Source organism: Haliotis rubra, unplaced genomic scaffold (genome assembly GCF_003918875.1).
Source record: "Haliotis rubra isolate DU_JTF1 unplaced genomic scaffold, ASM391887v1 Scf1, whole genome shotgun sequence".
Classification (NCBI taxonomy): Eukaryota; Metazoa; Mollusca; class Gastropoda; order Lepetellida; family Haliotidae; genus Haliotis; species Haliotis rubra.
Window position 1 is genome coordinate 5,138,281 of NW_025764891.1, and position 288,358 is coordinate 5,426,638.

At 39.3% G+C, this 288,358-nt stretch overlaps 3 protein-coding genes and 1 long non-coding RNA gene across 5 annotated transcripts; 1 reads left to right on the forward strand and 3 right to left on the reverse strand.

Annotated features, from left to right (window-relative positions):
• Nucleotides 1-34,014: 34,014 nt before the first annotated feature.
• On the reverse strand, nt 34,015-88,389 carry LOC124288336 (leucine-rich repeat-containing protein 74B-like). Its single transcript, XM_046724880.1, has 13 exons — nt 88,332-88,389; nt 68,171-68,529; nt 66,901-67,085; nt 64,411-64,518; nt 61,242-61,335; nt 59,811-59,860; nt 58,280-58,361; nt 55,619-55,704; nt 53,887-54,081; nt 51,728-51,823; nt 45,628-45,897; nt 38,900-38,985; nt 34,015-34,438 (listed from the first exon to the last, which is right to left on the reverse strand). Exons 2-13 carry the CDS (start codon nt 68,448-68,450, stop codon nt 34,015-34,017), a joined length of 1,956 nt encoding a protein of 651 aa, XP_046580836.1. The 5' UTR covers nt 68,451-68,529; nt 88,332-88,389.
• Nucleotides 88,390-96,019: 7,630 nt separating this feature from the next.
• On the forward strand, nt 96,020-134,484 carry LOC124275439. Its single transcript, XR_006898295.1, has 3 exons — nt 96,020-96,079; nt 113,043-113,204; nt 133,715-134,484. It is a non-coding gene; the product is annotated as an uncharacterized LOC124275439 (long non-coding RNA).
• LOC124275317 lies at nt 122,802-127,750 on the reverse strand. 2 transcript variants are annotated; one of them, XM_046710933.1, is made up of 3 exons: nt 127,379-127,750; nt 125,064-125,673; nt 122,802-122,877 (listed from the first exon to the last, which is right to left on the reverse strand). In XM_046710933.1, the coding sequence occupies exons 1-3, from the start codon at nt 127,659-127,661 to the stop codon at nt 122,859-122,861; spliced, it is 912 nt and encodes a 303-aa protein (XP_046566889.1). In that variant the 5' UTR covers nt 127,662-127,750; the 3' UTR covers nt 122,802-122,858. The 2 variants fall into 2 exon arrangements, with proteins under 2 accessions (XP_046566889.1, XP_046566805.1); XM_046710849.1 differs by lacking the exon at nt 122,802-122,877 and having other exon boundaries at nt 124,796-125,673.
• LOC124275216 (transient receptor potential-gamma protein-like) lies at nt 129,562-209,979 on the reverse strand. Its single transcript, XM_046710735.1, is given in 14 exon segments — nt 129,562-130,721; nt 130,724-130,828; nt 130,830-130,865; nt 133,539-133,580; nt 135,944-136,138; nt 138,668-138,869; nt 141,879-142,231; nt 145,203-145,342; nt 145,707-145,844; nt 162,020-162,197; nt 162,199-162,255; nt 162,864-163,382; nt 204,581-205,009; nt 209,944-209,979. Coding segments are annotated over 13 exon segments (2,505 nt in total). The 5' UTR covers nt 204,995-205,009; nt 209,944-209,979; the 3' UTR covers nt 129,562-130,595.
• Nucleotides 209,980-288,358: the final 78,379 nt, after the last annotated feature.

The window sequence follows — 288,358 nt, forward strand, 5'->3', positions numbered from 1 at the left end:
GGGGCAAAAGAAACGTCCCCAAAGTAAAATTGTAAAAACAGTTCTTCTGTTTTCGTTATGACGGACATTTAGTTAGGAACACATCTCCCGAACACATCCCCACGTCTCACAGAAAGGAAATCCACGTGGAGTTTTTTGTAAGCATGAAAATTGCTTTTATTCACGTTTTTAGCATGCTTCTGTAGAAACATACCCGTATGAAAGTACAGTATAAAAATTATGCTCGACTGTTCGAATTCATCACTTCAATACGTTGGACACAAAGAACATGCCTCGACTCACGGCAGAACAGAGAACGAGCTATTGGGATGTTGCAGCTGGGTGCTTCTCACAGTCGCGTTGCAAGAATCATGGGTTGCAGCAAGAAAACCATCACCAGACTGATGACACGCTTCAGAACAACAGGTCGGACTGCAGACAGGCCTAGGACAGGGAGACCACCCGTAACCACCCCTCAGGAAGACCGCCATTTACGGGTGCTTCACTTGCGCAACAGATTCCTGACTGTGACGTCATCAGCAACAACCAGCCTTTACCCATCCAGTCAGTAGAAGGACCATATCCAGACGACTCCGCCGATTCGGTATCAGAGCCTACAGACCATTCCGGGGCGTGACGTTAACGCGTGAACATCGACGTCGTCGATTGGCTTGGGCACGTAGAGTTCGGCAGTGGCAGCCGCGGAACTGGCGCCGGGTACTCTTCAGTGACGAGAGCCGCTTCCAGTTGAACAAAGCTGATGGTCGGGTACGAGTCTACAGACGTCGGAACGAACGCACAGCACGTTGTTGCGTTCAGGAAGTTGAGACGTTTGGCGGCGATAGTGTGATGGTGTGGGGGATGAAATGTGGCGAGAGGAAGACTGACTTGTTGGTGATAGAGGGAAACCTGAATGCCCGTCGATACATTGATGTTGTTTTACGACCTGTCGTGTTACCCTTCCTCCAGCAGAATCGAGGCGTGTTGTTTCAGCAGGATAACGCTACTCCCCACACTGCTGTTGTTACCCGGAACTTCCTGAACAACAACAACGTAAACGTCATTCCTTGGCCAGCAAGATCCCCCGATTTATCACCTATTGAGCACCTATGGGATCATCTCGGCCGTCAGGTTAAGCAACGTCAACATCCCCCACAGACAAGAAACGCTTTGGCTCAAGCTCTACAGGAAGAATGGCGTCGCATCCCAGGTCACGTGATCAGACGTCTTGTGCACTCTGCACGACGTCGTGTGGCAGCATGTATCGCTGCAAGAGGTGGACACACTCGCTACTGAGGAGTTGGACACTCAAAGACACTCTGTCAGTACTGATGTGCATGTGTTGTCATGATCGAAAACCGGACATTTGAACCTCCTGTGAAAAACGTCACAAAATGACAGTCTGCATAATATGTTCAAAAATTATATCAAACATTTCAACATTGAATTGCACGTGTTTGTATCATTTTATGATACAAAAATGATCGGGGACGTTTCTTTTGCCCCTCAGTTTATATATATATATATATATATATATATATATATATACTCATAGAAACAAATATGGGAACACATGAAAGTACTAGTGTTCCTTAATTTATTTCAAGAATTTCACTCATAGTGCAATACATGTACATGCCTTTTGAAGACACCAGGACAAGAATAAAGGAACACTTGTACTTCCATGTGTTCCCTTATTTGTTTCCATGAGTATATATTATGCGTTTGCGTGCTTGCATGCTTGCGTGCTTCCGTGCTTGTTATATTATGTGCTTATGTTATGTGACGTTCTGAGATATATTGTTAACTCGCTGCTTCTTTATTCTGCCTTGTAACTTGAAACTAGAAATACATGGAGATATTATATATATATATATATATATATATATATATATATATATATACTACTGTACGCAAGTACATAAGCACGATATATATATATATATATATATATATATATATATATATATATATATATATATATATATATATATTACGTGCTTGTGTACTTGCGTGCATTGCATTAGTCCTTTTATCGTGTTGCAGTGTCATGTGACGTTCTTATATATCGAAAGTATATTCTTAACTCGCTGTTTTCATCCCGGCGACACCTCGGAACGTGATAGCAAGGATGTAAAATGTCAGTATCTCATATTTTTAATTAAGATCGGAAACATTATTTTAGACGTTTAAAAACCAAAATAACTTGTCTACAAAACAAAGCGTTGTTGTCGGCATTTCTATGACGGTATCAGATGTAAGAATCTATTACCAACAGCCTCTGATGTAGGCAATTTGATCGTCCGTTGTCTTATATGACAGACCAATTAATAAAGTTGAAGTGACCTGAAATGGCTGGAAATATACCCGGACTTTTCCAACTGCCTGTCGAAGTGACATGTTTCAGGTGACGCTAAACATTTTGGTGGCTGAATATCAACTAACTATTATTATAAAGTTCTCTGTGAGTGGGTGAGTTGGGTTAGACGCAACTTTTAACAGTATTCCAGTAATTTCACGGCGTATCAGCTTGATAAGGGAGGGAACCCTGAGGTTTTGTCACTTTGTAGAACGTATGGTGCTGGAAACCCACAAACATAATAGAGAAGATTCAGGGTTCGAACCTACGATCGTTGTTTTGTCACGTGCCTAAGGGAAGCAACTCTGCCCAGCAAATTGCTTCACCTTAGGGTGCCGGGCCAGCCATGCCCCCTACATCACTGTGACTCTCACTGCACTGGTGAAACCCAAGGGCAGTACTGTTAGGATAGCAATAGGAGGATATGGTCGACATTTAAGGTCACAACAGGGGTAACCTAATGGTTAAAGCGTCCGCTCGTCATGCTGAAGGCCCGGGTTCGATTCCCCATATGGGTACAATGTGTGAAACCCATTTCTGGCGTCCCCCGCCATAATATTGTTGGAATATTGCTAGAAGCTGTGTAAAACCTCACTCACTCACTCACTCACTCACTCACTCACTCACTCACTCACTCACTCACTCACTCACTCCTCCTCACTCACTCACTCACTCACTCACTCACTCACTCACTCACTCACTCACTCACTCACTCACTCACCACCACTCACTCACTCACTCACTCACTCACTCACTCCTCCACTCACTCACTCACTCACTCACTCACTCTCACTCACCACTCACCTCACTCACTCACTCACTCACTCACTCACTCACTCACTCACCACTCACTCACTCCACTCACTCACTCACTCACTCACTCACTCACTCACTCACTCACCACTCACTCACTCACTCACTCACTCACTCACTCACTCACTCACTCACTCACTCACTCACTCTGATGGCAATAAACATTCAGCAACATTACCCGGGTGAATATTGTTTTCTAACCCACGGCAACTGGATCCTAGTTTTCCATGGGCATACTTTACATACTTAGACATTTCAAGATGAAAACGAACATATCTTTTAAAATAAATAAAATCAGGAAGAAATGTATTCCCCACTCTGGTGTTCCGCCATCGATTGATTCCATTTACGACACCATGGTAGAAGGTATTCGTTATGAAGAAAACGTGCCTGTAATGTCAACATAAAAAGTGTCTTTCCTCTTACTTCCGACAGTCCGTTTTTCACGGACAGCACTAACGGAGAAATTCTCATTATTCTCTCGCCGCTGCTGAAACAGCTTCCGTATCTCCGCAGTCTCAAAAACTATTAAAATAAAGGATGCTACAGTGATTTAACACAGAATATAATAATATTTATTATCATCTTCACAGAATGTGTTCATAAAACAGATGTTTATACTTATATATTTGTCTCAGATTGGACTGGTCCATGTTTAATAGTGAGTGAGTGAGTGAGTTTAGTTTTACGCCGCTTTTTAGCAATATTCCAGCAATATCACGGCGGGGGACACCAGAAATGGGCTTCACACATTGTACCCATGTGGGGAATCGAACCCGGGTCTTCGGCGTGACGAGCCAACGCTTTAACCACTAGGCTACCCCACCGCCCCCCCATGTTTAATAAATAGAGATGTCAAATAAATGTTGAATATTTTATAAGGTTAATACTTGCCATCCTCATTACCCCCGACCCGGCAGTTACAATGGATGGGATTGATATGACTAGAACAGTGCGGCGTTAAACAACATTCACACACAATCATTTCCATCAAGAGACTTGTATGGAAGTCCGACTTTAAGAATTCATGTGGAATGAAATACAGTAAGAAATTGTCATTCCTAAATAATTCTTTCATGGTGATAATAGGGACTATTGTACATGTAACAACTAATACAGATTGCTACAAAGCTTCCTATTGTTGATTGTGATAAGAATGTAATAATAACGGTATCCTTACGAAAGAGTGAGTGAGTATGGTTTTGCGCCGCTTTTAGCAATATTCCAGCATTATCATGGCGGGGGACACCAGAAATGGGCTTCACACATTGTACCCATGTGGGGAATCGAACCCGGATCTTCGGCGTGACGAGCGAACGCTTTAACCACTAGGCTACCCCACCGCCCCCTCCTTGCGAAAGAAATGCAGTAACTATTTTTCAATGAGGCTATAGCATTACATTGTAGGGCATAAATGTTTTACATGATATTGACACAACAGAATACGAAACGTGATTAATTCCATATTTCATCGAATACTAAACAAAATAAGTATCAATTATATAATGTTTTGCTTTGTCGTCAAAGACTTTATTCACCCTAAATTGATTTGATCGTCTATAATGGTTTGGCTGAGTGTAGTGGAACAGTGGTTCTATTGTCAGGAATTTGAACACAATGGTTACGGAGGGCGTGTGAACGTTATGCGCGGATATTTGATAATAACTATTTACTTTTATTAAAACCATTAACGTGTTCCTTTTTCAACAGGTAGATGAAACAACATGGGATCCACCATGAAAATAGATCCTGGTCGTTGTATTTTCACTTTGCAAATAGATCAATATGACCACATACTGGTTCAGGGTGTATTTTCAGTTTTACATGCACATACGACCCTTGGGGATGACAAGACAGCAAGGCTGCATGCACGCAAGGGGTTTACTTCTAAATTACAATACCGTCACACAGTTTTTTGCTTCTCTTTTGCGTGTTGAATGTCGCACAACATTTCAGCTATATGACGGCGGTCTGTTTATAATCAAATCTGGGTCAGACAATCCAGTGATTGACATCATGAGCATTTATCTACGCAACTGGAATGTGATATTCATCAACCAAGTCAGCGAGCCTATCAACCTGATCCCGACCCTAGTAAGTGAGTGGGTGATTGAATGAATATGGTTTTATGCCGCTTTTAGGGCATCATTTTTTAAATGTGTTTCACGTAGCCACCAAATTCTGAACATGGGTCGGTCGGTCGGGGGAAAAAACAACTAAAAAAATACTTAATAAAGACAAAATTATCCGAATAATGTTCTTGCTTCAATGAGAAACTCAAAAAATAAAAATGCTGCCCGTAGCAATATTTCAGCAATATCAAGGCGATGGTCACCAGATATGGGCTTCACCATTGTATCCAAGTGGGGAACCACGGTATTTGGAGCGACGAGCGAACGCTTTAACGGCTAGGCTACCCCCACCTCTTAGGAGAAGCATAGGTTGCTGAAGACCCATTCTAACTCAGGTCCTCAAGGAATCAGCAATATTCTATCTATATGACGGCGGTCTGTAAATAATCGTGTCTGGACCAGACCATCCAGTGATCAACATGATGAGCATCGATCTACGCAGTTGGGATACGATGACATGTGTCAACCAAGTCAGCGAGCCTGACCACCCTATCCCGTTAGTCGCCTTTTACGACAAGCATGGCTTACTGAAGACCAATTCTTTACCCGGACCTTCACGGGTTGGGGAAAGCAGGATATACAACGTTGAATCTCTCAAGCACATGCAGGGTGCCGGTAAACCAAGGACCATAACTGAGGTCAAGGTTGGATTCGAACCCATGGTCAGCGGACCTTTACTACCGACCCACTACTGACCCACTACCGACCCACTACTGAACTGAATACGAAACTTGCCCATCGAACATCTACCTATTCCATGCAGTCAACAACAACAGGGTTTACTCGTCAGCCAATCCACGTGGCTTGAAACAATTGACAAATACGTGTAGAGCATAAGCTCCATGGGCATCACGTGCCACCCTGGAAATGGATTGTTCCGCTGCACGTACGCGTGGAACGCCCACTGTCTCAAGTCGCGGTGTTCACATAGCTTTTTTTAAAGTTTGTTCAGCACGAGTGTCTTTGATCACGTGAATCGATGTCCTTATTTCATAGATTGATCTTGGTTAATATTTGGGAAGACGCTTTGAGACGTGCCATGTTGTCCACGCTTCCAATGTTTGGTTTGCCTACTCAATATCGATAAGGGCCCGAAAATTCTTGATTCTTAGGGGCTTGGAGATTCTGTTTAAGATACCGACTGAAAGAATATGTCAAAATCATCTACGCAGAATATTACATAGTCGATACCTTGAATGAGTGAATTTCAACTTAGTTATGTTACCAATTCGACCAAAATATCAGTGAAAACAATACCTAACTTCACCTAACGTCATGGCCCCCCTTCCACAAATGTAGCGTGATGCTAAGAAGACTTCGCACTTCCGATACTTTAACGTAGTCTTACGGCTGTCGTAAACCTACGATCGCTTTGTGGAACTGGGCCTAGATTTTCGAAGCTCTCTTAGCGCTAAGATAGTCGTAAGTTAATGTTAATGTATGGCACTTACGACTATCTTAGCGCTAAGGGAACTTCGAAAATCCAGCCCCAGGGCCTGTTCATCAAAGCGATCGTAGCGTTAAAACGATCATAGCTTCAATGCTTTAACATAGCCTTACGAACAGTCGTAGCTCTACGACTGCTCTGCAGTGGCATGGCATAGAAAATAATTATTGGTTGTCATTAGTTCAAGCTTTAGATCAGTGTTTAGTGACCTTTCTGTTCAACCGTTGATTCAACCTTTTACTGACAGATACGTATATGTTGTAGTGAGTGAGTGATTTGATTGTACGATGCTTTAAGCAAATGCCCGTCACGTTACGGCAACAATTCAATGGGGATATAAACTTTTAAGTAGGTGATGTACGATCAAATTAGTTTTAACGCAACACTCAAGGTCATTTCTCATACGTGGAGACCTCCAAGCGAGTCCGCTTGTACAGGTCCGGACTAAAGCCGGTTATACGGTTATCTAGTGCTCGCTCACTGAGATACCACATCGCAGTTTAACATGAATACCCTCCCTGTTTACACCCTAATGTTCCCGAGCACTCCAGTCTCTGTCTTATCCCTTTAAATAATGTCCGTCATTTCAAGTGTGAGTGAGTGAGTGAGTGAGTTTAGTTTTACGCCGCACTCAGCAATATTCCAGCTATATGGCAGCGGTCTGTAAATAATCGAGTCTGGACCAGACAATCCATGGATCAACAGCATGAGCATCGATCTAAGCAATTGGGAACCGATGACATGTGTCAACCCAGTCAGCGAGCCTGACCACCCGATCCCGTTAGTCGCCTCTTACAACAAGCATGGGTTGCTGAAGATCAATTCTAACCCGGACCTTCACGGGTATCCGTCATTTCAAGTAACAATAAGAACCATTTAACGTCTTGTGACATTACACGGTCGGGGATCGAACCACAGACTACAGATCTCCAGACAGATGATCTATACAGTATAAAACAGAATCGTCACAGGTTAAAGTACACATTGGACATACAGTAATAATTCGATAAACTTCAAGTTCAAAACAAACACATCAGGCAAAAAGTAACAAAATTAAATATTATTAGTCTCTCCTGCAATGGTTGTCATTCTATTTCCCATCAATAGAAAGTCACATTGTCAGGCTTTATACAACATTTTTATACAACTGAACTCTAACATTAAAGATAAAACGGTTTAAAATTAAAAGGTAAATCAATCTATTCTTTCACTTAATGAGTTTTCTTTTACATTAAAATGGAGTGCAATCTTCGTGGAGAATATCTTTTGCTGGTAACGAATATGCCACTTGGAAATTCTATATTTTAATGCTGGTTATTTTGGTCGAAATAAATTATATTTTTGACAGACACCAATGCAATCTTTTAAAACTGAATAAAATTCATTAAGGATGGTTTCTGGCTTGGTAATAAAACCCTATCTAATCACACATTGCAATCCGTTTCAATTATATATTAAGGCTTTGAGGTCACACATACTTGTGTTATTTATCTATTTCTGGCCCGAATTAACTGTATTTGGGTAGTGTTCCGTGTTGGTTCCCAAGCTGAAACTAACATGTTATCCGGAAATCAGTCCGTAAGAGTGGAGTAGCTCAGTGGTTAAAGCGTTCGCTCGTCATGCCGAGACCCGGGTTTGATTCCCCACCCCACATGGGAACAATGTGTAAAAAATTGTTTTATACATAGTACCCATGTGTGAATCGAACCCCGGCCTTTGGCGTGACAAGCAAACGCTTTATCAGCTACCCCACCTCCCCTTCATGAGCAACAAAAAATACATGCCTCTTAGTTGATAGTATTATGTTTTGATGGGAAATGGTTTGATGGGAAATGTTTTGATGGGGAATGGTTTGATGGCAAATGGTTTGATGGGAAATGTTTTGATGGGAAATTAGATTAGCAATGTGATCCCAAACATGAACAGCACAGGGGCTTTGTCAGCACCAAAAGAGTGAGTAAGTGAGTTTAGTTTTACGCCGCTTTTAGCAATATTCCAGCAACATCACGGCGGGGGACACCAGAAATTGGGCTTCACACGTTGTACCCATGTGGGCAATTGAACTCGGGTCTTCGGCGTGACGAACGACTGCTTTAACCACTAGGCTAGCCAACCGTCCTTTATGTTGATAGAATTGGCAGTGTTCGTGGGTTTCTCTGAGGTGTTTTATTTCTGATAACTGACTACTTTTACCTCCCATTTTAAGCAGACCTGACGTGATATAACTGGAATACTCTTCAAACCCAATGGCTCACTCACTCACTAGTAACTATTGCGACGTCATGCTACAGTTTTGCCCGGTTATTGTGTCTCAGGGTGTTTAACTGACAAACCAGCACTTCTCGTGATGATTTAGACTATTCAAATAGGTATTTTCTCGAAAAAAAGTCGTAATGAGGGTGCGTTTATGTCGTGTTTACAGCTAGGCTACACGTAATTATTTGATTGAAGAAAGACTATTAGACTAATAGATATAATTATTGAACTTCTGTATCTTAATTTACATATGGCCTCTTAAGCAAGGTCTCATGAACAATGCCCATTCACTATGGTCGTCTATCAAGGGATGCATCTATCATCATCCGCAGCAAATAGAATCATCTATGACGTCACTCCTTTGTCTAAAACCACCATTATTGTTCCGAAATGGAAACTCGCCATTACCATACCCTGAATATACATTTTTGACAAATGAAAGTTGACGCACACTTGACAGAGCCGGAACTTCCTTGGGGCCCTGACAATTAACTAAATGGTAGTGCCAACGGCATTGGAACCAGCATCGTCTGATCCGACTGCCTCTATTACCAGGCCATTGTTTAGTGAATAAACCTCAATGGACATAAATGAAATTGTACGCTGACTGATAGTGTCAGCCGGTGCGTAATCGCAGTGCATGATTACTGGATAAAAAATATGAATTGTTTTGATCGGGTTGTTTTGGTTAAATGATATTTTGGGGAAAGCAAACGTGATTCCTGGATACAAACTATGAAATATTTGGTATCGGGTATCCCCTTTGCTTAAACCGATATTTTGGGGAAAGCAAACGTGATTCCTGGATACAAACTATGAAATATTTGGTATCGGGTATCCCCTTTGCTTAAACCGATATTTTGGGGAAAGCAAACGTGATTCCTGGATACAAACTATGAAATATTTGGTATCGGGTATCCCCTTTGCTTAAACCGATATTTTGGGGAAAGCAAACTTGATTACTTGATTTAAAATATGAACAGTTTTTTATCAGCGATTTCATTTTGGTTAAACTGATATTTTCCAAAATCTTGCCATTCAAATGTTAATACTCATGATCACAGCGATCTGAAGTTAAAAATCCGCTGTGGATTCGTTTATCTTGTATACACAACTTTAAATGAAATATCCAGTACCAGTAAATATTTACCTATGTACTTGTCACATGCTTTTGAAAAACCCATTTGCCGAATTTTTTTTCTCTAAGCTGAGAAAACCTTATAATGGCTTCACGACAGTGTAAATACACTTTTGAACACACACATTTAATGCACATAACTTAAAACTATCCTAAAATAGGTATGAAAAGGGAACTTTAAAGTAGGCCTGCAGACAAGGTATGAAAAGGGTCATGTTTGGCTCACACAATCCACATGATTATTACATGAGCAATGTTTATAGAAAACGTTGTTAAACGTATCAAATATGTTAATCTGAATGCCAGTGGGATTTTGGTTGTGTCAACACTTGACATTTAAAAATACTGAATGTACACATAGTTCTCAAATGTGTTTGAAGAGCTGATATTAAACATTTTCAGGAAGCAATGTCAAATTATGAACACGGTCTGTGGTCCAAAGTAATTTTCTCAGGATATGTTGAAAAATATGGTATAAAACTCATTTTGGGTCTTGGATTTGCTCAGTTAGATATTTTCTTGAAGTTACAATTATCGACCCTTTAACTAAAATATTATTTAAAAGGCCTCTTAAACATCACTCAAGCCTTTTTCCAGACAGATGATTTATTGAGTACCTTCTGAAATAACGAACATGAAACATGATTGAAACTAATATGACTGAAACGAATATTAATGTAAAGCATCAAAGATAGATAGTATCCTTAATATGGGGATCATGTTACATCCAATCATCTGTAAGAACCTGACACGCATCATTAGCTATATTATCATCCGTCATGATATTCATAATACAGGCATAAGTATCCTACGTTGTTTGTCACACGTCATCAAAGCTACGATGACCCTTGTTAGGTTTGTTGACACTAAATCTGTACACCGCCCACACATTACCACACGGGCTGTCAATCCATTTCCTTCATAACTACCAATTTGTCCTAAGGTCAACGACATGGACGTCATCAACAACAGGTGACGACAGGTAAATCACACAGAAAATCACACCTACCTTCTGTGATAGCGTCAATTACAGGTAACTGGTCAAGGGCTTGATCCAATCTCAGGGAAAGGGGCACACACGGATCGATAGACTGTTCGATTGACCGGCGTGAGTTATACAATGATTATAATCCCTGCCGCCGACCATGGATCCGTCGCTGTCTTGGCTTGAAGCTGCTGCAGGCAGATAGGATTGCCCCGAGAAGAATCGGCAGATCGGTCCTCTTCACTCCACTATACAGTCTATCCGGTTAGTCCTAGACACATGCTTCACTGGTCTTGTGGTAGACAGTCCATGGTGTTGCCACAAAGCTGATCAGCTTCGAATTGATTTGTGGTATTTGCCGTGACCTGTGGAGGAAACAGATGTCTTGATTGACAAGTATGGTTACTGGAGCGTAACTGTCCATGATACGCATTTTGACATTCAAGTTATTTTCTTTCGATCCCGTCAATCCGCAAAGCTTGCGTTTCCTGAAAACCGTTCGGACGAATACGAACTAAGAGTCGCAGCCCCTCATAAATTAGTATACATATATCTGTTATGTCTGTGCGTGCGTGCGTGTGTGCGTGTGTGCGTGTGTTCTGTATGATTGTATGAAGGGTGCGGTGCTAGCATGGTGGTTACATCACTCGTTCGTGAAGCCGAAGATCCGGGTTCGATCCCCACTAGGGTAGATTGTGAAGTCCTTTTCTAGTTTGACCACAGTGGTATTGATGAGTTATTGCTAAACGCGGAGAGTAACTCAACCCAATCACTCACTGAACATATCAGGAGATAATAACATATAAATATATACCCAATATTTTGCTAGTCGTCTTGAAATATACGACATATCTTCAAGATCTTCCTACTTCGTTCGTACAACAGTATATGCATAGCTTAATGTGGGTAAAGCGATGGCTTTTAACATCGAACTGGGACGGTGGGGTAGCCTAGTGGAGAAAGCGTTGGCTCGTCACGCCGAAGACCCGGGTTCGATTCCCCACATTGGCACAATGTGTGAAGCCCATTTCTAGTGTCCCCCGCCGTGATATTGCTGGAATATTGCTAAAAGCGGCGTAAAACTAAACTGAGTCAGTCAGTAACATCTAACTCCTGAGTTCGAATCCTGACATGGATACAAAGCATCTTCCTGTTGTCTCTACGCGTTGTATGGGTGAAACAGTTCAAAACTCTTCTAATGCAGTCGTAATTAAAGTGATCATGTTTCCTGATGTCAAAACCGTTATCAGGTCCAAACCTGCTGACTCAATCACAATTAACTTTAAATAACGGCACGACAATGAGGTCACGTTTCCTGTTAAAACTATTTTATTGGTCAACGTCGTTTAGCTGTAGCCACACGACCATGTCGTACATGTTGCACATGATGGCTTTGGCGTCGTGGAGTCGTGACTTCCACCGTGAATCATAGCCAGCCGTGCTTCTATAATTACCGTCAGCTTTGCAATATATCAAAAATATAAAGAAATGTCCCTAAAGTAGAAACCTCCGTCACGCAACACGCTACGTGCCTTTTCTGCATCCCATATGAATTACGTCCAAGTTAAATTTTAAAACGCCCATTAGTGGTGTTATAGACGTTTGAATGGGCTCGGTGGTTCTATTTTCAGTCCAGAGAGTTTAATGGCCACGTCGTATTCATGTGTGCGCTGATGTGTTTTTGTAGCCCGGATGTTGTAGTTGGTTGGTAATACGCGGTGGAGCCTTTTTTCATTTCGGTAATGGATTCATAGGAAACATGTGTAGCCACTCGTTGGATCCAGAAAGCGTGTTGTATGTTCGGGCTCTTCCTTTCATTTTGCAATTCAGCAGTTATGTCCATTTAACCACATCTGTGTGTGTAAAGGCGACGTATAATTGTCACCGATACAACATCGACTGAATACATGGTGTGTATATCGCCATGCTACCACTGCACCTTTGATCTCCGTAAAATCAATGATTCATCGCTATTATGTGCCCGCTTCTTGACTGGCCGTAGTGTTTGTTCCCTTGTTACAATGGCGAGTGAAATAGCTCTACTTACTGTGAGAGTGAGCGTGAGTGTAACGGTAGTGAGAGAGTGTGTAAATGTGAAAGTAAGTGTTTTACTTACTGTGAGAGTGAGCGTGAGTGTAACGGTAGTGAGAGAGCGTGTAAATGTGAAAGTGAGTGGAGTGTGTAAGTGTGAAAGTAAGTGTTTTACTTACTGTGAGAGAGAGTGTGAGCGTAACCGTAGTGAGAGAGTGTGTAAATGTGAAAGTAAGTGTTTTACTTACTGTGAGAGTGAGTGTGAGTGTAACGGTAGTGAGAGAGTGTGTAAATGTGAAAGTGAGTGGAGCGTGTAAGTGTGAAAGTAAGTGTTTTACTTACTGTGAGAGAGAGTGTGAGCGTAACGGTAGTGAGAGAGTGTGTAAGTGTGAAAGTGAGTGGAGTGTGTAAATGTGAAAGTAAGTGTTTTACTTACTGTGAGTGTGAGTGTAACGGTAGTGAGAGAGTGTGTAAATGTGAAAGTGAGTGGAGTGTGTAAGTGAGAAAGTAAGTGTTTTACTTACTGTGAGAGTGAGCGTGAGTGTAACGGTAGTGAGAGAGCGTGTAAATGTGAAAGTGAGTGGAGTGTGTAAGTGTGAAAGTAAGTGTTTTACTTACTGTGAGAGAGAGTGTGAGCGTAACCGTAGTGAGAGAGTGTGTAAATGTGAAAGTAAGTGTTTTACTTACTGTGAGAGTGAGTGTGAGTGTAACGGTAGTGAGAGAGTGTGTAAATGTGAAAGTGAGTGGAGCGTGTAAGTGTGAAAGTAAGTGTTTTACTTACTGTGAGAGAGAGTGTGAGCGTAACGGTAGTGAGAGAGTGTGTAAGTGTGAAAGTGAGTGGAGTGTGTAAATGTGAAAGTAAGTGTTTTACTTACTGTGAGTGTGAGTGTAACGGTAGTGAGAGAGTGTGTAAATGTGAAAGTGAGTGGAGTGTGTAAGTGAGAAAGTAAGTGTTTTACTTACTGTGAGAGTGAGTGTGAGTGTAACGGTAGTGAGAGAGTGTGTAAATGTGAAAGTGAGTGGAGTGTGTAAGTGAGAAAGTAAGTGTTTTACTTACTGTGAGAGTGAGTGTGAGTGTCAATGTGCATAGTAATACTGTGTGAGTGTGTAGTGACGAGGTGTGTCTGTGTGAACGTGAGCGTAAGTTCGCAGCGAGAGAGAGTGGGTGGGTGAGTGAGTTTACTCTTACACCGCTTTTAGCAATATTCCAGCAATATAACAGTGGGGGATACCAGAAATGGGCTTCACACATTGTACCCATGTGGGGAATCGAACCCGGGCCTTCGGAGTGATGAGCTAACGCTTTTACCAGTAGCCTACCCCACCATCAAGTGTGAAAGTGAATGCAGTGTGTAGTGAGAGAGTGTGTAAGTGTGAAAGTGAATGCAGTGTGTAGTGACAGAGTGTGTAAGTGAATGCAGTGTAAAGTGAGAGAGAGTATAAGTAAGAAAGTGAATGTAGTGTAAAAAGAGTGTGTGTAAGTGTGAAAGTAAATGTAATGTGTAGTGAGAGAGCGTGTAAAGCGTGAAAGTGAATGCAGTGTGTAACGAGAGAGTGTGTAAGTGTAAAAGTGAATGCAGTGTGTAGTGACAGAGTGTGTAAGTGTGAACGTGAATGCAGTGTGCAGCGAGAGAGTGTGAAAGCGTGAAGGTGAATGCAGTATGCAGCGAGAGAGTGTGAAAGTGAATGCAGTTTGAAGTGTGTGGGGTGGTGGTGTGAATGTAAGTGTGCAAGGAGTGCTATAAGCTTAAGAATGAATAAATGTGAGCGTGAGTATGTGGGCAGTGATATTATGTGTAAATGTGTGAGAGCGTGTAAATGTGAGTACGACAGTGTGGGTTTATGTCATTGGCACAGGGTGTACCTGTTGTCTGGTAAGAGTACGAAAGAGTGATAGTGTGAGCGTGTGCGTGAAAGTCATCCTGAGTGAGATAGTTCAAGAGTGAGGCAGAGAGAGAGAGGAAGAGGGAGAGAGAGGGAGAGAGAAAATGTGAGAAAGGGCATGTGAAAATTTGTGAATGAGAGTGTTCAACTAAGAGTGAATGCAGGGAAATATATGATGCACCCAAATATGTAGTGAGAGCAGGCGAGGACCAATCACTCTGTACTGATAGCCTGAAAATGATTTAAGTGTAAAGCAAACCAGTAAAGTAGGTTGAAGGAATGGATCACCAAATCTCCGAGGACAGAGACTCCCACACAACCAACACCCCTGGCTACTGGAACATGATTAAGTACATACGTAGAATATCCAACTATGCCCGAGCTCATTAAATGAGGATTATCATTGTCAGACTGTAGGGGTCTTTGTTGGGACAGTTAATTACATTAGCAATTGTAGGTTACCTACAAATTTGAACTGACCACTCTTCTAGAAAACTATTCGATCTCTCTTACCCCTCAGTCCCCCCAGATAATAACATCAAACGAACGCCAACCAAACCATTCTTGTTGCACTCATTGTGGTGCTTGGATTAGGGAACATTGTGTTCAGAGTCAACAACCTCTTGTGCCGCCATTCTGTGAAGTACATGGCATTACCTGATGACGTGGTCTCTTCGACATGACTGCTCTTGAACTTGGCGACACATCAATAGGATTAATTTATCACTTGACTTCGTCGTTCTGGTGGTAAACTTCCAATTGTCGTCTGCTTACAAAAGTCAAAGAAGCCATATATCAATGCCCCATCTTCGTTCGTGCGGGGCATGTTTGGATTACGGTTGAGGGGAATGATCTTGTTCACGGAAAACATCAATGTTGTGTGATTGTGGGTGTAGACTCGAGGTCAGCGTGTACTTTGTAGGGTAGTGTTCTGGTTAAAGTGTTCGCTCGTCACGCCAAAGGCCCGGGTTCGATTCCCCACATGGGTACAATGTGTGAAGCCCATTTCTGGTGTACCCCGTCGTGATATTGCTGGAATATTGCTAAAAGCGGCGTAAAACCAAACTCACTGCTCCACTAACTGGACATGGGTTCAAAGCAGCGTGAAACCAAATTCACTCGCTGATTATCTCGACATGTAGAAACATATTTAGAGGCTTGGTTTTGGTCCTTTGCGGCAAAAGTTGAAGGATTCCAGACTAACAAGTTGATTAAATTTCTAAAAAAAAGCAAGAAAGGTATTTGTCGTATGTCCTATGTACGGTGAAACTGAATAACGAATATGTACGTGGATTGCATTTGCCCCCTAGCAATCATAAAGCATGTTTAACACGTTACGGCCGTAACAGGGTTAATGTAAAAGTACGGAACAACGTAAGTGTAAGAGAACACGCCCTTGATCATGGGTTTGTGGCCTGTTTGATGCCACAGAAAGGGGAGTTTTCGAGTGGCGCCATCGGAAACGTTGGATATAAACCTTCTGTTATTCATTAAGAATAATCACGATTAGTTTGAAGAAATATATTTAAATAATATTTCAGTTAGCGGAGGTAATTCACATACACGTTTGCTGTTTCTGAAGTAATTATCTTCGACTTCTGTGATGATGCTGTTGTACACAGTGGCATTATAGTCCGCATATTGACAGCGGGAGATGATGCGATTGTCATTCCTCTATCAGGGGACTGAAGCACATCGGAGGAACACTTCTGTCAGGGGACTGATGCATATAGGAGGAACACCTCTATCAGAGAACTGAAGCACAGTACAGGATCTCTATCAGAGAATTGATACACAGTACAGGATCTCTTCTATCAGGGACCATTTCTGGTGTCCCCCGCCGTGATGTTGCTGGAATATTGCTAAAAGCGGCGTAAAACCAAACTCAGTCAGTCAGTCTATCAGGGAACAGATGCACATTATAGAATTCGTACCAGGAAACTGATACACAGCATATGATCTCTATCTGGGAAATGAAAAACATTATAATATCTCTATCTGGGAACTGATACACATTATAATATCTCCATCTGAGAACTGAAACACATTATAATATCTCCATCAGAGAACAGAAACACATTATAATATCTCTATCTCGGAACTGAAACACATTATAATATCTCTATCTCAGAATTGAAACGCATCATAGGATCTCTATCTAGGAGCTAATACACACATATCTACCAGAGAACTGATGGACATTAGAGGATATCTACCAGGGAACTGATACACATTAGAGGATATCTACCAGGGAACTGATGCACATTATAGGATATCTACCAGGGAACTGATGCACATTATACGATATTTACCAGGGAACTGATACACATTAGAGGATATCTACCAGGGAACTGATGCACATTATAGGATATCTACCAGGGAACTGATGCACATTATACGATATTTACCAGGGAACTGATACACATCAGAGGATATCTCCCAGGGAACTGATGCACATTATACGATATCTACCAGGGAACTGATACACATTATAGGATATCTACCAGCGAACTGATACACAATATACGATATGTACCAGGGAACTGATGCACATTAGAGGATATCTACCAGGGAACTGATGGACATTAGAGGATATCTACCAGGGAACTGATGCACTTTAGAGGATATCTACCAGAGAAATGTTGCACATTAGAGGATATCTAGCAGGGAAATGATGCACATTATAGGATATCTACCAGGGAACTGATACACATTATAGGATATCTACCAGGGAACTGATACACATTATATGATATCTACCAGGGAACTGATGCACATTAGAGGATATCTACATTGGAATTGATGCACATTATATGATATCTACCAGGGAACTGATGCACATTAGAGGATATGTACCAGGGAACTGATACACATTAGAGGACATCTACCAGGGAACTGATGCACATTATACGATATCTACCAGGGAACTGATACACATTATACGATATCTACCAGGGAACTGATGGACATCACAGGATATCTACCAGGGAACTGATGCACATTATAGGATATCTACCAGGGAACTGATGCACATTATAGGATATTACCAGGGAACTGATACACATTATACGATATCTACCAGGGAACTGATGCACATTAGAGGATATCTACCAGGGAACTGATGAACATGAGAGGATATCTACCAGGGAACTGAAAGGACATTGTACGATATCTACCAGGGAACTGATGCACAGTATACGGTATCTACCAGGGAACTGATACACATTTTAGGATATCTACCAGGGAACTGATGCACATTAGAGGATATCTACCAGGGAAATGGTGGACATTAGAGGATATCTACCAGGGAACTGATGCACTTTAGAGGATATCTAACAGAGACATGATACACATTAGAGAGTATCTAGCAGGGAAATGATGCACATTATAGGATATCTACCAGGGAACTCATACACATTATAGGATATCTACCAGGGAACTGATGGACATTACAGGAGATCTACCAGGGAACTGATGGACATTAGAGGATATCTACCAGGGAACTGATGCACTTCAAAGGATGTCTACCAGGGAACTGATGCACATTAGAGGATATCTACCAGGGATCTGATGGACATTAGAGGACATCTACGAGGGAACTGATACACATTAGAGGATAACTACCAGGGAACTGATACACATTATATGACATCTACCACGGAACTGATACACATTAGAGGATATCTACAAGGGAATTGATGCATATTATATGATATCTACCAGGGAACTGATGCACATTAGAGGATATGTACCAGGGAACTGATACACATTAGAGGACATCTACCAGGGAACTGATGCACATTATAGGATATCTACCAGGGAACTGATGCAAATTATAGGACATCTACCAGGGAACTGATGCACATCAGAGGATATCTACCAGGGAACTGATGGACATTAGAGGATATCTACCAGGGAACTGATGGACATTATACGATATCTACCAGGGAACTGATGTACATTAGTGGATATGTACCAGGGAACTGATACACATTAGAGGATATCTACCAGGGAACTGATGCATATTACAGGATATCTGCCAGGGAACTGATGCACATTATACGATATCTACCAGGGAACAGATGCACATTAGAGGATATCTACATTGGAATTGATGCACATTATATGATATCTACCAGGGAACTGATGCACATTAGAGGATATGTACCAGGGAACTGATACACATAAGAGGACATCTACCAGGGAAGTGATGCACATTATAGGATATCTACCAGGGAACTGTTGCACATTATACGATATCTACCGGGGAACTAATGGACATCACAGGATATCTACCAGGGAACTGATACACAATATACGATATGTACCAGTGAACTTATGCACATTAGAGGATATCTACCAAGGAACTGATGGACATTAGAGGATATCTCCCAGGCAACTGATGCACTTTAGAGGATATCTACCAGAGAAATGATACACATTAGAGGATATCTAGCAGGGAACTGATGCACATTATAGGATATCTCCCAGGGAACTGATACACATTATAGGATATCTACCAGGGAACTGATGGACATTACAGGATATCTACCAGGGAACTGATGCACATTTGAGGATATCTACCAGGGAAATGATGTACATTAGAGGATATCCACCAGGTAACTCATACACATTAGAGGATATCTACCAGGGAACTGATACTCATTATATGATATCTACCAGGGAACTGATGGAAATTACAGGATATCTACCGGGGAACTGATGCACATTAGAGGATATCTACCAGGGAACTGATGCACATTAGAGGATATCCGCCAGGGAACTGATACACATTATAGGACATCTACCAGGGAACTGATACACATTATAGGATATCTACCAGGGAACTGATACACATTATAGGATATCTACCAGGGAACTGATGCACATTACAGGATATGTACCAGGGAACTGATGCACATTATAGGATATCTACCAGGGAACTGATACACATTATAGGATATCTACCAGGGAACTGATGCACATTATGGGATATCTACCAGGGAACTGATGCACATTCGAGGATATCTACCAGGGAACTGATGCACATTATAGTATATCTACCAGGGAACAGATGCACATTAGAGGATATCTACCAAGGAACTGATGGACATTAGAGGATATCTACCAGGGAACTGATGCACTTCAGAGGATATCTACAAGAGAAATGATACACATTAGAGGATATCTAGCAGGGAAATGATGCACATTATAGGATATCTCCCAGGGAACTGATACACATTATAGGATATCTACCAGGGAACTGATTGACATTACAGGATATCTACCAGGGAACTGATGCACATTTGAGGATATCTACCAGGGAAATGATGTACATTAGAGGATATCCACCAGGGAACTGATGCACATTAGAGGATATCTTCCAGGGAACTGATGCACATTAGAGGATATCTACCAGGTAACTGATACACATTAGAGGATATCTACCAGGGAACTGATACTCATTATAGGATATCTACCAGGGAACTGATGGACATTACAGGATATCTACCGGGGAACTGATGCACATTAGAGAATATCTACCAGGGAACTGATGCACATTAGAGGATATCTACCAGGGAACTGATGCACATTAGAGGATATCTGCCAGGGAACTCATACACATTATAGGACATCTACCAGGGAACTGATACACATTATACGATATCTACCAGGGAACTGATACACATTATAGGACATCTACCAGGGAACTGATACACATTATAGGATATCTACCAGGGAACTGATGCACATTATAGGATATCTACCAGGGAACTGATGCACATTATAGGATATCTACCAGGGAACTGATGCACATTATAGGATATCTACCAGGAAACTGATGCACTTTAGAGGATTTTTCAGGAACTGATACACAGAATACAATTTCCTTTATCAGCGAACACATGAACATTTTAGGCAGGGGCGTAGCTATACAGGCCCTCGTGTATTTGCGAGATTAAAGATGAAAAAATATTGTTTTGTGTCAAGATCGTTTAGTTAAGAGTCAAAATCGGGTTTCAATCGACTTGCAGAAATAAAAATAAAGAACTGGTAGGTGTCATGAGTGGGCCTCGATAGGCCAATCATCCATGATTATGTTTACATTAAGTTTTAAACGAGTGCATGCGATGGTAGCGTAGCGATCATCAAAGCAGGCGGGTGGGGTGCACCGAAGTGTCCGGCCTTGTCATGATGTATTGTACTGTGAAGCTGTTTGAGTCGGAGGGTCATCTGAAATTTTTATATCTTTTTTTTTTAAATTGAATCCGCGCAAAGACACGAGGGCCTGTGCGTAGATACCATTATAAAAAAGCCAGGGCTTACACATGATTTTGAAAATGAAAGTTGGCAAGCCCTCAATACTATCTAAATATAATACTTTGGACCCTATCGGGCTTACACGAAACAAATTGGCTTGCTACGCGCCTGTTAGGTACTCCTCCACCAGAGAACTGATACACATTATGGTATCTACTCTATCTGGGAACTAAAATACGAATATAATCAGTAATGGGACACTGATTAACAGTTTAGGACATGTTCCCTGGAACATACATTCTAGACATTGCAAGGGACCGGTCCCGTCTCTTCTACCATGGACCAGACCCACAGTGTAGCAGGTCGTATCTCCTGTAACCTGCCTGGAATATAGGTCTGGACACACTGAGTGCTTCCTGGCAAACACCCATTGAAGACAAAATTATTGTATTGTGTAAAACGGTCCGCCGGGTCAACTGTGCCCTTCGGAAGTAGTGTTGACCTATGAATCTGCCAGAAGGGAAAGAAGAGCATTCCGCTGCCTTCCGGAAACTGCTTGTCTTCTAATCAAGGCATTGTATCCGATACCAGATAAAATGGTAATGCTTGTTGTAAAATCACAGTTGAACTGCATGTTTCAACATCACTGATAAGATTCTGAAACAGTTGTCTACACACCCCTGTGTCAGGTTCAGATGTCCTCAAGCGATTCTAACATGTCCGATTGAATGAAAAAAGACAAGCCTATAATCTTCTGGCATGAAATATTGACTGTGCGATTCGGCACAGCCTGAGCAAATATCGTACAATCTCTTCGTACACTACGGAGAATGAACGAGGGACCTATTAAAGATCGTCGTTTGCTTAGTGTCTGACTAGACTTGCTCTTAGTCATTGTTGCCCACATCGAGTCGATTCCGATCCTATTAAGCAGAAAAGCATTTGCTGCATATAAAAGACGGGTGTTGAAAGAGAAAATAAGCCGAGTGTCTGATGGTGCTGAATCAGTTTGAAATATGGGACATTTCGTGAAAGCTCTTTGCGAGCGGTGATAGAATAGGCTTTGATTGTTTTCTCTGCTGGATGGTTTGTTGGGACAAATCACCCTGGCTCATTTCAGGTGACCATTTTCCTGGCAACTAAAGAACTACTGAGAACATTTTCACGGCACCTACAATCGATCTAACGCTCGTGGGGGGTCTTGTTTCAGATGAAGGGAAAGGCAAAACAGTTCTTGGACAAAACACAATCTGCAGGCGCATGATAATACATAAGGATTTAATGAACTTGTTTTGGCGCAGGTGTTTTAGACGCAAGATTGCTCTGGTTATTATTAGATTGGCGTACATTGAGGAGACCCGTGCTAGAATTGGTCTTCACCAACCGATGTTTGCAGTAGGAGGCGACTGCTGAGATCGCGTGGTCGATGCTCTACTGCATCGTCTCTTGCATAGACTCGATAGTATACAGACTGTTGCCAAACAACAGTTTCTGATGAAAAACAAAACTAGAGGCATAAAGGATTAGAGTATCCAGACAGGCTTCAATTATTTCAAGATAAGACATGAATACATCGTCGTTTATACATATGAATGTACGCATTTAGAGATATGTGTGCGCGCGTGTGTGTGCGTGCGTGCATGTGTGTGTGTTGAGGGTGGGTACTTTATAGTGGGAAATTGCCATTTCAAGCCGTGTTTTAAAATCATTTCGTTTCAATATGATACTATAAGCTGCCAAAACATTTTCGGTGCACTTATCAAAGGTTGAGGTGAGATTACATGTGTTAAATGCCATGCTTAGAATTGCTGCACCTATAACATGCACGTGTGAGGTTCGTATGCCAGCCCACTGCGCTGATGGACACGTCACCCAGGACCATCATACTTTCTACTGCTGCAGTCGATGTATAAAATATGCCGTCAACGCTTCCACTATGCTTCTTGAACGCATTTGCATGGTGTTGTCAATGCATCCACAATATGTGTCTTAAGCGCATATACTGCGCATCTGGTATGGTGTCTTCAGGACATCTACTATTGCGCCTTTAGCACATCTACTACGGTGTCTTTGGTGCAACTACTGTGGAGCATTTTATATGTCGTCAGCGCATCTACTTTCACAAAGTTTCCACCCTTTCCGTCACATGGGTGGAATGAACTCCCATAAAGTAAAACATCTTTTGTCGGTATACCTAAATGTCTAGTATTGTCTAGCCCCTTTGAAGAAGAGCATTCAAAGGGTAATTACCAAATCTCCCCCGTCGTCCCCGTGGCCTACAGACTCCCTTAAAGCTTGAACCTCTGCCCCAATGTGACACAGAATGATGACTCACAGAGCCCTCCATTGATTCTCAATACCGACTACAGATCAAGATTGTAATGTAGCCTTGATATCTCCTCGCTGTTTTCTCTCCCTCGTGGCCATTTGTCCGTCAGTGTTGACGTCGATCGGGGCCTCACAACATGTTGTCTTTCATGTCAGACCGTTTGTATCTGCTGTTATAATTAGCAGGTAGAAGACAGATATATTCTCATACCTCATGTCGCATGCTGTGCTCTCGTTCAAGTACTGGTTGGTTGGTTGGTTTGTTGTTTAACGCCACACTCGGCAATTTTCCAGCTATATGGCGTCGGTCCGTAAATAATCGAGTCTGGACAGACAATCCAGTGACCAACATTATGTGCATCGTTCTACGCAATTGGAATACGATGACATGTGTCGCCTCTTACGACAAGTATGGATTACTTGAGGACCAATTCTAACCCGGATCTTCACGGGTCTCTCGTTTAAGGAAATGTCAGTTTGTCTTCATATGATAAATTACTTTCAGATCAGTATCTGTAGTCATTCAAAAGTAGAAGCTATAGATATTGGTTAGCCAACTTTTGCCCAATTAGTGGTTAATAGGTGGATTTGTACTTTTCCTACGTTTCCTAGCAACTGTTTCGCTTGACTGTGTTAGAGGTACGCGTACCGCCACTAGGTTTTGGGATTGAGTACCGTTTATCATTTACAGGATGATAGAATCGATGCAAGCTTTTGAAATAATTGTGTAGTTACACGTCTTTAGATATTTTTACCGTCACACATCGCTTCTACAAATGTACCTTTGAACGTTTTCTTTTAGAACTCTGTACATTTGGTCATTATGTTTATCTGGGGGTGCTTAAGAAAGTAATTATTAGACTGTGATTTGCTTGTGGCCGATTTACCAGAAATGAAAATACGTATTTAAAAGCACTTCTTTCGCAAGACCGACAGCTGGGCAATTCCACATACTACGTTACGAAACGCTGTGTCTGGATCGGATTTATCTTGAACAAAGCACTGCAGTGTCGTAACGTTATGCGATGGATTGTTCGTTCGTCCGAAGAACATTCTAACGTCATAATAATTGTGTTTACTATAAATAATTATACAATTGTAAAAGACATTTAAGGCTAAAATCTTTCATTCTAGGTTTCTTAATTGTCATAAGTGTATGATTTCCTCAAAGTCGATAGCCTATAAACCTACACAATCTTAAGTTCCATAGATTCTTTGAAAGTGTTGCTTCTCTTGCAGTGTTGTGGCTGGCTTGTATAAATGGTTGACAGAACAGTGAAAGATAATTTCTTTCAACCTTGGCGAAATACAGTAAGTCTGTTGCATAAAGCACTTAAATTGTTTACTGCAAACATTACAAGTGCATACCACATACCGCAAAGTACTTTGACCTAATTCAGTACCATACCCAATTCGTAAATATAAAACATCCATCCAAAATCTTAGATTTTTAGATCAACAACCGGGTCTACAAAGTGATGCGTGGGTGCTTTAACCACTTGGTTACCCAACCGTAACGCACGCACGCACGCACACTCGTGGGGGGAACGCTTATGTAAACAATGTCTTATGGCTGATAATCATTACATCGTTGAGTGGCATTTTAGAAGCTGGAAGTCAGATAGAACAACTATTCATGGCTGACAACTTCTGTAATTCTAGAGCACGACGTTTCGATACAGTAGTGCAGGGGCTTGTGTAATTCCGTGGGAATTACATGTTAATTTTTTGGAACCAATACTAATTGTAAGCACTATTGTGTATGGATTCAGAAAAAAACATGGTTCCATTTTTTCTGTTTGCTATAAGTGTCATTGTGGGGTGATTGAATATGAGTTCCCAAAATTGCTTGCGACACCATTTCGAGAAAATCATGTTTTCATAAACCTAACACAATATAGTCATGTAGCAGATCAAAAGGCAGCTTATGATGCATGATATAGAGATAACCACATAATTTGCTTCTCATTTCAATTTGCTGACATAAAATATGACATAATCATATAAGTAAATCAAATATTGTGTTTCCTTCATCGGTCACCATCATTGTAAGTATTGGCCTATATCAATGGAAACCATTTATTCAATTAATGTATTCTCCCATTTCATAATATATACTACCATGACACACTTATGTACGTAGTAATAATAGTACCCAGGTAAGGTTAATGTCACTATCATATAGTCGTGCACAAGTGTCAAATGAGGCCTACCAGTACAGTCAGAATTGACACACTGACACTCGTGTCTCGGTAATTAAATGACAAATGACATAAAGCCAAATCTGCAGTCAATACAAACTGAATGTATTAATACAGGAGTGACAAATTATATCACAGTAAACAGAAAACTACATATTACAAGTGGGGTATGCAAGTGCAATATATAATGTGCACTAGTATATTTATTTTAACTTTTACATTGTTAAGGAACTTGCATAGTCAATCAGTCCGTCATTAACCTGCAAGAACAAAATATGCTGTTGAAATACAAGCTTCGACATTATTTGTCATACAAACACAAGCATGAATCCTTTTTTTTTTCTTAATTTGGAAACTAGAAGGGACCTCGTTAGAGAACATGCCTCAGCCTTGCACGGCAATTTCCTTTCACTATTACATTTTAAAGTACTACTGTGTACTTGTACTTTAATGTACTTTCACCAAACCGTACGCAGATAGCTCATGAGTCATAGCTAACATAACCACCACGATTCATTCAAATCCATCCAAATCTTTTTGAGTTATTGTTCATATTCTCCATTTATGTAACATTGCGATTGTTTTCAAAGTACCTCTGAGTACATGTACTTTAACATACACTCTTCATAAAAAAAAAAAAGAGACGGAAAACAAAATTTGAAAAAATGAAAGTTGGTACGCAAAAGTCAAATTAAGCATGTTTTGAGGGTTGAATATTGTTGTTGGTATGGTTTAGAAGAATATGCGTGAGCGAATGCAACCATAAACGATTTTGAATGGTTTTATCGATCATGATTGTCATGATAAGCTTGACTGGTATGGAACACAACCAAAAGCCGCAATTATTGCTTTTCGCGTGCAACCTATGACTATTAAAGACCTTAATGCATCTCGCAAATTCATCCAAGACCCTTGCAAATATTGGATGAGAAAATGGGGACGTCTCAACGGTGCCCACCGAAAATATTGCCATTGGACGATTACAAGCTGGCGAATCCAAGAGTGTCGTGGCGAGGACCTTCAGCGTTCATCCTTGTCACTCGTTTGTGTGATCGTTTTGTGCATTCCATTTCAACAAATGACCATCCAAGACCAGGAAGACCGTGAGTCACCACACAGCCCAAGATCGCTACATCCGGGTTATCCACCTACGTGACTGACATCATTCCGCCCGGGACACAGCACAAGAACGGTTTGGAGCCCGGAGAATGTCCGACCAGAGAATCAGGAACCGTCTCCGAGAGGTAGGTATGCGTGCCAGACGTCCACAAGTTGCCCCCTCTTTGACACGATTATATCAACGTGGTGGTGTAACGTTGTGCAGCCATGGAGCCTTGGAAACTGGAGGACCATATGGTTCAATGATGACTCGCGGTATCCCCTCAAGCGACGTGACGGAAGACAACGTGTCTACAGACCACGCAATGAACCTTTTGCATCCAACTGCATCAGGCAAGTGGACAGATTTGGTGGAGATGGTGTGATATGGGAGCCATATCATACACCTGCAGATCGGAATTTATGCTCGTCCAAGGCAATCGTACGGCCGCAAGATATACCGACCAGATTCTCTGTCCTCACGTGCATCGTCTTGTCGACCGCCAAAGGGAGCTGTACCACCAGGACAACGCCAGACCTCACACAGCACGTGCTACATTGGATAACCTGGACAATAACAACATCAGTGTCCTCCCATGGCCCTCCAGATCCCCAGATCTGAAACCAATTGATTACATGTGGGATCAGATAGATAAACGTGTACGTCTACGTCGTAATCCGCCATTGAGGCTTTAACAGTAACTGTTGTTCAACATGCTGCAGGAGGAATGGAGGTTTCCACAACGAAACATCCAGCAACTGATTCAATCTGTGTCAAGGAAGTGTCGTGCAGTTCTAGCAGTAAGAGGTGGTTATACAAGGTAGTAACGTCAACGTCTCCTCGTGGACAGCAGTAATGACTATGATGACTATCATTCTTGTGAAATGTGCACGAGATACCAATGTATTGCTCTCCATAATTTCAATGCTGTACCGTTTATTTTCGTTGATTTACATAATTGAATAAGACCAAATATTTCAATGATATTTTGCTTTTGCGTTTCTTTTTTTGAAGAGTGTACTTTTTCTGCATTTAATTGATTTGTCCTAGGGACATACCCAAGAGATCCAGACAATTTAATTGAAATCCATCTAGTAGTATTTGAGTAAAGATGCTAACACATAAATATCCTCGAGTCATCTGTTTTCGTTCAACATCTGTTTCCGGTCGGCCGTTTGTATGTTCATTTCTTGCGGTTATTAGCGAGATATTACGTCACCAGGCAGGTTATTTTAGCCGGAGGTCGACTGCTTCAGCCATGACTAACAAAATGCTACGTGTGAAATTTAGTAAGGTAAATGATTGCAAACACATGTAAATGTTACATTTTAGAACCGAGTTTACTAATGCATAAATTTCCATGTAATCAAAATGCTATATCTAAAATATCGTCAGCTCCACCTTTTCAGTATAGCGTCGTCTGCTTGTTTATGGTAAGGCGTATCATTATCACATGACATATCACGTGGCGTTGCCGTTGTAAAAAATATATATGGAAATTGGATAGGGTCATCTCTTATTACGATTTTCCAAAATATTCATTTAATTTTCGAAACTGCAATGACTATTTCTGTGTCATGGGCCCAGTGTACTCATCCTGCATGCTGTCATTGGGTCCACCTCAAGCTGTGCACTCTCGTATGTGTAGTGAGATCTTCCGAAGAGTTTTGGTGCCCTCGCCACCGCGAACCGGAGGAGTGAAACATGCCTGGACATGTGATGTAACTAGCAAAGTCTTATCATGATTCACTTTGACATGGAATTATTACGACTACAGTTTTTAATAATTATTATTGCAACTATTACAAATATTCGTTTTGGACTGGATGTTAATCAACTTTATATTATAAAAATATCAGCATAGCACGAATACTGCTATTAGATTTCTGTTTTACGGAGAACCAATGAAGTGAACGAAAACAGACGACGTCACTTCCGCATTCACGATCTTTGCGTGGCAAACTATGAGGCCTGCTGTGCGGTTGAAACTCGAGGTAAATCCGTCAGATATATGAATATCATAAATAAATAACAAACAAACGAGGTAGGTTTGTTTACACACACACAGGGTTGAATCCATACCCTCTGCAACAAACCTTCAGTTTTGGCAGAAGCAATTATGATCATAGTGATTATTATGCATACATATATTATTGAGTTTCATGATATATAATGGTAGTTGTAAAACACCTATAACAAGGTACATTTTGACATACTACATACCTATGTTGTAATAGTTCATACAAATATGTTTTTCTCACATTGGTGTTGCAGCTCGATTATGGGTACCGATGGTCAGTTACCTCAAAATGACACTTATAATCATCAGAAAAAAATGGAACCATGTTTTTTCTGAATCCATATGCAATACTGATCACAATTATCAGTGGTTCCAAAAATTAACATGCACTTCCCACGGGAAGCATTTTTGCTACATAAGCCCCTGCACTACAGGTTCTTGTATCGTTTTCAAGTGTGAATGAAATACTTCAAAACGATACAAGAACCTGTATCGAAACGTCGTGGTCTATAATTAAAGAAGTTGTCATCCATATATACGTGTTCTATTTGATAATCATGACACGACATATTGCACATGAACTTGGACAGTTATAATTACTACCTTCAGTTAATTGTACTGTAAAAGGTATTTGTTTAGATACATACATTTGTACCCTTTCAAGATTTGTTATAGGAATCCTGTCACATGTACGCAATGGGTTGAACAGTACCGTTCCGTTTTTCTTTATTTATATTATATGGATGAACGTTTCAGATGTAACTGACATTTTTACAGGTGTGGTTAAGCGTTTCCACGGTCTTAAGGTCTTAAATCTCAGCGCCAACCTATTGCATTACAATCCAATGGCGAACGATTTGATATTGTCCATATATATTCGAGGTGTGACAGCTAGAATCGTTTCTTTGAAAACAATCGCAAATCACCACAACGAATAACCAACTGTCATCGGACTCGCGCAGCAACAGTACGTTTGGCAAAACATATAAAATGAACATTAGCGGGTTTCCTTTAATATGCGTTGTCATGGTAACAAAGTGGACTGCATCACTAGCAATATGTTGGAGGATTACACCCGATGTCAAACGTCGGCAATCGTTCAGTAACAAGACAATACCCTGCAATCGTTCATAACTGTGATTAGTCCGGGAACAAACACACGTACAGTGATAAAGTACTTCTCAATTGTCGGCGTTATGGACAAGCAACTATTCGGTTAAAGCTTCTTGGTGCTTTTTCCCTGTTGCTATATTGTAGTCGTAATGTAATATTTGTGCTGATAAATGACCATATTTTACGAAACAGCTTGGACCCCGTAAACAAAAAATTAATCCCGTGTTTGATGACAGGTTATAGTTATTGGTTTACAGGTCGACATCCGTGTTTGGCGACAGTGAAACTCTGACGCGACATAAACAATCGTGTCCTCCATGCCAGCAATTGACTGACTCTTTCACTGCAACGTGCGTGTTTTCATTCTCCTCAAGGGAATCCGAGAAATGTTTTATTCAAGCTATACAGGTTTCATATCACTATGAACTCTTCTTCTGATAGCCTTTAGTTTTGTATATTTGCCAGAAATTTCTTATGCAAATTAGAGCGGTGGGGTAGCCTAATGGTTAAGACGCCTGCTTGTCACGCTGAAGACCCGGGTTCGATTCCCCATATGGGTACAATGTGTGAAGCCCATCGTGATAGTCCTGAAATATTGCTGAAAGTGGCGTAAAACCGTACTCACTCATATTGTAAATTGTTTGATTGGTTGGATCTAAACCCTTTTCGCGAACACCTGGTGTCTCTGAATGTCAGTTTTCAGTGATCAATTCAAATAATTTTAATCATTCTTCAGAACGCATCCGGTTCCATAGAACGCATCCGGTGCATCATGAGCATGTGTTTATGAATTTTCATAATGTTCATTGAGTGAGTGAGTTTAGTTTTACGCCGCACTCAGCAATATTCCAGTTATATGGCGGCGGTCTGTAAATAATCGAGTCTGGACCAGACAATCCAGTGATCAACAGCATGAGCATCGATCTGCGCAATTATTCAGAAGATGACACGACGAACTAAGAACCTTTGATCTTTCACCGAAGCATCTTAGATATAGAGGATATTATATCAAAGGCGCCGACAGTACTTTATCAGACGATAATGTGCACATTTTGCATTGCATCACAATGTATTGTCGTCACTGCGCCATTCTAGTCTGCCCCCTCGTAATCGAACACTTTTGTAACCCGCGTCAAGATGCATGTCAGTTGTCATCGCCTCCTACAGCCTCCTACAGTAAACTACCCCGTTGCATCCCGTTTCTTGGTTTGCAGTTGCTTCACGCAGCTAAGATCACTGGTCGAAACGTTACGTTTGAAATGTCTCAATTCGACTCACAAGTTTTCAGCGACACGGTAAGGTTCGCAACGTTTATATTCCCGCAATGCAATCGTGGAATGTCGCTTGACTACTCAGTTTCATCTGGATGTACTGATCTAAACTTACGTTGGTAGTAGAAATGCGACGTTCATATTTCCCCATACGGTTTACGTTAATCACAGATGTAATTAAAATAATTTAGAGAAGATATTTAATCCGAACGTAAACCGTTATCAAACTGTTTATCATTTGTTTTTTTCTGGTAACGTTCGTCTTAACGAACGATTAGATTAATCGTAATTATCCTTAGAAAGTATTAAATTTGGCATTATAGAAAAAGAAATACAGTTCGCTCTACCGCCATGTATAGTGTAATAAACTTAAATAAATAAAATTAATCTTAAATAAAAATAACAGATTTATTCATAATCAGATGGACCTGAAACCACCTAAAAGGATGGCCACATAATAAATGACACATCGAATGTCCAGCAATTAACTAAAACCAGAAGTCCATCTTTTTTATCCAACATATAACAAGAAATAATAAATCATTAAAACTGTTATGAACGTGAACTGTGTTAGTTTAAGACATTTACAAATGTGAAGCGTAAGGAAGATGTTTTTCACCAGAATAAAGATTGATGTAACTGGATAACATACATTATAGGTGTAATTAAGAAACATTTACAAACAGACTTACGTCTTTTGTCGAGCCCACTGGAGTATGATGGTTCATACTGCAATAGACTCACACAAAGTGAATGTAAATTATTATGTAGGTTTTTTATTTTAACCTTTTACACCTTGAAGAATGTTTTAACAATATAATTTCTTGCGTGCGACTTGTTGTCGTTTTCTATTGATGTTTTTACTGACAGCCGTACATCAACCAGCTCTCTAGTGGAATAAAATAGTTCCTCAAAGGAAAAGAGACATGCTCAAACTGCTCTCACTAACATCGTACTTTGTTTTGTTGCAACAAATAGATCCAAATGAAAACATCATTAGATGGGAAATGTCTGTTAAGAACTACCATCGTTTGTCAGTTACATTGACAGCACGTCGTGATACATTCACATCAAATACAGGATATCAAAATGGCGGACACGATAAAGTGGCAAGAGATTTGCGGATTTCTGCTGCGATTACTAATGATGGTTACAATTGATCAGCTGGATCATTGAAAGCTGAACATAGGGATGTGTCAAAAAGATATCGAGGTAGATTGCTGTTGTAACTTTCAGAAGTCAGTTGTGGCAAAGATTGGTAGGTTGGGTGTCACTGTACACTTCTCTGTTTTGTTCACCCAGATCGTGGAAGCCAGGAAATCCAATTCGAGAAGAAGACAAAATGTGTTATTTATTACGCTTTTGAACGCCATCACCATTTGACAAACCTATCACCCTTGGACAAGTCGTACATGGTTTTTTTCTCATATTAAAATATACAGTGATATGAAGTGTTTCGACTGAGCATTTTCAGCAAAATATTTTTGGGATTTAAGACGTATATAATTTCTCTAAAACTAACCATACCGTTTCTTTCTGGGACTAAGTAGGCGCGACCCTAAAAGACTCTACAACGAAGGGTACATGGAGCTGTTCCGTGAGATCACTGCGGTGGGGTTGTCACGTGCTGAAAGCTCATCACGCTGGAAGAAAGGGACGCTTCTCAACATCAATACATTGTGATATATCTTGAATACTGCTAAAATTGGCTTTTCCCAATTTGACATAATTTTTATTGACCGCAAAACCCGAATTGGGTCCAAAGAATAAGTTAATCAGTATTAGGCGAAAGAATAACTGATGAATATTGTTGTGGACTCAACCGTTTGGCACTTACAGCTTATGTCTTTAAAAAATAATGTTGTTTTTTTTAACTAAAATAATTAAAGTTCGTACATGTCGATCTTTTCAAACACTCTCCTATTTTATAAAAACAAAATGGCCACTCTGATCAATAAAACACTTTCGAGGAGGTAACCTTTTAAGAAGAATTTACAGTTGTTTTATTATAGTGTATTGTCTTTGCTGTTGGGTTTGAGCATACTATATATATATTGACATCAGACGTGGATGTTTCAGTCGTACACGAATAGTGAGTGAGTGAGAAGATGTTACGTTGCTTTAGCCATATTCCAGTATCATTTTAGCGGGGAACACCATAAATGGGCCTTTAACATTTTGTACCCATGTGGGAACGCATGCTTGTACCACCAGACTACTCTACTGCTCTTATATGTATCATGAACTGAGTTGCGATGTCATGAAACAATATTCTACACTAAATCGTTTTTTTGTATTGGATATTTTTCGAAATTTCTATCGACGAGATTCTAATTCAACTGGTACAATGCAACCAGGTTATGGCTTTATTTGTGTAACACTGTGCTGTCGTTGTAGTTGCTTCAAGTTTTAGGCGTCAGAATAGTTGTTTTCTTGCTGCGGGCCTTAGCTCCACAGCCTTTCGCCTTTGCTACAGCAACCGGGCGACGTTAGGTAAGCGCAACTCTAAGAGCAGCATTAATGTATTGCCTATTTCCGTATTCTTGAGGAATCCACTGACCGTCATGATTTCACTGTCAACGATGCAGCAACAGGTACGTCATTGTTACCACAACGTGTTTTCGTCGTTGACGCCAATGGCACTTTTGTTATAGAACGTCAGGTTACTGTCACCATTCCTACAATTTGCGTGGAACGTCATGACATCGTTGTTGCCATGGCAGCAGTCGGTGTCTCCTCATCTTCGGATATGGTTGATGGTTGTGAAGGTTTCTTGAGCCTCTTCCTGAATTTCATCGCGGCCAACTTCACCATTCCTTCAACGTCGTCCACCTCGGCCACAGCGGGATCTTGCACACTGACTCCTGTTGCCTTCTTGATTTGCATTTTACGCACGATACCCGCCAAGGCTGGCAGTCCACTCTGCGCCATCATACTGTTCCGTCTGTCCTTGCTGGCGTTCTGTGCTGCTTGGTCCTGCTCTTCCTTACGTTTCTTGATGATCTTCTTCAGCGTCTGTCTCAGAGTAACAAGGCCCATGTCCTCTCGCTTCTTGGCCTTGGCCTTCAACGTTCGCTGGTTGACGTAGCGGGACATTTCTTTGGCTCCTTTCATCATCTCTCTGCAAAATCAATGATATTAGTGTAGATATCTCCTCGAGTTTCAGTCAACTGTAACTCCTTTGTATTTGTATACATACCTTTGACCCATTCTCTATACATTTGTTTCAGAAATGGCGCCACTTTCTATGTATCCTATAGATAATAATTTATTGGACTGGACGGCTATTTATAGTCTCATGCCATTCAAATCCTCTTTAAAAATGATGTATGGTAGCGAAAGGCCGATGGTTTTCATAACAAAATAAAAGAATTTATGTGATGACGTTACATCTATTGAAAGTTGTTGTTTTTCTATGTACCAATGGTCTATAACCGGTCATTGTTGAAAATGTTAAACATAAACGCTGGTGGATAATCAGTCTAGCTGCCAAATCAGATTCCATTACGTTTAAAGTAGCCGTGAAAGTTCTATGAACGGATCACTTGGAACAGTCAATACTGCTCAGCTTTTTCTTTTCTTTCAAAAATCACGGGAACTATCATAGACACAATGCGTGAAATATCCAATTAGATTATAAATATTGGAAAAATGTGCATGGTCTTTATTACAATATGTGTAAATATAGAACTGATACATATGCAATATTGTGTGATCAATATCATGTCCAATTTCCAAGTAAATCGACTGACCCACTTCATGGAGCATGATGTTACCAAGTACCGGTTCATATTTGAGGCATATGAGGGACCATGAAGTCTTCACACACTTGTTTATTAAGAAAGAAACAATCCGATGAGAGATAAAAACAGAAAAAAACATTATCAGACGAACATAACTTTCAACGTCAGAGGACAATCAGTCTCGAATATTTGCCGAGGCAGACTCCAAGGTGTTTAAAAGACAAATCTGAAAACATCGATGACAGTTATTAAAGATTACTAGAAGTCATGACACCTGGTGTTTATGGAAAGGGTAAGTATTCCTTACTGTACTACTTTACTGGGGCACCAACCATTACCCAATTGTAGCAAACATATAAGCCAGTGAGTAAGTGGAGGAGGAAAACGCCATGTAAAGGTCGTAGTGGGTGAGTGAGTTTAGTTTACGCCGCACTCAGCAATATTCCAGCTATATGGCGGGTAAAGGACATAGAATGGGATAGCATCGAACATCATGTAGATAAGAGAATTCAATTTGCTATTTTAAGTAAATTCTTTCTAATATTAATTTTACCATAAAGGTTCTGGAATAATGACGAAAATTTGTTTTAAAATATACTTAATGGGCTGAATGAATCTTTTCGTGAAATTTTACTAACATGTACTTTCTCTAAAGTATTTCAGAATCATAGACGCTGTTAGCCTGGGCGGATGACATTGTGTTCGACAAAGGGTAATGGACTATTTGGATATTAGAATCTTCCCTTTTGTAGTACATCTTGCTACAGAGGCTGACATCATTTCGGAATTGAAATCACAGATCAGATAAGACACTGGTAAATTTGATGATGTTTCTTTGATTAAGACATCAGGTTAGGGTAGTCATTTCTGGTCATTGAAAGAAGCGAGGTCATCTATATATCTAACAGAGGTTGAACCTTCTGGCAACTAAGGAATTATTAAGTCCTTCCTGAAAATAGATTGCATCTGCAGAACCTGCAAACATATCCACCGGGAATTCGATCCCAGCCCATGAAATAGACTGACCAGTCCTTATCGCATCGGTGGCCAGTGGTCACTTCGACGCTGTCAGGTTGACATATGCCATGTTGCCCTGAAGATCTGGACAGAAAAGGAACTGATTATACCGTGGACATACGGACTTCAGTTGTTGCCTCTCCGTTGGACCAGCCTCGAGGAAAAGGCTTTGACTTCTTCATATAACATCCTCCCTTAATTTCCCCCATTTATCTCACATACCCTTCGGCCATCACAGACACAAGAGAGCGAGACAGGTCAGCTGATCTGGAGACATACATCGATAATCTGTTCCACGTCTTATTCAAGAGCGTGAACGGGCTTTTAACCAAGCTTCATTCAAGATAAACAGTTCTTTGTTTACAGAAGGAAGCGTATCGAACGTTGTTGGTTCCGATCAACCAAAAAAGGAACACAAAACTTTTTAAAAAAACCCAGAAAAAATAATAGAAAATAGGGAAAATTACAACTGACATACAAAGCCTCTTTAGAACCACGTGTACACTTGCAATCAACTCATGAGATCAACTTATAACCCGTGGATTGACTGTATGTCAAAGTGGTGTCATTTGAAGGTTACACATGGAGTGTGACCCAGCATACCTGTGGACATGTCAGTATTTAGCCTGTTATTGTATACTTGTATATTGCCACGGCCGTTCAACAATGACAATCAAATGAAAGAATATATTTTTCCACTTGAATTATATTCAAACTATCTATTGTTTGGCGTGTACATGTGGTCAAATCTCACAAGGCTCCGCAAAAAGCTCGACTCGAACCCTATGGCAGTGACCTCGAATTCCCTGATCGCCCTGTTCCTGGATTTATCAGCACCATTCTATGGGTTTCACCAATCATATCTCACTTGCTGACTCACTCCATATTGGCTCTGACTCACTCTATATGCAGCATTCTTTAACTATAGTTCATTCGTGGTGTTGTATTAAGCAGAACCTCAGAACCAATTTAGCATACATATAAGAATGATTTTACTTTCTTACTATTCATACTATTCATATTTTGATGTTTTTTGCTCTCGGTTTTAGTGTTGTACGCCTAGTCACCGTGGCTGGATTTTCAAGCTAGGGGCACTTCCATTTCAGGTGAATGTATGTTGGGTTACACCGGAACCGGAAGTACCACCATCTTCGGTGAAGAGGCGTATTACTGTGAGATCTGTTTCGGTTGTTGACCACTGATTGTTTCCAGGCGTTGATGTTTATTTATTTAGCTATTTGCCTTCACGAAATGATAACTTTCATGCATATTTTCGGTGCAGCATTCGAATCAATCGACCCATCACAAACACAGTATCTCTGGCGATAGAATTAGACATTGACATCGCCTGTGGTTTCCTGTTTTCCTTGACCCTACATAAGACAGATTGCGAATGTTATGAAAAGTATATAAATCACAGAAAAAGATCGTCCATCAGAAACGATATCGTCTATTACAAGAAATAATATTCCACAATTCGGATACAGCAAGTTCCCCCGTGTTTTGTTAAATTGAGAGATCACTGCTTCACACATGTGCTCATGAATAACTCGGTAGCGATTGTTAATTTGACTGACTCGGATTCTACAGCAGAAAAGGAGATATGTTCAGGTGGTGTAAACATCGATAGCAACTCTCAGTGTTAAAACTGCCTCCACAAATAGACAACCATGTTTTCTGTCATAAAGTATTCCCGTGTCTCTGACCCGACAATTACAAGCATCTTGACACTTCAGGGCGTGTGTCTGTTTGAGTCCGAGACAGTCAATTTTCTCGGCCAAACCCCATTTCCTCTTGGTCCTTCGTTCAACCACCTACTTCCTTCGCGATAAATATATTTGACAAACCAACTCAATCTATTATTAGGTTAAACGCCTCTTGCCTTTAATCCTACTCTAATTTCCCTCAACCTGAGCTTGTCCTAGACTTTGCTCAATCTCAGCACATTCCTTCCTAATCTTACCGTTAGTGATCAATGCAAAGGCCTAATTTAATTCTATATGAAAGAACCGTGGACCTTTGTGTCTGCTATTGGTTATGTGCATCTTTGTAAACACTTTACACTTAAAATTAGACGCATGCATGTTTTAAACCATGGAAGGAGCTCACTTGAGAAAATTAAGCTGTTCTTTGAAAGGATGCGATTCGGTTAACGACAATTCGAATCTGTTCCTATTTTGGTTAAACAAGCATGGCCAAGTTTACCAAAACATTTTTGTAAATTTGAGTTTCTTGTAATCTTATTACGCTTTCATTCTACCTGAAAATGTTGTTTATTGAATGTGGCAGAACTCGCTAATTCGATTAAATACTTGAAAGCAACTCTCATCTAAATTATTCTTAAGTATATAGAATCGTCATATGAATCAATTTTCTTTGTATTCATCATTATGATACTCAAGTAAATTACCCCTCTCTCGATAATCAGCTTAAAGAAAATGCTGATAAGCTAAAATTTGATTCACCGTCGTCAACCGAATTATTCGTGCAGCCTTTAATATACAAGCCCGCCGTTCAACAAACCGATCCTAGTGGACTATCTAAAGTGAATGTGACCAGTGAAGATCCAGGTTAGAATTGGTCTTCAGCAACCCATGCTTGTCGTAAGATGCAACTAACAAGATCGGGTGGTCAGACTCGCTGACTTGGTTGACACATGACACCGCATCCCAATTGCGTAGATCGATGCTCGTGATGCCAGTCACTGGATTGTCTGGTCCAGACTCGATTATTTACAGACCGCCACCATATAACTGGAATATTGTTAAGTGCGGCGTAAAACAACAAACAAATAAAGAATAAAAGTCTAAATCTAGACTTACTCCAAGTCTAGCACGCCATCTTTGTTCACATCCAGCTTCTCCATAATCTCGTCCAACATATGTTCCGTGAAGGGAATTTTCAGCGTCTGGAGAAGAGAAGAGATCAGTTATTGTCGGCAACTATTTGCGTGTGTCAAATCGCTCTAGTCTGGGATGTTAAGACGGGATTTCATATATAACCCTATTATTTCAAAGGGATCGGACGGGGCAAACTGCTGTCTTAGACATTTCGCTGGCCATGCCAGTACTGCCTGAGCTTGGCGGCCATTAAGAGCTAACTGGCATCAGTGTTGGGCTCAAATAAATGCAATGTTCAATAACGAAACGTTTTATCAAAGGCGGGTCACTTTACGGGATAGTATGTCCTGAAACAGTTTAAGTAAATTTGTTAGTGTCAACAGGTTACGGTTTATAGTCTGTTCTGACCTGTACACATAATTTATCATGGAACATCAAGCCTCCAGGTTTAATTGGTTTTTGATTTGTTATTTGATGTCCAATCATGCGCATTTACATATTATGGTGCGGGATAGGGGTAACTTATGAACCGATGTTCATCGATGAGAAAAGCCTGTGGCATATGGATTTGTATATATAAGATTGGCAACAAATCAGGGCAAGGTGAGCAATGGTGGCTGCGGAGAGTCGGTGGATGGGTGACCGGGTGCAAATGCTGGGAGTCTCTTGGGCTTTGGTCTTGCTGCTCACTGATATCTATGTTATATGTTAGGCAAGTGACTTTGTTCGAAATGAGCCTCTGTTCACCCAGCAGCGATATATTAATGATGGATCAGCCGCTTGAGCCTCACAGGCAGCGTGGGTTGTGAACTTCCCGGGAGCCGAGAATGACACACTGATCCACTGACCAGAATGACACTGGTGTGATGCTTTCAGCATACTTGCGCGTGGAATCCAATTAAGCCAATTTTGACACATTCATTGTTTAATCCTGAATTCCGAAAATAAATATGTATAAATATGAATGAGTGTGTTTGGGTTTCGCCGCGTTTTGCAATATTCCAGCAATATCACGGAGGGGAACTCCAGAAATAGTCTTCACACATTGTACCCATGTGGGGAATCGAACCCGGGTCTTCGGCGTGACAAGCAAACGCTTTAACCACTAGGCTATCCCATTGCCTCTGTATGAATATCTGAAATCTGAAAGTTGAAAGACAATACCCTTTACAAATTATTGTGAGGAACTATCTCAACGGAACATTATAGTTTCAGTTTTTTCAATCTATACAGATTTTGTTAACATTTAAAATATAACTTAAAAAGTACCACCATTATAAAAATTGTCCTCGATCGTGTTCGCGAAAAGGCTGAACGACTTTCCAAAATAACCACCAGAAAGATTATATGCTGGCATATAGTAGACGCCATAGGTCCACGTTGACAAATGCCTTTCCGAAGTTCTGTAACCTCGTGGAGATTCGATGTCTGGATAAGTAACGACATCGGTGACAAGCAGGAAGGCAACAACCTCTCCTGGCTGTGTGTTACACCGACGACGTCGATCGTTGCTGGGCCTTCCATCCACTATGTCGCCAGAGACGTTCTCTATTATGTACAGGCCGCTTGTATACACCGTATAGTTTGAATGTACTGACTGTGGCGTAATCACTTTCAATCACTCACTCATTCGAGAAAGACAGAGTCTTCAGGGGAAACAACTGTTACTGCTGATTTAGTTGGCTTCATCAATTTCTATCAAGTTCATCAATAAAGTGGGGTTTTTGTGCTTACTGACGCATCATGGGAAGCTTCAACTCACGGGCGTAACTAATGTAGGTGTTTGTCAATTACTTTTAGATTTCAAGTGAAGACAAACGATACAGTGTGTTTAATTAAGTCCCATGGTTTAAAAGTACCACATGCTTCTATAGTTGGAATTATGTAAACCGTGGTGATGTGGACAACAGCTTGACATGGAGGTTTAGGTTTTCTTCAGTGGCTTCGTTTGAACGGTTCTCTTCACCGAAATCTTTTTACAATTTGATTTAATCATACGACTGCTGCCTGTCAGCCATGTTGTCACTGGTGCCATCTTGCAACAACAGCTGTTATCTGGGGACTCATCTTTATATTCCTTGCAACACACGTTAAACAAAAAAATTCCATTCTTAACTTAACTGCATACTTTTCATAGTAAATATACTGAAATAATGTCATCGAGATCGATAGACAGAAATCTTTGCTCTTTAAACAAAATTCTCAACTTCATTTTTATTACATTTTATTTTATTTATTACAAACTTATATGTCCTCCGAGAGATAATATTCTTCCCAGAATCAACAATCTTTATATTTTATTCGAAATCAACTAAACTTGTATGGTTTTAATCACGAGCACGACGATCAGCTGTTCATTTCACGAAAGAGACACATGGTCTGACATTTACAGCTGACCGACTCCAGTCCAGTCTCCAGTCTATCAGGAACGACTTGATTATTCCTGAATATATTTGCTATTAAGTAGTAGAGCAATTCCATTCCAGTAAACAATGGTTAACAATCTATCGACGACTTGATTATTCAGGTAAATCGAACAACCGAAACAAACACGACTGATTAAATAGGCGACAACGCCACGGTACTGCAGCTCACCTTATACTTTTGAAGCGACTGGGGCAATGTGATAGTGAAGGCTCGGGTTCGATTCCCCTCATGGGTACAATGTGTGGAGCCCATTTCTGGTGATATTGGTGGAATATTGCAAAAGGCGGCGAAAAAATAAACCAAGCTCACTCACAAACTCACTCACTAGCTGGAAGCGATTATTCCCGTTACCCGTTCACAAATGTGTAAACCTTGGGGGATTCCAGGTCAGAATAGGTTCCTATTTCAACCTGCTTGTAAAAGCTAACAAACAGTAGGATTGTTTTTGTGGTCGTTTGTGTGTCATTGTACTCTAACCACATTTGACATTGACCAACACTGGTATATACGGTCTTCGGCGTGACGAGAACTAACCACCGGATTATAACACTGGATATACTGACGTGCATGATTAGAGTAGGTTGGTGTTTAACTCCCCACTCAGCTATATGTCGGCTATCACTTAGATGAACTGCCGGACAAAATATAGTATACACTGACATTTCAGTGTTTGGGTAACTGATTTCAGCCTAGTGAAGCTTTGATAATGTTTCTAATTGTTTGGTCAAGTCCAGATTTCAAATTGTTCCCTTTCTTTTGCACTGAAGTTTACAAAGGCCGGATATAGAGAACTGATATAGAGAACTGCGACTTAAAACGACCAACAAAGACGAATGCCAATGAGTTGTAAGAATCCTTATTTCCAATCAAGTGGTATCACTGACAGCGAAATGTGAGAGACAAAAATACATAACAATTTTTGGGGAGGCAACCTCTATACATGTATTTCGTTAAACCAAAACTAACCCCTTGCTCAATCGCCGTCTCTTTCCCGATATCAGATATCCGCCATCGTTACGGACAGGGTTCGAACCGTCGACCTTCATCTCTGCACACAACCGCTCTGGAGATGGTCTTCCATCATATAATGATTACGCAAAGAGACGTGTGTGTATTGGAGACAACCTCTGTCTTTTGTCAACAAAATATGTTTAAAAAACATGACATTGTCATTTTGATATCTGAACAGCTGTCCATAGGCCAAATATAGTTCTTCCAATATTGCGGCTGTGGCATCATTTAAAAAATAATCATTGATGAAAATAATATAATTAATAAATTTGCATGTGCGCATATTACATAACCAATGGTTTAACAGAAAATATGTGTATAATAACATTACTTCTAAGAGAACAAACTAGGGCATATATGGCGTGAGGCTTTCTAATGTGGTCTTATTTGGTATGGTAGTAACTTGACATTAGAAATCTGTTCAACACATTGAAGTGGAATAGAGAATTGAACTCGGGGCTTCAGTGTGGCGAGTGAACACTTTGTGAAAATGACACTTTACATAACTTTCAATATAACTAATGAAGGCAACATCTTTGGGATGACTGATAATTCAGGTTTACATGCTGTTTAAGTGCAATGATTAAATCGGGTTGTTGGTGTTCAAATAACTCAAGTGAATGATTCGAACGTAGAGTGTATCGTATCTGGAGCATCCAGCTGATCGGCTGTATTAGCTCATCAATATAACTCCAGGTCACTATCTAAACATTCCATCATCTAAATAAACCCTGAACCAGAGAGCATTTGTCGGAAACATCAACACGACCGAAAGCGCCATAATTTGTGTTAAATGTCAGATGACGTCAGCGCGGGGTTATTCTGGACAACTGTGGCACAACTCACCATACAGACTTACCACGACAGCCAAATCATTCTATCAACAAAGGCTTGCATGATTTATCTGCTTGGACCATTTCAAACTTGAAGAGTCTGGTCAACAATATCACAAGTTATTTATGTAGTGTAAAGTACTGATAAACGCGTTTATACCATATCCTTGTTAAGGGCCGACCTATATATATTACAGCCCTGAACACGGATATGTTGGAGTCAATGTTGGCCACACGGACTCAGATACGAAGCTTACAAGTAGACTGAAAATAGTTCCTCGGACAAAATAGTTCCGTCGAGAACACATTCCTTTTAATGTCTAATGGTCAAACATTACGCCGGACGTCCGTGTTTGCAGTTGAAACTGCTCGATTGCATCTGCAGGTAATTGCGTGTATTATGTCATTAGAACGCCGGTGTGAATAAAGCATGGTCAATTTATATGTGGCTGTTGGAACGTTTCATACTATTACGCTACCGACGTTAAGCAATAATGTCCACAAAGGCAAATCAACTGAAAAAGTTAATCCTCAAACGGCCATGACATTACACGAAGGGGAAGATTGAAAGCGATGGCGGATTTTATTGAACTCGTTTAAATATGAAATGTAAACGCTGGAAAACAACGCGTCTCGCCAGTGGCCCACAGATTACAATGGGCGAAAACAAAATGGTGGCGATAATTATGTCACTAGATCACTGAACTGCAGTGATGAGTCCAATGTTCACGAAAAGGGTGCGCATGTCCTGCTCTACCGGAAGTACCCACTATTTACACAATTGAGGAGTGTTCAGCAATAAATACTACCTTGTTATGGCCTAGGCTGAAATAACGCGTGGCATCAGGTGTATTTACGGGAAGACGTTCTCAGCAATAAACACCACCGGCCACCACTGATTGATTGGAACATTGATGGTGTTCGACAGGAACAGTCAGAATCTGTTCATGTGTCTTTTATAACATTCTCACTGATTCAATTAGTGACAAAACGAAATGGTCTTTGTCACGTATGTTAAGACGACAAAGACCGTCCCCTCATCTGATATATTAAACAGCCATTACCGAAACCGAACGGGTGATGATAGGATTTCTTTCAAAATAGGAAAGGAAATCTTTACAGAGTTAAACAAACATTTTTCGATTTGCATATTCGGGGTCGTTTTGGCCACTGTATTCACAAAGGAAATACTTCCCATTTCCACTCCCGTTTCTTGGTCAATTAATGAATATTCAGAGACGTGTTCAATATGGAACAATCGAAGACCCCATTACAGTGAGGACGGAGCCCAGCCTGATCAAGCTGTTGAGCCGCCAAACCATTTCAACCACTTCAACGACACGTTGCCGCTGCTTGTCCAACTGCTCGCCATTGTCGCTGGAGTAAATTATATTTAGGTCTAAGCTTGTGTTCATACGATCTAATCAATTAAGTAAAGATTTAAGCCTCGGGGTTAGATTGGACCAAACCTCATCTAGGCCACTTAAATAATCGTGGCCAAATCCCACCTGCTATCGCCATCGAAGGTGCTTGCTTTCGTTAATGGCTGTGATGACCTAGATGATTAACACTTGATATCTGTTAGATCTATACGATATGTGTGTTGAACTCATTACTGCACGGATTCTATAACTACAGTCAACATAACATTCAGCGATGGTAGTTGATTAGATGCTGCATGTATTTGTTGAGTTTCGTTCACAAACGTAATGGATAAAATACAATTTGAATATAAAATGTGGAATGGTTCTAGAATCCTAGATGACAAAAATCAATCACGAGCACCATTGTCATCATGATCATGATCATCATCATCATCATACTAAAATCGGGAAGCGGTGGCCAATTAGTATAGGGCGCTGAGATTCACTGTTCAGAGTCAATCACGATCATCATCATTTACATGGGTGGCCCAGTAGTCTATGGCGCATAGATTCACTGCTCCCGAGTTTAAGTCCACACATAACGGAACCACTATTCAAGGCGGCGCGGTGTCGTTATTTCAAACTACAGATAACTCCAGCTGATATAATGGAAGCTTCAATGTGCCCGTCAGAAAAAAACCCATGAAACCCCAAGCATGAGGTCTTTGACTATCAACATTTCAATACCGAGTCTTCCCGAGTAAGTGAGTGAGTGGGTGAATGGGTGAGTGAGTGGGAGAATGAGTGAGTGAGTGAGTCGGTTTATCGGTTTGTGGCTGAGTTGGGCTTCACGAAACGTGGAACAGTATTCCAGTTATACCACCCCGTGTAGGCTTAACCTGGGAGGAAAGCCTTAAAAGATGAAGATCTCAGACTTTTTTATGACTCCCATGAGCACGTGTATGGAGCTGAAAAACCTAGAGAAATGATGAGGGAGAACCAGGATTCGAACCCAATTCCATCTTGAACCAACGCCACAATTCAACTACATCTTTAAGCTTTGACCAATACTTACATTGATGCCATCTTTAATGTTAGAGCGGGACAACTTGTCTCTCTTCTTAACGTCGAAACTTTTGAACATATCAATCAGACGAAGGTTGTCCATTTTCATGTACTCAAACAGAACCAGTGTGGGTTCCCACCGCTGCAGGCTGGTTCCGTCATGGTCACGTGACACCGAGCCAGTGGCCAGCTTCATCTCATGACCGTGGATGACCTTGAGGTTCCGGGTTTCCTGGATGGCCTTCATGGTTTCCATGAACTCACGATCGACAGCAATGTCCTGGAAAAGTAAATAGGTGAGTGAGTGATGCAGTGATAGAGTAAATGAGTGAGTTTAGGTTTACACCGCTTTTGGCAATATTCCAGCAATATCACGCTTGGGGACACCAGAAATGGGCTTCACACATTGTACCCATGTACTGAATCGAACCCGGGCACTCGGCGTGACGAGCGAATGCTTTAAACCACCGCCCTGCTTGTGATAGAGTGAGTGAGTTAAACAACAGTGACAATCAGTCATATTCCAACATTGAGCACATTGAAGGGCGAAAGCTCACCGTGGCACATGTTGTGGATTTTTACCACATTCGAGAAAATATAAAAACACGGAGTTTATGTTAACAAATCAAGGATCAAAATCGGTTTAAATATATGGGATTCGAACTCAAGACCAGCAGGCCTTGGAAGGGCTGATGACCGACCCTGACGCCTGTGATAAAAGAGCGACCCAATACACGTATACTGTTCACATCTGGGGAGGGATCGAACTGACATTTATCAATATTGTACGCACCGAGAATGAATGCCTTTTAAGGATATATTTTTTATAGCTAGGTGGGAAAATATACCCGAAAGACACAGTACCATTTGTCAAGATGGGCCATGACGATACATAACCAGCCAGCACTCAGTACCAGCCAACGTATACAAATCCTGTCTCGAAATAGAAAACTTCTTATGTAATCGAGTATCAAACATTATCTGAGTCCGGGCCACCCACACCAGCTGATGAAGTCAAGGCATGAAAAAGTTGGGACATGACAATCGGAAATCGAGAATGGCATATGTTATCAAGAACCAGAGTATATGATTAAGGATAATATATTACCAAGACCCGAAGGATGGGGTGGCTTGCTTGACAACAGTCACAGGATGGGGAGGGTTAATTACTGACTGGAATTGTTTCAGTTTCTATGATATATATATATATTATCTGAAGGTACGAGTACTACTGGATATTAGATACAGATTGAGGTGGGGAGTATAATTAATGTTGTACAGTTTGTTGTAGGTTGTTCATGTCTGTTAGTGACTTTTCTTATGTTTTAAGGTGGTTAGGGTAGCGTCGTGGTTAAAGCGTTCGCTCGTCACGCCGAAGATCCGGGTTTAATTCCCAACGTGGGTACAATGTGTGAAGCCCATTTATGTTGTCCCTTACTTTGATACTACTGGCATAAAAATCATATTCACTCACTAACTTGTAAATTGTACCTCCTATGATGCAGCAGGCCAGGCCATCAATGCTAGTATTTTGTGAGTTTACATAATGATTATATTTTATATAAAAGTAAACTTTTTCGCATATATTCCACATTGCATTTGACTCATTTGTTCATCATGGAGTCCACTAAATCAACAATATCGACTATGCCCCAGGCCCCACCTAACGGCACTTAATGCCACCTCACGGTGACGATTGTTTTGTTCTCCCATTCAGTGTTATGCTGAGTGGCTTGGATTTATCCTGCAGGCCCCTGCAACAGATATCGTTATGAAATCCAACCACCTTGCTCTGATAGATTCGGTCTGCAGTCGGTTCCCAATGCAGTTAAATACATTTATCAGAAAGCTATAATTTCTCCGCCAAATCTAACAACAACAAAATGCATTTGATTCAAATAAAACTATTTATGGCAATATATCGAGACTGTTATCGTGAAATCAGAGTCCGCTTTTTTCAAAACATGAAGTAAATATTAAAAAACTTTACAACGGTTAACAGTGAGTATAGAACGAAACAACATCACATCGAGGCATGGGTTTTGATGATCTGTGATTCAGAAACAAACACACCGGAAGAGAATCTACCTCCAGGGCAAAACATGGCGAATCGCAGTGCATCGTGGGAGTAAGATAACGCAAATAAAGCACTCAACATATTGCCAAAGCCGCCCCGGCACGCATGTATCTGAGTGATAAAGGGAGATAAATTGATAATTTATAGCCATTCTTGTTCTCTCGTGCCCCTTAACGTTTATCGAATGTGCTGGAACACCGATAATGACATTGATTCTCCAATATCATGAAGGACCATCCATTTTCATTTCATGAAATATCGTGTCATATAATAACATATTTGCACCCTCTCCCCTTCATCTATCATATTAAAAGTTTGGAACCATCAATGATTTTAATAAATAAATATACATTTTCAAACTCGGAACAGCTCATTTTGAAAATGAAGCATAACCATTTTGTCTTGATCCTCTTTCTTGGAAGATGAAAGAGAGCAAGAAGAAACCCACAACGATCATCAAATGTACACAGTGGCAACAAATAAAATCAATATAAGCGCCTTCCATTCCTCACTCACTATATATTTCGATAAATAAATAAACTCGGAAAGCTGGACTGCCAGTATATTTACCAGACAAAACATTTTCATTTACCGGATAAAATAGTTTCATTGACAAGACAAAAAGGTCAGTCTTGCCATAAATTTTAGTTCGGTTTTGCAAGTTCATACTTTTAACATTCATTCATAGCTACAGACAAAGAGCAGGTGATAAAATTCTTCGTGAAACGGAATCCATTGTACCATTCCGACTTCATCCTAAATGTGATTTATGAATCACTACCAAATAGTGAAGATACCAAGTGTTCGAGTAAAGGCTGGGCAGTGTGGCAAGGACGGAATTCATGACAACAACCCCCTGCTACCACCATATATTCGAATAATTTAATTCACGATCCTCAGAACTGATCGATAGTTAATTGTGAAACAGAACATTTTGTAAAGTATGCTATCGTGTAAACAATATTCTCCATAGTCACCCCCATGCAACTTGATCCCGTTGATGATGCGCACATTTGAAAGCAAAACATTTAACAGTAACGGAGGCCTGATTTCAAATAAACCCCCACAGGTCGGAGGTATTTTTAATGACAGATTATTGAGGAAATTTGAAAGAAAAGACCCTTCCTGAATAACTTCACATTTCAATCATCGACAAAATGCTGAAACTCACTGAAGCCGTTGTCCATGGGAGATTGCTGCTTCTCAGCTGACTTTCGATCTACTCCGTAAAAATATCTGAAGCTTTTGTTCGCATGTGATTTATTCTCGAAATAAAGACTGGTGACTAGCAAACTGTCGCTCCACTTCACCAGCAACTGATTAAACTAACACGTTAATGCACCTATCCACTTCATCATCGGTAACAAGCAACTGATATAAAAAGATCAACTAAACACGTTGAAGCTCCAATGCACCTATTCACATTTGCATTGATGGAAACATCATCAGGTAACAAGTGTAGCTGAGTTAAACATGAAGGTGTGACCGAAAAGATCAAGCTAAATTGTTATTCTTGTGAGTAAATGAAGCTCCAAGCTGCCTCCAACTGAACGTATGTCTACCCAAACTCTCAGCCCCATAGGGACGGTGGGTTAGCCTAGTGGTTAAAGTGTTCGCTCGTCACGCCGAAGTCCCGGGTTCGATTCCCTATATGAGTACAATGTGTTAAGCCCATATCTGGTGCCCCCCGCCGTGATATTGCTGGAATATTGCTAAAAGCGTCGAAGACCAAAAGCCGTTGAAAATGGTATTTGTTGTTACCCCGCCTGCGCTCGGCACTACGGGGATAAACACTAAGGGTTGGCTTGGAGTCAGTATAATGTGGCTGATTCTCCATGTTAAACTGCTGCATGGTATCTCAGTTGCCTAGTTCAAACACCAAGCATCTGCCCGTACAAGCAGCCACACACACTATATCAGTGCAATAATCTCGAGTTCGTCGTTAAAGCCTATTTCACCTCACCTTTAACATTAATAAAAGATTAATGATTTGTTGAAGTGTATGAAACTCGTATCGTTCAATAAAGGTGAAGCCTTCTCGGGCGCTGAAGAAGAGACGGCTTCAAATTAATTTTTAATGTTTGACGTGTAATCTCTCAAGCATCGCATCTTGAAATGTGCTTATAATTTTAAACATGCCAGTTGTAGAAAATTTAAGTGGAAAGGTGTCCTTAATTAATGGAGTTTACGTACCCTACACATGAATATTGAAAGAGAACGGTTTCCCATGGTGTTAAACAAGAACACGTATATATTCAGGTTTCCTTGAAGTCAAATACTTCATTGACTTAACCTTAAATAAATTCATTCCATGCCGTTATGAAACAGCCTTGATATATTGATCGGCAGATGGACTAGTGAGTGAGTATGGTTTTACGCCGCTTATAGCAATATTTCAGCAACATCACGGCGGGGGACACCAGAAATAGGCTTCACACATTGTACCCATGTGGGGAATCTAACCCGAGTCTTCGGCGTGACCAGCGAACGAGCCCCGGCAGAGGGGTAAGCTAGCGTGAAATATGTTAGCCAGTTTCATATAGGACTGGGTTAAATGTCTGACAATACGGTTCCGCGAAGTTATCATAATGAGTCAAAGAGTATGAAGGTGGTTCTGATCTCGCAACATCGATTCGTTACATATAATAATTAAATTTGATCAAACTGATCTATAGAAACTGGATAATTCTATTTTTATTTTGAGCATGAAAATCAAGTCTTTGAGAAGGATAATGACAACGTTTACAACTTCGATAACAAGGCACGATATGAAGACAGCAAATTGATAAATAATTATTGTTAATATCTTCTTTGATTTGACTTTGTTCGCAGTGTTCGAGCTGTTTTTAGATTTGCTGACTTTACTGCAAGTCCAGTATACATGAACAGGTGTTTCTGTAACGCGTAACTTTTGTTGTTGAGTATATAACTGAAACAAAAGGGAGTTTTAACCCTACTTTACTAGCTCGTGTTCCATTGCTCGTAAAAACCACACTCATGCTAAACACGTTTCGACATAAATGATGATTTGGTGTGTCGGGGCTGACAACGCAGCTAAACCTATTGCCGGAACAGAAAGTATGTGGTTTACTACCTTCATCAAATGCCAAGCGTACGGACCAGTGTCGACCGGTTGACAGTCTTGATTCAAAGCCTTCAAACCGTACGTTGTTTAAAGCTCAAATATTATGATGTATACATCTCACTGTCAAGTAATGATTTCCTTTATAACACAGAGACCATGCCTTTGAATGAGGCAAGTGGCTAATTACACCGTCTAGACCGACGCTGGAAATTGGATCTGGATAGTCGAGTTTAGTCCCTATGATATACGGATTAATATACGACATTCCGCCTAAAGAGCGACCCCAAGCTGGGCCACGTTGGCGGATGCTGGGTTTCTGACGTGAACTCTCCGCCCTTAAACCAACCAGAGAATCTCTGCTGGAGACATGTCAGGGGACTTTACTGGCCAGAGTCCGTGTGTATCCTCGTTTGGAAAACCCGAGACAACCTCGACACCATGTGGTCTTGTATTATCGTCTTGCTGGTCAATATTTCCGGCAGTTCAAGCGAATGAACGACAGTACACACAATTTCGTCAGCATATCCCTAACCAGTCATACCTGTGAATATTCCAGCTATATGGCAGCGGTCTGTAAATAATCCAGTCTGGACCAGACAGTCCAGTGATCGACAGCATGAACATCGATCTACGCAATTGGGATACGATGACATGTGTGAACCAAGTCAGAGAGCCTGACCACCCGATCCCGTTAGTCGCCTCTTACGACAAGCAATGTTACTGAAGATCAATTTTAACTCGGATCTTCACGGGTTGGTACGTTGCCAAGCCAATGCTTTAACCAACCACCCCTATGACAAATAAAGACTGAGTGAATATTGTTTATGTCGCAATCAGCACTGCTTCAGTTGAATCATGACTTGTGACAGGGTCTGCACCATACGCACCAGTGGTTGATATTGGAAACAACGATAAATGACCCATTAATATGACTATTAAAACACGTACTTCCAGAGACAGCTCCCTCAAGTTCGACTCCTTACAGTCCGCTATCGCCTTCAGGAGCTGGTTAGCGCCCTCTGTCGTCATGGGGTTGTGTCCCAGCTGGAGGATAATACAAAAAATATATATTATATATACTGAAAAAATAGTACACGAAAACCCTCGTATTTCTCAAACAATATAAAAGGTCATTCTAAAATAGTCGCTTGCCGTTGAACTTGTTCCATTCGTTTAAGTTGGTGTGCCAATCACTCGAACGTGGGGTATTTTTCTTTCATACTACCCGTGAAGATCCGGGTTAGAATTGATCTTCAGTAACCCATGCTTGTCGTAAGAGGACTGACTGACTGAGTTTGGTGTTAACGCCGATTTTAGCAATATTCCAGCAACATCACGGCAGGGGACACCAGAAATGGGCTTCGCACATTGTACCCATGTGGGGATTCGAACCCAGGTCTTCGGCGTGACGAGCCAACGCTTTAACCACTAGGCTACCCCACCGCCCCTGTCGTAAGAGGAGACTAACGGGATCAGGATATCTTGGTTTACATGTCATCAGATCCCAATTGCGTAGAACGATGCTCATGCTGTTGATTGTCTGGTCCAGACTCGATTCTTTACAGACCGCCGCCATATAGCTGGAATATCGCTGAGTGCGGCGTAAAACTAAACTCACTCACTCATTCTTTCAAATTTCAGTAGTGTACCATTGAAAGATGGGCTACTATTCGTTCAAACATAATTCTCATGCCACTTAAGCGTGTTGTAACATCCAACCCTACTGTACGTCTGAAATGTATTCAAAAGTAGGCATCTCGCCGCTGATTCAATAATAGCGAAAAACGAGAATTGCGAACTCTCTTAATTGGTGTCCGGGGCGGTGGGGAAACCTAGCGGTTCAAGCGTTTGGTCATCATGTCAAAGACCCGGGTTCGATTCCCCTCATGTGTGAAGTCCATTCTGGTGTCCCTCGCCGTGATATTGCTGGAATAATGCTAAAAGCGGCGTAAAACCATAACCACTCACTCACCTAATTGATCTCCAGCTCTTAATCAAGTACACTTGTTTGTGTATAAGAAAAGAAAATAACATTGAAAAAATATTTTAAATCTTTCTCATGGATTACAGGTAATAAATACATTGTCTTACAACAACGTAAGTATATCCAAGGTCAAGGTTCATGTTATTTATAGCGCATTGCAAACGCATGAAGTCCGTGCGCGCAGCAGATGTCAAGTGTCATAAAACATGGCGACTCGCGGTTTGAGAAGGGAAGCAGACTTCACGCACATCGACTAATGTTTCAACTGACATACGCGTGAGTACTTTTGTGAACATATCATCAGTATATCTGTTTAAGATTACATATATCATGTCAAGAGGAACTGCAACCTTCGTAATTTGCCCAATGGCGTCTCTGACTCTCGCACACGCAATTGTCGAGTTCGAGTTCTGCTTCTGAACCGTATGTCACTGTCGACATACACGTGTGGGGCAATTGCCACATGTGTACGACCTGCCTGGCCTTTCGTCGCACATTATGCTATGACATTAATGAAATACTGATCTATGCTGCGTTTTACTCAAATGGCCAACCCATAGGTTAAAAAACATGGTTATGGATACAACATGCCATTGACCCAAGGTGTAAAATTGGTACGTTTTACAAGTTTTATATTGCTAGCGTACTGAAATACCTGATTAACATGGATATCCCACTTAGAAACAAACAGTTTCGATTATTAGATTCCTTTTCACTCTCATTATAAATGAAACTTAAATTTGCGCAAACAATTTGTTCGAAAAAAGCCCTCAAACTCGCAATTAAGAAAAATCGGCTACGAATTCTTGCACAATCATCGTCAATTTCCGCATCCGCAATAAATTAGAGGCATTAAAAATATCTCAATATTCATGACATTACACGCGATTGCGGTACAGACAATACGTGTTGGAATTATACATGGATTGATATATACTGGACAAAAATAGTTAGGGATATATGAAAATTTTGAAATTATGAATAATGATCTATCTATTCATTGACACATTGATAAAATATCAATCATAAAAATACCAATATCCCTAACTTATTTTGTCCAGTATATAATACGACGGTCTGTGACTTTGTCGTGAAGACTTAGTGACGATTATACTGGGAGTACCTTGACTGTTTGGAGACCCTTGTTGAGCACCAGCCCGTGAGCCAGGAAGCTGAGAGACTGGTAGTCGATTCTATTGCACGTAAGGTCCAGCTCTTGTAGTGACGTATTGACCTTCAGGGCTTTGGCTAATGCTAGACATCCCTCCTTGGCAAAACCATTCCACGCAACGTTCAGCAATTTCAAGCCTTGGTTTTTCTGTAAACAAAAGGAATTATCACTGAATCCTGGTATTAGTGGACAGATTTGCCTTATATCCAAAGGGCAACAATACCCCTCCTAGTCTTCGGTTGCAATTCTCTCTTGAGTTTTGTATTTTGTCAAAGCTTGTTCACAATTACATGACCAGCAGTTTGTCCTGTAAATGTGTGTATCAGCACAAGGACACAGGAAAGCTTGAAATAACAAAAAGCATACGACTGAAGATGGAAAAGTATGCTGCCCATCATTGATTTACATAATATCTAATTATAGGAAATATAATAACAGTTATAAACAAACATCTCAAATTTCAAACCGAGTTTGACAATTTGTGCTGAATGTTTTTGCATTATTTAAATTAAACACGTCATACTCATTGTAATTCTATTCCAGTTTATATTGAGTAAAACTCGGCTTAAGTCAAAAACTCAGACTAAGTGTAAATCAATCGAGTCTGGACCCAAACAACCCATGACCAGTGATCAACAGCATGAGCATCGATCTACGCAATTGGGAACCGATGACATGTGTCAACCAGGTCAGCGAGCCTGACCACCCGATCCCAATTGCGTTGATCGACGATCATGATGCTGATCACTGGATTGTCTGGTCCAGACTCGATTATTTACAGACCGCCACCATACAGCTGGAATATTGCTGAGTGCGGCGTAAAACTAAACACGCTCACGCACTGCTAAAGCAAATATTTCTGCAGAGTAACTTCCCTCACATGATCCAATGATCCGGTATTGGCCGTGACTATGATCCTTGGTGTGATTACGATCCTAAGCGGTAGACTGCACGTAGGGATATCATTGAAAAATGCTGTTGAAGGCTGCATTAGACTGAACTTCATCACTTATCGAAACCACAAACTCTTGCTTTACAGCAGTCGTATCGTGTCTCGGTTTGAGGAAAATAATTATACTTTGAACTAGAGAAAATGGCATTTCAAAATTCTCGATTCGGGTATTATTTCAATAAAAGCGATCACACTCAGAAAACATTTCTACATTGCCAGAGACGCTATGCAACTTTACATTTGGTAATTAAATAGTTTCACTCCTCAATGCAAATTTCAGACGCGACTTGTTTGCGGAGTATATTTTACTAGTCGACCCCCATCTGCTGAAGTGTTCATCGCCTGATAGATGTTCACACAACAGTAAAATCAGGACTCCTTTCTCAGATATTGAACGTTCGATCAGTTCATCGGAGCTGTATACCCTGAAACACACTTAATCACGTAATACACGGGAATAATCACGCAATTGCCTATCAGTCTAGCTAACAGGGTTAATTGAGGTTGCAATCAATGCTGTCTGAGGTTTAACAAATAAAATGTATTTAAAAATCAAACACCCATTCCTGTGGCGTTCTCCAGAAAATCCCCTTAGAGCAGACAGTTGGTCCAATGTCGAGAGACTCTGACCCAGGAGTGTTTTCTAACATGGAGGGCAAACAGCTTTAAGGGGGTGAGGGTGACGGAAACAGAAAGCGAGGCCTCTGTTCCAGAAGATGAGAGGCCGCTTACCGCCAAAGCCTTGCTAAGCTCCACGGCACTCTCGCGTCTCAAGTGATTCCACTGCAGGTCCAGTGTACGGAGCCCAGTGCTTGTGACTGTCGGAGTGAGAGAAAGATGGTTAGAAGGATGGGGAATAACTAAGACGTTGTTTAAAGGAGAAAAACAATTTCTGTACCGAATGAATTTGTCGTTTTGAGTGGTGAGTGCTCAGTTGGATGACTTTGTAAGAGGGAAAACTTGTCGGCATAATTAGAAATCTGTCACTTGGGCACTGTGAGGAGTTTCTGATTTTGAACATTGGTCCATGCAATTAATTGTTATTGATTTTAGTTTGGTACTTTACTGTAAATACTTCTTTGGTTATAGGGTAGAAGCGGAACCCTTAACGTCCCCTCAAAGAGATTACTTATTTCAAACAAAACATAAAACTACTACATTGAATTTACAAGTAGGGTCAAACGTTCGCAGGCTGTGATTATCGGAAAGCTGCATCAAACTTTGGTGGAATGAACCAATGGTTGAAAACGAAACATTGCAAGGAACAAAACACGTGAAGATCCGGGTTAGAATTGGTCATCAGCAAAACATTCTTGTCGTAGAGGGGCGGTGGGGTAGCCTAGTGGTTAAGGCGTTCGCTCGTCATGCCGAACACCCGGGTTCGATTCCCCACATGGGTACAATGTGTTAAGCCAATTTCTGGTGTTCCCCGCCGTGATATTGCTGGAATATTGCCAAAAGCGGCGTAAAACCAAACTCACTCACTCACTTCTTGTCAGACGCGACTAACGGATCGGGTGGTCAGGCTCGCTGACATGGTTGACACATTTCATCGCATCCCGATTTTGTAGATCGGTGCTCATGTCATTCATTTTTCTGGTATAGACTCGAATATTTACAGACCGCCGTTATGTAGCTGGAATATTGCTGAGTGAGGCGTTAGACAATAAAAACCCAAAGAACTTCAACGAAAAAAACATGATTATATATAAGTTAAAGTTCGATTTATCAAAATATTTCCCAATGGTACAACGTGGAGCCCGTTTCTGGGTTCCACTTCGTAATATTGCTGCAATATTGCTTAAAGCTATGTTAAAACCCAACTCTCTCATTAAAGCTATGAAAAAGGCTCTCCTGCAATGCATCGCCCTATTCATAATTGCAAAAGTTAGCATCTGTCTCGTAATCTTGTTTGTCTTCTTTGATTGGCATTCTTCATCCTGTTTGTCGTTTCTCGTTTTTGAAAACTTCGATAACACCAATCAAATCCTTTTAAAAAGGCCTAAATCATAGTTAGTGAAGTGAAGTTATGAAATAATTACGAATAATGGAACTAGCCATCGGGCGTGATCCCACTTAATATTTATTTTGTAGTCTTGGATATTTCTCAGCAGAAATATCTTATTGACCGTCTCAAAAAAGACAACAAAACAAACAGTTTCCGTGCAAATCAGTTACTGCTCGAAGCGCCTGTTAAATTTATCTATTATGTGAAATCCCGATGTGCGTTATTAAATGTCAAATCTCTATTGCACTCATTTATGTGAGCGTTGTCATTAGTCTCCAGGCGACATTAGTGATTCGGGTTTTTGACATTACCCCTTAAGTTAAAACAAGTACCCCGGAAATAGGCTATAAAGTTAGATCTGTAGATATTCCGAATCATATTTCGAGTATATTTTCTTGTTAGCACCGCCCTAAGCAGTATTCCAGCAGTGTAAGGGCGTCTGTAAGGGCTCAAATCTGGACCAATGCCGTGGTTGAAATGGGCATCGATGTAAATTATTGCGATACAATAACCTGATGTCAACCGCGTCAACGGACCTGATTATAGACTAGGCCCGATTCTGGAAAAAGGCTCAAATAAAATATGTTGAGGCATTTTTTAGTAGGATTTGGTATCTAGGCTATTTTATCTATTTAAAAGTTGCTGATAACGAAAAAATGGGATACCAAGGTGAAAAAAAGTGTTTTTGACCTCAAAATTGAAAAACAAAATGGCCGCCAAAGTCGTCTAAAATAGTGGCAGGTGTGCACAGTATTTTCGCCTATGACTCTACCACTATTTTATTAATTAAAACGATACGTTTCTGGGTAGTTTCCGGAGAAAAGAATATTCACACAAGGGAATTATTCCAGAAACTGCCAGTGGAAATAATGCCCTTGTGAAAATTGTAAATGGGTGAATTATGTCCTATTACACTGACCATTTGATCTATGTTATAGCCTGGAAATGACAAGCATAAGTACTTATTGATCAGGTTTATCCTACTATCCCGACGTGTGCCGTATTGAGAGGAAAACAAAGAGAGGCATGGAAACCTCGAAACAAATGAAATAGTGATGATTACTACAGAAAACAAAACTCAACCCGTGAAGATCCGAGTTAGAATTGGTCTTTGGCAACCCATGCTTGTCGTAGGAGGCGACTATCCGGATCGGGTGATCAAGCTTGCTGACTTATCATCGTATCCCAATTACGAAGATCGATGATATGTTGTTGATCACTGGATGGTCTGGTCCAGATACCATTATTTACAGAAAGCCGCCAATAATGCTGGAATATTGCTGAGTAACAAACAGTAAAATTGCTTGACTACTGCTTTGATCAGTGCAAAGTCCTTCTTTTTAAATATTGTAATAATTAGTGAGCATGAAAGGTCAGGAACTTACTCAGAGCTTCTGCGATGACTTTCCCTCCCGCTGCCCCAAGTCTGTTGTGTCCCAGGTATAATTCCTGAAGCTTAGGGCACGACTGGAATAGAACACAGGCACCTAGTGAGACTCAGCGGGCACCTGCTGGGGTTGAGTTGTGGATTATGCAGAAATGTCTAGCACAGCGGTACGTTAGCTTTATCTAAGACGAATGTGGTCTGGTATATATTTACGTAAAGGTCTTGTTATTAAACTTAAGTGGAAAAAAGAAAATTACCCATTTGGGTTAAATGTCAGACGGAAAGAGGATAATAGCTCTCCCGTTTATATGAGGAGTAAGTCAACGACATTACCTACCAGGTAGCCGCCTGTTGGGGAGAGGGTTGAATATGCTAGAAGGGAATTTTGCCGATGAGAGCGGGATCCATTTGGTCTTTTTTTAAGAAAGTGTGTTCTCGAAATCTGTTTTTTAAGCCAAACTTTGTCTAGAATGTGTGACCCGTGAAGATCCGGGGTAGAATAGGTCTTCAGCAACCCATTCTTGTCATAAAAGGCGACTATGCTTGTCGTAAAAGGCGACTAACGGGATCGGGTGGTCAGGCTCGCTGGCTTGGTTGACACATGTCATCGGTTCCCAATTGCGCAGATCGATGCTCATGCTGTTGATCACTGGATTGTCTGGTCCAGACTCGCTTATTTACAGACCGCCGCCATATAGCTGGAATATTGCTGAGTGCGGCGTAAAACTAAACTCACTCACTCACTCTAGAATGTGTTTGGTTTTAAGATAGACGGACACAAAATGACACAAGAATTACAAAATGAAAACTAATTCAAAGTATGTCTATGCAGAAAGCGAATTAAGATTTTGATTGTATCACCTAATTTTAGTTTCATGCAACCGATATGCATTAAGTGGCTGAGAAAACGCATGTGTTTTTTTTTCCGGGGACGTTAGGGTAGCCTACTGCTCATGCCACAGAAGTGGGTTCGACTCCTCGCGTGGTTTCAATGTGACAAGCCAATAACTGGTGTCCCCGTCGTCATATTGCTGGGAAATAGCTTAACGTGGCGTAAAACAATACTCACTGATATTTGGTCTGTTGACTCTTAGGCTTTTCAAACTAGTAAACTAAGTGATTTGAATAAAACCCTCTCAATACAAACGTTACGTCAGTGATTCTTTTAATCGCAAACCATATACAGTGAAATTAGAGACCGCTTTCGTGGTCTAGTGGATAGACAAAATCTGGGGTCGGTGGTTCAATCCCCTTAAATATTTACAATATTGTATGCTCTAGTCTTGAGCGAGACAGTAAACCCCTTTTCATCCCACTTCACTTCGAAAATTAGGATGACCAGAACGCAGTTGTAAAGCCTCAAACTCAAACTTGCTGATGAGGCAATAAGCACTATTTACTCAGCTTATAGCTAATTTCAAGAATATAACGTAACTGCAGATGTGAAATGGACTGCCTCGCCGAAAATAACACGAGAGATATGTGCCCGTCATTTGAGAGTTACCTCCCTTAGACTTGTAAGCGCCTACCTTGATAATGCTGGCGATGTGAGATGCATCTGTATGGTCGATGTCGTTTTCTGTGGAAAAACAAAGGCATTATTAATATCTCCAATTGTATATTTTGTCAATATGTTCTTGTAACTTTAATTAACAATGTCCATGTGTGACAATATCGTGAGTGCATCACTGGTTCATAATTATGTTCTTGTCACATCTGCCTGATATGATCAGATTATTGCGTGAGAGCTCCGGGTTCCTTCAGATACTGCACTTGACAAGTGTGGCACTATCGTTACATTCTATAATAAATAATATTTTCTTAAACCATCACTTAAGTGTACAATATCGCAAACATGAAACAGAAGAGCATCTTCGATTATGCAGGGCATATTATATACATCTGATATGATTAAGCGTAACTATGTACTGCTCTGAATGACAGAGGCTGATGTGAATTGTAAGCCTGTGTGTATGGTGTGTGGTTACATGCTGGGAAGCGGATGCACTGTACCAAATACCCAAGCCTGTCTCACAGTCCTTGAACCATTTTCCCTACTGCCTATCTCTCCCTGCAATGCTGAAGCCCTTATTGAAGCAAGTCTAGATTTCCCTAGGTTCAGGTTCTCAATCTCTGGTCTCTCTTGGGCTCCTTTTCAACTTAAATGGGGTTATTTGTTAGAATCTAAAATATATCTTCAGAGACTAAGCATTAGTCTACCTATACCTATCCCCTTCTCAGCTCTAGCAACCTATACCATTGTCTGTCTCACAGTCCCTGAACCATATTATTTTACCTACTTCCAAGCCCTCCCTGCAATGCTAAAGCCTCAAATGAAACAAGTCTAGATTTCCTCAGGTTCAGGAATCGCCCATCTCACTGGGACCCCTTTTCAATTTAAATGGGATTATTTCTTACAATCTAAATTTTATACATTCAGAGACTACGCGTTAGTCTATATACGACAGATGAACTTGTGTAAGGCGATAAAGTTAAACATGCAGAGTTATGTCCTTTAAGGTCGACAGGATCCACATGATTTATATTGTTTTATCCAAGGTCAGCTCCAAACCAGAAATAACAAGCGGCACTTTCTTCCATCCAACGGGGATGGTGAGGTAGCCTAGTGGTAAAAACGTTCGCTCCTCACGCCGAAGACCCGGTTCGATTCCCTACATGGGTACAATGTGTGAAGCCCATTTCTGGTATCCCCCGCCGTGATATTGCTGAAAATTTGCTAAAAGCGACGTAAAACCATACTCACTCACTCCATTCAACGGGCGGCGGGGTAGCCTAGTGGTTAAGGCCTTTGCTCGTCACGCCCAAGACCTGGGTTCGATTCCCCACATGGGTACAATGTATGAACCCCATTTGTTGTGTGTACCGCCATAATATTGATGGAATATTGTTAAAAGCGGTAATTTATTTCCTATGTTAAACTCATGCATGTGTCACTTTACCTTCTAGTTTGAGTAACCGTATAGAGTTGTTTAATCTCAGTGTCTCTGCCAGCGCGTTCAGGCCGCTTCGACGGGGATTAGTCTGCGAGAGATTCTGTGAATAAAAGCTCAATAGATAACGCTCAACATTTGTTAGAGGTAAATCGAAAATCGGGTGTACGAACACGAAACCAGCAAAACCTGTAACAATGACAGCTGATTCAAGACGGTAGCTAGCTAGGGGGTCGGGGTCATCTTACTAGTGATTGACATCTATTAGTATTTGGGTCGAGGTAGCTTAAAAATATGAAGTGTAAAATATATAATTATAGGTAACCACATTACTCTAAATGCTTATAGTGTATTTTGACACATATCATTTTCTGACACTCAACTTTAAAGTCTTCGTTTGTTTCTGTTTTTGGGGACTTTTTTTATTTTAATGGAAGGGGTGGTTGGGGATGTGTTTTGTTGTTTTTGTGGGGTTGCGTGGCTGCCAAGTTATTGTGTGTTGGCTCCTCAAGCCAGAACCGGCGTCGATCCCTTCCCTATGTGTTGGTAGTGGGGATGCGTCGAGTATAGCTGAGTATTACTGAACGCGAGATAAAAACCTCATTCTCTCACCCACCAATATTATATATACTGAGTGAAACAAAGAAGGGAACACCACTTCATGGCAGTGTTCCTTTATTTATTCTCAGATTTCCTCCCACAGCGCTATTCAAAGCTGGTGATGAAAACTGGAAAATATTGAAGGAACGCTGGAAATGTTCCTGTGTTCCTTTATTTGTTTCTCTCAGTATATTTGTTTATAATAGACGTGAATATAAACGATGCCTAGTGTACGAGGCCTTGTGTCTGCCTTGGGCAAAGGGGAGACAATAGCACTGACAATATTTTGTCTCATGACACATCCATGAATACAATTCATCACGACCCGTGAAGATCCGGGGTAGAATAGGTCTTCAGCAACCCATGTGCTTGCCATAAAAGGCGACTATGCTTGTCGTAAGAGGCGACTAACAGGATCGGGTGGTCAGTTTCGCTGACTTGGTTGACACATGTCATCGGTTCCCAATTGCGCATATCGATGCTCATGCTGTTGATCACTGGATTGTCTGGTCCAGACTCGATTATTTACAGACCGCCGCCATATAGCTGGGATATTGCTGAGTGCGGCGTAAAACTAAACTAACTCACTCCCTCACAATTCATCACACAACCGTAAAGGCCTTCTCAGCGCCTTCACCACAGGTGCTATCAACCTTGTCAATTTATTTGCATACAGTAACTTTTAAAGTGACTTGACTTAAAAAAGGAAAGTTAAACATATAAACAACCCAGATTAAACATATTCCCCATAAAAATCGATATTTCATAAAACATGTTTAGTTTATGAAGATGAAATGTCTGGGAAATGGAGACCTAGACTCAAATTTCAAGATTAGATGAAAAATATCACATTTGATATTGACTGTATTTCAGCTGGAATCGATGAAATCCAACCGTCAGGAAAGGGAAGAAAACAAAATGAGAAATTAAAGCAGAAAATAGGCTTAAAACGCAATATCCACCCAGTCTTAACGGTTCCGTTCATTAAACAAACAAAAGGGGTATTGTCATAAACCTCGAAAAATCAATATCTGCAAAGTACAAAAACGAATCTCGTTGTTCGCCTTTCTAAGCGAGAGACAGCTACTAAACATTATATATGACATTGATGGTAGAATGTGGAGAGCAATGAATGCCAACTGACTGATTTATAATCAGAATTATAGAATTTCAGTTTGCTACAACTTTGGAAATCTGATGGCAATTTTTAGTTGAAGTAACGTGCGTGAAATATTAACGTGTAGTGAAGTATTATATAGGGTTAAACACTGTTGTGTCGATGTTGACCTGGACGTGCGTAAATACTTCGAGTAAAGCGAGGTTCGACACAGCCGCGGGGCAGTGGGGTAGCCTAATGGTTAAAGCGTTCGCTCGACGACCCGGTTCTATTCCAAATATGGACTAACAGGATCGGGTGGTTGACACATGTCATCGGTTCCCAATTGCGCAGATCGATGATCATACTGTTGACCACTGGATTGTCTGGTTCAGACTCGATTATTAACAGACCGCCGCTATATAGCTGGAATATTACTGAGTGCGGCGTAAAACTAAACTCACTCACTCACTCCCAATATGGACACAATGTGTGAAGCCCATTTCTGGTGTCCCCATCGTGATATTGATGGAATATTGCTAAAGCGGCATAAAACTAAACTCACTCATTCGATACAACCGCAAAATAAATTAAGAATACAACAAGGTGCCAAACTTTTACTTCGAGACAACTATACGTGGAGAGGTATGACATGCTTGGAAGCGGATGCACTGTGCCAAACACCCTAGTCTGTCTCACAGTCCCTGAGGGGCTAGTGGTTAAAGCGTTAGCTCGTCACGCAGAAGGCCCGGGTTTGATTCCCCACATGGGTGCATTACAATGTGTGAAGCCAATTTCTGGTGTCCGACACCTTGATGTTGCTGGAATATTGCTAAAAGCGACGTAAAACCATACTCACTCAATCACTCTCACTCGTAGGTTTCACCGAATTGCTCAATGTCAACGACCTGAAGCACAAGGGGCTTTCCTTACACATCAAACGCTGTGATTAAGGGGAATACCGATATAACCCACTCAATCCAAACACTGCGCTCGGCTGTCTTTTGCACAGAGCGTCTGAGTGGTCCGATCCCGTTATGCTGATTCGAGGACTTAGTATTATTCAAGGGGAAGTGGAGTGATTATGCCTCTTCTTACCCCTATATAATTGTCAAAATATGAATTGATAACTGAAAATTAATATTATTTAAGATGACATGGCCTGTATGCTTTTGGACCAAAATCCAGCGGAACCCCATTAATCTGGACCATCAGTTCCCACTGAAAACGTCCACATAAACAAATACCATTATATACCAATCATAGAAACACGTAAATTAACGTCCGATATATCTATTAACAGGGTGGGCGGCGGGGTAGTCTAGTGGTTAAAACGTCCGCTCGTCTCGACGAAGACCCGAGTTCGATTCCCCACATGGGTACACATGTATGAAGCCCAGTTCTGGTGTCCCCCGTCGTGATATTGCTGGAATATTGATAAAAGTGACGTAAAACTAAACTCATTCACTCAATGCTACTGACCAGTTCAAGAAGGTATCTGTTAGCCTGCATCATCTCCGCTATATACATCACCCCCATAGGGCCCATGTTGTTGTCCGACAGGTCAAGCTCCACGATAGTTCGGTCTTTCTGGCAAGTAGAAAGCATGGATGATTTAATGTTTCTAAAAGAAATAGTTTTTATCTTCAAGGTTAATTGTAATTTTCTAACATACATGTGTGTATGCGGGTGGTTGTGCATGTATGTGTGAAAATATACGTAGTTACTAAAAAGCTAGGGCGTTGGCGCGTACCGCCAAAGACCCGGGTTCGATTCCACACATGGATACAATGTGTGAAGCCCATTTCTGGTGTTCTCCGCCGTGATATTGCTGCAATGTTGCGAAAAGCGGCGTAAAACTATACTCACTCACAAACTGCAAAACATCTTTTGGAAACGTTGTTCTAGTGACAGTCTTGTTTTTATGCTTTTGCACTGTGAAGGTGAGGGTCGGTTGGACAGACTTTGTCGAGGTTCAAGGAAAATTATATTTGAACCCTAATTAAACCCCACGTTCGATATGAGTCTTACCTCGACTGTGTGCAGTGCTCTGAAATGCTGCACATGTTTATAGATTTAAGTTGGTTTGTACAACGGATATGTTTTATTTAGGACCTGGGCAGTGGTTTAGCCTTGTGGTAAAGCGTTCACCTGTTCTGCCGAAACGTTCTGCGGACTGTTCGTTACATGACATATATTGCTGTGTCTTTTGCTGCCGCTCGAACCTTGGAGGAACTTCACACATCCAATACTAAGAACAATACACCAAAGAAAAATCGGTTTCAAGTGAAATTAAAAGAAACTAGAAAATACATTTCCTGGATAGAGCTGTGCCTGAAGTAAGATCATCAGGGAGTCCAATGTCAAAACGTCAAAAGTCAATTTGGAGAAAATTAAAATTACAGTATAAGACTTCTCCAAATTGCCGATTCCCTTAAGGCAAAAATAAAGGTTTGGACTGAAAGAAAGAAAAAATGGGAAAAGAAATATAAATTCATCAAACAAAATAAACATTTTAGAAATAACGAAAAACACTTTTACAGGCAACTTAAAACAAACGGTGATTGTGAACATGATAAGCGGCCTCCCATGGATGCCAATGAGAGGTTCTGGAAACAGTTGTGGTCTATACCCGGCGACTGTAAGCTTGAGGCACCATGGGTCAGTGCGTATGACCATGCAATGTTTGAGAAAGTAACTAGGTAGTGTGTCTGTTACATCTCACCAGATTGCCTGAAAAGTGTTATCAAAAAGTCCAAATCTAATACAGCTCCAGGGCCTGATGGCATTCGAAACTGGTACTGGAAACTATTTCCGTGTGTTCAAACACCATTACTTCACTGTTTCAATTCTCTCGTGGACACAGGTGATGTTCCTCCATGGTTCTGCAAAGGTCGCACATTACTCCTTCCCAAAAAAGGAGACTTGACTTCCGCCCTATCACATGTTTGAATACACAATACAAATTATTCACAGGGTGTTTGACAAACCTCGTGTCATCATACTGCTCTGCTAATAGTATAACTTACAGAGAGCAGAAGGGAGCAAGAAAGGGATGTTGGGGGTGCAAGGATCAACTTCTTGTGGAAGGTTTTAGTCACATTATTTATGCCACCGGGTACCCATTTTCTGCTGGGTGAACAGAGGCAATTTTGAACAAAATCACTTGACTAAGGCGAGACCAATAGTATGACATGTGCCTCGTTGTGGGGCCGACCTAGAAACTCTCAGGAGTCAAGCTGCAAACACGTTCACCCATCCAAGGACTCTCCGCGCCTAACGTTGCTTAACTGATTTGTGACCTGAGCTCTATGCACACGTCACCACGTCAAGGGTTTGATTTCCCACATGGGTACAGTGTGTGAAGCCTATTTCTGTAGTCGTGATATTGCACAACCCGTGAAGATCCGGGTTAGAATATTGATCTTCAGTAACCCATGCGTGTCGTAAGAGGCCCCACATGGGCACAATGTGTTAAGCCAATTTCTGGTGTCCCCCGCCGTGATATTGCTGGAATATTGCTAAAAGCGGCGTAAAACTAAACTCAGTCAGTCAGTCAGTCAGTCGTAAGAGGCGACTAACGGGATCGGGTGGTCAGGCTCGCTGACATGGTTGACACGTGTCATCGGTTCTCAATTGCGCAGATCGATGCTCATGCTGTTGATCACTGGATTGTCCATTATTTACAGACCGCCGCCATATAGCTGGGATATTGCTGAGTGCGGCGTAAAACTAAACTCACTCACGTGATATTGCACTAAGATCTCGAACAATTGATGTTGGGGGAAGGGGAGATGTGGTGGGATCGAGGATGGTTATATGACAAATATTTGGTCAACGTTAGGGTAAACAAATTCTGTTCGTCCCGAAAATACATGTTTGACGAGAAGAAACCTATGTTGGAGTATGCACGTTTGTATGATCTCCCTTCCAGTTTCCATAGGCAATTAAATGGAATCGATATGTACTTACCACTAACGCTATAGCTATGGGCTTGATCTCCTTGGGCCCAAGATGCATACCCCGGAGACAGACGGAGACCTTAGTCGCCTGGTCTCTGAAGGCCCCACAGGGCGGCAGGCGACAATTCTCACACGCCTTGGAGTACACGATCTCGGTCGTAATCTTCCGTTTCTTCGAGCGACGTCGAATATCCTCTGAAATATCGCAAGGCGGTGAGGCCTTTAAATTATGCCCGGATATTTGTAGGATTTAAGGGGAATAAGAATATAATCCGATTAAACCGTGTACGATGACTCGAGCACCAGCTGAAGAATATACCGATTCTTCATTTTGGCACCATATATTACTGTAAGCTTTTGTTTTGGCCAGTTACTATAATTCATGGCTTCGGCCTATTTATTCCTTTGACACTCATTAGGAGCCGGAGTACCAAAGAAGGATAAGATGAATTGATGGTTGAACAACAGTTTTCATTGCAATAGAGTTGTTAGAACTTGCTCCGTATCGTCGATCTGTGAAAAGTGATGACACCAGGTGTTATCGGAAAGACTCCATCAGACATTTTTAATTTGTCCGTACAAGCACAAATTGGAATCAATTTGCACAAAAAAAACTTATGGGGAGTGCAACAATATGGGGAGTGCACGGGGATATATGCTTCTTGCCTAAATGTTCTATGACCAAATTTCATATGAGTGAAACCGATGCAAGTTCAGCATTTCTCGTCCGTCGTTAAACTTCAGATTGCGTGTGCCTCCAGTTTTTGTTCTGAAAACTTGTAACGATGTAACGTGTGTTGTCTCTAAACTATACCTTTAGTGACAAATACCCAATGGATAAAGGAATAAAAAAAAACTTGTATAGGTAGGTGTGCACAACGAATATTTAAGGCCACCCTTGAAGATTGGGTTAGAATAGGCAACCCATCTTTGTCGTAAGAGGCGACTAACGGGATTAGGTGGTCAGTCTCCCTAAGTTGGTTGACATATGTCATCGTATCTCAATTGCGTAGATCGATCATGTTGTTGGTCACTGGATTGTCTGGCCCAGACTCGATGATTTACATACCTCCGCCATATATAAGGAGTATTGCTAAACAACAAACTAAACAAAAATACCCAGTGAAACCAGGACTTAAAGCAATTTGCCTTAGGCACCCCTGAAGGTTATCGTAGCCCGACCCTGACAAAACATGCACGACTGCTGTGGTTGTCCGAGTATAAATATTGACATTAAATGGATTTTATCTGAAGACTAGCCAGAAAATATTATATCAAACCTTCGTCGTCTTGATCGAAATTGAAATCAGCGTCGATATCAAACTCAAAGGGTGTTGATTTCCTTCGTCCACGCCGCCGAAAGTCACTGTTGTGGTTTTCGTCGAAGTCACTGACGTCATCAGCAAAGTCGTCGTCATCGCTACTTCCCGATCCATCAAAGTCACTGCCTCGTCTGCTAGCCGGTTTGTCCTCGCCAATTTCCGTCAAGAACGTCTTCTCCCGATCCATCATCCGGGCAACCGTCTCAGCCAAGGAAGCCTCAGAGGTCGGGCTGTCCATGTTCCGGTCTGATTCCTGGCCCTTACCAGGCTCCTCCGAAATGGCCGTCAGGTTGGCACCGTCTTTCAGGGCCTTCCGCCTGTAATGGTATAACGATAAAATAATAGCTATATGGAAATTTTGGCAGTTATGGTGATGCCAACTTGTCGGTTTAGGTTAGTTTTCTGTTCCGATTGTGGCTACTCTTTTGGGGGCTCCCCCATTCAGCAATATCAGCGCTACGAACATGGTAAATCCCATACTTTTACCAAGTTTTTTGTTTGAGTAATACAGATGATAGTGTTACAGAACGCTCATGCACATGCATGTGCAGTATTTTTCAATACCACGTTAAACCCCTTTTCCCTTCACATCAACTCTAATTCAAAAGGAACATACGGTCCACGAATTCGGCATACTTTACTGTTTCCTGTCATTCTGTTGTGGAATGATTGAACGTTTCGTGAGACGTTTAACAACATTATGGTAATGTATCCTTCTCACTACTGCGTAATAACCATTTCTGAGATCTTCTCTAGGGTGTCGTCAAATTTCATTTGTAACGAAAATTATCTTAAGGGATGTTGTGACGTGGGAAGGAGTAAAAACTTTTAAAGCAAGGGGTGATTGATTCGGTTGTCGGGATCAGTTTGTCTTCCGGGGCGGTAGGGTACAATGGGCGTTGAAGCGCTCGCTCATCAAGATTCCGGGTGCATTCCCCATGTGTACAATGGACATTGGGGGGTTAGCCTATTGGTTAAAGCGTTCGCTAGTCTCGCTGAATACCCGGGTTCGATGTGCGAAGCCCATTTGTGGTGTCCACAGCCGTGATATTGCTGTAATATCGCTAAAAGCGGCGTAAAACCACACAATACAATACACTGGCCCACTTTGGGGTGAGGCGGTGTGTCTTTGTTGCTCATGCTGTCAGTCACTGGACTGAGACAGATTCGATTAATTAAAGTTGTGGCTGTTTACAGAGCTCCGTGATATGATCTGAATATTGTTGACTGCAGCGTAAAACAACACTTGCGAAATCGCCCATTTTTCAGAGCAGATAACAGCTCTTCTTCGTTTAAGTGATATGTCCATTTCTGGTGTCCCCCGCCGTGATATTGCTAGAATATTGCTAAAAGCGGCGTAAAACTAAACTCAGTCAGTTAAATGATATGTGCAACAGCGATTTATCCATGCCTACATTAAGCAGTTATAGATTAAGCAAAATGGAATATTTATTAGCGTTAAATGCTTTGGATAAATGTTTAGAAATATTTCATTTTGTGATTCGAATTCGCTGTAACCTTAAACCTTATTTTGTTGCTTCATATAACAAGTGCTTCAAGCCTTCATTCAAAATTATTTCTTCTACTCTGTCCTATAGTTTAGCTTGATCGCGGCATAATACCACATATTTATCCGTCATAACCGATAACGTTCGGAATATGCATATCAGCCAAATTAAGTATACCATGATTCATAATTATTTTTGACGAAAATGTTTACTATTGATGAGTCAGTATAAACGTAATTGAAGAAAAGTCAGAATGCATGGCTCCGATTACACAGGAGCAGACAGTGCAGGCATTTAAACAGTATCTCTGCAATCATGAATTATTGTTTTGATAGTTCTTAAAGGTGTTTAATGCTACCATTTCACCTACCTCACAATTTTTCTTCTGCCAGACCACATTTTGGTAAAATGTTATGTATCCCAACTAGAGCGAACTATATCCTCAACACATGTTGTTGAAGCCACCGCACTGTCACTAAGGCCTCTTAAGCCTGCATAATTCCACCTCTAGTAAATTCATGACACGGTGTGCCATCATATGTATACAAAATTTGTCATTGAGTGCACACAAAAGTTGTTGTTTGTGACAAACAGTGTACTCCTTGATCGTACAGAAAGTCTACGTGACGCCTCACCTTCAACAAAGCAGGACTGTCAACCGAGAGCGACCTTTCATACCAAGACATAAAGATGATCTATATTTAGGCAAAGGAAAAAGAAGATTCACAATATTTCATTCAGCCGATATTGCTAGTTACAAATGAGTGTCGACTCCAACGTGACCACGTTTGTCATGTATATACTTTAGGTACGACCACCGTTTTGCACCAAAGCTTTCTATAAGTTGATATGGTAGTTATGTTTGACATGTGCAGATGTGACACGTTAAATGGCCCATGAAATGCTGGCATTTAAGTTTAAACTTTAGGGTGAGAATGAATGGAATCCGTCACAATCATAAAAAAATTCTGCCACAAGCAGTCTATTGTACGATTTTTATTTCGATAAGTATGTATTAATGTATCACTGTCAGTGAGAGATGACACCAGGTGTTCGCAAAAAGGTGAGCGTATCCGTCATAAATACATGCAAAGGAAAGTCAAGTACTTTGCGAGGAAAGGACCTTCATTCTCATATCCGAGTTCCACCCTCTTGCTTCAGGGGCGGTGGGGTAGTCTAGTATTAAGCATTCGCTGTCGAAGACCCGGGTTCGATTCCCCACATGGGTGCAATGTTAGAAGCCCATTTCTGGTGTTCCCCCCGCCGTGATATTGCTGGAATATTGCTAAAAACGGCGTAAAACTAAACTCACTCATCAAATCCCTGTTTTCATATGTATGTATAAGGAATGTCACGTACTGTGACCCGGTCTCCGCTTACGTCACATTCTCCGACTGACAAAGGAAGTAACAAAAAGCCAAGCAAATACAACATCAAACTGAAACCACACTGCTCTGACAGGTGACAAATGAGACCCCACTCGAGACACACGAGACAATATCCTCACAAATCTGTGCTCCTCGGCGTGGCTAGTCACCTGCAGTGGATCGGCACCCGGGGGATCACACGTAACCCCTTAACTAATCGGTCTCCTGATATTTATCATGAAACAGTCACTAAGGCTTTGCGGGTAGTGTCAGAATATCTTCTGTACTCCTGGTTGAGTTCCCAGGGATGAACTAGTAGTTCATATACAGAAGTTTTTATCAAGCCTCCGTTTGGTCCCACGGTCCCACAGGTGGTCAGTAGTAGTACCAATGCTAGAACTGAATTCTTTTAACAAAAGTAGCACTTTTTCCTAACTGTTGACTGCCATAGATGCCCACCCCCCTCCCGTCATGATGCTGTTTGATTTATTTATACTATTCACACTTTGCTAAGGATCAAATCATAGATTCAACAGAAAACTATGATGTGGGGTCTAATTTGGTTTAAATATCTAAGCTTATTGTAAGCATGGATCTTAGATTTCAATATGTCACTGCATCTTGTGGATCCCATACCTGCTATTCACAGGTGTACTCGGTCCATGATTTGCAAAATGGTTGATTGGTGCCATGAAAACCATTTTGATGGTTATTCATGTATCAAGTGCTTAAGGTTAGATTAAAGTGGCTGTTTGCCTAAAGAAGGGTTACCATATAATACTATTTATCCAGTTTTAAATGGATACAATTTCAAATCATTAGCTATGTTTACTTAAAAGTTGTGAATTTTTGTGATCCTTAGCAAAGTGTGAGTAGTAAATATAGAGGCTTAAAAGCATACTCACTCATTTTTAAACCGAGGCCGGTATTTATTCTCCAATATAAAATATGGTTGTGTTTGTCACCTGAAACGCTATAAAATGCTATGAAACACTCTGGATAAAATATACTCCACCGGAACTACTCGATACGTTTAAGTCATATTTGTTTTGTTTACAAAGGTAGTAGCTTTATACAAATGGCTTCGTGACATACCGTTGGCTTCGATCTGTTCTGTAACACTGTCAGTTGAACTCAGCTATCTCAAAACTCCGTGGTTATTTATGGTGAGAACAACATCTCACAATTTGACAATTATCTCAAACGCCATTTAACAATCTATGGTCCAAAACATTGAGTAAGTCCTTTGCACCGTTTTCTTAAAGCCGCACTCAACAATATTCATTCCTGTTATATGACCGCGATCTGTCAATAATCCAGTGATTTACATTATGAGCATGTGTCTAGGCAAATGGAATCATGTATCATTAATGTATCATTAAAGAATCTGTACAGTTTGTTTGGAAGTTTGTAGGCTTTGAGTTAAACAAAAAATGTGGTATCGTGATCTTCAAGATGGCTCTGAAAGCATGAGACATGACAATGTAACAAAAGCCTTCATTCTCATAGACGTTAAGTTCGATTGGAGAGGAGACCGTGTGTCAATATGAACTTCGTAGATCGATGCCCATGCTGTTGATCACTGGATTGTCTGGTCCAGACTCGATTATTTACAGACCGCCATATAGCTGGACAATTGCTGAGTGCGGCGTTAGACAGTAAACCAACCAACCGATATGAAGTTATGTATGTATATAATAAAACCTAAAAACTGATATTTGTAGGTGATGTAGCCGAATGAACACTAATTCTTGCCTGCGAAACTTGAACATACAAACAAGACATGGGTCAAGGTTGTGTCGGACACACGCCGAATAATATTATTGAATATCGTTTTGTCTATTTTCCGGTAAACAACGTTGAAGAAAGAGGTGGTGCGTGATGTTTGAGAATACACAGCCCTATTCCATTCCATTCACAACCCCCAGGAACCCACATAGTGTTGGTGGAGGACGAAATGGCAAGTTAATGCATTATTTAGATGAAGAATGATTGTACGATTGGTATGGGGAGTTTAGTGCCGAGGTATAATCGTGTTTGTAGATCATGGCCTTTGTATTGTCAAGACCTTTATGGGTCTTGTACACGTGGACTGTTGGTGGATATGGCTGACGGTGCTGTCCGTGTTGAACCTGAAAGTGTTGAACTTTGGTCAAATTTGGAATGGAAAATCAGTAATGTACTCTTATAAGCTTAGGGGCACAATTATTCACATATGTGAATCGTTGGTTCATTCTCACTTATCCACCACCCTTTAGTTTTGACAAGGGATTAGATGGGATTAGTTGACACGGGTTAGTGATTACACTGCTCACTCTGAAATTTGGTCCTGGTGGGTGACACTAATTAGCTGATTTGCCCTGTTACAGTGAACAGTGTTCGTGAACTTTAATTAAATTGTGTCGATTATGCTATTTGTGTTTTTTTTAATTCAGTGAACTCTTTTCACTATTACACGATTATAAAATGGTACATGAGGTTCTTTAAGGTCTTTAAACAGTCCCGTGGTGGAGCCATGAAATTATAAACGCCAGAAAGGCTAGAAAAAAGGCCCTAAATCAATCAAAAAGGGACCGCTCAAAATTACATTTAGCTAAACAACTACGTAACAAAACCAAACAAATTATCAAGGCAGCAAAAAATCACCCATTGGAGAAATTTCTGTTCCACCCTCAGGCAATCTCATCGAAGACCACGGACCTTGTGGAATAAATTTAAAGCCATAAAGGGCATTTCCAAAAAAACCATTTCACCTAGCTTTCCGGACCAACCCACAAACAAAGACAAAGCAAATACATTTGCTGCCCACTTCTCGGCTACAAGCAGCTCCACCAACTACCCACCCACTTTCCAAAACACTATTAAAAACCACCCCCTACACCCCACAACCCCCACACAGACAAACCCATAAATAAAATAATCAACATACATGAACTCAAATCTGCACTCAAAAACAAACAATCAGCCTCAGCCCCAGGTCCAGATACCATCACATACACAATACTAAATAAACTACCTCCCAACATGCTTAACCTCACACTCACCCTCTTCAACCATATCTGGACCTCAGGAACTATCCCCAACAGCTGGAAAACAGCCAGAGTGGTACCAATCCTCAAACCAGGGAAACCCAAGAACGAGCCTGATTCATACCGACCCATCTCACTTACCTCCCACCTCTGTAAAACCCTTGAAACAATTATAAACAACAGGCTCAAACACCTTATTCTAACCAACAACTTACTTAAGGAAGACCAGAGCGGCTTTACTCCAAATCGACAAACTTTAGACCACATTTTACATTTAGAACAAGATGTTAAAGTAGCACAAGCTCAGAAACAATACACTATGGCCATTTTCATTGACTTCAGCAAGGCATTCGACATGGTTTGGCATAACGGCCTTCTACAAAAACTTCAAAAACATGCCTTACACGGTCGAATACTAAATTTCATTCACTCTTTTTTAAACGATAGACAAATAACTATCAAATCTCACAACACCATCTCGGACCCATATCCTCTAGAAAATGGAACCCCACAGGGGAGCATATTATCCCCAACTTTATTCAACTTTTATGATTAACGACATTTTCCCAGATAAATGGCCTGAAATCACTACAGCCAAATTCGCAGACGATATTTTATTTTGGACTTCCTCAACCTCAGTTAAACAGGCATCACTCAAAATTCAAAAATGCTAAATTCCATTCAAAATTGGGCCCAAAATGGGGTTCCACATCAACGTTAAAAACCGTGGGCATATTATTCAAACGACAGCATATGCAAAATTATACCCCAAACTACACTTAAACAACCAAGAAATCGAATTCAAAAAGAAGCGAAATTTCTAGGAGTAACTTTCGACCACCACATGACATGGACACCCCATATTAATAACTTGGTCAATTCATGTCAAAGATCTCAACTTAATGCGAGCCATCAGCGGCACAAATTGGGGTGCCGACAAACATACCCTCATTAATATATACAAAACTCTCATATTATCGAGATTGGACTACGCCGCACCGGTTCTCCACTACCTCCCTCCCATAATCTTCAAAAACTTAATTCCATCCAATTCAAAGCCCTTAAACTAGCCCTCGGCGCGAGGAGTGGTACCTCTCTTAACACACTACTTCTTCTCACAGGCACCTCTTCAATCACACAAAGAATAAACCAAACCACACTCACTTACTGGGCTGGGGCCCAACACAACCCCACATTTAAATTAATCACAAACAAATATAATAACATTAAAAAATCTACACTTAAAAAATTCAAATCAAACCCACTTAAAGCATCATGCCTTACCCACCTATACAGTCTGCTACATGCACAACAGCTAAACACCTTACAACACACACCTCCCATTACAAGCTACATTCACGACAAACCCCCTCCCATCACAGACATGTCCCTTGACACAATCCTCAAACAACTACCAGATAAAAAGCAGTCGACATATGAACGTTTCTTTGAAAATGTGAAGAATGTAGCGGCCTCTAAGAACATTGTATTGGATCCAGTGAGTGTGTTCACTGATTTTGAGTCAGCTGCTCAAAACGCCATCAAGATGACTTTTCAAAATGCCATATTAAAGGGTTGCTACTTTCACTTTAGCCAGAGTGTTTGGAGAAAAGTTCAGAAGCTTGGAATGGTAACTGAATATAAGGACAACCCGGACATAGGTCGTCTTGTAAGACGAGCGATTGCTTTGCCCCTGGTACCAGTGGACTGTGTGAGTGATGTGTGGTGGCAGGCCCTGGAAGATGCACCTCCTGGGGTGGAACAGTTTACAGACTATATGACATCGTACTGGGTGGAGGGTGACCATGGCAGGACCATGTGGAACCACTTCGCCACCGAAGGCCCCGCACTACTAATCATGTTGAGGGCTGGCACAGGAAGCTTTCCTGTTTAGAAAACCATCCCAATATCTTCAAGATTATTGAATTCTTGAAAAAAGAACAATCTTACGTAGAGGCATCATGTATGCAATTAAGAGGAGGTGCCAAACCTCCTCGCAAGAAAGTTAAATATGTCAATTTAACAAACAGATTATGTAACATCAAACAGCAATTCTTGGCTGGCCATATGGATGTATATGCATATTGGGATGCAGTATCCCATTTAACAGGCTATTGAGGATTGTCATAGATATTGAATGTATTGTTAATTTTGATATTGTATGTATTGTTGAAATAAAAAAAATGTACTTACTTTTTTACTACTACATTCAAGGGGGGATCTTATTTCACAGGGAACAAAATTTCAGGGACATCTATTGTCTTGAGGATTATTCCGCTTCAGTGACTTGTCCACCTAGAACAATAGGTGGTGGATAAACGAGAAGACCCCGAATCGTTTGCGGCCGATTATTTGGTTTTAAGTTTGAATAAGCTGGTAACAATATGCCACCTTTAAATCATTGCTATTTTCACAAGACGCGACGACCCGTGAAGATGCGGGTTAGAATTGGTTTTCAGCAACCCATGCTTGTCGTAAGAGACAACTAACGGGATCGGGGGTCAGGCTCGCTGACCTGGTTGACACATGTCATCGTATCCCAGCTGTGTAGGTCTATGCTCATGCTGTTTATAACTGGAATGTCTGGTCGAATATTTACAGACCGCCGCCATATAGCTGGACTATTGCTGAGTGCGGCGTTAAACAACCAACCAACCAACCAAACAAACAAATAAACACACACAGGACGCGAGGCATCTCACTGCTTATAAATGGAAGCAGTCACCTCACACGCCAGCATTCGCTGTGCAGTCTTTGGTCCTAGAAACCTGATCATGGGTTCGAATCTGAGATCCCCCTGAGTATGTCTCTAAGCTGAGTTAACGTCAGAAACCTGCATCCACATTCGTCTGGATGGTTGAGTTAGAAATACATTTCTGTTTTATTTTACTTTTAAAGATAAATAACTGTTCTCCTTAAACATACTATGGTATATCATAATGTATAACATAATGTACTAGGATTTCCAACATGACTAATAAAGATATTAGGCAAATAAATATGTTCACCAACTCGCTCCCCTCCCCTCCCCATCCTCCACCCGTTATAGTAGTGTACTTGAGACCTTTCTCTCTCCCATCTCCGTTCCAAGGTTACAGACTACAGATATACCGTGAGGTTTAAAGCTGGCATTGTAGGTTAAATAATTTTAAAACAAAATCGCAAAATCTTTAAATCAAACATGCTCTCGGGTAGCCCAGTGGCTAGTTTTCTCTCGTCGCATCAAAGGTACCTAGTTTCGATTCTTCATACTTATAATGCCCAATCACAATATTTTGTTTTACCAGCGAAAACTCCCAATCACTTTGCTGGTTGACCTCTGTGACTTTTCATTGACCTCAGAAAATTGTCCACGCAAATACTTGACATATAACCCAGCCACTCCTAGCTGACACTTTCCCCGTCATTCAAACACTGTTACAACTTCAAGTTGGCCATTAGGTATATTTTACACTTTGACAATAGCTTTAAGTTAAACCATACTCCAAAAGCCCGTCTATTAAATGTTCTCAAGTCAATGTAATGGTTATCGAACACGAACATAGCGCAATAGAATCTTAACCTTTGGGTACGTAAATGGGCTTCGTGATACGCTGAAAGCCGGGTGCACACACGAACGCGTTAGAGCAAAGAAACCCGTGTGAGGGCCTTTATCTGGAAATGAAAACAATATATCACAAGCTCTTTCAGAGGAATGTGACACTTTCCAGCTACGTGGGGTGAATATAAAAGGCGGGGACGCTGATGTGTTCAATTCTTCTTTCTTTCTGTGTTGTTTGACGCCGCATTCATCAGTCAGTGAGTGAGTGAGTTTTTAGCAATATTCCAGCAACATCACGGCAGGGGACACCAGAAATGGGCTTCACACATTGTACCCATGTGGGGATTCGAACCCGGGTCCTCGGCGTGACGAGCCAACGCTTTTACCACTAGGCTACCCCACCGCCCCTCATTCATCAGTATTTCAGATATATGACACTGGTTTGTGAACAATGAAATATCTGAACCAGACAATCCAGTAACTGACAACATGAGAATCGATCAGTGCAATTGAGATACAATGACATGACCACCCGATCCCGTTAGTTGTCTTTTACAACAGGCATGGGTTGCTGGACACCAATTCTACCTCTGATCTTCACGGTATAATTCTTATCTTCCAGACAGATATAGAATATCACATTACTGTCGGTGTCGAATTCTTGCATGAATCCCAACACACTGACTACGATATGCATACGAAAATAATAGTTTCCTGATCATCTACACTTGGTGAACAGTGGACAGTGCTGATCTTGTCAGTAGAATGTAGTTTGTCCAAATTTGTTGCAGAACGTTTCGTTACTTCGCCATCCCAGAATCCGATCAAAAGGTCGAATCCCCGATCACAGTTGTTGGTTTGCTGGCACCATACCCGTTGAAAATATTTTCAGTGTTGTTAAACGCCGTACTTAAAAATATTCCACTTATGGGAAATCGGTCTGGACCGGACAATCTGGTGACTGACATCATGAGCATCGACCTACTGAGCTGGGACACGATGACATGCATCAACCAAATGTGCGAGCCTGAGACCGAAACGTTAGACACCGTGTACAACAGGCATTGGTTGTTGGAGAATAATTCGTACTGTGATCTTCACGTGGGTGTAGGTGTGTACATTAGACACCCCTAACATATTAAGCTCACACACCGCGATATAGTGTTCAAAGCGGCGTAAAAGCCTAGTGTACAATCACAATATGGTGCCATGAAGAACAAGTACCTGCTCCAATACTAACCGTGTGTAGTAGTGTCATTATTACACCCACACTAAATTCTGTGATGCAATAACTATTGTGACGTCATTAAAAAGTAAATGAACAGCATTGTCCCCACAACGATAACAACACTATATACAGCTGCATGGTGTGTGAAATATAGATCTGACCGTTGCAAAATAGAAGCCATGGTTTATGCAAACTGAAAGGGCTAATTTGTTAGATGGAAATTGCATGAACTGTATAACAACATATTATAGTCAAACTGGTTTATGTTTTCGCCTTGAAACAAAAGACCCCGGTGCCACCCTAACTACCCTTGCCACCCTAACTACCCTTGCCACACCATCAACCTTTACATAATACATGAGCCTAGCAAATATGTGCACCTTATGCACTTTTGGTTTATACGTATCATGGATGATAATATATGCTTCCAATGAAATTTATTTCATGGTAAATATTTATGGCTATAATATATGACCAAGATGTTGAGGACCACATGACTCCTACTCCTACACCTAATCTATCACGTTATGACAAATTACCTTTAGTAATATGAAAGAATCGGATGGTCTTAAACAGTGACTGTTACTTATATTTGAGTAGGATACAAGTAGTAAAGGATAAAAGTAGTAAGGTAACACAAGATCACTTTGTTTCATTTTCTGTTGGAATGACAGTTAAGCTAGAAACTTTATTCGTTCAAGATAAGATTTTGAATAAAATGTGTGAGATTCCGTAAAAGTTTGTGAAAAGTACTCGGCCAGTTCCTCAGTGATCTACACTGGTTACACCTATATTGAGAGTAGACGCCACACCAGTGGTTTCTTTGGTCACGTACAGAAACGCGAGACTAAGGTTGGTGATGTCTAGTATCTCTTAAAGAGACTCTCGGACCACAGTGTCCAACTATATGGTTTTATTGACACATACTGTGTATCCAGTTGTGAGACGTCAGAGTGCGCGCCTTGAGCCGAAGACGGAACCTCGTCTCACACTGTACCACTTTCAGTAGCGAATTTTTAAGGTCGCGTTGGACTGTCAACTGAAACTATCACGGTCGTCGATTTGTTTAACGCCACAATCACGAGCAAATGTTGTTCTTCGGTAGTGGGTGAATAGTCCAAGTTTTACTTTGTATACAAATACAGCAAGGTAGTTGGTCAGTATGTTGAAGGTAGCTGATGACAGAGGAAATAATAGCTCGATTAGCCTTAAGATACCCATGTGAATGACAAACGGCATTGCGGCACTGAGTAAGCAGAATTTCTGCGGATGTGTGCAGTCATTATTGCCTTATTATTTGGTCTGTACCCGTTTGTTAACTATCTCATACGTTGAGACTAATATGAGGATATTCTCATTTAACGAAACAATTTTCATAATTGATAACATCGTGTCAACAATAATCTCTGTATTACTCAAACAAAACAAATTGTTCGTTGGACGTTGGATACCATATAAAACGGTTCTGACAAAAAAATATATTTGATGGATAAAACAGATAGATATTATAATATATATTTCAATCAGGAGATATATTCGACTATACATTATCACATTTCAAACATTGTTTCTTCCCATATTGTGCGATGTGTTGTTGTGCTGATGTCAGCAAACCTACATTCTCACCGTGAAAATATGGTATTAATGGTCAGGACCAACCCCTTCAGCTAACTTCTTTTGAACCGCAGTATTGCTGAAACAACAGTTTCGTCTGCATGTCGACATTTTTGTCAAGCATCATTAAATATGTGACCAGCAGCACAGATTGTGACGGATGTGCCAACTACACGTGTAGCTATTCATGTAAATGGGGTAGCCGAGCCTAGTCTTTAAAGTGGGGTAGCCATTTTACTGCTCTATCTATGACAGACATAACTCATAAGACGTAAGTTAAACTACCATCAGTACCGTCTTAGCGTTAAGATCCTTTGGAGAATGGGCAGCTGGCCGCCATGGTATCACGATGTGGATGTGTTCATATTAACATAATACAAAGATCATGTAGCCATGTGGATAAAGTGATTGCACATCGTGCCGGACATCTGGGTTCAAATTGGTAATTATAGTGTGTAAGCTCAGTTTTGATTCATCCCGTTTTTACATCGGTTAAGGCGAGTTATGCTTACTATTTCTCAGAAATATTAACGCAACACCCAAAAAATATATACCACAACTCCTGCGTATTGGCCTCGATAGAATATTTGTAAAGACAATCGCTCTTGCTACATGGTTGGAATATTTTGGTGTTTTGTATCCCACTAGTGGATCCGGTACATGTCAAGATGGAAAACATTTTCTCCAAATGAAAACAAAGTATGGTATACATGAAAATAGTATCTATATGATATATAATTTGAGTTTTTGTTGATAAATGATCTAAGACTTGTATTTACACTGTTCACTTTAAGTCTTCGTTATATACCAACCACCGCCATATAGCTGGAATATTGCTGCGTGCGGCGTAAAACTAAACTAACTCACTCACTCGTTATATACCAGATCGGGCATTGTGGCGTTAATCAAGATCCAAACGAAATTGGTTCAGGTGTGTTGTGAATCTTAACGGTTACAACGCTCGCAGGTGGCGCCGAAGTCTTGAGTTCGATCACCAATTATGACGTGTGTATTCTGTGATAGGACTGTTTAAATATTGCTATAAGGGCGTACATCCATGCTCCCAGTTCACACGTTAGGATAGGAGATGTAATAGAACGGATGCGTCTAGATCAAAAGGTTTGGGTTGTTTACTTTACGTACGTTTATATCTACCGTGACAACAAAACGACATGCCATTCCCCTGATACTGGGATGTAAGGGACATAGATAGAAGGTGCACTCCCACTGTCTACAGGTGTCACATGGCTCGGTTACCAGGCTGTAGACGGAGAATCAATAACGACAACTTAGTGTTTTAATAAACAGGTTAGGCTGATAATCTCTTTCTGGTGCTTCTTTTACTTGAATTAAAATGGCACTAGTGAATTTGACAGAAATAATACACTATGTACAACTAACATACACGAATTCGGATAGAGAATTCTATTTATTCGGCAATGCTAGGGGTAGCCTAGTGGTTAAAGCGTTCGTTCGTCACGCCGAAGACCCGGGTTCGATTCTCTACATGGGTACAATATGTGAAACCAATTTCTGGTGTTCCCCGTCGTGATATTGCTGGAATATTGCTGGAATATTGCTAAAGGTGAGGTAAAACCAAACTCACTCACTCACTCACTCACTCACTCCCACAATGCTATGCTAATATAGAGGGCAGTTATTGCCGATGTGTACTTGAGATATAGAGATGCGTTCTAAAATATACCTGAGTTATATAACCTCCTTCAAACACACAATTGTTAAGAATACAGGCATAGGATTTTTGCCATATATTTTATTAGACTAATTGATACTTAGAAGTTCCTAAGGAAAATCTGTCGTGAATATGTATTGACCATGATACTATTTCGAAAATATCATGAGCACGTGTTTATGAATCACTGTCAAATAGTGACATTGTCAGGTGTTTACGTTGTGTATCCTGCCCCTGGTTTCATCACAAACACTTGCAAAGGCAAGTCAGTTGTTTGCCTGAAACTGAAAACTCGGGAACAAAGGGTATGGAACATTTCTTCGTTCCTACTTTCAGTTAAATATGTATGTCTCGAGGCAGTGACAAAAACATAATTCGTTTCCAAGGTGAACACTAACAGGTGTAGGTAAATTTATGAAAGACAAAACATAGTTCCTGATATCACTGTCACCTAGAGACTTAGAGAGGCCTTTCCAGAGATCGGTCACAAAGCATGAAATTTGATCAACGTTTTCTGTTTCTGAGTGAGACAGTGTGGTTTTATGGCGTATTTAGCAATATCCCATCAACAGAAACACCAGAAATAGACTTTTAAACACATTGTACCCATGTGGAGATTCGAACCCGGCCCTAAGGCGTAACGAACAAACGCTTTAACCACTAGGCTACCCCACCGCCCCTTCTGTTTCTGAATTTCAACATGAAAATGTCAGTTTGTAAAAAAATATATATATTTGTAGGGAATAAATACATGAAACGATTTTTTTAACAAAAACTGCTGTGTATGGAACATTTAGTCAGAGTTGCTTAAATTTCTTTCAGATGTTTAATAGTTTAACATGTACTGTTTGACATATAAAAGAAATAGCCTAAAGGCCGATACCCTCTGTGTCGACAAACACCTATGATTTTGTAAATGTCATAACCTTAATACAGATGATATGAAAAATACGTTTTTTTATTACAACGCAGAGTTTAATATATTAATTTAGGTCAATATGCAGAAACCTTTGAAGTAAAAGTTGTGTTTGTGGATTTATGGATCAGGAGATCTAGATATTGGTAAGTGAAAAAATGTACTTTGCTCTCGCGGTATGTTTATTCAGACACACATGTGATCCACGCTGAAGGCGGAATGTTACACATAACATAGTTCCCTTATTTATATATGGCGCTGCATTGGGGCAGGTATTAAACCAGATTCGAGACATGCTGCATGGGAGAGATATACTGCAGCCGAGAAGATAATAATGGAATATACGGATATTAAAATATTACTTGTCCTGCTTGACAACGGTACAAGAATCTGTATCGAGACGTCGCTCACTAAATAAAATAAGTTGTTCTCCATAAAGATTGTTAATATCACGTCATTATCCATAAAGATTTCAATTGTTTACTTTCCAACTTCTAAAAGGCCACTCAGAGAAAAACGAAGTGATACTTCTTGTACCGGTAGTTTCAATAAAAGTGACAAAACCCTTCCATGTTCAGAAGAAACACACAAAAATGGATCATACAATCCCGACTTTATTATGAGTTTGTTATTATTAATCAATATCAAAGAGTAATGGTATAATGTGGTCGCTAAAAGGTATTCGGTATCTGCTGTTGTAATTACTGTTATATAATACAACAGTAACTCACTTCTCGTGCGACACCTATTGTCCTGGCGAATCTATCTGTTTCATTTAAATAATAATTAAAATTATCGTTTTTAAACAACAGTAACGTACTTAAGATCAATCGTTATATCTGACAAATATTAATACTTCTGTCAGAAAGTAAGCATGAACCTTCCTTCAATTAGCCTATACTTATGAGAAAGCGTAAATTGATTCATATTTAGTAGGATTAATCCTCTCGTATGAAAGCAGAATTTGCTAGAAATGGAACATTCTACAGTTCTATTCTTCCCTGATAAAATTACAACTTGATCATGGCAAATGTTGCTTACCTTTTAACCAGCCACAAATCCTTTTCCATAACCTTAAGAAGTCTCAGAGCAAAGAGTCCATGGTTAATATTCCGACTACACCGAGTGTGTGAGAGAGTTTAGTTTTTCGCCGCACTCAGCAATATTCCAGCTATAATGGCGGCGGTCTGTAAATAATCATGTCTGGACCAGACAATAAAGTGATCAACAGCATGAGCATCGATCTACTCAATTGGGATACGATGACACGTGCCAACCAAGTCAGCGAGCCTGAACACCCGATCCCGTTAGTCGCCTCTTACGACAAGCATGGGTTACTGAAGACCAATTCTAACCCGGATCTTCACGGGTGTTTTGTTTATGAATTAACACCATATAGTATATAGGTGAGCATGCCCTGCTCCACTGGTGACACCCTTCACAAACACATGCAAAGGCAAGACAATTTTTCATCTAAAAAGCACGGCAGCATAAGTCAAGAAAGGGGAGTGCACAATCCTACATTTTTGTAAAGCCGTATGTTTTTTACCGCACTTAATGCAATAATACATTGTATGAATATATTGTTCTCTTCAAGATTCGACTTCAATATAAGGTGGGGTAGCCTAGTGCCTAAAGCGTTAGTTTCTCATGCCGTAGACCCGGAATCGATTCCCCACTCAGGTAAAATGTGTCAAGCCCATTTTTGGTGTTCACGGGGCGGTGGGGGTAACCTAGTGGTTAAGGCGTTCGCTCGTCATGCCGAAGACCCGGGTTCGATTCCCCACATGGGTACAATGTGTTAAGCCCATTTCTGGTGCCCCCCACCGTGATATTGCTGGAATATTGCTAAAAGCGGCGTAAAACCAAACTCACTCACTCACTCACTCACTCTGGTCTTCACCTCTTTGACATTGGAAAATATGCGGCGTAAAACTACTCACTCAGCAAATCACTAACAGCATTTTCAATATACGTATGCCTTTAATGCATATAGACAGCCCATAGTGGTCCCTCGAAATCAAACGCACTTCACTTAAGTCACCTTCCAACTTAAATTTGCAGCGATCTTGTATTTATGACTACGCTGTCTTTGTAACAGTGGAAGGTTTTACAATGTTTAAAGCAGCCATTGTATTACCTGGTGAGTATTCCCCTTAACAAACGACCCAGATTTGGATGAAAATACAACTTGACGTGGAGAGGACTCCAGAGTAGTTGAGGCAATAACATATCAAAAGGGATATATATTGTATATCTCCCTGTGTGCTCCCGTAGAACGTATGTAAATATACTTAAGATAGGTAATTCGTGTGTACCGGGCTTTTCTGTGGATGGTAGTTGATTTCACAGTACTGTCATATGTAATAACGCTACATAGACGGTTCACTCAATGACTTCTTATTATCACTGGTTTTCGATTAATTAATTAATTAATTAATTAATATTACCAACAGCCCAGTGGGTTAGCCCAGTGGTTTCAGCGTTCGTGACACCGAAGACTAGGTCCGATCGGTCTTACTGTTCAATATCTGTAGATCTTTCTTTACAGTTAACCAAATTATAATTTTACAGATGACGATAAATGCGACAAAGAGGTTTGAGGGATCCTTACACAGTCAGGATTATCACATCACGCTGGCCCCTGTAACATGCAGTCCAGCCACCAGATGGGATTTCTCCCAGGAAGCGCAGCCTAGGTCAAACCCACCAAGAACGTTTCGGAGAAATGTATAGACTCCCCAATACTGAGGCTGTCTGAATTACCGAAAGTGTCAAAAGGATTTTGTTCCTTGCAGTAAAGGGGCGATGGGGTAGCCTAGTGGTTAAAGCGTTCGCTCGTCACGCTGAAGGCCCGGGTTCAATTCCCCATATGGGTACAATGTGTGAAGCCCATTTCTGGTGTCCCCCGCCGTGATATTGCTGGAATATTGCTAAAAGCGGCGTAAAACCATACTCACTCACTCACTCACTCACTCCTTGCGGTATAACCGGGTGCTCTCCCTATGTCGGTTAAGATATTGGGAGGTACCAAATCTAAGGCATCGAGAACAATGGGAATTACTCGGTAGGTGCGCATATTACACCTTCACGCCAAAGGCCCAGGTTCGATTCTTCATTGATCCGATGCGTGCAGTCATTTGGTGTGTCGTCTCAATTTTACAAAAATATTTCCAAAAGCGTTCAAGCTCAATAATCTGTCATTTAAGTAGAAATGAAGCCATCAGTTTTATGTGGCATATCATAGACATATAGCACCGCCAATAAATAAAAAATATCCTATGTATTCATACAACTACAGTTAATCTCTCTATCATAGATATCGGGTATTGTTTAACGTATCTCGAATAATGTATAAAACCTTTACTTAAGTCTCTAACTACAGCAATTGCTAAAAGCGGCGTAAAACCAAATTCAGTCAGTCAGTCCGTCTAACTACAGTAAAGATTTTGCGTTTCATTAAATGTGACTGGAAAGTAATGTTAAAGTTAACTTACCCCCATAGTGTTCCTCGCTCGCCTGTCCTGGGGGTCAAATAAATATTCAGATAACTCTCTAGTCCCTAATTCAAGGTCCTAAGCTTGATACGAAGATTTACTGATCAGAAATCCACCATGAATTGCGGTCACGATACTGGTAGAATGTCGCCTCCATGATAACAAGCAGACGACACGACAGTGAACAGGCGTCAGAGCACGTGCTAAGCAGACCACAATATCTACTGGATAAGTTATATTGATCACGGGTTGATCCAAGTATTGCGTGTTAGTCTGTTTGACCCGGGTACAATCATTACCCGGTTGATCTTGTTTGATCGGCGGTCAGTTTGTAATTATGTATGACAGTTGTCACAGGAAAGGTGGCAGACGACTTTTGAAACCTCCCGAATCCAATCCGTGCCTCAATTTATTCTGTGGTATCACTGTGCCCGTGGGTAAAAGAAGTGGATAATGAATGTCCTTTCAAATGCAAATCTGTAAATACAGTGTCGTTGTTGCACATGCATGTTTTCCATGATTAATATGAATCGTGGACTCTTGCTTTGTGTCTGTTGGCTCGTTACAGAGACTTGTCACGTCAGGGTGTGTGTCTTCAATCGTACAACGGAAATTTCAAAGCACTTTGTGGAACGAACATCTTAAATTCTAAAGCCCAAACCTACCTAATGCTTATGCATGTACTCCATAACGCCACATTCTCGATAAAAGAAACAATGCTATCTTTCAAAAAGATTGAATTTAGCTTTGAGAACGCGAATCTGATATACAGTAATCACGATCAATCACATTCGCTAAAACACCATTCAGAAATTACAGATTCAGAATGATAAAGCTGTACTATTCTTATACTGACAAGTCCTAATGAAAGAATAAAAATTGTTCAAAGTCATAAGCAAGTCCTGTCCTTGTGATTATTATACCATGTACCTACTGTCAACAGATAACTTCGCTTCAGCCAACCCAGCTTCCTCAAACTCCAAGTGTTGTCAACAAGTATAAGGTTGATTCTCCAAGCTGATAAATCAGACATCAGACAGGGAAATGTCATATCCATTAAGCTAGTTAATCTGCAGTCCATCCACAGGCCCACTGAGCCCACACTGAACCGAACTGGGTTAATTCACCACGCATATGAAGTTTTCTGGTCTGAGGCGACCAGACCTATTGTTTCATGTTGTCTTACACCCTACTGTAAATAAAAAGGACATAAACCTTTCCCACACTCGTAAGAAATCTCTTCTAAAAGCAGAGTCCATATTACGATTCCCACTGTATCGTGAGTATGTGTTTATGAATCAATTTCAAATTGTGATTAAATCAGGTGTTCACGCAAGGGTTAGCGTATCCTGCCCTCGCAAAGGTGAGCTATCCTGACCCGCTGGTGGCTGCGGGTAACCACTTCACAGAACAACGGAAACAGTCAATTGTAAACACGAGTATGTGTGTTTAATGTGGGTTTTGTTCCCCCCGATGTGTCTATTCTCCAACACGCCTCCCTCAGCGCCTGTTAAACCGAGCAGACGACATCAATGGCTCTCACGCAATAACGTTTGAGGGGAAATTGTTTCCGAACAGGTACTAGACTTGTTTGTTGTGTTTGAGTACGTCTCCATTGGTCCTTGATCAAATTAACTCGTGCTTAGCCGATCGAGTTTGACGTCAGGTCTCATAGTTACGTTTTTAATAAATGTGGGATTGGTGACATGATCAATATTTTACATACCTTGGGGTGAAAGCCTCCCTTCAAGTACCACTGCAGACACCTGTGCATGCCCTTGTTTCGATACTGCAGTGGATATGAAAAATAACGCGGATCCACAAATTACTTGACCTTCACCTTTACACACGACATGGTGTCACTTCAGATTATAATGAATCCATAATGTGGGGCCTGTCGCTGTCACATTTGCTCGGTCTTGTTTTTAGGGGTTGTTTTTTTTACAGTTGTGAGTGTGTTGGTTGTCAGATAACGATATTCTGCCTGTATCAAGACTCAGTAGATAATAGAGTCTGGGCCAGGCAAACCAGCGGGGTGTCAATGCCCCATATGCATGCTGTTGGGGTGCGGAAACTCCAGCAGTCAAGTCAGAAAGCTTTGTTCGCTCCTTTAACTGGTTAGAAAATCACTCTCCTGTGTGAATAACTGATTTCAATTCAAATTACTTTCCGAAGAAGAATTTGTCAAAGTAAGTATGATAAACATAGTATTTACATTTCATTGACACGTATCACAACAGTGAATCCGCCTAAAGGTAGCCCTCGACTCGTACGAAAAGGCAGAAGATATAAAGTTACACGTGGCCTAATACGTGACCGATATCAGCGAACATATATCCGAGAACAAATACTTCATTCCAGTGAGCCTTGTACGTGTGATTACACCCTTTTCGCGAACACCTGGTGTCCTCACTCATTTTCAGAGATCCATCCGAGCCAGTGGAATCTATTTCATTGGGTGATCACTGGTTATTCTCTGGTATTAACATATATCTCGCTACCCAAAGACATAACAGCCGTTCGATGAAATGGGAGCGTGGTGACTACCTCTATTTAAACTGATTATTTGTTGAGAGGCAGTTTGTTTTGCGCACAAAGTATTAAGTGCACATACAAATGAAGCTAGAAGATTGGAATGAGCGTGAGGAAAATTAAATTTGGGCCAATATGTCAGGGTACTTCAGAGGTACAGATAAGCTGCGTATCTGCGTAAATTACGCAAATAGTTATGTGAAACCTCAATTCTTATCAAGTTTGTTGCGTACAAGTACACTTGAATTTTTGTAAATTCTCAATATATTTGATCTTCCATGCGTACACACAAAAATGTCAAATCTTAGCTTGTGTGGTGCATAGATAAAATAACTAAAGTATATTGAGAGGTTCTATTTCAACACATGAACCAGTCAACTTGCAGTCTTTTCTTATTGTTTCTCATATAACAGATCCAGTATAAATAACATTTAAACTATATTATATTTTTACAAGTAATGGAAAATGACAAAATACCCATTTGAGTTTGAGTGAGGTGGGTAAAATTTATTTGGTTACTCAAAGGAAAATTAAGATACCCAATTAAGATGAGCACAAGCGAGTTCATAACTCATGACTCAAAAAGTTATCTGTAGCTCTGTAGTACTTTAATGTGATGAGCCTAAACGTTTGATATTTAGTGTCTTACAGCCTTGAGGGCGGTGGGGTAGCCTAGTGGTTAAAGCGTTGGCTCGTCACGCCGAAGACCCGGGTTCGATTCCCCACATGGGTACAATGTGTGAAGCCCATTTCCGGTGTCCCCCGCCGTGATATTGCTGGAATATTGCTAAAAGCGGCGTAAAGCTAAACTCAGTCAGTCAGTCAGTCTTACAGCCTTGTATTAAACGTAGCAGATAAAACATCACAAGCCTATCAGTAATGTTACAAGCCTAAACAATCATTTCATCCCGAACCAATAGCCAATGTACCAATCTGTGGTATAGTAGAGAGAGTGTCTGTCCCGTGAGCGGAAGGTTCGTGTTTCGATGCCAGTCCGTCTCATGCCAAGTACATTTGTTTTATATGGTGATTCTTATTACCCTGCCTGTCACTCGGCATTAAATGGATTGGCCGGTTCTGGGTCAGTGTACTGTGTCTGAGTGGGGTATTTATGTTGAAAATGCGGCATGATATCTAATTGGGCTGACACAGCATTAGTTCGGGCAAGGAGGAGACGTTATCCCCAATTTCAACGGAACCATATTAAAGATCGTCATCCAGCATTTGAAAGTTGCGATCCGTGATGTTCAGCAGTTTTTTCAATTGATATTTGGTCATCAGTGTTCTCTTGACGTCTCTGTACATCATATGGTTAAAGACAGCAGATAAAACAGTACATGTTAGGAGTTCCTTTATTAATGTCTGACTAACTAACTGGATGAACGTCTAGAGGGAGCTACATGAGAAGCTAAGCGACTTGTCACGCCTGTCAGGCCTGAAGATGTGTCTAAACACTGCCCCCTAACCAGTAGGTCAATATTTGGAGTGGACGCTAAGATAGAGACGAAGTAACACGCTCCTCCACGTCGTTTAGCTGAAAGGTATATCCTGTATCTATGAACAACTGTGTGTTAAGGCGTTCATTCAGAGGGCGGTTGGGTAGCGACCCATTCGTATTATTTTGCCGTTCACGTCCAATCTATTTCGGGGGCGCATGTGTAGCCTAGTGGTTAAAGTGCTCGCTCGTCACGCCGAAGAAGCGGGTTCGATTCACCACATGGGTACAATGTGTGAAGTTCATTTCTGGTTCCCCCCGTCGTGATATTGCTGGAATATTGCCAAAGCGGCGTAAAACTAAACTCACTCACTCTATTTCGGTGTGATAACCGAGACTAGTTGATATCTGGACACCGACGTTTTTCCTACTTGTCAGCTATCCTCTGGAACAATCTGCACGTGTCTCTCAAAGAATCCCCCTCAATAGCCAGCTTCCAGTCTAACCTAAAAACTTTCCTGTTCAAGAAGCACTATGACTTCTAAATGAACTCCTATTGTAAATATGTATATAGTTAGCGCCATGAGCAACCACTTGGTGATTGGATATAGGGCGCTATACAAATGGACTTATTATTATTATTATTATATCTGGTGCTGCCGTTTTATATCAACATTTCCGGTTTGCTGGTTCCTGGTTACCAACGTTCCTCTGTACCCATAGCTGTACCTAACATTGTCACACACCTCACTGTACCCAAATGGTTTGATTTTGTTTTCATGATATCGACCAGTGGTAGTCTGTAATCGATTATTTATACTAGGCTTCTGTGATGAAACAGTCAACTAATTTGAACTTTTGTACACGTAAACTACCTTAAAAGCTTTATGCATGTATTAACGATCCTTTGAAAGACCTATTGTCTCAACTCTTACATGCTGTTACTGACATCATATAACAATACTCACTCACTTGACTATGCCTGGTAATGTTACTTACTTTCCTGCGCTTACACTGGAAACGGTCCCTGTTTGCAAAGTAAAACATTCCATTCTTGTTTCCTGGTGATTTTTCCTCACTATTTTTAACAATGACTCTAATTGTTACATTTTGTTTGTTTGAATGATTTTTTTTAATGGAGAAGACTCCAGTACTGTAACATTTTCTCTGATCTTTTAATACACCATTACAATAAAAATACTACATCCTCATACGAGTCCGACTATATCATAAACAGATGTTAATGCAACAGAACCAAATGATTATACAAGGTGGTCGCAAAGAGGTAATCGTATCCGAAATCAATGGTGGCAACAGTCATAAACACATGCAAGGGCAAGTCAAATGTTCACCTACAAATACACGTGAACATATGGCGCATTTCAAAGTAGGGCATCATTTTGGTCACGAGTGGGTCAAATGTAATGTGGAAACGTCTTCCACATGTTTACCCTAAAAAAACCCGAACCGGGAACTTGTGGTACAAGCATTTAAATATATGAATTACTTCTTTGTTTTTGTATCCTAGTGGTTAAAGCGTTGGCTCGTCACGCCGAACACCCGGGTTTGATTCCCCACATGGGTACAATATGTGAAGCCCATTTCTGGTGTCCCCCGCCGTGATGTTACTGGAATATTGCTAGAAGCGGCGTAAAACCATACTCACTCACTCACTCATGTACGTTCACACGACCCTACTGCCCGTGTACTTACTAGGGTTCTTTTCTGGTAACTATGACGTGATATCAATTTACCTGTGTACATAACAAGGAGAGTACTTCGTTTACCTGAACACTTATCTTCTATAGTAGTGTATCAACAGAAGCTCCACAAAAAGATTCCTATCAATGCAAACCGAAATGTGTGCGATATTTTCAATAGGAAGTAAAAGGGGCATGGACAATTCAAAGCTTAGAAGGTATATAATCCTTCTGCATTTCAATCTCCAGCTAGTGATAGTTTATTTATTGAGTTGGGTAGCTCGGTATTACCGGTATTACGACGATCACAAACTCATATTCTGGTGATTGAACAGCATGCAACACCACTTGAGCTTGACTGGTGGGTGTAACGTGGGTTTATTAACCTGTACAAATATGACAGATAGGCATAGATGATTTGCAGGTACGAGATTCTGGCGGGTCTTATACCGAAGTACTTTTCTGTGGTTTGACTAGTACTCAGCGAGCGTAATTTTATCTTTGGGGGTAGTTAATTGTGAAGGACATTAAAGTGGGATCTAAATGGCAGATAACTAAAGTGAACGACAGATATGCTAAGCTACATGTACACTCGGTGCAACACACAAAGGATGGTAATATCCCGAGACAACGAATAACAAAAACATGTATTTGGCGCTTAACGCGCGTGTGGGTGAGTGCGTGTGTGGGGTATTCTCACACACATATACATACATGTAGATATTTATACATATAAAATATGTGTGTATATATATGTACATTAATAAAAATAAATTAAAAAATATATGTATAAATGTATATAATGTCCACACTTGCTTGCAGCGTACATACTAAATACTAAAAGGTAATCAAAATTAATATACTATTCACACTTTGCTAAGGATCAAATCATGGATTCAACAGAAAACTATGATGTGGGGTCAAATTTGGTTTAAATATCTATGCTTATTGTAAGCATGGATCCTAGTTTTCAGTATGTCACTGCATCTTGTGGATCCCATACCTGCTACTAACAGGTGTTGTGTACTTGTCAATGACTCGTTCCATGATTTGCAAAATGGTTGATTGGTGCCATGAAAATCATTTTGATGGTTACTCATGTATCAACTGCATAAGGTTAAAGTGACTGTTTGCCTAAAGAGGGGTTACCATATTATTATTTATCCAGTTTTAAATTGATACAATTTCAAATTATGAATCTACGTTTAAGTCAAGTTGTGATTTTTTGTGATCCTTAGCAAAGTGTGAGTAGTATAGTTTATGTTTATGTCTATTTTGCATGTTGTGTAACTATCGTATAAGTGAAGCGATTCATACAGTAATGAATATCATGAAAAAACACAACGGCCAAAGTCGAGTGCTATTTGTTGTGACGCCCATTCCTGGTGTCTGGTGTCCCCGCCGTGATATTGCTGGAATATTGTTAAAAGCAGCGTAAAAATAAACTCACACACCCAATACTATTTTCTGTGCAGTTAGAATTCTATAGTTGTGGGTTCGACTCCAGATTATGATTCTGGGTTTGTCAGCACCACAACTGTGCTCGTGGGTTCAATCAAAGAGATTAACGTCTAAAAGGTATAGCTATCAATAGACTTAATAACAGCGTTTATAAATGTCCCTGTCAAATAGCGGATGTAAGAACTGACATTTTAGATTTGTCATAACAGATGAATTCAGTAGGAGTCATGGACACTAATGTTTTATGGAACAGTCTGGTAACTGTAGATGATGTTGGAATAATGCCGCGCCACATATTCAAAGAATACTGGAAGCAATTGATACAGAGACTGCGACACGTGGGACCGGCAGAAATAAAACTTCAGCTGCTATCGGAGGGGAATATATGTTCAGATAGGAAGCTTAATCACGTCGTAGAGCACGGTATATATTCAGATGTATTATAACGCCATTTCGACTAGATACTAACATATACGGGACGTTATAATTGACTGGAACCACCGGAACAACGATGTATTGGTTGTTCACAGGGCACTGATTCAGAGCACCATGTCCTTTTGATGATCTCAGAGATAGGATCTTATATCATGAGGTTATTTTACGTATTTAGGAATTATTAATATGGAATATTATCACTAATTCTGATCAAAATTGATCTTATACTTTTCTTCCAAAATCAGCAAAACTATGATACTTCAACGGTGAATGAGATGTTCTAACGTTACTTATTCTTCAGTCTATCATTGTGTACATACTTATAAAGAATATTGATTTCTTTCTCTCACAACTCCACAGGAGTAGCAAAAGTACATTGTATGACGTTATTTATTGTACAGACACATGTAGACCTGGTGAGACAATAATACAGAATCACACAGCCTTGAATGGAGATTGTTCCGCAGTCTAGTACCTATAATCATAAGGGAGTCAAACTGGGTCATGGAATCAGAAACAAAAAACCGCCACATCAAAAACTGCTAATGGTCGGGACATCGAATGGTAAGTATCTCTGAAACATGTAAGACTGTTTGAAACTGAAACATTTGAGACCATATGAAACTAAAACATTTGAGACCATGTGAAACTAAAACATTTGAGACCATATGAAACTAAAACATTTGAGACCATGTGAAACTAAAACATTTGAGACAATATGAAACTAAAACATTTGAGACCATGTGAAACTAAAACATTTGAGACAATATTAAACTAAAACATTTGAGACCATGTGAAACTGAATCATTCTAGATCATTTGAAACATGTAAGACCTCTTTTGGGCATGTATGACTGTAAGGAGTGAAAAAAACATCTGAGTATAGAGCTTATACGATTAGGTTGTTTCAGATATCTGTCGGTTTAAACACTTAGTGACTCAAATGAGTTTCCCAAGACTGATATTCGGTGTCACGGGCTTTGGTCCAGTGGTTCCCGGACATCACACTGGATCCCTCCCAAAGTACAGATGTTCCATGTCTGGATACCTGTAAGGCCTACTTAAATCACATCTAACAGCTGAGGGGGCGGTGGGGTAGCCTAGTGGTTAAAGCGTTCGCTCGTCACGCCGAACACCCGGGTTCAATTCCCCACATGGGTACAATGTGTGAAGCCCATTTCCGGTGTCCCCCGCCTTGATATTGCTGGAATATTGCTAAAAGCGGAGTAAAACCATACTCACTCACTCTAACAGCTGATACCTTTAGCAGGGTCTGATTTAAACTGAAATATCAATTCGAAAAAAGTAACTTACCAGTATTCATTGTCCGTGTCACATGTCGAGTTATCCATACCAGATAGTTCCCGATCCGCCCATTCCGGCCTCTCCCCCATGCTCCGTAGATCTACACATAGTAAGACCTTTTTGAACACTCAAACGCCGACAGGGTATTTACCAGTGCACGTAAACAACAAAAACAACAACAGCATCTGTATAAGTCGGACTCCATAACCCCCGTACCTACAGTAAACAGTTCTATTCATCTGCGGTAGTCGTTGTCACGAGTTTATTAAAACGCATGTGAATGAGACGGACATTCCTTTATCCCCCCCTTCCCTTCCCATTCCACTCAACACAAGTCGTGTCTTCCGGATTAGACCTGCAGCTAATCGATATTAGTCTTTGATTTGTGTTCGTAGGTTGGCGACATATGAAAGATATCAATGATATTTATTGACCGCGCGCCCATTGTTGCCATTTGCTGCATTTACGAAATACATGGCTTTATTGATTCCGATTTCGGATCAGGTGTATTAGTTTGCTTTTTGATTGTACCGACTTGCATTTTAAGGTATGAAGAATACTCAACGTAGTGTGAAGAGAACAGAAGGATATTTTCGTTTCAAGAAAGGTAAAACGGATTTAGTAATTACACTGGACACCTTAACAACAAATTGAGACTGTTTTCTCATGTGTAGATATATAAACAGAAAGTGAGTAATGTTGGGAGTTAGTTAGTTTGGTTTAGCTGCGCTTTGGGCAGTTTTCAAGTTATGACAGTGTGTAGGTGAGGAAAATCCCAAGTTATTTAAGTCTTAAACGTTTACCACTTTGATGACATCCATGGTGCTGACAAACCAAGAATCATAATCCGTAGGATCTGGGAATCGAACCCACGAATATGCGATTCCGGTAGCACAGTGAATACCTTAGGTTTGGCAATCGAGTATTGTCAAATATTAGGACACAGACATTGTGTTGACACATTAGGAAACAAACTCAAGGGTGCTGCTGTGTGTCGTAAATGACGGCGCTGTTACTTCTAATAAAGGGACGGTGAGGTAGCCTAGTGGTTAAAGCATTCGCTCGTCACGCTGTTCGATTCCCCACATGGGTACAATGTGTTAAGCTCATTCCTGGTGTCCCCCGCCGTGATATTGCTGGAATATTGCTAAAGGCGGCATAAAACCATACTCACTCACTTATTATGAATTTTATGAAGTGACGACTGAAGGCATTCCACCCATATAACTGAAATAATTCTTGAGACTGAACGCGTTTGATTCGCTCACTTAATTTTGCCATGAGAAGGTCTTATGTGTTGTATTGTTTATGAAGTCAGTAACTGATTCCTGACGAAGTGGGGATTTAGTTATAAAAGTGAACACACGCACTCTTACCATTCCCCACATGCACACCCACATGCCTGATGCACACGCACATGCCTGATGCACACGCACACACGCATCCCTCTTCCCCACTTTACATGTTTAACTGTAAAGTTGTGTTCAAAAACCTCATACTAAAATAATCAAAATATTGTATCAATCAACATCGTAAATTATACAACCACCTGCACTCGTATCTGGATTCACACCAAGTCGTCTTGTCAAATGCCAGCGTAAAATGATTAATGTGTCACAGAACGATAATACCGACAGACATTTGATATGATAAAGACAACGCTGTCTTCCACAGAAACCTATCACCATTAAAGGTGTTCAAATAACCTACCTTAAGGAAACAGGTGCCCTTTTCAATGTTAGGAAACGTGACTGGAGATAATCAGTCAGCGTCGTGAACTTTTTGTGAGGAGACTGACAAAAATAATTAATTCATCAGAATAAATAATTCACACTGATTGATGGGTCGCTGCAGCTGACATCACCTGTTTTCACCGGAAATTACCCCACCACTAATCCAACCTATATCGTCTTGCATCTGCATCTTTCTTGGACATGTTGGATAATTACATGCAGGGGGGTCATGTACCATTTCGTTGGCATATTGACCGCCTCCGTGGTGTAGTGGTTAGAGCGTCTGCCCGGAGAGCGGAAGGTCGCGGGTTCGATCCCCGACCGCGTCATACCAAAAGACCTTAAAATATGGTACTTGTTGGTCCCTGCCTGGCGCTCGGCATTAATGGGTACAACAAGGACTGGTCGGCTCGGAGTCAGTATAATGTGTCTGAGGGGTATTCATGCTTCACTGCGGCATGGTATCTCCGTGGGCTAGCACTATAAAACCAGTTTAAGTCTGGGCTAGTACCAGCAGCCGCACATACACAACACAGGCATGCACGTCGTCATATGAGCGAAATATTCTCAAGCACGACGTTAAACCCAATTTCACCTCACCTCGTTGACATATTGATGATTACAATGCCGAACTAGTTACATTTGTAAAATTTGTTTGTTTGTTGTTTAACGCCGCACTCAGCAATATTCCAGCTATATGGCTGAGGTCTGTAAACAATCGAATCTGGGCCAGACAATCCAGTGATCAACAAAATGAGCATCGATCTACGCGATTGGGATACGATGGCATGTGTTAACCAAGTCGGCGAGTCTGTCCACCAGATACCGTTGCGTTAGTTGCCTCTTACGACAAGCACAGGTTGCTGAAGACCAATTCTTCAAACCGGATCTTCTAGGTGGTATGTCTAGTGGTGTGTTAAAGTAACATCTGTATACATAACGGATATATATACTGGTAGATTGATATGCGTCAGAATAATTAATGTCACCAGACACATTAAGACACATTGTTTCCGGTTGTTTTTCATACACCTTTACACGACTTTGTGATGAGTGCCACTGCCCAAAGTACTCAAACCTTTTTGCGAACATCTGGTATCGTCACTATTTGTTAGCTAATAGTAAACACTTGATTATGATATACTTAGAATCCTTAACAGCTCTATTCAAACTTCTGATGATTGAATTGATCATTGAATAACTCTCTTGAAAGTATTTCTGGACATAACAAATGTCCCGTAGCACGAACCTTTTCGCGAAAATCTGGTAAGATCTATTAGCGATTCATACAAACATGCTTATGATACAGTCAGAATCGTACAACTGAGGGTGTTTTGGACAGTTATTTCTAGTGGCTCATAAAAAATATGCTTATGATACAGACAGAATCAACTGCCGTTGTTTTGAGTATATATTTTTAGTGGCTGTGGAAAAGGTTTTGTCTCATGATATCACCATTGCCACGTGGTCCATTTAAATTAAGTTAGCTGTTCTACCGATAAATATATCACGACTGCTTTGTTGAGAGTACAATCAACGATCGATGATGCAGTCATCAAACATCGACCAGATCATACATTCTGACTTGTCGAAACCAATTTGAATCTACTCTTGGTTCCAACATGAATTGGGATTTCATTCTCTGGCGGTCCAGCCACGACTATTGCAAGTCTTTGAGTGGCGACAACCCGAGGGTTATGTCGGCTTAGTTGAACGACGGTAATGGAACTGTTTGGCCAGCCAATGGTTCCCTCCAGAAATAAGTGTACATTGTACACTGTTTGCAGTGCTGGTAAATTGCTTTGGGATATGATGTGAATTAAACTGTAACCGAATTGTTCATTAACAGTAACTGTAAACGTTATGGCACAAAAGGAATACACAAAACGACAGCAGATGACGAGTATGAAAGGTGAAACGTGTGGACGGAAGTACACGTGGAAAAAAACGCATGAATATCGATCACGATTCAGAATTCTCTCAGGCATTACTGATGGAGTATATAATATATCAGAGTAATAAAGTTACCGTGCTTTATGTAAAGTTCAATAAAATGAATTATTCTTAAATTACGTCGCATATAACCATATTCGGTTTGTGCATCTGTGGAATCGATACCAAACTGCCACATTAACAGCTCGAGCATTACCTATGTTGAGAGCAATCATTTGCGGAACCATGCGCTTCCGGTTGAGGGAGCTCAACATGCGGGGATGCTCCGAGATTGGTTCTGACAGCGTCTGAGGTTCAGACGACAAGACAAGACAGTGTATTGTTCACAGGTCAGTCCCAGTCAACGCTACGGTGGTCGCAGTGGAAGTACAGTGGTATTTGGTGGTAGCACAACTTATGGAAGACCTCACCCAGCATTGTTTATTGCAATTCACTTCCATACAATATCGTTCGAGATCACGGTACATTCTACCCTTTGTGAAAATGTAGGCTAGTACGTCTCGTTAATGACTCCTTGAACGGGGTCGTACGTGGCTATTTAGGCAGTATATTTACCATTTCGGTACTCAGATGGCCACCCTTGAAGATCTGGTTTAGAATTGGTCTTCAGCAACCCATGCTTGTCGTCAGAGGCGACTGGTGAAGCCCATTCCTGGTGTCCCCCGCCGTGATGTTGCTGGAATATTGCTAAAAGCGGCGTAAAACCAAACTCACTCAGTCAGTCAGTCAGAGGCGACTGATGGGATCGGCTGGTCAGGCTCACGGACTTGGTTGGCACATGTCATTGTATCCAATTGCAAGGGTCGATGCTCATGATGTTTGTTATTTTCAAAACCACAATTAGACCGCTTAAATGAAGCACAGTTACATTTTCTTACTTGTATATGCCAAGGCCAGAGAATAACTAGTCTCGGCTATCTGACGAAAGAAATACAATGGGCGTGAAAGGCAAAATAAATGTGAAAAGTTACATGAATGGATCACTGAACATAAGTGACACCAGGTGTTGGTGAAATAGGCAGGCATGTCCTGTCCTACGAGAGGCATCCGTCACACAGACAATTGCCTAAGAGGATGCATTAAGCAAAGAAGTTATACGAACCATGGTGATGATGGGAGCTAATATTTCATGAAGGAATAATGAGGAATATAGTTTACTGTTTCAAATTGGCACCGGTGACATAAAGTAACAATGCTATCACAGTGTACGAAGTGATATACACGTAATGTGATACTACTTGTGACTCACGGAGAATGTTCCATCTGTCGCTTGTTATCTCCTTACCCTCTCGGAGAGTTATAAATTAGCCGAGGGTCGACCCCGGGGGGTCGGGGCACCTTTCGATCTACTCGACACCAGGTTAACACCTGTTATCTTTTAAATCGCAATCGATGAGTAGGCCTTGAGGGCTAGCTCAGCCTGGGGCTATGTTGTCTGTGAAGGAGATGATCGGGGGTGCATCATGGTGGGTCCGGCATCGCAGGGAACCAGTGTAGGGTGGAAGATGGAGAAATCCCCTTCAAAGTAGGTTAGATGGGTGGTTGTCATGGAGTTTTACCATGAAACAGTGGCGAAGGTGTAAGGGTTCTAGGGGTACGAAGACCAGTGTTGGTATGGAGTATGGTTAAAGATTTGGGTCGATGGGGGAGGTTGGCATGGAGATAAATGTTTCTTCAGGGAGGTACGAAAGTTGGAATGATTGCCAAGTTAAGGATTTAGTCTCGCTAAGTGAAGATGGCTTGGACACAACACGGATAGTGAATGATAAAAGAGTTCTTTGGGAACGCTGCACCGGAGGGGAGGAGTGTGTGTGTGGGGGTTATAACTCATCCAACCCATCAAAAGTTTAGACTCACTAGCCACTTACTTCAGTCAACTGTTCTAAACTGAATTTTGCAAAATATTCCATACTGTTTAAAGGTACTGTTTACAGATGAACTGATGTTTTGTAAAAGAAATTCGCCACGTTGAAAGGATTATTGTCATGAGTTCAATAAATGTTAAAAATCAGTGAAAAATAGCGAATTCTTAAAAAAAAATTACACCAAAACGCAGCTGTTCACATGCACGATATTTGCGCATGCTTTTCAGTGATTTGATGCATTTTCCTCGTGCAGTTCATCTGCATAAGTTTGCAGTTGGTTCCCCCAAGTTAGTGGAGAAATTCATCTTCGATGTAACCATATATATATATACATAACATATAGTGAATGCTTTAAGTGAGTCTAAACTTTTCATAGGTAGTAATATTAACGTCGTATTGCCTGGTAGTCGAGTACGAAGAATAGACTAGAAACCCACGCCGCCTTCATTCAAGGCCTGACATGAAGACTTCGTTATGGTAGACATGTGGAAGACTTTTCCAAATAACAGTTTGACATTTCCACTGACAAAAATGCTTGATGTCCTGTTTTGACTAGAACAATTTGTTCCCGTGGTTTTCTTTCTGATGAACAACTGCTGACCTTTGCTCGAACACTGTCTCCACTTTTTATAGTGGTTCATGTAGCTTTCATGGTCACGATCATAGGCGGATCCAGAAATTTTCAAACCCCACCTTGGCTCCGCCATTGCAAAACATTAACTTCAATGTGGTCTTTAGTCACTTTCAGGGTGGGGGTGGGGGTGAACCCCCCCCCACCCACCCACCCACTCTGGATCTGCCACTGACGTTATGGTTAAAATTTTAACTCGCTTGCTCACGCCTGCTCATGACATAGTCTGAATCGTGCAATGTACTTACGACTATGGAAAGAGTTCCCTCCCTTTATTTTGAAATACGATAACGCTGCCCCACAGCCAATGACAGGCTGAACACAGACCAACAGTGAATGGCTCCAATAAGTACAGTGTACAAATTGTACCTTGAATGTGTCGTTTAACATTACAAAGTCCTGTGTTACGATTACATCGACCTGTCTTGAAATTGAATTGTCCAGTCGATATGACTTGTGGCTGACATGTCGTGCTGCATTGAAAGTATTGAAAGTACTGAAATCAACAATTTACTTCTTAGGAAAGTATTGCCCTTGTCCTTTACTCTGTCATAGCCATATTCTTCCAAGTAAAGGGAGGTGGGGTAGGATAGAGGGTAAAGCGTCCACATGTCACGCAGAAATTCGAGTCCCCGCGTGGGTGCAATATGTGAAGCCCATTTCTGGTGATATTGCTGGAATATTGGTGATAGCGGCCTAAAATCATACCTACGCGCTCGCTATGTTACAAGTTTAAATGACCAATGTCCAGATTACAGTGGCTGGTGTTGAAGTACTATCCTTGATTCAGCTTGCTATGATACAAAATAGAATTTCATTGACACACTTTAAACCTTTAAACATTTTGAAATCATACTTACAATTATAATTCTTCTTACCCTGTCACCTTACAGATTTACCCGGGCCCACGTCAAGAATACATTGAACTGAGGTGATACGCCATCCGATAGAGATTCATAGATTTATGCTAATGACATTGTTGGAATCATACCGGGGGCTGCTCACAGTAGAGATTTGGTATGATTATGGTTTTGTCGATTTGATTTGATTACTGTGCATACGTGACATTTTCTGAGCTACTCGTCATTTTGATATGAGTGACAGTTCCATCTGGGCGGATAAACTACAAAGAAAGTACAAGGGGGGTCGTTGCTCTCGATTCACCTGAATGTCTCAAGCCAGGCTTAAGTCTGACGGTTTGGTTCTTAATGAGTATTGGAGAATATAAAGGGCAAATCAAACATGCAGGTCGATACGAGACAGATAACTGCCTTCAGATTGCACTCTGTTCACCAGTAGGTTATCTCTACCAGCAGTTCGATGATTCCATAGTGGAACTGAATCATAGCTGTCAACCCGAGAGTTCAAATGAGTGAGAAGCTGGGAGCCAGGGGGCGCAGCTCCCGGACAGGTCCTTGGCGACGCCCTGGTGAGGGGTTGTAGGTATTTAAAGATTATTTTTATGTCATTTGGCGCTAGTTTATAAGACAAAAAACAAACTTAAAAACAAAAAATGACAAAATATTTCATAATTTTCTCACAATCCGGACAATTCTGTTCCACAACAATGTTCTCTAATTTAGTAAAATAGTATGTTACGTTTTTCCAAAAAATATTGTTTAAAACTTTTCAATAACGCGTCAGCTTTGAGAGGTAATGCGTGAGTGCGTGACATTGAGGTAAAATGCGCGAGTCTCACGCAGGATGAGTTTTCTAGTTTGCAGATGAATTCATTAGTCTCAGTCGTACACGTTACTATCACATAAAACAAATTGGCAACAGTCGTCATTCTCATAGGGATAGTCCTGGATATCAAATTGTACGCCCAATTTTGGTTAACCCAAACAAAAACTTTTCTCAAAGCAAATCGTCGCATTGTGAATTTTAAAAAAAATTAGAAAAAGACGCATATGGATATCAAAGCTGTGTTTTAGACCTTATGTTTGGAGCGATTTGGTGCTTTGTTTCAGCCCAGTAATGTTTTCATTACTTGTGATCTGGCCATTCAATTTTCAAGTATATAGAGTTTATATGTGGAAGGATCGGTCGGTATGCGTCTTAGAGCTAGATCATGCAACGTGTCTACTTAGGTCCTGAATAAGTATTCCGACCCGTATACTGCGAGTAAACTTGTCAGACACATGTTTGAAGGGGGTCGTTTCAAAACGAAACGATACTGTATATCTGCTTCCAGTTATGCATATGTTGGAGCATGGCTTGCATTCTACCTGCATATTCACTCAGTTCCCATTTGAAGAAAACCTGTTATCACGGAGTGGCAAATACCTGTCAGTGTTTTGGACACTCAATAGCACAATGACGCTGTTGAGGCTTGGGGTTCTGTCAATGCATGGTAGGCTGTATTGAGTGAGTGAGTGAGAGTTCAGACTGTAGATCAGTTGTATCACAGCGTGTCAGATTGTGGCTTCACGCTGCTAATCAGGACAGCACAGAAATTTCTTTCCTGTCTGAAATGAGTTTATACTGAAATGCACCTTAAGGAGGACACGCTTATAACGAACTATCGGTTATAACGAACTATCGGTTATAACGAACTGTTTTAGTTCTGGCTATTTGCTGTACATTTTAGTCGAAGTGCACGAAATAACGAACTATGCTGAGTGCGGCGTAAAACTAAACTCACTCTAAACTCACTTCTAGGTTTGCCAGCACAATAACCCGCCCACGTGTGTTGGACCACAGTGTTATAATGTTGAACCTGCATCAGGGCTTTCCTCCCACGTTTAGCTGACACGGCATCATATAACTGGGAAACTTCTCAAAGCGGGGTTAAACCCAACTCACTCATTCAGTTAACTAAAGTTTACCACAATAGCAATAGAGAACGTAAAGGGAATACTCATTTTAGTTAATGCCATAGTTCGTTATGGGTACAACAAGGACTGGTCGGCTCGGAGTCAGTATAATGTGTCTGAGTGGGGTATTCATGCTTCACTGCGGCATGGTATCTCAGTGGGCTAGCACTATAACCAGCATAAGTCTGGGCTAGTACCAGCAGCCGCACATACACATACACTCGCATGCACGTCGTCATATGAGCGAAATATTCTCAAGTACGACGTAAAACCCAATTTCACCTCACCTCACCTCACCTCACCTCACCATAGTTCGTTATACAATTTCGACAAATGTACAGTAAATGGACTGGTCACAAACAACAGTTATAATGGTAGTATACTGTATATCCACCAGGTATTGAATGATTATGCAATAATGAATATGTCTAGAGACAGATTGGAAACGGGCACCCAACGGTGTAATGCAGCCCCTTTTAATAAGTCAGTTACGACAATTATTGTCAACGTGTGGTCACTTTTATCTTCAAAACTAGAAGTTAGTTGATTTGTGTCAACCAAGTCAGCGAGCCCGTTAGTCACCTCTTACAAGCATGGGTTGCTGAAGACCAATTCTAACCCGGATCTTCACAGGTCCCAAACTAGAAGCAATTGTTACAAAGCTGATTACACAGTCACAAGCACTGATATAGTGTAAATACTCACACGTCTGTACACCTTGTAAAAGCATTGATACTGACAGTGCTCCTGTATGCGCGCACTTTATCTAACTTAAAGTAACAGCTATTCTAACTTAAACGTAATAGCTATTGTGTTTGAAGTTGTACATACCGTTAGACAGGACTCTTACATGACAACCATTACCTTTGACAAAAGCTGATTATAATTTACGTTCAGAAGTATATGCAAACTGCACTACCTTGCAAAAAATACTATCTCAACGCGGTGTGGAACAGCAAGGGGTATAAACCGTCATTTTTTTACATGTTTTCTGACAGGAGGTACTTGGAGGGTAATTAATTTTATGGCTGAGTTATTTTCCTGACAAGTTCTGTTGCCAACTGTGTCGTTATATATGGGTTCGTGTTTTGTCGAGACAGGACCGGAGCTATAAAGTTACCAGCTTTGAGCGTGAGGCGAGACGTGTCTAGGCAAACTTGAGATGGCGTCATTGGCGTAACGGAAACATTTAACTTCAATGAAAAACTGAAAAATCTATCGTCATACCAGCGAGTATTTACCACACATAAATAGATTCTCAGAACGTATATAAATGTGGGTGTGTATTCCATCAAAATGGTGGATTGAAACACCCTGCGAATACAGTGTACAGTGCAACCTATTTAAACCAACCCAAACGACATGCATCAGCCACATTTAGTCAAATCTGTTTGTCCGTGTGGACTGGTTTCCAACCAAGCAGTGTTCTCGGAATTTAAATAGAAACTCAAGTTACAGGATAAAGTAGCCATTCCGTATAGGAGTCAAAGGATATCTCCGTGGTTTAGTGGATAGAGTGTCTTTCCGGAGTGCGGTAGGACGACGGCTTGATCCCCGACTGCGTCATACCAAAAAGAGAACTGGTGTTGCCCTGCCACGCCGAAACCCTGGTTCGATTCCCCAAACAGGTACAATGTAAAAGAAGAACATTTCTGGTGTCCCCCCGCCGTGATATTTTATGGAATATTGCCGAAAGCTGAGCTAAATCCAGCTCACTCACATACATACAAAATGACATCAAAAGATGTTACTTGTTGTTATATGCAGCGCACTTTGTTTCAAGGGGGTGTGGGGGTTGTAATGAACGATTGGTCGGCTCGCAGTCAGTTTACTGTGTGTGAGTGGGGTATCCATGTTAAACTGAGGCATGGTTTCTCAGCGAGCTAGCAATGGAAACGGGCTTTAGTCCAGACTAGTACAGGAGGTGAGGTGAGGTGAGGTGAAATTGGGTTATACGTCGTGCTTGAGAATATTTCGCTCATATGACGACGTGCATGCGTGTGTATGTGCGCCTGCTTGTACTAGCCCAGACTTAAGCTGGTTTTATAGTGCTAACCCACTGAGATACCACGCCGCAGTGAAGCACGAATACCCCACTCAGACACATTATACTGACACCGAGCCGACCAGTCCTTGTTGTACCCATTAATGCCGAGCGCCAGGCAGGGACCAACAAGTACCATATTTTAACGTCTTTTGGTATGGCGCGGTCTGGGATCGAACCCGCGACCTTCCACTCTCCGGACGGACGCTCTAATCACTACACCACGGAGGCGGTCGACTAGTACAGGAAACGATACATGCTTGAACGTGACATTAACCCTCATTCCACATCTAATATCAATAGTAAGAACAATATTCATTCTTTGTCATTACAAACAATATAGTAGGAAAATAAGTACTCTACCTGTCTGTCTACAGCTTATTACTCTGTATCGAAAGTGAACGCCTCCACCTGACAGCACAAACGAGAACGTTCCGTATCGAAAACTTACATATATCTGCATGAATAGTTTTCCGATTTTATTTTGAACGATCACAACAAATTTAACTCATTCAGAATTTTGTAATGCTATTCACTCACTGATTAAATGTGTTAGATAGGCGTGTCATAGAGCTGGTAACGCCTGGCTCGGCGGGACAATGAAGACACAGAAAAATGCCGAAATATTTGTACAAGGACATACAAAGCATTGTAGAATAGGAAAGTCAACGAAATGTGCTAAGAAAACTCTTACAATATGACTAGGCCCCAGTTGAAGTGTATTAGGACGACATATGTAAGCATATTACCATAACAGTCGAACTTGAATACGACGCTTGTATAAATGTGGTTCATATGTTGGGACTATTTGTAACGAATAGTTCAGGCTCTTTATCTTCGTGATTTGTTACGTACAAAGAACATAGTGGAGTATGATTTAGGGAAGTACTGACTGAAGAACTGTCAGCTATTTGTATGTATTGAGATAGTGACGTTGCTCGTTAGTGGCGCCACACTGTCCCGTAACGCTGAATCCCCCAGAGACGTAACTTAAGCGTTAAATAAAGCCACATTGGTCCCGCCGGTTTTTTCGTTAACTATCACGTAGGGTTTTAAATTAAGAGTGAGTAAGTATGGTATTACGCCGCCTTTAACAATATTCAAGCAATATCACGGCGGGGGACACCAGAAATGGGCTTCACACATTGTACCCATGTGAGGAATCAAACCCGGGCCTTCGGCGTGACGAGCGGACTCTTTAACCACTAGGCTATCCCACCGCCCCTTTAAATCAAGGGACAGTGTCATTATGTCCTATAAACATTTAATTTGTGTCAGATAAATTATGTACAACTATCAATACTGTCAAGGTTGGGTGACATTGTCAATGAAACATCTGACTCACAGTATCCTCGGTCCGTGTGGCGGTGGGTAGCCTATGGTTATGTATTCGCTTGACATGCTGATAGTCCGGTTTCGGTTCTCCTCGTGAATACAGTCCTCATAGACTATAGCCGTGCTATTTCTGAAAGAATGCTATAAGCGCCGTAAAACAATACTCACACTCATTAGTTGTTAGCTTATACTATTGATCTGACCCGTGAGGATCTGGGTTGACAAGGACTGCCTCCGTGGTCGGCTCGGAGTCAGTATAATGTGTCTGAGTGGGGTATTCATGCTTCACTGCGGCATGGTATCTCAGTGGGCTAGCACTATAAAACAGCTTCAGTCTGGGCTAGTACAAGCAGCCGCGCATACACATACACACGCATGCACGTCGTCATATGAGCGAAATATTCTCAAGCACGACGTTAAACCCAATTTCACCTCACTTCACCTCACCGGGTTGACAAACGTGTCATTTTATCCTAGTTGCGCAGATCGATGCTCATGCTGTTGATCGCTGGATTGTCTGGTCCAGACTCGAAAATTTACAGCCGCCGGCATATAGCAGGAATATTATTTGAACAACAAACCAACCAACTTCGATTTTGGAAGATAGATGTTGATTAGTAGTTGTCGTAACTGACTTATTAAAGCAGGCTGCACTACACCGTTCGTTCCCATTTCCCGCACACATCGTTAGCCCATTGCCTAATCATTAAGTATCTGGATATACAGTATAGACATTGTTATCATTAACAGGTCCGACTTGCGGACTCACCTGGTGGATATACAGTATACTACTTATATTACGAACACGCTAATAACGAACTGACGGATATAACGGAGGTCCGACAGACTTGCGGACTTGGTTGATGCATGTCATTTTATCCCAGTTGCGTAGATCAATGCCCATGATGTCTGGCTCAGAGCCCATTATTTACAGACCGACGCCATATAGATGGAATATTGCGGCGTAAAACAGCAAACAAACGTTGGGTCTTTCTTCACCCCGGATTCTCGAGGACGGGTATCGCTGAAAAAATAACGATAGAAATTCTGGAATGTATCTCCTCAAGATTTGTAAGAGGTGACTGATCCGGCACTTGAAGTGAGACAGGCAAGGAAGCTCAAACACTCAACTCTCCGGGGAGATTTAGTGGATACCGGGACGGTGGGGTAGCCTCGTGGTTAAAGCGTTCGCTCGTCACGCCGAAGGTCCGGGTTTGATTCCCCACATAGGTACAATGTGTGAAGCCCATTTCTGGTGTGCCCCGAGGATATTGCTGGAATATTGCTATAATCGACATACAACATAACTCACTCACTAGTGTGAAACCCTATGCTTATGCCTGTGCTGAGGACTCGCTCATTACGTGTGTGTGTGTGTGGTGTGTGTGTGTCAGAGTGTGGCCCTAAAGAGAGAGAGAGAGAGAGAGAGAGAGGTGTGTGTGTGTGTGTGTGTGTGTGTGTGTGTGTGTGTGTGTGTGTGTGTGTGTGTGTGTGTGTGTGTGTGTGGGTGTGGGTGTGGGACCCAGGGCCTAAGACCTGGGCCTAGATTTTCGAAGCTCTCTTTTGCACTAAGATAGTCGTAAGTCCCATACATTAACATTAACTTACGACTATCTTAGCGCTAAGAGAGCTGCGAAAATCTAAGCCCTGGATCAGGCGGGGTTTTCTCTCACATGAAACTGACTCGCAGTTTTATAACCGGAATTATGTAACAGTAACTTAACATTGTCCCAGTTTAAGGCGTCGTTGACCCATTTCGTTGAGATTTCTGAATCTCATGTATCGTCACATTTCAATTGATACTGTTCAGTTGTTCGGTGTTGGGTTGGTCGAATACCCCATATCTGTACAATAGATGCTTTCTTGGTGTCACTCGCAGCGTAAAACCTCACTTTGTTTCTATACCTACACTGAGCTGCGACGTGTTTGAAGCGTAGCCTAGTGGTTAAAGCGTTTGATCGTCAAGCCTTGGACCCGGGTTCAATTCCTCACATGGGTACAATGTTCCCTGTTACATTGCAACAATATAGCTAAAAGCCGTTTAAAACCACATTAACTCTCACATTCACATAATGAATGAAAAAAGAGTCATCTTTAAAGAAACATTCTTTATTGAAATATTTACACAAATATAAAATGGTTCATATTCTCAGTATCAAAACTGATTTGTCAAACGAAACGACATTGAGTCCGTTGACACACTTCTCCGAGACGATGTTAAGATGAAGGTGGTTATATATACATGTCCATAGCACGAGGACTGGCCACAACGCAGAGAAAGGGATGTTTCCGTCATGAAATCGAAATTATTTCAAACAATTTGTTAACAACTTGAAATATACCTGATCGAATGTTTGAACACATGAAGTGGGTGAAACTGACTTGTTCAACAGGCAGGGATTGTTTTCAAATTTATTTAGAATCAATGATCGTGAGTGTGGCATGACAAGGTAAACCCATGTTTCATAATCCGAGTTATAATATTTTCACATTTCAAGCCTGTCAATACTGATCAGAAAAGAGGTTTCGTCCCTGCGTTGCAGCCCCTCCCCAACCCATTAACAGAGACACAGACAAGAACGCGTGTCCCCCATTTTGAAGATTATGGGGTCTAGTTTGTCTCAGTGCCCTCGCGGCAAACGGAGGGAAGGCTCTTCTCGTAGAAAGCCGACATGATGTCTCCTATTGTCTGGCTGCACCCTGTCAGTACCTCCACCTCGCACTGGGTACGTCTCTCGGCCAGGCTGGAACGTAAGAATGATCAATATAGGAACAATATGTGAACAACAAGCTGCTTTGTCAAATGTTACTTTGTCATGCAACGTGATGTGTACGTTCGGAACACACCTGACATCACATAGTGGAGTTACAGCTCAAAGAAATATCGACCCTATGGCGTCCTGGGTTTAAGACACGGGCCTCAGAGAAGACAGTTTATTATCAACAGTTCTTAATGTGTATTCTGTAATAGAGAAACCGATGTACACACATTTCGATACTTCTCGGTAAGGTGAGAAAGTTTAAGGGCAGGTCAGCAGGTGTCATTGTGGTTGGTCACTTTCGATATTATCTTGATGGAGATTCGTCCTGAATATCTGGGTTAGAATGGGCCTTCAACAGTCACTGCATGCCTTGAGAGACTAAATGGATCGGGAGGTCGCTGACTTAAATCCGAACATAGTATTCCAGCCGCAAGATCGGGAGGGTGTATGCTGACTTAAAGCCGAACATAATCGAGGTGACCGCCTCCGTGGTGTATTACAGTCCGCAAGCGGATGCGGGGTTCGTCCGACCGCGACCCGCATATGTTGGGTGTATGATTTTACAGTTAAGGACTGATCGGCTCGGAGTCGTATAAAAGTCTGAGTGGGGTATTCACAGCGGCATGGTATCTCAGTGTACATATAAATCGAGGTGGAGTCTGGGCTAGTACAAGCAGCCGCACATACAATGACAGAGCAGCGTCATATGAGCAGCGGCCCGATAAACCCAATTTCGGAAAACAATAATCGAGTCAACCCTAACCATGGCATGAACCTGACCATTCGGAAAATCCTGAAGGCCGTTCAGAGCAGCATGGGACACACGCCCCTGACCGATATTTAGTGTGAAAATTGGACAATACCAAAATCCCTATCACGGTAAAAGAGGTGTTGCGGGCGGCTAAAATAGTTTGACACATTGTTTTTTAAAAACGAATTTGTCATTGATTATGAGGAAACAAGACAATCATATGATTACGGGCAACTTGGAGCAATGTAAACTTACGCGCAGACGAGGGTTTTGGTGACACTGTTGGACAGTTGTCTTTCCTTGCTGCCGAAGCGGATGACGACGGAGAGGTAGCCGATGTATGTGTTGTACTGGGAGTAGCATGGCATCAGGCTGGTGGTGTTCATCAGGCAGGACAGGTCATCATCATCCTCGATAACTGAAGGAGAAACCGTCACATCTGTCTCTGTGCTGTGCTTAACGGTTACATGACGTCGAGTTTTATCATGACAGCGTTGTAAATGTGTGCCTTTTTTTCATAAAATCTGTTTTTATTTAAGATTGATGTGTGGTCATTCAGCATTACAAAAAAATCAAAAGATAATTATCATTAATGAAGAATATAGGTCAGTGATCGTTCATCTTACATTCACACATGGTATTAGTTCACTGGCAGTCTTTTCATGGTATGTCCGTTGATTTCAAATATTGTCATACGACTTTATGAAAAATAGTTTTATTGTGGACATGTGGAGAACATTTCCAAATACATGTATAACCTATTAGTGACCGACATTATGACCGATGCAATTCAGTGTTTTGTCCTGATTCATATGTTGCAGTGTGAGCAGCGGCCCATATACAATGAAAGTGAATAACATGACCATTGCCGTTCAGAGCAGCATGGGACTTGCCTTTGCATGCGTTTGTGACGGGTCAGAATATGCTTATTTTTAACATCTGGTATCGTCACGAACACATGAGTTGTACACACATGCTCATGATATGGTCAAATTTGCACATTGCACTTGTTCTAGCAGCTGCAAAACTGCTGATGAGGCATTAAGCAACGCTTACTCACTCACCTTTCTAGCAGAGTTTCTGTATGATTATGGAGAGGGTTCTATCACTTGTCTGTTTGTACATAAAATATCTACTTACGTGTGAGGTTGTCGCAAAGTCCGGCGTAGGCCTCGCTGACTGTTGACTTGTCGAACAAAGGACGGAAGACTGTGGAGATCTCGTTTTCGGAGGAGCTGAGGTTCTCGTCGATACACTTGACAAACTTGTCCTTGGCCCTAGACGAGAGAGTGATTGAGGTTTTACTCTGATTTTAATAATATATCAGAAATAGCGCGGTGGGGAATACGAGAAATGTGCTTTAGATATTGTATCCATTAGGGGAGTCGAACCATGTTTTTCGGCGTTACAAGTTCAGGCAACTTCGTAAGATCTCCCTGTGGGCATTTGTTGTTCTTTGAAAATAAATTTTGCATTTACTGTATTTTGTAGATAGAATAAGCCTCACGCTTAGGTTTAGGCAATTATTTCTATTCGCTCTCCGGGCGGACGCTCTAACCACTACACCACGCAGGCGGTTCATTCTACTGAGAGCATATTAACGTAAACATTACTGTGTGTTGATAGTTTTATGGTAAATGTTGTGGAATATGTATATGTAAATAAGGAACTTACTTGCAGATGGATTTGAAGGCCTTTTGGGTAAAGTTTTTCGAGACTGGCTCATCGGCTGGTGGAGCTTCGAACTCGGTATCGTTGGCGATCATTGAAAGACACCTGACCACGCCCCCACCCATGACGTCAACTTCTTCATCGCCATAGACCATGGACAGGAACACAACTGTGAGAATACAGAAACACACATTATAACTTGACTTTACATATTGATTAACAAATGTGTTAAGTTCAGCATTGAATTGAATATATTTTGCGTTGTACAGGTATTTACGTAAGACCGATGTGTATACATCTGCACTTTGGATTTACGCAGTGTGCAAAGTGACTTTCAAGTTTATAACTCCTTAAACACCCACTTCTTCCAGTCACTCCTTATAAATAGATACATCACCATAATAACGCCACATACAGCTTATTTAATTATTAACACAAACGTAAAGAGAGCAATACGTCATCATAATAACCCCACAATTGGATGTTAATCATTAACACAAAACATGTAGAGAACCATACGAAATCCGTGACATCGTTACAGCAACATTAACCACGCCCATTCTGTTATAGCCAGTTAGGAAACAATAGTCTGTTAGTGGGCGTGGCCTAATTATTTGTTTTCTATTAATGGCAAAACATTTTGTATGATTAAGCAATAGAATGCCATGAAAGCACCAGCAGTGTATTTATGTATAATTGAGCATGTCCGTTCATCTGAGGGTTTGAATAGTCGAGTCTGGAACAATGGTTCTGACACAGCTCCTGCTAAATTACATTGTTACTTCATCCCTATTGCTCTTTTCCCTCCAACATTTCCAAGATATCTTAACAAAAGACTAAGGAAAACTCAATTATTTATAAGATATATGTAGATGTCGCTGATTTCACTCATAATTGTTATATTGATGTATAGTTAACTCAACTAATCTGTTTTAGATAAATAGAAAAAGAAGTGTAAATGATTGCGACAAGGACAACTGTCATTGTCAAAGGACGAATTTGTCATTTTCAAAAATGAAACTGGTAATGTGAACATTTCTTTCTTTTGAGTGTAAAAGTTTTGTTTGTAACAGTTTGCTTGAATTATTAGAAAAAATAACGAACTAAATATAAGGGTTTATTTATTGACCTTAAAATAAAACTCCCTTGGATCTCAATAATAGCAAAACGTGTACTAAGTAACAATTTGTAGTATACTCTAGTTTAAGTCGTACAATTTTTTGTCTTTTGAACACTCACCAGCCAGCAGTCCTATGATAGTCTTCATGATGATTTGGTGTAAGTAATATCCGAAAGCCTTGTTCGAATGGTATTGCAATAGCGGAAACTCAACTCGAAATGACACTGTGTGTTTTTGCCCGCTTTTTATAACTTCCAAACTGCGAACGGCACAAGGTGTCCCAAGTCGGAAGTTAGCGCTGGTTGGTCGTGTCGGTAGCGTGGGGATGTCACCCCCCTCTAATCTCACTGAACCTGCTAAGCTTCCTTACCACTGCCCGTGGATATTCTTACACACGTGAACCGTTGTCATTACCTGTTTGTGACATAAACTTCTTGGTGATTTCTTCAAGTTCTTCTGAATTTTCAAATTTGCTTCTTGCTTAATTGTCTGGAAGATAATCCACGCTTAAACTGTGTGGAAAATATGTTTTAAAAATATCGACGTGAGTCCACTTAGAGGCAGCTGAACAAATTTAAATCGGGTTCTAATTTGTGGAAAAATGTCTTCCTATATTTTTTCGTGTTTTAAAAATGTGTTTCAGATGTATTTTATTGTTTGCGAATAATTCCTTGTTTGTACTGACGTTTCCTATTCAAATGTATTCCTATGATGCAAATAAGTTTGACGGAAAGAAAATCACGTTCAAACATCGCGGCGACGTGATTTTGTGGCACGTGACCCAAGTATCACGGTCAGACTGGCTTCTCTCACGTCCGCGCGTCTCGCACCTGTTTATCAAATGTGACATAGTGACCTCGGCTTAACTCTTCACTCCGTTACGATTGCAACCTCAGCACATGTAGAGAGACTGTGTTTCTTGTTGAGACCCTCAGTGCTAAATTCCCTATGTTTGTTACATTTGATGATTCATCAGTTCCTCACTTTCTTCGAAGTAAGTGTAAGAAATTATTTCCCATGGCATAGCGATTATTTTGAATTCCTTACTCATTATATTTTGTTCAATATCGGAATTAGTTTTGATTAAAGTGTATTTTATTAACGTTTATCTGTTCTGTCCGCTACATCAAACAGGAAGAAACAAGAAAACTAGTTGAAGTTTATATTATCAAATTCTAGCGAATGTGTTTTGAAACTCAGTTCACCCATAACTGGAATCAGGAAATCTCCAGAAATGACTATGGCATGTTAATATACAAATTCCAACATACTGACCTGTGTATGTGTAATGCCCACATTTTCGATCAAAATGAAAGTAAAAGTGTCAAATTGTCATTCCCTTTCTCCACATTTGCAACATGTGTGAAGGCCATTTCTGGTGTCCCCCGCCGTGATATTTCTGGAATATTGCTAAAAGCGGGTAAAACTTAACTCACTCACTCATTCACTTTCAATCTGATGTATGTCAGTAAAGGGAATTGAAACCAACCAGTCATTTAGCTGTAACTGGTACAAGACACACACAAATTGCATGGCAAAATTTGCATATTTAATATTCTTTGATCTTTTAATGCATGCAAAAGATTACAGTTTGAAGTTTAGTTTTAAAGCAGAAGAATCTTACTGGTGCAGTTAAGTAAAACAGTTTCAGAAGGCTTTGGGAAAAAACCAAACACGTCTACATTTCCTGGTGTTTAAAACTAAAAAATAACAGAAATACAAGTCAAGGTTAATCTTAGTGTTGCGTCCTGTTTGACAAGGGTGTGTTGGTGGATGCTAAACGTGTCAGTTTTCTGCAACGTTTATGCTTTTTTACAAAAATATGATTACTCTTTCTTGATTGACAGGAATAGCTGAATGGCCCCACTAACACGAGAAGTATAATTCATTCTTAAACATTTATGAACGGTACAGTTACATCACCTTGCCACAAACACACCACATAAAATTGTAAGCACGTTTACATCAGCGGAAATGGTCATACTTTAACAATCATCAGTAGATATAATACATTATCATAAAGTTGTTATACTGTATTGTAAGTGGTGTCTTTATGATATGAAATATGCATAATGGCCGAAGCTGAGATCTACAGAAACTGTTTTCGCGATTAATTTTAATTGAAAATTTGGGAATATGTTTCTGATGACTATATCTTTCACCCAGCAAATTATTGCAATTCACTCGTATTCTCCTTAAGAGAGTTTGGTTTAATGCTGTTGTGAACAGTAGGACAGTTACACCAGAGTGTCAGTTAGACCTTGGGGATAAGCCAAGTGATGTGGGTCATAGTTTAGCAATTTAAATATCAGGGTGTTAGGATAAGACTACAAATGAAAGTATTGATCTCTACATATGAACAGCAAGGAAATAGTTTGTACAGAGTTGGGGTTGATTTCAGTCCAACCGCATGTAAATAGAAGGAAACCCTTTCTGCATTGTAAGAAATCTCTGCTAAAAGCAGAGTGGATTGTACAATTCTGACAATATCACCAGTATGTGTTTGAAAGTTCAAAGTCACAATGAGCAATATTACAGGTGTATGATGACCTCTGTAAAGTGTCTGGACCAGACAAACCAGTGATTGACATGACCTCTGATGACAGCATTTGTTTATGAATCTCTATGAAATAGTGATGATACCAGGTGTTTGTGTAAAGATGAGTGTATCCTTCCCCACTGGTGGCAACTGTCCTGAACATCTGTCAATGCTAGTCAATTGTACACCTGAAACAAATTGGGAATGTACCATATAAGTTTTATTACTGATGCCTCACATTTTGAAATGTCCAGCACAAGTAAATGCATTCCTAATGGAAAACAGACAACACAAAAACAAGTATTACTAAGGGTAGAATTGTTTGTGTTGATTATAACTTTCTGGCATTTGCACAACTTCCTCTGCTTCTAAATATTTAGTTCAGAGAACAATGTAGTATTGTCTACATGTCTCAAGATTAAATCATTGTCATAGGTAGGTATTTCCCAAAACAATACATTGAAGATTAGTTAACTTGAAAATGTAAAACAAGTGTGTAGACAGAAAGTTACTTTTCAAGCCAAGACTCAAGTTTCTTGTAATATGACATTTCAAATCATGTCTGCATAATGTGTGGAGTTAATAGTCGTTGAACCTTGATGATCACTTGATTGTCTGTTTTTTTGACAGGCTGCAGTCTTATGGCAGGAGTATTGCTGTGTGGAATGATTTTGTAAAGAGATCCCCCACCGCGCCATACCAAAAGATGTTAACATATGGTACTTGTTGGTCCCTGCCTGGCGCTCGGCATTAATGGGTACGACAAGGACTGGTCGGCTCGGAGTCAGTATAATGTATCTGAGTGGGGTATTCATGCTTCACTGCGGCATGGTATCTCAGTGGGCTAGCACTAATAAAACCAGCTTCAGTCTGGGCTAGTACAAGCAGCCACACTTACACATACACATGCATGCACGTCGTCATATGAGCGAATAATCTCAAGCATGACGTTAAACCCAATTTCACCTCACCTCACCTGTAAAGAGTTATTTTTGGGGTCAAACTCTGTGAATACCTGGTGCTTAAGGAAAGAAAAGAAGTGCCCATGAGGTCATAAGATAGAGCTGAAGGCAGTACTCATAAAGACAGCATCAAGACACACAATCCCATCTATGGACACACAGTATGTAGTCACAGTTAGCACTTAATTACATTGTTGAATATTCATTTTGATTCAAACTATGCATTTGCGAATGCTGGAGGTTTATCTGCCCAGATGAGCAGGTTTCATTCTAATATTCTGCAGTTCAGTTTCATCTTGACACACTGGCCCTGCCTGGCTCAGTTCTTCTTGGCCTGGGTCTAAGGCAGTCCCACATGACATGCTTACCCTTTTTGCGAGCACCTAGTTTTCTGCAGACCATTTGTATAATTTTCACAACCATTTTTCCTTTTAGACCAAATGTAATCTGTTTCTGAGGATAGTCAAAACTGGGAATTCTTTTGCCCTGCTTTTTCATATATATATATGCAATATTAAAGGAAGATCCCCTCAGGAAGTCCTCATCCATTTCATGTGGGAACTGGGGTAGCTTAGTGGTTAAAGCATTTGCTCGTCATACCGAAGACCCGGGTTCCATTCCCCACATGGGTACAATATGTGAAGCCCATTTCTGGTGTTCCCCGCCATCATATTGCTGGAATATTGCTGAAAGTGGCGTAAAACCATACTCACCCACTCATGTGGGAACTGCACAGCAGTAACAAGCCAACACTTTCCATTGTTGGACTGGCCAATGGCCATTGAACGATTCACTGCCCTCCAGTCACTTGATGGTTAACATGGGTCGGTGGGGTAACCTAGTGTTTAAAGTATGTGCTCATCACGCCAATGACCCAAATTCGATTCCCCATATGGGTACAATGTGTGAAGCCAATTTCTGATGTCCGCTGCTGTGATATTGCTAAAAGTGGTGTAAAACTAACATCACCATGGAATATGTTTGAGTCTGGCCTAAGCAAACCAGTCATTGTTGAATGTCCCACCACCTTCTGGGGGTAGTGTCTCTATGTCACAACAAACAAAGCTGTAATCAGCTGCTGCTGGGAAACTGGTGTTTTAATAACATAACTGTTACAATGAGGTTGACAAAACAGTGGACACCTCACAATCAGTGGTCAAGAGTCTTTGCTTGAACAAATACTATTGGAAACCAAGAAACAATTCGTTGAAAGTTATACTACACATCTTGACAAATCATGGAAACAAGAAAAAGAATAAATTGCAAACCATAAAAAAACATTGAAACCTGGGCTAAACAGTCCATTTATACAAGATGTACATAGTTTGTTTTCTAAACAATCTCCAGATTTGAGCAGAACAACAACATTGTAATTATAAGAAGAAGTTAACAAAATGGAAAATGTTTTTCTCAATAAGTACCACAGATTCTAATTAGAATTTACATCAAAGGTATTCAAAAATAGCCAACATTATAAAACAACACTTTCCAATACTAATGCGATACTTCTCCACATTTACTGAGGAACAACATAGTCATCTTTCCTCAAAGGTTTGTTTCTCCACAAATGTTCAGAAGCATCGTTAAAGTATTTCTCTTGGCAATAAACAGAGCTGTTGGAATTTTGTAGCAAATCCATTTCCTAAATGAAGTCTCTTGCCAATATAGTATTAAAGCAAAATCTTATTTTCAAGCCTACAAGATGTAATGACTTAAACAGTATGAGTAGCACCTTAAATACAAGATGACACAAAAACAGATACAAATAGCCAGAAAACTGTCAAATATCTCTTCTTGATGTCTCTTAATAGTTTTCATATAAGCAGGAAAAATGTTCAAAGCTGAAATAAAAGTTTCACCCTGTTGAAGGAGAAAATATTTCTGTATTCACAAAGTATTGTAATAAGCTGTGTGTTCAACTAACCATGTCATATTTTGAATAAAATTAATAATTTTTAATTTTTAAAATGAAATGTTAATAGTTGAACTGACAACTGTTTTAAAAGTAATCCTCAGTTACCCTTGGCTCTGTTGCATATATTACTTTCATATTTAAAACCAATAATACTGATGAAAATGGACAGGGAAATTGTGAAAATAGAAAATAAATGAATATGAACATAGGATGGGATAAGAATGAAAAGAAATGACACAAAAGCATGTATACTACTCACAAGAAGTAAAAAGAATACCCAATTCTTTCATATTGTAGTCATACCCATGAAGATCCGGGTTAGAATATTGATCTTCAGTAACCCATGCTTGTCGTAAGAGGCGACTAACGGGATCGGGTGGTCAAGCTCGCTGACTTGGTTGACACATGTCATTGGTTCCCAATTGCGCAGATCGATGCTCATGCTGTTGATCACTGGATTGTCTGGTTCAGACTCAATTATTTACAGACCGCTGCCATATAGCTGGAATATTGCTGAGTGCGGCGTAAAACTAAACTCACTCACTCACTATTGTAGTCATCCATGATGGCAGATTAACAAACTAATATGAAAGCATCAGGTTTTCTTTAACATCTTTAACATGAGTTGTATGAATAAAAAGTCAATAACATGTCCACAACATACAAGTGAAGCTTAAACAAGATCAGGGCAAAACCTAGCAATTTATCATTCTGGCTGTAAATACCTTTGGCAAAAATCATAGCATGTTTCATATACTTTTCTGATAGTGTCAAACATTATCTGAGAGCACCCTCACTGATCAAAATCTGAATGTAATGTAGGTACCTCATCATAATAGTAACAGTGTAAACAAATTAATTAAAGCTTTCTGTTCTGTGCTAAAGTGCTCAACCTGTATAAAACTATGAATGCTAATATATTTTAAATCTATTAATGTCAGCAATGACCACCTGGTTTTGCCCTTGAGGTGAACAACAGGCCACAGTTACAATGTCAAATCACAGGCTCTTCTCTTTCACATAGGTACCGGTAAATCACAGTCTTGTCAAAGGGACAAAGCAACACATCTAAACTAACAAAACAACGTAAAATGTAAATAGATCAAAGATCTACAAAATATTCACAACAAATGAAAAGAAAATGAATCAAACCTCCTATCACATGTACGTTAGTGTCAGTTGGATTTTCATTTTGATAAACATGTTTTTACATTTTCTCGCTCAACTGAATTTTTTGTTCAGGTAGGGGAAATATCTTTGTCACTGATTTGCACTTTTTATCAGATTTATCAAGGTCAGTTAACTATGTGTCATAATTTCAGGCCCTGTTAAGTTGGAATAATAAAAATAGATTTATCACGGTCACATGGAAATTGTTCAAAACAATCGAGTAATGAAAATGAAAAACTAAATAACATCGCTTTTACACCAAGTTCATTGAACTTGCTGAACACATTTAAGTTACATATTTTGTGCATATTTTAAACATATTCTATTAATTATGGATGATAAACTAGATAAACACTCTTCACAAGCTGAGATCTCTTCATATGTCATCAGTTTACACCTCACCAATTACATGATGAATTTCTGAATGAATATGTTATCTGTATGCGCCTATTTAATTTAAGATCCTGACTGGTTTGATTATCCTGTTGACTTCTTAGTGAGTGAGTATGGTTTTATGCCAGCTCTTAGCAATATTCCAGCTATATCACACCAGAAATGGGCTTCACACATTGTACCCATGTGGGGAATCGAACCCGGGCCTTCAGTGTGACGAGCGTACCCTTTAAACATTAGGCTACCCCGCTGCCCCGTCAGACTTCATAAGCTGATTAGGTTCCCTCAGGTAACTGGCATACCATACCTAATGAAGCAAGTGCATGTACCATCTATCAATGACTATGACTATCTACTATGAAACTGGTCCAGTCCATGTCATCCTATCCAAGCAAATGTCAGATAACTTTACCTTGCCATGTAATACCTGTATTTAGCACCTTATTTTCATAGATCTGTTCTCTTGTGAAGTTAAAATTGGTAATCATGAAGCAGTTGAATTTAAATCAATTTTATTGACAGACTGGCTACATTTTATTAAGGTGTGTCCAGAAATTAATGGTGTTAAGTTTAAGACTTCTTTTGTTTTAAAACATCTCAAATTTGTTTGAAGTGATTATCCAGTCTGCATCCCAAAATATGATCAGGAAAGATACGGAGGCTCTTAAATGTGTGTATTTTAACTACTTATGCACATATGCCATATATATATATATTTATGCAATAAACAATCATCACTCTTAAAATCATAAAATACAATGAATGTTATAATAAATCTAAAAACTTTTAATTCATGAAAGAAAATATACTTTGTCACCTATAACTTTGTTTGTGCTAATGGAAATCTGTTGGTTAAATATATTTGTGGTATTCCATCAGTCGGTATACTAGTTTAATGTTAAATATAACACACTGACAACTGATAGGAATGCACACACAATCAATCAGGGTTAAAATCATACAATGCTACTAAAAGATGCAAAAAATACCAAATAGGTTTGACTACAAAAAAACACAACACCTACAACTATAGTTCTTATAATTTATATATGTGCATTATTAACAAATGCGGAGTATTTGTAAATATACATAATGTTTCATTTATCACATCTGGCCATTTCATCAAATTTAACAATTTAAAGGTAAACATTTTTTGTGAAATATAGTTTCAACATTTGAGCCCATGCAATCAGAGGAAACTATCCAATCTGAAACTGAGCATTGTAAAACAAGCCATCAGTGTAGAGTATGAAGGATTGCTACACTATCGGTGCACACTTGAGAAGGAATTGTAACACTATCTTTGCAGAGAAAGGGTTTCTATTAGTGCAGATTTCATAAAGGATTGTTACACTATCATTGCATACTTGTGGAAAGGATTGTTACACTGTTAATCCACACTTCAGTTTGATAATTATACGTTAAGTGCATGCTTGATGGGAAGGATGGTTACACTATTGTTGATGACAAATAAGATGATCCTGAACACTGGGATTGGAGGAGGTGCTTGTTTCACTGTACACCATCAGTGCCATGAAAGATAATGATAGTGTATGTCTCGTTCGTAATTCTGGAAAGTAGGGGAGAGTAATACAAGTAGAGCAATATTGTTTGAAGCAGCAAAGGTCACTCTGGTTTGTAAAGATTACATAAACTGAACAAGAAAGGTTTGTGAAAAGACTAACAGATTTTGGCATTAGAAAAGCTTTACCTTGTGTATTTGTGTTCAATTACGATTCATTAATCTGAAATCAGAGAATCATCCTAGTAGAAGGCATATATATTGATATGGAATAACATCACTACATGGAGATATGTTAAAATAACCAAGGTTGGTCATCATTATACCCATCTGAAGCTTTTCTTACTTAACTACCAGCCCCAAATGAGCATATAATGAATAACCTTTAAAATGCATTGATGGAGGAACATGTTAGATAGATTATACTTATTCAGGGCTAAGCTGTCTCACTTACCAGCCCCAAGTCAGCATAATGTACCTCATCACTTCAAGTATGGTAAAATATAATCAAATTGGGCAAAGCTTTCTTATTCACTGGCCCAAGATGAGCATACACCATTTGATCCCTCCACAATGCATTGTTACAGTCACACAAACATGATTATGATAATCCATTGCAAGGGCTATGCCGTCTCACTTACCAGCCCTCACAATGGATATTGATGACTTGAAGAAATGAACCTCCCTAGAAACAACCGATATGTCTTCTCTGACAGGGTAACTGATACTTTGACATTTAAAGTTGAAAACTAACTTTGTACAATATAACCAATGATATGATCTGATAAACTTTGAATGAACATATACTCACCTTCAGGACTGAATAAATGCAGTTAAATGATGATGATGATTATGATGAGGCAGGTAAACTGTACACATACATAATAACATACAGCCCCATAAATATATCATTGATAATACTCTAATAGTTTACCTGCGTGGAATGATGCAAGTCTAGAGAAATACTTAATATCATATGTAAACGTACACATTTGTAGTTGATGTCTTAGCAAGGGAAATGACAACTCAGGGTCTGCTACAACAACTTCAAACTGGCAAACCATTTCAATGACCCATGTTTAAACCTACTGACTGGGCAGGACATACTTACCATATATTACTGTCTATAAGCCGACCCCATAGATAAGCCAACCCCCAAACTTGACCCTTAAAATCAGTGTCAAAATGGTATGTTTCGTGCATAAGCCGACCCCCCAAGCAATGGGGTCCTAATCGTGGCAAACACAGACCACAGACAACTGGCGGTTACCAATAATTATAACTTTGGTCCACATTATTAAAAACCCTGCGTAACCTGGTACACATCATCACTTGTTTTCACTCATCCATTAATGTATTTTCACCAGTACTTTGCCTTCTACGTAAAGAGGCAGGTGATAGAGGCTGGATATTCTCTGGTGTTGAGGTTTTACGCTTATGAAATATTTTCAAGATATATTGTGGTATTTATGCTTCTTTTCTATAAATACTGTAAAACTATGATGAATGTCTGTCATGTATATCTGAATACTAAGTCTTGTAAATGTCTTTACTGACAGACAAGTATATATTTTTTTAACACTGACTGACTGAGTTTGGCTTTACGCCGCTTTTAGCAATATTCCAGCAACATCACGGCGGGGGACACCAGAAACCGGCTTCACACGTTGTACCCATGTTGGGATTCGAACCTGGGTCTTCGGCATACGAGCCAACGCTTTAACCACTAGACTACCCTACCGCCCCTATTTTTTAACAGTGCTCTTACTGTTTGAAATCAATTCACTTGATGAAGTCCCTGTAAATCTGTGGAGACCTGGTCAGATAGTGGCAATATCCGGGCTTAGAATATATAGAACTTTCACTTTTACTCTCTCTCTGAATGAGATGGTGGGGTAGCCTAGTGGTTAAAGCAATCACCTGGGTACAATGTGTTAAGCTGATTTATGGTATCCCCCGCCGTGATATTGCTGGAAAATTGCTAAAAGTGGCATAAAACCAAACTCACTCACTCTGTCAAATAAGATGCATTACAACTGCCTTCTAAACATGTCCCTGACACCTCTTATTCTGAATCAAGGAAGAACAATGCAAAGACTGTTTAAAAACTCCTTGAACCCACAGCCCTAACAAGGAGTTACAATGGGGAAAATGGAACTTAAAGCTATAAGCTATGTTTTTAGTTTCCATACCAAGTTAAATAAACAGTCACAAGGCACAATAAATGAAATGACCAATTTGTGTGGCGAATTATTTGAAGCAGTTTAGTCAGATTTGTTGCTGATGTAGACAATGTTGTGTTGTCATTTCTATCGCTAGTCACATCAGTCTACACCATCACATTACATAAAGGTAACTCTTTTACTTGAGCAAATAGTTGCCAGCACTTCACTAGCTGTGGGACCTAACCTGGCTGGGGAGTTGGAAGGGGAGTCTGTTGGGGACAGCGTCACAGGCTGCATCCCATCATCGGTGTGAGGAACCGTGTCCGTGTTCAAGTTGCCGTTCCGTGACAAAGAATCACTGACCTCCGAGTACTGGTCAAAGGACTCCCCCAGTCCTTCGTCCTTGCGATGTGCAGACATGACACTCTCAGTGGAGTTTGGTCTGTCGTCACGGAGATGAACCTTGTCCTCCAGTCCAGTCAGCCTCCCATGATCCTCCTCCTCCTCCAACGGCGATGCCAGATGAGTCTCGATTTTAATCTCATCAGCACCTACCACAAATTCACTGAATTCTCCTGGTGCTGGTTTCATTGACTCTCGGCGTTTCCGCTCTATCTCCTCGGGAATAGTTTCCGCTATTATCCGTGAGGAGGTCACTTCCACTGATGGAACATGAACAGGAGTCTGGGAAATGGCCATGTCAACGCTTAACGTATCCCGTTTAAAGGAACTTGACTTCCACGTCTGGTTGGCAGCACCAGCTGATGTTGACAGCTCATGTAACGGCTCCATTGATAGAGAGCGTTTCAGTCGGTCCAAAGACATCTGACTTCGTTTTCGGGATAATCTGCGATCTAAAAACACAACAACAATTGTTAAACCCTGCATATGAGCCATGAAGCATTTTCAAAGTCATTTTGTTTCAACTGACACAGTACCCTTTCTCCTTACCCTCCATTTAACCTTACAGTGATCATTTAATCCTTGGCCTCAAATGCACGTATACCACTCAACAGACGTTCCAGAAAAGCTTAGTTTCCCATGACAATAGTTAATCTGTCCTGTTTGTTTGAAATTTCAAAACGCAGCCTTCCAATTTTGGGTGTTCATTAAATTCTTTTGATAAGAATATCAATTTAACAAATTCATTTAACCGGGTAATATTACTCAACCTATTTTTTTTCTCTGATTTGTATTCATATGACTAGTTTGACATGAAATCTAAAGCATAGATCATTTATCACAACCAAAAGGTTTGGTTTAATATACAGATTTGGGGCATATATAGTGGAGATGAGATTATATCAGGGAAACATCGATTATTATGGGTCTTCAAGGGAGCATGCATTAGATATATCGGTATACAATTTTCATTCTCAACGCTTTCACAATAATGAGGGATGTTGCATGACAGCTTCATAAAATATCAAACTTTATGAGCTGGTTTAGGGTTAATTATTCTGAACCACAAATTCAAGCTTCCCATGGATTTGAACTGGCTCATCATTTTCATCATTTGTTTACATGGCAATTGCAGTTTTTGCAATAAACCTACAAGAGTTTTCCCCCTTTAATAAAAAGAAAATGTCATGGCTTTGTTTCTCTGCTTGATGTGTTCATTGATTAACAAGACTTTTTATACATTGCCTTTTGGACAATATGTAGATTTTGTTTTCTCTCTATTACCATATTTTCTATGAACCAAAATAATGGCCAAAACACCTATCTTAATCAGTACTTGTAGTTTTCTCAGCCAACTCAAGGAAACATGGGTAAAATATCTACACTAAGCTCAAGTAGGCTTACAAGACTTATCTCCCTTGATCTATTGAAGCAGGACAAAATAACTGTTTACAGTAAGGATGTATAAATTAGGTTTATATCATTTTGGTGTTGTTATTTTGTGTTGAGTAAAATAACGTGAAAATAACAATAAAGAAGGCAAGTTAGTAGGGGATACTGGGTGTAATCTAACTGAATGGGAGGCAATGATTGAAAGGGAGGTCAACTGGACTACCCAAAACCTCCAGTTGTTTTGAGTAGTATTGTATGGATTTGGAAGACTGGATGGTGGGATGAACACTGTAGGGAAAAATGGAATGCAGGGGTTGGTTTATTAGTTATGAATGAACACATGGGGTTAATGAGAATAATTTGCATCAATGTTATCGAGAAGAATGATTCATGAATAGTGATAACGAAAACAGTGAGCCATTACGATATCCACATCATGCCAAAGTTATTGTTTGGCTAACATCATTGATTTATACTGGATCATTTGATCACATTGTTAAACAATGAAATTGCTGCTTAATTAAAACAAAGTAAGAAATATAACCATTGAATTCTCGTTATTGAAAAATTGTTTGAACAAATTTAGAAACTTCAATAAAATTTCTAAAACATTTTTGATCCAGTATGACAATGAATTCAATGCCATAGAAGTGCAAGAATATACCCCGATGAAACCGACGATGAGCTTACACACGAGCATTAACCCAATATGCGCACACGCAATCAGGGGCGGGCTGACGAAACACCAGACAGGCAGATTCTAACCTGAGGAGATGCAAAGCAGGCAACTGACTGGCCAACTGACGGACTGATGGATTGACGGACAGGTTGCAGGCAGCACAGACTGCAGGCGACATAGACGCACACTGAGGAGACTGGAGGAGGAGGACGAGAGGGATAGCCAACCAATGTCCATGTGACTGCAGCTGAGAAAGAGTGCTCGGAACAGGCGTGTCTTGTGAGTAAACGTGCAGCTGAATCTTGTACTGTGGCAGGCAACTAGGCATTCTTCACCCTCGGCATTCAAAGCAGCTTTTACGATTATCATTCTTTTTGTATATTTAAAAAAATATCTGTTCCCTCTAAGTAAGGACAAAATAAAAAATCATGATTACAATATCAGTGAGAGTACAGAGGGTATGCAGTTACATAGTTTCCAGAAAGAGATTTTACAATAAAAAAATTAGCCGAGGGTGAATTAGTCTAAAAGAGCAACAAAATATAAATGCTTCCCAAAAAAGAAACAAAAGTTATGAATCTAAAATGAATAGATTTATGAGTGAGTAAAAATTCTTCAATCTGAGGCATAATTCATATGGTTAATTAAATGCATTATAAAAACATTAAATACAATATCACACAATGAAATAGTCATAAAAACAATGCCTCAGTTTGAAACCATGAAAATGTGATAACTAGATGTGACTGAAGTAGTAAGAAGATTGTGACCAATGAAAAAACAGTAGCTACAAACAAAACATCAAACAAACTGACACAACAAAACCAATATTCAAAATATGAAATTCGGTTCGGTACAAATGTCCATAGTTATCTCCCTTTATAACATAGCCCTCCCAGCACTGATTGGAAGCACTGAAAGATATAAGGCTTTTATAATTAACCTATCATAAGTCGATTAAAATTCCAAGTTTACAGATAGGCCAGTCACAAAATAGTTGGATGTGGAGAAGTTGTCATATTTTCACAATATGATTAATTCACTCTTCCAACATAACTCAGAAAATACAATTTGTCAAGCCATAAATATATCAACAGTCTTCAACCTGAGATGCTATGTTAGCAAGGGCTATCGGACAAATAAGCTGGCTTGAGTCATTAGGCCACACCATTATTTTTCACTTGCTTTACGGATCTGTTGAAATGGAGAAAATTTCTGAATATGTCCCGTTTTCATCCCGACAATAAGCAGATAGCAAACTGCAACAAAAAAAATTCTACCTATGAACTCACGATCAAATTTTTGCATAAGTGTAACCACGTAGATATGTTCATGTAAAATAATCTGTAAGTCAAGTAAACAAGAGTGTGGCCTCACAAATAAATAAACATTTGTTTTATCAACAAGTGGACAGGTTACCAATGTGTTAATGTTCCTGTACAAGTCCGAATGAGCAGATACAAAACACGAGCTGGTTCTAAAAGCCAGGAGCAACCCAGGACTACTTCCATCAATGTACAAGTTCCACAAACCACTATTGAATAGTGTTCCTAATTATTCAGGTGAGAAATAGTTAATATGATTGTATATTAGGAAGATCAGTTCTTGGTTTGATTGTGCGGTTGGTTGAAAGTTCAAATGCAGGTCATACCCTCAGGCTATGTAATAGTTTACAAGCAAATATCAAAACTATCACATAACTCTCACAGTCTGTACATACATTGTAAATACATGTTGTTATTTAGTACCAGTGTGTTAGATACTATCACAACACTCAGTACACATGTACTCTTGTTGCATCCAATATGGATTTCATTGGAGGGAAGGTAAAAATGATTTTTGTGAATGATAATTTATTCTTTATGATATCTGAATGATATATCTTACATATAAAAATCTACATTCATCCTTCAAGAAGCATTTATAATTTTGACAAGCCACAAAATGTTCTCATTTTTTCATGGAAGGCTAAAAATTCAAATTCACTGTTGATCCACAGTAATTTAAGTAATAAAACAAATTGAGAGTTAAAAGAGATTGTTGTGGGAAAAATTGGAGCAAATTCTTAAATATCTTTACTTAGTATTTGGAGAGTTCTGTAAATAATATTTTTCACTTGAGATTTTGGGAGAATTCTTTCTTTTTTCTAAAACATTACTAGAAGTCTAAGAAATATATATCCATTTGTCTCTAATAGGTTTGTTTTACAGTCTTAGGGAGTAGGGTTTGGTAGAACCAATGTCCCTCTTTGTCAAGCCAGCTTCCAAATACATGTCATTGACAAGAAAATACAACATTCAAAATTGAATGCATACAAATACAATGGTTGTTAAGTATTAACAAGTCATACAATAAAACATCACATTCATTCGAAGTCACATTTCTTTGGAAAATTTCATTCTGTTTTCAAACTCTGGAATAAAAGCAATGTTATAATATAAATATTCATCACAGCTTGAACTATGTTAGTTGTATGTGTCCTAATGATCTACATTTACATACTATGAGAATTGTATTGCAAGTAATAGAACATTTGACAAAACAAGACAACGTCAACATTCTGGAAAAGTGGATTGGAGGCACGGTTTGAACTATCAACACCATATTTACATGATTCAACAATAAAATACTGCCATCTAACACCTTCACTTTTAACAACAGGATTTTCATCTCCCTCTCAAAAACACAATATAAAACAAAATTATATCAAATTACAACAGCTAAAATTCTATGATGCTAAGAAACAGACATATCTGAAGAATTGCACAGTTTCATTAAGAGCATCTCCTAATACAGGCTTCTTGTAAAAGAATCTTTTGAAATCAAATATTTCCCAAGAGTCAATGGTTGTAATCAAGCCTCAATTGTATTCATGTGAGGGAGATCACAATCAACAAGGAAGAACAGAACAGTCGACAAAAAATTCTGGCCATGCTGACAATATGTGTCTTGTTCTGGACAAAGGTCTGTTAGTAAATGCATGGAAGCAATATATTGAAAGGAAGAACAGAAATTGGAAGAATGAAACAGTACAAAAGCAGATAGTCAGAAGGCGATCAACACCTTGAAACCATACATAGAACCAATGACTTATGCAAATTCACAGACAGTCATGGAATAAACAAAGTCAAAGTCACTGACACAAAAATAACATAGAAAGGAAATCTAAACTAAAGAGCCCATTTGACCATTTATTTGAAAGAGCATTAGTTTTTCTTTCAGAATTAATGCCACAATATTTCATTTGTTGAATTCAATTTATAACTAATCGCCAAGCACTTAAAAAATGCTTGAAAGGAAGAATTAGTCATGATCTTCACTCTTCCTGGCATCAACATTAAGGCTGCCAACCAGAGACTTCCAGTATCTCATCTTCTTACTTGTGGGCTTGGGTTGGTTGGGATTTGGTGTCTTCATCCCGTTGCTGCGCGCAGAATCTCTAGCAGCTCAAAGCGGAAGGAGGATATGTCTTGTTTGAGCTCATTGACATCATCCTCTGTGACTCCTTCGCCTCTCTGTGGCCCACGCTGTTTTTTGCATGATGTACCGCTTGATGAGGTCCCGCATCACAGCCTGGTGAGGACACCAAATATGCAAGATGTTTACACCATGTTTGGGATTGCAGCGAAGTATTGAGCCTGGAGCTTTGACTCGATACCAGCACTCAGATTACTAAGGTAAATATCACTGAAGGGATATGTTTTGAATGTATATCAATTAAAATTTAATGACTCATATATTATTTGCAAAACTCTTTGTGTAAAGATAAATGTCAGAGTCCATCGTTTTTGATTTCCAAAATAAATGTGAACAGTAGTACTTCATCTAAAAATTTTACCAAACTTCTGTGGCTATTTCAATGGAATCTATAATTGGTGATCAAAATGTCCCTCTATTTTAGAAGTCAGTACTGAGGGTTTTCTGTTTGTAAAATTGATACTGAATGCACCAAACATAAACATAAGATAATATCTATCTGTTCTCAAAGTAAAGACAGGTACTGATTGCAGTCAACTCTAAAAGTATCAGCAATGATAACACACAACAGGGAGGTTTTATCTTGTCATTCTTATTCCAGTGAGTGAGTTTAGTTTTACGCCGCACTCGGCAATATTCAATAATCGAGTCTGGACCAGACAATCCAGTGATCAACAGCATGAGCATCGATCTGCACAACTGGGAACCGATGACATGTGTCAGCCAAGTCAGCGAGCCTGACCACCCGATCTCATTAGTAGCCTCTTTCGACAAGCATAGTCGCCTTTTGTGGCCAGCATGGGTTGCTGAAGACTTATTCTACCCCGGATCTTCACGGGTCCATTCTTATTTTAGTTACACAAGGTCCTGGGAAATGGCCAACCCTTTCTATTTCAGATCAGGCCATTTGAAGCAGACTTTGAGAGCCTGCAATTGCACATTTATGAAATATATCAAACATCATTATGCTAATCACATACAATGTCTCATTTTGACACTCATCATTAATAACTGTCTGGACAATGGAGTGTCTCATTAACATGTCAAATGTAAAACCTCAATGCAGGAGAATTATCCATTTCAATTATCCGACAAAACAATTTCATTGGGTATTAAACGCAAAACAGCAGTTGAAAAGTATATGAATGGATCACTGAAAATCTGCAACGACACCTGGTGTTTGCATAAGGTTATGCAGGTCAAGGAGTGTTTCATTTGAGACGAAAAAGCAACGTGATTCAGGTCATCATAAACAGTTGTTTTCCATCATGGTGAACTTACAAGTGTTTGATATTATGGGTCTTTTTTCATTTTCTGATAATTAAGTATCAGATTTTAGCAAGGATTAGTGAGTGATATATATCCACCAAGAGTGAATGAGTTGAGTTTTACACCACACTCAGCAATATTCCAGCTATATGGCCAGGCGCATAGCAAGCCAGGTTTTTTGTGTAAGCCCGATAGGTTGCAAAGTTTCATATTTAGATAATATTGAGGGTTTGCCCAGCCTTTTAAACAACAATCATGTGTAAGCCCGGGCTTTTTGTTAACATGGCAGCCATGCCTCTGATGGCAGCGGTCTGTAAATAATCGGCTCTGAACCAGAAAATCCAGTGATGAACAGCATGAATATCGATCTACGCAATTGGGATATGTCAACCAAGTCAGAGAGCCTGACTACCTGATCCCGTAAGTCGCCTCTTACAGCAAGCATGTGTCCACCAAGTTGTGGTACTGTCTTGAACCAATGGGACACATGTGTTCATGTTAAACTGTAAACCAATGCTTAGTCTCTAAATGTATATATAGTTTTGATGGACTGAAATAATTCCTTTTGAACTGAAAAGGAGTCCCAGTGAGATGGGTGATTCAGAACCTGAGGAAATCTAGACTTGCTTGATTTAGGGTTTTAGCATTGCAGAAGGGGAAGGGTAGAAAGGAAATGCATATATCAGTGTATGAAATAAGGGCAGTTCGACCGCCAAAGTTGGGCTAGATTTCTGATGGATGGTCTAAATCTACAGCTAGCCAGTCCAATGGTCTGGTAAAAAATTTAGATGCTCCATACATCTGAGTAAATTCACAATATCTTGGTGTCTGGTCTGGTTAAATCTATTTCGGGCTGGTAACATTTTGAAGTTTGAAGCTTATTTCATACACTGCATATATATTCAGGGACTGAGACAGATTCGTTACATTGTAATACTCAGCAGCAAGGAAAAATCCATGTTTGTTGAGTTCATTGTTGATCAGCAACATTTCAGCTATATAATGCCCATCTGAACATAATCAGGTCTGGACCAGACAATCCAGTGATTTACATCACAAGCATCAATCCGTGCCATTGAGATGACATGCATCAGCCAAATCAGTTAGCATGAACACCTGATCCCATTCATCACCCTCTACAACCACCATGTGGTGAGACCCAGAGGTGATAGTATTGTTAGTGATGAAACATTCCCACTTTACATGTGTGAGAAACAGACAAACCAATGGAAGATAACAACAGCTGTAAAATTCAAGTAATTGATTTGTAGTAAACAAATCATACATCAAGATGTCGTTATAGAGCAGTCACTTGACTCTGTGTCATTCCGACTGGAAGAGTCTGCAACTAGTTCATAATGTGGGCAGCAATCTGTCTGCTCCAGGATATCTAAAGTTGGCATCGAAGCATATGACATTAACTTACTAACTTAAACTGTATTTATAGAAAAATATCTTTTTTTGTATCCCATGGCTGAAGTTTCTTGTGACTGTGGTTACCTGATATTTTATTTCTCTTTCATTGATCTTCTTTACAATTTTCTGAAAACAGAAGACAGAAACAATAGTTAACTAAAACATACTAATTAATGGATGACTACTTTGTTTCATTGGCATTACAGGAAAAGTATAGGCTCACAATATCACAATTTTGTTTGTTTGTTGGTTAATGCCAGCACCAGCAGTATGACCACGGAATGTAAATCCTCAAGACTAGACCAGTGATTGACATTCTGAGTATTGATGACTACATTCAGGATACAGTGACTTCACACACACACATAGAGAGAGAGAAGAGGAGAGGAAATCATCATCATCATCATCCCAGCCATAAATTATTTACAGTCCCTAAGAAGCATTGCTTGCTGAAGACCAGCTTTAACTCAGACCTTCACAACAAAACAGCTTTGGGATTACTGTTTCCGTGTGTTCTGTTGCTGTAACAATATTCCTCATTAACACTGTGCTCTTAACTATAAGTTATCACATCGCGTCTCCGGGAATACAGGGAATACAACCTTACGAGGGACTGATAAAACCCGTATTTCCCGAGACACGATGTGATAACGCATTTATCTAACCGAATGTTTTTACTAAATCAAAAGAAAACAATACGCATAACGCTTTACTTCAATTTCATTCTTAGTTGTTGTGGCAAAACGTTTCCTTGCTGCCATGTTGACAACAGCTGATCGATTGACCTCAATGCAGCGCACGTTACTAAAGGCTTGGTGTACCTTGTATTTTATCAGAGTCGCATCACGTGAACCAATCAAAATTCGACATTCTTACATGAGGCTGGATAATGTGTTTTGTCAGTATGGAACAATTTTTCTTAAAACATGTTCATGACCAACACAATGCTTATCATTATGTCCTTTAACAACATCTCATGTCAACATTTTGTCAATAATGAACACTGTGCCACAACACTGCCTATAAAGAACATTGTGTCAACATCTTGTTCATCATGAAGATTGTGTCTCAATTGTGTCAATCATTTGCATCCCTTATTAATATGATGTTGTTTCAGCATAATACTCCATCTATTTTGAAAATATTTTACCACTGTGTGTATCATGAAGATGTAACAGTCTCCACTATAAACATTCTCTTGTGACACATACTGTATAGTGACCATGGTTCTATTCTAACACTGTTTCCATGAACAGTGTGTCTATCATACTTTTATGGTCTGACCTGAATACTGTCGGCCATGAACATTGTTATCTCAACATTATCTACCATGAACATTATGCTAACTACAATGTATTTGAATTTGAGTAAAACCACCCACTCACTCAGAAGGGTTCTGACGAATTACAAAATGGATAAAATTGGCCTGAAAACCAAATCACCTAAAAGTGAGTGAGTGAGTTTACGCCACACTCAGCAATATTCCATCTATATGTCGGCAGTCTGTAAATAATCGAGTCTGGACCAGACAATCCAGGGATCAACAGCATGAGCATCGATCTGCACAACTGGGAACCGATGACATGTGTCCACCAAGTCAGTGAGCCTGACCACCCGATCTCGTTAGTCGCCTCTTTCAACAAGCATAGGTTACAGAAGATCAATATTCTAACCCGGCCCTCAGCAATATTCCAGCTACATGGCGGCAGTCTGTAAATAATCGAGTATAGACCAGACAATCCAGGGATCACAGCATGAGCATCGATCTACGCGATTGGGATACGATGACATGTGTCAACCCAGTCAGCGAGCCTAACCACCTGATCCTGTTAGTCGCCTCGTACAACAAGCATGGGTTACTGAAGATCAATTCTTCACAGGTCATGTCTGACATGAACATAGTATTATCTCAACATTGTCTAGAATGAACATTCTGTCTTCACACTAAGTTTAACTTCAATATTCCTACCATGAACAATGTGTCTATCATGAACACAGCGTAATCTCAACATTGTCTATAATGAACATTGTGTATCCACACTAAGTCTGACTTACTCCCATCATGAACAATGTATCTACCATAAACACAGCGTTATCTCAACATTGCCTATAATGAACATTGTGTATCCACACTAAGTCTGACTTCAGTACTCCCATCATGAACATAGTATTATTTCAACATTGTCTATAATGTATCCTGTCTTCACACTAAGTCTGATCCCATCACGAACATAGTATTATTTCAACAGTGTCTATAATGTACACTGTCTTCACACAAAGTCTAACTTCAATATTCCCATCATGAACATTGTGTCTAACATGAACATAGTGTAAAGACAGTGTACATTATAGACAATGTTGAGATATTACTAAATCTGACTTCAATACTCCCATCATGAACAATGTGTCTACCATGAACAATGTGTCTGTCATGAACACTCTGCCTTGAGGTGTATCCACAACACTGACATTGAACTGCTCCTGCTCACCTTGATACTCTGCCATCGGTTTCTCTTCTGCTTCTTGGAGCATGCACACAGTTTATTCTTGAACCAGACGAGAATGTAGTAGAAGGTCTTGGGACTGGGAATGATATTGAAGGGAGCAGGCAATGTGCCACTGTCCTCGAAGTAGCTGATCCACAGCTTGGACCGGGCAAACTTCCACTCCTCATCTGCCTGGCTCTGGAATAGGTGCACATCGTCTTGTGAATACAGGATATCTACTGGGTCTCACTTATTTATTACATCAACACCATGTCAATTCTTTATACATTTATATATGTATGTAGTGTAAGGAGGTACTCCAGTGATGTATCCATAATCTAGAGTTCTCAGCCTTTACATCAGCAATACAGGATTACTTTGATATTTTACAGGTGCTTCAAACAATTTCACATTGTGAACGTTTTCTTCAAATTCTCTTAAGGAATGTTCTGAAGCACCAGTTCCTTCTAACTGAATGGATGGTGTGTGTGTTTTGTGTGTGTTTTTTCTTGTTCTAAAAAAAGGTCAAAATATGTTTTACATGTATATGATGATCGAATTAACATATATATAGAGTTATTGGTTTGATCCAGGCTGGGTAAACATTTCCACAGAGCTGAAGCATCTTCGGTACTCTGAGGATGTTTTACAAGAAAATACATCTTGAAACCAACGGTAAATCATTTACATTCCTGTATATTTAGAAATTAACAAGTGTCATTGAGACTACTTCTTACAGAAATATTGCAACAAACTTGAAAGAACATTAATGTGAGAAATTATTGTGACATAATAAATATTACAGCTGATGCACACATTAGTAAATATTTGCATGTGAAATATGAAAATCATACATGAAGTTAAATGTGTATTTAATAAAAAAGTGTAAAGTATTAATACAATAAACAATTCTATGTCTAAGAGTAAAACAGTGAAAAATCAAGAAAAGCTATGAAGAAATTACTATTGAGAATATCAAAGATAACAGTTATAGCAGCTAAAAATTCAAATGGTACAAATGTCCTTAAAAATTATAGATAAGTATAATTTAATAAAACATGAACAAAATTAACAACTATTTAAAATAACATTTGCAGTAAAAGATGTGCATATATAATGGATGTGTTTACTGGGGATAATATATTGAGACAATCTACAGGTGCTGTTACAAATAATTAGAAACCAATAAAATGAATTACAAGCAGAAGTTAATATTATTTACAATTCAGATATATTTTTTAGAAAATAAAGACATGATAATCAATGAATTAGAAATGGAGTAAGTATATTGAGCTTCTTCAGATATCAAAGATACATGTATTTGAATCCAACATGAGACAGTCACTTTGAACAGTTTTTACTTGCAGAGAGATCTAATGACAAAGCAGAGGACTGCCTATAATAGAGAGAAAGTAGGTTGCCCATCCACCTATAGTGCATGTTACCACCCATACAAGTGTTTCACAGTTCATAAGATGGAACAGATGCATGACTAACAAGTAGCGAAATTAGAAATTCCTTTCACATTTGCTGTGAATTGATAAGGTTGAATTCTGCTGAAATGAACAGCCGCCAACACTATATCAAGCTTTGACTTTGAAGTCATCAAAATTGCATTCATGATTCAATTTATCAGAAACTAGCATGCCAATATTAAATACTCGGTTGGTGTCTTTTATGTGAATTTTATCACATTTTGGTGTGCAGGCATTACAAGCTGATTCCAAAATTCTCTCTATGTTCAAATGCCATGGCAACACATGATAATGATTTTAAATATGACTCTTATGGACTGTGAAACAGTGATTGACAATCTATCTGGAGAAGGGACAGCTTCTATTAAAAGGTCAAAGGTCACTTGCTCTGGCAGTTGTGAATATATATATTTGGGGATGTGTAAGTGTTCCTCGTCCACCAAGAGTGCATGACATACTGACTGCATGCATGCATACATACAAGTGTATGTACCACCAAATTATACCAGTGCTGATTATAAGTTGATTTTGATCATATTCAGATAATCATCATATTTCAATATGAACACTTTAGATCCTTTACTGTAATATATATATATTGAGAGAGATATATCAACATGAGTCAATACAATTTTAAATTCTAAGGCTTGCTGATGAATTTAAAACTTCTATTGACTTGTGTTGATATATCTAATGTAAAAAGACACAGTGTGACTCAATTTATCATCCAAAATAATTTTTCACAAGTTTTCAGTTTAACAATAAGCACCATTGTCTTTAAGAAAAAAAGGCAGAGTTAACCAACTTCAATGGCAAACAATAACTATGTCATTTGATTTTGAAGTCAAAGTAACAGGTGATGTCACAATGATCTGCAGAGCATTGTGTCACAATTTCATTGTAGTCATGTCTTCCAGGAGAGGTTGCATGATCTCACAGGGAAGCCAATTTTGGATGACAAATATATTTAACATACCTCAGTCTTTCCCGCCAAACCAATTCAATCCCATCTTTTTTACATCTTTTGGAAAACATATTCAAAGTAAAACGACAAAATGAACTTCACTGTTTAAGAAATTAAAGTTTGAACATTATCCTTTGAGATTTATGTTTTAGCCAGAAAACTTCAACAAAAAGACAAAATTCAGTCTGGATTGAAAGACAAGTGTGCATGTGGGATATGTGTGAATACACAGGATGCGACCTACAAGAGTTGACCTGCCAGTGACCTTGACCTCTCTCAGTTACTCACATATATAATCTGGTAAGAGTTGCTCATCATAGCAATGAGCATGTTGAGAAGGACTACCAGAGCAATCCAACTATACACCCCAAACATCAGTTTCCCAACCAGCTCAGTATACTCATGATTGAACTTCGGCCGAAGTTCAGCATGATCAAGATCCACCAAACCAAATACGGACCAGTACAATGTCTGCAGTATCTCAAATAGACTGGAAAAAAGACAAGGACGTAAAATAAGAATTGGTCAAAGTTCTGGGGCAGCTGGAGAAGGTGCTGGTGCTCGTTCAGCAGGATAAGCAGAACAGGTTGCAGAACTTTGACACTGGTAATTTTGCCTATCCAAGTCTCAATCTTGTTGTTATTGGAGCTGTAGTTCAGTAAAAAGGTGGATCGAAATATGACAAAGATTGTGCACGAATTAATTGTAATTAATTTCAAATAAATTTGTGATTTTCAATTTATTTCCCTCATTATGTTAGATGTGCTTTTTTATATAACATTTTATCAGTTAACCTCCTGTCAATCTGCCGTAATATTATATCATCACAATATTGAAATGGGATCTACTAAATATCAGCAAAATGATGATGAATGGGCCTCACAAACTGTATCTATGTAGGAAATCAAACCATAACTTGGTTACCCAATAAAGTTGCGACCTGTCACATATTCTTTGGTGTATATGAATTTCAGATTGGTTTTTGAAAATAACAGTCCTTTGGACAAGTAATTATAACATTGTGGCCAACCAATCAAATTTAATTTGTTCTAAAATTAAAGTGCAAAAGAATTTTCTCAAAAGTAGTATCAATACAGACTACAATTATTGGATATTTAATTGTCGTCAGCAAAATAAACCCTCGGACAAGCATGAGTTTTGAGAGTAATGTAAGTATTTAATCCATGTCTTTTTCTAAGATCATTATTTGATACAATTTGGTTTTTTTATGCTTTCGAAAGGATTTTGAGGATTTAGAGAACATAAACTGCCTCCAGACAACACCATGAAGGAATTAAAAGGATCATCAGCCAATGTCCCTGTTAGAGACAGCCTGAGCAGCTCAGCTAGACAGCCTTAATCTGATCTGAAAGGAGACTAATATCCATGACATATGTCGGAATCCAGTAATCTTGGCATCATCATCACTCATTGCACTAACTGGCTCCAAGGATTATGTATGAAGACAGATGGTTCTACAAGGCTTATGGAAACATGAACTCTGGTATTTGACTAATCAGGAAAAACATATACTTGAAAATGCAAACTTCCTCTCAAAATTTACATTTCTAATCAATATGAAAAAGTAAGTAAATTAGAAAAGTTTGAATAAATGTATATTTCATTTCAGTTTCATACATATTTGGGTAGATATTTTTCATCAAGCCTATTGAATAATTTTTACCTTAACACTGGGAATTCAGGAAAAGTTTTTAAAATATTGTTCTTATGTATATTATTGAAAAGCTTTAATATGTTGTATATGTTCATTAAAGATAAAATGAAATAATGATAAGGTTTGCTGAATTGAAAATAATTAAAACTCTGGCATACTGAGGTTCTAATTCATGTATTATCTGCAATGCAGCAAGAATTCTGCTGTTAATAAATTCTGCAACATTAAAGATCTGCCATACAAAATCTCCAGATATGCAATACTAAGGTTCTGCTATACAGAAGTTCTGCAATGCTAAGGAACCACTACACCAAGTATTCTCATCTGGAACACTTAAGTTGTGTTATACCAAGGTTCTGCTATCTCCAGATTCTGCTCATCCTTGAGAACAAGACCCAGCAGCATCAACAGGTGCCCCTACCCAGAACTGCAGTCACAGGTACTCACATAGATCATCTGATACGAGTTGCTCATCATAGCGATCAGCATATTCAGAAGCACAATGAAGGCAATCCAGCTATACGTCCCAAATGTCAGTTTGCCCACAAATTCTGTAAACTGATGGTTAAACTTGGGCTGGAGCTCTGCATGCTCCAGATCCACTAGGCCATACACCGACCAGTACAAAGTCTGTAGTATGTCAAATAAACTGCAAATACCCCAAGACAAGAGTTACATCAGCAATATCACACAGCTCACACAGCAAATAAGCCTGAAAAGTAGAGTAGTTACAAAGCAAAATACATTTTTATCATTTGACAAGACCAATGTTTTTGTTTTGTGTAACAAGTAGTACTCAAAAATAATTTAAGGACCACCCAATTCTTTCATATTGCTACAGTTAACCTGTCATGACATATTAACTATATTTACATGAAAGAACCAAGTGGTCCTTATACTGCTAAAAAAAAAAGTTATTTTCTAGGCCAGTTAGCCAGAAAAACTGATTAGATAACTACAGATACAAATAATTCAAATTTATATAGATCCAAATACATTCTTTGTCTATTTTTACAGACTTAGAGAGTGAGTTTAGTTTTACGCCGCTTTTAGCAATATTCCAGCAATATCACGCGGGGGACACCAGAAATGGGCTTCACACATTGTACCCCATGTGGGGAATCGAACCCGGGTCTTCGGCGTGACGAGCGAACGCCGTTTACAGACTTAGAGTCAGTCAGTTTAGTATGGTTGTTTGAATGTTTGTTAATTTGCTGTTTAACACAGCACTAGCAATATGACTGTGGTCTGTAACATAGTCTTGTGTTTTAGAGCTGTTGCATTTGTATCATTGATATTGAGAATGTCAGGGTTGTGTCTCTATACAAAATATCCTGATTTCAGCCAAATAAAGTTGTTTTTGCTGTTAAAGCTGTCACTGATACCAATGACACAAGGAGTGTGGATTCATGTCAAAGTGAGCTAATAAGAATACATTTTTGAAATTATCAATTCTAAGTCCAGCAATTAAATTTGATCTCAAATAATTTTTTAAATATTCAGCTGTGTTTCTTTAACCAAAATACAATGTTTGTTTTCAGTCCATCCACATGGTGTGTGTGTGAGTTTAGTTTTACGCCGCACTCAGCAATATTCCAGCTATAAGGCGTGGGTCTGTAAATAATCAAGTCTGGACCAGATAATCCAGTGATCAACAGCATGAGCATAGATATACGCATTGCACGGGTTACTGAAGATCAATTCTAACCCGGATCTTCATGGGTCCTATCCATATGGATAGAGATTAGTCTGGTCTTTTCACAATATTAATCAACGTCCAAGAGTAGTTTGGATTAGAACTTTGACGAAGATGACAAAACTTACTTTGCAAAACTGCGGAATTTTCTATCACAGGATGTGCTGTTACTGTCTGCAGCACACTCGTCAGCATGAACAGTTGCATAGTACCAGTATAGATGGTTCAGTCCACACGCAAAGGAAAACAACACGAGAAAATATACACATCCAAACTTCATAATATCCATGATCATTCGCCCTAGGGATATCTGTAAGGGCCCCAAATGAGGATTGACTGTGAATATATATATGAGTTTTAAGGAACTGAAGATATTAGCTGCAGCAAAAAGAGCTTCTGCTATGAGATTGGGATCGTAGGCATCCCAAGCTTTACGTTGTTTTTGGGCTGCCGGGTCATTGTTCTTCCTTTCCTCCTGAACCTGAAATAGAAGCCGTGGAATGAATGAATGAAACATCACATTCAAGATTATTGCTCCGTTTAGCATTGCACTCAGACGTAGATGAGTGGTTTAATGTACTGGTACCGACTAAAGCTAATTATATCGTGCCTACAAAAAATATATATATAAAAAATATATCGTGTTAAACCCTGGAGATACCCACATCAAAGTTTGACATGCTCACTCACATTTCACTGACTCAGAACCAGTCAGTCCTAAAATGTTTAATTCCTTTGAAACCAAGCACAACACAAGGTAACAAATACTAACTTTTGAGATATTTTGGTATGACGCAACCAGAGATTGAACATGACTCTCTGGTCTCTGGGCAAACACTCTATCCACAAGACCACCAGTATGGGATGATTGAATGGGAAAATGTACTTGAGTCATTAACATGTGTCCTATAAGGTGTAAGGTAAAATGTCAATATTTGAATGACAACTCATCAAATATTTTTGAGTGTACAGAAATAAAAAATAAAAATTATCTGACCAAATTAAAGTGTAAAAGGAAATTTTTTTAAATTACAACTGCTTATCTAGCTTTGGAGGAATGACATTTACTGACTTCAATAAAGGATCAAACTGGAGAGCTTACTACAATTCCAAAACATCTAAATATCTTTATGAATGCCATCAACTAAATATGTTTAATCACAATTTCTGTTCATAACAAATTGTACAAGACACAGGTTGTCTTTTCTCAACAAAACAAAATCGACACCATACAAGTAGAAGTATTTGGTGGTTTTATGTTTTAAACATCAACTGCATCTGTTATCTGAAAACAATTATTTTAGCTTTCGAGAAATAAAAAGCCCTAAACTAACAAATGACAATTTTACATGTCAAACAGTTTTTGTCGTGAAAGTCAAACTCGGACAGTACAAACTTACAGCATGCCATTACGATTCTGGTCACCTGACAGGATATTGATTATTTGGAAGTCGCGGCGATCAGTCAGCTTTACAGCAATTCTTGGTGGTGATGATTTATATTCCTCACGCATATCTCCCATATCGCTTACAGGAAGTGAGCCTCATCACAAGCGTTTCAGTTGGACAAGTGATCACATGACATGCTAATGGTACAAAGCCTTTGATTTGCCAGAAAAAAATAACAGCTCAACACATGCAAAAGAAATATATCACGTTTTGTGCAACTTAATAGATTCTAGGACATCATGGAGGATGCTTAGAACATGTATCCTCCAGAAAGACAAATTCTCCAGGCCATACTCAATCATTTATTAGATACTCATGTGGACGATTTTGTTTTACTTTTTATACAAATTTTCATGGCATCTCTATTTTGCAGAGGTGGTGGGGTAACCTAGTGGTTAAAGCGTTCGCTTGGCATGCTGAAGACCCAGGTTCGATTCCCCACATGAGTACAATGTGTGAAGCCCATTTCTAGTGTCCTCTGCTGTGATATTGCTGGAATATTGCTAAAAACAGCAAAAAACCAAATTCACTCTATTTTGCAGTAGAGAGATGGATGTAATTCACATGAGGGAGTGAGGATTGTTGTTCTCTGCTTTTATCATGGCAGGGGACACCAGAAATGGGCTTCACATATTGTACCCATGTGAGGGATTGAATCCGGGTCTTTGGCGTGATGAGCGAACACTTTAACCACTAGGCTACCCCACTGCCCTTAATTCACACGAGTGAATGAGTGAGTTGGGTTTTACGCCACTTTTAGCAATATTCCAGCAATATCATGGTGGGAACACAAAAAATGGGCTTCACACATTGTACCAACGTGGGGATCGAACCTGGGTCTTTGGTTAATGCTTTAACCACTAGGCTACCCCACTGCCCTTAATTCACACCACACGAGTGAGTGAGTTGGGTTTTACACCACTTTTAGCAATATTCCAGCAATATCATGGTGGAAACACCAAAAATGGGCTTCATACATTGTTACCATGAGGGGAATCAAACCCAGGTCTTCGGTTATTTCTTCAACCATTAAGCTACCCCACTGCCCCTAATTCACACAAGGCATAGAGACTACATTGTGTTTCACTTGGTCAGTAGGAACAGAAGCTGATGTGTCTGTTTGTCGTTTATCGCTGCATTCAGCAATATTCCAACTATGAGAGATGGGAAGGGATGAAAATATATAGAACAACTAGGTAAGACCTTACTTAAAATTGGATGTGTTGAATATATTCATTCTCAGTGGGCATTAAACAAAAACAACACAAATTTCTCTGTTTTCTCTAAGTTTGTTTCTTTTTAACTACTTTGTGAGTTTTTCAATAATGACCTCTCATTGTTTATTGGAGCTTTAGGGTAGGTGGGGTAGCCTAATGATTAAAGCGTTGGCTCGTCATGCCGAAGACCCGGGTTCGAATCCCCACATGGGCACAATGTGTGAAGCCCATTTCTGGTGTCCCCCGCCGTGCTGTTGCTGGAATATTGCTAAAAGCAGCGTAAAACCAAACTCAGTCAGTCAGTCAGTATTGGACTGACTAAAACTATTGAACTTTTGCCCCTTTGATTCTATGTCAGGATAGGCCTCCAATATTCATGTGTGACAAACTGAAAATCTTTTTAGCAATTCAGTCTTATTTTAAGCCATGAATATTCAATTATCGCTTGCTAATTGTGATATCTTGATTACTGTATCTTCCAAACACAAGTTAGAGTGCCATGTAATATCTATTCATCATTCTGAGGAATGGTGCTAACCGAAATTTAGTTTTTCCAGCATTTGTCATTTCTTTCTAGGCCTCTTGGGGACAGTCACACACTTCAGCCAAGCTAATCATTGCACTGATCTCCTGGAGCAAGAAGGACATCCACTTGTGAATACCTGATGTTGTCATTGCTTCTCAAGTGGGATGATATTTCAGGGGATTATCTTGTTTTTCTTTGAATCAACCCATTCCACATGTTGTGATGTAGATGTATCTATATATCTGTGACTGACACACTCACCTGTAAGTACGCCAGGAGTCTGAGTGTAAATGTTGCTATGTACAAAGAGTTGGTGACAAAGTCCAGAATATTCCACATATCATGAACATATTCCTTGGCGCCATCGTCCCATAGTTGTTTGATCTCAGCCCACATCAAACCTGTAGAAGTAGTTTCACAATGGTCAGAGTCCAAGATAAAACCGTGATGAAAAACATAGAATAACACAATGTCAGATAAGGGCCTCATTGGTTTTCTGTTGAAAGGAATGCTTGGTTGACCAATCAAATGCTGCAGAAGCTGATTTAGTTAGTAGATAAAAAACATTAACTGCTTTTTTAGGGAAAATGAAAGGAAAACTTTGTATTTCAAAACTGCATTGTAAAAGCAAACATACAAATGCATGAGAATGTGTAAAGAAGATTAGTTCAACAACTCTGGGGGTAGAGCCCTTTTTGCACTTGCAGCTCTCTGGACAAATTCACCATGCTCTCAAAAGGTTATTCATATTAAAAAATCACCTACCAGCAACATAGGCTAAGATCATCCACTCAATGGTCGTCGCAGGTGCCCCGAGGAGTTCCCGCTTCACTTTGTCGTCATGGTTACCGCTGTCATTTTCAGAGAGTATCTCTACCCGTTGAGACACGAGGATCAACAGAACTGAAAAACAAATGACAGCAGAGTGAGTGAGAAAGTAGGTAGGTAAATAAGAGGTGGGTGAAGATGAACAGAAGTGAAAAAAACATGAGCGCAAGTTGATTTTGTATATTTGCAATAGCATCTCTGACTATATGTAACTATATGAAATACAAAATTGAACAAGGTCAATCCACAAGTAAGTAGTTAATAGTGTCTGAGATTAAGTCTTTGACAAAGATTTCAATTCTGATTTCACTCTCAGCAGTCATTGTGGACATGCAGACCCTACTTGGTCCAGTGAGTGAGGAATTATGCCACTTCTTGTAATAATCCAGCAATATTATAACAAACAGCATGGGCATGAAAAATTATACTGAAGTATGAAATCACCCGTATCCTTTGGCATTATCATGTTTTATTTCCAACATGAAAAGTTATTCTTTAAAGTGCTGTAAGTGGATGAAAGTTGACTTGCAAGGAAGTTCATTTTCCCTCTTGATAAATGGTAAGTAAGTGAACAATATTTTAATGTCAGCAGTATATCACTGGCCAGTACACATTTTATTCAAACACTGAGAGCAAAAGCAATGTTTTTTAAAAATCTTTGGCTTGTGGGCAAGCATTTCTGATGAGATGCTGCCAGCTTTAGTTTTATCATTGTAAAACAGACAGGTAGTGAGTGAGTAAGGTTTTACGCTGCTAGCAATATTCCAGCAACATCACGGCAGGGGACACCAGAAATGGACTTCACACATTGTACCCATGTGGGGATTCGAACCCGGGTCTTCGGTGTGATGAGTGAACGCTTTAACCACTAGGCTACCCCACCACCCCAAAACAGAAAGGTAATACAACCTTGGACACTATAGGTTATTGAAAAAGTTTGTCAGTTCAATTAATTCAGGAATTATTAAATGTGTAAGACAGAATAAAAACCTACTGTACTATAAAATTCTAGGTCAAACTGTAGATTTGATACCTCTTAATCAAATTTGGAACGGAATGCTTTAAACATCCATTAATATTCTCTCGCATGCGATTCTGATGTGGTATTGACAGCCATTGTTAAATGTAGGCTATCAGTAGATCAATTTAGTCATAACCATTTTTGTATGAAAAGCCTTGGTCATTTATACATATCAAATATTTGACCAATCAGAATGAAGTTTTCTTCAATGTCATCGTGGAACATTAAATACTATGAATCCATTTGGAATGAGATCCAAATACCAACAAATAATGCAAAATCACTGACAAATGTATCGGTTTTCAATTAATCTGGTCATAAAAAGTTCTACACCCTCAGCCAGTGTCAGCATGTCTAATGATCCATGCAACATGGATGGTATTGATGACCATTATGTTCAACAATATTTCCACAATACAAGCGAGGCATGTATCGTATTATCAGCTCCTTCATATCAAAATCAACCAGAGCAAGTAATACAGGCTTGGTAAGATCCATTAATCATGCAATACGGAATCAGCAATGTAAACACTTCATGAAAATAATATCAAAGAGCTATGGAACGAGCCAATCAATGGGTTACGGCACTAGCTGTGGGACTTGCGTTAACATGCCGCATTGATTGGAACCATTTCATCAGCAGTGGTGACCCAAGTTCACATTATGCCTTGGGTCAGGTAATCCTGCTTATACAATGTCCCTAGATTGATTTTTCTGCTGATGCAGCTATTGTTGTACTGGGAAAACAATCTATATTGGTGGACAACGTGCCGTTAGTCGGAGAACAATAGTTCTATGTCTTGCTGGACATCATAGAACATGGTACACGCATGAAAAACACTGATTAAATGTAAATATGGCAGTATAAATGTCCCCCTTGTAAATGTATTCCCGCAATCGATATAACAAAAATATTGATCCTGTTGAACAGGTGAGATGGAGAAGAATATACTCTGAAATGTTGTTTCTCATGTAACAGAAGTTGACATCCATATCAATTTTTCCACCTTTAAGATATTCCATGATCAACAAATTTCCATGATGAAAAAAGGGTTTTCCTGAATCCAATGGCCCCCCAGTTTCCCCACTCCCACACAACAATATTACATAATGGGTTCCAATTTCCCTTGGTTGAATTGTCCTCAGATCTTAATTTCCTAGGAAATTGACTAGCTCTTTCAAATTAGATGAAAGAAGAAAGTTGCTTCTCTACTCTAGCAAGGATTATTTTCTTGTCGAATTTCAAAGGAAAATCTTCTTTGGACATTCCATAGGGAGGGTCTACAAAAATACTTCAATATTGTATGGCATCTCATCCGGCATTCCAGATTGTGGGGTAGCCGAATGGTTAAAGCATTTGCTCATCATGTCAAGAACCAAGGTTCCATTCCCAATTTCTGGTGTCCCCTGATGTGATATTGCTGGACTATTGCATACAAAGGTGTAAAAACCAATCTCACTCTCACTCACTCACTCACTCATCCAGCCATCTTGAATACACATAACTTCATCAACCATCATCATGTTCAGGCTGGCATTCCACAAATTCAGGCATAACTTGTAACATCTCAATGATTTGATTATGGTGGTCAGCTTTATTTACCTCTTGAGACAGGTGTACCAGAATGCTGACTAATATTACTGTATCAAATTCATTCTATAGCACTCTCTTTCCTTTGTGTTGTTTGCCCTTCTCTAATTCCATATGACAATATCCAGTTTCCAACATCTTTTCATTCAGTCATTTGGAAGTAGTGATTATTTCTATTGGTATAACCCATTATGATCTATTTGTGAGTGAGTGAGTGAGTGAGTTGGGTTTTACGCTGCTTTTAGCAATATTCCAGCAATATCACAGCGGGGGACACCATAAATGGGCTTCACACCTTTTTGTGGGGATTCGAACCCGGGTCGTCAGCTCGATGAGCCGACGCTTTAACCACTAGGCTACCCCACCGCCCCGATCTATTAGTGAAATATGTTGGATATAATAATGATAGAGACCTGTACATATGTTCTGATGGGAGAGGAATATATTTCCTTCCCTCAGTCATTTTCAACAAATGAATTTTTATCTCCCCTGTATATTATTTATTCCTTAGACTAATGCATCACTCACATGAGTACTGACACTTGTCTTAAAAAAGTTGACTTTGTGTTGCTCTATGCCTAAGACTGGCAAGAGATGGGATCTATCTAATTGTTTATTGATATACTGACCATAAACACATAAAATGTGGAAAAATGTCTTTTTATCGTGAGTTTCTCTGCAAACATATTAAACATGACACTATTCAGATAATATGTTTTGAAATATATGTTATTTTCAAAATGATGTGAGGACATGTTATCAAAGATAAATACACATTAAACATAATTCAAATGTAAAAAAATACATTCATGAAATAAGATTATAATGGTGTCTTATTAACAATAATTTACACATTCGTAATAACTGCTTTCCATTCCCTCTATAAGCTTTCATAAAAATACATTGTTTTTATATCACTGAAGAAAGGGTATGTTAGTAAACACATTTTTGTTGTATAATATACAGATGCACAAACAAAAGTATTTGTCTTCGAAATAATTTAATGGATGAAAAAATGATGACGAAAAATCATTCATATACCCAAACAGTCTGCTCTATAGATAAAGCTAGCAGTTGAAGGACAGTGCCGAACTGAAAACATGAGGGGCTTGTAATACTCAAATTTTGTTTGTTTGTTTTTTGTTTAAAGCAACGAACCTGGAATTTTCATGCTATATGGTGTGGGCCTGCAAATAATCAAGTCTGCACCAGACAATCCAGTGATCAACGTCATGAACATTCATCTACACAATTCGGGATACGATGACATGTGTCAACCAAGACACCAAACATGATCACTTGATCCCATTAGCTTACTCTTATGAAAAGCATGGGTTGCTGAAAACCATTACTTACCTGGATTTTCATGGGTCAGACTCAAATAGTGATAAGAGGTACACACTTCTCATTCACAAAAAAACTGTGAAGATCCGGGTTAGACTACTGATCTTCAGTAACCCATGCTTGTCGTAAGAGGCGACTAACGGGATCAGGTGGTCAGGCTCGCTGGCTTGGTTGACACATGTCGTCAGTTCCCAATTGCGCAGATCGATGCTCATGTTGTTGATCACTGGATTGTCTGGTTCAGACTCGATTATTTACAGACCGGGGCCATATAGCTGGAATAATGCTGAGTGCGGCGTAAAACTCAACTCACTCACTCACTCATTCACAAAATGTGAAATCAGTGAGTTGAGTTAAACATTGCTTGGACAACACCATTGGGTTTTCTTTAAATTAAATCCTTAACTCCAGTTGTTTATTTAATTTTTTTTGTGTCAGTTACAAACAAAAAATAATGTTAAAAACAATACCCAAATTAACAAAGAATCAAATTATCACTGTTTACATCCTGTTCAATAAATCATTATAACGCACAGTCAGTTTAATACCCACAGACCTATGATAACAGAAGTAAATGCAGAACAGACAGACTTCATTGTCTCCCTCTGTCCTGATAGCCACAAAGATTCCTCATCATGTTAATGGTTGGCATCTGTTGGAGCCTGTTGGAGCCTGTTGGCCGTGGCATCTGTTTTACACATTGTGCCATAAACACAATAATGCCCACTATCTCTTGCAAAAGACAGCCGTCCTATTATTCACTCCCATCCGATTAACGACTTTCATTTCCTGTCTGGCCCTTGATTTTTCCATTTCATCAAAATATTTGATAAAACTGTATGCTTAGGATGTGACCCGGGGAAAACTGTTTAATTTGATGTAATCGGTAATACATGGATGATTAGTCAAGAAGTAGATGAAATAGCACATCTGATTTCAACCAGCTGAGGGGAATTATCCCTTCTTCTGGGGATATTGACAGTGGCATAACGGAGAACAATTAATTTCATATTTCACTAAACATTCTGCAGAATCACCTTCTGTAATATTTATGCTAGTTTCCAGAAAACCTATTTCATTTGAACTATTTTGTTATTTGCAATTACTGTTACTATTTAAGAGCAATGCTGAATAAATATGGAACAAATAATTTTCATAACAAAACCAACATTTATGCTGTATGTTGCCAGAAGAAAATGCAACAAAAATGTATTGGTTATATTCTTACTCCGTAAGCTCCGTAAGATATTTCTACAAGATTGACAATCTTGTGTTTTTCAGTATGACGGTACTTGACTTGTTTACTAGTATGTTCCATTTCCACTAACCACTGTTAAAGTAATTCCAGTTACCAGGTTACAACATTTCACAAATTAGTGTGAACGACATAAATCTGGCAAGGTCTTGAGGGTCCTTGACCTACAACCATGAACATTATCCGTTCAGTCAGAAAACGATCCCAAATGTACCATTGCATACTTAAAAGATTCCAAGGATCTTTCACAATGACAGTGAATGGCTGAAGAAAATATAACTGAAAGATTCATTACTGGAAGGCTAGAAGGCAATTGGGCTGGAACTGAATGAATGCTACACAATTCCTGAAAAACACATTCAGACTTGGTTCTGAGTTGGGTGATAACAAGCCGTATCAACCCCTGTTCCAGCCTGCTCTTCTCAGAACCACTTAGTCACAAGATCTTGTCCAAAGAGAGAACTTAACACGTTTTTGAGAGGGCAATTACTGAGAACATAACGACATCACCGAACGCTCTCTTGTCCTTTTATTCCCTGTCAGTTCCCCTCCATACCAGGCGTTACATGAAGCTCAGACCAGCGCATAATGTTTCTTTATTATCCCTAATTCCATCTATCAGTGGGACGACAGTGACATTTACCAACGCCTCAGGGTAGTCCTTGGTCTGAACAAGTCTGCAGGTCCCAGTCCTGATGATGACAAGGAGAAAGGAAATAGTCCTTTTATTTAGAAAATGTGAAAAGATTTTAACATGGACCAATTTACAGACTTACAGGGTCATTCACTTCCTGAATTATAAGGAAGATGTAACCTCTTCCTCAACACTGCATGTACATTCAGGTATTAAACACACAGGTTTGAGTCCTGTACTATATTACAACACACTGCAACTCTGTGTGGTCTGAAAAGTGTTTCTTCTTGTGGACAGTTTAAGGATGACAGTAAGCCAGATGGGGCATAAACATGACTGAGCTTGACCATACCAGCAAGCAAGACAATACTACAAAGTATGTTAAGTGAGTGAGTGAGCATAGTTTTAGCAACATTCCAGCAATATCATGGCAGGGAACACCAGATATGGGCTTCACACAATGTACCCATGTGGGGAATCTAAACCAGTGTAGCAAGCCATTTCTTCCCCAGTCTACACTTTCACCGGGGAGATTCTGGCCTAGGTCAAACATTCCCTGTGGAGGTTTTGTCCTAGGATATTCTTACCCTGGGGGAAAGTTTGGGCTAGGCTAGGGTTCTGGCCTAGCTAGGCTACTTCTTCCCCCACCATTGCTCTTATGTGAAAAGAGGGAGTTTCTGGCCTAGTTAGGCTACTTCTCCCCAACCATTGCTCTTACATGAAAAGGGGGAGTTTCTGGCCTAGCTAGACCACTTCTTCCCCACCCTTGCTCTTATATCAAAAGGGGGAGTTTCTGGCCTAGCTAGGCTACTTCTTCCCCTACCTTGCTCTTATATCAAAAGGGGGAGTTTCTGGCCTAGCTAAGCTACTTCTTCCCCTACCTTGCTCTTATATGAAAAGTTATTACAAACATCAAACCAACAGTAATCTTGACTTAAATTTTGTACACATTTTCTGCCAAATTCTTGCCTCTGCCTTGGGTGTACTGATTTGAATGCATACATGTATGAACGGCATATATCTCTAAATCCATCCTGCTCCTGCCACCATTCCTATGAAGACACATTGTATTATTTCTTCATCTGTCCAAATCATGTCACCATAAGATGTAAACATTCAATCGCACATTTGATGTGTAAATAAGATGTAATATACACAGGTTGCTTTGCGTGGATAATAGCCAAATGGACAAATGTGGGACAGTGGGATAGTGGCCACAGCATCCCTACTTGATGTGGACATCTACGTCTACTGCAGATGTAGTAGTAATTCGTATGGATGAGCAAGATATCACAGGAATTTTGAAACTCTAGACAGCAAAGCCTCAAGGTTTGCCTATTCTTATCAAATGACAATAACACACATTTCAATGTTGTGGTCAAGGTGTGATTTGACTGTGAAATCATTGTGCCTATGTAAAATATTTTGACAGTTGGATTGTTTCATTTTCTTCTCTTGGACATGTATCATTTCTGTACCTGTCCTAGCAGGTTGCACCTGGTGCAAGTAACATTAATCTCAATAAGTTCTGGCTCATGATTATTTGATCATCATTGATATATATAGGAAGATGATTCATACTTTGTTTCATGACAACATCTGCATCATTAACAGTTACTGTATATATACATGCTCTTACATAATTTTGATACTTTGCTTTTATGCTTGCTTTTTCTTTTTAATCTCACCTTATATAAGGATATTGAAACAAAATGCGAACCGTGTACATGTTATATATCAAGATGAAGATGACCTGTAAATTGTTAATGGAACTGACTTTTTCAAGACGAACATTAACATGAAAATAAGGTTGGGGAAGAACTAGCCTAGCTAGGCCAGAATCTCCCCCTTTTGATATAAGAACAAGGTTGGGAAAAAAGTAGCCTTTAAAGTCGATTCAAGGGTGGGGAAAGTTTGGCCTAGGAGGGAAAAGTTTGGCCTGTAACACCGGGTCTTTGGCTTGACGAGCGAATGCTTTAACCACTAGGCTGCCCCATCGCCCCAAGAACGTCAAGGAGCACAACAATACCAGAATGCATACCAGTACCAGTGAGCATGGCAGTGATCATGACAATACCAGTATGCATGACAATATAAGGGAGAATGTCAAGGAGCATGACAATATCAGCATGCCTTACACTGGGCATTCCAACATCAGTACACTCAACACTGAGCAAGACAATACCAGGAAGCATGGCAGTGAGTATGACTGTACCAGTAAAATTGACAAAACCAATACGTATGGCCATAAACATGACAAATCTGGTAAAAATAGCAGTGAGCATGACCAACACTGACTGTCAGCAAGACAGTGGCCTTTAACACCAAATCACTGAGATCTGGGAAGAAAAAATTGCATCAAAGATAAGCTATAAATTCAACATATCACATCAAATCAGAACAGAAACTCTTAAAGTCAATAGGACACCAAAACACATCCATCAAGCACCCTAAGATTATGATCATTAACATCCCAGGGGCCAGTAACAAATCCGGTCAGAATATTGGCCAGAATAATAACACAACCTGCCATTAATATTGTTGACAGAAGACATACACAAACAAAATGGCTATTAATATGTTAAAGACACATAACACATCCATTGTTCATACCCACTTAATTCCAAGAAATTGCAAATAGTTTTTCATAAAAAAGATAGCCAATGATGCTATAATTGCCATGGAGGTTTCGTTTCCAGATTTTCTGACTAAACAACAGAGCTGCAAGAAACTATTTCCTCTACCTCAGTGGAGGTCTATTTGGCAGACATTCTCAGCTTCCGAGCTAAGTGTATCTAATGACATGTAAATCAGAAGCATTAAGAGAGATCTGTTGGTTTTTACTACTCTGAGCAGGTCAGTAAATGCAATCAGACAAACCAATGTTACTGTCACTTAGTGGTCAATGCTTGGACAAATGGCCTTCCACTGGGCTTGAGCCTCCACACAAACAACAGAGTGAGTGACCGTTATGCCTGTAATGAAATGGCTTGTTTCCTTGGCCTGGTAATCAAACATATTTAACATCATCTGATGTATATATAATTCCTGTGATTAAATCCTCAGTGCCATCTGACTCAGAATGCTTTCCTAATTAATATAAATCTTGGATGTGTACATGGATAGCTCAAAGGCTTTAATGATCATGGTTTGGTTCTGTATTTGTTAGAATTCATTTCGACAGAAAATTTGGAACTTGCCGAAAGACAGGACCGTATACCTGTATTGTACTTTTCTTCACATTCCAGGTGTTGCTTGGAGGTCAAAATATTTACTTGTATTATATTTAGAGTTTTTAAAAAAATAGCTCTTAAAAATATTATGGGTTAAATGATGAAAGGAAAATTTAAACATTGTTTTCATTGACATAATATACTGAACAGCATTGAAAATGCACCACTTATAAAAGTTCAGATTATTAAAAGCATGTGTAAGGAATTGATATTTTTTGAGTGGATAATAACAGATGGACGACTGACAAAAACAACAACACAGAAAAGACGCTCATTCATTGAAATGTTCCACAGTCAGAAAGGATCAAACACACATAGGGTCAAACCCAAAAGTCAATCTCGCGTGTGACCGCCATTTGCATTGACACATGCAGTTCAACGTCTCCTCATTGAGTCAATAAGCATCCGAATAGAGTTCTTGAGGATGGCATTCCACTTCTGCAGTAGTGCAGCCTCAAGTTCGCGGATGTTTTGCATCTGTTGTCGCCGCAAAAGACTTTGACCAATTTCGTCCCACAAGTGTTTCATGGGGGATACATCTGGCGACTGTGCTGGCCAATGAAGAATCTGGATGTGTTGCTGGGCCAGATACTGCATGGAAAGTCTTGTTGTGTGTGCCCGTGCGTTGTCCTGTTGAAAAGTATGGACAATTTGGTGGTGATTGAAGACAGATACGATGTGATTCTGAAGAATCTGCTCACGGTAATAAAGGGCATTAACTCTCCCTTGACAGACATGAAGGCAGTCCTGTGATTGTAATTTATTCCATTCCAGACCATGACACTCCCACACCATGACTACCACACCATGCCATTGTTGTAACCTTTACTGAAAATGCCTGCTAGCCCATTGTATACGCTCATTACGGTGTCTGTCAGTCAGAATTGGTCCAACGTAAGGACGTCGAGCATGGAGCCCTATAGCGTGTAGACGGCATCGCATGGAGACAGCGCTGATGACCCCCACGTCAACCTTGAACTAGTGCAGCAGTCCTGGCAGTCGGCAGTGTTCAATCACTGATATGGACAAGGTAAATATGGCGATCCTGATGGAGCGTCGTAACACGTTGTTGCCAAGGTCATTGAAGGTCACGGGTGCTGCCTGTCTACTGATGTCGTCTATGAAGCCTAATGATGGTGGAGTGGCCAAGTCCAAGTTGTCGAGCAATATCCCTGCTGCTGGTGCCAGCCTGAATCATGCCTAGTGCACATTCTCTGTCCTAGTTTCACAATCGTTAGTGAAGCAATGAGAATCGGTTCTCATACACCTGCTTTTAATGTCACAGTCAGGATGATTTCAGAATGAAATTCGCGCTTTTTTTCATGGCTTGGCTGCATGTTGATGCATTTTGGAATTAAGAGTCATAATGTGGACATGAATTTGTTTCTAAAGCATTTTTTCAACTGGACATGCCCTTCGACTTCATGTTAGTTATATTAATTGATCATTGTCATGCTGAAATCCATCTTGATGAAAATATGGACAATTTTAGACTGGTGCGTTTTCAATGATGTTCAGTATAGAATGATACTTTCCTAAGACATACTTTGAAGTTTATTTCATTACCCCAATTTACAATTTTCCACTTCCTGTTGAGAAGAGCAACTGTTTTTAAAGCATAGATTTTATCCTCACTTTAAAAAAAACTGTGGGTTGTCACTTTAATGGAACAAGTAATGAAAGATGTCGGGTCCACAAATTGCTCTACGCTGTACACTTCAAAGAAAGCATGAATAGAATCCACTTGCTTCAATCACCACTCCCAAAATTTATTTGAATTTTGACAGCACTCATCACGGAGAACTACTCAGAAAATGCCAAAGAGAGCTGTTTTATCTCTTCACGACCTGGGGTGATGCTGAAAGAAGGGTAATATCCCATAGTGTAATGCTCCTGTCCACTTCAGTTCTAGATACTCTACTTAGAGTCATGTGTTAAACTGGGGCACGGTACCAGTTATTATCAAGTTTGAGCTTGATATCCATCATAAATATTTTGTTGACAGGTGAAAAGCATAACTTGAATATAACTTGCAAGGATTTAATTAATCATTTAAATGTAGCAATTAGAGGTAAAGGTGAGTGAGTTTAGATTTATGCTGCTTTTAGCAATATTCCAGCAATATCACAGCAGGGGATACCAGAAATGGGCTTCCCATTGTACCCATGGGGGAATCGAACCCAGGTCTTCAGCATGAAGAGCGGACGGTTTAACCACTAGCCTACCTCACCGCCCCGAAGAAGTGAAGGTGAAGTGAAACAGGGCCTAACACATTGTTCATGATTGTTACTTTTATATAGCAAGTGTGTACATATGTCTGCTTGCACTAGCCTGGACTGATGCTGTTTTTATTCCTGCTAGCCACTGAGATATCATGCCACTTTTTATAATGGATACATCACTCATTGTATACTGACGCCAAGTAAACCACTCCATGTTTTATACCCTAGCCAAATGCTAGGCAAGGTAACAACCAACCACCATCTTTTTACATCTTTTGGTATGATGGTGATGATGATGTGGATCCAGCCTCTGTCCTTTAACATTTGTGTCAAATGTGCTATGGTGAATTTGTTGTTGTTTAACACCAAACTCGGCAATATTCTAGCTGTTATATTAAGTGGTCTGTAAATAATGTCTGGAAATGACAATCCAGTGTTTGACATCACTGACATCAATTGATTTACACAACTATGATACAATGAGATGACCTCCCAATCTTGATGGTTGTCTCTTACACTGACTGAGTTTAGTTTTATGCCGCTTTTAGCAATATTTCAGCAACATCACGGCAGGGGACACCAGAAATGGGCTTCACACATTGTATCCATGTGGGGATTTGAACCTGGGTCTTCAGCGTGACGATGTCTCTTACAACCAACATGGGTTGTTGAATATCAATTCAAACCCAGATCTTCATGACTAGCCAAGATCAAAGAAATGATTCCTGTGTTCAAGCTGCCCAATGCAACAGCTCAGGTAAGGTAATCAAATCAAATCTTCTGGCTGGCTGAGAGTTGCTTGCATGTGCAACATCATTCATTGATTTGAAAAGGCAATGGAGGATTAATTAATCATGAGTGCAAATAAGACAATAATTATCATGGTCCTACATGTCAAGTGATGGAAAGACAAAGATTATAGGTGATAGGTTACACTGCCCAGAATCACATCCGCAGGAAAACCTCAGCAGGAAAACCTGCTAGGAATGAACAACTGGGCTTCATCAAACTTCTTTCCACATGAAACGGAAACAAGGATCAGTCATTCCTGGAGCCAATCAACCAATCACAGAGCAGTTCTTCTCTCAAGAAAATGGTTATCACTTATCTGCTATTCGTGTCTTATAAATAGGAAAGCAAGATGATACCTCAACTGATTCCAGTAAAATCAACCCTGAATGTCTTTGAAATATAAATTGCTCTATCAAACAATATTTTATAGCTCCTCATTATTAGCATGAAGATGCCTTGCTGTTCATTTAGACATGCTGAGATGGCACAGGTGGCTGTAATTCATTGTGTAGGCCCATTAGGCTTGACGGAAATTGCCCTGTTAAGTGTTTTGTTTGTGTGGATACCATACTTAATTAGTGTTCAAAGCAGTATTTAACTCACTCACTTACTGACATGTGTCGCATCTAATACTATATGGCTGTATGACATCTAATACTATATCACTTCCTCATTATTCAGAAGCTGTAATATGTCTACAATTGCCTTACAACCCACTCCCAAACTAACTGATTATTCAGATGTACATGTATTGTACCAACCACAATATGGTTAAAACTTGGCTTGAAACCAGCTCACTCACTCAGTCAATATTCAGAAATATTTTCCCAACTACAAATTTGAGTAAAACCACCCACTCACTCATTCAGAAGGGTTCTGACAAATTACAAAATGGATAAAATTGGCCTCAAAGCCAAATCACCTAGAAGTGAGTGAGTGAGTTTAGTTTTACGCTGCACTCAGCAATATTCCAACTACATGGCAGCAATCTGTAAATAATCAAGTCTGGACCAAACAATCCAGTGATCAACAGCATGAGCATCAATCTGGGCAATTGGGGTACGATGACATGTGTCAACCAAGTCAGCGAGCTTGACCATCCGATCCCGTTAGTCGCCTCTTACAACAAGCATGGGTTCCTGAAGATCAATATTCTAACCCGGACCTTCACGGGTCTCACCTAGAAGTATTGCACAAACTTCCTTATGGCTAAATACTGCTTAATCCCATCTCACTAAATTATTCAGGAGGACTGTACTAAATACAATATGACAATAAATTCAGGTTGACCTTCAGAATATTCTACTGTCATCCATCTTGTTCATGTTCATTCCGATCAGCAACGATATATAATTCCAACTCTCAATAATCATCCTCATTCATAATAGCTCCCTCGTGTGTGCACAGAATATGAAATATTATCTCACTAGCATCCTGGAGCATTTAATCTGCAGCCACTAATGTTTCCTCTCATATTCACACTGTAAACCCCATATTGTTATTTCTGCTATTACCATGGTTACATGTTTTCTTTGGAAAATTGAATGTTTTGCTATCAAGCCTGGAGCAATAAGTCGTCACAATGATTCATCCAACTCACGGCCAACAACAGGAAATGTGTGCATGCCTATCAAAGTTTGTAAAAATTGTTTTCCTCTACGTAGATAAGTGACAAGATACCTGTTTGGCTTTTTATCAATTGCCCGAAAAACATCAACGTTTGGGTAACCTACTTAAGTGAAGGTTTGATGCTAACAATGTTTAAATATTCTCAAACACTGTATAGGCAATTAGAGATGGGTTTTTAGTTTGAAAGCATGTATGATACCTTGGCAGGGGAAGCAGTGATACAGCTTTTGAATGGGTTTGCATACAACATGCAACAAGCAAGTGATATTCATGAAATTAATGAGTTATACTCTTTATGTATTGAGTTAGTGAGTGAGTGACAGACAGGCCTTTATTGGCCAAATTACCATTTATCAAAATCAATGGCATGTAACTTTGAGTGAGTGAGTGAGTGAGTTTGGTTTTACGCTGCTTTTAGCAATATTCCAGCAATATCACGGCGGGGACACCAGAAATGGGCTTAACACATTGTACCCATGTGGGGAATCGAACCCGGGTCTTCGGCATGACGAGCGAACGCCTTAACCACTAGGCTACCCTACCGCCCCCATGTAACTTTGAAGGCAAAAATATCAGTTATGACTGTTCGGTGGTAGAACAATCTGTAGGGTTTAAGTTTATCGTACACAAGATAACCATACAAACATGGTCCTACCACAGTGAATACAAACTTCAGAACATTGAGTCTTGAGAAGCATTGGTATCACCGTCACAAACTAAAACCAGGTTAAAACTGGGACTGGAATCCCTCCACACAGGATTGTGGTACACATTTTGGACACAGCATGTCACCATGAATTACTGTCCTCTAATAAACACAAACAATATCCAAAAATAGGTCTTCCACTGAGACTGTCTTAGAATCAAAGTGAACTGTGCTCATAGATGCAATCAGCTCATTGCCTCAGATTCAGTGCTCAATCAGTTTCTGGGCAGAAGTCACAGAAGCAAAAGGGTTTCAGATGAGGGTGATAGATGATGCATTATGGCTTAGTTCAAAGGGTATTCATGTCAGACGAGGTGAAGCTTTATGTCACATAAATAACTCCCAAAATTTACAAGAAATCTGAGCTATATTCCTCATATAATTAAGGCCTGCTCGGACACTGGACTGAATTTCCCTTTGTCAAAACAACCTCAAAGTGTCATCCAAGGACAATATTTTTGAAGAAATACCCAATGCGTGGTTGAGAAACTCAAAAGAGCTTTGAAGTTTCATTCAACAAAGAGCAGCCACCATGCATCTTTCATAACTTCCCTGCCCAAACTAATCAAATCAATATTTTATTGAATGAAACATGTTTGGCATTCTGCAGTGAAGAAAATTCAATTGCTGTGGGATTGTTTCTTTGTTCAAATGAAAATTAATGAAAGCCTTGAGGGGTAGAGTAGGTACTGACAGTGTTTCGACATAGTGTTTGAGGGAAGGGTTGACAGTAAGGGGTACAGTGAGTACTGATAGCTTTTCTTCATAGGATCAAGGTTCTCAGGGGGTTTTAACAGCTTTTCTTCATACAGTTTGAAAGGAGTGAGTGAGTTTAGCTTTACGCCGCACTCAGCAATATTCCAGATATATGGCGTCGGTCTGTATATAATCGAGTCTGGAACAGACAATCCAGTGATAAACAACATGAGCATCAATCTGCGCAATTGGGAACCAATGACATGTGTCAACTAAGTCAGCGAGCCTGACCACCCAATCCCGTTAGTCGCCTCTTACGACAAGCATGGGTTACTGAAAGATCAATATTCTAACCGGACCTTCACGGTTAAGTTTGAAAGGTGAGGGGTAGAGTGGTATTAACCACTTTTTCTTGTTGTGTTTGGAGCTGGATGATCTCAAGGAGAAGAAAAGGTACTGACAGTTTTTCTTCATTGTGTTTGGAGGGGAAGAGGTGATGTCGAGGGGTAGAGTGGGTATCAAAAACTTTTCTTCATTGTGTTTGGGTGAGTGAGGAAGTTCAGTTTTACGCCACACTCAGCAATATTCCAGCTATATGCGGGAGTCCGAAAATAATCAAATCTGGACCAGACAATCCAGTGATCAACGGCAAGTACATCAGTCTACGCAATTGGGATATGATGACGTGTCAATTAAGTCAGTGAGCCTGACCACCCAATCCTGTTAGTCGCTGACCTTAAATATAATGTCACCACTGACAGTAAAGACTTCTTATGTACAAGGACAAAAACAAGTCAAAGTTTTCATGTACAGATCAAACTAAAAAATATAACAAAAATGCCTGGCCTAAGACAAATGCCCTGAGCTCATCCACCAACAAAACTTTGTTTTGATCCCAATTTCAAATACACAAAGCTAAAACAAAAGCCATCCAACATACTCTTGGCAGCAAAACACTTTCTGTCCTAACCTTGTGAAAACAGACTTGGATATGTTGAAGTTTTTTTTGATGGCAGATGGTGAAATGATACACTTGCTCATAGAGGATAGAGGCAAATAGGGTAGGACAGGTACCCACTTGAAGGTTTGGACCTGCTGAGGAAGTTTTAAAATAAAATGATACTTACACAGAAATGTGAGATATGACGCACTATGGACGATAAACTTGATAAAGGGCTTGCGTATGAGTTCTCCGATGGAACACTTAGGAGCTATAAGATAAATCAGGGACATCACAGGGAACATTATGCCAATGGTTTGCGTGATCATCAGCTTGGATACGATATTCCGCCTGCGGAACCCGGGGTAACCCCTCATACCATAGTGAGGCTAGAAGCTGTTGGCAGTTCGGATGTGACACAAACTGAAATGGAAAACAAATCTCAAAAGCAAACTATTCCATCATGACACAAGCTGTTCATCTGCTTATTCAACAAAGTAGCCCTAGCACTAAGATACTGACATATAACATTGGCAGCTCTAAGAACCTGTCAATTTGATATTCCACTTGGAAGGGGAGTGGTTTATTTTTATTGGTTTGTTGTTTAATGCCACACACAACAATATTCCAGTTAAATGGCAGTGGTTTGTTAATAATCCAGACTGGACAAAACAATCCAGTGATCAACATCATGAGCATCAATCTATGTATTTGGGATATGATGAAATACATCAACCAAGTCAGCAAGACAAGCATAGGTTGTTGAAGACCAATTCTAACCCAGATTTTCACAGATGGGAGCGATTTGGATTCAATTTAAAAAATCTAGAAAGAATAACTTTTCCCTGAAAATATTTTTAAAATAATTTTCCATTGGATATCCTAAAAAAATGTGTTTGGGGTAAAAGAAAACTCAATTCTGCTTTCAAAAAATATATTGCCAGTGAAAAGGAAACAATATAATGTCTGCAAATATAATGCTCTTGGACAAACAAAAACTTTCTAAAGGATGGCTCTGTACTGTTTCTTACCCTTTTCTGTTTGTATTTAATGGCCAGTTTCAACCTGCTCAGTTTGGTTTTCTCTGCTCCCTGTTCATCTGTCGCAGCACTCGATGTGTCGTGGTTGAGGATGATCTGCAGCTCACGTGATCCTCGCGTCTGCTCCAGGAGGTCCACAGCAAAGTCCTGACACCTGGTGGCTAGCTTCTCATAGTCCACCTTAAACTCATTCTCCATCTTGCTAAGGCGCTTCAACTCTCTGCTCAGTTCAAAGGAAGTCAGAATGGGATCCTTGCTTGAGAGAGCAATCAGTGAAGGACTCACTAACGCCTTGTAGGCGTTAATCCGAGAACGACTGTGACGCAAACTGTCTTCTTCACTTTCCGTTAAACAATCCTTGCAACTACACCGAACATCATGAGGTTTGGGAATGCGAAATCCTCTATCCAGGAGGATTTTGATAATTTCATAATTGTCCCGATGCCCTGCCAGAATGATCGGTGTGATGTCAGGACTGAATGAGCTGGAGGGATATAACTGATGTAAGGCCTGAAACAGAGAATGTTTAACATCAAAAGTTGAACTGGGCTCTGGAAAATGGTGGTTGTTGTTGTTGTTGCTGCTGTTGTTGTTAAAATACTCAGTAATATACAACATTGATCTGTGAATAATTGAGTTTGAATCAGACAATATATAGTCTGCTTGCAGTGAAAATGTACCGATGAATTTTACTTTGAACAAAAAAGTACCGGTAAGTCAAATAAAGTGAAATTAAGATTGCAAATCCTCATAAATTTACCTTGCCAATTGAACATTTAAAACTCAGAATTTTATTCAACATGGTGATGAGCGTTAACGTTGACCAACCCTACTTGTTCTCAGTGTTTCATTTAATGTGCATACCCTCTTGTAATACAAACCAATAATAGTGATTTGAAACTATGACCATTTGTTAAACAACTTTTATCCTAAGTTGAATAAAATTCTCAGACTTAAATGTTCATATGGCAAGGTAAAATTATGAGGATTCGCTTTGATTTACCTTTTGATTTAAAGTGAAATTCATCAGTACATTTTCACTGCACACAGACTATAGTGATTGACATCATGAGCATCGATCTATGCATTTGGGCTAAGAAGCATCAACTAATCAGGGGCCGGGACCACCCGGCACCATTAGTCACCTCTTACAAGCATGGGAACTGAAAACCAATTTTACCCACATCTTCCTGCCCATCTAAAAAATATTTATGTTGATAAGTCAGGAGTTTTTCATATCTGTATCATGTAAAATCACAATCAAGTCAACAGTCATGTTAAAATAAATATTTAAATCACCCCTGACAGGTTAAACAAGTCATTTAGTTGTTTATCTAGTAGTATTTCCTCATGTTGAAGATCAAGGTCATATAATGCAGCCTGGCAACACAAACACATGTCATGAAGCCTTATAGACAATCTCATCCCTCAAATATCAGCCAGACCAAATCAACCCGAGAATAACCAGCACTCTCTCAATGACAAGCAACATGAAAATGACATCCTGTCAAAATCTATTATCGACAAGGTGACCAAAGTACTTTGTGTAATCCAATGACAGGTCTAATCAACCATTGGCATTAAAGATGAATAAGCACTGGCATGCCATTACAAGGACAAATATGTCACTACAAGATACCTATAATCTGAAAGACAGACATTCCTCATTCACCCAACCCCTCATATATAAGGAAAAAATGATGCTCAGTTTCATAATATGTGAAATCTGGAATGATATTTTCGCTTGGTATCAGTGCAGACATTAATGCCTTGTGCTATTTTCTGATTCACAAGAGAGTTTGAGTGAGTGAGTTTACTTGTATGTTGCACACACCAATATTCAACCTATGTGGCTGTGGTCTGTAAATAAAAGAGTCTGGACCAGATAATCCAGTGATTGACATCATGAACATTGATCTATGCAATTGGGATACAATGATATGTGTCAACCAAGGCAGCAAGCCTTACCACCCAAACCCATTAGTTACCTCTTATGACAGGCATTTGTTGCTGAAGATCAATTTTAATCTGGATTTTTGTGGGTCGAGTGAAATATGTACTTATGCATATGCATGAGCAAGTGAGAGCTTGAGGGAGAAAAAGAGACAATTCAAAAGAGCAAGTCCACTCAGATACCACCCACAATCAAACATGAAACTCCACACAGACAACTGACTTCTTCAAATATGCCTTGTTTTCCCCCTGATGCTGGGTGCCAGGGCAACAACAAGTACCATCTATTAATGTTTTTTGGTATATGATGACTGGAATTAAAACCATCAACCTTCCATTTTCCAGACATTCCACTTGACCACAATGGCAGCCACAATGCTTGAGGGACAGAACTCAGGGACCGCCTCCGTGGTGTAGTGGTTAGAGCATCCGCCCGGAGAGCGGAAGGTCGTGGGTTCGATCCCCGGCCATGTCATACAAAAAGACGTTAAAATATGGTACTTGTTGGTCCCTGCATGGCGCTCGGCATTCATGGGTACAACAAGTACTGGTCGGCTCGGAGTCAGTATAATGTGTCTGAGTGGGGTATTCATGCTTCACTGCGGCATGGTATCTCAGTGGGCTAGCACTATAAAACCAGCTTTAGTTGGGGCTAGTACAAGCAGCCGCACATACACATACACATGTTTGCACATAGTCATATGAGCAAAATATTCTCAAGCACGATGTTAAACCCAACTTCACCTCACCCCACCTCACAGAACTCAGTCTTGAGGTAAATTGTTCCCCAAGTGAGCTCCATGATGACTCATATCTGTCATTCAAACTGAAAGGTACTATTATCATCCATGTAAAGGTCTTCCCATGTTAACAGTAATCCGTGTAAATTAATTTCTCTGGTCTGTCTGCTTCCAGCTACACAATAGCCAGCAACACATTTTGGTACATCAATCAGCCCTATACCTTCCTCCAAGACACATCTACAGAGACATTTCAATGTTATTAACTCCAAGGAGACATCTAGCAGTCAAGTTTAGATGTAATATGATTGCCGACATTAACAGACTCCAATACACTTGATGGGTCCAACAATAGAAGAAATGACTACATTTCAATGGAATATACATTCGAACACTTGCGTCCATGTATTTCAACATCCTCTTCATTCCAATTTCATTAACAAAAGTGGAGGCATATAAGAAAAGTAAATCTGACAATGGCATCATCCAGGTCATCTTGCCCAATTTTACAGTTAGGTTGTGAGAGTCTCTTAAAAGATTGAGTAGACTACTTACACTGTCTACTTCTGTCTACTCAATTATTTTAGTTAGGTTTACTGATCAGTTAATGATTCTATTAAGGCAAATGGTTTTTGTGGTCGCTAGTTAAAATTTTATCATTACACATCAAGACCAAAAGCTGAGATGTGGTAGACACAAAGGTGAGAATTTTGCCAACCATCATGTTCTGTTGTAATTGTCTGTAAGGTTCTTGAAGGTTCCAGGTTTGTGAAAGGTGGCTTGTTGAGTTTGGAGTAAAAAGGTCAGGTGAAATAGATTTATGGCCACTTTAAAGATTAATGTACTTTGATAGTGACTTGCATGAATGCATGCCTGTCTGTATCTGTGTGAACTTGTCCAAGTCTGGATTGGTGCTAGCCTCATAATAATAATGATAATAATGTGTCCATTTATATAGCGCCAAACTCCACACTAGGTATGCTCATGACGGTAACAATCAATAGCACAGCACATTATTACCCCAGATAACCCAAGCTGCCTGTTAGGCGCTAGAAGGTTATAGTCACATGACTTTTTCCACCGGGTACCCATTTTCCTGCTGGGTGAACAGAGGCGATTTTGAACAAAATCACTTGCCTAAGGTGAGACCACATGTATCACATGTGCTTCATTGTGGGGCAGGACTTAAGTCCTAGAAACTCTCAGGAGTCAAACTGTCAAACACGGTCAACCATCCAAGGACTCTCCAAGCTCGACGTTGCTTAACTTCAACTGATTTGTGACCTGAGCTTTGTGCACAAGACCACAAAAGGACTTTCATAGTGCTAGTCCACTGAGATACCATGCTTCAGTTTAACATAGATACACCACACAAACACAATATACTGATTATATTGGCTAAATGCCGAGATGCAGGCATGGTAACAACAAGTTCCATCTTTTGATGTCTTCTGATGTAATCAGATGATCAAACCACACAACCTTTGCTCTTTGGACAGGCTCTCTAACCACAGGACCACAGACCTGGTCTAGAATGAATAGAAACTTCAACAAAAACACCCAAACAATAAGTATGAAAGTGTAAGTTTATAAGAACAATATGGCATTCACAATATATATCACTTCCAACATAACTGCACTTTATTGCTCTGGCCGAATCCTTTTTGGCACTGTATGAAGATCTAATATATCTGCACTTGATTTTTTTCAGATAATGAATAACTCAATATATTTGTTCTTATGAGAACTTGCAACATAATGAAGTTCTACTGTTTGACGTTCCTTGCCTGGAGAAGCCATTAATCAAATCTACACTCTTCCAGGGTTGGTCACATGGCATGAATATTCAAACATCTTATTCCACCTCAAATCCTATGGAGAAAGGACATTTGAGATAAAATCCATTTATAAAAAAATCTGACACAGTTGTATAGCTTTATAATGTGATCATGTCAGCAATCATCAAATTCATATTGTTCCTGCTTTTGAAATCTTCAGTTGCATGAAACAGCTTTGCTGCAAGTGTAGTTCCACTGGAACAATAACTGCAACACATCTTGTCTATGTGAGATGAAATTGGGTTTTACGTCGTGCTTGAGAATATTTCGCTCATATGACGATCGTCTATGTGAGTGAGTTGTGTTTTACTCTGCTTAATTGTAGCAATATTCCAGCAATATCACGGCAGGAGGCACCAGAAATGGGCTTCACACATTGTACCCATGTCGGGAATCGAACCCGAGTCTTCGGCGTGACAAGCAAATGCTTTAACGACTGGGCTACCTCACCGCCCCTTGTCTATGTGAAGCGTGAAGTATGTGAGTGAAGTGTTTTAAATTACAAACAATAAGAAAAACAACACAAAAAAGTATTCAATTAAACTATGATGATTTATTAATTCTTTCAAAATTCTGACCATATTGGATTTTTTCAAAAGTTGAAAAGTTAAAACTACAAATCAAATCCCAAGACAAAGTAAATATGGTAAGATACACAAAATGTTGTCCCTCCTTCACATAAACTTTTTAAGAAACTTCATATACCCGAAATATTTGCAAATGTCATGTGGGCATTGACACTCTATCAAGTTTCCTAACTTGGAACTCAACCACTGACCTTAATCATGATACAATCGCAAAAAAATGTCACAAAGCCACAAAAAGTCACCAATCCAAAAGGGCCCGAAGATTGAAACCGTTACTGATCTAACTTTATCTCCCGATGACGTGGGCAGTGTCTAATTTGGGGACAGTATTTCTTATCATGGCCCTCGGTCTCCATCTAAGCAAGCTATCCCTGGCATTTATATACACAGGCTTGTAATTTACTGATCAATGCTTTTAATCAATGTGACATTTCATTGCGAACATGGCAAAACTTGACTTCACATATCTAATTTCCCTGGCCTCCTGCGGTAGTTCTCACAGAGCTGGAGCCTGCACTGCCACAAGGTAATGGATATTTTTAACTAATTACCAAGCCTGAATTTCAGCTTTCATATCTTGTTACCACACCCCACATCATGCTTTTCAGCAAAAAACACAAACATGACAAACAAATGTTTCAAATGTCATGGAAAATTGGTGCCTTTCAAGATATTATTCATCAATCACATTCTGATTAGATAATTTGTTAATTCTGTTGTCTTCGATCACAGAATTTGACAAGATCAAATGGAAATTGTGGACCTGAGGTTAATGGTAATTAGCTTGCACACACGTAGTCTGGGTTTAATTCCAAAAGAGGTATAAAATGTGAAACCCGTTGACCATTACAGTTTAACAATGCAACTGCCACATTAGAATTCCAATCAAGAAAACTGATCCAAATTCGATGAAAGAATTGTCCAAACAAAATTCATGCAGTGTCACATATGCTGAGGTGACAGTGTTAGTTGGCTAGGTGAAACAGTGTTACAGCAATGACTAAGGGACAAGATTAAAAGAACATCAACATCTAATGTTCAGCCACAACTCAGCACAAAACTGAAATTTGGTGACACAGTTTCAGCAATGAATAAGGGACGACGTTGAACGAACATCAACATCTAACGTTCAGCCACAACTCAGCACAAAATTAAAGTTTTGCCAAACCAGTCACATTAGAATCAGTCACCATCTTTACTCCCACTTCTATAGCTCCATCCCATTCCTCTCCCACCCTTACCAGTCTAAGGGGTGGTGGGGCAGCCTAGTGCGTAAAGCTTTGCTCGTCACGCTGAAGACCCTGGTTCAATTCCCCACATGGGTACAATGTGTGAAGCCCATTTCTGGTGTCCCCTGCCGTCATATTGCTGGAATATTGCTAAAAGCGGCGTAAAACTCAACTCACTTACCAGTCTAGTCCATCAGCAAGAGGACAAGATCTAGTCAGCAAATGCATTGATAAAACATGTTTGCTGCATCTAGTCCGGAAGCAAACACAATATATGTATAATTCCTTCCACCTATCTTTCAATATCTATTCAGCATAGAGATAGGAACAATATTTTACTTTTATTACAGACAGTTACAAAGAAATTAGAACATATGTGTCTCCCCTCCCTAAATTCTATTTTCGATATATATAGGTCTCTAATTCCTTGAAAACTGGAGAAACCGAATCCAGTAATTGCCTCTAATTTGTCATATCAATCTGACTAAACTAGATGAGCACTGGCAAGTTCCTGACATATTCCCTTCGTTCACTCTAATGTCCATTCCAGCACGTGAAATGATTAGAACAAATGTTCCTTCTAGAAGTCTAGGTTCTTGATTGGCTAGCCAGTTACATGATGGATGAACCATGACATCTGTCTCTGCCCTTGGACATGAGGTAACAAAGAAGGCTTCTTGTGTGTCTAGCCAGTTTCAGAATGTCCATCTTGAACTGTCTGCATCACGAGACACAAGGAAAAATTATCCCATGGATATCTTGGAGGTTTAAGAAGATTGTTTGGTTTATTATAAAATATAGATATAAAATGTCTGGCAATGTTTGCAACGTGGAACAGGATGTGTGATGTCAAGCAATATTCAACTTTATCCAGGGTTTGGTTTTAACGTTTCCCAACTTTTGACATACAATTAAGCATGCTCTTTCCTCGAAAACTTTACAGAGCACCATACCACTCTTGTGAAAGACTTGTTTGATAAGAGTTAAAGCATTAATAAGGCTTTCAAAAGGTTCCATGACTGACATGTGAAGGACACTTCCAAATTTGAGGCATCAGTGAAAATTCCTTATTTTGACTTATCCTATACATTTCCATCAACATGTACCTGTTTTCATAGTGAGATTGTTACTTTATTCTACCTTTCTCTTGGGAGTATTATTCTCCAGTTATAGGAAAGTTCACAGAATTAAGCAAAGGCCAATATTAAAGCCAAAATTTAATATTTTGAACTTTTTCGTCACATTTCATCAGCACTCTCCTTCAGTTGAGCTGGATGTCCTAACCAAACGTTCCAGGCAAGAAGAATGTTCCGCCTTGGGCAGCAATGATGGATACACAGCTTAACACAAATGAAGTTAGCCAACACAGGTCAGTCCTTGACCCCTGGTCAGCTTCGCGTGCTTAGTCCCCTACTCACAAGCAGACAAAACACAATCAACTCAGTTCCGTTAGTCAATACAGATAAACCCTCACTGCAGACTCTCATTGGTCACTGCGATCTTCAGGGAGGACTTAGTGGTCGGGGGTATAATAATCGAATAACATTCATCCAATGCTTCAGGTAATGCATGGTGTCAAGATCCTCTCTGCCATTCCACTGACTATGTCTATGTTTACAAGAGTCATATATGACAACAATAGAATTGGAAATTACACTCACACGTTAATAGTTTGTTTGATGGGGCTGGTACGAACCTATTGCTCCAGACAGATTTTCCGAACATTTGTTTTTCTATGTGATGGATAAAAACAGAAGCGAGATCATTGGTTTGGGTGTTGTTTGTGCCATTTGGGAGTTGGGTCAGAGAATGTCATAGCGTCATGCTTCATGTAAAAACGTTACCTGTTACCAGAGTGAGTGAGTGTTTATGTGGCTTTTAGCAATATTCCAGCAGTGTCATGGCAGGGGACACCAGAAATGGGCTCCACACATTGTACCTATGTGGGGAATCGAGTTTTGTAGCTTAGTATATTCACAGGGAGGAAACCTATGAAGACCAATGTTGAATCTAACGACTAATTGACCAATGACATGTATGTAGGGAAACAAACAGGAATAAATTGTGAACATTTTATATAATTTCAGTAATGATTGATCAAACTTTAACTTTGAGGGTTATACATAATCTTCACAATGGCTTCATTGAAATTTCTCCTGCAGGTCATTATCTGTTGTCAGTGAAACGTCATCACATGGTCAACTTCTGCTGCCTTCACTGAAGTGATCGAGTGAGTGAGTTTTAGTTTTATGCCGCTTTTAGCAATATTCCAGCTTTATCACGGAGGGGGACACCAGAAATGACCATTACACATCGTGCCCATGTGCCCTTTACAGAAGCATCTACTGGCTTCAATAAAACTTTACAAAAGGTCAACCTTTGCTGAATTCAATAAAACATCTACAAAAGGTCCACCTCTGCTGTCTTCACTGAAGTTTCAACACAAGGTCAGTCTGGACACTTTTCTCTGAAACATCTACACAAGGTCGACCTCCACTACCTTCACTAAATCTTCTACAAAAGATTGACATCAACTGCTTTCAGTGAAGCTTCAATACGTGCTTGAAGCATCTGGCCAACTTCCAACATAAATACAAGGTTATAAAATTCTAAATTGTAATGGAATAGAGTGTATGAGAATTTAACAAAAAGAAAATATCGTCTCTTTGCTAGAATTTCATTTTGGCATCTTCCTGTCTCCAAGAGAGTTAAATAGTCTGAATTTAAGGACATGCATAAAGTTCAACTGAGGACGAAAGTGGTGCTCCATAAACATTCACCGACATTTCCGAATTTCAATTCGACTTTTTCTCAGCCTTCAAAGTTCTTCAAACCATGCTCATTTTCAACTTCAAAGCAATTGCACCATCAAATTGTCAGTAAGATTATCAAAAAAATATACATGTGTAGAAAGTAAGATATTATCACCCTATAATCCTCTTTAATTTGAAAGAGACCATCTTGACCATCTTCGAGGTATGAATGGCCTTGAGATGGCGATAAGAGATTTTTGAAAGAAGACACCAATGAGAATGATCATTACGATCATGAAATTGTGAGCAAATCTGGTTAATGACATAATCTGTATCCTAAAAAATATTTAAGAAATAATGTGCACATTGTGAAGAAAAATTACAAACACCTTTTTCTAGAAATATATATCTTTTGTCCATTAGAAAGGAAACACTATATGACTTGACTCACATAGTGAGGTGAGATGGTCTAATGATGTATTGGACAAAAAGGAGTTAAATGTCAGTGGCAATGCTCTCACGAGTTTATGCCCTGTTTTAGAGTGAGGAAGCATGCTGGATTATGTACTGTTTTGTAAGGTATTCTTGTTGTATCACTGAACGTCAGCCTAATGTGCGAGAAACAAAAGTAATGCTCAGTAAAGGTGCATGGACCGGATATGGTGATAACAAGCCTTCAAACATAATTTGGGTGAAACCTGATTCAAACCACAATCATAGGCTTCTGGCATGACTGAGAGGCTGTACAGTGAGCTGTAGCATCAGACAACAGGGCAACCCATTCCTTAATGCTGCTGATCAATAGTTTTAATAGAAGTGAGTGAGTGAGTGAGTGAGTGAGTGAGAGAGTGAGTGAGTGAGTGAGTGAGTGAGAGAACAAGTGAGTGAGTGAGTGAGTGAGTGAGTCAGTGAGTTTAGATAGGTGGGTTGGTGAGCGAGATCTTATGGGATCTTGTTCCAAAGTGGTGCAGGTGTTGGATTACTACAACTTTGGTGGAACACTTGAGCAGGGTTAGACTACACAGGATTCTGCTGCACCTACACAACTGTTCACAGCAAGTAAGACAACTGAGCCCCAAACAACAGTACAGATACAAGTCATATCTCGATCATTACTTAATGATCATGTGCACCTGTGAGATTTGTCTTACTTTAACTTGCTTGATAACAGCACTTTTACAAAGAGTGAATGAGTTTAGTTTTACGCCACTTTTAGCAATATTCCAGCAACATCACAGTGGGGGACACCAAAAATATGCTTCACACATTGTACCCATGTGGGGAAACAAACCTGGGTCTAACGCTTTAACCATTAGCCTACACCACCATCCCACCTGTTCAGAAGCAGTGCTTTGAAAGAATAAAATATATTACTAAGTCAGCACATTCTTCATTGATACAACAGCTTTATAAATGCCAGCTTAAGATATTTCAAAAATGGTAACTAAAATTAATGATTTCGTTGTACTTAGATTACCATATTAATTTCTTGAAATATTGTTCTCATGTTCTACCCAGTGCCCCACATGGGCACAATGTGTGAAGCCAATTTCTGGTGTACCCCATCGTGATATTGCTGGAATATTGCTAAAAGCGGCGTAAAACCATACTCACTCACTCACTCTACCGAGTGAAAGAAGAATTGTGAAAAAACATGACTAAATAAAGGGATTCAAACTCATCATCAGGTTTTCCTTGCATACTTAATGGATCATAGTCTCTTTTGTTGTTCATTTTTAATTTAAACGATACAGTGAAGTGATGGGCACTACAAACTTGGAAGCTTGCGTGTCAGTACATTATTTACTTTCCAATAGTCACTGAATTTAATATTTTCATGTCCATAAACTTTAAAAAACAAACATAAATTTTCACATGAACAACAGAAATGACATCACGTGTTAACAAGCAATATACACCAATATCTTACCACCATGTTGGATACTTCCACAGAGATGTTCCTGATTATACTTTTCTGAATTTTCCCGAACACCACCAACCCACCACTCAGACATCTTAATCTAAGTTATTACAATTCTTTGGGAAAATCTGTCATAATTTTCTCCAGGACACAACCCTTGATAGTGACTCTTTAATTGAGACACTTATCTCAGAGCTGAGCCCCAATTGACCACGAGCTGGTGTCTAGCATCATTGTATGGTCAGAAAGTGACCACATCTGATGCCAGAGTCCATTACTTGGCTGGAATCAATGGTCATTTGGTTAAGTGTCCATATCTAGAGGCAGATCCAGCCAGAGCAATTGCCAAATCAGCTTCAGTAAGTCTCACTAACCTACAACCTTAGTGCACATAATGTCACAATGTTACAATCAATGGTCATTTCGATAAACATCTATTGCCATTGACAATGTAGACAGTGATAAAGACTATGGACATAGATTCCATCCTGAAAAATCAGTATTCTTAATGTCAGAGAATTAGATCCATGGTAACTTTAGTAATTGCCTCTGTAATTTCCTATTGCAGACAGAGAAATGCCTCCACAGTGGTATCTAAGAAAATTTAAAGTTTCGTCACCCAGACTGAATCAATTATTCCCAGCAAACACTCCCCATGCCATACGCTATCACAGTTCGCGGAAGTTGAAACTACTGTTGATGGGCTTTATACAGGTCCCTTGTATCCCATTATACTGCAAGAGGAGGAAATATGGACAGATTGTGTGCATGTTTTCAGATAGACTCAAGTATATTATCAGATTATCTTCCCCTCTCCAGCAAACACTCCATAAGTTAGTTTATTGTCCAAAGAACTTAAAGATGAACAAACTTGCTGTGTGTTCTTTTTGTTAAGAAGAGAATGAAATAGATCATAGATGTATTCCTACAAAACAGAGTTAATTCTGGACTGAAATATATATGATAAATGACATATGATTTTGATCCAGTTGTCAATGCTATGGGTGTATAAAGTATGATTCTTAAAATACAGTTGACTACTGCTGGCAATATGAACAGTTGTACAAAACACTACTGCAGGTTAGCAAGAGATCAGATGGTCAGGCTCACTTACTTGCTTGACAGATGATCGATATCCCAATTGCATAGATCGATACTCATGCTGTTGATCATTGTATTGTCTGGTCAAGACTTGACTACTGCTGCCAGATATGAAATGAGCATTTACTACTGTGACACAGCCCAACACAATGCCACATGGGACCTTTCAAGTATGCAGTATTATGAGTTGGGAGTTTTAACAAGGTTGCAACAAAAATCTCACATTGGTTTCCTATTTGGATATTTTATTTTTTTATATTGAATTTTATTTAATAATAATTTCCATGTGTGCTGTTTGAAAATTAAAAGAATCAACTGGCACACTATCGCAGCTGAGAATAAAATCCAGAAACACTCAAGCTTCATATGACTTACTGCTGTCAAGGTACAAATGCATTGAACTATCCATTAAAAGAAATGATTTATAAAATACTAAACATACCTTGTCTAAACAATTTGAAAAAAGTATTGAAGACATAACACATAATTTATTGTGGCCTTATTAAAGGGAGTTAAGGGAAAAATGTCCCAGTTCACTCAGCAGTGAATGTGCACCCAGCAGGATGTATTGGCAATGAGATTGTTAACCTTCCAGCACCTCACAGGTATCTAGGTCGACAACTGAGGTACACTGATCCACTGACCTGGATAAGTACGGTTTTCCTCTTTGAGCTACATGTGTAAGGAGTTTATAAGATGCCTTTTGAGTAGTTTTCATTCCATGACAAGACTCAGCGAACATAAAGGGACAAGTCAGAGTGGCTGACGTATGGACTTGCTTGAAGGGGGATGACATGGAAACGGTCAACTGATGCTTCAGGACAAGTCTGAATACTGCGTGGTTACATCGTCAGAACTCTTTCTGCCACATATTTCACTGTTGATATTTGGCATTTGAATAAGACAAAATGATTAAGTAACACCCTCATGGACATAAACCAATTATGTGACTTTCCACTTCAAAAGGAAGTATGCCTGTATTTCAAAGCTCATAGAAAACTATGTCTGCCAATATCACAAAAATATGATTCCTGGAATCTCCAGGGAAATTATATCATCGTTCTTCTGAGCCAGGAGCCAATATTTCACAGATAATGTTTGGCATTTGAATAAGACAAAATGATTAAGTATTGTGTCTTGTTGAATGACATAACAATGGTACTTTCTGCTTCAAATGGAAGTATGCCTGTATGCCAAAGAAAACTTTGTCTGCCAATATCTCAAAGAGATGATGCCTCAGATCTCCAGGGAAATTATATGACTATTCTTCAGAGCCAGGAACAGCCTACAAGACTTGTGTGAAAGGTCACAGTGACCTACATACAGATGAGGACACGCAGGTACATACAAACACAGAAATTGACCATCTCAGAAGGGTCTTCTCAAGATCTCCACCTGGTTAACTTCAACCATCCAGAGAGGCAATCCAGTCCAAAGTAATCAGTTCAACGGTCTGAAGTGCTTTTCACAGCCACCTGAATAATCTCAGGTAGACTGTCTAGACCAGTTCTCAATATCAGGAACTTTAGAGTCAATGGTTCATGTCCAACTGTTCTCCAAACCAAGTTGAGCTTTGGCACATGCAGTCTAGACTTCAATACAGATGATCGGAAAACCACCATTACAATCACATGGCCTGCATGTTTACAACCTAGAGATGAATTTAGAGAAGGAATTAAACACAATTGGGAACATTTAAAGACACATGTGTCACGTCAAAACCATTAGAATGAAGGACTGCAACCAAAAGAAAAGAATGAGATTTCAGCATAATCTCATTAAACTATTACCATGATGGTCTCAAGATGTACACGCAGAAAAACTTTGTTGAATGCTGCAATTATTTGTTCAAAAGTTTTACAACAACGGAATCAGTAATACTTTGGAGATTATTTACGGATGGAAGAAATTATCCAGATACAATTTAGGTGATGAAGTCCAATTAAGACTCCAAAGGAGTATTGCTTTGAAAAACATGAATGGATCAAAACTCTGTCCATTCAAAAGTCTGTATGAAGTTCTCAGAGTGTTATCTGTAAGCTCCAGTCAGCGGTATTGTAAACATCGGTTTTACTGTGAGAACATGTAATCAGCTACATCAATGGATAGATACATTCATCTCCTGTGTTGTGCACATTTGGGTATGGGTTTTACTTCTCTAACACACATGGAATTATTTTTATGGTGCTTTTATGTGTGCAGATTTCCTTTTTATGATAAAGGCAACAGGTATATATACACATTACACGAGCCATTATCACCTGTAACACAAGGGCTGCACCTATAATATTTCTTGAAAGTATTGCCTGTTCAGAAGACTTTTATAACAATGCCTGTTTTAAATATTCCTCACACAAAAGAGTACTTTTGGAAAAGATACATATTTTGCTCTATTTATTATTATTTAAGTCCATGTAGGGGATGTTAATGATCTTTTGGGTTTTTCATAAAATTCCCTGCCATTCTTATCTTATATTTTCCTCACAACTTGCAAAGAAAAATATGTACTCACGAACTTTGTCTTAGGCAGCATGATGGCCTTCTGGTACACAGTGGTTGAAATAGTAAATAGGTACAACTAATATAGAAGTATAGCTTTTTTATTTATTTCTTTAATTTTTCATTAATTTATTTATTTATGAGAATAAGCATCCAAAATGAATCAGGCCAAAGACAGTAAGTTAATCATGACTGTCCACTGAACCCGTGGTGACTTATTAAAGTATTCCTGTGTCACATGGAGAACAATATCACTAGAAAATATATGTTTTAGTTTGTATTCAAGTGACAAACATACTAAAAAGAATTAATGTGAATATGAATAAAGGTGTTTTTTAAATACATTTGAGCAGTACATGAACAAAATCAAGTGGGAACATTTATTTCAAACTGCATGCTCAACCTGTACTAAGAAAAATATCCCCCAAATAGTCATGACCCCTAATTTGTCTTGTTCAGTACATCTGATATCGATACATAAAAAGCCCAACTGACCTTGACTTCTCTACTGTGTTAGGTTTGTCTCAAGTGATTACCCTACCATAGATAGGTTCATGCATATATTACCTAATGGTTGTGGCATTGTGTATCACGACGATTTTGTTCAAGAATTGTTTACAAAACCTTTGGGAGCTCCTGGAATGTCAAAATTATGAAGATCATGCCCCTAAAACAACAAAAAATAGACATTAGATCCATCCCTGGGGTTCTCCAGTGCACAGGTGGAGAATATTACCCGACAACTATCTGGATTTATTACAAATCAGTGGAAATAGTTCCTTTGAAGACGTGAAAGCCATAAACAATCAAGACTAGTTGTGGGGATGATATCATTACCCTCCAAACATCTCAGCTGTTACCCATGAGTGTATGTACCATAAACTTTGCCATAATTTAACACAAAATCTCTTATTCAGTAACAGAACACCACAGCTCGGCACCAATTAAAATAGCTCTGACAGACAATATTGTTCGCCACCAACTTTTTTTGTGTGTTTAAATTATACCAGCACACACCACTCAATCAGAGTGGAGCCTCGATCAGTCTGTATCTGATCATCACCAAATACCCTTAGTAATTATTTGCAAGAACAAAGAAGAAACTCCTTCCCAACAACTAATTAAATGGTCAAGATGTCTGAAACAGATGTATTATGTTTTCAATAAACATGCTGTATATTTTGTGCATGTTGAAAAAAATAAAGAATAAATTTCTGGATTTGATTGAAGAGTTTCAAAGGTCTAGGTACTTGTTCAGTTGTGTTTGAACTTTTCCTCCACAAATGTTTTGGAGTAAACTGAGTTAAGTATGAATGTATCCTCTTTGAACACTTTTACAGTTATTATTTTACTTCCCTTTGATGTTGCATAAGGGGAAGAAAAATGAATAATATGTTTGAAGCTATATTTGATGGGAAATGTCTTATTTTTCAAGATCAACACACAAGTCACTGAGAGAGAGAGAGAGTGAGAGAGAGAAAAGAGGAGGGGGGAAGGAAGGGAAGGGGTGGTGAAGAGGGTGAGAAGGAGGGAAGGAGAGAGAGAAGGGTGGTGGGGTGGAGTGGTAAAGAGGGTGAGAGGGAGTGAGGAAGGAAGGGAGGAGGGAGAACAGTGGGATGGGATGGTGAGGAGGAGGGGAAAAATAGGGATTTAATATTGTTTTGAACAGTAGAATTCTAGATATACCATTTAGTGACAGCTTAGTATTGCATACCCTTAAGTGACAATGGCCTTTGACAACAACCCCTTTGTGAAACCCATGTGCACCCTGGAGCTAAAAACCTAGAGTCATGACTTGGGTAAAACAGGCTTCAAATCCATGATCAGAAGTTTATGGCATGCTCTGCAGAGCAAATTGCAGCACTTCAGACAACTGGGCAACCTATGCCCCTATAATTGTCCATGACTTGCTTAACATTGATAGCTTCAACAGAAGTAATGTATTGAAAAATAGAAGTTTGTTTGAACATAATTAATTTTCACATTGCCAAGACCATACCAGTCATTACTGAGATCAATATCCCTCAATTTAAAGAGGTCATATTCCTAAAATCCATCCAATTATTTCAAGTGCTGTTGAAATGTTATGACATTAATTCCCCAGATGGAAGTACATTCATTTATTCTTCCCCAATTACATTACAAAACCCAGACCCGTTCCACTTTCAAACTCATTTCTGACAAATTGTATCCAAATAATCGTACAATTATGATTCCAAATAAAACTTGGATCTAAAGGAAATATAAACCATTTGACACATTCATTTGACTTCAGAGATGGGAATCAAGGGTGGGTTACTCTTCTTTCTGATTTGCACTTGTGCTGGAGTCACGATACGTAGCTTTCAACGGTCTAGTAACACTGAGAGTAATCATTCAAAGGACAGTTTCTGACAGTTCCCAAATTCACTCCATAATGTATTTGGATCATATTACTGTCAATGATCAATCTATATAAGCTTGCATTAATCAAACTCCTCCTAATCTATTCTAAACTGCCTCCGTGTATGATTGTTGATTGTATTGAAATGATGAACTTTACGCTTCATCATGAGGGTTTAGGAGGAACATATTATATTCGGTACTTAATTTTCATATTTTCCTCAGTGATAGTGTTAAGGGTACAATGAGATTCCAAATGGCTTATATATTTTACCAACATTGGAATCAAAACTCACAGACTGATGTGCTGATGCTTTCACAACTAGGTTCCCACACAGCCTTGGGCAACCAAAAAAACACTTTCTTTTTATAATACACCTGGTGTCATTATCGATTTTCAATGATCCATTCAGTATAATTGTATTTTGCCTATTACGCCTAAAGGAATCGGTTTCAGGAGATAATGGAGACTAATTTTTCTTGGACATTGACGTTTTATATTAACATAACAGCCAATTAGGGTTTCTAGAATTTTCATGACTGAATCAAAGTTTAATTTAATCACTTCTCCCTCTGTAACCTTCAAACAGGCATTGAGAATCTTCTGACCCCGCCATGATGGTTCCATCAAGCCAAGGATCATATGAACAAGCTGGTAATTATGCATCTTAATGATGTGACATTGAGGCAGTAATTCTTCTCAGTGACACCCTGGACAAGTACATTTGATGGGGAGACTCACCGATTCTGTGCAAGGAGCTGAGTCAATAATATCATAGCTTGATTGAGTGTGTACTCAGAATGACAAGAATATATATGGAGCAATTCAATCACCAATGCCATAGAAGTAAACTCATACCCTGTCAATGGAAATGTCTGCTGGATAAGTCCAACAGACCTTAGACCCTGGAAAGAACATAATAAACTCTCACATATACAGTCACGACTTATTGAGATAACAATATTGACATCAAGTATTCAAATAATGGATGACCATATCTGCCCCATTGATAGTTCTTGTTGAAATATTGATAAATATCATTCGACTGACTGACTGAGTTTAGTTTTATGCTGCTTTTAGCAATATTCCAGCAATATCACGGCGGGGGACAACAGAAATGGGCTTTACACATTGTGCCCATGTGGGGAATCGAACCCGGGTCTTCGGCATGACTTGCCAACGCTTTAACCACTAGGCTACACCACCGCCCCAAATATCATTCGAACAAATGAGGAACATGAAACAGACATTTTAAAGGCTTACATTTCATTTCTGAATACAGGGAAATAATAATACAGATAGCGCTATCAGTTATCAATAAATAAAGCCCCATTCCAGTGTTCAGCTGCATGTATTGAATGATCACATAAAAGGAGAATGACTCCTGTGATGGAAGAATTCTCTCAGGAAATATCACACTAATAAATTGAGTTCAGTTCCAGCTTTGGTCTAGATCTACTGCCCAATCATCATGTAAACAGAATGTTCCAATCATTCAAGAACTGACCGAATTGAATACCCTCTGACTATATCATTCAATGAATGATTAAAAATGACTAGCTATTTTCATTGATTTCCTCATCTCGATGAACTTTAGTAGACATTAGCATACTATTTCCCCATGGTTAAAGAATGTCCCATTACTGTTTTATCAAACATGCATATTCAATCTTGCTTGAGGTCAAACACCAGAGGCTGCAAAACCAAGAAAGCAGTGAATGAAGAACAGTGATGACAGAATCCTGAAGTTGGCCTGATGCATTGACTGACTGAATTTGGTTTTACGCTGCTTTTAGCAATATTCCAGCAACATCACAGCGGGGGACACCAGAAATGGGCTTCACACATTGTACCCATGTGGGGATTCGAACCCGGATCTTCAGCACAACGAGCCAACGCTTTAACCACTAGGCTACCCCACCGCCCCTTGCCTGATACAGGAACTATTGTGATGGACGATAGATCCATTACCATTCTGAGAGAGCTGTATGTCAACAAGAACGGACAGGTCATGCAACTTCTAAAAGCTCTTGTTCCCCTCTAGCTGTTTTTGCATTATTCCCACCATGTGTTGTCTTCATGTTTTAGATACTGTAATCTCTTGTCTTTGTGTTATTCACAATGCTATGTGACATATTTATCAGTTTTCAGATTGACTGGTTCCTGAGCCACACAAAAATAATGTATAAAAACTTGTCTTCCTTGTCTGGCAAGACAGAAGATTTTCCTCAACAATTTGGTCAGTTTATTCTGTTATTAATTCTGTAATTAAAACTGGATGTCATAGTCTCTGACCACAATCACGTAATACAGAGATCACACAATAGATCCTCTGTAAAGAAACATCAGTATTTCAATGACAGAGAGTAATCAGTCTTGAATATTTTCTTAAACAGATTCCATATGGCATTAAAGGCAAAACATTGTAAAAAATTATGATAATGCATTAATGAAATTTAGTGATGAAGCCAGTTCAAAATCATGCATGCTAATCTATTCATTGAATTGAAGACTGACTGACTGAGTTTGGTTTTACGCCGCTTTTAGCAATATTCCATCATGGCGGGGGACACCAGAAATTGGCTTCACACATTGTACCCATGTGGGATTGAACCCGGGTCTATGGTGTGACAAGCCAACGCTTTAACCACTAGGCTACCCCACCGCCCCCTGAACTAAAGAAGTTAACTCCAGAGAACAATCAGTCACGAGGATCTGTCAGAACCGATTCCACTGGTCATTAAGGCAGCGATGAAATATCATGTATATTACTCTATGTTTGGTGCAAGACCAAGACCAGACAAAACAGTGTATTGGATTTGGGTGGGGTCGGTCTACTATCAGTGAAGGATGTTAAAGATAAATAGGATCATTTAGGGTGGGGTCTTCATGGATGAACATGCCGACAGCTTGGGTAATATAATACTGACACAGGCAAGGGGATGCTAAAAGGGGCGCAGGCACTAGTGAGACTTGGCTGATATGGATATGTTATCACAGAGGAGGAAATTGGGGTTTAAAGTCAGGTTGAAGACTGTTTCACATAGATAGTGATGTTTGTGCACTGTCAGGTATGGTTGCCTGTGTAAATCTGGTGCTGTGGTGGTCTTATAGTGCCAGCCCACTGAGGTGCCACACCACAGTTTAACATGGGTAAAGCACTCAGAAATATTTGTCTGACTCCAAGTCAGCCAGCTTATGTCTTATCCCCTTACTTCAGAGAGACAGGCAAGGAAACAACAAGTACCATGACTTCTTTTGGTTTTACTCTGAACCACTACACCACTGAGAGATCATAACATGGGTAAACTACTCAGAAACATTTTACTGACTTCAAGCCTGCCAGTCCTTGTTTTATCCCCTTATTTCAGAAAGCCAGGCAGGGAAACAATAAATACCACCATTTCTTTTGGTTTTGCTTTGAACCACTACACCACTGAGATACCATGTCATAGATTAACATGGGTAAACCACTCAGAAACATTTTACTGACACCAAGTCTGCCAGTCCTTGTTTTATCCTCTTATTTCAGAAAGCCAGGCAGGGATACAATATGTACCATCTTTTCTTTTGATTTGCATTGAACCATTACACCACAGAGGCTGTCTACAGAGGATGGAATTCAACCAAGGGCATAATAGTGTGGAGCTCAGAAATGACATGTAATTGAACATGACAAATACAAGCCAAAGGGTTTGTCTTGATGAAACTAGGTTCATTGATGTGATCAAGATTTCCAGTGATGAGGTTAAGATTTCCAGTGACGTGGTTAAGGTTTCCAGTGGTATGATCAAGGTTTCCAGTCATGTGGTTAAGATTTCCAGTCACGTGGATAGGTTTCCAGTGATGTGGTTAAGATTTCCAGTCATGTAGTTAAGGTTTCCAGTGATGTGATCAAGGTTTCCAGTGATGTGGTTAAGATTTCCAGTCATGAGGATAAGGATTCCAGTCATGTGGTTAAGATTTCCAATGATGTAGTTAAGGTTTCCAGTGATGTGATCAAGGTTTCCAGTCATGTGGTTAAGGTTTCCAGTCATGTAGTTCAGGTTTCCAGTGATGTGCTTAAGTTTCCAGTCATGAAGTGAAAGTTTCTAGTCTTGTAGTTCAGGTTTCCAGTGATGTAGTTAAGGTTTCCAGTGATGTGATCAAGGTTTCCAGTCATGTGGTTAAGGTTTCCAGTCATGTGGCTAAGGTTTCTGGTGATGTGATCAAGGTTTCTGGTGATGTGGTCAAAGTTTCCAGTCATGAAGTGAAAGTTTCTAGTCTTGTAGTTCAGGTTTCCAGTGATGTGCATAAGTTTCCAGTCATGAAGTGAAAGTTTCTAGTCTTGTAGTTCAGGTTTCCAGTGATGTTTAAGGTTTCCAGTGATGTGATTCATGTGGACAAGGTTTCCAGTCTTGAAAGTTTCCAGAAAGTTTCCAGTGATGTGCTTAAAGTTTCCAATGATTTGTTTTGGTTTCCAGTGATGTGATTAAGGTTTCCAGTCTTGTAGTTCATGTTTCCAGTGATGTGCTCTAAGGTTCTATGAGACTGTCAAACTTGATGACTCTCCAGCAAGCACTGTTTGAGTGAGAGATTCTCAGTGAGCACAGCTAAAGAAATATCATTGATTTTGTTCAGGGAACATCAAAATGAAAATCCAATTATTGACACTCAAACCGTGACAACTATGAAATAGAACTTCACAATTAAAAACAGGTATTGTTTTGCAGCCTAGGTGCATGGGTTATAGGAATGTGTAAAATTAATTTTATGACTCTTTCATCAACAGCTCAGCTCACGTTGGTTCAACTAAATGTGGACATAAATTGTACCCATGTGTGCAGTCAAACCTGAACTGTTCCCCGGACAAGAAAATGCTTTATGCACCATGTTTCCCAGTCTCTCCAGGGAGCAATATGTATGTGTTCACTGTTATTGCACACTGGTGCAGACTCCACACAAAGGCCTATGCTTTAAACCTGCAATGAGGTGATTGTGTGAGGCATAATGTGCTATTTCAGCAATATTTCAGCAATGTTTCAGCAATATTATGTGAGAGAACACCAAACAATTCCTGGTATGTGAACACTTTCAGAATTTGTGTTACTGAAATGGCATAACTTCTTCCTTGAGTCAAAAAATGTTTTCAAAAGTTTGAGGAATATCCTAACAGATGAATTGAAAGAAAGTGAGTGAGTGAGTGAAACCCATCTGTACCTATGAAGAACCTGGTTAGAATTGGTCTTCAGATCGATGCTCATACTGCTTCACTGGATTGTCTTGTCCAGACTCGATTATTTACAGACCACTGCCAAATAGCTGGAATATTGCTGAGTGCAGCATTAACACCAACCAAACCAGCCAGCCAGCCAGCCAGCCAGCCAGCCAACCAACCAACCAACCAACCAACCAGCCTGCCAGCCAGCCAGCCAGCAAGCCAACCAACCTGCCAGCCAACCAACCAGCCAACCAACCAACCAACCAACCAACCAGCCAACCATACCACTGGACCTACAGAAGAAAAGATGAATGAAAACATGGTCAGATGGATGATCAAGATATGACTACAACACTTAATTACTCAAGTTACTAAATATTCTTAAAATTGCAGCCACATCAGAAAAACCTAAAAAACTCCAGTTGCATGTTGCTTTCATAAACAGGGTTGGAGATGGATAACCTGCTCACGTAGCCAATTAATACCATTGGCGCCAAGCAGGTAGGAATAGTTTAACCTTCTCACTCAACTCTCCAAGTGCACGACCAATGATGTCTTTACTCCGATGACATTTTCTATCAAATGCACTGATGCATTTTTTTTAACATTTTATTTGGCCGAACACAGTTTTCAGCGACCTTGATATTTGCAAGAGAGGGCAGAAAAATGGCTAAGTACCTTGACAAACATGGCAGATGGCGCTATGGTATAAGTTGAGATGAGGGCCCAAGGGAATGTCAACACAATCTGTACATTACAGTCAGTGGACGACCAACTCAAGTAATCGAAACATGCAGCTATTGTGTGGGCAGGTCATGCTGTTAGCCATTGGGCATCCCCAGAACATGGGACAAGACAAGCAGGTCTGTTGTCCTCAACCTAATCTCCATGCTTTTGTTTGAACAGACAATCTGTTTCTATTATGTGTCAGGTTGTCAGCAATGTTAGGGAGTACTATTTATTGTTCTGTTGCATGTAATATGTAGAACTGAGTATTTCTTTATGCAGTATTTAAACAGTTGAAACACATATGGTTTGTTTTGCAATGTTAGGGAGTACTATTTATTGTTCTGTTGCATGTAATATGTAGAACTGAGTATTTCTTTATGCAGTATTTAAACAGTTGAAACACATATGGTTTGTTTTGAATATTTTTTAGCAATATAAACTAGGATTCTCAGATTTTTAAGCACTAGGCTATCCAACTGTCACTGTCCTGGAGCAATGTTTTCAAAGAGAATCTGTATTTCATGAATTTAATGCTTCTACAGAAGCAAACAAACTTATTATCATGTAGTACAAGGTTTGAGCCAGGTTGAACACATTGCACCCATATGGGGAATTGAACCTCAGCCTTAGGTGTTATGAGCAAATGCTTTAACCACTGGGCTATCCCACTGTCACTGTTCTGGAGCAATGTTCTGTTCTCAATGTCTTACATCATTGTATTGTCCCCTGGTACCCATAGAGTAAATGAGTGATTGAACTGGGGTTTATGTATTCCAGCAATACCACAGTGGGTGACACTAGAAATTGGCTTCACACATTGTACCCAAGAGGGGAATTGAACCTGGGTCTTCAGCATGACAAACTAACACTTTAAACATTGGAATACTTCATTGCCCCAAAGTACCCTTAGAGGAACATTCTTTCTTCATTTGATGAAGTACAGCATAAACTTCATCCTTAACTTAAGTTCATGTGAATCGGATACATAGACAGTTAATGTAAATAGTTGCCTAAAATAAAGTTGTTTAAAATTGTAAATATAAAGTGTTTTCCTGAAAACATTTGTGAGAATTTGTTGAAAATGAAATGATTAATTTTCCCTAAAAGAACATGCAGTAACTGATTAATGGTATAAGAGTTATTAAGCACCTTCAGTGCAGACAAAGTGGGCTCTTCATTAGAACTATTCACAACAAGTTTGACGACATGATTTTACTGGTGTGTACATTCCAGCAGTAATCTAGTAATGGTTCCACTATGTGGATCGTAGTAGAAACCCAGTGTCTGCATCTGTTATGTGTTTAAACACAGATGTATTACTTGTAGAAAACGTATATTAACCACAAAAACATGCATACTCTCATGCCTCAGTACCAGGCACTTACAAAGATTACTTGCAGATGGATCTACAAATTGGTCAATGACTGCTGTTTGGAGCTGGCATTGATATTGTGGACATTTTGTTATTTTCTATGGTGCCATTATTAGATGCAGCTGAACAACTGCTGTTTGATCAATTTACTGTTTCACAACTAGCCAAGGTCAGCTGAACGACCTTGTCAAGGTCATTCAAAGGAACTGTTGCTGATTTTGAAATCTGAAGTCAGTTTTGAGAGGCTGCAGTGTTGCAGATCATGTTATGGGTGTTGCTACTGTCAGGCTTAGCATCACCATGCTTGCAGATGCCAAACAGGTGCACCGAATCAATGGATGCCCTGTCACTTCAAATGTTGTTTATTTGTTTGTTGTAAATGTAAATTATGTTACACAAATTGTCTGTTAAATGTACAGCTCATCATCCTGTTCAACTACATGTAAGACCTACTTATCTGTACTTCAGTTGCCCGGATATCCTTCTTAAAGATTATATTCATTGTAAATGAAGATTTCATTACCAAATCAACCGGAAATCCTGTTTTCTGGATGTTACATAATGTTTTATGTTCAAAGCCAGAATCAAGGCACAAAGAAATTTTAGTGCAAAGATGCTGAACTTCTATATTTGAACAATGATTTGCAAGGTTCCTTGGTAAGGGCACCAGGATCCGACTGAAAGATCTGATGATTGTTTACATCATACAGTAAACTATATATATAAAGTGAGTGAGTGAGTGAATGTGGTTTAATGCCACTTTTAGCAATATTCCAGCAACATCATGAGGGAGACACCAGAAATGGAATTCACACACTGCACCCATGAGGCAAATCCAACATAGGCCTGCGGCGTGACGAGCGAATGTTTTAGCCAGTAGGCTACCCCACCGGCCCACATTCATGAGGAACATGGTTACAACACACTGACAAACATAAACTATGTTTTTGGTCCCCGCCACTTGCATATTATAGTTAAAATGCATATAACAAACAATAGCTATTACAAACTAAATTTCGCATCCTTTTCAGTTGGTAAAACTGTACTTTTCTGTACATGAAATCAATAGGTATAATCTGATGGGAAATGGTAGACGTTATTTTGACAAGGTGAGTCATTTTGGTTTAAGTCTTCTCTAAACAATATTTTGGTTGTATCAAGTTGTGCCAGACTGACGTGGGATGAATATTTGAAGTTGTGTCGTTAAAGACCTTTATCACTTTGGAGCTGACAAACCGAGAGAAATGTTGGACAACTCTACACAGTCAATTTATTGTAGCCTGTTCCCTGGGCAAGGTGGTAAGGTGAGATTAACTAGGGTTAATGTCCTATTAAAGTGAGTGAGTGAGTTTAGTTATACGCTACTTATAGCAATATTCCAGCAATATCATTGCGGGGGACACCAGAATGGGCTTCACACATTGTACCCATGTGGGGAATTGAAGCCAGGTCTTCACCATGACGGGGGGACACTTTAACAGCAAGGCTTCCCCACCGCCTCTTGTCCTAATAAAGGTAATCATGCTTACATAGTGATATGCCCGGTCATGAGCCCTTGTCCATGTTTGTACTTGTCCACTAAGTGAGGTGAGGTGAAATTGGGTTTAACGTCATGCTTGAGAATATTTCGCTCATATGACGACGTGCATGCGTGTGTATGTGTATGTGCGGCTGCTTGTACTAGCCCAGACTTAAGCTGGTTTTATAGTGCTAGCTCACTGAGATACCATGCCGCAGTGAAGCATGAATACCCCACTCAGACACATTATACTGACTCCGAGCCGACCAGTCCTTGTTGTACCCATTAATGCCGAGCACCAGGCAGGGACCAACAAGTACCATATTTTAACGTCTTTTGGTATGACGCGGTCGGGGATCGAACCCGCGACCTTCCGCTCTCTGGGTGGACGCTCTAACCACTACACCACGGAGGTGGTCCACTAAGTAAATTATACAGCAAGGCCACTGAGATTCCAATGTCACAGTCTAACATGCATCCCCCTCACAGACACAGTATACTGGCTCTGTCTATGCTATCACCTTCATCCTGAACTCCACACAAGAAGACAACAAGTACCATCTATTAACATCTTTTGGTGAAACAGGAACTAAACCATTGACCATCTTCCGACAATGCTCCATCCTCTACATCACACCAGAGGTCCCCAAGAGTGAGTGAGTGAGTTTAGTTTTACACCACACTCAGCAATATTCCAGCTATAATGCAGCTGTCTGTAAATAATCGTATCTGGACCAGACAATCCAATGATCAACAGCATGAGTATTGATCTATGCAATTGGGATATGATGGCATCTGTCAAGCAAGTAAGTGAGCCTGACCATCTGATCCCTTGCTAACCTGGGTCAAACAGCGAGTCTGACCACCTGATTCCTTTAGTCGTCTTATACGACAAGCATGGGTTACTGAAGATCAATTCCTACCTGGATCTTCACGGGTCAGGTCCCCAAGAATGAGGACAGTAAATTTCAGTTTAAAGCTGCCTTTAACAGAATTTCAATACTGAAGTGAAAGGAATCAAAACACTGATACCTACTGCAAATGTTTACCACTACTGTGAACCACACACAAACAGGTACAATGTGATCATCCTAGTCATCTGAACTCGTGAATGGGTTTTGATACCATGATATGTTGACTCTAAAAGGATAAGGGAAAAACATTCACCTTGTCAAATGGATTTTCCATACTCCTCACAGGGCTTGTCATTTAGACAAGGAGTGAGAAGTGACAGCATGGTGAACTAAATTGATTAAAACTTCAGTGCATCAGGGATGTCTTCAAACTCATTTCTCTTTAAGAGGACAAAACTGTCAAATAATATTTGTTATTTTTCAACCCTTCACTCAGTTATAAGACGGTTTGTTAGTTTGTTGGTTTGTTGTTGTTTTGTTTACCATCGCCCTCAATCATTTTCCGGGTTATCTGATGGCATTCTATAAATAATTGAACCTGGATCAGACAATCCAGTGATTAACATCATGAGCATTGATCTACAAAATTAGGATATGATGGCATGTGACAATCAAGTCAGTGAGACTGACCATCTGATGGCCAATTCTAACCCAGATCTCAACAGGTCTATATGATGGTGGTCTTGTAGTAAGTCTGGACCTGACAATATAGTGATAGACATTGTGTCACACAATGAAACACAATGACATGCATTAAATTATAATTACATCAAGCATTGCTGTTGCAGTCGATTCTGTGTCAGGAAAGCCGTGAAGGTCTGGGTTAGAATGAACCTTCAGTAACCCATGCTTGTCTACCCGTTAGGATCCAGGTTAGAATGAACCTTCAGTAACCCACGCTTGTCTACCCGTGAGGATCCAGGTTAGAATGAACCTTCAGTAACCCATGCTTGTCGTAAGAGGCGACTAACGGGATTGGGGTGTCAGGCTTGCTGGCTTGGTTGACACATGTCATTGTATCCCAATTGCGCAGATCGATGCTCATGCTGTTGATCACTGGATTGTCTGGTTCAGATTTGATTATTTACAGACCGCCGCCATATAGCTGAAATATTGCTGAGTGCAGAGTAAAACTAAACTCACTCACTCACTCACTGTGCCAGGAGTGAGTGAGTGAGTGAGTGAGTGAGGTATTACACTTCTTTTAGTTAGATTTATGCAATCTTATGGTATGGACACCAGAAATGGTCTTCACACATTGTACCCATGTGGGAAATCGAACCTGGGTCTTCGGCATGACGAGTGAATGTTCTAACCACAAGGCTACCCAAACGACGTTTCTGTGCCAGGAATTCATGACCAATCTGAATTCAGCAATTAAACTATGGATCATTATGCCAAGTCTTGAGTAATTCCATATCAATCAGTACATGGTTCAAGTCAGTGAAATCTCTCTAATCTTTTCTTCTGGAAGGATTCACGAAAAGAACTCTATCATTCTTCAGCTGCAATCAAAAGATTCAAGTGATTTTTCCACTACATCATCCAAGTCATCGTTTTTGACAAGCATCAGTTGCTGAGAACCTATATTCCCATCCAGAATTCCCTTAAGTCTCAAATTACATTGACACCAGTTTCTTTCTAGATGGGCGTCAATCAGCGTCCAGAATGCAGGTTAGATTGGGGTCACTTGAACTTGATCATAGACATCAAGAGCTACAAGTGACACTCTCATATGTGATTCAGTGCAAAAATCAATGTAAGATTACTGTAAGAATGAAGGGACAACAATTATGTGCCACAATTTGATTGGTTGAAAAAATGTTCATATTAGGTTTTATGAACATTCTGGAAACCTCATGACTCATTATGGTGACACATTTTTGGGTAACAATTTGACAAAAACATAGTTTCCTGGAGACTAACATGAATAAAAGTTGAAAGTCTTGCCTTGAAATGGTAAACACGTGCAGTGAATAATTAAATTAAACTTGTTGCCATGGAAACTCAAAAGATATATAATTTATGTCAACAAATCCCTAGCCATCACTTGGCACATGTTCAGCTTGCTAAGGTCTGGTGAAGGTCTTGGGAAGAAATATTTTACACTTTTTAACATCTGCTTCAGAAATGGTCACTTTTTTTCAAAACTAACATGCAATTCTGTGGGATGTCTAGTTCATTAAAGTTATGTGTAAGGTTAAACAAAAACATTCTAAACGGAAACATGGTGGATTAAGGAACCCTCAATTCCCTTAACTATAGGAAATGAAGAACTCAGAAAAAGATGAGTATGTGCTGCTAGAGATGAGAAAGGGATTAGTATGGGCAGCTAGAGCTGAGAAAAGGAGGAGTGTGTTGGCTTGGGTTGAGAAAAGGAGGAATATGTTGGCTTGGGTTGAGAAAAGGAGGAGTGTGTTGGCTTGGTTTGAGAAAAGGAGGAGTGTGTTGGCTTGGGTTGAGAAAAGGAGGAGTGTGTTGGCTAGAGCTGGTAAAAGGAGGTGTGTGTTGGCTAGAGCTGAGAAAAGGAGGAGTATGTTGGCTGGAGCTGAGGAAAGGTGGACTATGTTGGCTAGAACTGAGAAAAGAAGGAGTATGTTGGCTAGAGCTGAGTAAAGGGAGGAGTATGTTGGCTAGAGCTGAAAGAAAAGAGGAGTATGTTGGCTAGAGCTGAGGTAAAAAAGGAGGAGTATGTTGGCTAGAGCTGAGAAAAGGAGGAGTATGTTGGCTGGAGCTGAGGAAAGGTGGAGTATGTTGGCTAGAACTGAGAAAAGAAGGAGTATGTTGGCTAGAGCTGGTAAAAGGAGGAGTATGTTAGCTAGAGGTGAGAAAAAGAGGAGTATGCTGGCTAGAACTGAGAAAAGAAGGAGTATGTTGGCTAGAGCTGGTAAAAGGAGGAGTATGTTAGCTAGAGGTGAGAAAAAGAGGAGTATGCTGGCTAGAACTGAGAAAAGAAGGAGTATGTTGGCTAGAGCTGGTAAAAGGAGGAGTATGTCAGCTAGAAGTGAGAAAAAGAGGAGTATGCTGGCTGTGGCTCAGAAAGCTAGGAGAAAAGGCTGCTAAAGCTGAGAAAAGGAGTATGTTGGCTTGAGCTGAGGAAGGAAGAAGTTTAAGCTGCTTGAGCTGAGACAGGGAGGAGTATAGGCTGCTGAAGCTATAAGAAAGCTGCTGTACCAGATGAAGTCAACGTTCTGTGCAAAACAACATCCATGCATTACATAACAAGTCTCATGCCTCCCATCACGGCATCCACAGACCACATCCTGCTCATTACGAACATTTAAAAAACCGAGTCAGTCTTGAACACGGAACATCCTCTTCACTTTGTAGGAGGCCAGATGAGAAAAACTTCAGTCAAAGTAATTATAGTTCTGAAGATCAAGTAGCATGCAATTCCACTACAGCAAGCCTATCCTGAAGTCGTAGGTAGTTCATTCACAACAAGTATAGTCTGGAGGTAGCGTGGTATATAGATTCTCATGCCAGCAATACAGTTGCTTTGTTTTATAAACTTGTTTGTGTCATTCATGCACAGCAATGCCATTGCTGGAGGTGGTGGTATTCTGCATTTACACTGAGTGCAAGTGTTCTATGCATGTAATTTTTCATCATTAGGCCAGACCAATAATATTTCTTGTTTTACCGATTTTTGTCCTCAGAAAACCTCAAGGCACGAGGGAAAAAAATAATAATAATAAAATCACCAGTCAAAGTAATATTCCTTCTAAATACTCAAAGTATGTTACTTTTGGCAATTTATGAAGTGTATATGGGGCAAAAAACAATCTAAAAACAAAATTTCTTGTATTTTTACATTTTTGGCCAATAAAAACATTAGGATTATATTTTTTAAAGGAGGGAAGATTAATTTATATTTTTTTGTCTTATTCTTGAAAAAATACGACAGGCAGATCCGTAAAACAAGAAATAAAATTGGTCTGGCATTACTTAAGACTTTTGCACCTTTTGGCATCAGTTTCAGCCTATCATTAGAGGAAAGCTCTAACAGGCCTGAAATGTTTCCAAGATTTGTTAAAATTTCACAAACAAGTGCTGACAAACCAAGGCTCATTATCGGTATTATTCATGGATCCAAACCATGATCAACAGATCCTGACAAGACTAAGGGAAGTAATTAAACACCTAATAATATGCCCCAGGGCCATCTGTCCACAATCTCTGGGTGTTATCAACACTATGAATGCTATAATCTGTATATAGGTCTTATAATCTGAATACTTGGTTTCTAAATCCCAATCCAGCAGATAATTGGATTTATTCCATTCCTCTAATGACATCATATTGACCCAGTGACCTGCAATAGCCAGTACAGTAGAAGGTAGTTTGACCTGACAACACAGAGAACAATTCCCTGATCTATAAGACAAGGGTTGATCTGGGACAGATATATCACATTGTCATTTCATTATGAGGATCAATTAGTGCAACCAGATAATTGGAACTGATATGATTTGGGTCCTTTATAGGAGAAAACTGCACTGATGATGACCTTACATTATTTACAGTCGACACAGGTTGAAAGGCAAATGTATTGAATATGATAAAGGGGCTGTGGGGTAGTCTAGTGGTAAAAGCGTCTGCTTGTCATGCCAAAGACCCAGGTTCAATTCCCAGTACATGGGTACAATGTATGAAGCTTATTTCTGGTGTCCCCTGCCGTGATATTGCTGGAATATTGCTAAAAGAGGCGTAAAACTAAACTCACTTGTAATTTTGGAAGAATATAAAACAATCCTCACTGGCCCACTTTGGGGTAAGGCGGTGTGTCTTTGTTGCTCATGCTGTCAGTCACTGGACTGAGACAGATTCGATTAACTAAAGTTGTGGCTGTTTACAGAGCTCTGTGATATGATCTGAATATTGTTGACTCCAGCGTAAAACAACATTCACTCTACACTGGCGAAATCACCCATTTTGCTAAAAGAGCTGTAAAACCATACTCACTCACTCACTCAATATGATAAAGAATCTGTAGAAATTATTAATTCATTAAGACTTTGAATCAGTGTACTGAGACACTTAGAAATGCATATTTGCTTTTTATATTTGGCAAAAAATTGCCACAAGAATTAAATTAAGTTGGTGTGGGAATTTGAGCTTGAGACAAATATAATGCCTCTCTATGGGTTTGAATGTCATTCGATCTGTTTGAGGATGGACTTGAGTATCATCCTGCGTTTGGGGATGGGCTCAAGTACAAACACACATGCTGATTTCGTCTTGTTACTTCATTGGATATCAGCACAAGAATGTGTTGGATATAAAGCTACATAGACCTTCTTTCAATCATGACAGTTTTAGTCACAAACTTTGTTAATATGTGAAAGTGATGGAATTAACTAAAGATAAAAATTACTTCTTTAATGTTGCGAGTTTAATTTCAGAAGAACTGGGGAAAAAGTGAACCATGACACATCACCTTTATACAATTTTAACATCATATATTCTTGAGAATGGTGCACACTTTTCCCCCGAGTATACAGCTGAGTGGGGATGCCCATAACACAGGTCTGCATTCACATATGATGATTTTTTCCCATTAGATTAAAAATATTATTATTAGGCAGTAATACTGGAAACATGTAAACAAATTCACATTGAAGTACACAGTCTAATTCAATTATAACACTAGTTATACAGTGTTCATCATAAATCTGTCTTGTGTTTGTAATCCAGTTTTTACATCTCTTTTGATATTGTTTACATTAATTCTGTCAAAATCATGTAAATTAAAGTGATTTAAAGTCATTTGCACACCTGAGAAAACATGGGAACAGAAAGTAGAAAATAGCATCTGACTGAAAAATTCAACCACATGTCTACCATTAACTTTTTCAACGTTTGCAGAGTCCCTTTCCACCATAAACTCTAAAACAAATCATAAGTTAGTTGCACCCTTACTGTAGTCTCAGCTACAAACCATAGCGATGTTCCTGGAGATCCTAAAAGAGTCCCTGTTTAACAGCTGATTGCAGCTCCACAATGCCAGCCACTTTGGCTGTTAAGTACAACCAATAAACAGGGGATGAGGTTTCTATAGTGCCTCTACCTATAGCACATAATAGTATACCGTTTAATAGATATTACTTGGGTGGTTATCCATGTGGACGATGATGCTAGAGAGTTGGGATGATGGTCCTGATGGAAGCCAGACAAGTGAGGTTGTATACATGGGAACGGTTTTTGGACAACAGTTAAGTACCTACTACAGAATTTCATGACAGAATAGTGGAATTCTTGATCATGCAGATGGATTCTCAGGGACATAAAACATTGGTTGTAGAAGCTGGTTTCTGGTAGCCTACATATTATATTCACAGAAAGTGTGTAAATCCATATTGTACTGAAATTGGATATTGAAATGAGTTCCACAAGGATAGCAAGCGTGACAGTCATTTCTTGTGAACCCAATCTTCAGCTCAATATTGACATGAAATCTTTATGTATAACAAATAATTCACATTCAATGTTTACTGATATAAAATTTAGATTGAATGTTATGGAAGTCAGTAGTCTGGAGGCTGCATGTCTACACCCAGAAAGAGCAAGTTAGTTCTATAGTACAAGACAGATTTAGGAATATCTTATAGTGAATCATCTGAGTGAATTAACATTGCATAAGTGAAAATAGCCTCACAGAACAAAATCATGCCTGATTTTGAGTGAGTGAATTTAGTTTTACGGCGCTTTTAGCAATATTCCAGTGATATCACAGCAGGGGGACACCAGAAATGGACTTGACTGCCTGATTTTGAGTAAGTTGGGTTTTATGCTGCTTTTAGCAATGTTCCAGCATTATCACGGTGGGGGACACCAGAAATGGGCTTCACACATTGTACCCATGTGGGGAATCGAACCCAGGTCATCGGCATGATGAGTGAATGGTTTAACCACTAGGCTATCCTAGTGAGCCTATAGTTTGACCATACATTAAGAGTTTATGTAACCAACACTACCATTACTCTGAAGACTGACTGACTGACTGAGTTTGGTTTTACGCCGCTTTTAGCAATATTCCAGCAATATCACGGCGGGGGACACCAGAAATGGGCTTCACACATTGTACCCGGGTCTTTGGCGTGACGAGCCAACGCTTTAACCATTAGGCTACCCCACCGGCCCCATTACTCTGAAGACAGGGTCAAGTAACAAGCAAGCTTTGCTCATAGCCATCCATCATAAGAGACATTAAAAAATGCTTTCTATCAAAGACATGAAACTCGGTGATACTAATCATTGGCAAGAAATTTTCGTCCTCCTCTATAAACAAAACAATACACTGCCAGCCCACTGACACACCCATGCTGCTATTTATACATGGATTTAATTAATAACTGACTCAGACACGGTCTACTGGCTCCAACACACAAGTCCATGATTTATCTACATAATGCTGAACACCATGCTGGGTGGCAACAGTTGCCAAGCACCATGCTGGGTGTCATAGTAACATTGCACCATGGCAACAGCTGACGAGCACCATACTGTGTTACATGGAAACATTTACATGACGAGCACAAAACATTGTACCATGGCCATGGCAGTTGCCAAGCACCATGCTGGGATACATAGTAACATTGCACTGCACCAGGGCAACACCATGCTGGGTCATGGCAACATTGTACCAAGGGCCAAAAACACGAGAACCATCCTGGACACATTCCACTCTCTAGGCAGACGGCTCTATCCACTACACCCCACTTGAAAAGTCAGTGTACCAAAACCACGACAAATCCTGACACCTTCCACTCTCTAGGCAGACGCTCTATCCACTACACCCCACTTGAAAAGGGAGTGTACCAAAACCACGACAAATCCTGACACCTTCCACTCTCTAGGCAGACGCTCTATCCACTACACCCCACTTGAAAAGTCAGTGTACCAAAACCAGGACAAAACCTGACACCTTCCACTCTCTAGGCAGACGCTCTATCCACTACACCCCACTTGAAAAGGGAGTACCAAAAGTGTACCAAACTCTCAGGACAAATCCCTACACCTTCCACTCTCTGCACCACCCCGCTTGAAAAGGGAGTGTACCAAAACCAGGACAAAACCTGACACCTTCTAGGCAGACTTCTCTAGGCAGACGCTCTATCCACTACACCCCACTTGAAAAGGGAGTGTACCAAAACCAGGACAAAACCTGACACCTTCTACTCTCTAGGCAGACTCTCTATCCACTACACCCCACTTGAAAAGGGAGAGTACCCAAATCAGGACAAAACCTGACACCTTCTACTCTCTAGGCAGACGCTCTATCCACCAGACCCCACTTGAAAAGGGAGAGTACCAAAACCAGGACAAAACCTGACACCTTCTACTCTCTAGGCAGACACTCTATCCACTACACCCCACTTGAAAAGGGAGAGCACTCAAACCACAAACTATGTGACATGTGACTATGTGACAATAATTCATGTAGGAAAGAATATGATTATGCAAACCAAAATTTCATTAAATTATTATGATTTTTTAAATAGAAAAATAATTCTGTTATGTTTCAAAATAAGGGCAAAAGGTGTTGCTTCCCTGCAACCTTGTTCTGGATCTACATGTGTGGTACTGACTGAATCCGCATCTGATCGTAAACTTTGGGTTTTATTCCACTTTAATTCTCAGTTTTATTACAGCTTGTCAACAAAATGTAGGAGAAAAGTCCACAGGGAATGGCACATGGCAGATCAAGGGTTTAAACTTTACCAGAAGTCTGAGATTCACCGTCATGACTATGGCAAGATTCAGGATCACAGATCGGTACCAAAATAGATGCACTTTAGACCCCTGGGAATCGGTGCCATCAGATAAAAAGTATATAGAAAACACCTCAGAGATCAAGGAGAAGCTCATTATATCCACATCAGCACTAAAAGACTTTTGGTGTGGTGGCAACGGTAATCTATCAGACTTACCTATACTGCTGGCTTAAGGAGATAAGAGAACACCATCCTGATCCTTCAAAATCATTATGTTTAGAACTGTAGATGTGCTGGTAAGTATATTCATTGATTGATTCCTTCTCACAAAGACAACTAATGTGCCCAAACAGTAGGAACTAATTCATAAATAAATACGGTTCTGGGGAAGATTCCTCCAATAATTGCTGTGTCGTTTAGACAAAATCCTTCGAGTGCGTGATGTCGTCTTCAGTATCTACTTTTGAAGACAAACCTGGGGTGGAGGTGATGAAATATCAATACAGGAACTTTTGTAGGCTTTACATTAATTACAAAACACATAAATTAGTGATTTAACTTGTGTGACAATCATGTGTTGTGCTACAAGAAGCTTCAAAACAAGAATGCTAGACTTGCACAAGTCTCTAACGTAATAAATAATAATTTAAATGATAATTTCTAAAAAAATATAAATAAGCCTGAAACAGACTGGTGTCCTTAGATGTACTGTCCGCTTATCTAGACTTGCCTTTTTAAAGGATAGAATTACAATACATCCATGGCCTTAGCCTTCACTACAGCCTTGGAGCAAGGCTACAAAATGCCTCAAATCTTGACGATGTTGTCATTTTTGCACAGGGCAAAATGGTGAAGTTTTCCCACCTTGCATATGTACAAGATGTCAGAGTAGTAAGATACTACTTTCTGCACAACTGATTATGGATAGCTGGCAGTGAAGATAGCTTTCGTTGCAAATATGAGCAGTTTAGTGTTTGAGGGAAGCTTAAATACAGGATTTATGACTATTATGTAGTAGAAGTAGGATATTCACAAATTATGCAAATGTGGGCTATGAATTTTTTGGGTAAAAAACAAGAGTAATTATCACATAACCTTTAAGACTTTTTTAGTTCTACAACATCGAAAACATTGAATTCTTGCAAGTAATGAAAAATAATTAGTTTTGAAGTCCTTGAATAGCTGATTGCTCAAAAACTTCAACTGATTAAAATTATTAAAGTTTCCTTCTGAGTGAATTTATACAAAGAAAGACTTCTTGCAAACATTAAAATCATCCATTCCTTATTACAGATTACAAGTTTTCAACAAATCCAAACTCCATCAATCACTGGCAAATGTTTTCATTTATTTTTGTAGATTAGATTTTAGTCAAAACTATTCCAATCCTTAGAATACATGGTGGTACTAAAGAGAAGCTTCCTAAAGAGGTTTCTAAGATGGTATTAGGAATAAAAAGCAAGTGACAAAAAATGCAATCATGATTCTGAAGTGACACAGGAGAAAATTTCATCAATCATTCCCTGTCCTGTCAAAGTGATTTTTGAATAGATTTTTGAAAATTTAGTTCTTGGTTGATGATTTTTTAGCTAATACATCCTTTTCATTCATGACGGACACTCTGCGATATAGATGGAATATTGCTGAGTGCGGTGCAAAACTAAACTCACTCACTCATGACGGACGCTGGGGTCATTGTCAAGGGAGGATCTGACCAGAGAGTTGAGCCAGCCATGTAAAACCAAGACATTAATTGACGGTACTTGTTGTTACTGGTGCTGGTGCTTGGCACTCAGGGAATAGTGAGCGAATATATGGCTTAATGCCGCTGTTAGCAATATTTCAGCAACATCACAGCGAGTGACACCAAAATGAGCTTCACACATTGTACCCATGTGGAGAATCGAACCCAGGCCTTCGGCGTGATAAACGAACATTTTCATTTAACCACTGCCCCACCAACCCTAATGGAATCGAACAAGGACAGGTCAGGTCAGAAATAGTTTTATGTGTCTGACTGAGGTTCCCATGTTATACCATGACTTGATATCTCAGAGGGCTTATACTACAGAACTGATTGACCCAGTCTTGATATCCCTTCTATGCTTCCATGGTATCACTGAACTCCTGCTTAACTTCAACAAAACGCGACAAGACAAATCTGACAATGTTTGTGTACCAACTTCCTGCTATTTCCTCTGTTAAGAGCCGTGTTCTGAGCTGTCGGATGGCATTAGTCCAATCCAATAACAGACCAATCAGTGTCTCACATAACTGATAATGGTCACACTAATTCCTGGTAATTGCCGTTACTGGTGGAACAAGTGTTGTCGATTACTTTATGACATCTGTCACTTAAAGGGCACATGTTTGCAGGTGTGAAGGTGTGGAGGGCACCTGGGAATAGATTTGTCATGAAGGATCTGTCAGGAAAACACAACACCTCAGGATCTGGAATGTTGATAGGCTGTCTTATCTTTGAGGACGGTGGCGCCATTACGGTTAGGATGTTGGGTGGGTTCGGGCATCAGTGTGGGTTAGGTATTGAATGTGGGTTAGGGTTAACATGGTTAATGGGTGAAAATGTGTGTTTAAGTAAGGGTTTGGGAGTGTTATATTTAAAATGGGTATTGATGTGGATGTGGTCATGAATGTAGGTGTAAATGTGAATATGGGTGTGAATATGGTTGTGAATGTGGGCATGGCATGAATTTTGTGTGTGAATGTGGATGTGAAATGAATGTGGGTGTGGGTGTGGCATAAGTCTGGGTGTGGTTTAGGGTGTGGCATGAATTTTATCGCATTTGTGGGTGTTTCAAGAATGTGAATGTTGATGTGAATGTGGGTGTGGCTGTAGACGAGGTGTGGGTCTGAATGTGGATGTGGATGATGTGGATGTGGATCTTGAACTTGGGTATAAATAAATGTGAATGTGGAGATAGGTGTGGGTGCAGGGGATTTGACTGTTTCACTATGAAGCAAATGTCACCCCCATAAATCATCAACATGAAAATGAAACAAGTCATCAATGTTTGGAGCGTATACCCAACACCTTTCATTATATTCAAATGTTTTGTGGATTGAAACATGTCTATTCCAAGCTGCAATCATTCATTTAAGTCACCATCATATTGATGATTAAATAAAAAATACATATTGTTTCATAAAATGCTTTCTCTCAATGAAAATTTCACAAAAGGTTTGTTCATAAAGTATCAGTAATTTTGCTAGATTTATAAATATAATCTATTGTGATTATTTCAGGAATGATGGCTAAACAATAACTGAATCGCTCATCAATGCCATCTGGTACACAGTAACCACACATGACTTGCACAAACAGACTGGCTTGGTACTGGATTCCACACTTGAAACACAGGTTGTCCATGAGTCATGGGAAAGAAGCATATCGATAGATCACAACTAAACACCATATATAATAGAATACACAAAGTTATTTCTATATGTTTCATGAAAATATGAATAATTCTCACAATAAGAACATGAAGCGCCATCATGTTTTAAATGAAAGAATATCAATTCTGAACAACATGAAAGAGTAAATTGTTTTAAAAATTGTTTTAGAATAAATCAATAGTTAAACCATTGTTTTCTATCTTCAGTATCTTTTATTCTGATAGTCACTGACAGAGTGAGTGAGTGAGTTTTATGCCGCACTAAGCAATATTCCAGCTATATCGTGGCGGTCTGTAATAGAGTCTGGACCAGACAATCCAGTGATCAACAGCATGAGCATCAACCTGCGCAATTGGGAACGGATGAAATGTGTCAACCAAGTCAGCAAGCCTGACCACCTGATCCCGTTCGTCGCCTCTTACGACAAGCATGGGTTGCTGAAGATCAATATTCTAACCCGGACCTTCACGGGTACCGGTAGTCACTGACAAAAGAGCAGGTAGTTTATCTGTGAAGCAGAGCATGTTGAACTGAATCACAAAATAAAAGCTAATGTACTTCTAAGACAATATTTATGTGAAGTGGAAATAAATTAAAAGGACAAATAATGTTTTGCTATAAATTGTTTTGAGTAACTGTGATATCACCATAAAATATTACAAGGAAAAAAAAATATAATTGATAAACTATACTCAAACAACTTGTCCCCGAATGACAGAGGATTCCTATTAAAAGCAAACAAAATAAGTTCAGTTCATCTGAGCAGTCGTGAACCCAGGTTAAAAGTCAATAAAAGGTTTTCTTAAAGGTAACAGAGTAATAATATAACTCTTCTGTGCCGCTGTTTTCTGTAGAGGCGTGAAGTTGTCTTTTGAAGTTTTATACATATTTCACAGCAATGCATGTACATATCTTTCAGGATTGACAAGATCTGGAAGAAGAGAGTGTATAACTTTCCCATTTCTGTGTTGCAGCTTTTGCAGAATGTTTCCTGAATCAGTTTTGTTTTCAGTTGCCAAATATAAACCTATCTCAAGGATGAGACTGACGTTTAGTTCTTCCAACTCTGGACCTCAGCTGATAAGTCTGTCACACAGACCCTGAAACAAATATACCCAATGCAGCCCAAGCAAGTCTAGAATATGTGGCAAGTCTAGATTACCACAGTTACTGAAAATGAAGAAAGTCTCTGGGCTCATTTGTATTGTATTTGATTAACATAATTTATAGTCTGTTTGGAGTGAAAACGTACCGGTAAATTGCACTTTAAACAAAAATGTAAATCGAATAAAGTGAAATTAAGATTGCAAATCCTCATAATTCTACCTTGCCAATTGAACATTTAAATCTTAGATTTTTATTCAACTTATGAAAAAAGTTGTTTAACAAACGATCATAGTTTCAAATCGCTTATATTGGTTTGTTTTACAAGGGGGTAAGAGCAGTAGTTGGAACAGTAAAACAAATGCGCGTGTGGTACGTGATGAGCATTAACTTAGACTAACCCTACTTGATCTCGGTGTTTCATTTTATGTGCATACCCCCTTGTAATACAAACCAATAACACCAATTTGAAACTATGATCATTTGTTAAACAACTTTCATCCCAAGTTGAATAAAATTCTGAGATTTAAATTTTCAAATGGCAAGGTAAAATTATGAGGATTCGCAATCTTAATTTCACTTTATTCGATTTACTTTTATGTTTAAAGTGAAATTCATCGGTACGTTTTCACCGCAAACAGACTATAGAAAGCATTTCATTGTACAAAACAACCTTAGAGCTACCACAGTCGTAAGTCTATGTTAAGGTATGGGAGTTACGATCACCTTAGCCCTATGATAGCTTTGTACAATGGCACCCAGATGTTTGTGTATCACTGAGTATGTATAAGTACATTATCAATATTGCAAGCAGAGTGTGACACATATTAAATGGAATATGTCTTCAGCAAGATTCCATCAACCAAAGGTCCATAATGTCATCTTCAACAGGACAAATTGCAAATGTGCACAAGAATGACGTGGTCATATATTTGAGAGCCAACTAATACTGTTCTCGGGCACCTCTGGTATAAGAGTAATATGTTTGGGTTAAAAAGTAAACCTCAGAAGTCTTTGATTAAGACAGGATTCTTCATCATCTAAGTTGTTCTTACAGACAGCACGGAAGACTAATGGCAACAAACATGGGTCATGACTCTGTCCTTGAACTCCTTCACCAGATAACGGCTCATTGTCTGGAAGCAGTTCACTAAATCACTGCAAGCAATTGGCAGTCAGAAGGGGGACTGATCATTTCAGCATTTGAGGAGGTAACAAACATTTTCAAGAAAATGAAGAGAAAATACCTCAAGAAAACATTTTTGTCAAGTTTTCAAAGGTATATTTTGCCAAATGAAAGCAGGAATTGCTGATAATTGGAATCGGTAAGTGTTGTTTCTTGTTAAATGCCACACTCAGCAATATTCCAGCTATATGGCGGCAGTCTGTCAATAATCAAGTCTGGACCAGACAATCCAATGATCAACATCATGAGCATTGATATAAGCAATTGGGATGCATTGATGTGTGAGTGAGTGAGGTTTTAAGCTGCTTTTAGCTATATTCCAGCAATATAACAGCAGGTGACAACATAAACAGGCTTCACACGTAGTGCCCATGTGGGAAATTGAACCCATGCCTTTGGCATGACAAGCAAGCATTTTATCAACTTGGCTACCCCACTGCCCCTGTGTAAAATTATGTTAGATACATTGTGGTAAATGAAGGCATGTGTAATTTGTTTTGAAATCTATTAAAATAACCTGTGGCATGGCTGAAAATGTCCACTCACCTCTTCTCCTTTGGTATTGACTTCATGGTTTAGTATCAACTCCACAGCCTCCACATTCTCCTCGTTTATTGCATGTAACAAAGCATCTCCCACTTCCACATTGAACGTCAGGAGCAGTTCGATCATCTCAATATTCTCATTCTCGATGGCCACCTGCAGGGCTGTGCGACCCAGAGGGTCCACGCAGTTGATGTTGATGCCATTCACGGAGAGGTTGTTGAGGAAGTTCCTCGTTGACGGGACGTCTCCTCGTTCCACCGCCAACAGGTACTGCTTTTCATCATTGTTGAGGTCCATCTCCTTTCGGATAATTCCCATCCCCAAACTGTCCCCCTCGTGGTCAATGCCGAGTTCATCCATGAGGCGCTGTGAGTTCATCAATGACTCCTTGTACTTGAGGTAAACCTTGTCCATGATGACCCCTCACCCCTGGAATACAAGAGTTGACATGAGATGTTGTACATTGTATTAATACAAATGTTATACAATATTCTAATGCAGCATACTTGCACACGGATTTAAATTTCATGGCCCTTGATTTATCCCTGGAATACAAGAGTTGACATTGGATTTAAATTCAGATGTTATCCCTGTACATTGTATTGATACATGTTGTGTACAATGTTATACAATATTCTAATGCAGCATACTTGCACAAGGATTTAAATTTCATGGCCCTTGATTTATCCCTGGAATACAAGAGTTGACATGAGATGTTGTAGATGGTACAGATGTTGTATTATTGATACAGATGTGGTACAATGGGCTAATACAGTGTACTTGCAGAAGGATTGAACTTTCACAGCCCTCAATTTATCCCTGGAATACAAAGGTTGACGTGAGATGTTGTACACTGTATTGATACAGATGTTGTACAATGGGCTAATGCAGTGCATTCACAAGAATTGAAAGATCACAGACCTTGAAACCACAACTTGCCCCTGAATACAAGAGTTGACATGATATGTAGTACACTGTATTGATACAAATGTCATACAATACTCTAATATAACATATGTCATATTTGGGATTACTCTTTCTTAGTACAGATTCTGGAACTTTTGTTGGGTTGAGTCCCATCCGAGATTTGAACCCACACCCTCAGAGTCAGGCACCTAATCGCCAGCACACAAAGTCAGTCGCCTAACCTGCTCAGCCACCGCGGCTTCCACCTGATATTCTAATAACAGTGTAGTTGCACAAGGAATGAAAGTTCATAGGCTTTGATAACCATATCTCATCCCCGGAATACAAGAATTAATGAGATCTTGTAAATTGTATTAAAACAAATGTTGTACAATGTATTAATACAGTTGCATGTGCATAATGGATTAAAAGATCACAAATCGTGATATTCAGATGGTATCCATGGAAAACTTGATTGGCCAAGAGATGCCAAACCTTTTATTGTTACAAATGCCTGCTAGAAGGATGGAAAGATAAGAGATTTGAATAAACATCTTCATCTATTGTGGAGAAGGGTTGCTATGAGCTGATGAAACATGTATTGACTGAGATAGAGCATGAATGATGGACTTCAACCATCTGTTACTCCTCTGGAACACCATTATTGAAAAACGGTGACAGAATGATTTCCATAATCATAAGAAACAAGATGATGATTTCAAATTTGTCATGAAAATGTGTTACAAAACACTTTCCAACAGTGAGGATACAGGTATTAGTGAAATCAGATATCCTGGCCAAACCGAGGCTGACACCTGTCACAAACACATGCAAAGGCTGGTTAATTGTTCACCGAAAAAAATCCATAAACATTAGGTACAGGTCATAATAGGGATGAATGATGTAACATCTAAAACTGATCCACTGTAATGAGTGAGTGAGTGAGCGAGCTTAGTTTAACACCGCTTTTAGCAATATTCACGCAATATCGTGGCAGGAGACACCCGAAATGGGCTTCACACATTGTACCCATGTGGGGAATCGAATTTGGATCTTCGGCATGATGAGTGAACGCTTTAACCACAAGGCTACCCCACCACCCCTCACTCTAATGAATGAAAATGAAAATTGAAGAAATAATGGTCACCATTTCAGTCATATGCTACTGCCCTTTAGCAAAGAAGGTCTGTTGTGCATAAAACTGACAGATCCCTACACCTTGCCCCCACCCTGACCACTGAAAATTGTCACTGGCAGCTTTTTTGTATCGGTGAGTTCGAAAACATACAGTCCATGTTTCAAAATTACTGTTTAGTCTGACACAAAGAATGAATGAATGAGTATGGCTTAACGCCGCTTTTAGCAATATTCCAGCAATATCATGGCTGGGGACACCAGAAATGGGCTTCACACATTGTACCCATGTTGAGAATCGAACCTGGGCCTTCAGCATGACAAGCCAATGCTTTAACCACTAGGCTACCCACAGCCTTCTGACACAAAGAACTTGTGAAAGTAGAATTTCTCATAATACATCCAGTAGTCAGAAATACCTCTACAATGATAAATTGTGGGCTCTGGAAGACTTTTAATCTAGCTTTGACTTCATGCACCGCACAACATGATTAAACATGAGGGTGCACCATGCTGTATATAAGAAGTGACATATTCTGCTGTGAATGAGGCATGAAATTACACATGTGTATTCCACATCCATGTCAGATACACCATGAAACCTGTACTAGACTAGAGAATGATGCATACATGCAGTGCTTGAACACTGTATATCTATCTACATGACAAATACACAGTGTTTCCCCGGAGAGTGTTTTCTTAGTCACTGTGTTATCAGAACAATTACACACACATCAGCGAACAATTGTCAAAGCGTTTGTTAGAAACAATTATATTGCATTGGCAAATATATTCATTTTATTTATTGCAAGATGTATCAAATACATAAAATATGAATACCTAAAATCTTCCTCACAAACAAAACCTTTTGCTAAAATTAACTGCTGTACCAACTGATGTCCCTGCAAAGTAGAAGACCCTCACTGAAGTTTTGCAAAAGTGCAGAGTATACACGAGTTATAACTTAATTTTAGAGGTTTTATATTGAAATGGATTAGAATATGACATCAGCTGTTATCACTGGTTTAAATGGCTATTTGCAATAGCATAGCTCCACCACATCAGATAGAAACAATTATGTCTGGAGCAGAAAAAAGTTGTCAGAACTGTAAAAATGTGACCTCTGATTATCTTCCAAGGTCATCAACCAATCAGGCAGTAGCCATACAAAGAAGCTAGCTATACTAAGAAGCCATGCTAAGTAGCCAGCAAAACCAAGTAGCCATACTAAGTGAGTGACAAAGTTTAGTTTTACGCCACTTTTAGCAATATTCCAGCAATTTCACACATTGGGGAGGGGACACCAGAAATGGGTCATACTAAAAAGTCACAGTAAGTGAGTGAGTGAGCTAAGTTTTACGCCACACCCAGCAATATTTCAGCTACATGGCGGCTGTGTGTAAATAATCAAGTCTGGACCAGACAATCCAGTGATCAACAGCATAAGCATCGATCTGCGCAATTGGGAACCAATGACATGTGTCAACCAAGTCAGGGAGCCTGACCACCCGATCCCGTTAGTGGCCTCTTACTACAAGCATGGGTTACTGAAGATCAATTCTAACCCGAACCTTCACGGGTCACAGTAAGTAGCCATAGTAAGTCATACTAAGTAGTCATGCTAAACAGTCATACTAAGCTGTCATGGCAAGTAGTCATGCTAACTGGTCATGCTAAGTGACCCATGAAGATCCGGGTTTGAATTGGTCTTCAGTAATCCATACTTTTTGTAAGAGGCAACTAACAGGATCTCGTTGTCAGGCTTGCTGACTTGGTTGACACATGTTATCTATTCCAATTGTGTAGAAAAGATGCACAATTAGTATAGAGGAATAAGCAAGTGGTAGTATCTAATATGATTACCTTATAAAAGTCAAAGAAAGCCTCTATTGAAAAATAGATGTGCCATTTTTGTGCATCCAGGTTTGACCAAGTGGGGAATATTCTTCCCTGTCAAGCTGGCACGCCATGGTATAACTCGAATTCTGTAAAAAGGGTCATTAAACCCAACTCACTCCCTCACTCACAGGTGCTTGAAACAGAAAAGTAATGGGAAAATGCATGTATATGTTCTTACATGTTACACCGGTTTTAGAAAGTGTTTTCAGAATATCCCTGTTCAGTTTCCTTTTGAAAAAATCTTGAAGAAGTCATCAGAAGCTACTAGCAGGATTGGGTGGTCAGGCTGGCTGACTTTGTTGGCATGTGTCATCGTATCCCAATTAGGTAGATAGATGAGCATGCTGTTGATCACTGGATTGTCTGGTCCAGACTCAATTATTTACTTACTGGCGCCATATAGATGGAATATTGATGAGTGCAGCATAAAACTGAACTCACTCACTTACTCAGTCATGTTAAGTAGTCATGCTCAATAGCCATGTTAAGTAGTCATGCTGTGTAGCCATACTAATTGGCCATACTAAGTAGCCATGCTAAGTAGTCATCCCGAGTAGCCATATTAAGTAGTCATACTACTGACTGACTGACTGAGTTTAGTTTTAGCAATATTCCAGCAACATCATGGCAGGGGACACCAGAAATGGGCTTCACACATTGTACCCATGTGGGGATTCGAACCCGGGTCTTCGGAGTTATGAGCCAACGCTTTAACCTCTAGGCTACCCCACCGCCCCTGTACTCATACTAAGTAAGTTGAATAGTAAGTAGTATAATTAGTAGCCATACTTTAAGTAGTCATACTCAGTAGCCACACTAAAATGCCATACCAGATAGCCATACTGAGTAATCATAGCACATTGTGTTGCCTTGGTGATAACCACTCTATTCCGGACAAGCCAGGGTTTGTACAAGGGTATCTATTTGTTCTCCATTCCCCCAGATACAAGATGAATGGCTGCCACTTTCAATTACATTGGAATTACATGAATTATATAACGAAATATGGACTATCGACAAGTGTGGCATAAAACTAACACAACTAAATATACATACATAATTATTTGTTGGAATCAGTGTTTGTCAACAGTATAGCTTTCAAGACCATGAACTAAAGCTCAAATAATGCACTGACAATATTATCTTCTAAAACACAAAAATGTCATTAAAAAAACAATTGCCAGCAGACAGACATTAGTGTGTATATATGCCAGATGTTTTGACAATCATTGTCAACTTTTTGATAAAAGGCATAATTATAAGAAGAATAATGGCAGAAATTACATTTTTTCGGATCTTTTTCGATTTAAGTGAAACCTGCATTTGTCACACTTTCTATATACCTCATGTTACTGCATTAATATTGTTATTGAAAGCTGTCACTCCATACAATAACCAAATGATATTCAATAACATATTCTCACCGGAACCATTCATTGTAGTGGAGTTGTTGATGCCTGAAACAGATGCTTCTATGTCAGAATACAGGGTTACAGGTTTACTGTTTAATGGAAGAGACAGGTCCCACCTGTCTTGCTCAAAAGATGTTTGATCATGGTTACAATACTAAAGGCCTCGGCAAAGCTTTAATGTTTGTTTATTGTTTAACTCTGCAGGCAGTAATATTCCAGCTATATGGCAGCTGTCTGTAAATTATCGAATCTGGACCAGACAATCCAGTGATGAACATCAAAGCATGGATGTAATTGCAACTGGGATACATGACCTGTCAACCAAGTCAGTGAATTTGACCACCTGCTCCCTTTAGTTGCCTCTTACAACAAGAATGGGTTGCTGAACACCAATTCTTGCCCAGTTCTTCATGGTTAGCAAAGCTTTCAGAAAGGTTTATGATAGAAACATGGTGGACATTTGCAAATTTGACACAGTGACCATAATGATGCCCGATGCAATTCCTTTTGGTTAATCTTTTGTTCCAGCTGATCAGTTGACTTGCCATTGCATGTTTTCGGAGTCACTTGTGGAGCAGGATACACTTTTTCATAATGAATGTGTCTTGATATGAGTGAGTGTCTGAGATGAGCTTAAGCGAGTGTCTGAGATGGTTAAACACTGTTTGAAACAGTATCCTCTAAACTTGAATCTCTGAGATATTTTTTACCTTAAGGAATGAAACCATGCACGACAAGTTGTGAATATTTCAACGACAAGTTGTGAACATTTCAACTGTAACACAAACAGTATTCCTTCAAGCTTGATGATCATTAATCTCAGGTGATAAGATTTCAAAAGAATTTACATACAATTCGATATTCATATTCTTACTGCTTTTGCAATGAATAATGCATGGCACTGTTAATTATTAACAGAATAATCTTGAACAGAGGATCACATCCCACAGTATATCATAAAGAGGACAATCTTGAACAGAGGAACACATCCCACAGTATATCATAAAGAGAACAATCTTGAACAGAGGAACACATCCCATAGTATATCATAAAGAGGACAATCTTGAACAGAGGAACACATCCCACAGTATATCATAAAAAGGACAATCTTGAACAGAGGAACACATCCCATAGTATATCATCAAGAGAACAATCTTGAACAGAGGAACACATCCCACAGTATATCATAAAGAGAACAATCTTGAACAGAGGAACACATCCCACAGTATATCATAAAGAGGACAATCTTGAACAGAGGAACACATCCCACAGTATATCATAAAGAGGACAATCTTGAACAGAGGAACACATCCCACAGTATATCATAAAGAGGACAATCTTGAACAGAGGAACACATCCCACAGTATATCATAAAGAGAACAGAGTAACACATCAAAGAGTATATTATAAAGAGAACGAGACAATTTTGAACTAACAACACAAATCCGAAATCTTTACTAAGACGCTACTCAAAAGGGTATCCAGTACTACACTGCACCTCTGAATGCACTCCGTATAGCGCAGTATCACAATGTAATAGACTGTTTTGCACAGTATTGCACTCCAGCACACTGCACCTCTACTATGTTGCAGCATGCATCCTGCCCAAATTGCCTGCAGCTGGAGTCATTACTGGAGTCATCAGTAGATCAACATGCGTATCAAAGTATCTTAATGCCTCATCTTTTCACCAAAGGGTTTGTTAAACATTGCTATAATGCGGTGATGTGGTTCGTTGCCAGCTTCTATGAAACTGATTACAACTGGACCTTCGACATTAATCTTGACACAGTCACTTGAACACTTTAATCATAAGCTTTGAAACATTTTAAGGTGTGTGCCAATCATGTAATGTAACTAGGCGTTAAGTACATTCTAACTAAGATTGTGTACAGACTCTGTTCTATGGTTACGTTAAATGATCCCACAGTAAAGCCCATCAATGTGCTGTTAAACCATCTATTCAGTGCAGCTAATGTTAGGTTTTACATACTTTCACTCATGTTTCATGTTGGTTTCATTTTGGTTTCATTTTCCATTTACATTTGTTACGACTAATGATGAATGCATGTACCGATATTGTGACAATTGTTTTCTTTCGTCATATAAGTGAGTTCACAATTTGATTTAGTCACAAATGAGGACCTTTGAGTGAGTGGGTGAGTGTAGTTTTACGCCGATTTTAGCAATATTCCAGCAATATCACATCGGGAGAGATCAGAAATGGGCTTCAAACATTGTACCCATGTGGGGAATTGAACCCAGGAGAGATTTACCCTTTGAGTGTGTGAGTGAGGTTAGTTTTTCGTTGCTTTTAGCAATATTCCAGCAATATAACAGTATGGGACACCAGAAATGGGGTTCACATTGTACCCATGTGGGGAATCGAACCCAGGAGAGAACCCTTTGAGGTGAATGAGTTTGGGTAAATACCACTTTGAACAGCATGTTTCAGAAGTGAAATCCATGAGTATCGTGTTGACAAATGTAGACACACAATCTGGATAAAGCAAAGATTTGAACCCTATTTCATTATAAGGCTTCTGCCATGCTCAAGTGACTCAACTCTGCAATCTGCTGCCCCTTCAATGTCAAGGCCACCATTCCTCACAGAAACTTTGAAGTCCATTAAAGGAATCATCAAACGGATATCACGAAAAGTCAATATCTTTCAAATCTGAAAAAAATCATCAGTGACACTATTTCAGCTGGAAATTAGTGGTGTTCCGATTAATTGAAATAATCGAAGATTGGTCGCAGTGACCAAACGACCAAGCAATCGATCACATTTTCTCATAATCGAACATAAACACTTTTTAACTACTTTTTTAGTCTTTGAAATACTTGACAATGGAACATATCGTTGAAGTTGTCAGGGCATGAAAACGTGTTTAATTCTTAGAAAACTCACTTCACTAACTGAAAAGCCATGACTGAATATTTCTTGAAGACTCCAGGAAGTTTATGTTCATGATATATTAGTCATCACTTTAAAGTAGCAAGTTGCATCATGTTATACATATCTGCAATAACAACCTGGATAGGAAAATCTGAAAAATGACGCTAACCAATTTTTTTCGATGATTGTTCGTTGGTAATGAAGCAATCATCAATTGTGAGATTTCAACCAATTCCCAACACTACTGGAAATAAGTATGATTTAATGCGATTTGCTTCTGATGTCCTGATCTTGTTTCCCACTCATGCATGTTGATACACTACAAATTCACAAATTGCTGATTCACACTTTAAACCTTTAATATTTCCTTCTTTCACTCATTCCTATTATCAGTGATTATTCTTTTATTCCTTCATCTCCTCATCCATATATTCATTATACTGTTTACAATTTGATCCTTCCTTCATTTTCAACAAATTTCAATGTTTAGTCACATTTAGCTTTCCCTCTTGCTTTAATCACTCCTTCACTCTTCTCATTCCTCCCTCCATTTTTTCTTCATTTACTCTCACCTTCATTCATTACTATCTCCATACAGTGAATCCTCATTCCCTTACTCACCCTTTTAACCCTCATTTCTTTTTTTATTCTTGAATCCTCACTCAAGCCTTCCATTCATTCTTCCCTATTCAACTTATGCATTCTCTCACTCACTTTCCTTGTTTCCTCATTTCATCTATCTCATATCTTAATTCATTTCCCACTCCTTCATTTCCCGAATTTTCATATCTTCACACACCCCTTTAATGCTCATTTCTCGTTCATTTTTCCATCCTTAGTCACTCCTTCTTTCATGCCAGATGCCCCACTTAACTCATTAATTCCCTCATACATCATTCCCATATAGTTCATGACAAAGCTGTTTTTATTGATACATGTCAGAATATGTCAATAACCAAATATTTGCCGATCCTTGGAGGTAGGCTTTTTATCCCACGCACATACTATCTCTGGCTATTTAAGATGCTGTTATCTATGGCTAAAGATCCTGCTATCTCACACTGAGACACGGATTTAATTTCTCAGACATGTGCTCAACGATGTGATAATACCATGTAGTATAGATACATATCACACCACTTCATATGTTTCAACACACTTGGATGCTTATGGGCACATACAATGTATCAAAATTGTGATTAATTAATTTTTAAATTTCACATGGGAAAAGTAAATATTTCTGAATCAAAGAATTTTTTCTGCTATTTTATAATTGCAGAGAATAAATAAGTTTATCCATCATTTCAAATTCTTTTACACAAGCCATAGTCATAAGTTCAAAATCTGTTATGAGCAACAGAACCTTGACATAACCCTGTTGAGGTACATATTACTCTCACTGTACTGGAGAATATACACGATGCCATTCAATCCTTCAAGACAACAGTAATCTAGAAATCTGAAGTGGAATCCAAATAAGATTTGAGTTGTGTATTATTACATCCTTCCAGGTACCCACTCACTGCTGGGTGACCAGGGGTATATGTTTATCAAAGTCATTTACCTTGGGAGACAACAGATGTAAATGTGTTGAGTGATGTAGCAGCGTGGGTCAAGCCTGAAGCCCTTAATATTGTCCAACAACTCTTTGACCGACCGAATTCAATATAACCTGATTTGTGGCTGTATACAGACCCAGAACCAGTTTCCATTTATTGAGTTGAAAAAAATTGATAGATTTATCCTTGATTTCCAAATAGCAGGAGAGTGTTCACTCTGGGCTGACTCTCGATTGAACTATGATGATAGATATATTCTAAACATTCATAATGTTTCAATGGCATATTTCATAAAACTGACTGACTGAATTTGGTTTTACGCCGCTTTAAGCAATATTCCAGCAACATCACAGAAGGAGACACCAGAAATGGGCTTCACAAACTGTACCCAAGTGGGGATTCGAACCCGGGTCTTCGGCTGAACTGAGTTTTGGTCTTCGGGCAATATTGATGGGAGCCAGAAATGGGCTTCACAAAACGCTTTAACCACTAGGCTACCCCACCGCCCCTATATTTCATACAACACTTCCTGTGGAAGTAGTCCTGGTGGAGATCCACAGCACTACTTATCACTTTGTTCAATGTGATGTAAAGTGAGTGTGTGAGTTTAGTTTTATGCTGCTTTTAGCAATATTCCAGCAATATCACGCCAGTGGACACCAGAAATAGGCTTCACACATTGTACCCACAATGCAAAGAGATCTGATCTAAACACAGTACTTGGATGAAATTAATATATCAAATTCTAAAATGCTGTAATAAATAACAAAATTTAGTTTGAAGTCAAACCCGTTTTTACCATTCAATATTTAACCGCACTGCATTGTATATTAGAATGTATACAGTGAAATGTATCTGTCATGTGACTTTCAAATAGCTTCCCAAATATTTTTTTGGAACATATACAAGAATTTTCCCATTAGATTTCTGTTTCTAAAGAGTGAAACATTGTGTTTATGTGTGCACATGTGAGTGTTATTGTACAAGTCCAGAGTGAGTGAGTTGGGTTTAATCACCCTTTTAACAGAATTCCAGTTATACCGTGGAGTGCCAGCTTGACAGGGAAGGATATTTCCCACTTGGTCAAACCTTGAGGCACAAAAATGGCACATCTATTTTTCAATGAAGGCATTCTTTAACTTTTATAAGGTAATCATATTAGATACTACCACTTGCTTAGTCCTCTTTGCTAATTGTACAAGAAATATGCTTAAAACACTCCTTGGCATAACTGATAACATTGCATGAATTCATTATCCAAATGATACAGAAATATTATCATGATGACAAGACTGGTGCTTACTGAAATCGATCATAATAAGTAGTATATCCTAACAAAGCTAAGGGACACAACTCTAAAAGTAAACTTTGTTACTTAAGACCACAGGCTAACCCATGTCTCAATAGAAAGAAAACAAACTTTCACAATCCATAAAATTTCTCATTATATGAAAAGTCTCATTATGTTGGCAAGATGTCTCAAGAATATCTTTCTGATGTCAGGTTTTCACAAAACAAACTGATCACAAATGCACTATAACAAAGTACCAACTGTTTCTTGTAATTTAGTGGCCATAAAATGATAATGTTGTCAAATGTAACAGTTGATACTTTGTTCTGGTGCTAGTGCCAACATAATGGTGTTTACGAAGACTGGATGGCTGAGTATGGTTTTACGCCATTTTTAGCAATATTCCAGCAATATCACGGCGGGGGACACCAGAAATGGGCTTCACAAGTTGTACCCATGTGGGGAATCAAACCGGGCCTTCGGCATGACGAGCTGAACACTTTAACCACGAGCTACCCCACCGCCCCCGTTTACGAAGACACAAACAAAACCGAAAACGCACATTCATAATAACATTTGCCTGTATTAATTCTTTCAAAGCAATCGGTTTGTTGTCAAAAATGTTTTAATCAAAAACAAACAACATTAGTTTGATTAAGCATGATTATGACAGAAATCACAAATACAAATATTCTTCAATGAAAATATCCTTCAATGAAAATACCCCTTCAAATGTCAAGGAAAGTGACTTACCGTTTCTGCACTATGAACAGTTAGACCAGTTTACCATGGCGATTCCACACAAGCATAAACGGTAATTTCCTGATAATTTCCACAAACATGCAACCTTGGAATAAGCAAGGGACTTGCACCATGGTTCTAGAGAATGGTACAATTATCCTGTAAAGCCATTACACTGGCATGTCTAACAGAACCATTCAGATGATGATATCCTCAGCAACAAGAAACTCATCGCAGCTAGCTGGAGAGACTGACCCTCAGTGGATTCGGTACTTCAGTGTTCTCGCATCTGCTGCCAGCTTTAACGAGCCGTCGTTTCTTTGAAAATCTGATCCAATCACAAAATTGATCTTTTTTCAACAACTTGGTTCAAAGGTTGTTGAAGGGTTCTATACTGGGAGGGGAAAGTGAGCCTACAGATGGGGAAGCTGTGAAACAGACTCCATGAAAAAATACATGTTTAGTAAAAAAAAAAATGATTTCAACAGGCAGCTTTGGTTTGAATGTCTACAAAACTCCTCCGAAACTTTACCCTGGATGTAAATGTAGAAGGTCTTATCTTAACAAAGGAAACATGAAGCCTATAGAGAGCCTTGCTGTGAAACAGAATTGTTGAAAATAATCCAAACATTCCAAAGAAAAAGATTTCAACACTGTTATGTGGCTTTGATTATATAAAGAAACATATTTTTACAAATTTAAATCAAGTGAAACAAATTTGAGATGATACTAGGTGTTCGCCAAGGACAAACGTATCCTGCTCCACCACTCAGAATTGTTGTAAAATGGTCTTATTTTTCCTTTTTTCATTCCATGTTCCTTACAAATCTTTGAGGTTTTACTTAGATGGATGGATCTATATCAGGTTCAGTGACACACCAGTTGCAAAAGGTGAACCACAGATCTGTCAGGCAGGCTCGGATCCATGTCAGTTGCTGATAGTGAAAGGAGTTAGGAACTCACCACATCACCAGTACCAGAGCAGTCAAGACGTGATTTATTTTGAATGCACTTCCAGATGTAAATTAAAGATCTTTTTAACCTGAGGGCAGTTTGATGCTATGTTGTAGTGAACAGTCTTCATGAGTCTACCCCCACAAAAAGCCACCACATCAAGTCTATCTGTCATTGACACATGCCTCAAAAGATAAGATGGTGCTATTAGGAATCATCTTTATCTCTTGGGGGTATTCTAAATCAATTATTTAACCAGAAAGGCGGCATGAACAGTGGTGTCTGTTAAACAACTTGTTACAAAAAAAACCCCAATCACCTTCCATTACATACTGAAAATCAAATACTGATGAAGTGCCAGAAAAAAACTCTTTTTTTTTTGTTTGCAAAACAGCCTTTGATAAAATCTCCTTGTCAACTGAAACTGATTACTACAAAGGTGGAAGGACAAAATGATTGAGAGAAGTATTAGTACCTCAGTTGAGACCAAGTTTGAAACCACTGTAAAAAACATGTTGTATTTGTGGAACACTGCTATTCAGACATTTCTGTTTTACAATGGTATTATATATTGATATGAGACTTGGAGCAATAAATCAAGTGGTTGATGTTGTGGTGACCACAGATGAAGACTGACTGACTAAGTTTGGTTTTAGGCCGCTTTTAGCAATATTCCAGCAACATCGCGGCGGGGGACACCAGAAATGGGCTTCACACATTGTACCCTGTGGGGATTGAACATTATGATTTGAGCCAACGCTTTAACCACTAGGCTACCCCACCACCCCACAGATGAAGAAGGACATCAAGATACATTTTAACTGAGTAAATTATGATTTGATCCTGCCTTGAATTAATTTTCTCTTATATCATAGCTTGACAAATCAGAAGTGAACGTAATGTTTCAAATACCATTGGAACTATATTTCTGGTCATAATTTTCACAAAGAAAAGGATCCTAACTGGACAAAGCATGGAATCAAGTTTACAATCTGCATATATGCCTAAGGTATATATTATTCTGTCCAGTCAAAACAGTGTGTCATCTGATGATCTTACCATCAATCTTCCTATCATCAGTAACACCCCCACTCCCTCCATCCCACACGTGCCTGTTCTGATACTGTATACCTTCCCTGTGTGTGAGTGGGAGATGGACATCAGTAACACCCCCCCCTCCATCCCTCCATCCCACACACGTGCCTGTTCTGATACTGTATACCTTCCCCTGTTCTGATGTGTGAGTGGGAGATGAACATCAGTAACACCCCCACCCCTCCATACTGTATACCTTCCCACATGTAACACCCCACCTTCCGTGCCTGTTCTGATACTGTATACCTTCCCTGTTGTGTGAGTGGGAGATGGACATCAGTAACACCCTGATACACCTTCCCTCCATCCCACACGTGCCTGTTCTGTATATACTGTATATCAGTAACACCCCCACCCCTCCTACCCTGTTCTGTGTATACCTTCCTGTGTGGGAGATGGACATCAGTAACACCCCACCCCCTCCATCCCACACGTGCTGTTCTGTTCTGATACCTTCCCTGTATCAGTAACCTTCCCCACGTGCCTGTTCTGATACTGTATACCTTCCCTGTGTGTGAGTGGGAGATGGACATCAGTAACACCCCCACCCCCTCCATCCCACACGTGCCTGTTCTGATACTGTATACCTTCCCTGTGTGTGAGTGGGAGATGGACATCAGTAACACCCCCACTCCCTCCATCCCACACGTGCCTGTTCTGATACTGTATACCTTCCCTGTTGATGGTGAGTGGGAGATGAACATCAGAACAACATCCACCACTTGTGGGAAATGTATATCAGCTGACTCCCTGTGTTAACAGACCCCACATAATGGCAACTTTGGTCATTACACTAACAATTTTATGTTTATTCCACCAAGTGTCCATCTGGTGTTTAGTTCACTATAACATTCCACAAATGATGGGAATTGTAAACAGACTCTGGCAGCAGACTTCTGGTTTTCTCTGTGAAGGGTTACCTTCATCTTCCAGACCATGTTCCTGTAACATTCCCCATTCCCCATAACACTTAGACTGTTTAAGGGTAATCTACAGACAATAAACAATATTTCTACATCTACAGACAATAAACAATATTTCTACCTCTACAGACAATAAACAATATTTCTACATCTACAGACAGTAAACAATATTTCTACATCTACAGACAATAAACAATATTTCTACATCTACAGACAGTAAACAGACAATAAACAATATTTCTACATCTACAGGCAGTAAACAATATTTCTACATCTACAGACAATAAACAATATTTCTACATCTACAGACAATAAACAATATTTCTACAGACAATAAACAATATTTCTACATCTACAGACAATAAACAAAAGTTCTACATCTACAGACAATAAACAATATTTCTACAGACAATAAACAATATTTCTACATCTACAGACAATAAACAATATTTCTACATCTACAGACAATAAACAATATTTCTACATCTACAGACAATAAACAATATTTCTACATCTACAGACAATAAACAATATTTCTACACCTACAGACAATAAACAATATTTCTACCTCTACAGACAATAAACAATATTTCTACCTCTACAGACAATAAACAATATTTCTACATCTACAGACAATAAACAAATGTTCTACACCTACAGACAATAAACAAAATTTCTACATCTACAATTTATAATATAATCCTAACATATACACAGTTTTAGTATATTCCTATTGTATACTCTTTCAACAGTTATAGCATATTCCTAGTGTATACTACTTCTACAATTATAGCATATTCCTATTGTATACTCCTTCCAAGATTATAACATATTCCTATTGTATAACTCCTTCCACAATCATAGCATATTCCTATTGTATACTCTTTCAACAATTATAGCATATTCCTATTGTATACTCCTTCCAAGATTATAACATATTCCTATTGTATACTCCTTCCACAATTATAGCATATTCCTAGCATATTCCTTGTATACTCCTTCCACAATTATACATATTCCTATGTATACTCCTTCCACAATTATAACATATTCCTATTGTATACTCCTTCCACAATTATAGCATATTCCTATTGTATCCTGTTGTATACTCCTTCCACAATTATAGCATATTCCTATTGTATACTCCTTCCACAATTATAGCATATTCCTGTTGTATACTCCTTCCACAATTATAGCATATTCCTGTTGTATATTCCTTCTACAATTATAGCATATTCCTATATTGTATACTCCTTCCACAATTATAACATATTCCTATTGTATACTCCTTCCACAATTATAGCATATTCCTATTGTATACTCCTTCCACAATTATAGCAGATTCCTGTTGTATACTCCTTCCACAATTATAGCATATTCCTGTTGTATACTCCTTCCACAATTATAGCATATTCCTGTTGTATACTCCTTCCACAATTATAGCAAATTCCTGTTGTATATTCCTTCTACAATTATAGCATATTCCTGTTGTATACTCCTTCCACAATTATAGCATATTCCTGTTGTATACTCCTTCCACAATTATAGCATATTCCTATTGTATACTCCTTCCACAATTATAGCATATTCCTGTTGTATACTCCTTCCACAATTATAGCATATTCCTGTTGTATATTCCTTCCACAATTATAGCATATTCCTATTGTATACTCCTTCCACAATCACAGTTGATGAATACTTTGCAGTGACAGGGTAAGCAGTTGTAATAAACTGAATTCAGCTCTGTTCCACATCCTTGTCGTGTCTACTCCTGCATCAATATGGTTTTCATTTCAACTGCTAATAACATACTTTTTACCAATTTTCCAATTAGTTTCAGAAAAAACAGCATTGATAAATAGAAACTACAATGAAAAATAACTGTAGGAGTCACAAACAAAACAATTACCTTCTAAATTTCCAGTAACAATCTACAATGCCAATCAGTCTCAATCTTCCATTGTCATCTATTTTAATTATTCCAGCTTGTAGACATCTCCTCTATCAAGATCAATCTCATCTAATGAGGCAGCAAAGATAATCCTTATCTTCAAGTCCTGGAGAGCTTCCTTGCCCTCCGTACCCGACAATTTTCCTAGCGTACATTGTACCATCCGATCAAGGCAATTTTGATATTCTTGTGTCATTACAGGTTATTTTAGTATCTCTTACCATTTCCTGTCTGAATCTAGAACACATATAGCTGCTGATCTTGCCAGCAACCAATCACGTTGGTTTCTTTTCTCTGAAAAGTTTAATTCGGTCACTGCTTCGTCTATGAAGTGCGTCAATGACAGTCGTTGATGATGTCATACACTATGTGTGCCTGACGTCTACACACTGATCAATCTCACATAGAGACGACTACACGCTAATGTCATCTTAGCAAGGTGTCCTTTATATTGGCGTCCTTATTGTGACAGAATGCCACTTGAGCAGTGATCAGATCAATCTCTGGCTGACACAAATGCTATGTGTGGAGTTCTTTTGTATCACCTGAATTGTGACTCTTGCAGAATATACAGTCTACATGATACAGAACAATATACAGGTCTATTCTGTTTCTAGTCTTAAAAATACAAATGACAAACAAGTGATAAAGATGAAAAGACTGGTTGGTGATTTAGTTAAATATGATGAAATACAGAAAATGAACACTGATAAAAAAAAACACCCCTTGTATACATCTGAATGAATTAAGAGAAAATATACCGTATTTTCTGCAGTATTACCCACATCTTTTTCCCTCTAAAACTGCGGGCTATGTGGCAGTGTGGGTTATAATCCAGAGCGGGTTATGTGAGGATTTTACACGGAGAAAACAAGAGTTTTTTTAAGGAAGTGTTATAAAATACCCTGAGAATGTAGTCGTTGTATGTGCTTTTTAAAACGTGACTTTCAATTTCAGTTATGGACAAATCGAGCGGTGTATCAATAATATGACAGTAGATTTGATTTATGAATAAAAAAATCCTGCTTGTAACTGTTATGAAAATGTTAAAAGAGCATACAATGCCGTCCGGTAACTTATTAACTATGAGAAGAAAAATTGAACATGTAAAAAAGTAAAATGACCTTTGCTCTTGGTCAAAAACAGCTGACAATGAGAACAAAAAAAAAAGATAAACAAAGAGATGCACAGGAATGAGAACAAAATAACAGACTGAACTAAAAGCCGAGAAATAGATATCCATTAAATCAGCAGTTGTGAATTGACAAAGAAGAGACAGATGAGACGCGTAAACAAGTAAATATTTTAAAATGTGAGAACACAGTCCAGTTTAAGTGTCCTGTCAATGATATTCACGACCCTTTGTAACGTAAAACAAAGTGAAACATCAACAATGAAAATGTCACAGTTTATAGCTTCAATTCAACATTCAATTTACACCAAAAAAATCATTTACATGGTCTGGGCTCATCCATGAAATAAATAGGCCCTGAATATGTATAAACAAAAAACAATCCCGTCATGCTGAGGAATACAGCTACAGTGGCACTTTGATGACTCCATCTTGTGTCCCACACAATGTTTGCTTGATTAAAGATTAATAGATATGTCCTGATTTTTTGCTATACAACCTTAATGGAGATGAAAGTCCAGTTTGTATGCTTCTGGGAGCACAAAATGTTATTGATTTTCTGATTAAATCCCTTGATGTGTTTTCTGGTCTCATAGTAGGAGAAGGGAGATAGAGCATTACTTAAATATGCATCAAATGTCATACTTAAATACGTTTACTTATTTGTTTTGCTGGATAACATTTCAACATTTCAAGTGATTCTGCTGCATTATTACAATATGAATTAGAGTTAAATATATTTTTAGCAATCAAAGTGTGATATTTACAGGTATATGCATGGTGAAGATTAAGAATACATTTGGCATGATGAATTTGCAGATGAATCAACTTATTCAACATTCATTCAGATGATGGTGAGATGAGAGGTGAGTGAGTGAGTGACTATGATTTAATGCCACTTTTAGCAATATTTCAGCAATATCAGCAGGGAACACCAGAAATGGGCTTCACTAATTGTACCCATGTTGGGAATCAAAGCCTTGGCTTCGGCGTGGTGAGCAAACACTTTAAGCACAGGGCTACCCCACTGCGCCAAATGACTTACAGATAAAAATATAAATACACATTTAAAAAATATAGCAACTGCAAGTAAAATACATCACCATATAAGCCTTGCATGCATATCAAATGTGTTTTAATAGGTGCATTACTTGCTCAATGCCCCCTTCACACTAAGCAATAGTTCAAATGCATTCTTGCCCACTGTTTGAAGCAGTGAAACCAGTGACTGATGTTAAGAGCATCATTTTCTTCAGTTGGGATAGAATGACAAGTCTGACCACACCATTGTGGCCTCTGTGAGAAGTATGCACTTCAGTGGCCATTTCTATCCTGGATCTTCAATTTTGTTTGGGTGGTTGGGGGACTTGTTTAAAATACACAGAGATTTTACTTATATCTGTTTTTATCATCTTAAAATATTACAAACAAAAAAGGAATTTATTGTCAAATAATTCTTATTTTTCACACCATATGATGAAGTGAACCTCAAACTTCATCATGGTATTTGCATAAAATATTATTTAGCATAATAGTTCCGTGATGATAAAATCATGTAGCTTCTCTAAAAGTGACATATGTCCAAGTAAAGTACTCAAATAAGATAAATGAGTGAGTGAGTGAGTTTAGTTTTACGCCACACTCAGCAATATTCCAGATTTATGGTGGCGGTCTGTAAATAATCAAGTCTGGACCAGACAATCCAGTGATCAACAGCATGAGCATCGATCTGCGCAATTGGGAACCAATGACATGTGTCAACTAAGTCAGCGAGCCTGACCACCAGATCCCGTTAGTCGCCTCTTACGACAAGCATGGGTTGCTGAAGATAAATTCTAACCCGGATCTTCACGGGTCAGAAATGGGATGGACACCCACGTGGGGAATCAAACCCAGATCTTTCAATGCGACGCTCTAACCATTAGGCTACCAAACTGCCCCTAATATGTTAGAGAACACACAATTATTTAAATTTTAATATAGTCAATCTATCATTTTCATCATCTTCATTTAAGTAGTATATAGCCCGTGATTTCAAAATATTCTATAAATTAACGTCAGTGCCCACTATGAGTTGAATATATATTCATGTACTTTCTCACGCACAGAGAGTTGGCTGTAAAGGCAGAAAGGAGTTATTGCAAAAACACTTTATATTGGTAGTCCCAACACATCCTTCCATGGGAATTAATTGGAACCACCAAATGAACAAAACCATATAACACATGCAATGCCAGCAAAATGGCCCTAATCCAAAAGAAGGTAGAACCTGCACCGGGGGGATGTCTGCCCAGTCTCTCTATATAATTACTGACAACCTATTTGATTAGCAGGAGTCCCTGTTGACAGATATTGATCCCTTAACCTTCAATGTGTCATCTTAAAGCCTTAAGGTTTAAATCTTATTGTAAACAACACCTTTTTCTGATTGAAAACATTAAGAAAATGAACAACTAAACCTCTAAAATAAAAACATAGTTGTTCATCTCCTAAATGTGAATCTCTATTTCATTTCAGTTGTATATATTGCATTGTGTCCAGTGAGTGAGTGAGTATGGTTTTATGCCGCTTTTAGCAATATTCCAGCAATATCACAGTGGGGGATACCAGAAATGGGCTTCACACATTGTACCCATGTGGGGAATTCAATTCGGGCTTCAGCATGATGAGTGAACGCTTTAACCATTATGCTACCCCACCGCCCCTTAATGCTGAGTGCCATGAAGGGTTACAACCAGTAGAATGTGGACTGGGATGACACCACTATTCTTCAGATGTCTGTTTCAAACAGAGATGGAAAAATCTGTTAATATAATATGTAAAAAGAACTACTGAGGTTTTAATATTTATAGGTTTCAAATGAGAATCTGGATTCAGACAAACAACAGGCTGGTAGTGTGAGCACTCAGCAAATAAAGAATGAAACTATTTCACCAATCTTTTCATGCAGTGATAGTGAGAGACTTTATTCTATTTTATAGCATAATATCTCCAACCTCTAAATGTTATATCAATACTGAGGATATTTTTAGAAAAATAAATCTGTTCATACAACTCATAAAAACAGCCAACATCTCAAGAGTTCAATGAATCCCTTAAAAATGTTAAATGGCATGGTTTAACAGTTTGCTGAACAGACAAGCACCATGACACATGTGTACAGACGATATTCTGTTGAGTAAAACGGTTCATACAGATAAAAATAAAGCAAATGCATTTCAGAGATCAACAAATCCCAAGCAAATGTTGTGAAGCATTATTAAACAGGTTGCTGGAAAGACAAGCCACTCTGTTGAGGATCTTTAATTCAGGAATACAGTACCCTGCAGCTAAAAAAACCTGCCTGCATCTCAGAGTTCAAACTGCAAGGATTAATTATCTCAGAGGCTTAAAAATGGTTTCAACTTCACTACAAAACTGACATTTTCCGAATTTCTTTGGCTTGAAGGAATCTTCAACTACTGCCCCAAACACTAACATAATCTGATTAAGTCAGTTCACATGTACTGGAATTTTTTTTTGTCCAAGATGCTGGAACGTTCTAATTCTTTGACCAGCCATCCAAAATTGTAAAGCAGTCAAAAAACAAACCCAGTGACAGTTTCTATGGTGAGCTGGGGATCAGTTAATATACCCTGCGGTTGATCAAAAATATCCTAAAAATAATTTAATTTTCTGAAAAGTTTACTTTATGATGTCATGACATCATGAATAATTGGATTATGAATGATCATGAAAAAGTGACGGATTGCTGAGAAACATTTCATACATTTCTCCTGGTGTAGTATCCAATCTAAGCCTGTTGACCTTAAAAATCAATAGCTATCATTTTTATCTCTGGGGACCGCCTCCGTGGTGTAGTGGTTAGAGCGTCCGCCCGGAGAGCGGAAGGTCGCGGGTTCGATCCCCGACCGCGTCATACCAAAAGATGTTAAAATAAAGTACTAATCAACAATCACTTTTCATCTCTGGGCTCCAGGTTCCCAGAAAACTAAGCCTTCTAAAGTACTAATCAACAATAATTTTTTATCTCTTAGCCACAGATTCCAAACAATCTGAGCCTTCTGGGTCATTTTGATCTCGAAGGCTTAGGTCACTATAAATCTAAGCCTTCTGGATGTACTAACAAACCGTATCCTTTTTCATCTCCGAGCAACAGGTCCCAAGCACTCTATGCTGGTTGTATAGGTGACTATGGATTGGGTGGTCACACTCCATGGATCACTGATGACATCACTGGATTGTTTGATCCAGATTTCATTATTCACCAGATGGAATACTGCACAGTACTTCAAACAAGCATATCTGAGTAATTTAACCAAAAGGAGTCCATAGAATAATATCATGGCTGGGGCACCAGAAATGGGCTTCACATCGAATCGAACCTGGGTCTTTTTCTTGACAAGCAAACGTTTTAAACACTAGGCTACCCCACTGCCCCATGGCTATAGTGTGTGTGTCGGCCTGTTTGAACTGGTCAAACCAAGTCTCATCACATTTCGTTTTCAGCACTACCCAATTGAGACACCATGCTGCAGTTTAATATAGACATCTGACACAGTATACTGAGTCCATGCCAACAAGCCTTTGTTTATCCCTCAGTGACAATTGCCAGGCAGGGTAATAATGACTTAAATCTTTGGTATGATGTGAGCAGGCATTGAAACAGAACCTTCTTCTCTCAGGCAAACCTCCATCCGCTGAGGTTGACAGAGGGCAGGGTCGATGCAGGCAGTATTGTAACATGGTGCTGGAAGTTTTTTACAGCAACAGTTTTTGTTGATTAAACTAACAACTTCATCACCTTGTGACAGGGGGAATTTGTTAATGCCCTTCACTCAACAGTTCAGTTTGCAGAATATAAGTGAATTCCAACCAGAGGATGTTTTCATTCATACTGGAGACCGTGAGTACAAACACGCATTGAGACACGTTATAACCACTAAAACCAAGACAAACTGAAAATTGAATGTAGCATCATATCTGACTAGTCTGAACACAGTCCCTGAACCTTATTTATTTCCCTGCTACCTCACCCTCCCTGCAGTGCTAAAGCCCTGAATGAAACAAGTCTAGATTTCTCCCAGGTGGTGGGGTAGCCTAGTGGTTAAAGCGTTCCCTTGTCACGCTGAAGACCCAGGTTCAATTCCCCATATTGGTACAATGTGTGAAGCCCGTTTACGGTGTCCCCCACTGTGATATTACGGGAGTAGTGCTAAAAGTGGCATAAAACCATACTCACTCACCCACATCTTCCTGGGTCACCTTTTCAATTTAAATGGGTATATTTGTTACTATCAAAATTTTATATATTCAGAGACTAAGCGTAAGTCTACAAATCCAACCCAAACATCAGTTCATAAATTAAAACAATTAAGTTATTACTGGATGTAACATTATGCATCAAACAACTGTAAACATGCCTATTCAGACACTGAAAATTACACAAAAGGTAAGTCTCAAACTTAGATTCTGAAAGCATATATGTTTGATAGAAACAAGTAACTCCATCTAAATTGAAAAAGGAGAGCCTGAATCAGAACCTGAGATTAATCTAGACTTGCTTCATTTATAGCTTGTGCATTTTAGGGCGAACCTGTAAACTGCGGTATCAGTAGAACTGTGGTATTTTGCCTTCAGTTCGGTATACCGTAATGCAATCAAAAAATTCGGTATTTTCAGTTTTCGTACCGCCATTTTTTAACATTTTTAAACCTTTTCGTAATGTCTAGAACTCAAATCATTGTCAAAATGTATGCATTTCTTTGCCAGATGTCAATTTTCTGTATAATGATCATACCTCATATTCCGAACCGAAGGCCTTGTACCACAATACGTACCGTACCGTGGTCAGAGCATACTGTTTCACCCCTAGTGCATTTGATACAAAACTGGGTGGAAGGCATATAGGGTTCAGGGGATGCAAGACAGAAGACACATAGGGATAACATACCACTTGAATGGTACCATCTTAAGCAGTTAATCCTGGTCAAATCTGTGATAAAGGCACCAGTGAAACATCTGGCTCATACTGGAGATGACAGTGGACAGTTCTCAGCATTCAATAGGTCAATTAACCAGCTCCAAGTCACACATACAAATCAATTACTGCTTTATTGATAATTTCAGTTATAAATTGGTTTGGGTCGACTTTTCAAATAAACTCTCTGCCAGATGTTCTTCAGGAATTTATTCAGCATGAGGTATCCTGGTATTTCCATGATGAGTGGTCAAGATCAAATGGTCAACATTCAATAAGGATCAGAAGGAAGACCATGGAAGGGCCTGTCGTTGTGTTGATTACTGGATCAACACCTTCCAAAGCCTCTGGTCTTTCTAATGATGTATTTGTCAGGCACTTGTGATGATCTCAGTACACAAATATGATCTATCTGTGGTGTGTTGATGGTACTTTAATGTCATCCCCAGATGCACCAACACAGGCTGTGTTTGTAATCTCTTGATCACCTGTACAGAACCTTTACACACATGTGAAGAAGTTCAGATGCTGTCCTAAGCTTGGTGGTACCATCGCCTTGTAGGTTTGTTGACTGAAGATCCTGGGGCTTTCCATAGTTAAGGAAACGAATTCAGGATGAGCAGTGAGTGAGTGTAGGATTACACCGCTTTGGGCAATATTCCAGCAATATCATTGCGGGGGGACACCACAAATGGCCTTCACACATTGTACCCATTTGGGAATCAAACCCGGGTCTTCTGCATGATAAGCAAACGCCAAGGCTACCCCGCCATCCCAATGAGCAAACTGAAATATTGAGTACATTGCTTGTTGTCGACCCCTGTTAACTCTATGGGTTGTAAATGATGTATATTTTGTTCTGAGGTACATAGAGTTGAGGATGCCCTTGAGCATTTTTACAACAAACCATCATTATGGAGCTCAATATAAGATTTGAAAACATGGTCCATGTATCCTGGCATGTCAAAGGGAGGCAACTCAGCATGATGTGACCATTGAGTATTTGGCCATGTAAGCCTCTATGATGGGAGCATAGAATGTTTTACAGACAGGTTTAAGCTTCTGACATTCATGGTCCATCTGGTTTTGACTTTTGACTCACAACTGAGATCTTAACCATATACACTGTACACATTATCAAATCATTTGCTAGCATTTTTGCCATCAAACGATGGAGTGGTGGCTTGCCCTAGTGGTCAAAGCATCCACTTGTTACCCTGAATACCAGAATTCAATTCCTCACTTCAATGCAATGTGTGAAGCGCATTTCTGGTGTTCTCCATGATATTGCTGGAATATTTCTAAAAGCAGTGTAAAAGCATACTCACTCACTCATTTGAACAAATTGTAAATGCAGTCTGAAACATGACAAATTTATGAACAAGTCAGTATGCCTCACACATCTGCAGAGAATCACACCTCCATGTCACAGTTGTTAGTGTTTCTTGTAGTGAATATAGAATATGCACTAGCATAGGAAAACATCACATTAGAGCTGGTATCATCCTGGAGTATCTTGCCTTAAACATCTGGACCAGGAATCAATAAGATGCCACCTACACTTTGATATTGATCAATTAAAACCAGAGATGATAACTGATTCAGTTAACCCTCTAACATATCAAAATGTAGAAATAGTTTGAAAACTTTGAGTCTTTACATTTTTTTTAATTTACCTTGTCCTGTTGAAATAAATGTAAACTTACAACAATGGGCTATAGACCTCTGAAATATTTTGACAATATTTCAAAATGCAACTTTTTACTTTATGTTTTTGCTTTTAATTGTAAAGTTATTAAATATCAGAATTATTTAATCCAATTTGGTCATTGTATTTAAAAACATTTTATCAAATCAAGCTTAAACTTTAGATATTTTGACAATCCATTATTTATTTGGTAAAGATTAGTCTATTAATTTCAGAAACATCTTAAAATATTCTATGTGTTTATGAAAATGTTTACAAAATTTAATCTCTCCATTTTTGAATACCTGAAGACACATTACGGCTTTCAAGAAACCTCTTTTAAAACACTCAAAGTTGAGTTCATTATATAAACATGCAACTGTAAAATAATGACTTTGTTTTAAGAGGCCAAGTTGTTATGTACTGCATCTCTATACAAACCTAAGTAAGATTTGACAGACAAACACCAGATAAAGCTCTCTAAATGGACTCCCAGTGAGAACACCAACAGCTTTACCCATAACATCTTAGCTACAACAACATAAATCTGTACAAACCATCACAGGAGTAATTAACAACTAGATGAGAGGAATATACAGACATTGACCTGTGACCACACACAGATGATTTACTGCCTACATGGTGGTGCTGCTGGTATGGGGAGGTCAGATAAATAATGGCTGACATAATAGGTGCTGGGGTAAAGACACAACTACCAAACTGTCTGCTTTAAAGACACTAGAAGCATTGGTCTACCAGACAAGTGTAAAGCCAACCAATGAAGACTGGATAAGTTTTAGTTAAAGACAGAACTACCAATCTGTCTGCTTTAAACACACTAGAAGCATTGGTCTATTAGACAAGTGAAATGCCAACCAATGAAGACTGGATTAGTTTTAGTTAAAGACAGAACTACCAAACTGTCTGCTTTAAACACATTAGAAGCATGGGTCTATTAGACAGGTGAAATGTCAACCAATGAAAGACTGGATAAGTTTTAGTTAAAGACAGAACTACCAAACTGTCTGCTTTAAACACATTAGAAGCATGGGTCTATTAGATAGGTGAAATGCCAACCAATGAAAGACTGGATAAGTTTTAGTTAAAGACAGAACTACCAAACTGTCTGCTTTAAACACATTCGAAGCATGGGTCTATTAGATAGGTGAAATGCCAACCAATGAAAGACTGGATAAGTTTTAGTTAAAGACAGAACTACCAAACTGTCTGCTTTAAACACATTAGAAGCATTGGTCTATTAGACAAGTGAAATGCCAACCAATGAAAGACTGGATAAGTTTTAGTTAAAGACAGAACTACCAAACTGTCTGCTTTAAACACATTAGAAGCATTGGTCTATTAGACAAGTGAAATGCCAACCAATGAAAGACTGGATAAGTTTTAGTTAAAGACAGAACTACCAAATTGTCTGCTTTAAACACACTAGACTGACTGACTGAGTTAAGTTTTACGCCGCTTTTAGCAATATTCCAGCAATATCATGGCGGGGGACACCAGAAATGGGCTTAACACATTGTGCCCATGTGGGGAATCGAACCCGGGCCTTCGGCGTGACGAGCCAACGCTTTAACCACTAGGCTACCTCACCGCCCCTAAACACACTAGAAGCATTGGTCCATCAGACAAGTGTAAAGCCAACCAATGAAGACTGGATAAGTTTCAGTGAAACACTCTACATTAATTGACATCTGGGAGGACCAAAAACATGAAGATTTTCTAATTGCTGTAGAATACTTGAAAAAACATCACCTAGACTTCATCAACTTATTGTCACTGAAACAAGGCTTCAATCATAAGATACTTTTCTGTGACAACAACACAACATTGACTGTAAAACATGCACGGAAGTGCATATTTCTGATAGGTTGATTATGTCGTAGAATCGAACTGTTAACTGGTGGGATGAGTGAATACTTTCACCACTGTCCCAACCAACTGACTTACGACATGGTTAGGTACCAGCATATTGTTCTTGGAACAACAATACAATCATTCGGTATAATGCCACTTCCATAATACATATCCCAGCATTTGCATGATCTACATCATCAGTGATTTGGTTATTGATTCTTCAATGCCACACTTAGCAATATTACAGGTATTCCAGCATTCACTAATTAATTAAATCTGGACCAGACAATCCAGTGATTGACATCATGAGCATCTACACAACAGAGATATGATGGCAGGCTTTAACTAAATCAGTGGGCCTAACCGCCTGATAGTGTCAATTGCTTCTTCCTACAAGTATGGGTTGCTGAAGACCAATTCAAGCTGGGATCAAAACTAGCAAATTGTTGGAAGTAAGCCAAATGTCAAACAGGTAATACACATAATATCGCGTGAATATTGATAATGTATGTGTAACCTTAGTAACCTATTGAGAGGTACTTTCAAGTGAGACAAGCTGAGATGTTTCACAAGTGTATTGTCAGGCCAAGGATCATAATAAGGGAATATGGAATTTAAACGTTGATCACAACCATTCACATCAAGTTCTGGCGCCACTGGGCAGCCATAATACATTGATGCAGCCAGAAAGATTACATCTGAAGGGATTCCTCACCAAATCACTTTGTGATTTCAGTTTTATGTATAATCCCTGCGTCCAAAACCTGGATCCAGAACTGCAATAAAATATGAGTTAGTGAAGTGAGTGAACGTTCTTCTCTACCTTTAACAATACTCAACATCACAGCAAGGTAATTTAACATGAAATGTCAAGAGAAGACATAAAGCAATGTTGAAATTCCTATCTCACCCACACTGCCTCTTAAATATATTTTAAACGTGCCCAACATTACCAATTACTGACTTGCAATGCAGTATTTGCCTCAGCATTATAACCATTGCTGAACATTCCTGCCGCAGGCTCACATGGCCCTGGAATATGTCAGAATAAGCCATTTGGATGTTTTATCTCAGCGTTCCTCATAACACTGCAGTTTTTCGGAGCAGAGAAGTCATTGCTTGGAGACGTTCCAGATCAGCATGTCATGTGCAATCGTAACAACATTTTATTGCACGATGAAGATTTGTTGTAGGTTTAACCTCAGTAGTTGTCATTACTTAACGTAAGAGAAAACAGTTCTGGATTAGGAGGTCAGTCATAAAACTCGCTTTATCAAGAAATGGGACGAACACATTAAAGGGGAAGTTTTGTTTTCAGAAACTGAACTGATGTCAATAGGTGTTCACTATTCAGGAAGCAGATAATGCCTATTGGACTTGTCTGACAAGTAAGCCAGTGTGCACATTTCTTTCTGCACATATTGACTGCTGTGTTCCCTGGCTTTATCCCTGGGTGCCTCTTTTGGCAAGTGACTTTGTTTGAAATATGACTGTTCACTAAGCAGTGACTGGGTACCCGGTAGAAATCTAACCTTCTAGACCCCTCACAAGACAAAATGAGTTCACATTGATGCAGGACTTCAATCACAATATGGAGTTGTATCTTTTTATTATAATCAGATTTTTCATATATAACCTGCTTGTTTAAAGTGGGTTTGAGACTTTATAATTTACACATTCTTTCATTGTCAGAAAGAGGCAGTGATTGTGTTCACATAAAACTTGGTTCCATTTGATTTCTTTGTGCATATGTGGTAAAAAATGGACATCATCAGTTGACCTCATTGACATCAGTTTTGCTTTAAAAGAAACATACCCCTCCCAGTAAGACTACAATTGCCCAAGGGGTGGTGGGGTAGCCTAGTGGTTAAAGCATTGGCTCGTCACGCCGAAGACCCGGGTTCGATTCCCCATATGGGTACAATATGTGAAGCCCATTTATGGTGTCCCCCGCCGTTATATTGCTGGAATATTGCTTAAAGCGACGTAAAACTAAACTCACTCACTCACTCAACTGCCCAAATGTATATATGAGATTTAGACAACTCCAGCTGAAGCATGTGTTAGCATGAACATCTTTCTTGGCATGAACAGGTTTCAGATGCATCAAAGTGAGTGCATTTTATCTTTTTTTTTATTTCAGACCAAACTGGTTGATTAGGGGATTGTTTTTACAATCACATGCTTCTGTCTGCAATATTCTACCCTAAATATATGTTGAACAAAAGATATTTTGGATGCTGAATATTCTGATGGGACTTACCAAAGAATAGTACAAAATAATATATCCCCCGAATATTGATGATGCTTAAAGCTTTTTGTTCAATATAGACTGGAACATAATCTCCAATTATGAACTCTTTGACCTTCTAGGTTCTTTAATGGCTGAGGAAGGTTATTCAGAAACATCTGTTTTAACCTACTGCTTCTCTTTCGTACAATATTGTATGTTCAACCTTAGTAACCTTTTTAGACAAGCTGAGATGTTTCACATATGAATTCTTAGGCCTGCTCTGAGGCCATGACGGACAGTCGTGTAGCCTAGTGGTTAAAGCATCTGCTCCTCATGCTCAAGACCCAGGTTTGATTTGCCAAATGGGTGCAATGTGTGAAGCCAATTTCTGGTGTCCCCCACAATGATATTGCTGGAATATTGCACATGACATCATAAAACCAAACTCACACACTCACTCCATGATGTGAATCAAACCTACAACCTCAAATATCATTGGTTTGTATGAAAGATTTTTTATTTAGATGGTTTAGACATTAGATAAAAACTTCTCAATTCCTGGTTGAAAATGTAAACTCTGAGTCTGGGAATATCCCTTGGGGTTTGGTCTGTGGGCAGATTCCTGTCCCTTCTGTTTACATTTTCAACCTCAACCTCGAAAGGCATCTCTTTCATCCTTGGAGTTCTACACAAATAATGAAGTGAGCTTCCACACAGATAAATTTTGTTATTTTAGATCACTGTGAATGTAATTGAGTTCTTCAGCTTCCAATTTTAATTTGTTAAACCTCTGACTGCAGTTCAGTTGTAATGCCATTACCTTTCTAAACCTGGCAGTACTTTCACTTGTACATCCTGAATGTTTTATTGTCTCTTTGTGCTGTACCATCATTATTCAGCTCCAGAAATACCCACACTGAATGACAGCCTCGTGAAGTGAGCGCCAGCTTAGAGTGACATTCCAACCAATCAATTTACTGTCCTCAGACATGGCAATTCAAAAGCAGCAAAAATCTAAATTTCATTATGTGTGTGTGTGTGTGGTTTAACACCACACTCAACAAGATTCCAGCTGCATGATAAAGATGTGGTGATAATTTCATCTTGACCAGACAATCCAGTGATATTATGAGCTACAATCCATCGTGTCACGTCAAGCAGAGTTTGATCAAGTCACCATGTCTGACCACCCCATCCTTCAGCCAGCTCACTTTGCTGAGGACCAATTCTAACCTGACATTGGTCTACAGCAATACACTGTGACTTGAGTGAGTGAGTTATGCCACTTCTAGCAATATTGCAGCAATATCATGGTGGAGGACACCAGAAATAGGCTTTACACATTGTACCCATTTGGGGAATCAAGCCTGGGTTCTCAGCTTGACGAGAGAACACTTTAACACTAGACTACCCGACCGCTAGACTAATGCTTAGTCTCTGAATAGATATAATTTTGATAGTAACAAACAAACCTATTATAAATTGAAAAGAAGCCCCAAGGAAATCTAGACTTGCTTCATTTAGGGCTTTAGCACTGCAGGGAAGGTTAGGCTGTGGAGAAAATAATGTGCTTCAGGGACTGAGACAGACTACCCCACCGCCCCTACTGTGACTTGAGGCTGAGATACAAAGCTATGCAAAACATACATGCATAGACAAATGTTACTATTCTGAAAATAGAAATGGAAAAACCCTTTCCATGTCCATAAGAAACTAATGGAAAAACGTTATCATTGTTTCAGTTATGGAGGATACGAGTATGCTTTTTATAACAAGATTTCAAGGTGCTTCACAAGACAAAAGTGTTCAAGCAACTGCAATAAGGATCTTAGGACATCCCAGTACATATTTCATCCGACCAATCACAGTGTCACTTACAAGATCGTTAAAGCCTCAATGTATTATTTTTATCATCCAATCTGATTCCGTGGGAAAAACATTGAAACAAAAAAACCTATGCACTAAAAGTATGACGGTGTCCTGGTCTCCTTGTACATTCATAGCCAGAGACAACAAGCACATAACCAAGTACTAGTAGTTTTATAAACAGTCTCAATGAAACATTTTGGCCAACAATTTTGACCAAGCACCTTGACCAAGCATCATGCCCTATTGACAAAGCATTTTTACCAGCCATCTGATCAACTATCCTGACCTCCTATCCTGATCAACCATCTTGATCAACCATCTTGATAAGGTCATCCCAGTTATCTTGTTCAACAATCTCAATTAATCCTCCAAGTTAAGCAACAGGTTTGCTGTGGCATTGTACCACTGAAGGTTTACTGTTAAATCTGGATGTTGCAGATTGAATTTCACACAATGATGACGAAGTACAAGGAAGATTCATACAAATTTAAAGATATTCCTTACTCATAGAATGCAAAGATTTCAATCAAATACAAGCATAGTATTGTTCATATTTCTTTACCTAACCTTCATGTAGCCTTAAGTATACTCCTCAACTTTTGACAGGGATAATTAGTTATATCAGTTACATGTATATTAACATACACTTGACTTATTATAAGAATCAGTTTTGTGTGTCATTGAGAGCTAAATATCATTCTTATAAAAAATGGAGTAGTTTATGAAACCATACATCCAATCCCTGATAGTAACGGGGAACTTAATACCATAGATTAATATGAGATTAGAAATAATCTATCTTGATAAGAAAATATTTCTTTGTTCAGGCAATTACTTCAGCAAATCGCACTCTTTGTTAGTTTATGACTATATATATATTCATTCTCCGATCCAAGACAATCGGGGCGGTGGGGTAGCCTAGTGGTTAAAGCTTTGGCTTGTCACACCGAAGACCCGGGTTCGAATCCCCACATGGGTACAATGTGTGAAGCCCATATCTGGTGTCCCCCGCAATGTGTGAAGGCCGTGATGTTGCTGGAATATTGCTAAAAGCGGCGTAAAACCAAACTCAGTCAGTCAGTCCAAGACAATCTTTATCAAAAAGGGCTAAAACATCAGCATAAAACACCTCGATAGAACAGATTTCTTAATGTGTATCGACAAAATAGTTCATCCAACTCAAGTATAGAATGATTTCACAAGACTTAGCTGTTTGTTCTGAAATTAAACATTGTTCTTTGCTCCATAGGACTAAATGTCAGCTATTAGCATTTTGAACCTTTTGTGTGTGTGTTTTTTTGTTGGTTCTCACTATGCCTGGCTTGAAGGTATTTCTGGATATATTTCTATACCTCTATATGAAACACCATATTATATACCACAAGTTTCATATACTGTAAAGCCATAGCACGACATCAAATTTCATGCAGCATAAAATAATGATTTTTATTGAGTACAGACAGTATTGATCCATTCAAATGTTGATTTACTGTAATACAATGTCCTCATGCCCTTAACCTGAAAATTAAATCATCAAAAACGTTACCAGCTGTTACCAAGTGGACAAGCCTTGATTGCCTGTTGCACACCATCAGTGTCTATCTGTCAACGGTCGTGCATAAATCAAAGGAAAATGATGACAAAATGTCAATGCAAATGAAATCAACTTACAGGACTGTGTCTGATGTGACAGGAAATATATCCACGCTGGTCCACTAATTATCACTGTCTTCAAAGAACGATCCACGAAGCCATCTATTCAGGTCATTTTAAGGTGTCAGTAGTATCACAGTTGCCTTGATATCTCATCCATGGCATTAAATCGTGACGACAAACTACACACGTCAAACTAGTATCCGCAAATCTAAATCCCTTTATCTACATACTCCAATCACCAGAAAAGTGGGATAAAAGTCCATCAAAATGTCCACACACTAAAATAAATTTCCCGACAAAGTCTCACCATGGAAATATGAAGGTCCAATTAGGAAATGATTCTATCCATTCAACTGCTAATTCACAGTCAGTTCCAGAACATCATTGATTTTGATCTTCCACAAATTGTTCCATTGAAAAGGAAAACCAGATGTTCGTTACACGTCCCATAGGCAATGTTCCCGCTGTGACAGCTATTGGTCACAGCACACATCTGTGATGAATCCTAAAAGTCAGCCACAAAGAATATCCCAGCCAGGTGAAAAGCCGTCAGTGTCCAGTCTGTTCTCCTGGGAAAGGAACCGCTCTCATCCCGCATCTGTGCCCCAAACAGTCTGTGCGGTATCCTCAGTGAGATTCCTACAGGTGTCCTCTTTCAACCAGAGGTTGTTTCGGAGTCTGGACTAACACACGATCCAACAGCAATGTATTGTATTCTAGTAGCAGGACAGGTGTTGTAGCAGTCTGTGGTAGATCGTCAGAACCAGTCCTGCTGCCACAGGTGTACTGCTTCAACTAACGGAGGTGCTACTCACAGCGTTATACCCTGGTGGTTCAAGTATTGATGTATGCCATGGCAAGCTGACTCTTCTCGCTTCTGTTACTCCGCTGCCAAGAGGCCAGTATTGATGATATCACATGGCAGTGGCCAACACAATGCGTCTGTATCATCGCTGACAATTCACACTAACGAACATGTTCTAATGAAGCGGCCATATGTCTGGATTCAGCTACACCTAGGGAGGCTAATTCTCTCATTTCTTTCCTTTCATGATGGCTATTTCCTGTTGATAATTATGGTAACTGTTGCTATAGCTGTAGGTATTTTGTAGTTGCTAACGTGATCACAACACACTACCCAGACATTTTACACAGGTACCAAAGTATTTCACACAATTACCACCAAATGGTTAAAAACTATTGCTACCAAATGTTGTTGAAATGTTCTATTTTCTTTAAACACAAGTCTGTTGTGTTCCAATATTACTCTTTTGTCAAAAGACTGAACTATTATTACAATTTCACCAAAGACATATTATCATATTGCAAACAATTTTACAAAAAGGTTTTATTATAATTTTCTCCAAATACTTTTCTGTTGTCGCCAAACATTTCATTGCTGCCACAAAATATATTTCTTTGTTGCCTAATCTTTCTCTGATGTAACAACCAAGCTAAAAATTCACTGCTGCCAAGACAAAAGACGCCAGGTCCATATTTCCGTATTATCACAATAGGCTTACATAATTCCCCCAAGGCCAAATTATCCAAACAAAAAAAACAAAAAAAGAACAACGACGACCAATTAGGTCAGCCTGGAAATCCTGCTACACTGCCGACATGCTTCCGCTCCCGTTGCGAACACGAGAGAGACTGAGCAGTGTGTACAGAGGGTTCGGAGTGATTCACGCGGACCAATCAATCATTACAGGTCAATATCGGCATTTACATTTCAACCCCGACAGGAGGATACAGCCATTCTGGACGCTTAATACAGGCTCCACGTGGATTCACACAGTTTGATGCTTGAAGCATATCAGCAGCATTTCTAGCCATTGCATTATTTTAGTCTGATATGAAATAAATGAAGATGTGTGGATTCTGTGCACGGGAACAGAGGCTGGGCCCGGTAATGTCATGTCACCTGGTGGCTAGTCTTCAAAGACAATGCTGGAATAAGTCTTCAGCCAATTAGTATCTCTTCATAGGAACCATAGTGGCTGATTGCATTTGATGGAGTGACAGCCCCATTCTCTTCCACTACAGTTAGTGAGACAAACGCAGTGAACAGCATGGCTGGGGATTTGACGCTGGCAGTGTTCAACGACAAACTTGGGATTACTCACATGCAAAAACCTTTGCATTTTCTAGTGTTACTGAGTTTTGATTGGAACTAGGATATTTTTATAACTAACACCCAACAACAATTAATAGCATTTTAAAAATGTATTTGATATTAAAAGCAGAGACTATGCACCAACATATGGTCTATGTTAATAGTAATACTGAACAAGAGTTATGTAGTATCCTCCTGACAACTTGTAATATTGACAAAACACTGACGAAGATAAATTATTATCTATCGTGATAACAATGCATTACTTGAAATAATTTTGATAACCTGTTTTAGGGTTAGCATTTGATGTAATTATCACATCTTGATGGATATCTTTGATTACACAAACCACACGAATGACGAAAGAAAATTAAAGAAAATAATCTCAGCATCCAATCAATGTAATCGTGATTTTCTACACAGCATCTGTTCTGACATGAAGGATCTCATTGTCAGTCAACTATGGGCCGGCAGATGGAGGTCTCATGCATCACTGATTGACAATCACTGACACCTGTGAGGATCCAGATTAGAATTGATCTTCAGCAACTCATGCTTGTCGAAAGAAGCGAGTAACCGGATCGGGTGGTCAGGCTCGCTGACTTGGTTGACACATGTCATCATATCCCAACCGCGTAGATCAATGCTCATGCTTATTAATCACTGGATTGTCTGGTCCAGGCTCAATTATTTACAGACCACCACCATATAGCTGGAATATTACTCACCAAGTGCAAAGCGTCAAAACTAAACTTAAATATCAGCATTTGGATTCACTCACTCACACATTTGCATCCCTATCAGATCCTGATTTCATATTTATATAAAGAAATGTAACACATCAATGAAAACCACCTCATTTTGAAATGCTGAAGTAGTTGAATTGCTGTTTGCATAAGAACTCACACATGAGAAAACTACCATTTAATCAGTTCGGAAATATTATACCATAGTTCTTGAGAAAGCAAACCATCTATATTCAGGCTGTACTGACATAAGTTCATCATATGTAACCTCATTTGCATCCGACCTGTGAATGTCCGGTTTAGAATATTGATCTTCAGTAACCCATGCTTGTCGTAAGAGGCGACTAACAGGATCAGGTGGTCAGGCTTGCTGACTTCGTTGACACGTGTCATCGGTTCCCACTTGCGCAGATCGATGCTCATGCTTTTAATCACTGGATTGTCTGGTCCAGACTTGATTATTTACAGACCACCGCCATATAGCTGTAATATTGCTGAGTGAGGCGTAAAACTAAAGGGGAAAACTCACTCACTCGCTCATTTGCATCCCTATCAGATCCTGATTTCATGTTTATTGTTGGTGTAACACATCAATAAATCACTCTTGAAGTGAGTGAACAGGCTGGGGAGTGAGCAGTATTTTGTGCCTCATCAGGAATCTTGTAGCTTATGGAGGAGACTGATGTGCAAACTTCATACCTTATTTACACAAAGTGTGGGTACTATTCATACATTCATACCTCCATAAAAGTAAGTCAGTGAGTATAATTTTACGATGGTTTTAGCAATATTCCAGCAATATCATGGCGGGGGACACCACAAATGGGCTTCACACATTGTACCCCATGTGGGGAATTGGACCGGGGTCTTCGGCGTGTCTCCATAAAAGCAAGACCAGATTGAATTTTTAAAATGACATGTAAGATATAATAATTTCACATTCTGCTTCTTTAATTGTTAACACACAAAAATATATACAATATGAACATCAGTGACCCTGTTCAGTTCAGTAATACAACACCAGCCCCACCCATTCTATTATGAGCCAATCACAAAACAATAGTAAGTGGGTGTGACCTAATATTCTGTCTGTTTCAGACACATAAAATACAGTCCATGGTCAATGAAATGCTACATAATCACTTGCCATTTATATCTAATTTCTGTCAATGTCGGAACATTTCTCCAAGACCTAAACCAGAACAGCATATATAGAGCAATACAATGAAGTGAAAATAGCTGGCACATTGCTATGAGAATACCTGCCCACAAAGTCCATATATAATACCTGTATTCACCTTGGCTAAAATACTATTTATATTGTAGTCATTGCCTACTTAATATCTCAGAATGCTGCCCCACCCAGGCGAGATCGGTGCCATGGGAGTCTCCAGTATATTGTTATTGATTGTGGAATGGCTGTATTAATCTTAGATTGCTAGCTGTTAATGACAGTTAAATTCCTGCTCTGGAGAATCAATAATGATAATAAAAAGTATTTTGTTTTCATGTTATTTATTTGTAGGATTTATTTCATATGTAAAAATATTAAAATTTTGAGACGTATCATCAGGAACTGAGGAGGCCTTGGGAGGAGATTTCTTCAGCATTCTAAGTTTGAAGCTCTTCTCTTCTTCTTTTTTTCAGCAATATCACCGAAGGGACACCGGAAATGGGCTTCACAAATTGCACCCATGTGGGGAATCAAACCTGGATCTTCAGCATGACGAGGAAACGCTTTAACCACTAGGCTACACCAGCACCCCAAAAAAGAAGGAATGATATCCAGAGAATCCCAGAGAATGAGTTAAATGAGACATAATGCGTTGGAATTGTGCTTTTAAGTACATAATAGAAACCTAAATTATAAGCTCTTTATCCCTGCATACCACACAAATAATTTCTCATCATTTCTCCAGTCCCCTTGTACCAACAGTCAAAGGTGCATGTTCACCACCTTTTTGAAATCACAAAATACTCCATAAGAAAACAATCATCCATAGACAACAGTTTTTAAACAGTTCTAAACAGTTTTCCATTACTAATGAATGAATGAATGGATAAATGGATGGATGGATGGACAAATGGATGGATGGATGGATGAATGAAACATAAAACAAACATGAACTATCAATACAATATATTTTTGCAATATTTGGATGAAAATCTAATGGCTAATTAATTGTTGAGTAATGGAGGAGAACGTCCAAACTGAAGGAAGTCATAGGTTGTTGAAAGAGATGATACTGATGAGAGCATTGGGATTGGTGCTGACGGAGTGAAGCTCACCATCATTACCCATTAAACCACATGAAGTCATTTAAAGCTTCAGTTAAAGACCACAGAGGTCAGGTGGTGAATGAGGGTAATGTCACGGTCTAGATGACTGCTCTTGTATCAAGTGATGTGTGTGGTATCATAGTGCTAGGTATTATAGTGCTAGACCACTGAGGCACAATTTGATAGGACTACCTCAACTGACAGTCCGACCGACTAGTGCCCTTACCCCTTTAATGCTGAGTGAGTGAGCGAGTGAGTATGGTTCTACGCTGCTTCTAGCAATATTCAAGCAACATCACAGTGGGGAACACCAGAAATGGGCTTCACTCACTGTACCCATGTGGGAAACTTAATCCGGGTTTTCAGCACATGCGTTAACCATTAGTGAGTGAGTGAGTTTAATTTTACGCCGCTTTTAGCAATATTCCAGCAATATCACGGCAGGGGACACCAGAAATGGGCTTCACACATTGTACCCATGTGGGGAATCTAACCCGGGCCCCGATTTCTCGAAACAAACTTAAGTCTGAGTTTTGACTCAAATTTGAGTAAACGCAGGAAATGCATTTTCCAGAATAAACTGAAATCAGTATTAAACTCAAACTTAGTAGACAATTTGAGTTTGGTGGATATTTTACTTAAGTAGTTTGGGCTTTTTTTTATTTAAAAAATGCAGTTGAGTTCAAAATTCAGCTGTTTCAAATTGTCAAACTCAGTTCGAAATTTGAGTAAAAACTTAAGTTTGTTTCGAAAAATCAGGGCCGGGTCTTCAGCATGACGAGTGAACGCTTTAACCATTATGCTACCCCACCGCCCCTTAATGCTGAGTGCCATGAAGGGTTACAACCAGTAGAATGTGGACTGGGATGACACTGCTATTCTTCAGCTGTCTGATCAAACGCTGTACCCACTGGACTACAGAGGCAGTCTGTAGACTGAAGAGAAAGATATGTTGAAGAGAAGATCACAAGATCCTTGGGAAGGTACAATTTGAAAAAATAATTTCATTCAATTTTATTCTTGATACTGAAATACTTTAGAATTCTCCATATCAATCAATACAAAAAAAAATAAAAACTTTTATAAATCAAACAAAACTATTCAGCATTGAAAGAGTTCCATAAATTGGTTTACTAAGATAAATATTTTAGCAAATCATAGATTTCAGTCCAGTAATGGATAGTGAACCACACACAGCACACTGACAAAATATTGGCAAGAAATCTGATGAATGTGACAGAATGTGATGGATGTGCTATCAAGCCCCGGGAAATAGATGAGAACAAAATATTACAATGTGAAATATTTTGTCAGTTTTCAAAGCATTAAATATTTACAGTGCTGAATCACACACACAGGCAACCTCTCCCTCTACTACCTGGGACAGTAGTTTCATGTCTGACAGTTCTATTGTATTCAGAAATGAAGCTGTTTTACAAATTAGGTTTTCAACACCAGGTCATGTTGCCTTGGCATGGTTTTGATGATAGACAGAAAAGTGAGTGAGTGAGTGAGTGAGTGGGTGAGTGAGTGAGTGAGTGAGTGAGAGAGACAGAATGGAATCTGACAGAAGAAACAGTGAGTAGGAATGAGGAGAGTGACGGAGAAGAGTGAGTAGGTGAGAGAGTGAGAGAGAGAGGAATAGAAACTGATGGAGAAGAAACAGTGAGTAGGAGGAGAGGGGGAGAGGGAGAGAGTGAGTGAGTGAGAGAGAGAATAGAAACTGATGGAGAAGAAACAGTGAGTAGGAGGGAGGGGGAGAGAGTGAATGAGTGAGAAAGAGAGAGAATAAAAACTGACGGAGAAGAAACAGTGAGTAGGGAGGGGGAGGGAGTGAGTGAGTGAGGTGAGGTGAGAAAGAAAGAGAGAATAGAAACTGATGGAGAAGAAACAGTGAGTAGGAGGGAGGGAAGAGAGAGAGTGAGAGAGAGAGAGAGAGAACAGAAACTGACGGAGAAGAAACAGTGAGTGGAGGGAGGGGAGAGAGTGAGTGAGTGAGTGAGTGAGTGAGTGAGTGAGGGGTTTAAGTGGGAGTGAGAGTATTAATTCAGTAGAACAGAAACTGTTAAATCACCGTGATGTGAGCTTCATGTTTGAGGAAAGCCTGAAGTCATTACCTCAATATTAACCTACATCACAGAATACTGTAACTTGTACACCTGCTTTAACCTGAAATTATCAATACTGTACGAATTTGGATGCTAATGAATTGATGCCACACTATAAAATAAATAACAAACATATATTCTGTTTGCTCACTTCAAGAAAAAAAATCATCAGCTGTTACCAAAAACAACACTTTAGTTGTATCCCTGTCAATGTCGACATTGATTGACAGCACCATGTCAATAGCTGTGTTTGCATATAGCAATGTGTAACAGTGTAGCATTGAACAGTACAACACCTGGCTCTGATAGACAGGCCTGTAACCTTCCATACACAAAATGCATCGAGAAAACATTTCCAATAAAACTGATCCAAGGTACTCAATATCTGCCATTGTCTTGGAGAGTTGAGACAAGTGTCAACGATGATCAGTTCCAAATGGAAACAGTTCCATACACAAAATGCATCGAGAAAACATTTCCAATAAAAATTGATCCATGAAATAATTCCCTTAGACTAATTTCCAATCAGGAAAAATAATGTGGTTCAGTGAGTGAGTGAGTGAGTGAGTGAGTGAGTGAGTGAGTGAGTGAGTGAGTGAGTGAGTGAGTGAGTGAGTGAGTGAGTGAGTGAGTGAGTGAGTGAGTGAGTGAGTTGATTTTTACGCTGCTTTTACCAATATTCCAGCTATATCACCTCGGGGGACACCAGAAATGGGCTTTACACATTGTAACCATGTGGGGAATAAAACCCGGGTCTTTTGGTGTGATGAGCAATCACTTTAACCACTAGGCTACCCCACCACCCCAAAATACTGTCTTATCTGACATCCTCCTAATCTGAAGTTTTCATGAAAATATTTTCTTTTTCTGTCTGGACTGCTTGGTTTTTTTTAAAGGCAATGTTTCCTTTGGATGTCTCAAGCCCCTTTAAATCTAAACAATAATCAATCTATATGAATAAATAAAACATAAATGGTAAAATAATAAAATGTAACCATTCCAAGTCTGTGAAAAACACTGATTGGTGAATTCCTTTTATTGAAAAAAACCCTGTTAAAATGATTTGTCACTCAGGCCTCAAATTGGAAACACCCTCCACATATCTACTACAAAACATTTTTAAAGCTTTACTAAGGCCTTGAATACTGTAACCTTGATAAAACAACTTTAGAGCAACAATCATGAGATGCTCTTTAAAATTTTCGAAGAAAGATACCTGAAAACAGAAACAGGGTCTAGCCATATGTACATCAAACAGCACCTATTGTTACCATAATGTTGAATACTTTGGTATATTCAATCAGTGACAACCAGATATTAGATCTTAATGAAATGAAATAATTGCATATCACATTTCATTAATGAGTTTCCAAAGTAACAAGGGTGTGGCAACTTATCAGAACTTTCAATTACTTAATTACAGCGTAATGTCAAAATCCCAATAGGACACCATGTACATGAACATTGTCAAAACAGTTTTCCCGCAGAGACAAATAAGTTCCTTCCTGCAATTTTTCCAAGAAGCCAAGCCTAGAAACTAATGATTATTGACATAATTACAGCCTGATGCTTGTTCATGCAAAGAGGCTGTTATGTCTACCAAATCCAGTATTTAAGAGCATCATGTGTCCAAATAGTTGTCAGCTCGTCTAGTCTCCTGACGCACCCATGCGGAAAATCCATAACGGTTAGCTAAACCATATCTGGTCAAACAACACCATTATTACATCATAGTTGCCCATGCAACTAATCCCATTCCATCCATCACGGCTGTTATCTCTTGCAGATGTCCAAGAAAGTCTTGCACCAGATGGTTTGGTCTGGCAATGACATTTCTGCCACCTCCAGCAAATCAAATAACACTTTTAAGATTGTTTGGATCTCAGAACTTCAGGAAATTCACGTTATACACCTGTACAAGATTCAGTATATTGTATCTGCCATATTGTGTACTTTGGTGAGTAGATTTCTGGGTTCCAAGGGTCAGCATTCGAAATTAATGTTGATCCTTAAGCCTGAAGCCGACTGAAAACCACAGCTTTTGTTTTCTGCAGGTCCTTATGTCCGAGAGCTTTTGCATCCCCAATAACTAAGAGTATTATTTCCTCATTAAAATATAGGTCCTACACATTCTGACCAGGCCCCACAACTTTTTATGATTCTGGGTCCTTAGGGCCTGCAGCTTTTCAGGCTCAAGGGCAAACACAACCCAGGGTAGGCCTACATAGACACGGAGATGGAGATTTCAAAGATTAGTACAAGTAACTCTTGAAGCATCATCCTCAGCTACTTCCATGGTGTGCACCCCTCCCCCTTTCTATGATCACATTTCACCTCTGCTTTCAGACTAATGCTTAGTTTCTGAATATAAAAAGTTTTGATAAAAATAAATAATTCCTTTTAAATAAAAAACATGTAGATTGGATTACAGTCTAACAGCATCATAATGTGGCTGCACTCAGCCTAGACTTATTCACAGTCTCTGAATATATTATTATTTTGATAGAAAATAATAGTTCCATTTAAGGTGAAGTGAAATTGGGTTTAACGTCGTGCTTCAGAATATTTCGCTCATATGACGACGCGCATGCGTGTGTATGTGTATGTGCGGCTGCTTGTACTAGCCCAGACTGAAGCTGGTTTTATAGTGCTAGCCCACTGAGATACAGTTCCATTTAACTGAACAGGAGCCCCAGTGAGATGGGTCATTCAGAACCTGAGGATATCTAGACTTGCTTCATTTAGTGCTTTAGTATTGCAGAAAGGGCTGGGAGGAAGGGAATATAATGCAGTTCAGGGACTGTGAGACTACCTGTCCTCTCTGCTGGTGTGTGGGTGGTGGTGGGGTAGCCTAGTGGTTAACGTGGTGGTCACGTCAAATACCCGGGTTCGATTCCCCACATGGGTACAATGTGTGAAGCCCATTTCTGGTCTCCCCTGTCATGATAATGCTGGAATATTGCTAAAAGCAGCGTAAAACTACACTCACTCACTCACTGTGCTAGTATGTGCTCTAATCACATCTCACCCTCTCTGCTACGTCCCTGGTGTGCACCCCTGGCCCCCAATCAAAATGTCCATCTGGAGGGTTTTCAAGATAACAGGATCCAGACAAATGAGGTTTTACTTTACTGAACTGTACTGTACTGTATTGTACACAACAGGAAACAATGTATTTGCAATCAGTCCATGTTACAGACATGAGAAAAACTGTAAAATTCAATTTCCAAAAAAAAAACCCCACTGCATTTAACATAAAACAGACATTTAATTTCACGATAAATGTCTGAAAAACGACTTTACGATATTTGAATAGTTTTACTGCTCATATTCCAGTGGGCGGCAACCTGAAGACCATCTAAATTAAGAATTCTATTACAGAATCTTTTCAACATGGAAGTATCATTTCATAGGCTATAGAATATGTAATCATGAAGCAGCTTTTATCATGCAGTTCAGAAACATTCTTCATGAACATGAACTGCAGCTGGGTCAATTTGTTCTCCATTTATTCTCTTCTATCTTAATTGAGTTATTACAGTATTACTGCAGAACCTTGGTTTCATTGCAATCTTCCTTGAACTTGCCAGCATCAAAGACTGTGTGGTTTAAAGAGGTAATGCCAATTTTACCCAAATGATCCATCAGTATTGAAATTTGCAATCCTGGTTCATGACTGTCCTGATTTTCCATTATTTCAGTCATATAACAGCATGTTAACATATTGTGTGAGGAAATCTCAAAGTGCTTGTCAAAACAATGTTCAAAATTAGGTTAAATCTGGAACTTTATTGCTTGGCAAATCCATATCTGCAAGGGGCACAACTCTGTACCATTAGAAGTGCTGCCACTCACACTCCTGTGTTCTAATTCACCATTTGTACCTTGTAATCTATCAGCAGATCCTGCAACAATTTAAGGTTGCAACTTAGTCTGTCATATAGTCCCTGATACAAATATATCCAAGAAAGCCCATGCAAGTCTAGAATATGTGGCAAATCTGGATTACCACAGTTTGAAAATGAACAATGCTCTTTTATATTTTATGTTATGATTATCATTTAGGAACTGTTTTCTATGTAAAATATGTTTATTTCAGAGACTAGATGTTAGTCTAGGTTGCAACTCTGAACAGCAAATTGTTTTGCTTGGGGTCAATGGACCACTATGGCATGTTTATACTATTGATTTGCTTGTGCAATTTAGTTTTACAATTTAAATTGAATAAATGCTGGAGTGGTTTCATTTGTTTGTACTTAAACCCAATACTCACTAACACTAATACCACTAACACTAATACCACTAACACTAATACTCACTAACACTAATACCACTAACACTAATCACTAACACTAATACCACTAACACTAACACCACTAACACTAATACCATCACTAACACTAACACCACTAACACTAATACACACTAACACTAATACCACTAACACTAATACTACTAACACTAATATTCACTAACACTAACACCACTAACACTAATACCACTAACACTAATACCACTAACACTAATACCACTCACTAACACTAATACCACTAAACTAGTATAACACCACTAACACTAACAACACTAGCATCACTAACACTAATACCACTAACACACTAACACTAACACTAATACCACTAACACTAATACCACTAACACTAATATCACTAACACTAATACCACTAACACTAAATAATTAACACTACTAACACTAGTATTCACTAACACTAACACCACTAACACTAACACCACTATACACTACTACACCACTAACACTAACACTAATACCACTAACACTAATACACACTAACACTAATACACACTAACACTAACACTCACTAACACTAACACCACTAACACTAATACCACTAACACTAATACCACTAACACCATCATTATGAATTGGTTAAATTTGCTGATACTAATACACAGGGGTTTTAAGGCCTCATGGTTGGTTGGTTGGTTGGTTGGTTGGTTGGTTGGTTGTTTAACGCTGCACTATTCCACCTATTTGGCAGAGATGTGTAGATAATCGAGTCTGAACCAGGCAATCCAGTGATCAACAGCATGAGCATGGATCTACGCAACTGGGATATGATGACATGTGTCAATTAAGTCAGTGAGTCTGACCACCGATCCCGTTAGTCACCTCTTTCGACAAGCATGGGTTACTGAAGACCAATTCATGGGTCCCTAATGGAAGGAGTGTTCAGACTCCGTGACTTGGATGATTTGGTGTCACTCTAACCTGATCACATGACTTGTTGCTCACGATATCAATCACTAGGACATCTGAGCCAGACGTGATCATCTATATTATATTATATACTCGATCAGTGGAAATTGCTGGGAATGGATTTAATGACATACTCATACTCTTGATACTGGTGTAATGAAGTGTATCACTTTTCAGTTTACCTTACTAGGACAGATTCACCTTCAAAAGGTAACAGAGGTCATACCAACTTTCTCTCTCCATCATGCTTCGTTCATGTTTGATTTATTGAAGACAATCTCACAGTAGCATTAGATAAAGGTCATCCAAAATACCTTGTATTTACTTTAGGATTAGCCTTTGCTGGCAAAATTAATTCAGAGACCATTAGCAATCCCACTCTGGTTTCCTCCCTTGAGGCTGTTGCCATTAATCTCAGCTAGGGGGAGCTTTGTTTCATCGCCACTGGCAACATCTGAGATTGTCATGTCTGATTTCATTTTCAAACAATTTACTTTGTGGGTTCCCCAAGTAAACATATTATTACACCATTTGGAATCTTTCAATTTTGACGGCTTGACATTTTGGAATGACATCGACAAAAACAAATTGGTTATGTACAGGAATGGGACTAAAATTAAGATAGCCGTACTTCTGATTTTGGTGTCAGAAATGCTCAGATCTGATGTCAGATTTTGAAACAACATGACATTTATTTCAAGGATGGCATACATATGGTTAACCTTTGTCAGTTTAAACTTGCCTATATCAAACACAATTGACAATACTATGAATTTCTTACATTTTTGAAAAAAAATTTAAAGCCTGAAAGCATGTGATCAAAACACTAGAAACTGGAACACTGGAAACTATAACTTTTGTGAGTGGTGCCTGACCTTGATAACTTACTTGCAGGCATTTGCCTTGTCTGTTATACAGACCCTGAAACAAATATATCCAAGAAAGCCCATGCAAGTCTAGAATATGTGGCAAGTCAAGATTTCTACAGTTTCAGGAATGAAGAATGTCTCTGGGCTCCTTTTCATTATATTTTATGATGATTTTTTATGAACAGTTTAGTTTCGGTAAAGTATGTTAACATCAGAGACTAGATGTTAGTTTAGAGTTTGCCCTGCTATCACAGATGACTTATCCACTTGCTAATGTCAGTCAATATTTGCCAAAGTTATCACGTGAATCATCAAGCCATGTTGTCATTATCATGTGACCTTTAGCTTTTTATATGATAGTTTGTGGAATATCGCACTTCACCTTTGACTTTTTAACAATTCAATTCAATTGAAATCATGTCACATCTGACCTCTGTATTTAAATGACTGGTTTACAAATCCAATTCTGTTGGTTTCATACTTCAAAGCATTATATATCTTAACTAATACATTTATGTCTAATTAAAAAAACTACCCCTGGGACTTGATACTAAAACAATGTGATAAGATTGTGATCTGACATTTTTTGCCTCTAGAACTTAACGATACTAATTAATTACGAATGTACTATTGGAAATCTCTTTGCAAAATATACGTAATTTATTCTCTCTCTCACACTCACACTCACACACACACACACACACACATCACACACACACACACACACACACGTACGTTATGCACGTTTTATGTTGGTGTTTTGATGATGTAATTTCAGTGAGATAACTCCTGCTTAACTCAACAACTGGTTAAAAATGATTATTGCTCCGTCTCATATATAATACTTAACAACATCCAGTTATACAATACATTATTCCTTAAAACATTTAAGTAAGGAGAAATAATATTGCATAAAAATATGTTACAAAACCTTGTTTTATATTCCCGAAATATGTTCAGGCTTTCAAGAAGAGGTATTATGTGCCAAGCTACAAGCTTGGCGTGGATGTCTCTATCATGGCTGACTATAAAGAACTGATAAACTGAAGTAGGGATCTGCAAATATCTGAGACAATTCAACCAGCTCAACCTAAAACACCAAACATGCAACGTTATCAGCAGTGCTGCTGTTTCAACTCATGCTTGTCAAGGATCGACACTCCCAAATTTATGTGCTTGCAACAGACCTAATTATCTGTCTAGATTACCGGATCATGATCCAACACTGATACTTCCTTCAGTGTCAATGTCCCTCCATGTATGCATGGTAGAAGGATATGGGGACATTACTGATGGTGATCAGGAGAACGTTGGTCGGTAAATACTGACATCATTTGCAGACCACAGAATCTGTGATCACCCACTCCGATCTACTTGTCCTCTAACGACTGTCATAGTCACTAACTGTGTATAGAAGTTGACACGAAATCTGGATATTAGACCAAACAATATAATCCCCTATTATCCTGGGTCATTAAGTTAATTTTAGTGAAAACTCATTATTACAAGCTCCAAATGACTTGAAATGAATACATTTCTGAAATAATGAAATGATGGTTTGGAATGTCACCATACCCTATAGCTATATACCACTACTCAATGTTTGACAGGATGTTGGCTCTGAACATGTGTGAGTGGCTGCTTGGAGATGTGGTCATACCAACAGTATTCAATACTGCCATGGTCATACCAACAGTATCCAATACTGCCATGGTCATACCAACAGTATACAATACTGCCATGGTCATACCAACAGTATCCAATACTGCCATGGTCATACCAACAGTATCCAATACTGCCATGGTCATACCAACAGTATCCAATACTGCCATGGTCATACCAACAGTATACAATACTGCCATGGTCATACCAACAGTATCCAATACTGCCATGGTCATACCAACAGTATCCAATACTGCCATGGTCATACCAACAGTATTCAACACTGATTAGGGCTTCCACAGGTACTCGAAAGTACTCGAGGTCGAGTCGGGTTCAGCTGGACTCGAGTCCATTTTCAAGGACTCAAGGACTCGAAAAGGGAGATAACTCGAATTATTTGACGTTGACGGACTGTCTGCCCTGTGCTAAGCACGGGCGGCCGTTAACGTCTAATATTAAGATAAGATATAACTTTTATTATCCCAGAGAAAATTCTTATACATCCAAACTGTCTCAAAATAAATATTTACACAGTTCACAAAAATATACACAATAATTACATGCTCAAAACGAATGCTATTTACAAATAAATCTGACATGATATAATTCAATTAACCACATAGGTAAAGAGGCTGAATAATTCTAGTTCTAATCACATGATGGTGTGATTCAAAATATTTGTTGCATTCACGAATACTTGATGGTATGAAAGACTGTCGAGCTCTGTTTGTTTTGAGGGAAGGTAATCGACAGCAGCGTCCAGAAGGAAGTAGTTCAAAATGGTGAGATCAAACATATCAACTATCAAATCTAATTTTAGCTGCCTTTTGACAATCTCATAGATAAAGGGAATATACTCGAAAGACACTCCAGAAATTTTGCAAGCAGTATTAACAATTTTGAAAAGTTTGTTTTTGTTGCGATGAGACAGATCCCCATACCAACATAGAAAATTGTAGGTCAACACACTTTGAATAAAGGTTTGATAAAAAAAAAACTGTCATTACAGTTTTGTCAATGCCTTGACGATAATAATGATCCGAATCAGAAATTAGGCGAGTAACAGTGGCATCATCTGCAAATTTCACAGTAAGCACGCCATATATTGACAAGTAACAGTCATTGGTATACAAAACGAAGAGTAACGGATGAAGGAACACAGCCATGTGGATCTCCAGTAGAGGTTGAGAGAAAAGAAGATTGATAGCCATTGACACTGACATACTGAGTTCTATGTACCCTGAATTCTTTAACCCATCTGATAATGTTTTCATTAACACCTAGATTAAATAGTTTACTCCTCACACGGTGTGGCTGTATGGTATTAGTTGCTACAAGTCTGCAGATGAGAGTAAATATTAAACATCGTTTGAGATTTCACTTCTTAAAATGATTAAGTAACTATCTTGACAATTGATAGACATGGAGAAAGATAAAAAATCAATGTATGGGCGTATCTTGATCTGGATAGTGAAAAGAGCAAAATAACCAAATGCCGCTTGTGCGGTATCTCACTGTGCGTTTTGCAGGCAGTACAAGAAGTACGAAGAAAAAAACATTTGGCAAAGTAAACATCCAAATACTGATTCTGACCAATAGGAAATGTTAGTCACACCACGATATGAAGTCGGAAAGAAGCAAGTGTTCACTTGTGTGATCGAACACGCCATGCAATTTACGCTTATCGTTTGTTTGAAAGGTATGAATTTTGAAAGTACTCGGGTCTGAGTCGAAGTCTCATCCCTCGAAAGTACTCGAGTCCAAAAAGTGGACTCATTGAAGCCCTAACACTGATGTGGTCATACCAACAGTATTCAATACTGCCATGGTCATACCAACAGTATTCCATACTGCTGTGGTCAGTACCAACAGTATTACCAACAGTATCCAATACTGCCATGGTCATACCAACAGTATCCAATACTGCCATGGTCATACCAACAGTATCCAATACTGCCATGGTCATACCAACAGTATTCAATACTGCCGTGGTCATACCAACAGTATTCAACACTGCCATGGTCATACCAACAGTATACAATACTGCCATGGTCATACCAACAGTATTCAATACTGCCATGGTCATACCAACAGTATACAATACTGCTGTGGTCATACCAACAGAATCTAACACTGCCATTATCCTGGAGTATGTTCACCTTCATTTAAAGTTGATATAATAGGTCCATAGGACATTTCACCAAACTCATTCAGTCTGACTTTAATGGAAGGTATATTTACAAGAATTCATATGATAAATATATTTCTGAATTTTTCTAACCATAAGCTTGTTGCACCAGACAACAAGTTCAAAATCTAGGCAAAATAATCTTCGGACATCAAGTTTTCATATGAGGTCTGTGTAATTGAACATTCCAAAAGCTAATTCTGAGGTTAACAATCAAAAAGCAAGGTCAAAATCTGGTAAAGAAAATCTTCAGACATCAATATTCCCTTGTGGTCGTTATAATTTGACAATTTGAAGCTATACATGAGGTTAACACACCAGACAATATTAAAATCAGGTCAAGATAAACTTTGGACATCAATATTCCCCTGTGGTCAGTGTGATTAGACGTTTTGAAAGCTATGCTAATCAAAACCCACATCCCAGATGGGTCGATAAGGATGAGATTTTGGGAATAGGAAGTGTATTTTCATTCCAAATATATCCTGCAGACATCAATATACCACCAGTTTTTTGTAAGGATCTGTGAACACTTCATGAGTGGACTGCATGGGTTGTTGATTGGCTGTCCAGTTTATATACAGAGTTAACAGAAGCTATTTGGTGGAATGCTGAATCAGTTTTTTTTGTTATACTTGAGGTGAGGTGATGTGGGGTACAAGAATATTGCACTTATATAGCATCGTGTGTGCCTAGATTTAGTAAGACTTGCACTAGGTGAGGTGAGGTAGGGATAGGTAAGGTGGGGAGAGGCGAGGCATGGTGAGGCGAGGTAGGGATAGGTGAGGTGGGGATAGGTGAGGTGAAGTGAGGTGGGGCAAGGTGAGGTGGGGTGAAGCAAGGTGGAGATAGGTGAGGTGAGGTGGGGTGAGGTGAGGTGAGGTGAGGATAAGTGAGGTGAGGTGGGGATAGGGTGAGGTGAGGGGATGAGTGATGATAGGTGGGGGGTGAGATGGGGATAGGTGAGGTGAGGGGGATGGGTGAGGAGAGGTGAGGATAGAATAGAATAGAATAATACTTTAATGCCTTTCAGGAATATGTGTTACAGGTGGGGTGAGGTGGGGTGAGATCCCGGGATAGGTGAGAGGTGAGGATAGGTGGGGTGAGGCAAGGTGGGGATAGGTGAGGTGAGGTGAGTCGAGGTGGGGATAGGTGAGGTGAGGTAACTCAGTATAACACACAGCCTGATAACAAACACTGTGATACCGAACTGTATATGTATGAAAAGACAGAATGAAATTTCAGTATGATAACATTTGATGACTTATAGTTTATGTACAACACACAGTAAAATCACACAAAGTCATCCAAGTGGCAGCCTGACCATGAGATCCATGATCAACAACATCCTCAATATCACCACGACTAACGGGTCACAATTAGGTGAGGTGAGGTGAAATTGGGTTTATCGTTGTGCTTGAGAATATTTGGCTCATATGACGATGTGCATGCGTGTGTATGTGTACGCGCGGCTGCTTGTACTGGCCCCGACTGAAGCTGGTTTTATAGTGCTAGCCCACTGAGATACCATGCCGCAGTGAAGCATGAATACCCCACTCAGACACATTATACTGACTCGAGGTGACCAGTCCTTGTTGTACCCATCAATGCCGAAGCCAGACAGGGACCAACAAGTACCAGTCACAATGAACATTGTCATAAACATAACCACTGTCAACAACACTAACTAAACAATATTCCATCTGTTTGGTGTGGCCTGTAAATAATCAAATCTGAACCAAATAAACTAGTGATTGATATACAGAACAAAATGAGTTAGGGATGATAGATACGTGTGCTATTACGACCATATAGTGAAGACTGAGCATACGGTTTCCAACAAATACCCCAAAAGTTTATGCCTTTGGGGATTCAGTAACACATCAGCAATGTCCCTTGCCATTAGGGTACAAAGACAGACCATCAACCAAGACATCCAGCCTTATCACATTAAGTCATGTCTTATGTCAAGCATAGGTGGAGATCAGTTATTGTATTCTGGAATATCTTCGAAGAGACAATATTTTTGGTTTGCAATAACATTATTTCTAACTCTCATAAATTACAAAATTATTTTTAAAAAAGACATTTGAATCCCATTTGCACAAGAAATCTACATAAATCTACTAAAAAACATGACCAAACTCCCTATTCTGACACATGTCTATTTCATACAGTGCCAGGCATGAGGAGTATATGGTCGACAGCTCCATTCGGTCACTGGGTCCATGTAAAGTAGCTTCACGGCTAGCCTGGTCAGTTCAGTCAGCCTGAGAATGATAGATCTGACATTTGCAATGTAGAATGGTCTACTTCACACAGCGTTGTCCATTAATTTAACTCCTCCATCTGACAAAATCTCCCCAAATTTGATTTCAGAAATGGATTTTGACAGCACTATTTGATTATGCTGCAGAACCAAATCTTCCGGGCTTTACTGTAAGTGCTATCCGTTTCTCACAAAACCAGCAATAAGAAAAAATTAATAGAGTTATGCGTTGATACTGTGTGATGCTTGGGGAAGTAATTAATTTTTGAATACTTTTGTTAAAAAGTTTCAATTTAAATTCATATGAATGTGACTGATTAATGACAGTAACTGACACTTATGATAAAAGAAAATTCCTAAATATAGTCCAGGTTTCAGAATTCTATAGACTGCCAAATATATAGGTTTCTGATTTAAAGGCACCTTGGTTGACTGAATAATATGAATGTTTTTCACTTATTTCAGATTTTTAATAAATATTTGTTCTTTTCTATTTTACCCTAAGTGCAACCTAAAATTGATACTCTTTTCTGCTTTAAGATAATACCAATATAATACAAATAGATGCCAAGATCTAAATTCGTACATGGTTTGGATCTTATAAAGATTACAGGTCAGCTTGTCACTTCATCAACAGAGATAGCATCATGGCGGCCATGATATAGAAGTGAAATCTGATTCTCAACCACATCTAAAAGCTTTCAATTTTAAGTCCGTAAACACCATGGTAATCAAACGTTTTTCTCGTAATGATTTAGACATTTCCTTCAATGTCAGAATTTAATTTGTTAAATTTGCCAAAGAAAGGTGAAGGAGCATGGCCATGATGGAATTGCCAGGAACAAATTTTCTCAAAGAATCTAAAAGAGAAGCAATTTATGTCCTTATTTGCCAACTTCAATGAGACCATAAACTAGACTAAACCGAAAGAGAGGATTCACGTCCAAGTTTCCAAAGTTGCTTCGAAGCAACGATACACTGTGTGTAAAAGGTTTTGTTTTTTCCCAAACTTACATAACTTTGTGTTGGTAAGTAGAGATGATTTGCAAGTAAAATGGATGCTTGGCTTTGAAGTGGCTCTGTGCGCCTCTGATGAGGCTTGGAAATGCTATGGATGAAGAAAAATATAACATCCGGACCATGATGAGAATTGGATGACATTAATTTGTTGCTGTGTAATCAGGGTATGAGTTGTAATGATGAAACTTGTTGGCTTGCCTTAATGAAAAACATAAACGACTGTTCCGGACTACAGCATACACATTAATCGATAACAAGATGATTAGTTGAATACATTTTGAATATTATCGTGTTATCATCAAGGGAATTTAACTGACATTTTCTTCGTGTCAAATTCAATGTTTCTATTACAGCTTATAATTTTATCATTGACGTATCCATTAATCTGGAAACTATAAACCCTTTTGCGAGTTGAATAATGTTAAATTGATTAGCTGATGTTTGTCAAGTAAATTCAGAGTGTGTTCATCCTTAGAAAGATAGTGTTTTCCTATTTTCTTCATCTTAATAACTTGAGGATATTAGTACCCCCACCAACCCCCCCAGCCCAACAAAAACACCCTGATCTTGAGAACTGTATTAAAATTCTAAAGTACTGTCAGAAATAGAAAAAAACTGTTTTTAGGCTGTACTCTGTATCCCTAAAATTTACACGATTGCAAATAGCATATGTCGAAATAACCCACATCGGCCTAACTGGGCGTTGAGTGGGATGCATAATAGGATATCCAGAAAAGCACGTTTACTCGTAAAATCGGGCAAAACTTAGAAAAAAATATGAATAGCTGTTGAAAACAATAGATCAGACTATAGATGGCAATTAGGTCGCTCAGCCAGGTGTGACGACGGACCGTCGACGCACATGACATGAAATGCACGTGCTGCCCACAGGCACAAGGGGTCATCTCAAAGAAATTTTATGCTTTTTCATGTGTATTGAATATATTTCTCTTTTGATTATATTATCTTAGCTGATATCTCAGTACCCCAGCCCGACCCCAACCACCGTCTGCAACACCCGTCCTGGTTTTGCTTTTGAGACGACCCCTCCTACCTGTTTCTTTTTATAGTGATAGTGAGATGCCATGGTAGCTACATTCTTAATAGTTTCAGTATTAAAGTTATTAATTTTGTACGTCTGGTTTGGTTTATAATGAAGCTAAGTCTAATTTCAAAATGATCATTGAAAAAGGGTCCTTTGTAATATAATATCATCGCACATTAATTTGCATAAAGCCATGATCTGTTCTAAATAAGTCGCATTGGACTTAGAAAAAACCTGCATTGCTCATTTCTGCACTAATCTCTCCTCAGTCAAATCCTTCTTTTACGTTTCCTATCTCCCTCCCACTGAGACTGTAGTTAGGCCGAACTTAGTTTAACAGATATTTCACACTTTCACATATTAACTATATAAATTGTAGGTATAAATGTGAAAAAAAAGTTTTTTTCTATTTCCGACAGTACTTTAGTACATGACATTCTGTTTATGTCATATGTCGTCAAAAAGATGAGTTTCCTTCACATTTGAACAATGAGTTGCCCAAACTTGATCTCATATCATATTGAAACAGAGAATGGTATTTTAAAGGTCCGTCTCTTGTTCATTTTCTCGTCATCATGTGCATTTATCACATTTAATACGGTCCTTTCACTTAAATGAAGTAGTAAATTTGATTTTGAAACTAAAATTAAAAATTGTGACACCAAGTTAGTAAATACATTTAAACATAGTCCAGAGATATCTACTCCAGTCTGTCAACAGACACCACCCAAGTATCACATGTCTAATAAAATGGATCTAGAAACGCAATCCTGTTTCTCATTATTCATCTGCATCAGTGAAAAGCATCAAATGAAAGACACTTTTATTTCTGTTGAAAGTCATATAATGAACAGATTAACATGAAGTGTACACCTAAAACTATTAGAGTCCAGTTGTCCACATCAGACTTTTTTAAGTATTGGATTGGAATTGGTTTTCAGCAAGCCATGCTTGCCATGAGAGATGAGCAAGTTTTTTTGATGCCACTTTAAACATTATTCCAGTGTCATTTTGATGTTGGTTGATTTGTAGTTTAACGCTGCCCTGAGCAATAATCAAGCTATATGATGTCAGTTTGTAAATAATCGACCTACACAATAGTGATACAATGACATGTGTCAACCACGTCAGTAAAGCCTGACTACCCAATCCTATTTGTCGCCTCTTACAACAAGCGTGGGTTTCTGAATTTCAATTCTAACCCATATCTTCACAGGTTCATTTTGATGTGGGCTCAAAGCAGGTAATGCAGATCTTGGACATTTTCCAATTTGGTAACAGCTATGGTACTGACAAACCAAGAAACTCGACTTGGGGAACACTAACCAATGATCAGAGATCGCTGGCCTGTCCAAATTGTGGTGCCTTAGACAACTGGGCCGACTGTGCGCAACAGTCTTCTAGTAAGGTCAAGCATGTCATTGCACTAAGATGGTGTTGATCATTGCTTACAGTATCAATCACTGGATTGTGCGATCCAGGCTCTTATGTCTATAGGCCACCTATACCATGTGAGGATTCTAGCCCCCTTTTGGGTATGCAACTGTTTGGTAAATAGTTAGTATTCAGATGATAGGGTATGTGGGATAGAAATAGTCATATTTGGTTTGCTGACTTAACATTGAAAAGAATGTGGAATTAAAATGTCTTCCATACATTCATACATACTCAGTAATTGTTTTTCAGCAATTTATGTAACTTTATATCACACTCTATTCTTAATACTTTTGGGGATTTATGTTAAGCAGTATTTGAAATTCAATAGTGAGCAATGATATTCAGAATGAAGAATAGTGAGGTGAGGTGAGGTGAGGTGAAATTGGGTTTTATGTCGTACTTGAAAATATTTCGCTCATATGACGATGTGCATGCGTGTGTATGTGTATGTGCAGCTGCTTGTACTAGCCCAGACTTAAGCTGGTTTTATAGTGCTAGCCCACTGAGATACCATGCCGCAGTGAAGCAGGAATATCCCACTCAGACACATTATACTGACTCCGAGCCGACCAGTCCTTGTTGTACCCATTAATGCCGAGCGTCAGGCACGGACCAACAAGTACCATATTTTATCGAATCCGCAACCTCCTCTCTCCTGAAGAATAGTGAGTGAGTGAGTTTAGTCTTATGCAGCACTCAGCAATATTCCAGCTATATGGCGGCGGTCTGTAAACAATCGAGTCTGGACCAGACAATCCCATGATCAACAGCATGAGCATCGATCTACGTAACTGGGATATAATGACGTGTCAACCAAGTCACCGAGTCTGACCATCCGATCCCATTTGTCGCCTCTTATGATAAACATGGCTTGCTGAAGACAAATTCTATCCCGGATCTTCACGGGTAAGAATGAAGACATAGATGATGCTTGAGAAGCATGGGATTTTGGATGGCCATTATGACTAACATGGCATTCTTGGCATCAGTCTAAATTCTCATGCAAACAGGATTCAATATTTTGCATCCTGTAAACAAAGCATATGAAGAAGAAAACCATTTACACACAGAGCAGACAAATTCAACATTGATTTATTCCTATGAATCTATTATTCCCAAAATATTTCTCAAGACATGAGTGACAGAGAAACCAACGCTCCTGCAGGCACATGTATGCTGCATGTCTTGGAGGCCCTTAAGAACCTCTTCTGCAGCTTTGATGTTGACGAGCACTGACAGGTACTTGTCAATATGCAGGGAGAAGTAGAACAGGTCGTCAATTGCTGATATGGACATGCATGCAGTGAGCCAGGCCATAAGCCATAAGCATGCCATTAAAGACAGCCGCCAGTCCGTAAACCATCACGCAATTTGACGTCATGAAATGATTTTATGTCAACAACCTTGGTCTCTGATATGGAACATATTTTGTTCAGTAAATGTTCAACATTGGTTTTTGGCCACTTGTAGCAATATTGTTGCAATTATATAGTCATGGGGGGGACAGATATGGGTTTATGAGATTGTACATATTTGGTAATTAAACCTGGATCTTGAGCAAATACTTAACCACTAGGAAAGGCCACCCAAAAGGCTTCCCTGACACTTGTAAATGATCAATGCAAGTGGTCTGCATGTTTGATTGGTGAAATTTAAGAAGATCTGGTTGTATTTTGTGAAACTAGCTAAGCAAGCTTAAATTCTATGATATCTATCTTTCATTTTAAGGAGACTCGCGAAATGGTATTCAGCAACCCTTGCTTGTATTGAGGTGATTAACATGATCGGGTGGTTGGACTTGCTGACATAACTATGCACATCATCATAATGGGTAAATTAATGCTCATGATGTCAATCACTGGACTTTGTGCTCCAGACACAGTTATCAGGATAGACCAATTTTATTTCTTGTTTTACGGATTTTTTTCTTGAGAAAACCTAAACACAGGAGGGAAAAAAAATAAAAAATAAAAATCATCAGTGAAAGTAATGTTCATTTTATATACTAAAAGTATTTTATTTTTGGCAATTTATGAAGTGTATATGGGGAAAAAAAACAATCAAAACAATTTGTATTGTAAGGTTACATTTTGGGCCAATAAAAACATGAGGATTTTATTTTTTGAGCGGGGAAAATTAATTTTTATTTTGTTTCTTATTCTTGAAAAACTATGACCGGCGGATCCGTAAAACAAGAAATATAATTGGTCTGGCCTCAAGTATAATTATTGTGAATATTACTCAGTGAGCATTATAACAACACGGAAAAACAAACCTAACAAATTAAGCAATCAATTCCTTTAAATGTCTCCATTGTAGTCACTTAAATGTCGTCTTTTGTCAAATAATGCTAAATATGTTTACGTCCTAAAGACCTGTTTCACAAAGAGGTCTTTGTGGTAAGAGAATCTTAACTCCAATACTTTAACACAGACCCACAAAAGTCTTGGCGACAAGATCACTCTGACAATACTAAAGTCTTTTTCACACATCATAAGCTACATATCTAGACTTAAACTGATGTCAAACATCAAAACTTGCTGAACAGATAATGTTCCTGGCTATCAATTACAAACACACATCATCAAAATGAGTTTCAGAATAGTTTTCTAATAGTATGAAACTTGTCTCCTATAAACATCCAATACTTCACTTATCCCCTCAGTTCCAGACATGTAATACCTGTGAGTGTCCAGCTGAACTTTGGTAAGGCGCTGTCCACTTGATGGAGGAGACAGCTGAGGCCGCCAAGAATTGGCTTCAAACAGTTAGACCATGGTGGGGATTAAAACTGTCTTTCCACAAGAAGAATGACATCATATACTCATGGAAACCAATAAGGGAACACATGAAAGTACAAGAGTTCCTTTATTCTTTTCCAGGTTTCTTCACGAGGTATGTATTGCACTGTGGGTGAAATTCTGGAAATAGATAAAGCAACATCTGTCCTTTCATGTGTTCCCTTATTTGTTTCTATGAGTATATTATCTTCTGTACGTTGCAAATTTGTTTTAAAAATGGCAGTGCATAAGGGTATACAATAACCATGTGATTATTATCAGTGTTTGTAGTTTCATTCAGGTTTGAACTAAATTGATTCACTTGTCCAATCTCTGAAAACCCATTGTGAGATCTGAATGACAACCCCTACCCCCGATGCTTTTTTTCAGTACCTGCTTAATTGCTTTTTACAGTGTACAGAACTTACAATGAGAATGTGGGATGGTAATTACAAAATAAAATATAATGATATGATAAAATTTGAAAAAATATCAGAACATACAAACATTGAATATTTTTGTTTGTGAAGGTTGACTACAGTAAACTGACTTAAGATAAATAACACAAAGGTATGTTTATAATGGACATGCTTATAGCAAACAGTTTGTTTATTGTTGGTTTATTATTTAACACCGCACTCAGCAATATTTCAGCTGTATGATGGCAGTCTGTTAATAATTGTGTCTGGACCAGACAATCATGTGATTGACATCATGAGCATCGATCTATGCAATTTGGACACAATGACATGTGTCAACCAAGTCAGCGAGCCTGACTACCCAATCCCATTAGTCAACTCTTATGACAAGCATGGGTTACTGAAGACCAATTCTAACCCGGATCTTCATGGGCTACAACAAACAATCCGACATAGCAAACATTTTTGTTGTTGCGACAACTTGATGATTAACTGTTAAGATGAACTCAAATTAGTGGTGTTTGTTATAACTAATGTTAACTTTTACATGAAAATACCAACAACAAATTTTTAAATATTTTCATGTTACTAAAAAACCAAGAAATTTAAATAAGCCAACATTTTAGAAAAGATAAAACACTGTCACTGACTGTATTAGATGAGAAATACCAATGTACAAATACCTTAAATTTATACCTTATCATCAAATTGAGCCATACTTTGTCAAAATATTCCTTCAAAAGTCAATTAAAATAATATTGTGAAAGCAGACCAGCTGCCCATATCCATGACTGGGGTCTCTGACACCAATTTAATCAGCAGTGAGTTATGGGAAATGTCTGTACAAAACACAGAAGCATCAATGCTGAAAATGTCAGTCATACTCTCTGAGGGAGCAAGTTGTGTAAGCTGGTTTGATTTCGACAATATTGATAAGGGATCACTGGAACGAGTTTTCTCATTCCCATTGACAACCACTAGTCTTAAATATCAAACTAAAAAGAGATTTCTTTTAAATTGTGGATTGTACCAGAAGGCCCCAGCAAGCATGGATGAACATTTTTCTAACCAGTCCAAATTAACACTGTTGACAGTGGAATAAATACTATGAATTTGATTGAAAATATCAAATGTCTTGCAAACCTTTTAAGCACCTTGTGCTTGTTTAAGAGATTAATTTCCACCACAATGGCTAAAAATAATGAACACTATCACATATCCCTCAACAAATACCATTTTAAAAGAAGAAAAATTGTTTCTGAATGTCTCTGGTGAATAGTATATAAATCTTAAAAAGTCTGGGATGAATACTGATTATTGATTTGGCGCTGATAGTTTTATCATGATATTTGGCATCAAAGAGCATTCCGGTCATGAATCTGGGATTGTGTTCTGGGATTGTGTTCTGCTATTGTAATGATTTTGTGTTACTTATACTTTGTGAGTGTATTAGGTTGCATTATGGTAGTCAGTCAGGTCATACGATACTGGTAGCTAGTCGTTATCTAGAAATGTGATGCGAGGCATGTGACTTGGATTCATCAGGTAACGTTTGATGCCTGATTATGTGAATGTGTTCGGAGTGGGTAGGTGGGTGGGTGAATGAGCTTGGTCCAAAGGCATCATAAACATACATCTGACTGAGTGAGTGAGTGAGTTTAGTCCAAAGGCATTATAGTGACATCCTCGATAATCTCTAGGGAATATGTTCCGATAAATCTCCACTACACCCTGGATGCATCTACGACTCTAGCCGATGATTTTATTACCTACCTTGGCTACTGTGAGAATAAGGAGCCAGCAAATCAGATAAGCCGCCGTTACAACCAAGTTTGCCAGTGTCAACAAAGATAGCCGTCACAGCCGCAAAAGTTTGTTCGCAGTGCAACTCAGATTTGGGGGGAAAACATACAGACAAATTGACAGGTCTGAAATCTTAAAGAAATATATGCAAGAACTCCTTCTACTTCTTTCAGAGTACCTCTGCAACAATATATTATTGTGTTGCCAAGTTTAATCGGTTAGATAATTAAAAAAGCGAAAGTGAGTTGTGATTGGTACGCTCAACTTCTCAGCGTAAACACCTGATTGGATAAAAAGCCAACCAAGGGAGGTAATGAAATCATCAGCTCGTAGATGCATCCAGGGAATAGTGGAGATTTATTGGAACGTATACCCTGGAGATTATCGAGGATGTTATAGTGAGTGAGTATGGTTTTACACCACTTTTACATTGTGTCCATGTGGGGAATCAAACCCGGCTCATTATCAGCCACTTTGGTAAAAACGTGTTCGCTGACTCTGTAATATTCCACCTTAATGACAGGCAGTGTGGACCAGACAATCCAGTGACTAATATCATGAACGATGCACACTCCATGCAGTCAGGTTACCATGACAAACAATCCACCAAGACACACAACCACACAATCCATCTGTCCACTTCTCAAGACCTTGAGGTTGCAGGAGGCCAATTATTACCCAGAATCCCCAGTCAGGACATCCCCTGAGGCTGGTTTGTCTGCACCAAGGCTGATTACATGCTACACACCACTGAAATATTGTTCAACCCAGCAGCAAATCTCGTTCTGGGACAACTCGGGCATGATAAGTCCTGCCATTAATACAGAGAAAACTCTGCCAATCCTGCATCCAGGGCTGTGATCTATGGTCTGCAGCTGATGTCCAGACCACGTTTCTCCATTTAGGTTCCTATTACTCAAGTTGGAGATCACCTACTTGACTGACTGATGAGCTAAATGTATTTGGATTGCAAGTAAATCAAGACATATTTCTCCGTGCATGTGTTTCCCAAACAACTTATTCATGTTTACATAAGTGTCTCAAATGTTTGATTTGTGACTTGGTTTTCCTCCAATCGTCATGTTTCTAAGAAAAATATAACTTGTTAAAAATGATCTATTATATGCAGCGTTGGACAAGACAGAGACTAAACAGCTTTACTCCAAATGTCTGTCAGCCAAGAGCAACGCGTTTAAGAGCGCGTTCCAGCGACCATACTGTGTGAGGTAGTTTCATACAGCATTTAAGAGTGAGTGTCAGTGGCTTGGAACATTAGTGAGTGAGTCAGTTTGGTCCAAAGGAACTTTGAAACATACATGAGACCAAATGATTGAGTGATTGAGTGATTGAGTGAGTGAGCGAGCGAGCGGCAAACCAAGGACCATAATCTGTCAGGATCTAGGATCCTGGCATACCAAAGTGACATAACTCGGTGACTTTTAGTCCCTTTCACTGACTAACCACTATTCTGCCAGGAAGGACCAGGATATATATTTTTTAAATTTTATTCCCAAAAATTCTGGAAAAAATACTTTTGCAATAGTGTTTTTTGATGGCCGTGCTACATATAGTTAAAAATTATTATAAAAAAATCCCCATGAAAAATCAGTGACTGAACAACTGGTCCCTTCACCCTCAATGGATGAGAAAGTCTTTATACTGACAAATAATCTGGCTTTTCTGCTGCTTTTGAACAGCATAAATTGTTTAATAGGCCTTTCTTTTAGCCGACAGATGACAAAGTAAATACACTTTATGTTGAAAAATAGTATTGAAAAAATCCTTATTAATAAATTGTTACTAGTTTGAATAGTCTAGTTATATAACAACATGTCTGGGAGTTCAGCAGATTGCTATATAGGTCCGATGTTACCTGTTGGTGGAATTCTCGGGATAATATGTACTAACAAACCTGATATTATAATTGGACTGAATCTTGGAAAAAGGATGAGAGAGACAGTATGTCACTGAATCTAATCACAGGCCGAAACTGCTTGCCGGATTTCACTAAAAGCCAAAACTGTGTTCAACTGTCATTGCCAAGCAACCGAAATATCAACGTACATTTTCCCTATTTCCAGTTGTCCGGCTAATTACAAAACATTCCAATTTGTAACCAAAGAAGTGAGACAGTGTTTCGAAATCTACTTCTGTTGCTGATCCTGTCACAAGGCACGAACATCAATATCGCAAGTTCCAGATTTGACATTTTATGTCCAATTACACTGAAACCAGAATTGCCATAGAAACACTCGAGCTGTGCCATAATCAGGGCAGTGTTTTAACTGCTTCCTAAAACCTTCCTTCCATGCTGCTGAAAATCTTTAACACGAATATAAAAGACCAATCAGCTCAACTTCTTGTTCTAAAACGTAACACACTCTGGTTTTAAAAAATAAACCATTTCTCGGCAAGATTATGAGATGTTCTACCTGCTGGATGTCAGGTCTATTTAAACGCTAGTTATCTGAGCCATATGGATATCATTAGCTACTGGAGGAAGAAAATTATGTCCAATTTCTGAAGGAGTCCTCCTTTCAAAATACCCTTAAAAAATGTTATGGCATCTAGTTTTGCTCCGCCACATCAGTACAAGCAATCGCAGGTTTTGAAATAATATGGGATCTTTCATCGCAGCAATTATTGCACTGCAAATGAAAAGTGTGACACCCAGGCCATTGGCTGAGGGATGGTATGTGAGGATTTTTTAACATTGCTTTTAACAGTATTCCATTTATATCACAGTCTGTCAGTTTAAAGTGGGAGAAGTTCCCAAAGTGATGCAGGTCTCTCATGTTTATTGTATATTTTATTATTATAGGATATTTACATAGCGCACATATCCACGCAACTAGTATAAGCTCAAGGTGCTGGAGTGTTCCCTTGATTAACAGATGTCTTTTTTCTGGCATTCTTTTAACCAACTCAACTCCCTGGGGATCATTCAACTCAAGCAGCCTGTCAGGCACAGCGAGTTATCACACAGCTTCATCCTCACAAGGTACCCTTTTGCAGCTGGGTGAACTTGGACACATAGTCACAGTATTTTGCCCAATGATACTGGACGATACTATACCCGCAACTAGGTGTCTGCACGTGTTCGTGTGTCCACCATCCGGTCACCTATAATCGAGTGAGTGGGTTCTTTTAAGTGCACAGGATTGTGTACTGCACACTAGGGTTAGTGACAACACTCAAAGAGCCTGCAAGTAATGTTAGCTCCAAAGTTTTTACACCTGGTGACAAGTGGGGATCGATCCAGTTTATCGAGTTTACCCCTTAATGAAAACAATGAGCTTAGGTGTGGTGCTGATCATGACAACCCTAGAATAGGGTAGACACCAGGATTCGAACTCACAACCATAGACTGCCCAAGGGACACAACTCTGCACAGAGATTTGCAATGCCTCAAGCAATTGGACAAACTTTGTCCCTGATAGACAGATAACAACTACAATATCAATATTGATTGTGCCAGGCTTTTATCCTGCAATCAACAGACCACTGGCCAACATATGGAGGTGGGGATAGATAACACTGACCATATCAATATAACATGTCTTCATGTTTCTGCCAACAGGACACCATCATTAAAGAAAACTGTTGAAATATGTAAGGGATTCCCGGAGTATGTTTTGATTGGTTTAAAGACAAAGAGAAACTGATACTGATTCCTGAAGCCTTGCTACTTATACAAACAATGTACATGTAAGTAAACTATGTCTATAATGAACACACTGATAACAAACTTACGGATACAACAAACTGACACTTGGTGGGGTAGCCTAATGGTTAAAGCATCTGCTCATCACGCGAAGATGGGAGTTCAATTCCCCACATGGGCACAATGTGTGAAGTCCATTTCTGATGTCCCCCACCGTGATATTGCTGGAATAGTGCTAAAAGCAACATAAAAACATACTCACTCACTCACCCTAGGGAGTACACAACCTAAGACGCATGTGAGGCACTAAAGGTTAACATTACCATTATCCTTCCAGGTACCCATTCACTGCTGGGTTATCAGAGGCATGTTTTAAACACTGGCCAAAGGACACATCAGGTGAACCATGTTCTTCAGTGTGGGACAAGAACATAGTCCTGCAAACCCTCAGGTGTCACGTTGCCAACACCAATATTGCTTTCTTCACCTGATGTATGACCAGAGCAATGTCCACAGACCCTGTGCTACCATCCTACCACATTATAATAATATCACCTTTAAACATCTCAACATATTATTATAGAGAAACAGTCACATCACCATATCGTCCCATCAGGTATTTGTTCACTGTGGGGCAAATGTACACAACGTCCCTTGCCTAAGTCCCTTGTCCTATAGTGTTCAGTGTAGGACATGACTAAGACCTAGAGACTGTCAAAAACAAGCTGCCAGACACTATGTCCCACACAACTGCTCTACAGGACTAGTGCTGCTTAACTTAGTCTGATTTGTGACCAGTGTGCTATACTATACACTGGTCTACATGCCACCACCTTGGTGGTGGGGTAGCCAAGTAGTTAAGGCGTTCACTTGTCACATCGAAGACCCAGTTGATTCCCCACATGGACACAATGTGTGAAGCCCATTTCGGACGTTCCACGACATGATATTGTTGGAATATTATTTAAAGCGGCGTAAAACTAAACTCGATCACCCTACATTTCACCACATGTGAACTAAACTAACCGGTTACATTATGATGATATCTTTCACAAAATGGTCAAATGATTCTGCTGAACTCTAAATGGCAACATAAAGAAATAAATAATCAAGATTATTTCTCTGAACTCAAGAAACATCAGCCATCATATCCCTTGATTAACAAGCAACAGGCGGCTTGTACTGACACAAATGGGGAAGTATGTAACAAAGCACAGAATAAATGATAAATGTTTATCTAAACAGGCTGTTTGTTCTCCCTGTGTTGATAATGGGGGGCCTGCACTGAAAGGTTGCAGTCAGATTGCTAGACAGTTTCATGTGTTATTGTAGAGACATACGAGTCTATGACATTTACATGTAAAGAGCAATTAACACTAATAAATGTAAACATCATCAGGGCTATTATATGCATAACTTCAGCCCTAATCATGATTACTTATTAAATTGGTGATATCTCATAGAGCATTCTTGATGATACACATGCTCAGAAGGATCATTAGATATATCACTGTGGCCCTGATTAGGGATAATTAACTGAGATCTACCTCCTGGGACATATTGTTTTATCTTCCCCATGTGGGCACAGGGATGGGAAAATTGTTTTCCATGGAAACTGATATTTTGTTTACTGCAGTTCAGCTTGTTTATTATTATGACTGTTGTTCCGTTGTATGGAGTGTTGGCCGAACTGCCATTAGCCACATAATCTCATGGCAGTGCAAGTCCATGAATACATTTACACCATGCCATCCTTTGTCAGACAAGTTTAACATCGTTTCAGACAGAGCTAAAAAAGACACGTAAATATATGTATAATGTAAAAGACGAATTCTTTCATATAGCTATACTGTAAATTTATCATGGCATCACACGACAAAAGGATCGACATGAACGTCCTTAACTTTATTCGAGTAGAATATACATAATATTCTTTAACTCTGGACACCTGATCAGTATTCCTTGTTACTTGTAGGCTACTTATTCTCTGTTTGCTGAATTATGAGCAAGTGAGTGAATTTGGCTTACTGCCTGTTATTTCAGTCACACGCACACAGACTTCATATTCGAGGAACTGACTGACTGACTGAGTTTGGTTTTACGCCGCTTTTAGCAATATTCCAGCAACATCACGGTGGGGGACACCAGAAGTGGGCTTCACACATTGTACCCATGTGGGGATTCGAACCCGGTCTTCGGCGTGACGGGCTAACGCTTTAACCATTAGGCTACCCCACCGCCCCTCATATTGGAGGAAAGCCCAATAAACAACTGCTGCAGTTCTTTGACACACCTGGCTGACACACCTGGATACAAAATGAAGGTAATCTGGGAATCAAACCCATGACTGATGGTCTCTGAAATACAACTGAGCACAGTACATTGCTGTTCCTCACACAATTGGGCCAACTTCACCCTGAATATGAACATAACTGTCCAAGATATTAGATATCATTCAATGCTCACATAAAACCCAGCATGTTCTGTGTTACGTTTGTGGAATAAAAATGAACAAGAGGTCAACGGGCTTTACAAGTATACATGATTTAATATATTTATGAACATGAAACAAAATATGTTTAGAAAATATCAGTTGGATATTTCCCCCAACATTTTACACATTTTCATCTTCTTTACAAAGTTTACATAACTGGTTCTTGACTGGTAAGCGGAAATGTTTGGAGCAGCTGTCAAAATGTGATGTGCATACTTCCCATGCATTGTGACCATCTCAGTATCCAACAAAATGGTGGATGACTGGTTGTCCAAAGTGTGCGAGGAAATCCATGTATGGGTCCAGTGTTTTTCAAGTTCATAACAAATTACAGATGAAAACACAAATAAAATAATGGCATATTTAGCTATAAAAGAATATTACTTTTGCAAGTTATTTTAATGTGAAAGTCAGCCAGCACTGCATAATGAACTGCATGTGTTTGTGAATAGATAAAACTGATACAGAAAATAATTACCAAAAGATATTTTATTTTTTACCTCCATGTCCCGCAGTTTTCCTTCAATCCTACAATTCTGGCTTTACATCCATTAAAAAACACCCACATAATTTGCATTTAAAAATTAAACCAATTTAAATTCTTCAACCCATGATCATTTTGGAAATCTTTCCCCAGCAGAAAGGGGAGTTTAGACTCTGTTTGGCCACAGGCACAGTTACTTGTTATTGAGCTGTCAAGGCAAAGAATTATCTGACACTAACTAAGCCCTTTGAGGGGAATGCTACCCCAAATCCGACTCTTCTCAACCCAATCTTGCAACATTCCCACCACAGACTAATGTCCTCCACAGCAAATCTAACTTGGCTGTAAAATTCTCAAACTACTTTCAGAAACTGTCAATAAAAACTTTACAACTTTGAAAGATTGTGATTAATGAAAGGCATTTGTTGCCACGGTAATTTCCCCGACCAGTTCCTGTATCTAGGCCACCTTTAGTGACCAAACTGACTAATCTGGCTTTTACTGAAATCAATGGCCGACTGATAGGACTTTCTCTTGTACGACTAATCAAGTTTGATCAATTCAACATCAACAGAAAAGGCTGTGAATAAGACCCTTGGGAAAGCCCAGCTGACACAACAAACAATACTCGACTGCATTTACACAACGAAAATGGCAAAGTCCGACAAGCGGAATAACGTTGTTATCAAACAGCTATTGTGAGGAAGCATTACGATAGAGCAACACACGACCAATCTCAAACACTGGCAACTTATTTTTGTCAGTTTGGACTCTAAAAGTGCCGAGCGTATCTACAAGAGGAAAATGATCCGAAAACTAATCAATGGCACCAATGGTGCCAGGGCGAGGGTACAGGAACACATTTAGAATCCTCTCGTTTGCTGACGAACCATGATGACGTCTGATCTATGCGTTCAATGTTGGACATTGGAAAGGGTTTTAAAGTCAAGAAAGCAGAAATACCTTTTTTCAAGGAAATCCGTGCGTGAGATGTTAAAGTGAAGAAAATAGTTATCTATGGATTGTTGAGGTGTTGTGTCAGGCTGGGGGGATATTTCAGGCATGTGGTGTCCTTGTGATAGATGGAAGTATGTCTGGGACTTCAAAATGAATGACTATTCTCATAAATATTGTCTAAATATAAACATGTTAGAAGCTGCTGCAAACACGGTACAAAGGAACACAAGAATAAGTTTTCATTTCTTGTTTACCAAATTTTACATTTATGATATTTTCTGAAATAAAACAATATTTATCATAACACATTATGACGTTTTGTGAGGGTAACAGGACAAATGTGTTTGAAATTGGTTTATTCCTTTGGAATATCTAGTAACATATCCATTTTAAGAAAAACATTTCAAGTTAAATATTTCATCATATCTTGTATATTCTGTGCTTTGTGGTAAAGACTAAAATCTAGTCTCTTAAATAAACATATTTTACAGCACCATATACAGAAGCCTGGACTATGATTACATGCCATGAGCTATGTCAGACATTGTGGCCACTGAATCCTCATTGGTTATACTCCTCCTTAGTCAACTCTCACCACCAACAGTGCAGGAGACCAATACTGTCCTTGTTCCCCCTGTGTTGGTTTATCTACAGGCCCATATACAGAAGCCTGGACTATGATTACATGCCATGAGCTATGTCAGACATTGTGGCCACTGAATCCTCATTGGTTATACTCCTCCTTAGTCAACTCCTCACCACCAACAGTGCAGGAGACCAATACTGTCCTTGTTCCCCCTGTGTTGGTTTATCTACAGGCCCATATACAGGAGCCTGGACTATGATTACATGCCATGAGCTATGTCAGACATTGTGGCCACTGAATCCTCATTGGTTATACTCCTCCTTAGTCAACTCTCACCACCAACAGTGCAGGAGACCAATACTGTCCCTGTTCCCCCTGTGTTGGTTTATCTACAGGCCAATATACAGAAGCCTGGACTATGATTACATGCCATGAGCTATGTCAGACATTGTGGCCACTGAATCCTCATTGGTTATACTCCTCCTTAGTCAACTCTCACCACCAACAGTGCAGGAGACCAATACTGCCCTTGTTCCCCCTGTGTTGGTTTATCTACAGCCCAATATACAGAAGCCTGGACTATGATTACATGCCATGAGCTATGTCAGACATTGTGGCCACTGAATCCTCATTGGTTATACTCCTCCTTAGTCAACTCCTCACCACCAACAGTGCAGGAGACCAATACTGTCCTTGTTCCCCCTGTGTTGGTTTATCTACAGGCCCATATACAGAAGCCTGGACTATGATTACATGCCATGAGCTATGTCAGACATTGTGGCCACTGAATCCTCATTGGTTATACTCCTCCTTAGTCAACTCTCACCACCAACAGTGCAGGAGACCAATACTGCCCTTGTTCCCCCTGTGTTGGTTTATCTACAGGCCCATATACAGAAGCCTGGACTATGATTACATGCCATGAGCTATGTCAGACATTGTGGCCACTGAATCCTCATTGGTTATACTCCTCCTTAGTCAACTCTCACCACCAACAGTGCAGGAGACCAATACTGTCCTTGTTCCCCCTGTGTTGGTTTATCTACAGGCCCATATACAGGAGCCTCCATAGAGGTAGACACTGGATCACTCCAACAAACATGATGAGGTGATAACTAAATGTTACTGATGGAAATAAACTACCTGGAAAACATCATGGCAAATCACAGAATATTTCAGCTATATTGTTCCTGAAGTATGATTGCAAATGTTTGCTGTGAGTGAGGTGAGTGAGGTGAGTGAGTGAGGTGAGTGAGGTGAGTGAGGTGAGTGAGGTGAGTGAGGTGAGTGAGGTGAGTGAGGTGAGTGAGGTGAGTGAGGTGAGTGAGTGAGTGAGTGAGTGATGAGTGAGTGAGTCTCTCATACAGACCCTGAAGCAAATATATCCAAGAAAGCCCACGCAAGTCTAGAAATTGTGGCAAGTCTAGATTTCCACAGTTTCATGAAAATGAAGAAAGTTTCAGGGCTCCTTTTCATGTATCATTTTTTTTACTATATACATTTCTTTCTGTAATATATGTTCATTTCAAAGACTAGTTGTTAGTCTATGAGTGAATGACTGCACTGAACCCCATTGTTTTTCTAGTATATTCATGACACCATGAATGAATTTCAACAAATTGTAGCTATGTATTGTGGATAATAAATCCAGTCTTAGGTGTGAAACACCAACACCTTATCCACGAGTTTGCCCAGCCAGAACTCTCTCCTATCTGCTTGTTGTAACTGTCATGAGGCACCAATAATATTAAATCCCTTCCATCAGTCACATACCACAACATACAAGAATAATATTCCTGACAGAAAAAAACTACTGCAGATGGTCCTTCAAATATGATCACACAACTATCTGACATAACTCAAAAACACCCAAACAACTTCAACATATAAACAAAATATTCACCGCTATTGACTGACAACCATATCAAACTGTCATGAACATGTCCATCAGAAGAAACATCTAACACAGAAATAGGAATTTCACGACATGCTGCATTCTTGACAACTCATATCTGACTGACAGATAAGGGTTCCCACAAAACTCACTATTGCTAGCTGTAAGGAACATACTGTAGAGCTCCCCAGCAGCTCTGAGGAAGGAAATGGTCTAAATCTTTCAGAAACTTAATATTTTGTCTGTGTATATGTTAGAATATCAGCTGGCTCAATTTTCAAATGATTAGTTAGAAACCATTGATAATTTACATTTCAGCTAATGAGCAGACTTACCAACAATGTTTTTCTTGAAAAGATATTTCAGAATTCTAAGCTTAACTTCAGGAGAACATTTAGACTAACAACTAGTCTCTGAAATGAACATATTTTACTGAAAAAAAGTTCATAGTAAAAAAAATATACATATAATGAAAAGGAGCCCTGAGACTTTCTTCATTTTCAGACCTGAAACTAAGAAAATCTTGCCACATATTCTAGACTTACATGGGCTTTTTGATATATTTGTTTCAGAGTCTGTAACAACAGACTAGAGAGAGGTTTCTTGATGTTTTGTATCAATTAAAGTCCTATCTTCAAGCCCTTAGACATAGCATGTGGTTACAAGCATTATTTAATACCACTCAAGTATCAAGTGTCACCAAATCCATTTTGAGAGCAAGCAGGGATACCAGCTAAGGGTAGCATCTCTTGATATTCCTATGGCTGGACAACTGGATCTCATCAAAACAAATTCCAAAGTTATTTATATTCTCCAAAATCCAAAGGTTGTGTCTGCACTATATGTGGAAGTTTAATTGATGTCGCATATATATAATGTAACAAGGAGAAAAAGTCATCAATATCCCCCGCAATGGCAAAATACTCTTCATGTATATGTCAGTTAGTTACGACTATGTCAAATGTTTTGCAGGGGTTCAAAAATTTTTTTAAAAGTGACTTTAAGAAAGTAACTTGTCCTGGCTAATTTTTCACTTGCCCTGTTTTTTATGACATAATCATGATGATGTAATTATGAAAGAATATATCAACATGGTATTTGATGTTAATGTTCACTGGACTATTTATCGAGAAGTGATAAATAGCATATAAGGATAACTCTACTTGATTATCATTGCAAAATTTAATAGCTACATTTTGAGCAGATATGAAATGAAATATAGTTTATTTGCAGTTTGAAACCGTAAGCAGAGATTATCTAGTAACCCATGGACAAGTAAGATACCATTATTTGATTGCCCGAAATGAAAACTGACTTGTCCCGGGCGTTGGGCGACGGGATTTTAGACCCCCTGTTTTGGTGTGTATATAGCAGTGAGTGAGTGAGTGAGTTTAGTTTTATGCCACACTCAGCAATATTCCAGCTGTCTGTAAATAATAGAATCTGGACCAGATAATCCAGTGATCAACAGTATGAGCATCAATTTACACAAATGGGATGCAATGATATGTGTCAACCAAGTCTGTGACTATATTACAAAATGGAAGGAGAGTATTGAAAGGTTTTTAAGTTCTGCTCTGGAAAAGAGCACTACCACCAATTTCAGTCAAAGTCAAACTTGTTGCCATGGAAACGCAAAACATGTTTTATTCAGAAATCCAAAACTACCAAAAGGCACCAGTATATCGCCAGACCTATCTATGTGCCAAGTTTGGTGAAGAAATATTCAACGGTTTTAAAGTTCTGTTCTGGACAAGATGACATCCTCATAGCCACAGCCTCCATGGAAAGTTACGTTTCCACGGAAACTACAAAAAGTAAAATTCATATCTGGGTCTAAACCCCAAAAGGCACATCTATGGATCATACTTGACATATAAACCAAGTTTGATGATGCTTGCATGTATAGTTTAGAAGATCTGCTCCGGACAAGATGACATCCTGATAGTCACAGCCTAAGTCATGTTTCCATGGAAACAGCAAAAATAAAATTCATATCTGGGTCTAACCCCCAAAAGATACATCTAGGGATCATGGTTGACATGTGTACCAAGTTTGGTTAAGCTATCACGAATAGTTTAGAAGATATGCTTTGGACAAAGCGTGACAGATGCACCGACCTACGGAACTCGTTTCTATATTCCCCGCAACTTTGTTGTTGCTGGGGATAACAATATGCCATCAGATCCCCATGACAATGTCTTTTCAAAGTTTATGGATAAAGTCACAAATGCCTACATCGTTGAGGTACACTGCTTTGAGCCTAATGATTTATATTTCTCTGTTTGTCTCTTCAATCAAGGATGACACAACAATAACAGTAGCATGGCTTGTATTTTCTACTGACTTGTCTGAATAGGGAGAATTTCGAATGTCAGTGATTTTCCACTCCTGGATGGAGAACAAAACAACACATCTTCACCACTTAAGTACTTTTCAATCACTATATTCTGATTTGGACAAATGCTATGTATATTTGCTTTCATCCTCATCAAAGTTCCAATTCATTTTTACCCTGAAATGATCCCCTCTCCTCGCCAGTGTAAAATGAAACAGTTAAAGAAAGTACTCAGATTTTATAAGTCATCAAGTCTCTAGTGTAATCACACATGTTGTTTGTCTGGAGTGAGAGGAAAAGCAGGAGGTCTTGGCTCAGTGTGGGGTCTTGGGGAGTGGTGGGGGAGGCTCCCCATGAGTTAATATTAAACACTAGTGACAGCTAGAGATCAACTGATAATTACAAGCCATATTCTGGCTTGTGAATTCAGCAGATTGGTACAGACCCTGAAGCTGAGGAAATCTAGACTTACCACATTTTCTAGACTTGCGTGGGCTTTCTTGGATATATTTGCTTCAGGGTCTGTACGACAGACTAGAGAATATTGTGCGAGACAGCCCAGGTCAAATTCACGTTTTGCACCTGTATTACACCCATTGATGACATGGGTTTTAAAATGTATTCACTGTATCATCATGAACCATATGTTCCCAAATTTTTGTTTCAGGTGATCAATTGACTTGCCTTTGCATGTGTTTGTTAGGAAGCAGGATACACTAATCTATGAGCAAACATCTGGTATCAATACTATTTAACAATGATTTATAAAAACAAACGCATCATACAGACTGAACGATATAATCTACTCTGCTTTTAGCACTGACTTCCTATAATTGTGCAAAAGGTTTTGTCAAAGTATGGCCTTTGAAAGATTAACTCCACAGATAGCACAAGCATCCATTAAATTACACCTTAATCAAAATAAATGATTAAAAAAATTCAGCCCGAGTTGTCTGTAACTTAATATTGTGCTAGTGTAGCTTGGTCAGAGTTCTCACCTTCAAGAGAGCTGGAGATATTGCCATTTTAACAGACAGTACTATTCAGAAGAAATTGTATCTCCTGAATGTCATGTCGTGAAAGGTCAATTTAGGGCTGAAAGGCCAATTTGGTTTTCAATGCCAAAATGTCACTCCCCATAAACATTCTACAGAAGCAAGAGTGAAGAACACCAGCCTTGCAGACATGCAAAGTTTCTCTGTGTGTTTTGCGGGTTCATGGAAATTGAATTAGTGGGAGAATTTACCCACTGTTTCGTGTTTTACGGTCCTAGAAGTCAAGCCATGAAGACTTAATTCTATTTTATTACCAGTAACAGTAGTATTTCATTTGTTGAAACACTAACCACCAGCTTGTAAACAGTCTCGTGGTGGCTTTCATTGTTTTGAATACCACAAGCATGAGTAAATAATTACAGGATTTAGTTAACATCACGAGGTGAGGTACGATGGGGTTTGACAGTGCTTCACAACAATTTGACTCTTGTAGCAACAAACATTACACGCACCTGGGTAGCTGTTTGTGAGTGAGTGAGATTAGTTTTACACAGTTTCAAGCAATATTTCAGCAATATCACGGCGGAGGACACCAGAAATGGGCTTCAAACATTGTACCCATATGTGGACTCGAACCCAGGTCTTTGGCATGATGAGCAAACACTTTAACCACCAGGCTACCCCAACGCCCTTGCTGTTTGTACTAGTCCTGGTTGTGTACTGGTCGTATAATTCCAGCTTTCAGAGATACCAAACCACAGTTTTACATCTGTATCTTTGTCAGATACGTTATGATAACTCCATGGTGGCCAGTCTTAGTTTAATCCCTGATTGACAGTCAAAGTAACAACAAGTACCATCTATTAAGATCTATCAGTGCAGTGTAGTCCTTTGAATGGACCTACCGATATTTCACTCTCTGGGCAGATGGGTAATTTAACGAATTGATGAAGAATTATCCATAACAATGAGGCAACAAAAATCTTAAATAAATGTCATGTTTAGTTATCTGGTAATAGTCAGTTAGTGAAAATATGACTACAAAGTGTATTTCAGGGACACGATATGCCAGCTTAATGGCAGGTCAAGGTCAAACCCAGGTCAAGGCTGTGTAACCAACCCAGGAACACATACATGGCAAAGTAGTAAAAATAAACAGATCCTGGCACATCAAAGGGGAGGAACTATGAGTGAATTTTGTTGAATTAGACCAATGGGCCCTCTAAAACTCTTTTCAGACAACTGGCTGGAATTAAATTCATTAACTAGAAATTTGCACTGGTTTACATATCTGTTACTTCAACTGTATCATCATGTTGAAAAACATATTCCTAAACAAGATGATACTGTATGGTTTGTATGTACATATACATGTGCAAGTTTCAATTCAAAGAACACTATGTATTCCTTGTGAGTCAATTTGAAAATCAAGAAATTAAGTAAATATAAAGCAATATAGGCTGCTGAGCTCAAAGTTATCAAAGATCATTGACGAAAGATGAATAACAAAAGTAAGGTTTCACTAATATATTGGGTCATCCATAAACTGAACTCAAATTATCCAGGCAAGCTTTCATAGGTCATTCAATCAGTCTCTTGGTTTCAACCACACAAACCTATCATTCAGCATGCTTAGCTGATTTATTTACTTTAGTTTGGAAAACAAGAACAAACAAATAAGAAGATGTTGGCAACAAAACAGCAATTGATGAGGGTTAGAGGGTATGATTTTGTGGTCATGTAATAACACATACAGCAGGTCTCAGAATACCCTCCAACTCTGCAAGAAACTGATAAAGTTGGTGAATAAACAATCATGAAATCACCACTGTAGGCAAAATAAACATTTTGACAATAATGTCATTGCATAAAGAAATTATTATCTTAACATATTTAAGACTTTTGGGAACTGTGGGTGATTTGAAAGAGCACTGTAAGATTCTGATTGTCATCAAATTATAGTCATAAACATCATAAATTAAAGTTAGTCATTTGCAATATGCCGCATTTATTATCATCACAAAATGACTTCTATGAGTAACGCTTGGATATCTGAGAAAAGGTTGTCATGTAGTAGTATTACTTCAGTATTAGAAACATCTTCACATCGCTTCAAGACAAACTGTATTAATAGCTCTCCATCTGGGTAATGGAAACAGACTTCAAACTCCAACACAACTCCCACAAACAACCTTCATCTCAACAAGGACAAGCCAATATTCTTTAATGAATACAAATGGCTCCAGACAATCCAACAAATGGTATAAATAAAATCTATCGCTCCCAGAGACACATAGCATCAATAAAGTTATGACAAGGAGCTATTCACAACGACAACTCACCAAAGGACTTCATGATTTATCGACTATCTTGTGACGGTAGGGCAACGTTTGGGATCACAGATAGACAGGGTCTCTTCCAGCACAACCATTCCATATCTTACCAAACAACAAAAAGCTGAGATCAATGACATCTGTACTCAGTCCCTGTCGTCATGCATCATAACAAGTAGGCATATGGTCATCTGAAAACCAGTAGTATAAACACTTGTATTCAGGGAAGTAGTATGATTTCATGTTATTGCTTCTACACATGCTCAAGTATATGGACACTCTAGTCTTTAAAAAAGGCAAATAAAGAAACAAATATGAATCAATGTACATCATAGATTTACATCATGCATCTTTGGTGCTCATTTTATGAATATCTCTTTTGTCCATTTTTTTTGCTTGATTTCTTAAAGGCTGTTTATATATTTCTGGAGTATTTCTCAGTGCAAGAAGCTAGGCAACAAGATCTTATTTACCAAAAGTGAATTAGTTTTTGAGAGCTATCATTAGAACAGGATATGTTTACCCTTTATGTGAACACCTGGTGTCAAAACTGACAGATTCATATATTTTCCACCACTTAATTTCCATTATATCTCCATGGATATGTTTTGTAAGATATCAGAGATTAAATTATTTATCTGGCATTGATGATCTGTCTTCTTTACAGTTACAGAAATTTGGAAATTACAGATGTAAAGTGTTTCATTAGGTTTTGTTCCATGTTGCCTGAAGTATCTTGTTTTGTTTTGCTTCACCACAATAGATTTACAGATATGTACCCAGAAATAATGATTGCCAGTGGCGGATCCAGAGGGGGGTTCAGGGGGTTCGCACTCGCGCGCATGCACGCACGCACATTTGAAAATGACTAAATACCTCATTGACGTTAATGTTTTCCAATGGCAGAGCCAAGGCTGAGTTCAGGGGATTCGAAACCCCTGAAACACAACCCCCCCCCCTTTTGAAAATTTCTGGATTCGCCTATGATTGCAATGCATTTTTCCCAGTTCCAAGACTGTATGACAAGAAGGATGTATTCAACTTTCCCTTCATATTGTGCAGCAGTTCCAATCATTGGTAACGACATTTCACAACTTCTGGGGGGAAAGTGGGGTAGCCTAATGGAACACCCAGCTTCGATTCCCCACATGGGTACAATATATGAAGCCCATTTCTGGTGTCCTCCGCTGTGATATTGCTGGAATATTGCTAAAATTAGAAGATGTTAATCCTTTTCATGAACACCTGGTATCATCAGTTATTTTCAGTGATTCATTCATATAAGTTTATGGTCTCTGGTTTCACACATATTTTGCTGTTTATGCCCAATGGGATCAGTTCTGATGTCTACAGAGACTGTTTTTTTCTCTGGTTTTGACTTTCTGTATCAGCCATATTAACAGGTTTGTACATCACCACAAATACAACAATCTACTTCAGATTAGAGGCAAGACTCCTGCATTCAGGCTTACATTTCAATTACCAAGTTTATCTGTAACCTAATAGTTCCTAATGTCAGTGAACTCTGCACCTAATGGGTTGGTGGCCGTGAGTGGAGGAAATCATATGGAAACCGACATCTGGATTTCCCAAACGGCATGGGTGATAAGAGCTTAGCAAACACTCAGTATAGTCAAACAGGTTTTTTCTCATTGCAAGAGGTGCATCACGCTATTCCGTTTTCTGTAGCAGAGACCTGGCGTAAAGTAACTGAAGTACCATAATCAATTCTAAATTACTCCACCGAAACTTTGAACAAGTTATTGATGTACTTCATATTCTTAAGATGTGGAAGTCACGGAATATATACACATCTTTAATAAAGACAGACCTTAAACTTACACTTTTGCAGATATTTGAGCAAAAGGTAAAGTGCAAAAATTTCAATAATTTATGAACAATTCAAATGACAATTCAAACCTTTTCTTTCATATCTATATAGTTAATCAGTTACGACATGACAAATTAATTACTGATAGGAAAGATTCATGTGTTCTTTAGCATTACAGATCAGCTGTAGCAATATGAAAGATTTTGATGTATATTAACTTCTATTGTGGGTATGTACATGTACAAAATACATCAATCAATTCTGTTTAAACCTGTTCAACGCAAATTTATCAATCAAAGTCGTGGATAATGTACGAGACAGAGAGGTGAACTTGGGTTTAACATTTCCCTCTGTGTTATGTAGTGACAGACATGAGCAGTTGGGGGTGCTTGTACCAGTCTAGAATGATTGCAGTTTTATAACCCACTGAATCCTGATCCATAGTTCAACATGGGTAGCTCCTAGCCAAACATTCCTTGATTTATAACCTGATGCTGATTTCTCCCGAGGGAAACAAGTGAGTGAGAGGGAGTGAGTGAGTGAGTGAGTATGGTTTTAGGTGTGAGCTTTTGAGCAATATTCCAGCAAGAGGATGAGTGAGTATGGCAATATTCCAGCAACATCACGGTGGGGACACCAGAAATGGGCTTCACACATTGTACCCATGTGGGGAATCGAACCCAGGTCTTCAGTGTGATGAGCGAACACTTTAACCACTAGGCTACCCCACCACCCCTGGTAACAACGAGTACCATTTTTTGGGTGTGACAAGGCCAAGGATCAAACCGCCATCTTTCCTTCTGATACCTCGGCAGATGGTCAATCCACAAGACAACATAGATGGTCATTTAATTAAAAGACAAACATTAAAAAAAGACAGGTAGGATACCAATTATTCAACAAATGTCAATTCCATCTTACATCCAACTATATGATAACTGACTTCTTTGAGTGGCATTAGAAGTTGGTGTGATGAACAACGGGGAGAGTTCTATGGCTGTACAACTTCATTATTATTGCTATGAGCGACATTTCGGTGTAGCTACTAACACTTAATAACAGTGTTAGTAGAGGCACTGAAACGTTGTTTATATTAATGATAAAGAAGTTGTACATCCATAGAACTCTCCCCATTGTTCATATGACAACTTACAAGAATTGTATTCCCCTACTTTCCACAAAATATATTTTCCAAATTGCTTATACCACTTACTCTGCTGGCTAAAGTTTACAATTTTCTGCACCTAAATCCTTTCGTCCAGTCACTATCCACACTGTTTCAGTGTCTGCATCATTCATATAAATGCTGTGAACCTATGAATTCAGGGAAGAGTTCCTGAAATAAAAGAGTGATGGTGAGATTGAGGTGTCTTAAGCCCACATTGATGCCTGAAACATCCCCTTTAAACCTCCTCATCATAAGGGGCTGCTTTTATCCTGATGTAGCCCTCTTGAAGTTGGAGGACCAGGACACAAGATGTGATTGAAGGACCTGATACAGTCAAACACTGGTGATGACTTCAACATCAAAGAGAAATTTTCTTTGCTGTGACTTTTCACTGATTGAAAAAGTGTTTTCCTGAAAACTGTTAAAAGCTTGTGTTGGCCATGTATAAGCCCCACACAGATTAACCTGGCAACTTGAACAGAGAAGAAGTTGTCGGTAAACAAAGGATATAGTCAGATCTACTCGCACAGAATCTTTAATCGTTATATTTTTTGACAAGTCTCTTCCAAACATTTCTCTAAAGATCAATGGAGAATATAGATAAACATTTTTTTTACTCTGCTTTTGACAATATTCCAGCCTTTCAGCAAAGTCCAACAATATTTGATAATATATCAGTAATTTCTCAATGACATACAAAAACCTGATAATACATGTTGGAATGAGAGTATGTTTCCAAACTGAAGAAATGTCATAAAGAACAAAGAAACTAAAAAACTAAGACAATCAAGATTCAAAGGTTGACAGCATCCCCTTAAACCTAAAATGACAAGGCAAGAGTTGATGAATGAGGACTGCAGGGACAAAAATGCTATTTGGTGTCAACCTTTGTTGGATGTTGGGACTTCAAAGGAAGAATCAGATGAGTATCATGAAATTATTTTTTTACACAATTTTGGGCAGCAGTTTGCTTCAAAGCTCACTGGTTTGTTATCACATGGGATGTAGTTTATATGACATAATAATCCATTTAAACAACCTGGATAGCAGCTAAATCTGGGTTTTAGGTTTCCTTGTGGTGATTGCTAGAAGGGGCATAAAATTACCTGATCTCGAGTCTCAAAGGCACTCACTCACTCAGGGGTGGTGGGGTAGCCAAGAGGTTAAATTGTTCAAATGTCTTGCTGAAGACTTGGGTTCAATTCCCCCATCAGTATGATATGTGAATTCCATTTCAGGTGATCCTGCCATGACATTGCTGAAGTGAAGTAAAACTACACTCACTCATTCACTCACTGACCCACCCCTCCCTTCCTCAACCAACTAACCACCCACTCAGGGACACAATAACTGACCCACCCAGACCAGACCCACCCCCAGACACAATTACACACATACACACAGAGGGCACTAATGTGTGTTACACTTGGATCTGAATCATTCTAACAGCAGACCCTATTGACCAATTTCATTTTTTCATTTTTGAATTTAACATGCCAGTATTACACAGTACAGACTTCCTCTTAATCGCAAAGTATCACACATCACAACCAGCTACCTCGACTAACACACAGCCTCTGAATATACATAATTTTGATAAAAACAAATATTTCCTTTTAAATTGAAATGGAGTCCCAGTGAGATTGGAGATTTAAAACCTGGGGAAATCTAGACTTGCTTCTTTTAGGGCTTTAGCATTGCAGGGACGGCTGGGAGGAAGGGTAAATAATGTGGATCAAGGACTGTGAGACAGACTACCAGCTCTCCCATCAGTAGAGAAACCAGACACATCATCAGCAATGGGTAGCCGTTAACGTGCATGACAAACATTCTCAAAACAGACAAACTCGTAACATTAGTTACCATTCTGTCACACGATCGGATCACAAATCCTTCTCATGTTACTAATGGCATTATTATCTGCTCTCCCAACAAGCAATTACCTGGGTCTTCAGACTCGTCAGTCTTAATCAAGGGGACTTAATTCTCCCCTGGTAATCAGTGCTATAACATTCCAGTTCCACCTGTTATAATTACTGGGTATTCACAGAACACAAGACATGTCAGTCAAACCACCAGGATTAAATGTTCATAACCACACCTGTCGGCAGCATCGGGGGAGCTTCCTGGTATTCCAGACAATCCCAGAGTTCAGTATTCATAATGGTAACAAAGAAAAGGAAGACAATGCTTCCTGAATTAATGGCATGCAGAACTTGATACATACCATATATTTAATATTCACATGAGGAGTGAAATATCATATCAAACTCTACTGTGTTTTGGCTTGTTTTTCATTTGGTTTTGTTATTACCATCTCAGACCTTTTCTGAGATAGTAGACTATAGGGGTGGGCAATAATACTGGTTAATCGGTATATTGTAATTCGAATTTCACAATACGATATATTGCAGTACACTTTTCACGAACAGGTTCACCAAATACGATCGGTTATTTTCATGATGTAGTCAAAACTACTAATAACATTTGTATTTTCTTTATATTATTATACAGTAATAGTTTTGAGAATGTATATTGGTCATGTAATTGCATTTGCATGAATTTTAAACCATATAGATAAAAATATTGGTACCGGCAAACCAAAATGTCAGACGCGCTTCAGATGTTTTTTCTTGAGTTCCAAACTTTAGAGCGAAGTCTTCAATTTGGTAACATTTTCAATTACACCTGAGTCCTGCCAGTGGCCAGTGGCATTGTTTCAAAAGAAAGGAAACAGTAATTTCATTGCCTTAACCCATGTGTTACACTTTCACAATATATTGAAATACATATTGCAATATGCCAACACATATCACAATACAAAATTTTTGGCAATACCCAACCCTAGTAGACTAACACTTAATTTGTCTCTGAATATATATGATATGATAGAAACAAATAATTCCTTTTGATCAAAAAGTTGTCCCAGTGAGTTGGGAGATTCAGAAATGAACCTGTGGAAATCAAGACTTGCTTCATTTTGGGCTTCAGCATTGCAGAAACGATTGGGCGGAAGAGAATATAGTGTAGTTCAGGGACTCTGCGAGTGACTGTTGAGATAGTTGCAGCAAAAGTTTGGTATTTAGGGGTTTTAAGGTGTTTTATTTTTAAAAACGAAATACTGGAAAAAGTTTGATTACTGCACCACCATATGAATGCATGCCCTGACCTAACATGTATCATGAAATATATGCCATTACCCCTGACAATAACAACTAGTCAGTACACAATAAGACATAATGAGTGTGTGAGTGAGTGAGTTTAGTTTTATGCCGCTTTTAGCAATATTCCAGCAATGTCACAGTGGAGGACCCCAGAAATGGGCTTCACACATTGTTCCCATGTGGGGAATTGAACTTGGGTCTTTGGTGTGACGAGCCAATGCTTTAACTACTAGGCTACCCCTACCGCCCCCAATAAGACACAGAATTTTACGGTTTGAGGTGATCATTACATGACTAAATAATATCATCTGTTTTCTCAGCAAATTCAACTCTACCTGCTAGACATGAAATTAAAATCAGGATATTCCAATAGTGCATATTCAAATTAAATAGGTCGGGTTGCAGAAAAAGAAATATTAGATCCTAAGTGTTCTGACATGTTACACGAGTTAGCTCAATGATTTGATTGCCAATTGGACTGTTATGCATTCACCACAAATGTGTTTGCTTCACCTCACATGTCTGTCATGCATTGAACTGTGTTCTACCTGCACTTATGTCATCAGATCAACTGACAGTAACCAGGAATGTAGACACCATTGGCCATTGGCTGTCAAAACTGCTTCATCAACTTGACTGACCATGCTTAACAGAACTTCACGAGAAGCACTATCTATATATTAAACCCAGTCACATTGT

What these genes read in the sequence shown, in the direction of transcription:
- LOC124288336 (XM_046724880.1), bottom strand. Translation starts at nt 68,450, where the DNA reads ATGGACAGCCCGACCTCTGAGGCTTCCTTGGCTGAGACGGTTGCCCGG. An exon ending in CCATAGCTATAGCGTTAGTG is followed by an intron (nt 64,519 to 66,900) that starts GTAAGTACATAT and finishes TCTACTTGCCAG; the next exon opens with AAAGACCGAACTATCGTGGA. An exon ending in TGAGGGAGCTGTCTCTGGAA is followed by an intron (nt 45,898 to 51,727) that starts GTACGTGTTTTA and finishes TTACTTTTCCAG; the next exon opens with GACATTGCTGTCGATCGTGA.
- LOC124275317 (XM_046710849.1), bottom strand. Translation starts at nt 127,661, where the DNA reads ATGATAATCGTAAAAGCTGCTTTGAATGCCGAGGGTGAAGAATGCCTA. An exon ending in CCTGCTTTGCATCTCCTCAG is followed by an intron (nt 125,674 to 127,378) that starts GTTAGAATCTGC and finishes TTGTGTTTTTAG; the next exon opens with ATCGCAGATTATCCCGAAAA.